At 48.1% G+C, this 288358-nt stretch overlaps 1 protein-coding gene and 1 long non-coding RNA gene across 2 annotated transcripts; both read left to right on the plus strand.

The window, feature by feature from the left end:
- The first annotated feature begins 25654 nt into the window (after positions 1-25654).
- LOC126536494 (glucose dehydrogenase [FAD, quinone]-like) lies at positions 25655-213315 on the plus strand. The gene is made up of 11 exons (XM_050183489.3): positions 25655-26428; positions 61778-61980; positions 91638-91827; positions 118110-118241; positions 128364-128494; positions 131372-131539; positions 147204-147348; positions 159755-159918; positions 172343-172520; positions 172919-173135; positions 211318-213315. The coding sequence occupies exons 1-11, from the start codon at positions 26305-26307 to the stop codon at positions 211622-211624; spliced, it is 1959 nt and encodes a 652-aa protein (XP_050039446.2). The 5' UTR covers positions 25655-26304; the 3' UTR covers positions 211625-213315.
- Positions 213316-248558: 35243 nt separating this feature from the next.
- On the plus strand, positions 248559-259551 carry LOC140216851 (uncharacterized). Its single transcript, XR_011893558.1, has 2 exons — positions 248559-248716; positions 256358-259551. It is a non-coding gene; the product is annotated as an uncharacterized lncRNA (long non-coding RNA).
- Positions 259552-288358: the final 28807 nt, after the last annotated feature.

Genomic DNA, 288358 nt, shown 5'->3' on the forward strand with positions numbered 1-288358 from the left:
TTCCGCTGACGACGACGTCAGCGGTTGCTTTCATGGCGAAGACATAAGCATCAGCGCTTTTATGTTCCGAAGGGGAATACCCACACATCGCAGACGTCTTTTCACTCGCACCACCAGCATGTAAGTACGCTTTACAGAAGCTTCCATGTTTAGTTTCTTCCTTTTTTGACTATTCGGAGTGATTCCTCTCCTCGTCGCCTTTCATTTGTAATTGAGTGTGCGCACAGGAAGTCATTACATTTTGCCGTTTTAAACAACGCGCCTTTGCTATTTGCGTTAAAGATGTGCAATATAAAGTTCTAAATTACCATAAAAAGCTTTGGGCTGTTGAAAGATCGCGGGAAGAAATTAGCAACATAGATTTTTTTAAAGATTATTTCATTCAACTGCAGAGACTTGGATTCTGTGTGGCTGTTTATGTGTTCTTTAAGCGGGATTCATAAGACGGGCCGGTTCAGCCATCATGACGTAGCTTAGTGCCGCCGTATCATGCCATCGACAAAAACGCCGCGGACGAGCTGCGGGACTCGTCGCGACTCGGCAACGTCACAGTCGTCTGAAATACCATCTTGTGAGGCCAGCTAAAATTAATGCATACACAGACTAAATAATTATTTCTCTCCAAAGTGCAACTGCGGCGATTTTTGGACCATGTCAACGTAATAGAAAATTTAGGTTCCCGAGACCCCCTGTCACGCGTCTGATAGTAGAATTGTTTCGCAAATGCGAAAATAATTTTAAATGAGCAACAAAGCACAAAAACGAAACCGAAACCTGACTAAGCAGCCGAGCGAACCTAATCGTATGACGTCACGGGTGTCTCCACTGGAAAGCGTATTTACAATTGCTAGTGGGTATGGCGGGGCATGGCGTTTCTCGCGGGGTGAGTAAGATCAGGTGCGAGAGAGGAAATGTGGGGGCCTTTGCTCCTTGAAGATGTGACTGCCTAGGCACTACGGAGAAGTGTTTGTGCTCGTGTTATATGCGTTTGTCCTGTAGACAAGCCGGCAATGCTGAGTGCGGTCGAGTTTATTTACGTTCCGCCGTTGGCTGCCCGCGCGGTGAGGTAGTAGGCAAGGACGCTCCAATTGGTGATCGCTGTGTCTGAAGGGGCAAGGCTCTGACTGGCGTTGTATAAGTCGCGGACAGTTTTTTTCGTCGCAACGATAGATTGCGTTTTTTACAAGCACTGCTCCAGGAGGGCGCATGTAACCGGCAAACGGTGGCCTCAGGAGAGCACCTGAGGTTATAATAAAGCAGGCGGCGCAGGATCTCCAGGGCACTCAAGGGGTAGCGGGGAGATCTAAACTGGAAGCAGGGCGGCCCGTGGGTTGGGGCCGCGGAGGCCGTAGCGTGGCAGGGGGTGTTTGCATAAAAAAATTGGCTGTCCGCGATAGTGGACAGCCGATCTTATACACCCCTTGGACGCGCAGGCTTTGGCGAGCCCCAACCCAGGGACCAGTCCGGGTTCCCACTTTGATGTCCCCGTTTTGTCAATAATGCAAAATAATGACACGTCGTTTCAATTAGTAGAAAAAAACGAATGATTAAGTATAATTACGTCCAGCCACCAACTTGCGACGCTAAGTTCAGCACGACCACGCCGCGCGACTTCTGCTGGCATGCCTAGGGACAAACGCATACAACACGCGCTAAGAAACTCCTCCGTATTGCCTAGGCAGAGTCATTACAAGGAGCGAAAGTCCCCACATTTCCTCTCGCTCACCCACTCGTACTCGCGCATGCGAGCAAACGTCCGCCGTCTCCCTTAGGGCCACGCCCCGCTGTACCTAATAGCATTCGTAAGTACGCCACCGGGGAAGGCGCGCAAGGCATTCCGGTCTCGCCCGCTGGCAGCGAAAAGCAGACGCTCGGCTGAATCGTGACCGCGCCGGATCTTCGGGTGACAATGTCAGCTGCACCAAGTCTTCGGATCTGTCAAATATTGACAGGTATTAGTCTGACGAATTCGATAGCCACAAATCGCAGTTCGCATTCGACCCGCCATCACGAGAGCCAGCGTCTATGCGCTACATATCGTGCTGCAACATGAACGCCAATGGTAGCCCTAACCACTGATTTTATAGGTGCTGCTTCCTATTTTAGGTGTTATACAAGGGAAACGCTTCGCTTGCTCACTGTATGTGGAGCACGACTTTCCGCGTTTGTATCTCGCAAAAACGCCGCCGGCAGTCCAAAGCACGAAACGGTGCATTTGTTTACATCAATCGTCTGGCGCAGCGACGACTCGTCGTTCCCTTGAGATATAGTACTAGCCGCTCATAGGTGACATGGAGAAACGTCAGAACATATCAAAGCAGGCAGATGTTGTGCATGTAGGCACCTTTGCATCACTCTGAATCGCGCTAATATGAGCGACCACACACCTTCGATAACAGCGAGTGGGAGACTGTAGTGCGCGAGCGTCGACGTTTCTACTCCTTATGCAGGTCGCCGGCGCTTCTTCTACGCGGCAATGTGCCAGGAAAACACCGGTGTTTCTTTCAACATTGGAAGGAGCCACTTCGCAAGGACTACGAACACCGACATCCCTTGAATCCAACGTGGCACTTGATGACGACAGCGGGATGACACCGGCTGATGATCCGGATTTCGGCGCATGTGCGATTCTTGCCAACAACCATTTGAGTGATCACCGGCTAGACAGTGTCGGTCTGCTTCATAAAGCAGCTCCCTTCAGTGCATCGACGGGGTGTGAAACCGGCATGGCTGCAACAGTGCATTTCACGATGTTTCTGCTGCATATGCAGGTTAGTAATAAGGAATCCTCTTATTCTTTTCCATTGTTTAGCTTACCAGTTTCGCGCCAAAAATTGTTTCAATGTGTCCTGTCGCACTCATGTACGCAACACTGTTCAAGGAAACAGTTTTGCCTGTTTCGCCATTTCTCATTTTATTTGCTGCTTTTGATATTATGTGGCGACATTGAACTGAATCCCGGACCTTCAACTGAGGCGACCTTGCAGCTCTTGGCAGGCTAGAACACGATTAAGGAGAAACTAAGCAGTATTGAATCTGTACAGGCTGCAAACAGGTTCGCTATAGACGAACTAGCTGGTCGTATCAAATCTCTTGAAGCAAAGTTAACCTAACCACCCTTGATGAAATAAAATCAGCCGTGCCAGAGTGCACCCAACAGTACGAGACTCAGAGACGAGCTTTGAGGTCTTTAATGTCAAAGGTTGACGACCTTGAGAACCGTAGTAGAAGGTGCAATCTAATTTTTCACGGCATATCCGACCAGCAGGCTAACAAGACAAATGTCAACTCTGAGAAATAGGTCTTGGATATATGTTCTTCGAAGTTGGAAATTTCCACTGTTGAAATAGAAAGGGCTCACCGGTAAGGACGCTTTCACGCTGGGAAGAGTAGACCTATTATTACGAAATTTGCCTCCCTTAAAGAAAAATAGCGCATGGTAAGTAACGCAAAAAAAGTTAAAGGGTACTGCAATTGGTATTTCTGAAGACTTCTCGGAAGTAATACGAAAGAAAAGAAAGATCTTGTGGGACTATGCAAAGGTACATAAACGGGACAGCGTTAAGGCTACCCTTACGTATGATTACCTACTTTCGAACGGGCAGAAGTTTGTTTGCGATCATGTAACAATGCAGGTAACCTCACAGAGGTGACGATGCCAGTCTAGCTCTGTTAACCTTACTGTTCTTATACTCAATTGTAGGAGTATAAAAAATAAAATAAGATGAATTTTGTGCACTCATAGATGCAGTAAAGCCTTCAGTCATTCTTGGCACAGAATCCTGGTTAGACCCAAACATTGGTGATCACGAGGTATTTCCAACAGGATACACCTGCTACAGAAAGGACAGAAATTGTCATGGAGGAGGTGTATTCATACTCATAGATAACAGCATTAGGTCTTCTCAGATTCAAGTGGATGTTGGCATATGTGAAGCCGTATTTTGCAAACTAGAACTTCCGAATCGTATGATCATTACTGTATGTAGCTTTTATTGTCTTCCAAATGTATCACCAGACGTTCTCACCTGTTTTCAAGGCCTAATACATATGGATACCATGGTAATTGGGGGAGACTTCAACTTACCAGATATTAAATGGGATACATCGAATACTATCACAGCTACTGGAATAAGCAATACAGAAATGATGACTATGGTGAATCTGTATGCACTGCACCAGTTGGTCCTCTCGCCAACGCGGGGAAACAATATTCTGGACTTGATGCTAACGAAGCGACCTGATCTTGTGCATTCAACACTCGTGATTCCTGGTATAAGTGACCACCAGGCTGTCGTGTCGACGATGTCACTAGCAATGTTAGCAGAAGAGTGTACAATTATCAAAAAGCAGATCTGGATTGCATTAATCAAGCGTTAGACGCCTATTAGATTTTGAAACAGAAGGCGAGTGTAGAAGTGTAGAACAGTTGTGGCGGTTATTGCAGCAAAATATACTGGAACTGCGTGAGTGGTTTGTCCCATCTTGGGTACTGACGACGCGAAGAGGTAAAAAGAAACCTTGCTTTACGAATAGGTTGCGCCAGCTCGCAGAAGAAGTCAGAGAATTTATCGCACCTTTTGCTTAACACCATCAAGAGAAACAAAGGAAGAATTCAAAGAAATAACTCGAGAAGTTAAAGAAGCAAAACGCACTGTCAAAAACAGTTATTCGAAAAGTATTCAATCACGATTTAAAGATAAACAAAAAGAATTTCGGAGACACGTGAAAAAGAACGGAAAGGATGAAGTAAATATTCCCCCTCTCGTGTCCGGAGATGTCACATTTCATGAGGACACTGACAAAGCAGAATGCTTCAACGCCTACTTCTGTTCCGTTTTCACTCCTGCAACAATGCCTTCTGCGGATGAGCTAACGCTGCTCGAAACAAGTGACATGAATGATGTAATCAGCATGCGCGGCATCGAATCGTTGCTTCGAGAGCTTGACACTTCTAAAGCCTGTGATGCCGAGGACTTGCCGAACTTCATGTTCAAATCACGCGCTCAACCGCTTTCCAAGTACTTGAAATTAATTTTTGACAAGTCTCTGCTCGAAGCCTCCCTGCCAGATGACTGAAAAACAAGTATTGTGGTCCCTGTTCATAAGTCTGGCCCTAGAAGCGACGTTGCAAACTATCGTCCAATATCATTGACATCCATCGCATGTAAAATACTAAAGCATATTCTATTCACGAGCATTGCAGCTCATTTGAATACTAATTCTGTGATTACGTCCTCCCAACACGGATTTCGTAAGGGGTTTTCTTGTAGTACACAGAATTCACAAATGATATTGCTTCTGCTTTGGATAAACGGCTTTCAGTTGAACGTATCTTCCTCGATTTCAGAAAGGCTTTCAACGCGGTACCCCATTCATTGCTCATAGAAGAAATGTATAAATGTAAAATTCACCCGCAAGCCGTCTCATGGGTTAAAGAATATCTTACCCTGAGCTGGCAGGTCGTGGTTGTAAACAGGGTTCAGTCGCGCCCGCAAGAAGTCACATCCGGTGTACCCCAGGGCTCCGTCCTGGGGCCTTTACTTTTTTATTGTATATAAATTATATTGGCGAAGGTCTGACATCGCAGCTAAGGCTGTTTGCAGATGACTGCGTGTTATATAGGGTGACTAGCAGCATGGATGATGCCAGTCTCATTCAGCAAGACCTCAATCTAATTAGCTTATGGTGCACTAAGTGGCACATGCACATAAACCTAACCAAAACAGTCAACATGACATTCACTCGAAAGAACTCTATAAATTTCTCTTACATCTTGAATAACAATTTAATAGCTAAAGTAACACAGTTTAAATACCTGGTTGTTTGGTGCACCCTAGAATTGTCATGGCAGAAACAGGCTAACTACGTAACCGCCAAGGCAGGGAAAATGCTAGGTTTCCTTCGCACGAACTCCAGAGCATTCAGCACGTCTACATGAGAGCTGCTATACAAAACGTACGTAAGGTCTGTCCTTGAGTACGCCTGTGTAGTGTGGGACCCTCTGACGGCACGGGACGTTGATAAACTTGAGAGAGTACAGAATCTAGGTGAGCGGTACGTGTCGGGTCGATACAAAGTTAATTTCAGCGTTACGAGTGTTAAGGAACCGTCTAAATGGGATACTTTGAAGGTGCAACGCAGAAGGCTGCGACTGAAGCTTTTCCATTCCATGTACTACGGTACAATTCGTATAGAAAGGGACAAATATATAATGCCGCCTCATTACCGATCACAACGTGTGGACCATGCGCTAAAGGTACGAGAAGTTCCATGCAAGACAGAACTGCATAAGAATTCATTTTTTCCTAAAGCTATACACGAATGGGATAGGTTACCTGCCGGTGTCGTCAACGTCGTATCAAATGACGTATTTTTTGCCCTGTTGAAGTGACTCAACTACCCCGTTTCGTTTACCTTTTGGTTGAATTCCCCATGTATAAATTATCGTGTTTTGAAACTTCTGTAACTTTTGTTGAAATTTTGTTCTTTTTTCCTCCCCCGTCGGGTAAAAAAAAAAATATTTTCTGAACGTTTCTAACTCTTTTGTAAAACCTTCCCCCCCCCCCCCCCCCCACTGTAATGCCTTTTGGCGCCTGTGGGTAATCAGCATGCGTAATGACAAATAAATAAATAAATTGCAACGGGGGTGTTCGCCTAGCAGAAGGGTCACTAGTTATAGGTTGTAGCGCTAGGCTTATACAGGTCGGCGCTATATCATAACGGGGAAGCCAGCACTTCTCGTCATCTTCTTTTGCACCAGCACACCAGCACCATGCCCACTGCCCAGTGCCTTCAGTACAATCACTCCCCACCGAAAGAGTAGCCATCCTGGCGAACTAAGGACAGGAGAACACAGGGGGGTCATGGCACTGCTTGAGCCAGGAGACGTGGACAATTTCCTGGCCCCGACGACGCAGGTCGGAAGGCGTTTCAATTGGCTCGATGAGGTAGTTGACCGCGGATGTTTGTTTCAGTACCCGATAAGGTCCGTGGTACTTGGAGAGCAGCTTGGAGGAAAAGCCTGGAGGAGTAGAGGGCACCCACAACCAGACCAGCGAGCCAGGTGCAAAGCACGTAGCTGTAGTGGATGAATCGTGGCGAAGCTTTTGGCGCGACTGGTCCTGGGATGTGAACGAACGAGCGAGCTGGCGACATTCTTCGGCGTAAGCAGCCGCTCTAGAAACAGTCGTCCACTCCGAAGCATCTGGCCGGTAAGGTAGAATCGTGCCCATAGTGCATGAAGGTTCGTGTCCGTAAAGGAGAAAGAACGGGGAGAACCCAGTGGTGCTTTGCGTGGCGGTATTGTAAGCGTACGTGACGAAAGGTAGAATGCGATCCCAATTCGAGTGGTCAGATGAAGCATACATGGCCATCATGTCACCAAGGGTGCGGTTGAGTTTAGCTTGAGTTAGCCCATTAGTTTAAGGATGATATGCCGTGGTAGTGCGGTGAATGATGCGACACTCCTTTAGCAATGCTGCAATGACGTCCGAGAGGAAAACGCGACCGCGGTCGCTCAGTAATTCTCGAGGTGCTCCATGGCGTAAAATCAGGTTTTGAAGGATAAAATTCTCGACGTCTTTTGCTGTGGCAGATGCTAGGGCTGAAGTTTCAGCGTACCGCGTGAGGTGGTCGATAGCAACAATAACCCAGCGGGTGCCCCTTGTAGTGTTGGGAAGCGGACCGTATAGGTCAATGCCGACGCGGTCGAACGCACGCGCGGGGCATGGTAAAGGTTGCAATGGGCCGGTGGCATTTTGAGGTGGCGTCTTGCGTCGTTGGCATATGTGGCATGACCGGACATACTGGCGAACGAAACGGTACATACCGCGCCAGTAGTACCGAAGCTGGAGGCTGAGTATGTCTTTAATACACCAGGGTGGCCGCATTGTGGGTCGTCGCGGAACGTGGCACAGATGTCGGAGCGGAGGTGTCGGGGTATAACAAGCAAATTGTCACTGAAGCTTGTGTAACTTACTGTATGCGCGACGAGAGTTGTGCAGCACATTCTGGAAGACACGCAGGCACCAGCTGGAACCTTCGACGACTCATGTATTTTTTTTTATTTGAATATACTGCAGGCCCTTCACGGCCCGTGCAGGAGTGGTACAGAAATGTAATGACAAAGCAAAAATCATGGTGAAAAGTTAGTACACTGAATGCGGTTAATAAAAGAATCGATGTTATTATGACACACAATATCGTTAGTTAACTTATTCCACTGAGAAATGGCTGACGGAAAAAGGGAATGTTTGTGAACATTAACACGACTTGGGGACGATAGATTGTTTTGGAATGATTTAGTCTGCTTGAGCGTTTTGGAGGATCTTGCAGCTAATGAGAATGTGTTATCTGGAAATGACCATGGTACATTAAATAGATGAATTTTAGTCGTGAAATTGCTCTTCTCTGCGAGAGGGATATTAGGTTTGCCCTTGCGAGCAGACCTGAGATACTGGACTGCCTTTCGTAACCCGAATATAAAAACCTTACTGCTAATTTTTGTATGCATTCTATTTTATTTATAAGGCATTATTGATGAGGGCTCCAGATTAAATGAAAAGCCTAATCAAAATCAAAGGCATAAAAGCCGACACGCTTGACCCGCAGATGCGATTTACGACGGCCGATAACTGTAGCCACCGCTAGCAGTGTAACATGTTTTCTGGGCACAGGTTCGCTCAATAAAGAGTTCGTTTCGTTACTCACATCTGCGGCCTCGATGAATACTCGATACATTTATTCCGCGGAAGAAACGGCGATAACTCTAGCGGCCACGACGGGCAAGCGAGAGGAAGATGACATCACAGTCATCGCTGACTTAAAAACAGCATGCAGAAACTACAAAAAGAGCCGAAGTTCCAAACATGTCTTGAGCATCCTTGAGAAAGTGGACAATTTTCATGAAATATACATTATCGGGGACCCGGGACATGTGTGCCTGGCGGGTACTCTAGCATCTCGCGCCGCTGCCCGAGATCACATTATCCGGGCTATATCCGGCCACCGGGTTCTGGAGCCCCGGTTGACCCACACGATGGCGTCGCGAAAAGATGCACCGAGATCCTGAGCCACTACAGATGGGTGGGAGGACCTATCCACCCCCGCATCCCAAGCTGACTACAGAACAGGGGGTGATCTTCCGCAAACTACAAACTAGCACATTCGCACATGGCACCCTGCTGCAGTCCACGTATCCTGCGAGCTACACTTACAAGTGCGCCTTCTGCTTTGCGCCCAGTACCCCCGACCACATCGTATGGGGTGTGGGAACAGCCCATCGACACCACACATAACCGGACCAACCGTCCAGCAGTGGGAGGCCCAGCTGACAAGCCCAAGCCCTAAAGACCACCATTGTCTCGTGAGCAGGGCCAAGCTATTGGCTCCGGCCCACGGCATCCTAGACTAAGGACACCACCCGCCTCGGGCGATTCCACTGTCGGCTCATTTTGACAAATAAAGTTTATTCCTCGTCCTCATGATTCACAGTTGTTGCTACTGTGTTTTCACCCGCCCTACAGCGTGACAATACGTCATGTTCTGTGGCAGCACCCGCAGTGCAGTACTAGAGGTAGTGGCTTTCTGTCATGCTCAACCATAGAGTTTCCTACAATAATTGCTAGAGGGTACTCTGTCGCTGCAATCGTTCAGCCACCTTGGGAATGATGGGAAGTACGTGGATTCGTCTGATCTTCGTGCTTGTGCATCCAGATGTTCTTGCGGTTTTGTTTATTACGCTTTATATGCCTTCGTTGTCGTAAATTTCAGAGCAATCTAAACCTTTCGAAGTACAGAAGACGCTACGAACACGCACAACTGCAAATAATTGCAATTGTTTAGCTTGTAAAGGTAGCCAAATCAAAACGCGCCAAGCATCTCAAGGCATTGGCTTGCCCACAATAAATTCACACGGGCTTCTTATGTCGCTTGTCGATGCATGGGTCCGTGGCTTAATGGTTTCAATATCGGGTCTCTGTGCTAGATGTCCCTGATCGAATCCTACCATCGGACCATTTTAATAATGTTTATTCAGTTATTCTTGCGCAGTACTTTCTTGGAAACGACGAGTTTAGAAAGTCACGAAGCCATTTGAAGTCGGAAGGACGAGGTTTAGGCAAATCCATGTAATACTTCCCATAATTCGCATGCTGGCTGAACCGCCCCCATTGCAGCTCCTATAGGCACTAGCGTCAGAGTTCCCATAGACACCAGCGCCAGAGGTCCAACCACCTTCGAGGTCGGTGGACACGACGAAAGTCGTTGGAGAGGCTACAGGAGCCTGGTTGGGGCAGACGTGGGTCTTTTGCGGCGTTGGCAAAACACGCAAGAGGCGACGTACTTCGCAACGGTATAAGAAAGGCCAGGCCAGGAACAGCGACCTCGGACTTTATTGTCCTATACCTTGTGACAGCTGAGATATGCGGCCTGATCGTCGTGGAATGAATGAAGAATGAATGAACTCTATTCCCCTTTTAAGAAAGGGGAGGGGCCGGGGGGGACAGAGGGAGGTCTAAGTACTCCAGTCCCAGCAGGCGTCCATCACCACATTATGTGACTAGAAGTCCGTCTACAAGTCGTGGTAGGCCTCCGATACCTCCTCAGCCCACCTCAGGACTCGGTCCTGTAGGGTGGGATCGGAGCTGCGCAGGGCAGTTTCACACAGCTCCTCGCTACTAATTAATGGTTTGAGCTTGCGGGGGGCAGTTTTGATGGGACATTGCCATATGATATGGGAGAGATCTGCTATGGGGACAGAGCAAAAGCGACACTTGGGTGTCGGGTATGTGGCGGGAAAGAATAAGTGCAAAGTGCGCGGGGTAAGAAAAGTGCGAGTTTGTAATTGTCGCCACAGTATTTCTCTCTGGCGCGTTCTTGACACAGAGAGAGGTGGATACAATAGGCGTTGATTTCTGTAATATGTGCAAGTTTCATGGAATGTGATGAGTGTGTCTTTATTGGTGTGTTGGGAGTCATTGGGTTCTAGAGTTAGGCCCATATTTGCGGCCACTCGGTCCGTGAATCCTCGAGCAGCGGCATGAGTCATTTCGTTGCCATGGAGTCCTTGATGTGCTGGAGTCCATACGAGAGCGATGTATTTTTCTGGTGGGTGAGCTACAAGTAGAGAGTGCGCGAGGTTGTTAATATAGCGGTTACTGAAGTTCCGGATAGCAGTCTTGGAGTCACTAATAACGCAGCCTGTCCATAGCTGCGTTGTAGCGCCTTGGCTCGTGGAAAGTTCCCAGAATCTTACGCTTGAGGGAAAGCGATATGACGGAGCCCATTTGGTACCATCGGTGTGGTAATGTAGCGGCATAAAGCCCCACCAGAAAGTTTGGATTGTTTAAGTTGTCGACGAAGTTGGTTGTTCGGGTCGGTACGTTGGTGAGAAACACGGGCTGAAGGGTGGGCGGGGCCTAGACAGTCTAGCCTTGTCACAGTTAAAAGGTATGAAGACGACTCGGTGCGTAAGCTGGCTCGCGAAGCCGACGGCGAGCGATCAGGGATTGGAAGAAGACAGCGCGAAAACGCATCGGTGTCCTGGTGCTTCTTTCCACGCCTGTAGGTTGGAAACCCATCGACCAAGGCGAATCGATAAGTTTTTTAACGACGAAAGCCAGCGCAATGCGTGATGGTCGGTAACGAGTGTAATGTGACAACCATAGATATATGGGCGGAAGTTTTGTACAGCCCAAACGACAGGCAAGGCACACCTGCTCAGTTATCGTGTAATTTCTCTATGAAAGTGCCAGGGAACGGCTAGTGACTCGTCCACGCAAGGTATGGTCGCGTTGCAAGAGAACGAAACTGAGAAAGAGAGAGAAAACATTTATTTCTAATGAGGCGGTAAGAGTTCCTCGTAGGGTGGAGCCCTTAGTTCAGGGCCCCAATGGCTCGCGCCACTCCCGCCGGATCAGCCGTCGCTGCTCTTGCGAGTCTAACCTGGTCACTAAGACCATGACCGTCAGCGAACGTGTGAAAGATGGTAGGATCATACCCAACATTCCAAGCGCCGCGAAGTTGCGCATGAAGCACCGGAAGTGTGAGGCTAGGCTATGAAAACCCGGGAGTGCTAATTGATGCAGAGGACGCGGTGAGTTTCTTACGCTGTTTCTTTTGCTAACGAAATGTCTTAGAACCTTGACTGCCCTTCTTGCAAAGGTTCTTTTCATATTCAGCTGCAGTCCAGTTTTGGCAAGATAAGAGAGACAAGGCGCGGGAGATGTTGTGAAAATGTCGAAGAAAAGACAACGATATCACCAAAACAGTGCAGGCAGGTCTTCCATGTGAGTTCACGTTAGACATTATCTGTCATGCGCTGGAACGTGGCTGGCGCGTTGCAGACTTCAAAAGACATGTTGAGTTCGCAGAGTCCATTCAGGATGGCAAAGGCAGTTTTGTCCGAGTCGTGCAATGCTGTTTGCCAATAGCCAGATTGAAGATCGAGGCTGGAGGGGTACTGAGCCTTCTCTAATGAGTCCAACGCGTCTTATATTCGTGGCGGGGGATATACGAACTTGCGTGTGATATGCTTTAGAGCGCGATAGTTGACAGAAAAGTGTACTAAGCCATTTTTTTGTGCAAGGACAACTGTAGAGGACCGGAGATGATGGATGTATTATGTTCCGTTCAAGCATGTCAGACACATTTGCTTCAATAACTTGCGTTCGGCAAGAAACACGTGACGTGGGCTTCGGTGAACAATGCGTGCGTCATCTGTCCGAATTCGATGAGTGATGACAGGCCTCTTATTAAGGACGGGCACATGAACGTCGGACATGATGCTTTGTTCTTAAAGAGATCGAACAGCTCTCGAGTCCGGGCGGGTGAAAGGTATGGGCTGATAGCAGTGGTAAGAAGAGAGGAAGAGGCGTCGAGAGGAGGCGATGTTGACTCCGTCGGCGCAGCAGTAACAGGAATGAGGAAACCGCATTGAGTGGCAACAGCGCATGTGATGGTCGAACCACCGGGGGGGGGGGGGGGGGGGGGTTGAGGCAGCTATTGGTACTGGTAGTGGTATTCAATGTAGTAAGCACTGTGAACCGATCCCACAAGCGGGGGCTATCACAAGCGGGGCCGGGGGCGATCACAATTCATCTGTCGAAGTGCGGCCATAAGGTCAGTGATCCCGCGCCTTCTATAATAATACCGCAACTAAAAGTGGCAATTTATTATATGGATGGCCAAAGTTCATAATCAGTATTTGCGACAAAACCCATATGCATCATATGCGTTTGACTGGTGTCGCTGAGGAATAGGAGACGTTGACAACACATGCACGCAAAGGCAGACAAGAAATCCCCGCCAAGAATTAGTTTCGTGAGTGCACTCACGTGGCAGAGCAAACACCACGTGATGACAAGTACCATCGATCGGTGCAGTCGGATGAATTATACCATCGCACGCTCCACGCGGAGAGCGATCGTAGTTTGGCGCAGTCACTTTCCGGAGGCGGGAACCTAAACCAGCACGAATTATACAAATTGCTTGCACCAGTATCAATATTTCTTCGACGCAAGCACCTTCCACAAACATTAATAACTGCTTCGACAGTCGCTCTGAAGGAGTTGTAGGCCGTGCGATTGACGCAGTTTTCTCTCTTAGGAAAGTAGCTTGGAGCTGAGAGCCACATCGAAGAGGCGACACTGAGCGACGACGTGAAGGCGATCGGTGTCGAGTATCGCACTAGTTACGCATATTGGCAGTATTTAGAGGAGAAGGTGACCGTTGCAAGGAATTGTGGCAGGACGTCCGATGGTAGCTCACGGGCCGACGGACCTCAGTACGTTCCTGAGCAGCGTAGCCGCGGCGCTTGTACTGCTAGCGCTGTCGAAAGAACCAGGAATGTGCCCTCGATAGCCGCAGTAATAAAAAAGTAGGCCGGACAGGACGACAAACGGAGTACGGGTGTGCACGTACCGGCGGTGATAGCGAAGCCAGAGATGCATGATCGGCCGGTGCAGGCACAGAGGTTAGTGAAGGACAGCGTGGCAACGTCGGCATACGTAGGCACTGGACGAGCTCCAGAAACGTCGGAGCACCGGAGACGTGAGGCCCACGCGGTCTCCTCTTTAGGGATGTCGTGCAAGCCGGTCGGAGGAGGGACGGTAGCTTCGGGAACATAACAAGAACATCTTCCATGTAGCTCTTCCCGAACGGTGTCAAGGAACGATTTTCGCAAGTCTGTGGCCACCGGCAGACGAACGTCAGAGGCATCCCTGCGCCAGTGGGACTGCAGTTCCTCGAGTCGATGTCAAATAGGGATGACGTCCTGGATGGTACTGGGGTTCTGCGCAGCAAGGGGCTTTGAAGGTGATGGTGTTTACGCTTTTCATAATATGTCCTATCAAATCGCTTTGGGACATGGTAGAGTTCATGCAGTTGCACAGCGCAATAACGTCCTCAATGTAGGAGGTCTAAGAGTCTCCAACTTGGATACGCTTTCCGATATCCTTCGCGAACTCAGCGAAAATCGTGGGGCACTAAAAATATGGCTCCCGGCTCAAATACCAGGTCTTCGCGCCATCGGAAAACTAGAAGGGGGCGTTTCACAGTTTCTGAGAACTGTGCCACCTATTAAAGTCGCTGGCTTGGGAAGGTAAGAGGCGACGTACTTGGCAACGGTATAAGAAAGGCCAGGCCAGGAACAGCGACCTCGGACTTTATTGTCCTATACCTTGTGACAGCTGAGATATGCGGCCTGATCGTCGTGGAATGAATGAATGAATGAATGAACTCTATTCCCCTTTTAAGAAAGGGGAGGGGCCGGGGGGGACAGAGGGAGGTCTAAGTACTCCAGTCCCAGCAGGCGTCCATCACCACATTATGTGACTAGAAGTCCGTCTACAAGTCGTGGTAGGCCTCCGATGCCTCCTCAGCCCACCTCAGGACTCGGTCCTGTAGGGTGGGATCGGAGCTGCGCAGGGCAGTCTCCCACAGCTCCTCGCTACTAATTAATGGTTTGAGCTTGCGGGGGGGAGTTTTGATGGGGCATTGCCATATGATATGGGAGAGATCTGCTATGGGGACAGAGCAAAAGCGACACTTGGGTGTCGGGTATGTGGCGGGAAAGAATAAGTGCAAAGTGCGCGGGGTAAGAAAAGTGCGAGTTTGTAGTTGTCGCCACAGTATTTCTCTCTGGCGTGTTCTTGACACAGAGAGAGGTGGATACAATAGGCGTTGATTTCTGTAATGTGTGCAAGTTTCATGGAATGTGAAGAGTGTGTCTTTATTGGTGTGTTGTTGGGAGTCATTGGGTTCTAGAGTTAGGCCCATATTTGCGGCCACTCGGTCCGTGAATCCTCGAGCAGCGGCATGAGCCAGTTCGTTGCCATGGAGTCTTTTATGTGCTGGAGTCCATACGAGAGCGATGTCTTTTTCTGGTGGGTGAGCTACAAGTAGAGAGTGCGCCCAGTAGGCGCACTTCTATAAGAGTGCACCTAGTAGACCGTCAATTTCGGCCATTCCTGATTGGCTAGGGCCGCTCGTCTCCTCCTCGCTCGTACAGCTGCAACCAATGAGCAGCGGCCAAAATTGACAGTTCACTAGGTGGACTCTTACAGAATACTCCCCCCCCCCCCCCCTGGTCGTAGTGGTTGAGTCAGTCCTCGACCTCATCCCCTCGTAGACCAGCGAACACTTGTGGGTCACGCTGACGGCTGGCGATGGTCACTGCAGAAAGCTAAGGCCGCACAGGAACATCGGAATCGGACGCGCCAGGATTGTTTTAATGAACATGGCAGGAGGTGCTATGTCTCGACCCGAGTGGAGCTCAAGGGAGAAATTGTGAGAGGACTTCAGGAAACGAGAAGCAACGTCCACCACTTATGAGGAACCGCTTTATTTTCGTCGAGCTAAAGCTAGCATGACGAGGAATACGCGACGCGCGCTAAAATGATGTGTATAGGTGAGAAGTATTTACGCGTGGTGAGTGTCTACAGATCAGCAAGATCAAAGTAACAGTCGCATATTGCGCTCAAAATATTGCAAACAACAAACCATTGGCTCATGTGCAATTTTCTCTTCTTAAACTAAGAAAATCAGCTTCTTTTTCTCGAAAGCCTAAACTCAACGGGTGGGGAACTATAGTGCAGGAAGGATTTTGTAAAGCTACTAGGATTTCGCGCAGCAAACTGATTTGGGCAAGAAAAGGAAACAGAAAGCTGCGGTAAAATATGAAAAGCTCTACACAAATAAACGGTGGTGCGTGTACTGTTCGCTCACAGACAGCATTTGCAAAATCGACCAGTAAAATAGTAGAGGTTGCTGTCGGGCTAGTTGGCAGCTTGTTATATTTAAGCAATTAGGCACAATTTCGCACTCCCGCATTCACGCGCGCATGCACACGAATAAACAGAGGAAATATGCACGGGTTTCTTGGAACGAAGGCTTTGCAGTTGAGGAAGAAATCGTCCTGGTCCGAGATTCGGGCCGGCGACCAATGCATTTCCAGGGCGGTCGCTCTACCATTTGAGTTTGCCAGGAGGCTAGCAGATCTCAGTGCCAGGAGAATTATTCAACAATTCGAGGCACTGAGATACTGAAAATGGCAAATAAGTCCTACGGAATATCGCAAGATGGAGGAAGGTATATGAAAAGAAAAATTGGCATTTCGTAGTTTATGAAAGCCACTTAGAGAATCCACAGACTTTTCAATTACCTGATCGCTGATAGGTATGTGACCCATTGTAGAATGCCCCTTCCTGAAGCCAGCTCTTAGTTGACTGAAGTCAAGTGTTGCCTTGATACTATTAGAAATTACCTTGGTGAGTCTTTATACACAATTCCGAAAGCAAGCTAATGTGTTACTTACATTGTACAACATTCCTGAACTAAAGTACATTGTGCTTTATTTTGACATTATTAAGCGCTTATAGTCTCACTCTAACTTGCACTATGTATTGACACCGTGTCACACGTTATTTATTATCCATGTTTTCTGCTTTTTGTTGTCTGCATTTATTTTTGCTACGATCATGTGCTTATTGTCTTGCTCTAACTTCCAAAGAAGTCATTCTTGTGGAGATCCCTGTTCCTTCGCGCTGCAGTATTTTCGGCTTTATCTCGCGTTTTACTGGGAGACGCTGCTCCGAATGCCACTGCAGTGAAAGTGGAGTCGGCAGAATGCCGACGCGACGTGACTGCTTCGGCAGGAACCGGTCCGAGGAAGAGAAATTTCCCTCCTAGTAAAGCTGACAGCGAGGACACTGTGTTGTACTCCAGCTCAAGCGATGACGCCTCAGATGACGAAGGCTTCGAAATAGTGGTACACCGGAAGGCCAAGAGAAAGAACATCAGCGGACGGTCTTCGTCAAGTAAGTCTACCGTCATGCCACAGCGAAGGCCATGGGCGCGCACAATTCTGTTTGTGCCGGACACACCTGCCGACAACCTCAACCGCCTTAATCGACAAGCGATTTCGGTTTCTCTGGAGGCTCTTGTCTCAGGAGAAATCAAGGATATCAGAATTAATACTCGAAAGAACGTCCTGGCTATTGATGTGCACAACCGAAGCGCAATCAGTACTGGCAGTAACGCTGCTGGGCAACATCAATGTCCACTACCTCATTCCGCAGGACAACGAAACCACGGCTGGTGTTGTTTATGATATTGACACATCGATTAGCGACAGCGACCTGCCAACTTTATCAAACCTGCGACAGATGGTGTTGCTTTACTGCAAGCTCGGCGCCTTGGCAAGTCCACCTGTGTAAGGCTCGTGTTTAAATGTGACTGCCTACCATCACATGTAAAGGTCGGCCACTTTCAGCATGTGGCACGACCTTTCGTACCCAAACCACTTCAGAGCAGAAGGTGTCAAAGAATTGCAGATGTGAGCGCTGTCTGCCGAAACAGAACATATGCACACGATGTTCCGAACAACACGACACTGACACTTGCCGTGCAACATAACTCAAGTGCCCAGATTGTCAAGGTTAACACGCTGCGTCCTCAAAAAACTGTTTGCGCCTAAAGAAAGAGCAGAAAATCTTGAGTAAGGTGGCCAGAGACGGATCATCACACAGATATGCTTCTTCGGCGATAAGGCGACATCGCTCCCGGAAACAAAAGTCTACGAAATCCTCTTCCAGTTCAAGCGAACTGTCTCGTCCGGCAACGCCACCTCTTGTTCCATCTGTCTGCAGTAAGAACACGAATGTCAACGAAAAAAGCGGTCATATGTTATTCATGTTTCATCAAGTGAGGTGTGGCCAGCACTGCCGAAGACATGCCACGCACCAGAGCCACAGCACACTACTCGCCACTTAAAGTCCAATGTCGCTTCAGTTGACCAATTGTGAGACAAGGATTCAGAAGTGATTGCAATTCTCAAGTCGCTCACGAATGTCATGCGTCTACTACTGACAAACATGGACACTCCGGCTGCTCGTAGCGCACTGCAAGTACTGGACGCGCTGACTCCAGTACTTGAAAGCATCGCATAGCAACATGGCCCGGCCCTCGCTGCCCTTCCACAAAGAAGTCAAGAAAGCATCTCTATTGTAGCGGAATGCCTGCGGTCTCAAAGTGAGAATTTAATATTTTAGACGCTTTGTCTTCGAAAAGCGTTTTCCCATCCTCGTAATTTGCGAAGCGAAAGTGCAGAATATCATACCTATTTCTGGCTATGAGGCATTCACGTCCTCTACCTGCGGTGATGTGAGCAAGGTCATTGTATATATTAGATGTGATCTCACATACGTGTTGCACCCAGTCGCGCCTCACAATGACAACCAGCACGTTTGCTTCACTGTAAAAATGAAGAAGCTCACGTTCACACTCGTCGCTGGTTAAATTAGTCCTTCAAATGGCTTCGACTCTAAACGACTGCACGAATTGCTATCAGCGACACCTGGCCCCGCGATTCACACCGGAGATTTTAATGCTCACCGTCCGCTTTGAAGGAGTTTGAAGATGGACTCCAGGGGAAGGAGACAAGCATCCTTCGCCACACAGCACGAAAATTACTGCCTCAACGATGGTAGTCCGACATATTCACGCGGGCTTACACTGCTGCCTAGGCTTGACCCTGGTTTCTCGGCGTCTTGAAAGAAACGTGCAATGGTTTCCAGACACCGAATCACATGGAAGCCACTATATTCCCACATACCTGAAGATCAAGGGACTATTTAAACGCTCCTGCAGGACCCTCCGGCGAACTGACTGATCGGCGTTTCGGTCGCACATGGAGGAAGTATGTCAGCAAGGGAACCATTCAAGTCTGGACCGTGAAATTCAAGAAGCCATGCAAGAGACTACGCGCAATTTTCAGCCTTTTCGGAAATACGAAGCATTTGAAGCCGAACTGCCGCAACTTCGAGCGAATGATTCGCTGGTGGGCTGAAAGAAGATGCAGGAGAACTAAACCCATCCACGATCTGAGAGAGGCAAGGCGGATGCAAAAGACGATTCAACACCGCATTGACGTACTACAATCTCAAAGATGGAAGCGTTTCTCTGAATAGTTGGATATATGTCAGCGATTATCTCAGATATGGAGAACCGTGCGTGGACTTCGTGTAACACCGGAACAGCGTGTTCCTTTCAAATCTCTCGCTTTGCACCAAGGTGACAGAGAAATTGACATTGCTGAAGAATTCTCAAGACTTGCCAGCTTGTAGCTCCTACGCGCACTTACACTATGTGCCACTCCTGTGCCTCCGTATTCCCGCATGGATGTAATGTCTTCGGTGGAGGAGCTTGAGGCGGCACTGGCGTCTTGCAGGCGCTCTTCGTCACCTGGGCCGGACAGCGTTACCTATGCGGCGCTCGCCAGTCTTGGGCAGAAAGCACGACTCATGCTGCTAAACCGTTACGAGTGATTGCGCAACGGTTTGGTTCCACGTGAATGGAGATGCCGCCGCTTGGTTGCACTTGTTAAACATGATAAACCACCGTTAGATTTCTCATCGTACCGCCACATCGCTCTGGCCAGTTGCATAGGGAAAATAATTAAAATAATTATTTTGACGCACCTGGAATGGTACCTTGAAAATTACAACGTGTACCCAGATGCTATCGCTGGCTTCCGGCGTGGGCGCTCATGCATAGGTAATGTCGTCGATTTGGTCACGTTTGTTCAAAATCAGAAACGTCTGACACGACTCACTGCAGCATTATTACTTGACATAAAAGGCGCCTATGATAATATAGCACATTATGTAATTATAGAGGCTCTGATTAAAGCCGGAATCGGTGGCCGCACTTTTCAGTTGCTGTGCAGTTAGTTGACCGAGAGGCATTTCTTCGTGATGACCGAGGATGACGCCACGACTCAACACCAAACATTCCGTGGAATACCACAAGGCGGAGTGCTGGAGCCCGATGCTATTCAACCTAATGCTCGTTGGCCTAGTCAGATGCTTGCCCAACACAGTTCAACTATCAATGTATGCCTATGACATCTGCACTTAGGTGTCTGCTGTAACACGACTGCAGGTACGACAATGGCTACAAAAGGCAGCTACGTTAACATCACTGTACTTGCGAAAACGGAACTTAGAGCTGTCTTCAGAGAAATGCTGCCTTATTACATTCACTCAGAAGACAATGAAGCGTTATTCTGTAAGTTTCAATGGGCAAGCAGTTGCAAACGCACGGAAACACCACTTTTTAGTGGCAATTATCGACCGTGAGCTATCACGGAGCCCGCACGTTTCATACCTGAAGAAGAGGTTAGTGACAATAATAGATCTCAAATTTATCGGCGGAAAGTCGTGGGGCGCATCGGTGCGGTCAATGCTACAGCTTTATAATGCCTTGTTCCTCGGTTTCACAAGATACAGCCGCCCTGTGCTTGGTAACACCTGCAAAACAAACCTGCGTGCACTCCAGGGACTACAAGCTCAAGCCCTAAGGACGTGTCTCGGTCTTCCGAGGTGTGCGTCTACAGCGGCAACGATTGTCATAGCTCCAGATCACCCAATATCGACGTACTTGGCAACCGACGCTCTCAGGACGCATATTCGGCACGTTGCCCGACTACCTCTCCCCATCTTGCCGCTTTACCCGCAAAAAGGCCACACGCAACTTTCAGTCGTATAATTGTTGCCAATCGTACTTCATTGCCGTCGAACTACATGCCCGCAGTAAGACCATCCTCACCTTTATGGTACCTTCACAGACCTGAAATACGCCTCACCATCCGAGGAATCATGAAGACAGCTAACGTGCCGTCGTTTGCCCTGAAGCAGGCCACATTAGAACTTTTACATGAGGTGCACTATGGCCGCGTACACGTTTACATCGATGGCTCAGTCACATATGCAAGTTCAGCTGCCGCTATGGTGATACCAACAAGATCCGTCAAAGTTAAGCTAAAAACATCACATGTATCATCATCGACAGCTGCTAAACTGGCAGCCCTGCGTGCGGCTCTTCATTTCATTCAGGAGAAACCACCGCATGCATGGTCTGTGATTCCAAGGTAGCCCCACAGAGTGCACTCCCAGCACTGCGCCATGGATCACATGAGCAGCTCGTCACAGTGATCAGATAATTCCACCATCGCTTAGTTCACGAAGGACACAATATAATATATCAGTGGTTGCCTAGTCACTGTGAAATACATGGCAATGATCGAGCAGACGCAGCTGCTCGATCTGCCCATAACGGCATCAGCTGCGTTGCTATTCCTCTTTCGAGAGTCGACGCGGTGAAAAAACTTTCCGCACTATGCGCGTGACGTGACATTAGCTCAATAGAATTCATCCGAGTTCACAAGTGCACACCTTCATACCCTGGACCCTAATTTACAGCTCCGTATTCCGCCCGAGCTTCCACGACGTAATTGCACCCTTCTAGTCCGTCTATGGCTTGGAGCAGCATTTTTAAATGCGCACCCCTTCATTATCGGAATGGCCAACAACCCACTCTGTGACTTCCGCGGGTCCAATGAAACAATCGCGCACCTTCTTTGTCAGTGCGCTCGTTTCAACCCGCAAAGAGCAGTGCTCTCAGCCACCCTAGACAAACTGGACAAGCGCCCAATGAAGAAAACAAGATCCTTGGAAACTGGCCTACGTGAACATCAGCGCGATCCGCTATGAACACGATGCTGCGGTACTTAAAAGACGCGGGACTTTCCCATAAATTGTGACTGTACACTGTGTGACGTAGGATTGTACGGTGACACTGCGTAACCCTAGGGACGACTTTGCAGGCTGCGTCACCGTGCCCACAGGAACAGTTAGTGTATATCGTGCGTACGTGCGTGTGCGTGTGTGTGTGTGATTTTTTTCATTTTTTATCCCTTTCTCTCTTTCACCTATCGCATCCATTTGCCCCTCCCCCATTACAGTGTACCCAACCGGATTTAATCTTTGGTTAGCCTCCCTGTCTTTCCCTTTGCCTTTATCTATTTAACTTAACTCTCTAGCCTTCAATCTTTTTTTTTTACATATTACCATGCAATATTATCTGATTATAAACCATCTTTCTTTTCTTTCTATAACTATATGTATCTATTATCCCTCGCCTCCGTAATGCTTCACTGGAAGCACTAACGGTACTATAAATAAATAAATAAATAAATATTAGAAGAAAGTTTCATTGCGTTCCCGCAAATGAAAGGAAGCGCGACGTTTTTCTTGATCAAGCTTCTGTCGACAAAGGAACGTAAAAATAAAATATAGAACGCACTTGACTCCAGTGAAGAGAAGCTCCAAGAAAACTAGAGTGTCTGTTCATATTTAGTTTTGTTTACGGGAACACAGGTAGCTTTAGGAATACATTATTTTGTTTCGGGAGAAGAAATAGTTGGTAATAATACTAGTTGCCCGCAAGTAGACGTCATTGTAATGTATACGATTCAACATTGTAGCATTCGTACAGGTAACTAAATTTTAGGGTATCTCGCAGAAAAAAAAAATTGTTTAGGAGCGTGGACATTTCGACAGCGTGGCATCGCGTCGCTACGGTATGTTAGCGTTAAGTACAATATGGAAAGTGAATTCGTGTGCTTTACGAGAACACCCGAATAATGAATGCTCGATGGGCTAGAGCGCAGACACGTGCCAGTGAGTTGCGTGCGGTTGAGGCGCTGCCGCCGCGCAGTGGTCGCGAAGAAGGCATCCGGACCTTCTCGAGAACGTGTGGAGCAGAGTACGAGCCGGGATGGCCTTGAGACGGCGCGGGAACGAGACTGAATATGATTTGGCCTGGCTGGCGTTTTCGTGCATTCCGCTCGCCGGTGAGCGGCCAGCGCGGTGAGTGAGCCACCGCCAGCAGCCTCTTTTGCATGCGCCGACTCTTCGCACCACCGCCAGGAAAGCAGAGCGTGCGCGTTGCTGCGAACAACACGTCACGCCGTATTCACTTATGAACAACATTTGGCGAGACGTGATGGTGCGTGTCATCGCACACCGAACCCTTGTAGTTCGAATGCTCACGAATTAAAGCCTTCCTTCAATTGTGGCACGTGAAGATAGCCGCGGAGCTTGAAACTTAAAAACTTCCTCACCGAGGGGCGGTAGTGACGTTTTCCTACGGAGCATGGTGTCGCGGATTGAATTGCCTGCCTACAGCGGGTGCAGTTCGGAAACTTCATGTTCTATGAAATACTTGTGAACATTACCACCCTGTGAGCTGTTTGATGTTAAAAGAGTTAAAAAAATGAGGTAAACCATCTTAGCAGGGCGGGGCGAATATCGCAAGTTTCGAATACGAATCGAATATTACACACTTACTATTCATATTCGTATTCTTATTACAAAAGGGAACTAACCGATTTTTTTACCAACAAATGACTAACAAAGTCTTTTTGCTGGTATCCATCTGCTAAAGAAACTGTCGAAAATTATGAGGAGCGAAATAAGGACAACCGCTTTCGAAAAAAATGCAGGAACAAAATGGATAATGCAAGTTTTTGTACTCGATTTAGGTTTTAGGTATTCTTGTCAAGGAAAGATAAAAACTGACCCGTTTACAGATGTTTTCAGCCCACAAGTTCTTTCGGAGATTTTTTTTTTACCACTACTTCTGCTCGTTTTTCCATAATCGTTTATTTGACGTTTCTTGTTCAGCTCTATTTAAAACAGCAGTGATTCATTCTTGGAAAGAATGTTTGCAACCTAGCTCTAAACATGTTGAGAGGTTATTAGTGCAGCTTTTAATCACCGCCATCATCAACATTTATTGTACCCTTAAAGGTCCCGCACGGACATTACACAAGGGGGGTAGGACGGGGGCGGAACCGTCAAACAAGTGAAAACCAGCATAATAATTATAATGCCAGTTAGCAATCTTTTGTTTGAGATTAACTCTTTCTTCGTGATAATGAACTGTACTTTTTTGTACTGATGGTTGAGTACAGGAGTGGCGCCTAATTGCGCAGAAATAAATAAAGCTGCTGTAAATACGCACATGCTGCGGTTAACTGTTAGACATTACATATTGTGCTCCATGCTTACTATTCGTATCGGATTCGTGTCGCCTGCACGTAAACTCGTGTCGCACTGCACAGAGCAGCGTTGATGTGCGGAACCGGCTACTCGTCAACTTTACCACATTTCAGGCAAGGCTATTGTTCGCAAGAAATGCTTTAGATGCTGGCTGTGCACTTTCCGGTTGGGTTTCACGGAAACTGCTCCAGTAGAGCACAACGGTAGTTGACGGAGGCAGAAGACGCGTAACCTACTAATAGTTAGGTGCAAGAAGCAGTTTGGTGCTTCTCTCGATAAATGAGACGTAAGGTAAGCTGTGCGGCAACATTGATTAGCTGGGCAGGTCCTGGCATCAGACGACTAATTCACGAGTAAATCTTGTCTTTGGCAATATTAATCCCAACAGCCAGACTTCCAGTTCAACATGTCGGCGAAATTCCTACTTCGGCTTATACAACTGGTAATAACAAAATGATCTCACGTTTAGTAAAGGAACTTGCGTGCCGTGGTCTTCTCCAGTGGGTCCTTATGTGTTAACAGCCTTGCTCAGTTCCATTAGGCGCATTACAATATCGGAGAAGAAATGATCTTAACATCTTCAAAACCACATAGTGAAACGCGCTTACGATACAAGAACACTTGTCGATTACGATAAAGTGACAAAACTAACGCCAGAAAGCTTTGCTAACCATTGACTTTCTAGACACCACTTCACTTTGCTGTTGTAATCGTACTTTCCAACTAGTAAACGACAGCTATTGTCACATTGTTTCTAGCATTGGCGAGATATCAGTGCGCGTAGAGAATAGAATATATATCATGCCGCCAAGGATGTGCACAATGTGGCGACTAAGATGGCAATCACAAAAAAAAAAAAACGAGAGACAAATTAAAGGAAGGTTACGTGGCTGCTCCTAAGAGCCGAGTGGTTTTCCTACTTTAAGTCAGATGTGAGTCGAGGGAAGTGCCTGCACACAAAGAACAAAGAGAAAGGACCGCAATTAGAGCCTTCTTAGCCGAATTACGACTCGCCGCGCCGGGCATGCCAGAGGCACAAGGAATCGCCATCTCGACGTAGGGTGATGCGCAAGCGCTTCTGTGACTGCCTCTGCCGCGGGAAAGGAGGTGGCCCCAAATTGAAGGAAGGAGTAGCGACTGGCAGTGAAAACGTCGATGTACTCGCTCTTACCGGGAAAAGAAGGATAAACGCGTAAGGTCTATCCATTAAAGTGTTCTTACGGTGATTAGGTGAAAAAAAAAATGTTTTTAATGCAGAAAGGAGAGAGAGAGAGAGACAGGTGGAGAGGATGTGGAAGCGGTTGATTTCTGTGAAAGAACTTTCTCTAATCGGCGAAACTCGCGAGTGGCGGAGAGGCGCGTAAGTGAGAGCCAGGGAGGGGAGGAGAACACTGACGTTATATAGGCTGGCACACGGCTGGCTGCCCCCCCACGGTCCGTTGCTCATGTGTCGGCCCGGTGCGAGTTCAATCGCGTGCGCTTACCGCATGTAAGGTCGCGCGGAAGCCTTGGCGCCACAGCGGAAGCACGTCGATTTCCAACGTCACTCATTTGACGACGGAGGGAAGGTTGAGTGCGTTGGAAATTTATTTTTTGTCTAAATTGGCAAATATTCAACGCTGTGTGCTTCTTTTAATTCCGAGGATAAGAGCAACGAAGCGGCAGCGCTTCGTAGGCCTTCACGTTGGAGTGGAGGATCGGGCGACTTCAAGGCGCGCAAATACTGCTCGCGGCGCACTTGTGGGGGCCTACGTGAAGCGGAACATTTTGCCTTTAGAGGTGAAGCCTCGGAATAAGTGACTGTGCACGCCGACGAGCGCTGGGTGGTGATTCAAAACAAGCGCACGAACGGTTCGAGACTTCAGGGACGCCCCGAGTAAACCCTGCGGTTTGTCCGACCATGCTGACCAAGGCGGACATCCTAGCCGTGACTCTGCTCTTTACCCACCTCAAACCTGAGCAGCAACCGGAGTACTTTGACATCTCGCCACCAGGAATTTACAAGGAATACGATTACATCATAGGCAAGTAGGCTTGTTCTTACATTTGCGCTATGGAAGCGTTTGGTGTTTCGCGCCGACCGAAGCCGCGAGATCAAATCCCAGCTGCGGCAGCTGCATTTTGAAGGGCTTGAAATCGAAAACAACAAAAAAAAAACAGCTCTAGTGCACTTTGCATTGGGGGCGCGTTGAAGAACCCTAAGTTGTCCAAATTATTACTGACGGCGTGCCTAATAATAATATCCTGGTTCTGACGCTTAGAAGCCCACAATTTACTTTAGTGTTTCACGTTCTTTTTCGAAATAAGCCCCTTCAAACGTCACGGATATGGAATTACAAGAAAAATGAGACAAAGAAGTCATCGCCATCATCACCGCCATTGAGGACGAAGGCCTCTCCGATTGAGCTGCAGGTTAATCTCTGTCATACGTGTGCGGTATCTGTGCCATCCCTCAAAGGTTGGCACTCGCATCAGCGTGCCCGTCACGACAGCAATTGCGATCCACTGGCATCCCTTTCTAAGATAGGCCTCCATGCAGTATCTGCCGTGCGCCTTACTCATTCTTCCTTTTAAGCTGGACTAGAGTATCAGTAAGGCCTGTTTGCCGCCTATGATTATCTGGTAGCGTTACGTTTTTTTTTTTCTTCTTTTCCGTCGATCGTGCAACGGTCCTTAGCTCGTTCTCAAATTTCCTTGTTCTCAAAGAATAAGCTGCCTGACATGGAATTCGGCCTGTCTGCTATTTGTGCTACCGCGCGGTTCTGTTTGCCTGGAAATTTCGCACCATTATAAAAGCGAGAACGTGCATGAGAGGACCCTTTTACGTCAATAAGGCGCAAAACTTGCGCACAGCATATAATTGACCGCTGTACCAAGCGATGGCACAGAGGCAGCTACAGCGACGCTGGGTTTTCCATTGCTGTGGCTCACGCTGCGGCCGGGAAGTTCACTGTGGATGCTGACTGCACAGTTTTTCGGCACTGTGCGCGCGGCTGGTGCGCACACCGCGAATGTGTTTAGATTTGTTCGGACAGTGGCCAGCGACATGCCACAAGATGTGCGTGCCCATTAACGCGACAGAACACTGCGCCAAGCAAACCGTTAAGTATTCGCCTCACAGTGGCCTAGCAGTGAGGTCCTAAGCATGCCAAGCTTTGTAAATGGCACACAGCATCCGTATTCATTTTCGCAAAAATCTCATCTTTGCTTCAAGACAAAGCCTTCTTTTGATGGACTTAATTTTTAACTGATAATACTTTGTGGAATGTAATTCGTCTTGTTTATTCCTCTGAATTTAGCGACAGCTCCCGGCTTTTGATTTGATTGTAAAGTCATAATGTATGAATTTTTGTTATCCAACAGGGCTGCTGCATTTAATTGTAGGTGTGGTGTTCCAGTGAATTCAATGTCAAAAACTAGGTGAGCGCTGTACCTGGAAAAACGTGTTTGCATGTTACGTCTGTTTTTATGTCCACGATGAGTCCTCTTTACTGACAAACTTTCTATTACAGCAAAATGTACAAGCGACAAAGCTTGTTGTGAGACGTCCTATACTCGAGTCTGGTCGCACTGTACCCTTGGCAAGCCAACTTTCTTTCGATTAGTCGGCCACTGGTGTCGCAAGACTTCTATGATCTGCACTCTCCTCAACCCAATTACACTTACGATCCCAAGCAAATATTGGGCCTCTTTTGAATGCTGAGATGGAAAAAAATATCGCGTTAGGGGCGTGTCCATTGAGGTATGCATTTAGCATGCAGTCTATATGAGACTTGCATGCGAAATTTCGTGAGCCGTGCGCTAGAATTGCATTTCAGCAATGAACTCTACTAGAAAGCGCCATTACACTGCTCCTTACAGAAGGTGTGGTTCAGGATGCAGTGCCATACACGAATTACATGTTTCGCAATCGCCTTGAATTTCAAGAAGAACACGCCAAAGGGCCGGTGCCAGCGTGCAATGCAATCGTGAACGTACGTCGCAAACATATTTTTCGAGAAAAATCAGCTCTGCGGAAGCCCGTACGGTGGAGGAAGGTTCTTCAAATGGAGCTATTGTCATTCACCATTTCCCCATTTCATATTCAGCGAGGTCAAGTAAGGCTGCTCAGGAAGAAATTTTTCTCGCTAAAAATACTTTTCTGCTTTTGATCACCACTACTTAGCAAGAGCACGTTAAAAGACACATGCCACCGAAGGAGTAAAGTGCCGTAATTTGCGGCAGGAATATTTGCATGAATGTCCCAGGCTCAGCTTGTGTGACGCCAACAGTGATGAAGATGGCGTATCAGCAGACTTCTCGTGTTCTGATCTTGTTTTTCTTACGTCTTAAGAAGCGTCTATCAAACCTAAATTTTCTTCTCTGGATCGTCCCTTTTAAAAATTAAATTTCTATAGATTTCACAGGTATGTAAGGTATTATGCTTATAAGAAATATTATGAGCTAATTTAGCACGAATTTATGAGCTGAAACACGCAGACAGAATGGGAGTAAGACTAATTTTCACTTGCCAATTGCTGCACCATTCCTTTTACCTTGCTACATCAGGCTGTAATTCTGTGACATCGACTGGGAAAGCTGTTCGCCTATAAATCACGCACTCGCCCACGATAAGACCGATAGAGGAATGCATCATAGGTGCCATGCTATTGATGCAAGAAGCGGGCTTAGCCCGCTCCCTTGTGACACCCCATATATTATTCGAGCCGAATTAGATATGCAGTCGTTGAACCTTACCGCTCGGTATCGATTGTTTAGAAATTCTGCTATTCACGCCGTCGTTTTGTGATTGAGGGACAGATTACGAATTGGTCGTACTAGGATCAGTCGAATATGGGGAACATGGCCAAACGTCTTTGAAAAATGAATAAAAATGGCACAATGTAAATGTACATGTGTAATGCTCTCTGTAGGTCTGTTAGGTATGGTACAAGCTCAAAAGGTTGCGTCCGGCATGACAAGTTTTTCCGGTAACCATGCTCAGTATTAAGAAGCAAGTTGTTCCAGCTGAGCCGACCCATTACCTGTGAGTGTATGATATAATCGAGTATTTGTGTCAGATTGATATTGGTGACATTGACCTGTAGTCGTTTGACTGATTACTGTTACCAGATTTAAATATAGATGCGACATAAACAGATTTGCAATGGTTTTGTATACAGCCAGAATCGATGGATTGTTAGAAAATTAAGGTGAGAAGTTTGGGGGAATGAGGGCAGGTTAATTTTTGTAGATCGACGCTGACACCACCGGGACCCGGACTAGTTTTGTGCGGAAGGCGATCGATAGTGCTCGATACTGAAGTGCTTATTAAAATTTGCAGCTAAGTGTTCTGCCAGTGAAGCACTGTCATCTTCACTCGTCGATACCCGTAGTAAGTGTTATTTTTAGGATTCACTACGTTCAAAAAAATTTTACAGTCCGTTTCTATTAAGGTTGGGAGCGTTTCATTAAAATATTTGTCCTTGGAGACTGACGCCCTTTTTTAACCAGTAATTTTTTCGTAGTCTGCCCAGTCCTTGGGAACCGTTTGAGCGACTCGCTTTGCCGTAAACCCTATTCCTCTTGTTCAGTGAGCATTTTACGCCTCGGGTAAACCATGGGTCATCGACTATTGCTGTTATTGTTACTTTAGGAATACAAGCAGCCTCGAATGTGCCACTGCTGCCTACAATGAACGTTTCGCATGCAAGTCCCGAGCAGGGTTTTCTTTAACTAACTTTGACTAATTGACAGCAATCTTGAGGTGGCGAAATCACGCCATAATTACGAGACACGCCTTTCGAATAATTCTAGCCGCGTGGCGTTTCGTTACCGTGCACCTAAAGCATCACAGCCGACAAGCGAAAGCGCGGCCTCGTGTTCAGCATGAAGCAAGCCGGCGCGTAACAGTAAGTCAGCTCATTTTAAGTCGTACCGCTGCAAATAGTTGGAAAAGTATTCTTTCAATTCTCTGAAATCCGCTTCGTGCAGCACCTTCTTCGGGAATTCCTCTTCTGTGCACAAAAGTGCCTAAGCTTTGTACAATGTCCTGTACTTGAAATTGCGCACGCCATCTGCAAGGGGGCTGGAGCAATAGAGTGCCGCTCGTGCGTGATGTGCAGCAAGGCGTGCGGAATCGATTTCGTCGGCCATTTCCGGCTCTTTGCGTCTGTGTTTAGATTTGCACGAGCAACCAGGTCCCTACCATAGGAACTGCGCTTGTCTGGAGCTGTAGGTCACCACAGACGTTGGTTTTCATGTAATGAATTTTGGACTTGATCACTGTGCCGGCAAAAGACTTTAAAAATATCCAGTGCCCCTGCGACTAAGAAAACATCCAGCCTGCAGTGAACAAAACAACGGCGGTCCTGCACGTCGCCTTTGCTTCGACAGGCATCACAATTTCATAGCGAATGTGTGTGGTCGAAATGATCAGCATAGATTTAAAGTGAATGCAACCTGTAGTAGTGAAACCAACATGAATGCATAAAAGCGCTATGCCTAATGTTGTGAGTTAGAAAAACAGTTTTCTTCAATGAAAAAAAAAAAAAACAAAGACAAAGTACAGTTGAGGGCGTGTTTGCGGCGACATCTCGTTCTTGCTAATGATGTGGCGCGCTGCTTCAAAGGCCTCTCCGGTTACTGTTCTTGCGTGGCGCCGTAATTGCGCAGCGTCGGCACTCAAACCACTACCTTCCCGCAATCCCAACAGTTATTAATGCCGGTGTTTTGAAGAGCGCGGCGCTTTACGAAACCAACGCTAAGAACCGCGACAGAGTTTCCTCAGGCTCTCAGGCTTTGATTGCTTAAGAATGAGCTGACGTGCATGCCAGCTGTGATGAGCCCTCTTGCTAACTGTAGACAGAAGAACCTCCGATGAGGAGGCACTTGTCTTTCTTTTCTGAATTGTCCACCTCTCAGGACGGGGCAGCAGGATATCGCTGCGTCAAGTGCTGATTCCTCTGCGCTTTGACAAATTTCTATGCTTTTTTTTGTATGTCTGCAAAATTGCAAAGTGTTTATTGTATGGCCGACAAATGAACTGTTAATACAGTTCATTTGTCCTGTAGTCCTGTAGTCCCAGCTACAATGTGCTTTATTTTAGAATCACAAGTTTTGTAAATGAACGTTGTAAATCCTATCTGAATTCTCCGTTTTGTTTGCGGGCAAAAGGCAGCTTATCATTAAAAGTTACTTTCCTGCAGTATTTTCCAATTATCTAAGTTCAATTAAGTTTTGCAAACTGATTTCAATTCAATGAAACTTGGACCAGAATAACATTACAATCAATTCTTTTTCCTCTTCGTAATAAGTCCGTGCGATGATCCGTCATCATTATAGAATCCGCCAGTCGAGAGCGGTTGATTATAAGAAAGCAACAGAATGAAATCATCGGAATTGTTACGCAATGTCGGCATCGGTTCCGAACATATCACCGATACCAACAAGGATCGCAATGCGGGCGCACTACTCGTGCACCGTTCTCGGTGGCGCACGTGGGGTACGTGCTCGTCCGTTACAGGAGCCTTGCACCACGATCCACCCGAGACCTCTTTTGCTAAATCTGATAAATACAACAAATCGAGTCGAGGACAACTGCACGAGACTCGATATGACAATTATCGTTGTGAGAGTGTTAAGTACGAGCCTCTGGCAAAACACGTGACAGGCCAGGTATTACTACCGAAGTGGGCAACAGGCTCCTCTTTAAGCATCGTTTTCATTTTCTAATAGTAAAGGTGCTGATTCGTGGTTCTAGCTGAGTACTGTACGTGATTCAAACGCTCAATTTTAACATGTACGGTATCTGTGGGACAACTTATGCACAGGGCTGAGTTCCTCCGCTTGTGTGCAGGCCAAACAATCCAGAGACAAATCAAAAGCTGGCTGCTAGATGAGCGTATGATTTCTTCACCATATCATTAGAAATAAAGTTTAAAGTTCAAGTTGCTCTGATATGTAGCGACGTCGCCTAATTCTTGGAATAAACGTTGCTAAGAGACATTGTTCTGTATTCAGCAGTACATAATGGTGCACTGAGTTATTAGAGTGAAATACATATACAATAATGCATATGATAGAAAAGGTTGAGCCGGCTATAGCTACAAGAGGTCGTGCCAAACCAAATTTTGCCGGATAGCGCTATGAGTAAACTCGGTGCTTTCCGTTGTGGAAACGTTTGTCTATAGACGCCACGCACGTGTGGCACGCACCGTGAATCTTTTCTTGCTCACATTCGGTAAGCTGTAATTGTCTGCGAACTTAGTTCTGTTTGGGCGCGCCTCATTCCGATGCCATTGCTGGCGCTGTAGGTGCTTGAAAGCCATATTAATTCACCCTGCGTTAATAGTCATGACTAGGCGCATAGTTTGAAAAACATAGCGATAACACCCATGAGGACAAGCACTATACAAGCAAGGAGTCCGGGGAAAGAGGTACTAAATAAAACAGAAGAGTGGATGTACAAACTCTGCAGGGGGCACTGAGCACACGAACACTACAGCTTGTCGGATTTCTTGCGCTCTCGCACTGCGTCTCAAAACTTTTGCTTCGACCATTCAGCAGCTCGTTTTGTAAGTGTGCCAGCGTCACTGTCAACGTCAGGGAGACCTAAATGCAGTGAATAAGAATTACAAGATCTTCCACGCTTTCTCTTTCTTAAGCGGCTCTTAATGCGAAGTCGAGGAAGTGACCTTGCCCCTTAGCGCTAGAGAGAGCGGCCCTCCTATGCGAGTTGTGCTTCTCTTACTGAAACTATTGTTTTCTGTAACTAAGCAAATTGCATTCGCCGTGCGATGGTCTTTCTGGCATTTTCTCTAGGGTGGCGTCCCAGCTGTAGCGTTTTAATGACTTTCTCGGCATGCTAACACGAAACGGAAAGCTTCCTCGCCCAACGGGCCAGCTATGACTCGCAGGGGAGCGTATACCGAGGGGGTTTTTTGAGCGTACAGACTTAAAGAGAGAAAAGTGAAAAAAGGAAAGAGGAAACAATACTGCTTCTTACCTACTCAGCTGGAAGACGGCAGCAAAAGAGCGTGAGCAGTTTGCCGGAACAGCGAAGCAGGTGACGGCTGACGCCATTCGCGGAGTTCTCATGATTCGGAGTCCTTTTTCTACGTTTCAACTCACACAGCGGGACAGATGCTATTAGAAGTGGGCAGTGAAACCTTAATTTGGGATAGCTATTGCATGCTTGGTTAGAACGCCGCGCGACTGGAACGAGGACAAGAGACAACAGGACAAGCGCTGGAGCTCAGCCTGTACACTGAATGGGCAGTAACCGGGTATTTCAATGCAAAATAAGTAATGTGAAGGGAATCAAGCAAAAACATGAAAATAGGTATGCTGAAACCAAATGAAAGAGAATGGAGAGAACGAAATTAGGAAAATGAAGGGAGGCGAGAGCATGCCGTCAATTTGTCATCACAATTATATATATATATATTTAAATTGATCCCTTTAATAGATTTATAAAATGCACTCGACTAATGGCCCCCTTCACCTTTTCTGAGCCGGTAGGTCCCAGTGCGTTAAATTTCCTCATCACCTTCATGATCATCATCATGATATTTTTTAAAGGCACTTTGTTCCGTTGTGTATGAAATAATTTTAGCCACAGTAGCCGATCATATTGCAACCACGTATTTCTTTTTCCAAAACAAATGCTGCTCTAGCAACTTGAACTGTAAGTGTCATCGCTTTTGAGACGTTACACGAAATTGCCACGAGAGTGAGAGGTCAAGGTAGGGAGGAGGTCAAAGATACGCACGTCTGGTTTGCGGCCCACGCAGGGCAGACAGGTTAAAGGATGATGGAAAATAACAAAGGAAGAAATGGCCACGTTACTGAGTGCCTCGCTGAAATGACGTCGAAGCGCGTAGGCCTACAGGACCATAATAGTCCACTTTTGGTTACGCACAGCAGACCGCCACAGCTGCAGATGGCAGATTACGTTCCTCAGCGCGTGGCTCGAATTTTAAAACAACAGACTTTCAGCTCCTCTTTACACAGGCGTTATACAATTACATCCCATTTTCTGCCGTCATCGACTGCGCTTCCTCTCCGTTAGTACCCATTCTGTAACTGTAATGATCCAGCAGTTACCTACCCTAGCATTAAAGGGCCTGCCCAGCTCCTTTTTTTTTTCTCTTTCCGTCAACTAGAATATCGGTCAGCCCTCCTCTCTTGTTGACGTTTCTCGCGAAACCACGCCGCGCTGCGCGCAACCGGGCTGCTCGGACGCGCGCGCTCCGCAGCAATACTCAGCAATCGCGATGTCTCAATGCGTTACCATTGCCGAAGTCATGTTAAAAGATGTTCTTAATGAACTTCTCAAATTGGGCCGTGAGGTCGAATCGGCTGCTTTTACCGGCTTTTTATGAAAATAAACATACATTATAAGGCCAGCCAACTATTACTGTTCTCATCAACTGCAGGTACCGGCCGCTGCCCAGTTCTTGCTTGTTTCTTTAAAAGAAGGTCACCTATCGCTGCCTTCTATTTGCTTTTCTCTTCTTGGGCTTCCTGGGGCTCTCAGACGAATTTGCGAGCTAGACGTCTGGCGATACGAAAAAAATGTACGCATTCTCACTGCACTGCAAGTATGCACTGGAGACACGTACGACACCGACTCGTTTGCGGTCCATTTGGAGTTTATGAGCACAAACACATTCTCGCTTGAGAAATCGTCGTGCTTTATTGAACAAAATTCAGGTGGCCGCGCATCACTACGACAGCGCGCCGGTGAGGAGGCAGAATGTCATTTCTGACTCCGCGTTTAGATTCATTGACTGCGGCCTGAGGTGCCTTCTTACCACGGTAAGTGAAGCATCGGGGAACCAAAGTTTTGCGATAGCCGGCGCACGGTGCAGAACCGTACGCGCGTAGAACCGGCCTGCATGCGACCATGGAACAGCCGTTTGATATGTTCGCAGGCATACGTTCTGTGGAGCCTTGCCCACTCTTGCAGCGCATCCGCTAACCTTCACTTCCCTGCGCTTCTCGCGCGCACAGATAAGATACGTCTGCGGTAGGGAGGATTCGTTCCTTAAGTTAATGCAGCCGCTTCTTTCCCATCTTCCAGGATGAAGCGTCGGCTGGCAGGCGCGCGGTGCCGAGGGCAGCAAGATGCACACATTCTGCGTAACGCTCCATCAGCACGTGTATCGCGGTACACCGAGGTTCATGCAGGTGTGCATGAACCTCGAACGCGCTCTGCTTAAGACTTCGTACTGTCGCGAGTACTGCAAGGAACAAGCAACAGTTAAACAACATTTGTTTCAATATGCACAAAAGCAAGTTGTTACTGAACACGAACTATGCATTTATAACGTGCGTTCTACGTGCCGCAAATGCACCATATGCGCTGTCAAAAGCAGAAATCACTGACCTGCAAGGCGTTCATTGTACAGATTCTGACACGCATCGGTTTCGGCCTGCGATTGCACGTTAGCATGATTCCGCCAATGAGGGCAAAATTTCCCGCGGATATTCCTTCGTCCGTTGCCATTGCCGTGGCGCGGTACATTGCGTACAGCGTTGCATGCGCGTTCATTTCGCGAATTTTAGTTCCTCCTGTCCCACCTGGCCACATCAACATCCCGGAGAGCACGGTCCAGATAACGAAGCGCAGCAAAACACGGACACCAACGCAAACCGGCCTGCGCGGCGCCTTTGGCACCGTACGAAACCCATTGAGCAACACGTGTGAGCGCACAGAACCATGACAAAGTCGCCATTGTAGCCCGAAAGGTGTGGCCGCAACAGCAGAGAAATAAAAAAAAAACACCAGAACAAGGAGAACCTAGTACGTCATTCCCTCCACACTTTTTTCCTAGCGCGCGGAGGGGGTAGGGCCTCTCCTCAGTTTCCTTCCTCCATGGTTGCATAGTATGAAGAATCATCGCGACGCGCTCCTCAAAGGTTTCGCTTCGAGTTACAGTATATGTTACCAAACGTACACCTTTGGTAGCATATACAGTAACTCTTTTTCTTGATTTCAACTAAAATATCATTAACTCGCGTTTGTTCCCTCACCCAATCTGCTATTTTCTTATCCCTTAACGTTGCAACCATCATTCTTCTTTCCATAGCTCGTTGCGTCGTCCTCAATTTAAGTAGAACCCTTTTCCTAAGCCTCCAGGTTTCTGCCCCGTACGTGAGTACTGGTAAGACACAGCTGTTATATACTTTTCTCTTGAGGGATAATGGCAACCTGCTGTTCATGATCTGAGAATGCCTGCTAAACGCACCCCACCCATTCTTATTCTGGTTATTTCAGTCTCATGATCTGTATCCGCAGTCACTACCTGTCCTAAGTAGATGTATTCCCTTACCACTTCCAGTGCCTCGCTACCTATCGTAAACTGCTGTTCTCTTCCGAGACTGTTAACCATTACTTTAGTTTTCTGCAGACTAATTTTTAGACCCACCCTTCGGCTTTGCCTCTCCAGGTCAGTGAGCATGCATTGCAGTTGGTCCCCTGAGTTACTAAGCAAGGCAATATCATCAGCGAATCTCAAGTTACTAAGGTATTCTCCATTAACTCTTATCCCCAATTCTTCCCAATCCAGGTCTCTGAATAGCTCCTGTAAACACGCTGTGAATAGCATTGGAGAGATAGTATCTCCCTGCCTGACGCCTTTCTTTATTACGATTTTTTTGCTTTCTTTATGGAGGACTGCGATGGCTGTGGAGCTGCTGTAGATACCTTTCAGTATTTTTACATAGGGCGTGTACACCTCGATTCCGTTATGCCTCCATGACTGCTGAGGTTTCGACTGAATCAAACGCTTTCTCGTAATCAATGAAAGCTATATATAAGGGTGGGTTATATTCCGCACATTTCTCTATCACCTGATTGATAGTGTGAATATGGTCTATTGTTGAGTAACCTTTACGGAATCCTGCCTGGTCCTTTGCTTGACAGAAGTCTAAGGTGTTCCTGATTCTATTTGCAATTACCTTAGTAAATACTTTGTAGGCAATGGACAGCAAGCTGATCGGTCTATAATTTTTCAAGTCTTTGGCGTCCCCTTTCTTATGGATTAGGATTATGTTAGCGTTTTTCCAAGATTCCGGTACGCTCGAAGTCATGAGGCATTGCGTATACAGGGTGGCCAGTTTTTCTAGAACAATCTGCCCACCATCCTTCAACAAATCTGCTGTTACCTGATCCTCCCCAGCTGCCTTCCCCCTTTCCATAGCTCCCAAGGCTTTCTTTACTTCTTCCGGTGTTACTTGTGGGATTTCAAATTCCTCTGGACTATTCTCTTTTCCATTATCGTCCTGGGTGCCACTGGTACTGTATAAATCTCTTTAGAACTCGTCAGCCACTTGAACGATCTCATCCATATTAGTAATGATATTGCCGGCTTTGTCTCTTAGCGCATACATCTGATTCTTGCCTATTCCTAGTTTCTTCTTCACTGTTTTTAGGCTTCCTCCGTTCCTGAGAGCATGTTCAATTCTATCCATATTATACTTCCTTATGTCCGCTGTCTTACGCTTGTTGATTAACTTGGAAAGTTCAGCCAGTTCTATTCTAGCTTTAGGATTAGAGGCTTTCATACTTTGGAGTTTCTTGATCAGATCTTTCGTCTCCTGCGAAAGCTTACTGGTATCCTGTCTAACGGTGTTGCCACCGACTTCTATTGCAGACTCCTTAATGATGCCCATAAGATTGTGGTTCATTGCTTCAACACTAAGGTCCTCTTCCTATGTTAAAGCCGAATACCTGTTCTGTAGCTTGATCCGGAATTCCTCTATTTTCCCTGTTACGGCTAACTCATTGATCGGCTTCTTATCTACCAGTTTCATCCGCTCCCTCCTCAAGTCTAGGCTAATTCGAGTTCTTACCATCCTATTGTCACTGCAGCGCACCTTGCCGAGCACGTTCATATCTTGTATGATGCCAGGGTTAGCGCAGAGTAAAAAGTCTATTTCATTTCTAGTCACGTCATTCGGGCTCCTCCACGTCCACTTTCGGCTATCCCGCTTGCGGAAGAAGGTATTCATTATCCGTATCTTATTCTGTTCTGCAAAGTCTACTAATAACTCTCCCCTGCTATTCATAGTGCCCATGCCATATTCTCTCACTGCCTTGTCTCCAGCCTGCTTCTTGCCTACCTTGGCATTGAAGTCGCCCATCAGTACAGTGTGTTTTGTTTTGACCTTACCCAACGCCGATTCCACGTCTTCATAGAAGCTTTAGACTTCCTCGTCATCATGACTGGATGTAGGGGCATACACCTGTACGACCTTCAATTTGTACCTCTTATTAAGGTTCACAACAAGACCTGCCACCCTCTCGTTAATGCTATAGAATTCCTGTACGTTACCAGCTATATTCTTATTAATCAGGAATCCGACTCCTAGTTCTCTCCTTTCCGCTAAGCCCCGGTAGCACAGGACGTGCCCGCTCTTTAGCACTGTATATGCCTTTTTTGTCCTCCTAACTTCACTGAGCCCTATTATAGCCCATTTACTGCCCTCTAATTCCTCCAATACCACTGCTAGACTCGCCTCACTAGATAACGTTCTAGCGTTAAACGTTGCCAGGTTCAGATTCCAATGGCGGCCTGTCCGGCTAGTTTCGCTTACGGCGCTCAATAAAAACACCACGCGGCAGCCCTCCTGCACATTTACGTAAGTGCTCTCACAATGAGGGAAGTTTTTGACTGTTGATATAATATGCTTGGGCAAACTGGAACCACAGAATCGTTTACAGACGCTATCTGTTTGCCGAATATGTACAGTGAGCGTCACTGCGCGCGGTCGCAGCCATGGAGCCTCCCGAGCCGGCTTCTTGCGTGAAAGGTAGGCCAAACGCTGAGAGTAAACTACGTGAAATATGTTCTTATAGTGGGCTGCCTGTATAAACAAATAGAGCATAACAGAATGAAGCCTCAATGCAGCGATCACACGGGTTCACAGAGACTGACTGCGCGTCTGTATCCATCTTCGCGCACAATGTTTTAAGGCGATAGCGTTAAGGAGCTCGTGTCGCAGAAAAGCTGGTGTCGACGGCGGCGTAGGCCGTTAGCGAAAAATGGCGGAAGGCAATTCATAAATAAAAACAACTTGCAAGGTGGGCTGGGTGGGAATCGAACCACGGTCTCCGGGGTGTCAGACGGAGAGGCTACCATTCAGCCATGAGTTCGATGCTTCAAAGCTGGACAAAAGCGTCTCTAGTGAATGCGGTGTTGCCTTAGAAACGTGCCGTAGAAAGTTATACTGCGGGGCATATTGGTAATTATGAGCATGTAAATTACAGACGTCGCAGTTCAACGAGTACCTAGGTACGTTTCCGTTACATTTCTTCTGCGCTTGGCGCGCACGCACAGCCACCTTGCGGCAAACACGGAAGACCCCCTCCCCGCAATGTACGGCGCTGCTCCGATAGGTGGCGCGCCACTCGCCCGCTTCTCCCCTTCGTCTTCATGCCGGGTTGCGGCCCGGCTGTCCGTGCCGATCACGACATTTGGCTCGCGTAGATCGTTTCCCATCCGAGACTCCGCGTTCTTTGGTTCGTTTCGCTTGCTCATGCGCACGTTTCGTCTTTGTGTGACTCAAGAGCATGCCCAGCGAATGAGTGGGCGGTGCGAACGGGGTGCGATAACGCTATCGCATTTCGCTCTTGAAGGCGAAGCTTAAGCGTCTTCCAATTTTTTGCTTTCGCTGTGAGCGCGCTTTCGCACCGTGCCGTGAGCTTTAGGCCGCAGCATATGAGCATTTGACAGTACACTGGCAATCATTGTTGCATGGACGCTATCAGAACTGTTCAAAAATAACTTCGTTATAGAGATTTCGAGGCATACAGCGACTGCCTACGTGCCGTCGTCACGATTCAATCTTTTTTGGTGTTCTAAATTCTTGGACATTTCAATATTATTTTCAAGTTGCGTGGCACTGTATGTTTATCGGTCTTCTCAGCGTGCGATTTCCCTCTGCTTCTTTTTCGTAATCCAGTGCAATAATTCATCACATAAACATGCCCATATGCCATGCCTTTCTTTAATGGGCGTATTACGGCTCCCTTTCCGTTCCAGTGAACTTGCCAGTATCTAGCATCAATAAATTCATAGACCAAAACTGTCATTACATTAGCCGCGCAACGGGCGTGGGCGAGCGTCTCAGTGCGCGTTTTCCGCTACTCAGCGAACATCGCCGTCCGAACGTCGGAGTATCGGAATAACATCTCAAACACGCTTACCTTGTAGCTATGTCGCACTTTTTTCCTTTGGCTCCGATTGCCCTTCTTACCCCCTGCTTACAAACTTTTTTACTTTAACCTCGAGCTATCGTTGAGGCTCACACGATCACTGCAAATAACTGTGGCATGGAAGTGGTGGTACCCAGTATGGAACAGGACAATAGTGTCTGACGTCATGAAACATTATGAAAACACAGACCGTTGCTTCATAGACGGCGCGCCTGACAAACGCTTGCTCTTCCTAATTGGAAAGTGCGCTCTTCTGCACTGTACAGCTGCCCAAATAATAGCGGTACCGGTCACCGTTCAAATGAAGATGAAGCGCTAGCTCATTTTCACAACGAGAGGCACACGTCTACAGGGCTGTGCCAAATTGGCCTGGTTTGCGCGCACTGAAGGGAATGGACATGACGAGCGCCGGGTCCGCCGCCTATAATACTTCACACGGAGACCCGTATTTTGCGCTGTTTAGTTCCTTTTCAGCCACGTCTGCATTTTCCGTGTCATACAACAGCAAACTGTGTTTGCACACGCTGTTAAAAACAGCAACTAAAAACAAAAAATAACCTTCTTTGCAGTCATCATTTGGGCCCACTACCTAGCCCGGAAGCTGGCTTTACAATTATGAAAATGGTCTGATTGGTTGACGTGCCTGATTCATCCTTCTGCTAAGAATTTGTGAGAACTAGGGAGCATAGGACCTTGATACATTTGATGCTTAGTAAATACAACTGGGCGTTTAATAGCAATGGATGAAGTCTACGTCTTCGATTCGCGTGAAGGCATTGCAGTATTTTCTTGTGCCAGCGCGCTTTCCTTCCTTGATTATTGAAAAAAAAAAACGTTGGCCATTGACATTACCCGTAAGACATTACCACGAGAGAAAATGGAGGGAGGCGGCATTTCGCTTGAACGGGATGTCAGTCTCGCCGACTTTCTAGTTTTGCGTTCGCCTCACCAGATTCTCCGCGTCTCCGATGTTTTCGCCTCGGCGTATCATTTCTCAATAGGCTGCGTGCTCAGGAGGCGCACAGATGCCGGCAAAGGCCCATCAGAAATTAGCATCTCCTGTGCGAAAACATTTATTTCGTTTGTTACAACGCTACTAGGTGTGCGGCCATGCATGTAAATATGTGCATCGTTGACTCGGTACTAGTAGCTTAGAGCCAGGAGTGAGGCGTAGCGACTCGGTTTCCAGCGTATATTTAACGCGTCTGTAACATAGACATAGTGCGCGAGCATTTGCTTAAAAGCTGAAAGATAAACTAGAAGCGAAAAGGTAGTCAGTAGGAGCTTATGTGGCAAACAGGTAGACAGTAGGAGCTTACGTGAAATTCTTTTACACGTGAGCAAGAAGAGTCGCACTATAAAAACTTGGGCATACAGGTTAGCAATGTCTTCGGCCAGTGCTGAAATATTATTCGCCCGCAAAGAGCCATCTGCAAAACACCAGAAATCCGTAACTTTGCATCGTTGCTTTTAATTCGAGGTGATACTGGCATGCATACCTGTCAGTTTTGTTGCCAATGGCAACATATCAGCTTTGGTCTGAAAGAGGGCCCTCCTAACAAAACAAGACGCTCTTCCTTATTTGTTTCCGGCAAGGTATATCGGTTTTTGAATCTTCGCAGGTCTAAACCTAGCATTCATCCAATCTCTGAACGCGTGCTAAGTAGCAGCTTCACGTAGACATCAGGCTCCGGATCGTTCCTTGCACCCAGTGCAGTGATTTAGTGCAGCTTTCATGTACTTACACCGTTAACTTTAATGGTGAACTACGGCGGAGCTAAATTTATTTCACTACGTCACAGAAATACTAGCTTGTACTGAATGCACACGCATGCTTTCTGAAATGCTCAGTGGTCATATTGCTGCATTATCTTCGTCGTGTCGAAATCCTCCATTGACGCTCCCAACGAACCAGAACTTGATGTTCACGTTGACGGTGTCCATTTGGCAGAGTTAATAGATACTGAAGCCCAGGTGTCCATAGTGAGTTGTAATCTCCGTCGTCCACTGAGGAAGGTTCTCACGCCTCCTACTACTCGAGCCGTACGCGTGGCCGATGGAAGCACTGTTGACGTCACCGGAATGTGTACTTCCCGTATAATGGCCACGTTCCTGTTCTTCTTGCAGTGCTAACCAATTGTCCCCTTGACCTAATCCTCGGACTCGACTTTCTTACGGCGCACCCAGCTTTGATCGACTGTTCTGCCGGGACCCTTTGCCTCGAACTTCCTCTACTCGCACGTATTCGTGCTGAACTGCCGAATAACCTTAGTGCGACCGAATTCGTCCACCTGCCGCCTAAAGCTTTGTCTTTCGTAGATTTGCTATCATCTTTTCCTGTGCCCGATGATGATCACGTCGCCACACCTGTTCCTAATGTGATTTTGATGCGCGATATCACTGTGCCCCACTCCGTCGTCACCGTCGCCGATAACCGGACATGCCTCCCCGTCGTCTATTTTGGCCTGATACACGAAGTTCTAGACCAAGGCATATCGGTTGCAACGCTCTGTGCTATCGGAGATGACCACGTGACGACGTTTTCCGTAGACGTCTGCTCAGATTCTTCACCATGTCCACAGGATGCTATTTTCCCTGACGCAACATTTCGTCCCATGATTGCCGCGGACCTGCTGCCTGAACAAGCAGCAGCTCTGTGTCGCCTTTTGGTTTCGTACCACGACATCTTCGACCTCAGCATTCGTTAACTGGGCCAGACTTCAATTGTTAAACATCACATAAATACTGGTGATGCCAGTCTTATTCATCGCCGGCTATATCGAGTTTCTGCTTCAGAGCGTAAGGTTATTCCAGATGAAGTGAACAAGATGCTTGCCAAAGGCATTGTTCAACCTTTGTCGAGCCCTTGGGCGTCAACCGTGGTGCTTGCTAAAAAGAAAGATGGCGCATGACGTTTCTGCGTAGATTATCGACATCTGAACCGCATTACCAAGAAAGACGTCTACCCCTCGGCTCACATTGACGACGCCCTCGATTGTCTCCATGGTGCCAACTACTTTTCATCAACAGTCCTGCGGTCTGGTTATTGGCAGATTTCTGTGGATGAAAAAGACAGAGAAGACCCCGTTCGTCACTCCTGATGGTCTATATCAATTCAAAGTCATGCCATTCGGTCTATGCAACGCCCGAGCAACGTTCGAACGTATCATGGACTCTATGCTTCAAGGGTTCAAATGGTCAACATGCCTTTGCTACCTAGACGACGTTCTCGTATTTGCGCCCACATTTGAGACACACCTTGAGCGCTTATCGGCCGTTCTTCAAGTCTTCCGCGAGGCTGGGCTCCAACTAAATCACTTCGGCCGTCGACAGATTACAGTACTGGGCCACCTCGTCGACGCTTCCGGTATTCAGCCAGACCCGGAAAAAATTCGTGCTGTCACGTCTTTTCCTGTACGTCAGACTGTCGAAGACGTCCGAAGTTTTGTAGGACTCTGCTCCTACTTCTGACGCTTCGTTCAAGACTTCGCAGCGATTGCCCGACCTCTTACTGATCTTCTGAAGGACGTGGCGTTTATGTGGAGCCCCGCTCAAACTGCCGCGTTTGTCCACTTCACCAACATTCTCACCACGACCCCTATACTTGCCCACTTTGACGCGCCCTCTCCTACAGAGGTGCGTACCGATGCCAGTGGTTACGGTATCGGAGCCGTCTTAGCCCAGTGCCAACAGGGTCAAGATCGCGTTATCGCATACGCTAGCGGCCTCCTCACAGCAGCGGAGTGCAACTATTCGATTACAGATCGTGAATGCCTGGCTCTCGTCTGGGTAGTTTCCAAATTCCGCCCGTACTTGTATGGCACGCACTTCTTCGCAATCACGGACCACTACGCGCTCTGCTGGCTTTCCTCACTCAAGGATCCTACCGGCCGGCTTGGTCGCGGGCTCTGCGGCTGTAGGAATATTCCTATGCAGTGGTGTACAAGTCGGGCAAATTACATCAAGACGCAGACTGTTTTTTACGCTATCCAGTGGACGAACCACCCGGCGACCCTGACCCCGATACCGACACTTGCGTTTTCTCCGTTTCTCAGCTGCTACACGTTGCCGACGAGCAACGCCATGATGCCACTTGGCGCGCCATCATTGATGGCTTGGAATCTTTGCCTTCTGATTCGTCCCTTCACCTGTTTGTTCTTCGGGATGGTGTATTATACCGCCACAATGTACGCCCCGACGGTCCTGCCCTACTGCTCGTCATTTCTAAACACTTACGGTCAGCCGTCCTCCAAGAACTTCAAGATTTACCAACGGCAGGTCACCTTGGCGTCTCCCGCGCCTACGACCGGATTTGCCGACGCTTTTTTTGACCAAGCCTTGCTCGCTTCGTCCGGAAATACGTTGTGGTGTGCGAGAAATGCCAGAGCCGAAAAAAGACCATCGACGCTCCCTACCGGTGGCCTTCAACCACTCGACATTCCTTCGGAGCCGTTGTTTCGCATTTTCTTGGACTTACTTGGCCCTTTCCCTCTATACACGTCTGGCAACAAGTGGGTCGCTGTGGCGACAGATAGCCACGCGCTACGCCATCACCAGAGCGCTTCCAACATGCTGCGGCACAGATGTCCCCGAGTTGCTTTTACGCGACGTGATTCTGCAGCATGGTGCTCCACACCAACTGTTCACAGACTGTGGTCAGACATTTCTTCCTCAAGTCATCGCCAACATCCTGCAGTCCTGCTCCACCAAGCACAAGCTGACTACGTCTTACCATCCACAGACTAATGGTCTCACTGAGCGTCTCAATCGCATCCTAACAGACATGCTTGCAAAGTACGTCTCGTCCGACCATACTGATTGGGACCTTGCCCTACCAGATGTCACTTTTGCATATAATTGTTCGCGTGACGACACCGCCGGTTATTCCCCGTTTCTGATGTTCGGCTGAGAACCCACATTGCCACTGGACGCATCCCTTCCATCCACCGCAGCAGAGACCAGCGAGTATGCACTTGACGCCATCCCCAGGGCAGTCCAAGCACGCGAAATTGCCAGCGCTCGCCTCCTGGCCTCTCAAGAGAAGCAATGGCGCTTGTTCGATCGGCGACACAGAGACGTCCACTTTTCGCCTGGGTCGCTGGTACCCCGGTGGTCCCCGACTGGCCACGTTGGCCTGTCACAAAAACTCCTGTCTCTGTACACCGGCCCATATCGAGTGCTGCGGGCCGTGACTCCTGTTACGTACGAAATCGCCCCAGTCAGTACCAGTGCCTCATCTGCCCCAAATTCCACTGATGTCGTGCATGTCACACGCCTCAAGCCATATTACTCTCCTGTTACCACCGATATTTAGACGCCCCGGGACGGTGCTTCTGCCGCCGTGAGTAATGACACTGTCACGGCTCACTTGAGACAAGAGCGGAGAGCAGTATTTTATCTAGACAATTAGAACTAGCGTTCAGTTTTGGCTTCTTCTTTTCTAGGACCTTCACTTGCACGCACGAGGTCGTCGTCCTCGTCGTCAGCGTGGTTAGGCACAGATGGCGTCGCGGCATTTGCCCCCCCCTTCAAAGGAGCATCGTCCCGATGCTCGGCGGGTGGCACCCGGTGTCCAGCCGACCAGCAAGTGCCCATGTCATTCAGCAAAATAAGGTTTCATGCGCACCACGTGCACAGTCTCAGGCAGGTCCTGACGGCGCCTCGAGCAGGATTGGCTGTCAGGAATGACTTCATAGTTGACGTAGCTAAGGCGTCGTAGAACCTCGTACGGTCCGAAGTATCGGCGCAGAAGTTTCTCCGCGAGGCCTCGGCGGCGTACTGGAGCCCAAATCCAGACTCTGGCCGGGCTGGTAGACGACGCATCGATGGCGTTGATTATAACGTCGCGCATCACGGTCTTGCTGGCTAGTTATGCGAACGCGCGCAAGCTGTCTTGCTTCTTCGGCGCGCTCTGTAAAATCTGCGGCGTCAGTCTCGGAATCGCTGGAATCATGAGGAAGCATAGCATCCAGCATTGTAGTCGCTTCTCGACCGTGGAGGAGACGGAATGGCGTCATTCTTGTTGTTTCTTGCCGAGCCGTACTATAAGCAAAGGTTACGTAGGGTAATATTTGGTCCCAGTTCTTGTGTTCCACATCGACATACATGCACAGCATGTCTGCGAGAGTCTTGTTGAGGCGCTCCGTAAGTCCATTGCTTTGCGGGTGATAAGCAGTCGTCCTGCTGTGTGCCGTGCCACTGAGCGTGAGTACAGTTCGCAAAAGTTCAGCCGTAAACGTGGTTCCCCTGTCGGTTACGATGACCGCTGGAGCCCCGTGCCTAAGGACGACGTTTTCGATAAAGAACTGCGCGGCTTCGGCTGCTGTGCTGCTCGGAAGTGCCTTGGTTTCTGCGTAACGCGTAAGGTAATCTGTTGCAACTATGATCCACTTATTTCCTGCAGTTGATATTGGGAATGGGCCCAAAAGGTCCATCCCAATTTGTGCAAACGGTGTTTCCGGCACTTGAACGGGATGTAATAGTCCGGCAGGTTTCGTAGGTGACACTTTTCGTCGCTGACAGTCAAGGCACGTTCGAACGTAGTGCTTCACCTGAGTTGCGAGCCGTGGCCAGTAGTATTTCTCTTTAATCCGTGCTAATGTTCTTGTGTAGCCTAGGTGGCCCGAGGTAGCTTCATCGTGACAGGCCTGCAAGATTTCACTGCGGAGAGTTTGAGGGATGACCAGTAGATATCGCTTCCCTGTTGAATTGAAGTTCCTCTTAAAAAGAACACTGTTGCGTATGCAGAATGATGACAAGTTCCTTGAGAACAATCTGGGCTTGTTTGTGGTGCGACCTTGTAAGAAATCAATTATTGAAGCGAGCTCCTGGTCCTCTTGCTGTTGTTGAGAGATGGTAGCCGCACCAACAACTCCTAAAAAGCCTGCAGATTCGTCATCATCTCGGCCTGACAACTCGATCGGTGATCTGGAGAGGCAGTCAGCGTCTAAGTGCTGCCTTCCCGATTTATAGACCACTGTCATGTCATACTCTTGAAGCCCTAGGCTCCAGCGTGCCAAACGTGCAAATGGATCTTTCATGTTGGTCAAGCAACAGAGAGAATGGTGGTCACTTATGACTTGAAATGGGCGGCCATATATGTACGGACGGAACTTGGTAACGGCCCATACTACAGCCAAGCATTCCTTCTCTGTGGTAGAATAGTTCGACTCTGCACGTGACAGCGTTCTACTTGCGTAAGCGATGACTCGCTCAGCGCCGTCTTGCCGCTGAACAAGGACGGCACCTAGACCGACATTCCTGGCGTCGGTGTGGATCATTGTCGGCGCATCCACGTCAAAGTGGGCAAGAACAGGCGGAGTTTGTAGACGGTGCCGCAACTCGTTAAATGCCGCCTCCTGCTCCTCGCCCCACACAAACGTGACATCTTCTCTGGTTAGGCAGGTGAGCGGTGAGGCGATGCGTGCAAAACCCACAATAAATCGCCGGTAATATGAGCATAGGCCTAGGAAGAGTCTGACTGCCTTCTTGTCCGTAGGCCTTGAAAACTTTGCGACGGCTGCGATTTTCTCAGGATCATGTCTGACACCTGTGTGACTTACAATGTGGCCCAAAAACTGTAGTTCCTCATAGCCAAAGTGGCATTTTTCAGGTTTTAAGGTAAGCCCAGCGGACCGTATGGCTTGAAGAACTGACCGTAGCCGACTGAGATGTTCATAAAATGTGGCAGAATAAACAATCACATCGTCTAGGTACACTAAGCAAGTCTTCCACTTAAGGTCTGAGAGAACAGTATCCATTAGCCTTTGGAACGTGGCTGGGGCAGAGCACAAACCAAAAGGGAGAACTTTGAATTCATAGAGCCTATCAGGCGTCACAAACGCAGTCTTTTCGCGATCCCGCTCATCGACCTCTATTTGCCAGTATCCGCTTTTTAAGTCCATCGATGAGAAGTAACGTGCATGCCGTAGCCTGTCGAGGGAATCGTCGATGCGTGGTAAGGGATACACATCTTTTTTCGTAACCCGATTGAGCTTGCGATAATCGATACAAAACCTCAGGCTGCCATCCTTCTTCTTAACGAGTACCACGGGCGATGCCCAAGGACTTTTCGACCGCTGTATGACATCATCTTCTAGCATTTTCTTGACTTGCTGCTGTATTGCTTCACGCTCTTGCGTGAATGCATGTTGCGTGTTGAATGCATGTTCATGCATGTTGCATGTTTCTTGTGGACAATGCACGCGGGCGCCCCGACGAAAACGACGAACGCTCTCTGGCTCTCGAGCTGTCGGCTGAACTGGCCAGCGCTGCAGTTACCCTTTGTATATGTACTTTGTAAATAGTCTACAGTCTTAATCCTTCGTTCGCGTAACAATATAAAGCTATGCTGTTGAGGAATGCGGCGGTGACTTCGAACACTGGCCACGGATTTGGAGCTTTCAGAGGAGTGAAGCAACACAAAAACGCTCGCTTAAACATACATAGATTTGTGTAAAATACCAGCATTGTGCTTCAATATACCCTGGGCCTGTATCCACAAAAAGTTCTCATGCAAGACATTTTCGTAAGAGAAAATCTCACCCAATCTTGACGTTGAACCTATCATTAGCGAAGGCGACCAGCCAATGGCAAAGAACACTCACGAACGAAAAGCTTTGTGAATTAAGCCTATCGACCTGTATTCACAAAAAGGTTATTTCGCTAGAAGTGCTCGTAAAAGGAAATTCTTGCGAATCACGTTGCGGCGCATATATTTAGCAAAGGCGACTGGCCAATGGAAAAAAAGAGCACTTGCAGACAAAAAGCTTTGTGAATTGGATCCCGCGAAAACAACAATGAGGTGCTTCTCATACATGGACCATAGCTGACGTTTCGGACGTGTAACCCCGAGAAATATAAAAATGCACATTCATGCGCCAAAGCTATAGACCTTACTCCACACTGCGATTGCGTGTGACCTTATGGCAAAATCGTCATAACGTGAAATGATGTACCTAAGACTGAAAAGAATTTCTTAGGTACAGTGGTCTCTTTCCCTTACTCTTGCGCGCATAAGTACATGAAACAGGTGCTATACAGGAACTTTGCAAAAGTGGATATACTCCTTGTCGGCGTACCCAAATGATCAGATAATTTCCGATCAATTTCAGAGGCTAAACGGTGTTGCACTTCTGGGGGATACTTTCGCAAAGTATGATGAGCTCGGCCTTATATAGCTGTCACCTTGTTCTCTTTGGGATTCGCTCATCTGTCCGTGCAGGCTTAACTGGAAGCTGTGCTCATAGCGCAATGATTTGTCGACGGAGCATTATTAAGCGGTCCCCGACTGCCATTATCGCTTTCTCTCTTCGACTGTCTTTGCTGGTGTCCAAGAGGCGTTCACTGTCGGACTGTGTTATGACTCGGAATGAAGCTCTTTTGTGTGAGAGAACAATTGCTCTGACTTTAGCTACAAGGACAAACGAAGTGACCCGGTGCTCCCTAAATGACGGAAAACACAAAGTCTTCCTCAAGCGAACAGCGTAGAGGCCTGTTTTTTAGTAAGCATCAAAAGGACATGATCGTATGAGGAATGTTTTTACGGGCACGCGGACGAGGTTGGCGCGGCACGAATAATGGCGGGACTCCAAGTTCATGGCTGTGCTAGGCGATCGTGGCACACAGTTGCCTGCAAAGCGGGCAGGGCGCGCATAACATGGCCAGCATGTATTGTCATGAACACATGCGGGCTCTTTCTTGCTTTCCACCAATTCACTTCTGCAAGTCTACGCGCTCTTGCAACTACACCTTCGGCTTGCTCACGGTCCCCAGAGCTCAGGGAGTCAGTTGGCCTAGCCACTAAACGAAGCGTACATCGCAGCAAAGCGGTCAGGCGTGTTGAGGTGGGACATAATCGATATAGAATGCCTAAAATGATAAGACTGCTCACTAAATCAATGCAGAACGATCCACTAATTAAATATCAACTAAGTGCAACATCTGTGCTTCGCTCCTTACTGTGTACGTCCGGTTCTCAATCCGCGTAGTCAGCAGCGCGGCTTAGAAATTGAGGAAAATCGCTAGCAGAAAACATCCACAATGACGTTAACGACAACAACAAAAATAAATAAATAAAGCTACGTTCATTGGACGCATGTCAACGGCGAAGGAGCTTGCTGCACTTCACGTTCCCTTTAAAATTTATCTGGACTTAGGTTTTCGAACGCCAATCGCAAGTCATTACGTAATCGAGTAATCAAGAAGGTCCAGCAGAGATCGAAACAATATTTGCTAGGGAGAAGTCCGGCGTATTTTTATGTGACCTCATTGTACAGGCCGGTTTACATGGAGATGGAATGACTCAACTATGATGGAGAAGAATCTATACTACAAAAAACAATTTCAAATATTACTTAACGAAGCAATAGGCGCAGGCTGAAAAAGCGAATGCCGGCACAACAGAGAAGATAACTCTATACTATATAGCACTGCGTACAAATAAATTGCCTTCTGCCGCGGCCTTTCCGTGTACTGACTCCAGAATACTACCCTTTTGGGGCGTTACGCATAGAACCATTTCTTGGACGGATAGTTGAACGAGTCTGCAGAACTGGGTCCAAATTCTTTGTGGAATCGGATCCATCAATTTTATGACCACAAGAATTTTATGACCAAAACAATTTTATGACCACAAGAAAGCAACACTCATGAACATAAGTACACCTTTCGATGATTCACGTTGTATGAGAAAATAGTTCTACTTAGAAAAAAAAAGCTATGGTTTGAAAACCTATTGAAAATGAAGGGCATATGACAACTGTTTTATTCGTGTGGGTCTTTGCGGGCATTACATGGGGACGGGGGGCGGCTATAATACGGAGGTGTTTCGTTCACAACTTAATGGGGAACAATACGAAAACGCCGTTGAATTACGAAGCAAGCCAGTGCGCGCGAAATATGTGGAAAAGTGTGATGGGCGGGTTTGATGTGGGAGACTCAAAATGATGATTCGCTATGATGAACCCTGTGGAAGCGATCGAGTACAGGTGTTGAGCCTTCAAGTGCGGACAGTTTCGATGAGGCTCTGATATTAGTCAGACTGTACAGACGTGTATACGTTCTCGTGATAAAGTGGGTTACTTTATTTTGGATGGCTTGAACATTGTTAATCAAATATGAGCGACTATGATTCCAACTAAGGGCGGCGAATTCTATTTTGTGTCAACTAAAGTTGTGTAACCAATGAATTTGGTCGACTGGTTAGCAGAGTGCAAATTTCGCTTAAGAAAGCCGAGCGCTTTTAAGGCCGTACTGTTGACTGCTGAAGGTGCGCATAAAATATAGTTTCAAGATAAATTGATACCCGCATATTGTAGAAGCATGTTTGCTTCTGTGAACCAGAAGAAAATGTTTTCTTCTGTGAAGACGGAAATAATAACCAGCATTTAGTTTTGTCGCATCCTCTGATGACGAAAGTACACCATCCTTGGATATTTGCACTATGTTGACGAAGACAGCTTGAGGCTAACTATATTCCAGAATATTTTCTATTCCATTTTAGCATTATGGTTATGTCATGGGAAAAAGGTCCCTTCGGCCACTTCGTTTAAATTCTCTCTGGTTTAGATTGCTTGCGGTAATTTTTACAATCACCATCACATGATGACTGCCTTACCTCGTCGTTTTCCTCTTTCATACAACGTTTGGCATGCGAGCTGAATAGCGCACTTCGGTCGATGTATGTGTCGCAAAAGCTTAGGAAAGTAACGAAGAAACTTCCAGAAAGAATCACTCACTCACAACTAAGTTTATTTCGTGAAAACGCACGCACATATAGAATGCCTCAAAGCGCAGATCCAAAGGGTGCCAGGAAAAGCGGTTTAAAGAGGTGACTTCACTTTTAGGAATAGACTTTTATATTAGTCAGTGAGCCCTTTCTAATTAAGATGTCCGTCTTGATATGTATTGTGAAGCGACAAGGTGCGCGAGATTTCCATAGAAAGAAAGATGATAGGTTAATAGTGATCACAACATGTGCTATGATAAGGAAAGGATGTCACACATTTCGGTTATTTCTTCGTTAATTTCGATGTCATCGTAATAACTGGGCCACCGCTTGTATCTACATCATTTGTGGAAAAATGACCCAATACACAGAGCGAAGGAGCAGGAGCCCCAAACGCTGCCACTCGAGACGGGGATTGAGACACGACCGCCTGTTAAGGAGAGGCGCGTCAGTACAATCGCGATTGGCTGTCCTCAGCGGTATGTAGTTGGTACTCCCCAGGGCGATATCAATAGGCAATGCGGTAGCGGGATATTGCAATGAAAGATTCACAAAGAGGACACAACTGTAAAACAAAATGCAACATGTTCGTGTTTATGGCATATCGTGGAGCGCCAGCTAAATGAAATCTTGCAGCGCCGTTACAGATGCTTAACTTGAAGGTATATTACCAAAGTCACTTGGCATTATATTCCAGCATCGAATGTAGTATTGAAAAAAAGATTATTTACTTAACAGTCAGGTTTTACACGAAGCGTATTTCAGATTGAGGAAACCTAGTCAGATGGACGTATAATTTTCGTGTGACATGTCCACCCTACGTGCTTCTTTGCTTCCGTCGCACTCCCAAATGCAAGCAGCACATCTGTATTCTGCACCCGCTCTGATTTCTCCATTAACGCGGCGAAGGTCACAGGGACACGCGGCGACTCCTCGCGCAAGCAGCAGAAGCGTCGTCGTGAGGCCCCGCACGGGGGAGGGTGGCGAGAGCGGGGCCACCCCGCTTCGTCGTCGAGCGGCCGAGGAGAGCGCGTGCATTCCCTTGGCGTCCTCGACCACGTGACTCTCCTGTTTCCGGTCGCGCGCCCTTGGCAGTGAGTGAAATGCGACGGACGGAAAGCGTGTCATGGTTTCTTTTTTCTTTCTTTTTTCTAATGCGGCGCTCGTAAGAGGAAACTTTACATCGGTGCCAACTCCTGTTTCCCCACTGAATTACTTGTAAAACGCAGAAGTGCTTTTATAATAGAAGCACAGCACACATTTAAATAAAAGATGCAGCTTCTGACAGACACAATTAAAGTGTAGTGACTGTAAGAAGCAAGATTTGGATTTAGGGCTTTGCAATTTCTAATTATGACGTGCCTGGGCTAGTTAGTAAATCATGGAAGAATCATGCAGACAGTTTTAGTACAGCGCTCGTGCTTGTTCACTTTGTGCCACGTCCTTGTTTGGAAGTGCGCTACCATATTCCACGGATTTCTGCAAATGTTCGCGAAAATGGGTAACAAAAATATAGAAGCTAGGAGCTTGCAAGCCCGTAAACCAAAACACATCGCAGTTTTATAACTTCCATCTGTGAGAGCATCTAAAGCGGACAAATTTGACGTATAAATTTACAGGCTAGGTGAAATTGTTGCAACTTTACGAGGGTTTCGTAGAAGGTCTACCAACAAATTAGTGAATGATAGAATTATTGAACAATAATTGATCAGAATAGAACGCTTTGAATGTCTTAGTACGCGCACATCCGATAATTATGATATTTTTATTTATTACTTAGTTACGGAGTTGAGAGCTTAATAGCTGTCTTTTCTATAATTTTGTATTGTGCAATTTTCAACAATACAAAAAACATTGACGACCTGAATAAAGAATTTACTTCCGACAGCTCAACCTATTCTTCCTTGTTTTTTTTTTTTTTTTTTGCTGCTCGACTTCCGTACAGTGGTTGCCGAGAAAAGTAATTTGTGCGTTTTCATGCATTTAAAAGCTCCCGGGCTAAATATCTTACGGAGGATTGCACAGCGGTTTTTGTACGGCTGTGGTTAAAGCCAACATATCAAGTGTCAATCAAAGAGCAGCCAGCGCAGGATATTCCAGGTGGCCATGCGATCGGTGAGAACGCGCAGCCTGACACCGGTCACTGTCGGCGATGAGCCACCAGCGATGGGAGCCTTAATACGCCGTCGAATCACGCAGAAAGACGCGGGCGTCGGCATAACAGAGGGTTATTATTGAGTATCAAGCTCGGATATAAAGAGAAGCATTTGGAAATGTTCGCGGTAGCCAAGGAGAGATTACGTCCAGTCGGCGGCGACCCGGGCACTCGCAGAGCGCTCAAGGCGCACTGCGAAGAAGCTGCAAACTTTGTTACGTTCGCCCCAGGTATTACAACTGACGACAAACTGTCTCTTCGCTATAACGGACTATCGATGAGCCTCTATGATCTCGTTTGGTCGGAAGTTTAAGCGGTGGTTAAACGGGCGAGGGAGGTAGCAAAGCGCGTCGCCTTCTGTAGTACCCAAATTAAGGCGCATTTGAAGCAACACTCACTGCAGAAGGTCTCCAGATATGCTAAAAAAGTCTCCAGCGAAATTCAACTTTGGGAGAGGGAAAGTACGCTTAATTCTGCAGCCCATATGGGAGCACGGCGCAGCGTATTGGGGATGGGGGCGGGGGATGAAGGATGAGGAGATAGAGGGGGAAAGCGAGAGTAGGTTACAGGCAGCATACGTCAGCATCATACAAGGGCGATGGCAAGCGAGCGAGGCAGAGGCCCACACTGTAAAATAATTTACACCCTTAAGAGCGAAAAAGGGTGTAAATGTGTCTATAACTCACACCCTTATGGTGTAATTTGTATAACCGACACCCTCATGGTGTGAGTTATAGACACATTTACACCCTTTCTCGCTTTTAAGGGTGTAAATTATTTTACAGTGCATGGGAGGCCGCAGTCTAGTGGCGATCTAGGAGCCCGTTTGTGTACACATATTCAAGCAGGCTTGCCAGTACTGGAAGGTGGTAGCGGGCCGGGGAGAGTAGCTGTGTTTCTGAGGTAGCCGGGAGTCCATACCATCGGTAGGTGGCAAAGAGCAACCACTTCCCTTCACGCGCGCGCTGAAAAAGCGGTTAACTCCAATTTGGATGCTGTCGTTAGGGCTAGAAGGAGGAACGTTCTAGAATATGGAGGTACGTTTCTCAAGAATTCGCATGCAGTGTCAGTGAAGTGCATTGGCAACTTCTGTCGAAGGACGGCACTCTGTGAGCCGAGGTGGCGGGCTGAGAGCAGGGAAGTTCAAGATGCGGGGGTTAGGCATGGTATGCAGTCTAGTTACAAGTGAGTTAGAACCGCCCGTGTCCTTTGCATTTCTTACGCTGCCGTTGTTTTGGACCGCAGGGGCTCTCCTGCGGCGTCAGCGCTGTAACCGAGTGAACGAGCACATGTGAAAGAGCGAACGCAGAGCGGGAAATGAAAAACGCGAGCCGTGAACGGCAGGGACCAATGAGAGTGGCCCCTACAGGGACGAGCGCGCGGGAGATTGTTGTCACGCGGACTGGCCCGACCGTTCGATGCGTACTCGTATGTGTTCTCAGCCCGACCGCTTGTTTCGTACGATCGTCGGGGCGCGTCAGCTCTCGCTCGCACTTGTTTGGTTAGCTTGGTTTCTTTTCGTTTTGCCTCTTTCGATTGTCATGGTTTCCAATTGTTTGGTAATCTGGCTGCATGCGCGACGTAAATTGCGCAGTACTTTCTGAAAGCTACGCGGCACCAGCGATTACACTAGAACCTTCGACGAGTCATGTGTAAAAGCCGACGCGCTTGACCCGCAGATCAAATTTTCGACGATCGCGACTCTGCTACATGTCTCTCTCAAATTCTTTGCCTCAATATATCGCGAACTGAAAACACATATAGAGTTGCGCTCAAATTTCGCATTAGGGAGTATGGCAATCGTTCAATTTTTTTTTTTTTTGCTTTAGCGGTATGCATATCACGCAGTAAATACCGAATGCGCCTGGTTCGAGATCTTCCAGAAGCGAAGAGCCACGCGGCGAGCTTCGCTCATGAGTGCTACACATTTATGGCGATTGCCCGGCACCGATTCAATCGCAGACCCTTAAACAATTTGAGCTGGGATAATGCAGCGATTCCTGCCGCTCAGTTCTGTTCATTTACTTTTATTGCCCAGGATCTGCAGATCCCAGCTACGACGTAGGTTGAGCAGCGCTGGAAGCACTGGTGAATGGCGAAGACGAAAAAATTGAAATACAGCCGTCACTGATTTCGATTTTCTTGTGACAGCGAAAGATTACTTGCAGCGTACGTAACATTTTTTTTTATTCCTTCGATGCATCATACGTTGATATCTGGTTGAGAATGTTTGAGTGAGAGTGTGATGGTCGTAATAGGTAGTTTCCAGGACACGTATCCAAAGTGCACGAGAAGCAGACCCCGGCATGCGCTAACATGCTAGGCAAGCCTCCTTGGAGACATTATTGTTCCCAAGCACGCACTACCAAACCAGCCAGCCTGCACAGTTAAATTGAAAGAATTGGTTGTACGGCTAGTTCGCTCGACATGTTGCAATTTCCCTGTGCAAAACGTGAAAACTAAGCAGACAAGTCAAGACAAGTTAAAACGATGTCTATCTACTCACGTTTGTTCGGTTCTGTAGAAAATATAGTTCCGGTTAAAGAGTGACTTTTGAACAAGATATGATTGACACACATGATTGATATGTGGCACATTCGTCTTATCTAATTAGTAGTCCGCTATTTTTGCGCTGTGAAATATCACCGGCGTAAAATGCCGGCCCAGCGGTATATGCTGGGAACCACGCCGCGAGGGCACCACCGTCGTGCCCAGACGGTGCTCGCTTATCGCAGGCGAACAGATAAGTTCGAGCATAAATAAGCAAGACGCACGAGCAGGCTGGTTGCGCGCGCTAATGCATGCTTAGAAGCAACAACGGTGCACTGTATGTGTCGAAACCGAACTACTTGTTATGTTCTGCGCTGACGATGGAATGCAGAAGTCAAAAATATTAAATTATGGGGTTTTACGAGCTAAAGCCAAAAAAAAAAAATTAAATTATGGGGTTTTACGTGCCAAAACCACTCTCTGATTATGAGGCACGCCGTAGTGGAGGGCTCCGGAAATTTCGACCACCTGGGGTTCTTTAACGTACACCTAAATCTAAGTACACGGGTGTTTTCGTATTTCGCCCTCATCGAAATGCGGCCGCCGTGGCCGGGATTCGATCCCGCGACCTCGTGCTCAGCAGCCCAACACCATAGCCACTGAGCAACCACGGCGGGTCGAATGCAAAAGTGGACCGCTCGGGTGTTCTATATACAAGTGCGCTGGGGGCTATACATGGACAACATAAACATGGCCCTTCTCTGTCCGGTGAAATTAGTGCTTCGTTTGAACAACGACCACGATGACGGGCCATAATATTTGCCAGTGAAAACGTGGAATAAACACGGTTCTCGTGACATGGCCCAATGTGCGGCCGCTTTCTTCCACACAGTGCAAGGAAGTGCGGTGTGCACCTCCTCTGAAAGCAGCTTCTATGCCTTGCATCTCGTGTGCGCGGTATAGTTTTGGGCTCAACACTGCCTTTAACTGGCTGCTGGAGCTCTCTGTTAATTTCAATAAAGCGGGACTAAACTATCTCTTCGCATCTGTGGTGGCTAATAGCAGTGACGTGCCATTAAACATTTATATCTTGAGTGCCGTGTGAATGCTCGAAACTGCTCCTTACGTCGTTCCACGGGAGCATGAACCTATTTGAATAAATAAATAAATAAATAACAAGACAGACAGATTACGGCTGTCTTTTCTGCTATACTGTACGCTATTGGTGAGACATGCTGTGCACTTGGAGGTGTTTATTTTTTCTCCATAAGGAATTTCTTGGGCATTTGTCTGGGCTGTGCATACCTGCTTGGAAGCTCGGACGCGATAGATGCGGCAGCACGACGAAGCGCGGGCCACTGGGAATGGCCCCCCAAAGGCTTTCGCACTTCCGCCCCCGTATGCGGACGCAGCTCTCGCCGTCTGAAGAAACGAACGATTTCGTGATTGTTGGCAGGACGTCATGGTGCCCACACGACCACTGAAGAACACTCATTGTTTACAATATGGAGGACAAGACCCGAACTATTCTGAAAGACCGGAAAACGGGACAAGCACAGGCCATGTCACCCGGAGACAAGCTTGCGGCCGTTATAATTCTTACGGGCAGCGCGCACGCATGTCCACACCGGGCAAAACCGACGCGCAGTCGGTCAACAGTGACGAATGTAAACGAAAGCTGCGATTGCGAACGCAAGGCTTCGCAAGGCTTGGCGCGGATACTACGACGACTGCCGAACAATCGTTCGTATCTAGAGTGAGCGCTCGTGTATGGGTAAATCTTCTGAGAATACAGTAGAGGAATCAATCCGGAAACAAACCAATAATAAAACGACTTTTCTTTGTTAGACAGTTTTTGCGTTCACGGCGGATTAAGAGGCTACCTTCCATTTTATCCGGAGATTTCATGAGAGATGATTATCGGATGCGATAAGCGGCAGCTGTTGACATTCTAGAGCTGCTTCACAATGGGCTACGAGGGACATTGCGGTGCCGAGGAATGTGCGCCAATGTTGGTCATATTGTTTATGGAAGGAGCAGTAGGGGCACATTTCTGAGTGAACATGTCTATGGTTACACAGGCCCCGTTTATGTTGAGCGCTGGCTTTTGCTGCCACGAAATACAGTGGAAAATGAGCGAAAGTAATAAAATAAGGAAACGTTCCCTTTTCACGGAAGAATTATTTCGACTCAATGTCTGGGAAGAAAATCGTTGCGATCATTTATATGGCTCCAATTTAAAACATGAACGCCGACAGGAATACGATGGCATTGTTTATAATGCACGCAAGAACTGAAATAAGAGCATTAAAATGACAACAGAAAACAGAAGAATCAGGTGTCGTGCTACAACAATATTTGCGCATAGATATACATGCTCCATATGCAAGTGTTAACATGTTTTTAGTGCGCGGATTCTACGGAGGATAACGTGTTGAACTCCAAAACATTTGAATATGTTAGGAATGTAATGCGACTCCTGCTGTGGTCGTGGTAGCACTTGGTAATCGTAAGACCATATATATATATATATATATATATATATATATATATATAGTCTTATATCATTTGTAGAATATAGATGGTCCCTGTGGAACGACATCATCTTCGGAACACGAAATGGAGTGATAGAAAAGTTCCAAGAAGTGTAGAATTTATAATGTTAGTGCGAAGTTGGGCAAGAATTTCCCTGCTTGCAGAGGGCGCAACTTCCCAGCAGTAGTGTACCATGTTGTTGGGGAGAAAAAATGGTTTTGTTATTGACATTGTAAACGTTCGGTCGGCAAGAGTTAGTGTGGGTCATTCGAAGGGGGTGCATGACATGAGATCTGCTTCGCGCAGTCAGTGGCTGGATAGTCTGGGCGATGTCTTTTTAAATCACGGAGACGCGCACATCCAAGCGGCCCTCGGTACAGATGGTATTAGCTAATACTTTTCAAATCCAATTCACCTGATGAACAAGTCCTACAAGCACCTACTCGGTAACTCTGACGCATTCTGAGAACAAGTTCGATGGGCGTAGCATTTGGCAACAAGTAGCGCTCTTGTGCAGTAAAAAAAACACACACACATAGGTTTTTTCTTTTGTCGCACAAATAGGAACTATTCCGTCCCTCCGGACCAGCGGATCGCTATAAATCAACATAAGGCAAGCAAACACATAACTCTGCAGCTTCCTAAGCTAAGTGCTGTGGTAATACGAATGCATCGATATTTTTTAGGATTAATTTATTAGTTGCCCAAAATTAGCGCTGGTTTGCCCCATGGTCAACCCATAAATAAGAGAGAAGCTATATCATTGACGAACAGTAATCTAAACGAACTAAAATCGAGCGGTTCTTTAGGGCTGGTAAAACTAATAAGTTTTGCACATCAGCATTGCCACGAAATAAAATCGCAGTTTGGGCTTCATCTTTCTTCGAAAGAATTTTGTAATTGGCGAGCATCTTCTTCTCAGCCTTCGAGTTTTCTATCGGGAAGAACTGTTTTTGCGGCGAAAGTCATGTACGTACAACTTGAGTAGCGACAATTCTTACTAGTGCCGGAACACAGTCTAGTTTTGGCACAACTTTGTGCATAATTGATACAGCTGGGTAAGTGGAGCCTGAGTCCTAACTTTGCACGGCTGGTCACAGATGCTTGAACTTCATTTTGCATTCACACAAGGTACGCATGTAAGGACACGGACAAAAAAAAAAAAAAAAACCACCAATTCGGCTTGACTAGGTCTCTGTTCCCTGCCAGTTTTTTCGGCAGCAGGTATCAAAATCTGCATTGTGCAATAATACAATACATGAATTTGTATATAAGTACATAGCAAATAACCCTAGCAAAATAAGATACAGACAAAGTATGTGCGTTGAGAGAACGTGTAAGCTCAAGGTTATTTTGGCAAAGCAGCAAACATTCACATCCATGGAGAAACACTCATTTCATACGATATACAAAAACACCTAAATACAAACATAAGCGTATTTTCGCTTAAAGGGAAATTCAATAGAAATACGTCCATGAATACATCACTGTGCACTTGCAGCTTAAGATCCATGTTGACCAGAAAAATAAAACAACAAATACGCAAGAGCACTCATGTAAATAAAAGTATGAACGACAAGTTAGCACAAGGGGATCTTTCTGACGGCCCAGCTACCATGAACATTGCCCTGACCCATGAGTCAGGCTCATGATGATTTTTGTCCTTAGCCGTGAGCAATGCAAAGCCCACTCAAGAGCGAGAAACAACGACCCAATGTAACATGGTACAAATAAAACGGATGTGTGCAAAAAAAAATCATTTCCTATGAAGCAGCATTTTAGGATGATATATAAGGTGTTCTTTTTTAGCTGCACCAAATTTTTTCAAGCTTGCCTATGGCAGATAGGACAATTTTAATCCTTGATCTAAATTACTCGATGAAGCGGCCATTCTGCGAGAAATCAAAATTTTCAGTTGAATAAGTAACGTAATCAGGGTAGCTAACTTCTTCATTCATTGCTTTACGCCACACATTTCAATCTACGAAGTATAGCCGCAGAGTTCGCATGGCGTCTCAACTTGGAACGAATTCTGCGGACATTACCAGTTCCGAGATATTAATTTTCCAACTGTCCGTCGAAATGCGTTGGCGTTCCAGATACATTTTTAGGAACCCCTGTTTTATGCAAATTGAAGCACAAAAGTAACTCGCCGAAGCAGCCGGTTTGTTAATTAAAATGAAATCAAGCAGACCAAAAAGAAAACACTCGAAACGAGGGTGAAGCGCGCAGCAGTGCTGACCGTTCGCCTCGTTCGGCAGTGGGCGGCGGCTCGGCGGGATCGGTGCTGGCGAACCGGCTGTCCGCGGAGCCGTCGACGCGGGTGCTGCTGCTGGAGGCGGGCGGCCCGGAGGACACGGTGACCGACGTGCCCTTCTTCACCACCGTCAGCCAGGGCTCGGACATTGACTGGGCCTTCTACACCGAGACGCAGGCGAACTGCGCATTCGCCACCGTCAAGCAGGTAGGAAGCGGCGCAGCAGAAAGGAAGCTGTTTGCCGAACAGCTCGTGCGAAAAAGAAATCGCGCATCCTGTTGACGCTGATGCCACAGTCGCACGCGTAATTCTATCGTGCCAATCACACGCGTGCCCAGCACGGCGCGCGAGAGCTCGTGCATCGTTTTCTTTGACGCCGAGGACGAATGCTTTATGCATTAGACCACATGTTTATAAGTGAGCCTTCTGATACGGCTTTATATTATTTTTCTGTCTTTCTCTCTCTCTAGATGGCTAGCCTTCTATTCCACGTGTATAGCTAAATTAGCAACAGTTGTTGCGGTTACAATGGTATTGATTCTGCTTTTTAATATTTATTTAATTAATTTATTTCAGTAATACTGGCAGCCTTCGTTTGAAGGCCCTTGGCAGGAGTGGGTGTTACATGAAGCACAGAAAAGTACAAGGCAATAATAAGAGGCAATAATAACAAAACGATTGTGTTACACCAACCAACGCCTACTTAAAGACAAAGTCACGCTCACGGAATCGCCAACGAAAGATGCTGTGCACTTTATACAAGACCAGGCCTTGTACATGACTGATAGGCCTACATTGAAGGTGATAACGTCACCATCATACACTCGCTGTCATATTTCGCTATTATACAACACTAAAACGAAAGGGCGCCAAGTGCGAATTCGCCAGTGACAGCAAGCGTAGCGACATTTCAAGAAACATGAATACGGGCGTGCGCACACAGGAGCGAAAAGAAAAATAGCGACACTACCCGAGTAAGATAACCAATGATACATAATGCAAGATCAAAGCTTAAAGAAGGATAGGGAAAGGTAAGTGAAAACCAAGTTTGTAAACAAAACAAATGATTTAAAGCATCTTAAAAAAATTATCGAGAGTTAGACACTCCATCGCATTGTGGTGCAGGCGAATGGTTCGCGGGAACAAGGAATTTTTAAAACTGTCGATCTTACAAGCAAAGCCTTTTAGCTTCTTACAATGATACGATTGCGTTGGGTGTCGAGAAATGTGTTCAATGTAGTGATTTCTGTTTAGGTTAAGCTTACCATGCTAGATCAAGTGCATGTATTTCAGTCTTTCTCGACGTCTTCGTGCCTGCAGTGTTTCTAGGTAAGCATTGACTAAAAGAACACTCGGAGATGATTTCCTGCTATAAGAATTTAAAATGCATTTAACTGATTTTCTTTGAGCATTTCCACATTTTGTTATGTTTGCTTGGGTTTACGGATCCCAAATTACCGCGGAGTATTCCGAGATAGGCCTAACGAACGTTTTATACGCTATTAATTTGACTTCATGTGTGGAGTCTCTCAAGGACCTTCTTTAAAAACCTACTTCGCGCATAGCTTTATTTTGGATATAAGTAACATGGTCAATTTCATTTAGGATCTGATGTGATGATGATGCCTAGATATTTGTAGGTATCTACGAAGGATAAATGCTGACCGTTAGTTGTATAAGCAAATGTTAATGGCTGCTTTTCTTTAGCTATTCTCACAGCTACTGCCTTTTTCTGATTAAATTTCATTTGCCATGTTGAGCACCAGATTCAATTTCGGATAAAGCTACCTGTAGGAAGGCATGATCGCTCGGGCTTTTTATCTCATGATAAATGATACAATCGCCCGCAAATAACTTAATATTCACAGGTATATCACGAAGGGTGTCGTTAATAAAAACCAAAAAGAAAAGTGGATCCAGCAGGGAGCCCTACGGTATACCGGACTGAACCAACGCCTCCTAGATAACACAAGGCCGATGCACTTCGATCCGTGACGTCATGCTACCTTGCCCGACTGCCATAGTATCTAATGGGGACGCTCCCGATCGAGCCGCGGTGGTTTTGGCGTCATCGTCTTCGTCACGCTGGGCTTGGCAATGGAAATTTCGGTCCAAGTAGCATGATGTTACAAATCGGAGTGCACCGGCCTTGTGTTATCTAGGAGGCATTGACTGAACTGATGCTGCACTGGAACTTACGCTTCGAAAAAATACTCTGTTGCCGATCACATAAGTAGACCTCAATCCAAGCAAGCAGCGTACTGTTTTTTAATATGTCTTGCAGTTTTAAAAGTAGTTTCTGGTGGCACACGCGATCGAAAGCCTTTTGAAAATCTACATATTAATCTAGATAGGTGACGTAGAAGAACACAGTAGCAATACTGTGAACGAGAAAACTAACTTTTATTGGGCGAACCTGTGCCCACAAAACAGGCTACACTTATAGCACAACGAGAGCGGCGAACACAGTCGGCGATCGTCGTAAATCTGATCAGCGGGTCAAGCGCGTCGGCTTTTATACGGCAGTCGTCGAATATTCCAGACCAATCGTTCGGACCCGCGTGCCTTCCACAAAGTTCTACACCATTCGAGTCACGTGATGAAATCAGATAACATAAGGTTTGGCGACAACAGACAGTGGATAGAAGCATCGATAACTTTCCAGAAGCTTCCGATACACGCAGGCGCGTCCCGCGCTGTGCGATAACATTTGTTGGGCGGCGAAACGTGGTCGCCCGATAAAGATAAGTACACGTGTCAATATATGATATCGATTTGGCCTTGCTTAACCAAAACTTCAGCGAAATCATGGATAGTTTCCATTACCTGCGTTATTGTCGACAGCCCTTTGCGGAAGCCATGCTATCTGGAATCAATGAAGTTATTGTTTTCTAGAAAAGTGTACACGTGCTCAACGTTAATGTGCTCGAATGTCTTGGCGCACGAGGATAGTAATGAAATTGGCCTAAAAAACCAGGCAGCGAGGTGTTTGACGATTTAGCTATAGGTATTATCTTTCCGTATTTCCAGTCTTTTGGAATGCCAGCTCGCAATAACGTTTCATTGAACAATACGAACAAGTATTTTGAACACCATTCAGCATATCTGACAAGGAAGGCATTGGGTACACCATCTATACCTGGCGATTTTTTTGCATCAATGTTTAACAAGAGCGAGAACACGCTCTGTTCTGATATTTGCACATCATTAATTGAAGGGTGGTCACCGTTATACAATTCGAAACTTGCCAACCTACCCTTATCGTCCGCGAACACTGAACAGAAGAACTGGTTGAACGAATTTGCAACTATTGAGTGGTCTGCTATAGTTACTCCATCACTGCAAAGGTTTACTACGGACTTCTTTTTACGCCTGAAATGCCACCATAATTTTGATGGGGACGAGAGAAGAACATTTTTCAGCGACACATTATGGTAGTATGGCTTTTTTATGCACTGCTTTAGCTGCAGACGCAACTAAGCCAGTCAAGACGCGTTATGCATGGATGAGAGATTTTGGTGCTGTTTTCTTATCGTTTTTGTCTTTCGATCGTCCCAACCGTACAACCTGTTTCGTCATGGGTTTGTGGTTCACACTATATTGCGCTTCACGGGAACAAAGTATTTAACACACTTCAAGACGAGATTCTTAAAAAAAACATAAGTCATCAACAGAGCTATCGCTAGAGTGGGAAAGAGGAACAAAATGTGAAAAAGATATGTCAAGCGTGTCCGAAATCACAACGTCATCAGTGTGAGTATATACTGGTACCATGCGTTCGTCTGGCTTGTTTTTCGTCACAGATTTTAGTGGCATCGTCAGATATGCCATACTGTGGTCAGATAAGCCTTTAAATACATTTATTTTGGGGCTGCGGTGAAGAATGCTGTTACTAACCAGGAAGTGGTCTAGAATGGATGACGTGCCATTTTCTATCCGTGTGGGTTCTTTGACTGGTTGTGTCAGGTCGTGGAAAACCAGCTGGCAGAGAAAAGTCTCCGCCGTATTACAGAGCGCGTTGGGGATTTCCTTGTCCCAATCAATCAAGGGAAAATAAAAATTGTCACCCATTAAAATGTGGCAAGAACTTTTATATGTGCTTAAAAATTCATTAGGCCTACCAAAAAACATTATCGGTGTTCGGTGGCCGAGATAATTCTCCTATGACCAAGCTAAGCTCGTGCAAAACTACCTTTGCAATGATCGAGTGTGTCATTGCAAAGGTAGTTCGCACGAGAAATGCAAGGTAGTTTACTTGCAATGCTGCAAGCATTCAGGTTAAGACACTTGAACGGTTTTCCAGTGGCTGCTTCGTTTCATTCCGTGCGACCACTGGGATTTCTCTTTACAGGAATCCTAATATTTCGGTCGTCATCCAATTTAAACAGCGTGCTGTCAACTTAAATTGCGTCATAAAAAAGGGGAGTTTTACCTCCTGCCCGTCGAATTTCGGAGGCACTATTCGAGACCTTCTTTCGTCTTTTTCTGGTTCTTGCCGAAAAATTATGAGACACGGAAACACATTTGAAAACACAACATGAGACACATTTTAGCATGTAAGGATTTTTTAGAATATTTCTTTTCGCTGCAATCAATCAATTTCACAATTACTGGTCGTGTTCTATTCTGCTGTTTCTGACCAATTCTGTGTATTCTTTAAGCCCAGCAAACAGGAACACCAAGCGTGTTTCTAAATACGCCTTCAGTCACAGTTTTTATTAAGTCATCATGTGTCTCATCAGCTTTCTCAGTTACGCCAAAAGCAATATTGTTGTTTCTTCTAGAATGGTCTTCTTGCTCAACGAGCTTAACTCCCAAGCTTTCGATGCTTTTTTTCAACTTGGGATACAGTCGTGTCAATCTTTTGAAGGGCAGAAGCAGATTTTCAGATACCTTAAGCTTCGATTCTATTTCGTCAAGACGCTTAGACATGTTCTTTTGGCCCTCGAGTAATTGTGCAAGTAGTTCTTCAGTGGGCGTTCCAGAGTTGGGCTCCACTTCTCCGCAAACCAAGAGTAGGGATAAGGCAAAGTCATGAATAACCAGAGTGAGCATATCAGCGCTATGTGGACTCGTCCGCTGGACAAGACATCAGTTACTAGATATTATAGTGGATGTTTTGTTACTGACCTTCACGAAAAACAGGAGCAGGTTAGTCATGATGCTAAGGGGAGGGCCGCTGACGTGCCCACTGGCGTAGCTTGAAGATCGCTGACTTCTTATATGCGGAAATGATTTCAGTTACAGTGGCCCTGATGTCGTCCAAGGATCGTCGCACACAGGCGGCTCATGCGCAAAATCTATGGTGAGGACTTGAGCTGTAATAGGATCCACAGTTGTGGCTTGCCATAGGCTGACCTGTAACACCTATCCAAGCAGGAACAACTGCAGGAAAAACAGGAGCTGGTAAAGCATGATGATAACGGGAGGCCAGCTGACGTACCCATTGGCGTAGCTTGATGACTTATACCCCGCAATGATTATGTCGATAAATGTGGCCATGATGTCGTCCAATGGATCGTCGCAGACAGGCGGCTCATAGGCAGAATCTTCGGTGGTGGCTTGAGCTGTGATAGCGTCCAAAATTGTAGTTTGCCATGAGCTAACCTGTACCGCTGATCCAAGCAAGTACAACTGCACGAAAAACCGGAGCGGGTTGACCAAGATGCTAACGGGAGGCCAGCTGACGTACAAACTGGCGTAGCTTCAAGATCGCCGACTTTTCATATCCGGAAATGATGAAATTGACGCAAGTGGCGGTGATGTGGTACCATGGATCATCACAGATAGGTGGCTCATGGGCAGAATCTTCGGATGGGGCTTGAGATGTGGTAGCGTCCAAAGTTGTAGCTTGCCATGAGCTAACCTGTACCACCGATCCAAGCAGGAACAACTGCACGAAAAACCGCAGCGGGTTGACCAAGATGCTAACGGTAGGCCAGCTCACGTACCAACTGCCGTAGCTTGAAGATCGCCGACTTTTTATATCTGGAAATGATGAAATTGACGCAAGTGGCAGTGATGTGGTACCACGGATTATCACAGATAGGCGGCTCATGGGCAGAATCTTCGGATGGGGCTTGAGATGTGACAGCGTCCAAAGTTGTAGCTTCCCATGAACTGACCTGTACCACCTATCCAAGCAAGAAGAACTCCACGAAAAACAGGAGCGGATTAACCATGATGCTAACGGGAGGCCAGCTGACGTGCTCATCGGTGTAGCTTGACGATCGCTGATTTTTATATCCGGAAATGATTCTCTAAAGGAGAGTGGCCGCGATGTCGTCCAAGGATCATCGCAGATATTCGGCTCATGCGCAGAATCTATGGTTAGGACTTGAGCTGTGATAGCGTCCACAGTTGTTGCTTGCCATGAGGGGACTTGTATCACCAATCCAAGCAAGAACTGCACGGAAAACAGGAACGGGTAAACCATGACACCAACGGGAGGCCAGCTGACGTGCCCATCCGCGTAACTTGAAGATCGCTGATTTTTATATCCGGAAAAGATGATGTCGATGAGATTGGCCGTGAGATCGTCCAAGGATCGCCGCAGATAGGTGGCTCATGCGCAGAATGTTCGTTGGGGGCTTGAGCTGTGATAGCGCCTAAAGTAATAGCTTGCCATGAGCTGACCGGTACCACGGATCGAAGCAGGAACAACTGCACGAAAAACAGGAGCGGATTAACCATGAAGCTAACGGGAAGCCAGCTGACGTGCCCATTGGCGTAGCTCGAAGACCGCAGATTTTTATATCCGGAAGTGATTATGGCGATGAGATTTTCCGTGATGTTGTCCAAGGATCGTTGCAGATTGGTGTCTCATGCGCAGAATCTTCGTAGGGGGCTTGAGGTGTGATATCGACCAACGTTGTAGCTTGCCAGGAGCTGACCTGTACCGCCGATCCAGGCAAGAACAACTGCACGAAAAACAGGAGCGGATTAAACATGATGCTAACGGGAGGCCCAGACACACAGACAAGAAACTTTAATTGGTCCTAAGCGACTACGTTGTCGTAGTCGCAGACCGCGCCGGGGGCGGAAGACCGTGATCTTCAGCCCTGTCGCAGGCCCTTTGGACAGCCCGAAGCTGGACTTCCAGGTGTAGCTCTTGACGGCTTCATCCCAGTCTTCTTCCCGGTTGAAAGGCGAGTGACGCAACGCAGAACATTGCCATGTGGTTCAAGGTGGTCCGTTCCTCGCCGCAGTCTGGGCAGCGGGGATCCACACCCGGCTTGTAGTGGCTCAGCCTTGAGCGAGACGGAAGGGAGCCCGTCTGCAACATTCTCAGCACCGAGGCCTGGGGTCTGCCTAGCTTCGGGTGAGGAGCCGGATACTGCCTGCGTCCCAGCTGCTAATGAGTAGTGATCTCGTGGAAAGTAAGCAGCGGGTTCGTGGTTGGGTCGATCCCCTGTGACAGCAAGAGTTCCGACTTAGTCGGCAAGAGGACCAGTCCCGTGCCCTCGAGGAATTCTTCCGTGACGTGCAAGGCCTCTTGCAGGGTCCGCTCCACCGCTGTGTCCGACCCACCGCCGCACCACACGGTGATGTCGTCAGCGTAGATAGCGTGATTGAGATTGACGGCCCCGATTCGGTCGAGTCGGACTGATAGGTCTCTCATGGAGATGTTGAAGAGCAGTGGAGACAACACCACACCCTGCGGCATGCCGCAGGCTCCCAGCGCGTATCCGTCCGACTTGATCTGGCCCAATTTGATAGTGGCCTCGCGATCCCTTAGGAAAGAGCTCACGTACGCGTGAAAGCGTTCGCCGAGGTTCCATCGCGTCACAGAGTCGAGGACGTGCTTGTGCTTGACCGTGTCGAAGGCCTTGGCGATGTCCAGCGCCAAGATGCCTCGGACGTCTCTCGTGACCACGTCCACTATCTGCCTCTTGATCAGCAGCATGACCTCTTGAGTGGACAGCGAGGGTCTGAAGCCGACCATATTCGGCGGGAGGAGGTGTCGTTCCTCGACATGCCTCAATATTCTGTTGTGGATGACATGCTCCGCCACCTTGCCCACGCAAGACGTGAGCGAAATGGGTCGCAGGCTGTCTATGGCTGGTGTCTTGCCCGGCTTCGTAATTAGGATCACCGAGGCTTCCTTCCAGGCATCCGGTAAGATGCCGGCCTCTCAGACATCGTTTATTTCTTTGGTGAGCAGTTCGATCGAGCCGTCGTCTAAATTTCGAAAGAGTCTGTTCGAGATTTCATCCGGCCCGGGCGCCGATCTTCCGTTGAGGCCTTGAAGGGCCGCTCTGACTTCCGAGATGGAGAAGGGGGCGTCGAGCTCCTCGTCCGCCTTGCCGCTATAGGCGGGGCAATCTTCTGACCCGGACTGCCCTATGGGGAGGTAGCGACGCGCGACTTCGTCCAGCACTTCGTTCACAGATGCGCTTTCGCTATTGAGCTTGTGGACCAGCCTATCGACCAGCCTCTTGGACTGCGTGTCGTCCAATAACCACTTGAGGAGGTTCCACTTGCCTCCCGCACGCATCTGGCCGTCGACGGACGCGCATACTTCGTTCCATTGCTGCTGGCCGAGCTCTTTGCAGTGCGATTCGATCTCGCGGTTGAGGGCCGCGATCCTCCTTCGGAGGTTGCGATTCAGCTTCTGCGTCTTCCATCTGGCCGTGAGGGAATTCTTGGCTTCAAGCAGGTGCGCCAATTGAGCGTCCATGCGATCGAGCTTGAGGTCCGTTTCGACGGTCCTGGTGACCGCAGCTACATCTTTCTTGAGCTGCGCTACGAGGTCCGCAAACGACTTGAATTTTTCGAGGTCGTCCTTCCTTCTCTTTCGGAAGGCGTCCCAGTCGACTATTTCGAAGGCCCTCTGCAGGGCCGCGCTGACCGGTAGGGAGATTTCCACGATGTAGTGGTCACTTGCCAGGTTCTCTTGTAAGTTGTGCCACTCCGCTCCCGGTGCGTTCTTGACGAAGGCCAGGTCTGGGGTGGTGTCTCTCGAGACCGAGTTTCCCATGCGCGTGGGGTCGGTTATCAGTTCTAGGAAGCTGTCAGTCGCTGCCTGCAGGAGTCTGCAGCCTTTGGGGATGCTTCTCCCGTAGCTTAAAGAAGGGAACTGCGCTAAAGAAGACACGGACGAGTAATGACATGGACGGGCGCCTCCCGTAGCCCCAGGCTTCGTGAGGCGCGTTGAAATCTCCAGCCATAACGAGCGGCGTCTCCCTCGCCTTGGACGATGCCTTGGTTGTTAGGCTGTCGAAGGTCTGCCGGTTGTCCCTAGGAGAGCAGTACACATTGATGACGTAGATGCTGTTCTTGAGCCAACTGTTTGGTATGATCTTGACGAGCAACGCTTCCAGATTGGTGTTGCCAAGACGGAGATCGTGCTCCTGGAAGGCGCACTTATTTGCAATAAGTATCGCCATGCCGAGCCCCTTCTCCGCCAACGAGGAGACAGCTGAGTACCCCTGGAGGGAAATCGTTTCCATTTCCATTTCCTGTAGCAAAATGACGTGGGGCCTCTCTTGCGGCCCCCGGGCCTCGATGAACTGCACCAGTTGAGGCCTGCACCTCCGGAAGCTGGCGCAGTTCCACTGCCACACGATGAACTTACTATCCGGTCTGGCCATGGTTGGGTATGTTGGACCGGAGCTGGGCTGAGATGCCATCTTGCTCGTCAGCCCACGATTGCTGGTTGTCTTGTAGCATTTCACTAGATACCGCCTCCGGCCTGGCGGCGTCGCCGTAGTGTAGGTCACATCGCTTGGCAAGCTTGTTCTCAAGCAGTTGCACTCTGAGTAGAAAGGCCTGGTTACTCTGTACCAGCTCAGCTCGGGAGGCCAGCTGACGTTCCCATCGACGTAGCTGGAAGACCGCAGATTTTTATATCCGGAAGTGATTATGTCGATGAGATTTTCCGTGATGTCGTCCAAGGATCGATGCAGATAGGTGGCTCATGCGCAGAATCTTCGTAGGGGGCTTGAGGTGCGATGTTGTCCAACGTTGTAGCTTAGCATGAGCTGATTTGTACCGCCGATCCAAGCAAGAACAACGACACGAAAAACAGGAGCGGATTAACCAGAATGCTAACGGGAGGCCAGCTGACGTGCCCATCGACGTAGCTGGAGGACCGCAGATTTGTATACCCGGAAATGACAATGTCGATGACATTTTTCCGTGATGTCGTCCAAGGATCGTCGCAGATAGGTGGTTCATGCGCAGAATCTTCGTAGGGGGCTTGAGGTGTGATAACGTCCAACGTTGTAGCTTGCCATGAGCTCACCTGTACCGCAGATCCAAGCGAGAACAAATGCACGAAAAACAGGAGCGGATTAAGCACGATGCTAACGGGAGGCCAGCTGACGTGCCCATGGGCTTAGTTGAAAGAGCGCAGATTTTTATATCCGGAAGTGATTATGTCTATGAGATTTTCCGTGATGTCGTCCAAGGATTGTTGGAGATAGGTGGCTCATGCGCACAATCTGCTTTGGGGGTTTGAGGTGCGATATCGTCCAATGTTGTAGCTTGCCATGAGCTGACCTGTACCGCCAATCCAAGCAGGAACAACTGCACGAAAAACAGGAGCGGTTTAACCATGATGCTGACGCGAGGCCAGCTGACGTGCCCATCGGCGTAGCTTGAAGATAGCTGATTTGTATACCCGGAAATCACAATATCGATGAGATTTTCCATGATGTCGTCCAAGGATCGTTGCAGATAGGCGGCTCATGCGCAGAATCTTCGTTGGGGGTTTGAGCTGTGATAGCGTCCAAAGTTGCAGCTTGCCCTGAGCTGACCTGTACCGCCAATTCAAGCAAGAATAACTGCACGAAAAACAGGAGCGGATTGGCTTTTTATATGCATCCACGGCAGCAACAATAGCCATCGCGCATGACCACCCTATCGATACGTATATTGAAGTCGTCGCTTTAAGGATGCATATCAGGCACTTCGCGCGACTTCCATCGCATCATCTCGCCTCCCTTCCTGCCGCTCGACCTCGTTCAGCGTTTAGCAGGATTATTGCCGCTAACCACGGAACTTTACCATCAAACTTCACGCCTGCAGCACGACCACCTATACCGCTGTGGTGCCTCCATCCACTCCAGGCTCTTCTTGTTACTCCCGGTATCAAAAAGAAAACGGAGATGTCATCTTTCGCCCTCAAACAAACCGTGCTTTCATTCCTACATGACAAACACAAAGAACGCATCCACATTTACACGGATGGTTCTGTCTCCTCTAATAGTTCAGCTGGAGCAGTGGTAATTCCCGCAGAGTCTGTCACCCTCAAGTTTCAGAGGTCTCACATTATCTCATCGACGGCTGCAGAACTCGCAGCTATCTGTGCTGCTCTAGAGTTTATTTGTCACAAATCGTCACAGTCATGGTCCCTCTTATGTGACTCGAAGGGAGCTCTCCAGTGTCTGATGTCCGCTTTCAACCACGGACGAAATATGCAACTAGTGGCGGACATCCGACTACTCCACCATCACGCAATCAACAAGGGGCACAACATCATCTACCAGTGGATACCGGGTGACTGCGGAATTTCGGGCAATCACAGTGCAGATGATGCCGCCCGATCGGCCCACGATGGTGCCCGCGTTATCCCAATACCACTGTCACGAACAGACGCAGCCACAAGTCTTCGCTCCCTCGCCCGCGAGCTGACGCAGAATCTGTGGAACACCAATGAGTTCCGGAACGCACGTCTCCACAGATTGGATCCATGTCTGCAACTCCGTCTACCACCAGGGTTACCACGAGCGGAAGCCACACTTCTGTACCGCCCGTGGCTCGGCGTGGCATTCACGAACTCATATTCATTCCGCATTGGAATGGCTGACAGCCCTACTTGCGACACCTGCGGCTGCGAGGAGACGATTGAGCACCTCCTTTGTGACTGTCCCAGCTACAAAGTGCCAAGAACAGTGCTCGTGACCGCGCTCGAAAAACTGGACAATCGCCCCTTTACAGAAGAAAAAGCTCTAGGACACTGGTCCAGACGGGCTTCGGCACTCAAGGCCTTAAGGGCTTTGCTGAAGTTTTTAAGGACATGCGAGTTGTGCGATCGCCTTTGAGTGTTGTATCGCGCACTATCGCGTTACTGCGTGAATTATCCGATTTCTTTTTTTTCTCCTCTTCTTCTTCTTTCTCCTTTTATTCCCTTTACCCCTTTCCCCAGCACTGGGTAGCCAGCCGGTACTTACACTGGCTAACCTCCCTGTCTTTCATCCGCTTTGTCTCTCTCTCTTGGCTTTTTATATCACGAAATGATGTAAATGAGATTGGCCGTGACGTCGTGCAAGGATCGTCGTCGATAGGCGGCTCATACAGAGAATCGATTATTATAAATTCTGCTGTTTCACATGTGAACAACCACAATACAAATATGAGGCACGCCGTAACAGGAAACTCCAGAATAAATATAACCAGCTGGGGCTCTTTAACGTGCGCCCTACGAACGGTACACGGGCTTTTTCGTATTTCGCCACCAGCGACATGCGGTCACCGTGGCCGGTATGTGATCCCGCGGCTTCGGCTTTAGCAGCGCAACTCCTAAGCCCCTACGCCACCTCGGCTAGTGATTCGCATTCTTTCCCAACTTTCTTTTTTTACTCCCTGATTTTGCCTGAAGCAGTGAGAACTATGCCCGTGCTTACGGATAAAGAAAACAAATGGCCAATAACCTGTGATGAAGCCATCATAAGGTCGATGCCTTGTGGAAGGGACGTGTTCGTATTGTCGCCTATCACAGTCGGTCACTACTACAATCTGAGTAACACATATTTTAAATTTCTTACAAGGCCCCTACATGGGGCATTGAGTAAGGGGGACATAGAAGCAAGTGCACACATAAAAAGAGGCAACTCGCGATAGTATGAAAGTCGAAAAAGCAACACCAGGCTGGTGCACAGCTTATAAATTACAGAAGAAATAATGACATGCAGCTGAGTATTACAAAAATTAGACGGGCGCCATAAGTATATAAACAAATGTGCTAGACTGCAAGTAAAAAGTACGGAAAGAAAGCCAAAGAGTGAGTATGATTAACAAGGGATAAGCGAGTTGAGTGAGTGCCTGTATTTTTCACGGTCAATTTGCACAACTATGTTTTGGGAAGGCTGTTCCAGAGACGAATGACAAGTGGAAATGCAGACGAGTTGCTTGCTTCAGTTTTACCGTAGATGCGAATGAAGCTAACATGAGTGTGCAACTGTGTGACGTGTGCGATGAAGTTTGCAGGCGCAGGGCACGTTTGTTTGTGTGCTGTGCGTACTTATGAAATAATAATAAAAGGGCGGTGTTCCAAAGCGTCAAAAATATTTGGTTTGCTAGAAGCTCTAATGAATACTCATCGATGTGAATCAGTGCTTTTGCTCTAGAAAGACATTCAAGTCCTGGACAGACAATAATAACTCGGCTATGGTATCCGTGAAAACGCCACGATGATATGACGATTGTTTCTGTGTGGCGGAGTGTCTCGTCACCACCGCCATGTTCTCTATGGTTCAAATGGCATAGCCGAACGGGACCAGTACTTTGTTTTTACTGACAAATGCTTACGGCCAACTTAGCCACAGCAATGCATTCATCATCATCATCATCATGATGCCCACTGCAGGGCAAAGGCCTCTCCCATACTTCTCCAACAACTTCGGTCACGTACTAATTGTGGCCATGTCGTCCCTGCAAACTTCTTAATCTCATCCGCCCACCTAACTTTCTGCCGCCCCCTGCTACGCTTCCCTTCCCTTGGAATCCAGTCCGTAACCCTTAATGACCATCGGTTATCTTCCCTCCTCATTACATGTCCTGCCCATGCCCATTTCTTCTTCATTTCAACTAAGATGTCATTAACTCGCGTTTCTTTCCTCACCCAATCTGCTCTTATCCCTTAACGTTACACCCATCATTCTCCTTTCCATAAATCGTTGCGTCGCCCTCAATTTAAAAAGAACCCTTTTCGTAAGCCTCCAGGTTTCTGCCCCGTAGGTGAGTACTGGTAAGACACAGCTATTATACACTTTTCTCTTGAGGGATAATGGCAACCTGCTGTTCATGATCTGAGAATGCCTGCCAAATGCACCCCAGCCCATTCTTATTCTTCTGATTATTTCCGTCTCACGATCCGGATCCGCCGTCACTACCTGCCCTAAGTAGATGTATTCCCTTACCACTTCCAGTGCCTCGCTACCTATTGTATATTGCTGTTCTCTTCCGAGACTGTTAAACATTACTTTAGTTTTCTGCTGATTAATTTTTAGGCCCACTCATCTGCTTTGCCTCTCCAAGTCAGTGAGCATGCATTGCAATTGGTCCCCTGAGTTACTAAGCGAGGCATTATCATCAGCGAATCGCAAGTTACTAAGGTATTCTCCATTAACTTTTATCCCCAATTCTTCCCAATCCAGGTCTCTGAATACCTCCTGTAAACACACTGTGAATAGCATTGGAGAGATCGTATCTCCCTGCCTGACGCCTTTCTTTATTGGGATTTTGTTGCTTTCTTTATGGAGCACTGCGGCGGCTGTGGAGCCGCTATAGATGTCTTTCAGTATTTTTACATACGGCTCGTCTACACCCTGATTCCATAATGCCTCCATGACTGCTGAGCAATATATTGTCCTACCCCAGATGAGAGAGTCAGTAAATTGAGAATACAAATAGTAAAATGAATGACGAACTTCCCACAGGGTTACAATGTATGTTATATTCTGGCTTCTGTGTGAATTGTGTTTTTGTTTATGTCCTTTTTTTAATCCTAGCAATAAGAGTACGGATATTGTTCGACCAGTACAGGTCCTGGAATGGTACCTATTTAAACAATTTTGCATTGATTAGTCTGTATTAGAAGTCGAATGGGTGGATGAAAAATTGGAGGACGCTTAAGCTTCGCCTTCAAGAGTGCAACGCGATAGCGTTATCGCACCCCGTTCGCACCGGCCACTCATTCGCTCGGCATGCTCTTGAGTCACACAAAGACGAAACGTGCGCCTGAGCAAGCGGAACGAACCAGAGAACTCGGTGTCTCAGAGAGAGAAACGATCTACGCGAGCCAAACGTCGTGATCGGCACGGACAGCCGTGCCGCGACGCGCCATGAAGGCGGACGCGATCATGGGGCGCCTCGATAGGATCGTCCTCTATCTCGCTTGGGAGCACCACGCAGACGCATGACTCCTCGCCAGCAGCCTGGCACACATCGCAGGGGACGCTTTCCCACCAGACGCGCAACGGCGCAGCGATCACGTCAGAGGCGTCCCGCATTGGACGCTGCACCTAAAGATCGCGCTTTGAGCGGAAAGAGGAGCCGAGCCGCTTCGCGCGGGCGCGCCACCTGCCGGGCAAACGCGGTACATTGCGATGAGGGGGTCTTCTGTGTTATCCGCAAGGTGGCTCTGCGTGCGCGCCAAGCGCAGAAGAAATGTAGCGGAAACGCACTTCGCTACGCGTTTAACTGCGACTTCTGTAATTTACATGCTCATAACTACCAATATACACCGCAACAGAACTTTCTACGGCACGTTTCTAAGGCCACACCGCATTCACTAGAGGCGCTTTTGTCCCGCTTTGAAGCATCGAACTCATGGCCGAGTGGTAGCGTCTCCGTCTCACACTCCGGACAACCTGGTTTGATTCCCACCCAGCCCATCTTGCAAGTTGTTTTTATTTATGAATTGCCTTCCGCCATTTTTCATTCACCGCCAACGCCGCCAATGCCGACGACACCGGTTTTCTGCGACACGAGCTCGTTAACGCTATCGCGTTAAAATGGCTGATGTGCACAAACAGCTTTTAAAATGGTCATGTGTCCAAAGGGAAAAAAAGCTAATAAAGTTAATTTGCACTGGCCCATCGTAGTGTAGTGGGTTCGCATTTTCCATAGATTTAGATGTGTGGTGCTACAAGATTCTACACAACACGTGCAGCATCTTCGCTATAGGTGCGATACTAGTGGTAGAAGTAAAAAAAATATTGTTGCCTTCTTGTGTTGTTCTGCGATGAAAAATTACTTAAAAATTAAATTACGTGGTCTTATGAACCAAAACCACTTTCTGATTATGAGGCACGTCGTAGTGGAGGACTGCAGAAATTTCGGCCACCTGGGGTTCTTTAACGTGTACCTAAATCTAAGTACAGGGTGTTTTCGCATTTCGCCCCCTTCGAAATGCGACCGCCCTGGCCGGGATTCGATCCGACGACCTCGTGCTCAGCAGCCTAACACCATAGCCACTGAGCAACCACGGCGGGTGAAAAATTATTTTGCCAGCTCTCCCTACCGACTTTAATTCAAACTACAAAATAAAACATTCAAGCCATGGCAGGACGCGCTAGGTGCATTTCGTTTCGTCTTATAGAAGTGCTGCAACGATGCCAAATTTTTGCTAAAGCGACCTGTATTGCACCACCCCGAGAAGAGCGCTGAACGACTTACTACCAGATAGTCATTGGTGCTTTTGTGTCTCCACCAGCTTCTCTCACAATTAACACGCGGATTAATTAAACAGTGCAATAAATACTGCAATATTCCAGAGGCCGGTTTACCAAGCGCCAAGTGATGGCTCACATGCACCTGAGGTGGATTCACCAAAAGCTCACCATTATTCTTTCTGCGACGCCTCAATGTAGACCGAAACATTCGGCTCTAGACGAACCACTTAGAGTAATAATAAAAAAAAACGAAAAAAAAAATAAATGATAACAAGTAGTTCGTATTTGGCGCGCCAGTGCATTATGATGGACTGTGTCCAACGCTGTTTTCGTCTTGCAAATGGCACATTTATGCCCCGAGACAGAGTTTAGGGCTCAAGGTTTGTCACTTAAGAGCGTAATATCACACTTCCGCCTCCGCGCAGCAACTACTGCTGAGTCATCCTCGGCCGGTCCCTCGCTTTCCTCAGTGATTCTAGACAACAAACAACTCACAACACGGGCTAACCTCTTGCCCTATAGAGTAAACATACAATTACGGATATTCTCAAGAGCACTTCACATCTTAATACAAGTTATCTGCGTGGCTGCATGGGGCATTACTGCTATTTAGTACGACGACGTTGAAGGGGTGGCATCGAGAGTTGGCGAAATATTCCCGTCTTTTGCAGCGCGTCGTTTTTCCCGGCATCTAGAGCAATGATGACTTGTTTTTATTTGCTCACAGAGCAAGGGACTGACAAGACATTATGAAGGTGCTTTCATTCTTTCCGCAGAGAAAAAAAAACAATGCATTAACGGGCGACTTATTATTACGTCGCATATTGCTCGTTATTTCGTGCGCGCTAGCAAATGATTACGCGTGAGACTACCATTACTTAGAGAGTGTAGTAATTGCTCATAGAATAGAATAATAAAAGAGATTGCCCTGCTGGGAGAGGGGGAATGATGGTAGCATGCAAGGGTGCTTTTAACGTCGCACGACGCTTTCTACACGGGCTTCTTAAGAACCAGTGAAATGGAATTTTCTATTGCGCTTGAATCATTTCATTTATTTGCCGTTGCACATGGAAAGGGAGGCACGCGTAAGTGGGGATTACTGGGAGAGGTTTTCGTCCTGAGGTGGACACAACATATGATGAGGCATCTTCATCCGCAAGTGTGCAGGTGAGGGGAGCCCTGTGATTCAAGAAGCATTGGGATGCTAAAAAGGTTGTCACTGAGAGGCCAACATGCGAAAGGTGTATATAAGCAAGATGAGGCTGATAGGTGGGATTTTATCCCAGCCCGGAATAGGGGAGGCTGCTACTCCATACTACGAGACGGATATGCGCAGGTTGAGCAGATGTTGGTCCGGATACCCGCGATATCGCCACGGTCATTGGTACCTTGAACTCGGGGCCCCAACTTCTAAACATGTGACAGGATTAAAAAACAATTTCTCCTTCTCATGGCTTTAATGAAATTTAGCATGAACTTGCCATTGTGTCCAAGGTTACAACTTTAACCACCCCTATAAAATATCCAGCATATATCTATCTATCTATCTATCTATCTATCTATCTATCTATCTATCTATCTATCTATCTATCTATCTATCTATCTATCTATCTATCTATCTATCTATCTATCTATCTATCTATCTATCTATCTATCTATCCAACCCCTCAATCTCCCAAAGTAGCGCCATTCGCTTCCCTCCTCCTCCGCTTGGCGCGGCCTCGACGGTGCGCCGCCGGTGGTGGGCCTGCCGTAGCAGACGACGGCTAACACGCTACAGGAGGAAATCCGCAGAAAAGTTCGTTCGAGCCCTGCGGAGCAGTTTTTTCAATCGAGATCTTTCTTCGTCAGTCGGTAACTGGCCTTTAGAATTTCGTGTTAGAATCGTGGAAGAAATAGAGAAAATGACCATTATTCAAGGCGTATTTAAGGCGTAAAGCGCGCGACGTTGAGAGCTCGTGTTGCTGAAACACGACGCAAGCATGCGGTGTACTCAAACACGCGCGTAATTACCAAAGTTTAAGGTGTTGACAGCGTGAAAGTATGTGTACGTGGTTTTGTAGGTTCGGTCGGCGCGTGAGAGATTCCGGCTGTGTGCGGTCAGCAATGCCTGGCAACAGGGCCGTTTTTTCATTGCGGGGTGCTTTGGTAATCGTGACGATATATTGTTTTTTTTTACAAGTACTGCTCCAGGAGGGCACATGAAATTGCTAACGGAGGCCTCTGAAGAGCACGTAACATTACACTAATGCAGGCGTCGCAGGGAGTGTCCGCATACAAAATTGGCTGTCCGCGATCTTATACCCCCTTGGCATGCACAGGCTTCGGCGAGCCCCATCCAGCCCTGGTTCTAGCTTTGGTGTTCCCGTTGCCGCTTTGGTGCCCTGGAGGCGCCGTCAATAATACGAAATAATGACAAGGTGTTACAACTACTAAATAAAACTAATTGAAGAAATACAATCGCGCCGAGGCGCCAACTTCTGAAGCAGCGCTAGCGCGCGAGTATTATGAAACGCCAACGAGGAATTAACCGGCCCACGTACGACTCTACGATCAAAGTGCACGTTAAACATCCCCAGGTCAGCTAGATAAAGTTATCCGAGAGCCATCCACTACGACCTCCATCCTAGCTTTAGTCGCTTCGGAATGTTAAAAACGTTAATCACCGCAAACCAAATCAATACATGCGGGCGTACACCCGAAGCTAAAAGACTGCATCGTAAGTCATAGTGAGCCTTGCAAAAGCGTCGAGAATGTGCTAACTTCTGGTGGAGCGCAAAACACACCCTGAATAAAGTCGCTTTTATGTCACAGGCCAGCTGCAGATGCGTGCATTTCACCGCAAGACGATACTACATGAAACAAAAAGAGCACATTCGAAAAAAGAAAGTCAAACAACGCGCTAAAAACCACGCAGAACATGAACACCCACTTTTTCGAAGCGGAAGGCGTGAACTAGGCTCAAAATAAGAGGTTGTGAGTAGCCATGGCCCTTACTTCACTAAGCCGTGCGTTCTTTGCCACTTCCTCGAAGACAGCCCGCCCGATCCTGCGAATCCACACTTCTTTGTGCGTTGCGGCCGCCAGACGGCAAAGCAAAAAGCTTTTTGCCCTCGCTGTGTCTGTTGCGGCAACCGAAGGCGCAGCAGCATGGCAACGCAATTAAGTTCTCGGCCCTGCACATTCTATTACGCTAACGCACTCCGTCAGTCCGCCTGCCGTACTTTCGTCGCGCTGGCCCAACAATGGAGGTCGGCGCGCGCTGGAAAGAAAAAATATACAAAAGCGCGGCGCCTGCTTCCACGTGACACAGATTGGCCAATGGGGGAGCGGAGGAGGCTGGGGCGACAGGAAGCGTGGAGGAGGACGCGCCAGGGTGAGCGGGGTGGCGGAAAGATCTAAGAATCGCGCTACTTTTGAAAAATTTAGGGGTTTTAATCTATCTATCTATCTATCTATCTATCTATCTATCTATCTATCTATCTATCTATCTATCTATCTATCTATCTATCTATCTATCTATCTATCTATCTATCTATCTATCTATCTATCTATCTATCTATCTATCTATCTATCTATCTATCTATCTATCTATTTTTGATTGTGAGGATAATCGCATTCATTTGCTTCATCTGTTTCTGTTACGATAAAGCTAGGCTGCTTCGCGATGGATGCGATTTGTTATGTGTAAGCGTGCGCTTATATTTTTATGCGCACCCTTTCGGGAGTGTGCCATTTGTTCGCATCTCTAAATGCTAGTGCGTGGACGCGTGTACTGGGCGTCCATTGGCTTTTGAATCTACCTGAGCACATCTGCCCTAGAGGCTCCTTTAGTTCAGCGGTCAGGGAGCGGGGCGGGACTCTCACTGTTTGTGGTGCATACCTAATTTCTCGGACAACATTCCATGCGAGATTCCGTATACCGGAGGTTTGCCTACCTGACGTTTAAGCGGTGATAATTGGGAACCTTTTTCTTTCTTCTTTTTCTCTTTTTATATTACACATACAATGTCCAAACAAATACACAGGAATTGTTGGGACCCATAGCCAGATGACTAGTGTCAAGTTCACTAATTTGTTTGCTCAAGCTAATTTGTAGTCTTTCATCATCATCATCACAATCATCATCATCATCATCATCATATTTTATGTCCACTGCAGGACGAAGGCCTCTCTCTGCGATATCCAATTACCCCTGTCCTGCGCCAACCGATTCCAACTAGCACTCGCAAAGTTCCTAATTTCGTCGCAACCCTAGTCTTCTGCAGTCCTCTACTGCGCTTCCCTTCTCTTGGTACCCATTCTGTCACCCTAATGGTCCAACGGTTATCTAATCTGCGCATTACATGACCTGCGCAGTGCCATTATTTTTTGTTAATGTCCATTAGAATATCGTCTATGCCCGTTTGCTCCCTCATCCAAACCGCTCTCTTTCTGTCTCTTATCGTTATGCCTAGAATTCTTCGTTCCATCGCTCTTTGCGCGGTCCTTAAGTTGTTCTAAAGCTTCTTTGTCAGTCTCCAAGTCTCTGCCCCATATTTCAGCACCTGCAAAATGCGCTGATTATATACCTTCCTTTTCCTAGTCTGTACGCCAGATTAAAGGCATCCGGACCTTTGTTTGTTCTTCACGGATGTTCTGCAGCTCTTGAAATGGGCGATCCACTGCTCATTTAGCTATGGCATGTGAATTTATCTCAAAATGATTGTTATATCATCGAATTGCCAGTGTGGCGTGTTTCCTAGCCGGAAAAAAACATCACAGTGAAAATTCGTTCATTTGAGTCACTGATACATTCTTAGCACAAAACAGCATGAACATATTACAAGATCACACGATGTGAATGAACGTCGTTGTCATAGCCAAGAAAACCTTCAACATTCAATTATTACTGAGCTAGACGCGTCATTTAGCTGTGGAGCTGTGTTGCTCTCCGTCGAAGCAGGGCAGCATGTTTCCGAGTAGTTTATTTTACCCCTCGTATTTGGCGCCCGGAGAAGCAGTTAGCAGTATCGGCACGGTGCAACGCTGCAGTCGCGGCTCTTGTGGCACCTTAAATTTTGAGTATTCGAACATCACAATTCCATGACGCTGTCTTCGTGGCGCCGGTCTTCCTGATATAGTTGGATCGTGGTAGAGATTATAAAGCAACGATGACGTAGAGTCACAGGAAGAAAAGAGACCGTTCGTGAATAAAAAAAAAAGAAGCACTATATTCAGGAGGTGCAACGCAAAAGAAAAATAATACGCGTCAAGATGAGGAAGCAAGCGCACAACGTGCAGAGAAGTCATGCATACAGACTAGAAACCTCAGCTAAAAAAGGGCCAGTACACTTACAAAAGCAGCGAGTTTACCGGATCATGCAAGAGATGCTTAGGCAGCCAGCGCTGGTGCAGTGCTCATCAGGCGGCGATGCGCGCGGTGGAGACATGTGGCGAAACCGTGCGGCGCTCGCCAGCTGCAACTCCGGCACGGCACTGGATATGCTGAGCCACCTGGGCCAGACGCCTTCCCGACGTTCGCCAACCGCAGGCTACTGGAAGAACATGGACGTGGTGTCGATTCCAGATGGGAGCCAGGGGCAGCCTTGAGCTAGAAACTCAACAGACCACTATTTCCGCAGCATTTGCACCATCTCCGTCCGTGTCTGCCACGCTAGAGTCTCCCTCCCTCAAAACGTGCCCTCACACGCGATTGTTCTTTTTTTCTCGCAACACGTGAAATGGCGCCCATGCACTGTCGGCGGTGTTTGTGTCACTTCGTCGTTATCCGTCTGTTCGCACTGTCTATCTGAAAAACTTTATTACAAATATATTACAGGCAGGAAGTTTGAGGTGGCCCGTAGGGGGCCACCTCTCGCCATCACTAGTTGAGCTCCTCATTCATCATCATCATCACCAGCCTGGCTGCGCCCACTGCAGGGTCAAGGCCTCTCCCATACTTCTCCAACTACGCCGGTCTTGTGCTAATTGTGACCCTGCAAACTTCTTCATCTCATCTGCCCACCCAACATTTTTCCGCCCTCTGCTACACTTCCCTTTTCTTTCAATCCAGTTCGTAACCCTTAATGACCATCGGTAATCTTCCCTCCTCAATACACGTCCTGCCCATGCCCATTTCTTTTTCTTGATTTCAACTCAGATGTCATTAACTCGCGTTTGTTCCCTCACCCAATCTGCTCTTTTCTTATCCCTTAACGTTACACCCATCTTTCGTCTTTCCATAGCTCGTTGGTTCTTCCTCAATTTAAGTAGAACCCTTTTCATAAGCCTCCAGGTTTCCGCCCCGTACGTGAGTACTGATAAGACAGAGCTGTTATACACCTTTATTTTGAGGGCTAATGGCTACCTGCTGTTTATGATCTCAGAATGCCTGCCAAACACACCCCAGCCCATTCTTATTCTTCTGATTATTTCATTCATATGATCCGGATGTGCGGTCGCTGCCTGCCCTAAGTAGTTGTATTCCCTTACCACTTCCACTGCCTCGGTACCTATCATAAACTGCTGTTCTCTTCCGAGGCTGTTAAACATTACATTAGTTTTCTGTACATTAATTTTTAGACCCACCCTTCTGCTTTGCCTCTCCAGGTTAGTGATCATGCATTGCAATTGGTCCCGTGAGTTACTAAGCAAGGCAATATCATCAACGAATCACAATTTACTAAGGTATTCTCCATTAACTCTTATCCCAAATTCTACTTCATCCAGGTGTCTGAATACATCTTGTAAACACGCTGTGAATAGCATTTGGGAAATCGTATCTCCCTGCCTGACGCCCTTCTTTACTGGGATTTTGTTGCTTTCCTTGTGGAGGACTACGGTGGCTGTGGAGCCGCTATACATATCTTTCAGTACTTTTGCATACGGCTCGTCTACACCCTGATTCCGTAATGCCTCCATGACTGCTGAAGTTTCGACTGAATCAAACGCTTTCTCGTAATCAATGAAAGCTATGTATAAGAGTTGGTTATATTCCGCACATTTCTCTATCACCTGATTGATAGTGTGAATATGGTCTATTGTTGAGTAGCCTTTACGGAATCCTGCCTGGTCCTCTGGTTGACAGAACTCTAAGGTGTTCTTGATTCTATTTGCGATTACCTTAGTAAATACTTTTTAGGCAACGGACAGTAAGCTGATCGGTCTATAATTTTTCGAGTCTTTGGCGTCCCCTTATGGATTAGGATTATGTTAGCGTCAGGAAGTCACGAGGCATCGCGTATACACGGTGGCCAGTTTTTCTAGAACAATCTGCCCACCATCCTTCAACCAATCTGCTGTTACCTGATCTTGCCCAGCTGCGTTCCCCCTTTGTGTACCTCCCAAGGCTTTCTTTATTTCTTCTGGCGTTACTTTTGAGATCTCAACTTCCTCTAGCGATTCCCTCTTCTATTATCGTCTTGGGTGCCACTGGTACTGTATAAATCTCTATAGAACTATTCAGCTACATGAACTATCTTATCCATATTAGCAATGATATTGCCGGCTTTGTCTCTTTCTTGTCTGATTCTTGTCTATTCCTAGTTTCTTCTTCATTGCTTTTAGGCTTCCTCCGTTCCTGAGAGCATGCTCAATTCTATCCATATTATACTTCCTTATATCAGCTATCTTACGCTTGTTGATTAACTTGGAAAGTTCTGCTAATTCTATTCTAACTGTAGGGTTAGAAGCATTTACACATTGGTGTTTCTTAATCCTCATTACAGGAGCCCATTTGCGACCGCCGTAGCTAGGGCTCGGTCGATCAGGACCTCCTGGTTCGCCAGGTCGGAGCAGGCGAGCAGGGCTGCCTCCCAGTCGTCCCGGGTGGAGTTGGGTTTTGGGGCAGAGTACGGGGTTGATTGGCATGCCCACACCATATGGAAGATCTCCGAAGATTTCTAAGCTCAGTGCGGGCACTTTCCTGTACAGGCAGCACCGAAGTGTTTTAAAATTGCCGGGTACATCACTGTTTTGGTGTAAATATGTCGAAGTGTGCGTTTGTCCACCTTTGTAAGGCCGTTACAGGGCTTAGGATAAGTTGCGTGGCTGAATTGGTACAATTGAGTAATTTCTCGAAAAGTGAGGGCCGGATTGGGTTCAGGATCCATTTCGGAAGGGCCTGAAGGCGTTGCCAGGAGAGACAGAGCGCGCGGGCGGTGGCGTCTGCCGTTTCGTTGCCTTCGAGGCCCATGCTAGCAGGAGCCTGTACAACCGTTCGAGACGTGGGGGCCCCGAGGTAGTTGCTGTTTGGAAGGATGTGGCACCCAAAGAGAGGAATGCATCTCTGTTCAATATTTCTGCGAGCCCCTCTCGAGTCGGTGATGATGACTCCCGAGTACCGGTCTTCGGCGGCTAGCGCGATGGCATCCTCCTCCGCATGTGTTACGTCTTGAGCTCTAAACGTTAGGCGGCTCAGTGCGACGTTTTGGTGGACGACTACGGACGTATACCACCCCCCATGGTGAGGGCGGGAGGCGTCCACGTAGAAAATTCTGTGTTTGTTCCCATAGTGGCGGTCCAGTGCCTCCGCCCGCGCCATGCGCCTGCCACTGTGGTCGTCACGTGTCATGTTGGCCGAGAGAGGGCGCACGTGCAGGAGGCAAGCGTGAGGTTTTGTGGCAGATGGACGTGTTCTTCCAGGGCTTTGTGATGGTGACGAAAACAGTAGCTTTTTGCAAGCTTTGAGCTTGCTTCTGTTCTTGATATGCCGATTTTATTAGCCTTTAAATAATAATGGGGTAGTTTACTTTTTTCCTCTTTATTTTTTCGTGTACGCCGGATTGTTTCGTGTATATTTGGTTTTGCAGGATAGGCAGAGCGCCCTTTCGCGCGACGTGCTTCAACACGTGCAACCGGGTGGGCTGTTAAGTCTACATCGCCTTTAAACAGTAGCTTGGAAGGGGCAAGACTGAAAGCTACTAGTTGTTTTACTGTGTGTGCTTTGGTATCGGGAATATTGCTTTGGTAGGAGAGCGTGAGCGTGGCGGTGTGGTTGAACGCGTGCGAAAACGTGGCATACCTTAAATCTGTGCGTCATTGGTTGTTTTTAAAAGATTGGTGCGAATTACCTTGCGGAATTTTAAGGATGTAGATACTATGCGTACCGGTTTTTACTAGAAGGCACGTGCTCTGCATTAATATAGTATTGTAGTATTTGCATTAGAAAATACCGTGCAATACATGGCAAGAAAGCCGGAAAAGCCTGCAATGTGAGCGGGGTCACTCAAGGCAGACGAGGGGACTGATGAGAATGGAGAGGGAATTGGGCGAATCGGCACACACTGTGATGTCGATGCTACGCTAAATAGAGGCTTTCCAGGATAAGCTTGTCAAACAGGTCGAAGAGCTCAAAAATGAGCTAAGTATGGAGCTTGATGCACGGAAGGTAGTGAAACAAAGACTTCAAGCAGCCGAGAAGAGCTGAACAGGGTCGCCATTGTGAACGAGAATGGTCGTGATAATGGAACGCAGTCCCCCGACGTTACAGGAGAGAGAGTGCAAGCAAAGTACGTGGAAGTACGTGGTGAGGAGATAGTTGGAAAGAGTAGCACCTACATTGAGGCCACCACGCGAAAAAACCTGTAGCGTAAGGGTCGGTTCCCCTTGTCAAGTCCGAATCACGCCGAAAATGACGAAGGGAAGCAGGTAGAGGAAGGATAGAGTGAAATGGTGATTATTGCCGGCGACTGAAACCTGGCTAGGTGCTCAGAAGCAATTCGAGAAACGGTTAAAGGCGATAAAAGAGTGGCGGTAGGGACATTTCCAGGGCGGACACTGGGTTCTGTCTTGGATCGAACAAAAGCAGAGCTCGCGGAAAATGCCCACTTGCGCAACCTTGTCGTAGTAGTGGTGGAATAAATGACGTCCTAAACAAGAAACTGCCAAGGCTAGCCCAGCGCTTGGCGAAGGGGATAGACGACTTACGTGAGTTGTCCACTCGTGTGAGCTGTTCTACTACGCCGTGGGGGCCGGGGCTCTGCCTCCTCCGGAAAACTGTGGAGGGGGCTCCCATCTCCCCCGTAGTCAGCGCCTATGTCGCGTAGCAGAGTCGGTCGCATCTATGATCCACTTGTTCTCCGAAGTAGACGTAGGGAATGGGCCGAGGAGATCGAGACCGATGCGGTAGAACGGCTCTTTGGGTATGTCAATGGGCTGTAGAAGGCCTGCGGGTAATGGTGAGGGCCGTCTGCGTCGCTGACAAAGATCACACGCAGCGACGCAGCGTCATACAGATCGGTACAGACCGGGCCGTAACAACCGGCGCCGCACGCGGTGGCATGTGCGGGATACTCCAAGATGGCCAGCGGTTGCGGCATCATGGAGTTCTTTGAGAACAGCAGCACGAACTTGCTTGGGGAGAACAAGCAGAAGCTCCGGCCGGCTATCGGTAGTGGAACTTGGACGGTAAAGAATATCGTCGTGAAGCTAGAACAGACCGAGCGATGGGTCGGGCTGATGGCAGTGAAGGTGGCCTGTTATACAGGGTGTCCCACGTAACTTCAACCAAGCCTTAAAAATATGCGAATGCCACGTAGCTGCACAGAGCAAAGGTGAAGCTGTTTGCCGGCGCTTGGAGACACTGAAATTATTTTTTTCATTCCGCCTAATTAGATCACTAGCCTTGGATTAATTAATAAAGTTTTCAAATATTAGGATTAGAAGAAAAGTGTGAATGAGAAAATTGTAGAGCGACATGAAAAACTCCCGGTACAGCTTTCTGTTGCTCAGTGCGTTCTACATGAAAAGTATTTTTCCGAATGCGAAAGAAGCCCGGAAATGCACGCAAAGTTTCCGCGCGACTGGTTGCTCGAGGTTAGGTTCTTATTCACTTATTCATTATTAAGATGTCGCGGCGGTGTCGGGAGCCGCGCGAATTGTCCAATACGAAGCCTCTTGGCCTGCTCGAAGCGCTCGCACTCCTCGATCACGGCACTGACGGTAGCACAATTTATGCACATTAGCAGATTGAGGGCGTCGTCCGCTATCCCTTTAAGGATGTGGTCAACCTTCTCAGACTCTGGCAAGTCGCTGTCAGCTTTACGGGGCAGCGCCAGCACATCCTTCATGTACGAAATTTACGACTTCGTGGACGTTTGCGCTCTAGTTGACAGCTGTTTGTTTGCAGCGATTTTGCGACTGGTGGCCTTGTCGAATAGATCACGGAGCTTTTACTTAAATGTACTTCACATCCCAAATTTGGCCTCATGATTGTCATACCACAACTTCGCCTTGCCACTCAGATAAAAGACCACATTGGCCAGCATGACCGTCAGGTCCCAGTGATTATGATCACTCACATTTCTTATTGTGTCAGCCACTCCTCAACGTCGGTGTGATCTGTCCCACTGAACGTTCTAGGGTCGCAAAGGTGGGCTAAAACAAATGTGGTCCGCGGCGCAGACACAGATTCCGACTGGTCTGCCATGGCGGTCGCACCACAGCGCCGATCGCTTCGAAGCTCCGTCGTGTAGTACCCTCCACCAATGTGTGACGGAGTGTCAAATAGATAAAAGCAAAGCACGATTGTACACCGTTTTTCATGGGCGCCACCATCTTGCTGCGCAGTGGCGCCATCTATAGGCATTCGGCATGCTGGCTTGGGCGAGCGCATCGCTTTGCATGGAAGGTATACGCCAGCGGTAATTTCTGGCGTTTGTTTTCGCGCTCGTGCGGTCTAATTAGTATGACGTGGCGTATTCTACGTGGAGTACGGTTCTGTGAGAGGTACTGAAATGGGTTAAGTCGGTTTGGCCAGACTTTCTGCAGGCGTTGAGGCGGGCGGAACACGCAGCGTGATGTGTGCGCGCATATTTGAGCCCACGATCACCCTCGCAGATCAGTTGTGAATTTCTGAATGTTCCACTGGCTATTGCGACCTTGTTGCAGTATTATCTTCTAGTTCTCAGCTGCGGTTTAAGAGCAATGAAACATACGCGACGATCGTAACAGCGTGGGTACCGTTCTGCTATGATAGGGGCTGTGCTGCTATGCTTTGACAAGCGTTGAAACTGTTAGCTGCAGATCACATTGCGTGATTAATTGGTTCGGTAGATGAGGTTCCCACCCATAAATAAAATAGTTTTGGTTAGTAATCACAGCATACCTTACAGTGTGAACAATACCTGTCCAGCAAAGCGACCGTTTACGAACTGCACGAGCATCCTGAGCAGTGGTAGGTGCTGGATTATATATATGTTTGTTCTATATAGCGCATGGTTTAATCATGCGGCAACAACGTTTATAGATCTATAAACGTTGTGTGGTGTGACTATATGAGGTCGTACTGCGGCGTTAGCCCGTTTTCTCTATCTTTTTTCGAGAATCAGGGTGATAACCGATTTTTTTTTGGTTGTGTTCGTTCCGTTCTCTGCGACGCACTCAGACGTATTACGGTAATTTCGTCCTCAAAAATAGCCATCGCATTTTTTTTATGCGATCACTCTCGGATATTGTGGCTTTACAGAGCAAAAAGGCAATGCCGAAGCACATAGCTTATATATGTCTCGTGCTGGTTCCCCAACCGCAGTGATCGCTGAGCAGTGCCATCGGCCTCATACAGGAGGCTAGCGTAGACATATAGTGATTTCAAGCCTACTAGACTTCATATGCGTGAGAAAGATGCCGATGCATCACAAATATTTCGTAGCACCTGCCGCTTAGATGTTTCCTAGTTGCTTTAGGTTGGCCGGAGACGAGCATGCGCTCTCATGTTTTCGTCCCTACGCCAAGCGATCAGAGTGAGCAGATTTACCATTTCATGCAGGTAATACGGAGACACCGGTTCTCTTCGTTGAATTAAAACCGATACACCCAAAATAGGTCACAGTACATACACACACCGCAGCTGACGCGCGTCACATGTTTGCGCCCCCAAGAGATATTTCCGCGCACTGTAGTTACCGATGCATGGAAAGGCTGCCCTGACGACCTTATATGAACGGACATTGCATAAATTTCACAGAGTACGATCTAAAACATCTCGAAATCGTTCCGCAGCACGCGACAGCAATACTTTCAAGCGGCGCCGCGCCGAATCGCCCAAGCCAGAGAGGAGGAAAGGCTCGCCGCGCACCCTTTCCTCCACGCCCGATGAAAAGGTCATACAAATTATTTGCAGGGATGGCCAAGATGGCTGAACCCGCGCAACGTCCCGGCCATCGTCGTCTTCTTCGTTGGTGATAGGAGGTGGCTGATAACAATATCATAGTCTGAACCACCCTATATTTATCGTGTGATTAATGATTCACCGCGTGCGTCGCAAAGTCTCCAACATCGATGTTATGTAGCTGTGGCAAACAATCATGAATTATCCTGGACGGGTGTAGCAAACCCTCAAGCTATGCATCGCTGATCTACGTTTGTCCAGCGGCGCAAAGTGAGCTCTAGAGCATAAACCCGCTGTTAGAACTTGCAGCCTTCATACCATCTTTGTGAACGCAACAAATTTCCTTATCAATTTCCTTATCGTGTATCTTGCAGAGAGATCTTTGGATCCAGGGCAAGGTGCTGGGAGGCGGCAGCGTGCTGAACTACATGATCTACAACCGAGGCAACCGACGAGATTATGACAATTGGGCGAAAGGGGGCGCCACGGGATGGTCGTATGATGAAGTGCTGCCGTACTTTAAGAAGTCCGAGGACAACACAAACAGAAGCCTCGCAGAAGAAGGTGAGCACTCGTCGTCAGCATATCTTCGAATTACTCCCTGAAGAGCAAAAAGTACAACGCCTCCCGTGGGCTGTGTTTTACATGTGTTTCCTATTGGAATAATTTTTTTTTTTCCAGTTGAAGAGTCATTCAGCAAGCATAACGCAACAATCAAGATATGAATCCGCCTTTAGCCGTCATAGTCAACGCCTGTTGTCCTGCATGTTGGGAAATAAAACATAGAACGAGAGACAGGCAGTGGCGCGAACGAATGCATAGGCGAATGAAGCTGTTTGAATCCTAAGATGATCTTAAATTTCTGTCTGTTTTCCTTAGGGATAAAGAGATTGTGAAGAAGACGCGCCTCGCTGTACAGCCGCATCGCCAACGCGTGGCTCAGCTCTGTTCGCGTTGCCGGTTGCTGGCGTCTTTTTGTACGGTGCTTCGGGATGCCTCGCCGTTCCCGGTGGCTGTGCCCTTTGCATAAGGAAACGCTAATAAACCTCTTCTCAACTGGTAGAAGTCGTCAGCCTATGCCAAAGCTATGATGAGTAAAGGAAGCAACACGCTTTGACTCGGCGTCCTCCGCGAAGCGACGGCTCATTAGCGACCCTTGACAGCATGTACGGCCAATCCTCGTTCTTTCAGCAGGTCAAGGACTTAGTCCATGAGGAATTTGCCCGCCAACTTTCTTTAATCCCCCTTCACTCTGGAGCCCAGCTCCCGTCTTCCAAACACGCTCGGCACTCTCATTTCCGAAGAGGTCACTCAAGTTGTCCCTTCTGCACACTACCAGCCGCCTGCAGCCGCGAATCTCAACTCTGCGCTGGGAGTGCAGCCTGTCGCCACGCCTTTCACTTACGCAGAGCCAGTCCTGCCTGTGGCGGCGCCTCTTACGTATGCGCAGCCAGTACGCAGGCCTCCGCCGGCGTCTTTCTCGACCCAGTGCGAACCGGTGCCACCGGAAGCCCATGCTACATCTTGGACCACACCGAGACCTAATGCTTGAAGGACGCCTGGCAATCTCCCCATCTGTTGTCCCTGCTGCACTCCCGGACACGTCGCCCGATATTGCCGCCATCGCCCTCAAGCGTTCGGCGACGCCTCTCGACAGTTCCAGTAGGGCAGCCAGCCCTTTCGCCAATACGCCAATCCTTGCACCCAACCGTATGCTCGGGCTGACCTCCCAGAATTTCCGTCTTATCACTCGCCAGCCCCTCGCCGACGCTCACTCTCCCCACTGCGTCGGCGACCCGCACCATGCCAGAACATCCCTCCCGACACTCTCCCCTCCGTCCTAGCACTCCAGGAACCCCTAACCCCCGTGAAACTGCGCGACTACACCACCTTCCATCCTTCTTCTGAGGTCCACCCAAACGTTGCCACACTGGTGCAGCGCAACCTTGCTGCCGTGCAGCACCAGTTGGACGTTTCGGACTGTGCCCATCTCCTCCTTGAAATCCTTCCTCGCCGTCGCACTGGGACAAGCCTCTTTGTTCTCAATGTGTACAGTCCTCCCAAAGCCCCTTCAGCTCCTCTCCTCCTCGTCCTCCGCCGAGCGCTCTCCTGCGCTGGCCGCAATGCCCTGCTCGTTCACGGCGACTTCAATGCCCCACATACCAGCTGTGGCTACCCCCACAACACTCGCAAAGGCCACTCACTCTGGACTTTCATCCACAACGAGTGCCTTTCGGTCCTTAATGATTTCGCTTACCCCACCAGGATCGGATCTAGTGTTCAACGAGACACTAATCCGGACCTTACCCTCGCCAAAAATGTCGCCAATCCGACCTGGACTAATACAGGGGTCTTCCTCGGTAGCGATCACTACGTCCTCTGTACAACTTTCCCACTCCCCTCCCTTGCTCGCGCCTCTACTCGTCTCATCCAGATAGTCGACGGGGACCGCTTTCGCTCCACTCGTCTGTCTACTTCCTCCTCTGCTCCTATCACCGATCTCTCTGCCTGGACCGAGACCCTTTTGGCGGACGCCCACACTCCCTACAGCACCACACTCCACTACGGCAGACAGCCGTCTGCTGCACCTTTGGGAGGCCTATCACGCTGTCCACCGACGGTGGCAGGCTCAGAAATACAATCGCCGCCTGCGCCTCCGTTTGGCCCGACTCGCGTTGGACATGGAGGAGCAATGCGCCTCTCTCGTTAGACAACAGTGGGGCCAGACCTGCGACCGCATGGCAGGCAACCTGGGCCTCCGCGACACGTGGTCGCTTCTCAGGGTGCTGCTAGACCCTACACACACTAAAGCTTCCCAGCGCAAGAATATCTCCCATCTCCTTCATTCCTCCCCACTCACCGATACTGACTTCCTGGCGGCCCTCCGGGACCACTACCTCTGCACCGACCTACCTACTCCGCTTCCCACCTACTCCGGCTCCCCAAACCCTGACCTTGAGGCGGACATCTCCTAGGGCGAGGTTCGTGCGGCGCTACTCACACTCCGCACCTCCTCGGCCCCGGGAGCGGACCGCATCACTAACAAGGTACTCCGCAACCTAGACACCCCCTCCCTCGAAGCCCTTACTGATCTCCTCAATACACATTGGCAGGCTGGCACTCTTCCATCCTCCTGGACCCATGCACGTGTCTCATTCATCCCCAAACCCGGCAAACCTATTGCCCTCGAACACCTCCGCCCCATCTCTCTCACCTCCTGTCTCCGCAAGCTGTTCGAGCATGTCATCCTGGTCCGCCTCCCGACCTATATGAATGATCATGACTTTTATCCGGACTCCATGTTCTGTTTTCGTCTCCAGCTATCCACCCAGGATGTCATGCTCCAACTTTCCGAGGATGTCCTACACCCGTCCCACCACAAACGCACTCGAGCTATCCTGGCGCTGGACCTTACTAAAGCATTCGACAATGTACACCACACCGCCATCCTGGACGCTCTCTCCTCCCTCCATGTCGGACCCCGTGTCCATGCTTATGTCACTGCATTCCTCGCCCACAGCACAGCCGAAATCTCATACGGCCCACTTTCTTCTTCCTTCTCCCTTGGCTACAAGGGTACCCCCCAAGGCTCTGACTTGTCCCCTCTTCTGTTCAACATCACCCTCTTCCCGCTGGCACGTGCTTTACGAGCTATCCCAGCTCTGTCTCATGCTTTCTACGCCGATGACATCACCCTCTGGGTGACCACCGGCAATCTTGGCGACATGGAGACCGCTCTACAGGCAGGTGTGGACGCGGTAGCAGCTCACGCCCGGGCCATCGGGTTGAGCTGCTCCCCGACAAAATCGGAGCTTTTGCTCCTTCGGCCTGGGCGGATGGCCCCCCTGTCGCCTTCTCCACTCACCGTCTACCTTGACGGCACACCCATTCCTCTCGTCTCTACCCTCCGCATCCTCGGACTCTTTCTTCGGTCCAATGGCAAGCACACCACCCTCATCACCCGACTCACAAACACTGTACGCCACACTGTCCGCCTCATACGCGGCATTGCAAACCGCCACCACGGCATGCGCGAACACGACCTCCGCCGCCTGGTCCTGGCCTTTGTTCTCAGCCGCTTCATTTATTCTCTTCCGTATCTCTACCTTTCTCGTACCGAGGAAGACAAAGTCAACAGCCTCATTCGCCACACATATAAGTCAGCCCTGTCCCTTACCACATCTACGTCGACGGCTCGGTTACTGTCGATGGGCGTCCACAACTCCCTGACGGAGCTGACGGAGGCCCATCGCACGGCCCAGCTCCTCCGTCTCTCCTGCACCCGCCCGGGTCGCGCATTTCTCTCCACCCTTAATCTCTCCCCTCTTATTCCTCTTCCCACATCACTGCCCATCCCTTCCCATGTCTTCCCCCTCCTAACCGTTAATCCCCTCCCTAAAAATATGCATACCGAACACCACCCTCCCGTAGAGCAGTGCGAGCCTCCGCGCTCTGGCGTCAGTACGAACGGCAGGCCGCCGTGGCTTACGTAGATGCTGCCCCGTACCGCCGCTACCCAGCACATGCCCTTGCCGTCACTGACAATTCTCTCCGACCCACTCTTACTGCCTCAGTCTACACTTCCACCTCTGTCGAGGCCGAGGAGGCAGCTATTGCCCTTGCCATCACGCAAACCTCCGCGAAGTACATCTTCAGCGACTCCAAACCTGCGGTCTACAACTACGCGGTTGGACGGGTGGCGCACCCGGCCATCGGAATTTTGCGTTCCGATACCGTTCCCTCTCGCCGCATCCAAATCATCTGGATGCCCGCTCACGCGGCCCATCCTGGTAACGAGGCGGCCAATTCCATCGCTCGAGATTCGACTGACCGAGCAAGCCCGTCCCCGCCGGGAATGGATACGCGCGACGCGCTCCTCACGTACCGCGATATCACGCAGCACTATCGCCTCTCTCGTCTCACCTTCCCCCCTCCGCACCAATCCCTTTCCCAGACCCACCAACACTTATGGCGGCACCTTCAGGCCCATACCTATCTTACTCCCGCACGTCTTGCCCTCTTCCACCCCGGGACGCACTCGCCGGCTTGCCGCTTATGTGACGGCTCCCGCGCCGATTATGCGCACGTCCTATTCTCCTGCCCGGCACACTTGCCCCCTGCCTCTTGGCGCCTAAGCAATCCGCAGCAGTGGGAGGCTGCTTTGTCCAGCACCGAGCCGGATATCCAACTCCGACTGGTGAACTGGGCGGAGGACGTCGCGACTAGGCATGGCCTGGACGCCACAACCGGCAGCCTGAAGGCCGCCCACAACGCTGCTTTTTAATTTTTTAATTTGTTTGTACTTTTGGCCTCATCAATAAAAATTTTTCACCACCACCACCCGCACCGTGCGATCAGGAAAACTGAACGTCGCAGTTCAAGAGGCAAGAACTGCGCTCCGTTCGAACTGTCTAAGTCCTCGCGCCTGTCCTGCTAAAGTGGTCAAAATTTTTGTAGAATGTGTTCCTGCATTCGCGCTTGTGGAGACCGGCGCAACCGTTTCTGCGATAGCCGCCAAACTGTGCTGTTCACTGCGCAAGGTGACCACGCCGCTTTCTGGACTGTCGCTTCGTACGGCAAGCGCGCCGCACGCAACTCCGCACTAAGTCTCTACTGTACATGTCCTTATTCACGGCATTGTTTATATCATCGAGTGTATTGATCTTCCCGCATCCTAACATGACGTCATCCTCGGATAGAACTTCTTATCCCGTTATAAAGCCGCAATCGACCGCGCACGCGCCCAAGTTGAATTTCCCCTCTGTGTGACGCACCATTGCACGAAGATCGTGATCGCCCTTCTAATCTTGCCGTGCGCGAGGACACATATATTCCACCTGGCTCCTTCGCCCTCCTACCCGTATCCTTTGATTTCATCTCTCATGCAACGGTCCTCTTCACGCCGTCACTTTGCTCATTGGTGAATGCCTTGGCTTTGTGCAACACCTCGACTCTTAGTCTTTGGTTTACGTCCCCAGAGACTCTTGATGTCGACTCCGGCCAACCATCTTCGATTTCCGCGCTTGAGGAGACGTCCAGGAATAGGATCTCGAGTGCCATTGCCAATACGCTCACACCGGCAGAACATGCCTACCTTCTTGATCTCCTGCACCACTTTGGAAGTTCATTCGACGTTTCACAACCTCAACTAAGCCACACGTTGGAAGTGCAGCACTACATTGACACCGGTTCGCTTCAGCCATTGCGTTAACGACCGTACCGCGTCTTTGCCGAAGAGCGTCGTGCCACTACCACCCAAGTCGAAGATGTGCTGCGCCGTGACGCTATTCAACCTTCAACGTGGACATCTACTGTCATTCTCGTTTGCAAGAAGGATGGATCTATTCGCTTTCGCTTCGACTACCGTCGGTTAAGTAAGGTAATGCGCAATGACGTCTATACTGTGCCGCGCATCGTCGACGCCCTCGACAGTCTTCAGGGAGCAGAATTCTTCTCGTCCCTCGCCTGGCGTTCCGGGTACTGGCAGGTCCCGATGGCTGCGGCTGATCGCCAGAAAACCGCACTCATTACGCTTGACGGATTATATGAATTTAAGGTGATGCCATTCGGGCTTTGTAACGCCCCTGCCACATTTGAACGACTCATGAACACGCTGCGTGGCCTCAACTGGTCTATTTGACTTTGTTACCTCGGCGATGTGGTTTTCTCGCCTGATTTTCCGACTCACCTGCTCCTCCTCAGACATGTTTGGACCTGTATAACGAATGCTGGCCTCCAACTCAACCTCAATATGTGCCGCTTTGCGACGAGAGAGCTCACCATCTTAGGCAACGTTGTCTCCAAGCATGGCGTTCTACCCGATGCTGCAAAACTTAGAGCAGTCGCTGAGCTTACGCAGCCTAAGACCATGAAAGAACTTTGTAGCTTTGTGGGCCTATGCTCATATTTTTGGGCGCTTTGTTCGAAATTTCGCATCGATCATGGCGCCATTGACTCAGCTTCTACGCGGTGATGCCGACCTCTCCTACTGGTTCCCTGCATGTGACTCCGCGTTTGCTGCGCTGCGTCGTCTTCCCACCTCCTCACCGATTTTTCGCCATTTCGACCCGTCAGCTGCTACTGAGGTACATACAGATGCCAGCGGGGTCATTCTCAGCGCCGTCCTCGCCCAATGAAAGCCCGTTTGCACCGAATACGTAGTCGCCTATGCGTGTTGCACGCTGAGGAAGCCTGAGGCCCATTACAGCGTGACCGAAAAAGAGTGCTTGGTTTTACTATGGACACATAGCAAGTCCCGACCATACATATACGGGCGCCCATTCGACTTGATCACAGATCACCACACGCTTTGTTGGCTCGCCAACTTGAAAGATCCCGCTGGCCAGGTAGCCCGTTGCGCACTACGCATCCAGGAGTAGGATATTCGCGTCGTGTACCGCAGCGGGCGCCCACACTCAGGCGCAGACGCCCTGTCCCGTTCACCTTTACCTCCAGACTCTGCCTGCGGACCAAGTTCCGCACACTACATGTCATCCCTCGACATGAACCCCTTTGCCCCCTTAGAACGTCATGACCCGTGGATCGCTTCTGTTTTCGACTATCTATCTGGATCATCGACCATCCCTGTATCTGGGACCCTCCAATGCGAAGCCATTTTTTCGCCATTCGTGACCAGCTGCTCCACCGACGCAATTACGCTCCTGAAGTCCGTAGGTAACTTCTGGTGATTCCCCGCAGCTTAAGGTCACAAATATGTGCCTCTTTTGACAACGATCCGCAGTGTGGCCACGCTGGAGTTTTCAAGACGTAGAAACGAATTCGCCACCGCTACTACAGGCGCTGCATGTACAATTTCGTAAAAAAAATTTGTTCGGTGTTGTGTTAACTGTCAACGCCTTTACGCCCGTCTGGTGCCTTGCAGGCACTCCCGTGCCCTGGCAAACCCTTCGATCACGTTGGCATCGACCTATACGACCCGCTTTCCCTGACAGCAGACGGCAATAGGTGGATCGTAGTTGCTGTTGACCATTTGACACGCTTCACCGAAACTGCTGCTTTACCAAGTTCTACAGCGCGGGATGTATCCCCTTTCGTCCTACATCGTTTCGTCCTTCGACACGGCGCACCTCGAGAACTCCTCAGTGATAGAGGTGGCACCTTCCTCTCCGAAGTCGCCGAAGGTTTGCTTTCGGAATTCCACATTATTCATCGGACAAGCACGGCATGCCATCGCCAGACTCACGGGATCACAGACCGCTTAACCGCACACTTGGTGATATGCTCTCGATGTACGTGGCACCTGATAATGGTAACTGGGACCACATCCTTCCATTCATCACGTTCGCATACAGCACCGCTTTCTAGGCTACTACGGGAACTTCACCTTTCGTCCTTCTGTGTGGCCCCGAGTCTACGCATACCATGGACACACTCCTTGCATACCGTTGTTACGTTTCGCCTACGACGCGCGGTATAGCCGGCGCGGATGCAACGGACGCCGGGGCTTCTGTCAAAGCGGCGGACATTTTGGCTCGTTCAGCGCTGCCGCAACGCCTCCCCGCCAAGCGCGTCCAGGCATGTTTCAATGCCACGTGTCTTCGTGTGCGTGTGTGTGTGTGTGCATGTTGGTGCCCACGCTTGTCAAAGCGCGGCAGCCGGGGAGAGGAGCTCCCCCAACTGTGAAGCGAGGAGGTCTGACCGGCGCCGGCCCGGCGGATGCGTCACTTTCTAGTCTCAACGTGCCCGACACCGCCGTCACGTGGCCTCATCCCAAGCCGTTCCTTCTTGCCCTCGACTCCGAGAGTATAAAAGCAGCTGCCCCCGGACGCCGAGAGAGGCTCCGATTTCTTCCGTCGAGTAACGTGCTCTCTCGTCTCTCCACTTCGGTCGACCTGACCGGCCGCTTTTTTGCGATGCTAGAATAAACAAGTTGTTCTGTTAGCAGTCAACTCAAGCTTTGCCAGGACCTTCAGATGCTTCCAGTTGTGCCCCAGGCCGCCAGGCCAACGCTACCCTTGGGGCTTGCGACCCATTTGCAACACCGTCCTAACACCTCCGGGTGTCTCCCTGCGTCAGACGTCACCCGACAAGCCGAAGAATGCCGGCAGCTCACGCGCACCTTTACAGCAGAGCAACAGGAGCGCCAGAAAGAGAACCGCACCGACTCGCTTCCAAACACCACATATGCTCCAGGCTCTCTTGTGTGGCCGTCTGTCCCTTTTCAAACGCCGGGGATTTCCTCAAAACTCGTCCCAAAATTCGAAGGGTCTTGCCGAGTTTTGGAGTGAACATGCACGGTGAATTTTCTCATTGTCCCACTGTCACCACCTGACGACTTCCGCCGGCGTGGACGTGACATTGTCCACATCTCGCATCTCAGGCTCTACCACAACCCTCTGCCTCCCGATTCTTAAGTTGTCAGAATGGCTCTTTTTGTCAGGGGTTGGGCTATATATTGGGCTATATATACAGAGAGGTGCTCGGGGAGAGACCTCTAGTTGGTCGCGCCCCTTGCAATACTGGGCGGAGTCTCTCATTCCGGGACCCCGTTGGTCTTGACCGCTACGCAGGTCCGCCTAACTAGGGCTTGTTGGGCCGATAGTTCCTGGCAGTCGAGCAGGGCCGCCTCCCAGTCCCCTCGGGAAGGGGAAGGGGTGATGGGGGGGACAGAAGGATTTTGCCTGCATGACCAAACCATGTGGAAGGTGTCGGCCACCTCCCCACAGAAAGAGCAGCGGCCGTCAAAAGAAGGGTCAAAGTGCTTGAGAACTGCCGGGCACAGCAGGGTGTTTGTAAAGAGCCTAAGGAGAGTTCGTTCGCCAGCTTTACCAAGTCCCTTAATAAGAACCGGGTAACGGCGGTGTTCGGCACGATAGTGCTCAGTAATGTCTTTAAAAGAAAGAAGAGGGCTGTGATCTCGGTCAAGGTCCTCCCAAATGATGCCTGGTGCCCGATAAGTGAGTGCGCGGGCTGCCTCATGGGCGGCTTCGTTACCTGGCATGCCTTGGTGGCCGGGTGCCCATATTATTGAGCGATGAGTTGGATCGCAGTCGCGAATACAGCGGTGAAGAATTTTGTCAGCGAGAGGAGTGATCCGTCCCGATTGAAAGTTACGGCAGGCTCCACGGGAGTCTGTGAGGATGAATTTAGAGTCGGGATGGGAGGCTGCGAGGGCGATCACCACCTCCTCCGCATGCGTTGAGCTGGGTGCTTTGAACGAGAGGCCGTCCACTTGTCTTTCCTCGTCTATGGTTGCAGCCGTGTACCATCCCCCCCCCCCCCCTGGAGTGGTTGGGGCCTGCAATATCGACGTAGAAGACGTGTTTTTTAGAGCCATAGTGGCGGTGCAGGGCATCCGCCCGGGCCTGGCACCGGCCATTATGGCCCTTCTTGTTCCTCTTAGTTGGAAGGGGTCGAACGTAGAGGGCGCGTCTCCACAGTTCGGGCACTCGAACCCTTTCCATCGTATGGTGGTCATGTTTAATATGTAACCGGTCTAAGAGGCGGCGACCGGACGCGGTCTGGGCGAGACGCGTGTATTGGTTAACGAGATGCTCCTCGCGAAGTTCCCAATAGGTGTTTACCACCCCCAATGCGAAAAGACGCGCGTCGGAAGTGGAGATCGGGAGGTCGAGGGCTCTCTTGAACATTTTGCGGAGTACTACCTCCAAGCAATCTTCGTCATGTTTCCGTAAGCGTAGGTATGGGGTCGAGTACAGTACTCTACTAGTTACGAAGGCATGTGCGAGCCGCAACACATCCTTACTTCGCAACCCTCCTCGCTTCTTGGAAACGCGGCGAACCATCCGGCCCACCTGGTCGCCGACCTTGCGGAGTTTGGCAAGAGTTGTGCCTGCCTTGCGGCGTTGATTAATGAAGAGACCGATTATTCGAATCTCCTCCACTTCTCGGATGGGGCCACTGGCGAGAGAAAGCTGAACTGAGATTTTGCATTTCGGGGAAGTTCGAATATGCACAAATTGAGACTTGGACGGGGAGCAGTGGAGGCCGCAGTACATGGCATAATGGTCTGCTATGCTCGCCACGCTTGCAGGCATTCCTCCATCTGTCCTATGTTTTCCGTAGTGGCCCAGATGGTGATGTCGTCGGCGTACAGCGCATGCTGAGCACCATCGACGCGCGCCAGCTGCGCTGGGAGGTGTTCCATGGCAATGTTAAATATACGCGGGGACAACACAGCGCCTTGTGGTGTGCCCTGTGTTCCCATCTCAAGTGGGCCGTACTCGGTCTCTTGTAGGCGTATATAGGCCAAGCGGTCCGTTTATTTATTTTATTTATTTATTTATTTATTTATTTACTTATTTTACCCTCAGGGCAAAGCATTACAGAGGTGAGTGGGTAATACATAATAACACTGAAAATACAAGCAACAGCAGAGAACAATTACCAAAACATAGAAAAGTTAGAATAAGTGATCAACACAATATATCATTCAATAGTAGCGGTAACAGCAGTCCGAAACAATACAGGGTCAGGAATTGTGGCAATTGAGGAAGGAAGGTGGTTCCAGTCATATGACGTGCGAGGAATAAAAGAATCCGAGAATGTTTTAGTTTTGCATGTAGAAATGCCTACCTTATGTATGTGATCTGTGCGGCGTGAAACATATGAAGGGCGAAGAAGCAACTCGTAACCAATAGACTCATGATGAAATATTTTGTGAAAAAGGCACAGGCGTGCAATTTTGCGTCGTGATGTAAGTGAAGTTAGGTCCAGGGTAGTCTTCATAGTGCTTACGCTTGATCTACGCCGAAAGTCAGAGAGAATAAACCGGGCTGATTTGTGTTGTACCATCTCCAGTAGGCTGATCAAACTCTTAACACCAGGGTCCCAGATTGATGAACCATATTCTAGTTGTGAACGTACGAGTGTGGTATAGAGTAGAGTTTGATGCTAGTTGGGGCTGCGTGAAAGTTGCGTTTCAGATATCCGAGCATGCGATTAGCTTTGTTAGTGATGTGCTCAATGTGCGCATGCCAGCTAAGGTTAGACGTAATATGAATTCCGAGGTACGTGTATCTTGTAACAGGATCAAGTAACACACCATTAAGAGTATATACTGGCAATTCACTATTAACACGAGAGATGCGCATAAGTTTGCACTTTTCAGCATTTAAAGTCATATTCCAAGTTTTGCACCATGTTGAGATAGCGTTAAGGTCAGACTGAATCATGTGCTTATCACTATCATTTGTTATTTGCCGAAAGAGGACGCAGTCATCTGCGAAAAGATGTACAGAAGAAGAAAGGTTACTGGGTAATTCGTTGATAAATATAAGAAAAAACAGGGCCCCAAGACGGTGCCTTGGGGCACACCGGAAAGAACCGGGTGAATGGTGGAATTAACATTGTTGACGGAAACAAATTGCTGACGATGTGTATGGAACACTTCAAGCCGTTTTAAAATGTTAGTGTCTAATCCTACCATGCGCAGCTTCAGTAACAAAAGATGATGGGAAACCTTATCAAATGCCTTCGCGAAATCTAGAAAGATGCAGTCGGCGATAGAGCGGCAGTCTAAAATTGCGTGAAGTTTGTGCGTGAATAAGAGTAGCTGTGTTTCGCATTAATAGGACTTCCTAAAACCTTGCTGAGAAGGATGAAAAAACGAGTTTGATTCAAGGAAAGTGGCAATATGTGAAAAGAGTATATGCTCTAAGATTTTGCATGGGATGCTGGTAATAGATATGGGCCAGTAGTTAAAAGGCGAGTGTTTATTACCAGATTTATGTACAGGAACCACCTTACCTATCTTCCAATCGGCCGGTAGTTCACCGTTTTCCAAAGATTGCTGAAATATTTTAGTTAAGACAAGTGATGAATACATTTTAGTACCTTTCAGGAACTTTATAGTAATGCAATCGACACCAGCACTGGAAGATATCTTAAGATTGTCAATTATTTTAGCTATACCATCAGGATGGATGACTACAGGGTACATTGGGAGGAAGTTGTTATGATCCAGTTGAGGGAAATCCGTAGCTTCACCACTTGAAAAAAAAAAAAAAGCTCGAAAAAACATCATTCAGTACATTTGCACAGGCAGTATCAAATATATGTTCGTCACTTGAATTCCTTAGTATTATTCTATACGTTTCAGAGGGGTTAATGACGCTCAAAACTTTTCTTGGGTTATTGAGCAACATAGCCGGTAGAGTGCTATTCTGGTAATTTGCTTTAGCGTTCTTGACCGCAGAATTGTAAGTGTAAGCTATAAAACGATAACGGGACCAATGATGTTCAGTGCGTGATTCTTTAGCTGAACGGAAAAAGCGCTTCTTACGGTTAGACAAGCGCTTAAGATGCACGTTATACCATGGCGCATGCAGGTGATAAGATATAACGCAAGGGGGTATGAAACGGCTGGTGAGATCTAAGATTTTGTTCTTGATCGGTGAACGCCAGTTCGCGTTCACCGAATGCGAGTCGAATTCATCGAAAAAGGTGGCCAGGAAAGAGCCTAGTTCATTATTAACTTTGTTGAAATCAGCGCGATGACACATGCACATTATTTTAGTGTGACTAGCAAATTCTTGTATGGGAACGTTCACAGAAAAATTTAGCAAAGAATGGTCGCTTAACTGGGGCATGTAGGTTATTTCTGAACACAGTTCTGGGCATGCTGTTAGTACGAGGTCTAATGTACTTGTTGTAACTTCAGTAATTCTTGTAGGCTGAGTAACAATCTGGGTAAGATTGAACAGTGAACATAAATTAGTGAATTCCTTGCATAGCGCCGAAGAGGAGGATTGTTACACCGAGGACTAATTGATGCCCGGAAAGTTAAAATCACCCAATAGAAAGATAGGTGACGAGGGGTAACGCGTTACTATGACATTAATGGTATCGTGGAGCTCTGCAACAAATGTAGGAGAGGCATTAGGCGGTCGGTAGCATGCGCCTAGGATTATTCTGCGGTAGCCTAGTTGAAGAGATACCCATATAATTTCGATGCTTGACGTTCTGTAAAGAGGATATGACTCTATTTTTTTACTGACTGCTATTAGTACGCCACCACCTTGCCGATCTTTCCTGTCACAACGATAGAAGTGGAACTAATTTGATGAATCGAATATCTCAGAATCACGTATGTATTCGTGCAGCCATGTTTCAGTTAGGACAACGATGTCAGCGGAACACGCACTTATGGCAGAGGAGAGTTCAGTACGTCTTTTGATGACACTTCGGATATTAGTAAATAAAACTGATGTTTGAGCTGCGCTTAAACAACGGTCACTGCCCCTCGGTAACCGTTAAGAAATGTTTGATATAGTTTCCTACTCGTTTTGGATGTTCAGACGGAAATGCGTTAGACTTGGTCTTTAGTAACCAGAAAGATATCATAGACTTCATTGCACCAGTACCAGGGATTAGTGATCATGAAGTAGTTGCAGGCACTATTCGTTGCAGAAAAATAGAATTTACCAAAATGCGGCCGAGAAAGGTATTCTTTTATGAAAGGGGTAATTATGAGGCTATTTATAATGAGTTAAATGATTTCCTGCCTATATTTGCGCATTACAGTTCATTTAGTAGCATCGACAGTCTGTGGGTCATATTCAGGGATAAACTGCTTTCATTGACCTCAGATTTTGTTCCGTCTAAAGTGGTTTCGACTAAGCACCGCAAGGATAAACCCTGGATTAATAAGGATTTGCGTTAATCAATTCAGAAAAAATCCCGAACTTACAAAATATATTGCAAAGCAAAAAACCCAAGCATGTACAAAAAGCTAAAGGATATCAGCACTAAACTTAAAAGTGAATTGAAGGTTGCGAAGGATGCATATCTACAAGCCTTAGCAGATAAACTAAAAACGAATCCCAAAGAGGTCTGGCGGTATATCAAGAGCAACAAGAAGGATGACACTGGCATCCCGGCCATCACCAATGATGGTAACCTAATTAAAGAACACAAAAGAAAAGCAGAAGTATTTAACAAGTATTCTCATTCAGTTTTTACAAAGCCATGTAGCATTGCTATTTTTTACACACCGACACGATTACCCGAAATGGAAAACATTGCCGTGAGCAAGGAAGGAGTGGAGGCTTTGTTGTTTAATCTAAACCTGCATTCAGCTCATGGACCCGATGGAATTTCTAATCATGTTTTGAAACACTGTTCGAGACAGATAGCGCCTTTCTTCATAATATTATTCAACAAGTCACTAGATAATCAAAAGCTGCCCGAAGATTCGAAGACAGCCAACGTGACTCCGATATTTAAAGAGGGTGATCGTACACACGTAGGCAATTACAGGCCGATATCTAACTTCCGTTTGCTGTAAGACTCTCGAACATGTCCTGTGCTCTAATCTGATGAAACATTTTCAAACAAATAACTTTTTCACTTCGGCTCAGCATGGGTTCCGCTCTGGTTTTTCGGGCGTACCACAACAAGCCGAATTCACTCACGACATTGCACTCAGCCTGGACCATGGTGAACAGATAGATGCACTGTTTCTTGATCTGCGGAAACCATTTGATGTCGTCCCGGACAATCTACTTTGTTTAATATTATAATTCCTAGGCATTCCTGAACATATTCTCGGCTGGATAAAGGATTATTTACACCTGCGCAAACAGCAAGTTGCTCTTAATGGGGTGACATCGGCTCCAATGCACGTGCTATCGGGAGTGCCTCAAGGCTCTATGCTTGGGCCACTTTTGTTCCTTGTTTATATTAATGATTTAGTAGTAGGCCTTAAATCAACAGTTAGACTGTATGCCGACGACTGCGTCATGTATCGTACAGTGAAATGTTATGCCGATATGTCTGTCTTACAGGACGACCTTGAAAAAGTATCCATCTGGTGCAAGCGGTGGCAGACGACTCTGAATAGTGGTAAATGCTATCATGTGCAGTTTACAAAGAAAAAGAAAATATTCCCCAGTTCCTACTGCGTAAATAATATTGCACTCAGTACCGCGAAGGATGTTAAGTACCTCGGAGTTACGTTTTCTGAAACGCTTGACTGGACTAATCATGTTAGCTCAGTTAGCGCGAAAGCTTACCGTCTTCTTCACTTTTTCCGACGAAATTTTAAGCATTCGCCTTCATCACTGAAGGCAACCTTGTATTTAACAAACGTCAGGCCTATTCTAGAATATGCATGCGTTATCTGGGATCCATACACTAAAAACGTCGCAGAAAAAATAGAACGCGTCCAGAAGCAAGCAGCACGCTTCGTAACAGGAAATTATAATTTTACTACCAGAGGATCCGGAATACAGGAAGGGTTGGGTTGGAAAACTCTTTCTTCACGCAGGAAAATCCTAAGATTGAAATTCCTTTATAATATTGTTACGGGACGGAAGAAGCGTGCGTCTATTTACAGATGGCTTTTAATGGCTGAGCCAGCAAGCGTAGAGCAGCGATAAAGGTACACTCTTCTTCGTCGTCTGTAAGGCCACCATCATCGTCCTCCTTTTCCCGCATTACCGACTGTGACATCACCCCCGTCGGAAAAAGCACCTTATTGGTGCGGCTCATCGGTCTGGGAAAGGTAGGGCTTGAGGTGGCTGACGTGGATGATGTCAGAGAGAGGTGAAGGCACCGTGGAATCCAGCGGAGGCACTTCATATGTGACAGGGGCAACCTGCCGAAGGATGCGGTAAGGGTCATAGTACCGCGACAGGAATTTCTCCGAAAGACCAACACGCCGAGTTGGATACCAAACTAGCACAAGATCACCTGGTTCGTAGTGCACGTCGTGATGGCGCTGGTCGTAACGGCACTTCTGGCGTGTCTGTGAGGCCGAAAGACGAATGCGGGCAATCTGGCGTGCTTGGGTCGCTGTGGCTATGACATCCCGAGTGTACTCTGTCGGCGAGTCGAGTGTGGTAGAAAAGAGAGTCTCGAAAGGCAAAGTCGGCTCACGGCCGAAGAGGAAATAGAAAGGTGAATATCCAGCTGTGTCGTGGCGCGAGGAATTGTACGCGAACGTGACAAATGGTAGAGCAATGTCCCAGTCGCGATGATCAGAGGAAACATACATTGCTAACATGTCAGTTAATGTGCGGTTCAGGCGTTCGGTAAGACCGTTTGTTTGAGGATGGTAAGCGGCTTGTTGGGTTGAGAGGTCTGGTGCAATCATCTTTGTAAAGTCGTCGGTCGGGGCTGATGCAGAAGGCGCAGAATGAGCATTGGTCGAAGACGGCGCAACAGATAGAGCCGAAATGTGGCACTCGTGCGTCGGTGACAACGTGGCTACAGACATGCCTCGAGGAAGTACTTGTGGGCACTGTCCGAAATTTAGAATGGGAAGACATGTCTGATTGTCCGCAACAGAAACGATGGTGTGCGGGAAAGAGACATTGTGAGAAAGCAGGACTGAAGTCGCGAAAGTAAGGACATAGTCTCCGTCAGGTACACGTGGGCAGGCTTAGACAGGGATGCAGGTTGCTGCTAGAGATGGCAGGCGTATAAAATCCGCGGAACAAAGCTGAGTTGGAGCTTGAGCAGGAAGATCAACGGGGACAGGTAGTGGTAGGTCAAGTTGTACAACGCCGGCGGAACAGTCAATCAGAGCAGAATGGGCGGCCAAAAAGTCGAGTCCGAGGATAACATTGTGAGGGCAACGTTCGAGCACACTAAACAAAACGGACTGTGGCGACCGGCGACACTGACACGAGCAGTACACATTCCAAGTACAGCCGGAGTTCCACCGTCGGCGACCTGGAGCAGTCGAGTCGGAGCAGGAGTCAGTACCTTCTTCAAGCGCGTTCGAAGCTCCGCACTCATGATGGAAATTTGGGCTCCAGTGTCGATGAGTGCTGTAACGGGCAAACCATCCACGTCCACGTCCAGAAGGTTCCGATTAGTAGGCAGCATCAGCAGAGGAATTTCAGGCCGGGGTTCTAGAGCAGCGTCGCCTCCAGGAGCTGCCCCAGTTAGTTTCCCGTCGGAGAGCGGCGACGGTAAGCTGGGAATGGAGAGCGACGCAGCTGGGGCGAACGGGAGCGGCGCCTATGTGGTGATGGCGAGCGGCTGGTCACGGTGGCTCGAGCGTTGTCAAGAGCGTCTTCAACCTCAGTGGAGAGTGATGGCGGGCGAGGATTCAGTGAGGAGCGGTGGTAGGCGTGGTCGAGAGTGGGATGGCCAGGAACTTCGACAGTGGCGAGAGATGTGGCCCACACGTCCACAGTAAAAGCAGATGGGTCTATCGTCATGTGTGCGCCATTCGGCCGGGTTACGATAGCTCGGATATGGACCGTATTGGCTCCGGTGAACAGGGGCAGAGGCCGCAGACGAAGCAAAGTCAGGATGGCTGGCGGCGCAGATGGACGGAAGGCCCACATTGGCAAGTTCTTGGCGAATTACCGACTGAATGACAGACACAAGCGGCCGGCAATCGTCAGAGCACTGCGTCACTGGCGTGGCAGGAGACGCTGCTTCGATTTCTCGCCGAACGATAAGTACGACGTTCTCGCAGGAGGTGGGCTCACGCGGTGGACAAACGTCTTCGCACGTCGATGAAGCTGCGGTATTAGGTAGACGCGTAAACTGTTGAACTATACGGCGACTCTTCGCGTCTTCAAAGCGGCGACATTCGTTAGTGATTTCATTGACCGTTGATACGTTCTTGTAAACAATCAGGTTAAATGCGTCGTCCGCGATGCCTTTTAAAACGTGGCTGACCTTGTCTGCCTCTGCCATATTGTTATCCACTTTGCGGCAAGGGGCGAGGACGTCCTGGATATACGCCACGTAAGATTCAGTGGATGTCTGTACACGGGTCCCAAGGTCCTTCTTCGCAGCACGTCGCCGGCCTGCAGGCTTGCCGAACAAATCTCTAAGCTTCTGCTTGCACTGGTCCCAACTCGTAATCTCTTCGTGTGTTTCGAACCAGACCCGTGCCGTTTTCTTGGGGTAGAATATTATATTGGCCAGCATAAGCGTGTTATCCCACCTGTTGTGTGCGCTGACCCGTTTGTAATTCTGCAACCAGTCATCGACGTCAACGTTGTCGATACCGGAAAACATGCCAGGGTCGCGAGGCTGGGCCAGGATGACCGTGGGTGGGGACAACGGGGCCGTGGTTGAACTCTCTCCTTCGGATGACATGGCGGCCAGGTTACGTCCGCTGCGGAGCTCCGTCTTGCGCAAGTGATTACCCCGCACGTCCACCAAAGATGTTATGGGAAGGAAGAAGCGTGCGTCTATTTACAGATGGCTTTTAATGGCTGAGCCAGCAAGCGTAGAGCAGCGATAAAGGTATACTCTTCTTCGTCGTCTCTAAGGCCACCATCATCGTCCTCCTTTTCCCACATTACCGACTGTGACAATATATATAAAAGCAAAACTGGTATCGGCAAAACACTGTTCATCAAGCAGCCGCATTACGTTTCATCTAGGAGAGACCACGCTAACAAAATTAGAGCTTATCAGTGCCGTACCAATGTGTTTAAGTATTCATTTTTTCCTAACACGATTAACGATTGGAATGAGCTCCCTAATGAAGTGATGGCAGCTTCTAGTTTTGAAAATGCTATTGAGAGCCATATTCTTTGATTGTTATGTTAATCATCTCTGCACATACGCTATTTTTTTGTTAGTTAGTTACTTTGTTACTTTGTTTCGTACTTTGTTAGTTTGCCTTCTGCTTTTGCGAATTTCAGTGCTTAAACTATGTTGTATTTACTGATGTATTCTTTTGATGTTGCTGAGTATGTTTCCATTGTGACCACCTGTATTTTAACCCCCTACGATAATGCCATACAGGCCATTTAGGTATACCGAATAAAAGATATAGTTGAATGTACGAGCGCCGCAGTTGGTCTCGCTAAGGTGCTTTAGTATGACGGCGTGCTTAACATTATCAAAGGCACCCTTGAGATCGAGTGCCAGGACTATCTTGTCGTTATGTGAGTGTTCTGTAGGTTCGAGGATCTCGTGATGAAGCTGTAAAAGGAAGTCTTGTGCCGACTTAGGAGGTCGGAAGCCGAACATGGTGTCGGCGAAGGTGTCCTTGCTCTCGAGATTTTCCGAGAGGCGGTCACGGACCATCGTTTCCACGAGTTTCCCTACACATGAAGTGAGGGAGAAGGGCCGGAGGTATCCTATGTTTACCGATTTCCCCGCCTTCGGGATAAAGGTTACCAACGATCTCTTCCAATCGGCTGGCAACGAAGTGTCCCCCGTCCAAATGGCGTTGATGTACACCCGATCTGGAAGGTTTGCCAATAGTTTGACTGTTACCTTATCCCTCCCGGGTGCCGTCCCCCTGTGTATTCGTGCAAGAGCCGCGCGAAGGTCGTGAAACTGGAAAGGCTGATCCATTTCCGGATTATCGCAGCCTGCATATAAATAATCCATCCCTGGCGGGTCTCGATCCTGATTGAGGTATTGTGAGCGCAAAGCATTCGCTAGCTGCTCCGTGTTTCCTTGAAAGTTGTGTAGTGCGCGAGTGAGGTGTTTCTTGGTTTCCGATCGTGTTTGTGTAGGGCCTATGAGACTCCTGAAGAGCCGCCAAGTGTTGGACATCTGTTTTGCTGCGCTGTTACATCTATCTACCCAGTGTCGGCGAGCTGGGCAGCGTACTCGGCTGCTTGCTGAGTAAGGTCAGAGATAAGAACGCGGAGTTTACGATTGTGTTTCTGCCGCCGCCATCGTTTGGTTAAGCTGCGGCGAGCTTCCCAGAGGTGCATCAGGCGGTTATCCACGTCCGATGTACGTTCCGTAAGCTGCATTTGCTTTTCGTGTGAATGGAGTGTTTGCATGAGTCCGTGCGCCCAAGTGGAGTAGCCTTGTTCCAAGAGAGAAGTTACTGGGAGGGCCTGGCGGAAAGCAGGAAGTTTGGCTTGTGCAAGGGCGCGATGTAAAGGTCGAGTGTTCAGCGTTCAGTGTTGTGATAGTGTTCAGTGTGCAGTGATCGCTACAGAGGGTCTCCTCGGAGTTGATCCAGTCTGCGTGTCGGATGTGTTTCGTGAGGGTAAGGTCGGGGCAGGTGTCCCGAGTGACAGAATTCCCTACACGTTTTGGGTGGAGCGGATCGGTTAGAAGAGATCATGATGCCCAGCGTAGATATAAGTCCCGCCAACTTACGACCACGCGGCTGTTCCTTGCGATAGCCCCACATGGGACAGGGGGCGTTAAAATCGCCCACTATCATCAGGGGATCGCGACCCGCGATCCTTCATCATCATCATCATCATCATCATCAGCCTGGTTACGCCCACTGCAGGGCAAAGGCCTCTCCCATACTTCTCCAACTGCCCCAGTCATGTACTAATTGTGGCCATGTCGTGCCTGCAAACTTCATAATCTCATCCGCGGACCTAACTTTCTGCCGTCCCCTACTACGCTTCCCTTCCCTTGGAATCCAGTTCGTAACCCTTAATGACCATCGGTTATCTTCCCTCCTCATTACATGTCCTGCCCATGCCCATTTCTTTTTCTTGATTTCTACTAATATGTCATTAATTCGCGTTTGTTCCCTCACCCAATCTGCTCTTTTCTTATCCTTTAACCTTACACCCATCATTCTTCTTTCCATAGCTCGTTGCGTCGTCCTCAATTTCCCTTTTCGTAAGCCTCCAGGTTTCTGCCCCGTACGTGAGTACTGGTAAGACACAGCTGTTATAAACTTTTTTCTTGAGGGAGAATGGCAACCTGATGTTCATGATCTGAGAATGCCTGCCAAACACAGCCCAGCCCATTCTTATTCTTCTGATTATTTCAGTCTCATGATCCGGATCTGCGGTCACTACCTGCCCTAAGTAGTTGTATTCCCTTACCACTTCCAGTGCCTCGCTACCTATCGTAAACTGCTGTTCCCTTCCGAGACTGTTAAACATTACTTTAGTTTTCTGCAGATTAATTTTTAGTCCCACCCTTCTGCTCTGCCTCTCCAGGTCAGTGAGCATGCATTGCAGTTGGTCGCCTGAGCTACTAAGCAAGGCAATATCATGAGCGAAGCGCAAGTTACTAAGGTATTCTCCATTTACTCTTATCCCCAATTCTTCCCAATCCAGGTCTCTGAATACCTCCTGTAAACATGCTGTGAATAGCATTGGAGAGATCGTATCTCCCTGCCTGACGCCTTTCTTTATAGGGATTTTGTTGCTTTCTTTATGGAGGACTACAGTGGCTGTGGAGCCGCTATAGATATCTTTCAGTATTTTTACGTACGGCTCGTCTACACCCTGATTCCGCAATGCCTCCATGACTGCTGAGGTTTCGACTGAATCAAACGCTTTCTCATAATCAATGAAAGCTATATATAATGGTTGGTTATATTCCGCACATTTCTCTATCACCTGATTGATAGTGTGAATATGATCTATTGTTGAGTAGCCTTTACGGAATCCTGCCTGGTCCTTTGGTTGACGGAAGTCTAAGGTGTTCCTGATTCTATTTGCAATTACCTTAGTAAATACTTTGTAGGCAACGGACAGTAAGCTGATCGGTCTATAATTTTTCAAGTCTTTGGCGTTCCATTTCTTATGGATTAGTATTATGTTAGCGTTCTTCCAAGATTCCGGTACGCTCGAGGTCATGAGGCATTGTGTATACAGGGTGGCCAGTTTTTCTAGAACAATCTGCCCACCATCCTTCAACAAATCTGCTGTTACCTGATCCTCCCCAGCTGCCTTCCCCCTTTGCATAGCTCCCAAGGCTTTCCTTACTTGTTCCGGCGTTACTTGTGGGATTTCGAATTCCTCTAGACTATTCTCTCTTCCATTATCATCGTGGGTTCCACTCGTACTGTATAAATCTCTATGGAACTCCTCAGCCACTTGAACTATCCCATCCATATTAGTAATGATATTGCCGGCTTTGTCTCTTAACGCATACGTCTGATTCTTGCCAATTCCTAGTTCCTCCTTCTCTGCTTTTAGGCTTCCTCCGTTCCTGAGAGCTTGTTCAATTCTATCCATATTATACTTCCTTATGTCAGCTGTCTTACGCTTGTTGATTAACTTCGACAGTTCTGCCAGTTCTATTCTAGCTGTAGGGTTAGAGGCTTTCATACATTGGCGTTTCTTGATCAGATCTTTCGTCTCCTGCGATAGCTTACTGGTATCCTGTCTAACAGAGTTACCGCCGTCTTCTATTGCACACTCCTTAATGATGCCCACAAGATTGTCGTTCATTGCTTCAACACTAAGGTCCTCTTCCTGAGTTAAAGCCGAATACCTGTTCTGTAGCTTGATCTGGAATTCCTCTGTTTTCCCTCTAACCGCTAACTCATTGATCGGCTTCTTATGTACCAGTTTCTTCCGTTCCCTCCTCAAGTCTAGGCTAATTCGAGTTCTTACCATCCTGTGGTCACTGCAGCGCACCTTACCGAGCACGTCCACATCTTGTATGATGCCAGGGTTAGCGCAGAGAACGAAGTCTATTTCATTTCTAGTCTCGCCGTTCGGGCTCCTCCACGTCCACTTTCGGCTATCCCGCTTGCGGAAGAAGGTATTCATTATCTGCATACTATTCTGTTCCGCAAACTCTACTAATAACTCTCCCCTGCTATTCCTAGTCCCTATGCCATATTCCCCCACTGCCTTGTCTCCAGCCTGCTTCTTGCCTACCTTGGCATTGAAATCGCCCATCAGTATAGTGTACTTTGTTTTCACTCTACCCATTGCCGATTCCACGTCTTCATAGAAGCTTTCGACTTCCTGGTCATCATGACTGGATGTAGGAGCGTAGACCTGTACAACCTTCATTTTGTACCTCTTATTAAGTTTCAGAACAAGACATGCCACCCTCTCGTTAATGCTATGGAATTCCTGTATGTTACCAGCTATATTCTTATTAATCAGGAATCCGACTCCTAGTTCTCGTCTCTCCGCTAAGCCCCGGTAGCACAGGACGTGCCCGCTTCTGCGCTGCGCTTTAGCGCTGCGCTAAAGATGTTAGAAAAAGTAACGTTTTTTTTAGTTTCGGAGGGGCAGTATATATTAAGTATGTGTACGGGGCTATCTGTTCGCCGTAGGGGGAGGACAGAAATCATCACGCACGAATATTCCAGATTTAGCTCGAGATCAACCTCCTGCGCTGTGTAGCCTTTATTGTCTAGAAGACAGGTGGACGGGTCTCGCTGAAAAGCATTATAGCCCGAGAGCTTAACCGCAGCCCCGGTTTCTTGCAGTGCAAGGACTGCGGCGGGGTATTCGATATTGTCAATGTACGCCCTTAAGTGGGCGCGGTTCGTCCTGTCTTTGAAACCCCGACAGTTCCACTGTACAAGAGAGAGAGCTTGCTGTCTTTGCGGGGGACGCCGCCCTCTAGGGAGTTGGTTGGGAGGGGACGCAGCCATGTTGATTTGAAGGGAGATCGAATTCGAGAGCCGGCCCAGGTTCCGTCACCTGCAGCTGGAGCGATTCCGGCTCCTCCGAGAGTTCGGTTAGATCGATGGGTCAGGTGAATTTTGATGGGCGGTTCGCGTCTTTGAGGGGTCCCGTTCGGCGGAAAATCCGGGGGTTTGACTCTAGCAACGTCTTAATGTTGGCCGTCACGGCGGCCGTAACCGTAGCTGTGACCGCCTTGAGAAGGCTGTCTTGCATTTGGCCAAAATTTGATATCTGAGCCGTTAATTCGGCAAGGGCGTTTTCGAGGGCGGTGAAACGCACGACAGAGCTAGAGGGTGTCAGGCCCGCCTGCACCCCTTGCATCGGTTCCGGAGCTACATGGGCGGGGGGCGGGGAGGACCGAGCCGTTTATAGCGCGTGAATTTTGGCGTTAAGTTGAGCATTTTGTGCCCGGAGAGTCTCGAGCTCGCGGCGGAGGTCCGCGACGTCAGAATTAAGGGGGGGGGGGGGGGATGAGGAGGAATCTTTGGTGGGGGAGAAGGTAGGGGAGTGCGGGGAGACGGAGGAGGCCCATCTCGGCGTCCTACCTTGGGCTGAGACGTATTCTTTGGTGTGCCAGACGGAGGGCCTTCGAGAGCCGGAAAGTCCCCGTCTTGGAATGTAGGGGCGCCTGTATCCCGTGACGCTTTCGGGTTAGTTGGCCGAGGTGACTTGGGGGCACGTCCAGGCAAGGTGCCCGCTGGTGGCGCTGGTGCGGTTGTGCCTTTCCTCTTCTTGTTGCTAGTCGTGGGATCTGTTGATGTGGTGTCAGAACCCGAGGGCACTGCAGTCCGAGGTTGGGTTCGTTGACCGGTCGGCTTGCCCGGTTGTTGCAGCCGTCGAAATTTGGCTTTGCAGTCTTGCGAGCCCGTAAGGTGAGCGCCACCGCACACGATGCAGGAAGGAGTGCACTCGTGGGGCGCCATGTTGCCGTCTTCGAGGGCTGCGGCCGTTTCGCCGCAGTGTCCACAGCGATTGTCTTGAGGATTCTGGCATAAGTCCGGACGGTGACCGATGGTGCCGCATCGGAAACACGCGGGAATAGTCCGCTTATATTCGCGCACCACAGTCACCACACTGTTATAGTGCACGTAACGCGGTACTCTGTGTCCCACGAAGGTGAGCAGGGCAATCGTCGACTTCCCCACCTTGCGGATGAAGGCTATCTCTCCTCCGCGCCACTGGACTTTAGATTTCGGGGTGGTAGAAGTTTCCTACTCATGGACCGTAATAATCCCCCTGCAGACTTCACCGTGGACTTTGGCGTGTCCGACCACCGGGATGGGGCCTTTGGAAGCATTTAGCGTAAATTCACGAGCGAGCGCGTTCGCCACATTGACGTCTTGAGTGGTGGCAATGACAATATTCTGGTCCCAGATGGGCCAGACAATAAGAATGTCCACCGAAGATGGATTTACATATGCAGAGAGCAAAACACCAAGCTCACCGTTCTGCAGGGCTGTCTTCAGGGAGATCGTCACTCTGGGCTTGATGACAATCGTGAAATCTTCTTTGCGGAGTCGAGGCATAGCGGTGGGCCGCGATTTCTTCGATCCCGCTGCTTGCGAGAGCTGAGGGTTGGACTTTTCAGGATTCGGAGGCACAGAAACGCCGGAACTCATGGAGCGTCCGTTGACCGCCGAAGTGTTCGAGCGTTGCTGGCGTTTACGAAGTGCCACCAACGAGAAAAGGCCTTCATCCGCTATCTCCTCCATCGGAGTGGAAGTTTCAAGCGAAGACGGGGCTTCTGCGACGATTTCTGACCAAGTCATCGTCTCAGGATCGTACCCGCGCCAAGCAGAGGCCGCCATGGCAGTCGCGGCGAACGATGGAGATCGAGTCCGGGGCGTTAGGCTCAGTTGGGTGAAGTGGCGGAGACAAAAATGGGCCTAAAAGGCCCCCAAAACATGGCCCACCTGCTCCAGAGCGGTATCTTCGGGCGCCGGGTGATGCTATCCGTCTAGTAGAAGCGAAATTTCACGCGGTCCCTTGGAATTATCGGTAAAGCGGAGGAACATTGCCGGAGCCGATGTGAGGCGCGTCCGCTCGCTCCGCGCGCGCAGCGTTCCCTATCCGCGGGGAGATTGTGAAGACGCGTCTCGCTGTACAGCCGCATCGCCAACTCTGCTCGCGGTGCTGGTTTCTGGCGTCATTTTGGACGGTGCTGCCTCACTTTTCCCGGTCTGCTGTGCCCTTTGCATAAGGAGCCGCTAATGAACATCTTCTGGATGGTGATTGAAAAGATAAAGGCAACCCGGAGCGCTTCAGATTTCGATCGCTGTACGTGATATTCTGTGAGTTGAGTCAGAATAACAATTGATCTAAATGCTGCTCACACTTTACAAGTTCGTCGGCGCATTCGTGTTTCACGAAGCAACAAGAGCGTTTGCAAGAACCGAACTCGCAATCAATCAGTGACGGCAAACCCTGACCTATAAGGCGATTATCTTTTTTTTTCGTTCTGCTATTAATGAGGGACTCCGAAAGCAAAATATTGCTTAAACATTCGGGGCACACTAGATAGGAAGTCATGGGCCAAACCAGTCATCTCGGTAACCTTGACTTCTGCAGGCTATCACGGCTACGGTGGAGAGCTCACTGTCAGCTCTACACCGTTTCAGACACCAGCTCTACATGCTTTTCTCAAGGCCGGCAAGGAGCTTGGCTACGAGGTTAATGACCACAACGGAGCGCGGCAAACAGGTGAGTCACGAGAAAGGAAGGATTTTCCAATATTGTCTTGTTTTGTTTATTCTATTTGCATGAATCAAGGGTGCTATGATGTAATGTTATTCCAAATTTCTCGATTCCAATTCTGCAATCAGCCCTCCACGATTGGTCAAAATATTTTCAAGCCACCGCCCACTGCGGCGGTCTGTCACGCGACATCACGAAAATTGCTAAAGAACGAAAGAAAAATAACTTCTCATTCTACGCCTTTTTCGCCATTAGCGAAAAAGGCGTCGTTCAACCAATTGCTATTGCTCAAACGTCTTCGGGCTGCGGCCACTTTGCCTGCATGTCACGCGACGTCACAAAACCACGAAAACTCACCGCCTCAAAGTGACGTGTACGCGTTAAAGACACATTAATATGCCGAACAAAACTGAACATTTTTCTGATTAGTCAGAGACTGTGTTGTTCCGAAAGGAATAAAACATGGCTGCCCACCCATTGATGTGGCACTGGCTACCCGGAGCTGCCGGGGAGCGTGGATTTATTTGCCTACAATAAAAGATATCGCGTGGCAGTATAACGTTATGGAGACCTTTCGGCACCTATACGGCATTACTCTAACAACTCTGCTTTGCTGAGTATCCGTTTTAGCGACACTTTCCACCTTCTGTTGCACGGCGCCGCGATTTTCGACTAGTCACAGCAAGCGAAGTAAGGAGAAGCGGACCAATCGCACACGCCACCACCACCCTCCACTCCGTTTATCTACTTTCACTGTGCTGGCTTGGCCCTGTCGAACTCTCTCCACTTGAGCATGCTCCCTCTTCGCTATTCGCTTGATATTCGCTTTGAAAGCAAAACAATGTGTCGTCCTATGAACGAGAAGTGCATTTGAGTCGTCTTTTCAAAGAACGCTGTGGGTTACCGCCCGATGCTTCCTTCGGTGGTTACGTAAATGTGATGTTAGGAGGTTGAAATAAAAACAGATAGGAATGGTTTGACATTATAGGGCCCCAGCACTCTTACAAAACGAATAAATCTCGGAATAACTTCAAATATGTACTAACAATTAATTTTACACAGTTGTAAATCCTTACAGTTCACAAACAGTTGAATAATGTCAACGCCAAGAACTACCCGACAGTTTTTTTTTTTTTATTCATATGGCAAAAGAGCTTTCGAACATCATGTGGCGCTATGGGTACTGTGATAAATAAATAAAAAAATCACTCTGAGAAACTATTTAGAGGGACAGACAACTGTTCAGAATGTGGACTGAGCTAGCCCCGATAAAGAAACGATTGTGTCTCGTGTTGACTGAAATGAGCACTGTTTTCTTCATTAGGCGAGGATGTATATCGTTATTCACAACAAATTGCGAAAAAGAAAGCCCCTCAAACTTCGTAAAGTAGCGCCACGCTTTGAAGAATGCCGCCTCCTCCTCGCGTGCTCTGGCCGACGCCGCGTGCCTATTGTCCTAATGGCGTCACGTGGGCCCTCGCGCCGGCGTCGTTTGTTTACAGTCCTGCTTCAGTGCCATTTTCGCTTGAGAAGCGTGTACAGATTGACGAGGAGCGCATGTGGGCGCCGATGCTAATCTGTGTTGTTTGGTTTGCGAATGCCTTGAACTAAGTTTTGTGGCAAGTGCGACGTCGCTTCACGGCATTTTCGATCACCATAACCTGCTGCGCCTTCGTATGCCAAAATAGTTTCAGACAAGACAAGAAGCTTTTCTCGATACCTTCGGGTAAGCGCTACGGGTTAAGAAAGACATTGATTCATTCAATTGGCACGGAGAACTTCAGACCAACATTCTCCACGTGACTGCACGAGGTAGTTGCGAGTCTATCATAGTATACTCCTACGCGAGGTGTACTTTGTTTATATAAGCAGTTCGTGGTCGTATCTGGTGCGTTTAATCCTATTGTGCGCCAACAGGCTTGAATTCATGGGCACCGGAGGTGCGTGCGAAAATGTGATTACGAAAGCTTTAGGAGTCACCGCATCCCTTTTGATAAAATTTGAGGCTCCAGCGTGAAAACTCATCTTAGGAAAGCAACTCTGCATTTTCTGGTTACTAACCAGCCTTGTTTGTTCGTGTTCGTCATTGGCGGTCGTCCGGTGGGTTTGCGATACAAAGGAAAAGTGTTTGTGCTCTCCCGAAACCGCGTTCGTCACCGATCGACAGCATGCGCGGGAGGCAAATATGCAAATACGTCTTTGAGACGCATGTCTTAATTCAAGCCAGCTTTAAAGTCTTGGTAGGTTAAGATGCGGCGGTGGAGAACTCGCACAGAAAACGTGTAGTCGCCCATTCGTTCACTGGCTGGTTTAGGTGTCGTTCGCTCGTTCAACTGTTTTGTTTGTTTGTTCAGCTATTACCTCGTTTGATCACTATGTCTCTGAGACACACGCAAGGCGACAGCAAATGGTGCCTCAATGACTGGTGACTGGTGACTGCATCATTTCACTTACCGCAATTACGGGCGCGTCGTAGGGCGGCAATTCTTTGCGCGGTCATCGCTTCGCTAAAGTCATATCTCGCAAACGTTATTTCGGAGCGAGTGAGACCGTCCTCAATGCCTGCATCTTAGTGCAACTCGGATCGCGACAGGTACGTTACTTCGTGAAAGGACGAGCTAAGGCACGATGAAATGTTATTCGGGATGAAGCACTAACCTGAAAAAATAATGCACTTGTTTGAGCCTGAATGAAGCGCTGTTACCGCACTCCCGCTTCGAGAACGAATACTAAAAAGCTGATTTCATTTTATATATACGCAGAATCCCGACTCGATGATCGGCCGCAGCGTATTTTTGTCGACTTTGAGGCACGAGAAACGCACTCGCGCTAGCGCCCACTTCTGAGCCTCTGCGCGCGCTTAGAAGATCGGCAAGCACGCACGTTGGCGGCACTGTAGTTTGTTATACTCTTTCGAACCTTCAGAGCAGCCATCGTTCGTGCCCTCTATCGGCCTTTGTACATCATAGCTCATACGCGTTGCGAATTCACATGGTGAGGACGGCGCAGATTATTGAGGCTACTGAGTGCTTGCAGTAGGTCAGTATGTTGGCATTCGGTCGTAAATGTGTTATTTACAACAATTCGCAACCACACGCAAATGTTGCGCACCTATTTGTAGCGCACGCGATACATTGAAACATCCGGATTCGTCATGGCAAAGCGTTAGCGCTCGTTCAGATACGTTTTTTAATATAGTTATCAAGACAGCAAAAAACAAACTGCCGTCACATAATTTGTATAACCCTCCGTATTGAAATTTTATGCTGTAAACGAAGCTGCACAGAGCTAGAAAGCCAACGCGAACGCTTAAAGCGCACCGCATCGCTATGCGTGCATTCACTCTGCAAAAGGTCGTCTGCTACGCTCGAGCGGTGTAGGCGGCGCCACGGTCGAGAAGGGGGCGTGAAAGAGAGGAGAAACGAGAAGGAATGAAGGCGGAGAGTGTCGCTTCTTTACGAAGTTTAAAGGGTTTTAGCGAAAAATGGCCTTTGGCGCTTCACGTGGCCAAAGCATTACAAAATATAGGATGCCCTATCACGTGACTTTCTATTAGTGTACAGGGCTGCTCGGCCTTCTTCAAATTTTGAAATTCCACTAATTATTTCTAAGTTGTTGCTGTAACTTACAACGCGCAGCTCAATCTTCACTGATTATAAGCAAAAGAGTGGCGACATGCCCTGCGAGATGGGCCAACACACGCCCAATCGCGGAGCCCATTGTGCCGCCCTGAGAACATGCGCCCACTGCCAAGTAAGGCCAGCACATTATCACTAGCTAGGAATTGAAGCAGCCACTGCACCAGCATTTTATTTTTAGACGCAGTGAGAACGTCACAATGCGGATGGCTAACGAAAGTTGCATTCACTGCCCCCGTCCACTGTGCCAGATTGGACGGCGCGTACGCATCGCCCGACCGCGGAGGCAGGCTGCAGGCGTCAGTTCTTAGTGTTGCTGGAACTCCTTTGAAATTGCCTCGATCGGAAAATTCAGCTTACAAAATTTGTACACGCTTTCGGTAGTAACCGCAGCAAGCATAAACGCTACCGAAATTGAGCGTTTCGTAGCGCCATAAAACTGGGCTCTGAAAAATGGTTGACTGTCCCTTTAAGAGGAAGCTTTAGCTCGGGCCCAACTCCGACGCGGCCTATTCAAATACATGTAAAACGCAAAAACGTTTTTATGAGATAACTACTGGACCGATTTTGATGAAATTTGTTGCATTTGAAAGAGAAAGTTAAATTCTAGTGACTGTAGGAAGCGGAATTTCGATTTTGAGCTTGAATTTTCTTAAAACGATTTTCAAATATTTGACCGTTAGAAAAATATAGAAGCACGAAGTTTACAAATTCATAGCTCTGCAGCAAGAACTGATATTGTGGTTCTGGGAACGGCATCTATTAGATCATTCAAAGCGGACAAATTCAATATGTCATTTTACATTTTACGTGAATTTGTTACGTTGGTTACAACGGTTTTGCAAAAGTTGTATTTCCCTATGATTATATTTTTTTTATAATCATGTGTAACATATCAATTTTGTCCGCTTTAGATGTACTATTAGATGCAATTCACAGAATTGTATTATCATTTTTAGTGGATGAGTTAGAGTTGTAAACTTGATAGTTTTGTTTTTTGAAAATTTTCGATTTTTGCCAATTTTTAATAAAAAATTGACGACCTAACTCAAAAATTCGAAACGAACAGTCACTAGATTTTAAGTTTGTCTTTTAAATGCAACAAACCTCGTCAAATTTGGTGCAGTGGTTGCCGAGAAAAACGAATTCTCCTTTTACATGTATTTAGATAGGAGCACTCGAGCTAAAGCTTCCTCTTAAACAGTTTTTAGGCTACGTTTTACTATACTTCACGGCATTACACACCACAAACCTTGTGTCTCAAAGATATTGCGCAGAAAAAAACGGTGTACCTTTGATTTCAAACGTGATAGCTGGCTAGGCTACTCTAATGTCTACCACAGTGGGCGCGACCTACAACGCCCGATAGGATTCCGCAAACTACTCGAGCGGCTCAATATTTTCCTATCAAAAATGAACCATTTGCAAAAACATTCTGCGCATGCGCGAGAGAGGAATTTTCTACCTTAAGGTGCTTAGCTGAACATCCGTCATTTTCTAAGTAGCCGAACAATTCACCGTAGATTGGCGCCAACTCGCTTGTTTATGAGCGAAGCGGTTAAGGGCTAGTTTCCCCAGGATCGTGTCCTTGTGTACACACAAAATAGCGAAGATCGTGCAATGCCCGGCCGGCCCGCGGCGGAACGGAAGCAGGCATTAGGCACTCCCCACACGTGGGCCGATCCCGATGATGGCGCAATGCCGGGCCAAACCGAGGTGGAGGTGAAGCAGGCGTTAAGCACTCCCCATACGTGGACCGACCCCGAAGGTGGTGCAATGCAGGGCCGACCCACGGTGGAGGTGAAGCAGACGTTAAGCACTCCCCATACGCGGGCCGACCTCGAAGGTGGTGCAATGCCGGGCGGACCCGCGGTGGAGGTGAAGCACGCCTTAAGCACACCCTGTACGTGGGCTGGTCCCGAAGATGGTGTAATACCGGGCCAATCCACGGCGGAGGCGAAACAGGCATTAAAGGGAAGCTGAAATGTATTCCAGTCCAGAAAAAAATGAGTCAAGAGCTGTACGTAATGGTTTTCAACCCTACGAATTCGGATATCGCCTCGAAATTTAGCGAAAGAAAGCGCAAACCGGTTTTATTTCGGCGAAAAGTTCAGCAGCAGACTGGGGGCAAGTCGCGCGCCTCGTTTCCGTCTGTGATTGGTCGGACGCTTCGTAACGTCAACAATGGTGTTCGTCCAGAACGACCGCTGCCGCTTCACATGAAGCACAGGGCAAGGAAGCTTGGTGCTGCTGTTTTGCTAAGACAGTAAAGGAAAATTTCGAGAGCTTGCGTTTCTCTGAGGATTTAGGCGCTGCCCCCTACATGTACCAGTCGATTTAGACGAACCAGCCTCTTCAAGAAGCAAAGGTTGCTGGTGCAGGCAGTGCTTTCAACGCGAATGAATGCGAAGTGATAGCGTCTCCTCGTGTTGGAAATGTTCTTTGGTGAGTATGTTTTTTTTGCAAAGGTGCACTCAGCGATCCAATGAGTTCGTTTCCGGGCAAACCAATGTAGTGCCATGTTCTTGCATACCTCCTTGTGGAACTTAAGCAGGCATGCAGTCGTCGGCATTTGTGCGCGGCCCCATAGCTGTCGGCAATGTACCTAGACGGTTTAAACGCATATACAGCTTCCCGGCACTTGTAGCACGTGTAGGGACCTACATCAGCGCCCCATCCGCACGCTACTCATAACCGAAGCCGTAAAGGCGGTGAATTCCATCGGCTACGTGACACAGTCGGTTTCTCTCTGTGTGAGAGAGAAGGGGGAGCGCGGCGTTCTGGCGTGCGCCGGCTTGCCCCCCCCTCCCCCCCCAACACGTGCAAACTGTACACTTGCACTGCGTTAAGGTAGATGCATGCAGGCTCTTTCACCACACACGTGCGAATAGAAAATTTGCGGCGCTTTGCGACGAAACTTGCGTCAAAGGTGGAAGATGGAGATGCAACTTCCGTTCAGTGTGCTAACATGAAGGAGCTAGCAGTAAATCAAAATCCAGGCTTGGGCGAGTTCGTGTTCCAAGACCAGTTATCATCCATCCGTCCGCACCCGTCCCGCCTTTGTGTGTTCGTTGCCCCGACCTTCTCGCACTGCGTTTAAAAAGCCTGCCAGCAGCAAATCGTCCTCTCGCTCATTCTGTGGCCATACAGCAACTGCGCAGGCCAAATTGCAGGGCTGGCAGTAGCACACGGGCTGCATGCTTATATAATGTATCAAACTAAACTGCACTTGGTAATTTGTTGCTCCTTCTTTGCATGTGTTCATGAATGCAAATGCTTTTTGAGCGGTTCAGTGATGCCATTGTAAACACACTTCACTTTTAATAGGCATTCATGTCATCACTGTATTAAAAGCACTGCTGCTCTTGAGCACTTGAAGTTCTTTCGCTTCACAACAGCCCCCCCCCCACCCCCCACACTTAGCTGAAAGCTTCTTGTCTTGCGGGAAGTAATGGAAGACAACATCGTCGCGGCCTCTCGTGTTCGTACAACCGTAGGCTGCACCGAACGCTGGAATAATCGGCCACCAATTCAGTTGACGCTGCGCACGTTAACTACCACTTTACATAGACACAAACACACAAACAAAGGAATACAGGCTCGAACGAAGCAGATTACGACAGCACGCACGCAGAAGCAAGCACGGTCAGGCACGGTCGCGGAGGCCGCAAAGGAACGGCACACCAGTGTTGACATCACTACGCCGCGGTTTCCGGTCTCCGCTCGCATCATCAGCGTCAGCAGCAGCGCGCGACGTTCGGAGGGGGCGGCAGAGTAACAGCGCAATTTTAAACAACGTATACGTCGCTCCTAAGTGACAAATTCCCCTCCCCTAATTTAACCCGCATGGTTTGTAGGGTTCCCGCGTCCGTACATGAGCGTCTTATTGAATTATACAGACTCTTCAGCTTCCCTTTAAGCTCTCTCCATAGGTGGGCTTTGTGGTGCAACGCCGGTCCGAACCGCGGCGGAGGTGAACCAGGCGTTAAGCACAACCCATACTTGGGCCCATCCCGAAGATGGTGGAATATCAGGCCCACCCACGGTGGAGGTGAAGCAGCCATTGAGCACTCTCATCTGGCCCGATCACGAAGATGATGCAATACCTGGCCTACCCGCAGGGGGGGGGGGGGGGGACGAGGGAGGCATTAAGCACTCCCCTTACGATCCCGAGGGTAGTGCACTACCGGGCCCACCCGCGGCGGAGGTGAATGAAGCAGGTGTGAAGCACTCCCCAAACGTGGGCCGATCCTGAAGGTAGAGCAATGCCCGGCCGAACCGCGGCGGAGGTGAACCAGGCGCTAAACAATGCCCATACGTGGGCCGCTCCCGAGGGTAGTCCAATGCCGATCCAACCCACGGGAGAGGTGAAGCAGGCGTTAGACACTCCCCATATGAGGGCCTATCCTGAACCTTGTGCAATGCCGAGCCGACCCGCGGCAAAGGTGAAGCAGACTTTAAGCACTCTCCATACCTGGGCCGAAACCGAAGATAGTGCAATACCGGGCCGACCCACGACGAAGGTGAAGCAGGCGTTAAGCACTCCCCATACGTGGGCGGACCTCGAAGATGGTGCAATAACGGGCCGACCGGCGGCGGAGATGCAGTTTGCAATGAAGGGGCCCGAATTACACAGCTTCGCTGTTCATCCTTCTTCACACAGTGAAGGGGCACTGAATGTTTTTATCTTCAGACATCATACGTCACCGACAAATCAAAAGCGCGCGTTTAGTTCCGAGTTATAGCTATCTCCTGATACGTAATTGATTGAGCTAGTAGAAAAGTGGCCAAATATCACTGGCTTCTATTGCAGGAACAGGCCTTGTTTTCGAACCAAACTTGGCAGAATAGCAAAAGCATGGAAGAGGGTGCGCATTACTTTGCAGGTTGCCTATTTATTGAAACGAAAATTATAACGGGCAGTGTGAAATTTTGAAAAAAGGTATTTTTTGGCGAGTTACCCATGCTTTTCAAGCCTCTTTTTTTGTTTTTTGTCTGATCTGGAAGACAGTGCAGTTTCTAAATGTGCGCAGTATGTGCTGCACTGAATGTAGGTATGCTAAAATGTAGGAGCGCGTGCGGTTTTTGCGATGCCCATATCCACGAACTGAGAGAGACAGAGGGATTTTTAGAAGAAAGACGGAGAGATCGACCTGAGCTAGTGTGCTATAGTCTGCTACTCTGCACCGGGAAAGAGTTTGGCTGGAAGCATCAGGCTAACGGGGCCAGGGGAGAGCAAATGTTGGTACAGGCGCGCGGTTATTATCGTTCAAATTCCTGTGACATCTCATGGCTGCCATACGAGAGACAGTCTAGTGAGTCTGTGTTTAGTTTTACAGAACAAGCAGAAAACGAAAGTAAGGAAGGTACTGCTGACCTCATTTTAGCTGTCTAGCTACATCTTCTGACACCTGAATGGCAGTCAGCATTGCGGGTAGTGCTGAGGGCCAAGACAAAAGAGAGGGTAGAGAATATAGAGTAGGAAGAAGAGATGGTGTCAGGAAGGGAGAAGAGGCAGGAAGGTTAATCAGAGCTAGTTCCAGGTTGCTACCCTGCAAGGGGGAAGGTAAAATAAAAAAGAAAGGATGCAGAAGATGAGATAGAGAAGCTTTATCGGCAACTCAGAGGGGGGAATTTGTAACTGGATGAGGCACTACAACATTTCTGTTTGGCAAAGGAATTTTAGTGCTTGAAAGGGCACGGTCATGGTTTATATTTGATAAGACGCACGGGTTTATAACTGCTACCGTATAATAACAACGAAGGAAATAAGAAATAACAAAATAAGCAAAGCAAGCACTTCAGTATCTGCTCTTCCGGTAAAAATATAGTCATGGTGTCCACAAACGTACTGTAAGCAGAAGCTTCTAGGCGAACAATTACTCTGATGCGTTCTTACGCTTCCAGGTTCAGTTGAATTTGTAACAGTGACCAAATTCAGACTTTGAAATGCACAAATGAGGCTACGTCATACTTCGAAACAATCTGGAGAGCAATCGTTCGTCACAGTTTTATGTAATTATGCATAACAGAAATTGCGATCAGCTATTTCCTTTTCGCATTTGAATTTATGCTGATGCAAAATTAACATGATGGGCGACAGATGCAAATACAGTGTTTGATAAAAGTTCAATAACCAACGTTAAATTGCCTTGTACATGCTTGCTGGCGTTTTGATAGGTGGATCTATCTTTGTCAAAGGCGGGTGACATTCCAAAGATCACAAGGCCGTCTCTGACAAACATAGGTCCACCTATCGAAACGTCGTCCAGCCTGTCTGGGGCACTTTAATCTCTGTTCGTCAACTTTTATCCCGCTATTTATGGTTATGGCGATGCTCTTGTAATGATGTCCGATAGCTCCTATAGCGGTATAGCCAAGTGTAACATTTTATCTGTCAAAACCTTTAGGTTTTGGAGAAAAAGCCACAGGCACTTCCGTCACTACTTTGCCAGTGTTGTTTGCTTGCCAACCCGCCATTTCTTCGCAGGCTTCATGGCTAACCAGTTCACCGTACGGGGTAAAGAGCGCTGGTCGACGTCGAAGGCGTTTGTGTTGCCCATCTCTGGCAAGAAAGGACGCAAGAACCTCCACGTGTCGATCTTCTCCAAGGTCACAAAGGTCAGTAACAGCCATTTCAGTCCGTTATTTGGGTGGCACACGAAAATAATTTATCGTTTCACGAAAAACATGTTAGCCCTCTTAAGCGTTCCGCCAACCCGGTGGAGTTTGTTTGAGAAGAAAATTCACATTCTGCACTGAGGAGCGCTAGGACAGAAGCGAAAGAGCACACGCAATACACTATTGGAATTACAATCCTTCAAGCTTTAAGATATCATTTAGTATTTCTTTGTTTTTGTAGCAGAGCTGGTGTGCGTTTCCTCGTCGGTGTCGAAGAGCCTTTTCACAAATTGACTGTGAGCCGTCACGTCGTACATATCATTTGTCGGAAGCTTCATGAATTCGTATCTGATTTGTATCACTTTATCACGTGTTTAAAGATGATCTAAGGTTTCAGAGGAATGTGTCAATGCTCTACAATATGGTTCGAGAATAAGACTCCTACTTCAGCAAAGCTTGCCTACGCTAGCCATTTCTGTGCTTTTCGGTCTTTATCATACCATCACACATATTTCGTGGAAACGTTATTCTGTTGTACGCGCATGAGAGGCTCATTTGACCTCGGCAGTCGCCGCCGCCGTGCTCTGCCAATTTCACGGCCCAGACTACCAGGGGTCCCGCTTGCCCACGTGCTGTTTGTTGGAGTTTACATGGCCGTGGAGGGTGTGAAGGCAACATGCGACAGTGATGGGAGAAGGCTGGTGATTTGATGCACGCGCTCTATACCGCGCACCAAATGTTGAAGGTCATGTGATCATGTTCGCGCTGCTCATGTGACCGAGCGCATACGCCAACCGTGCCCTGTCCTTCGAGGTCACCTGATCCATGGCTACCAGGGCCATACAGGAAAGAAAACACCAAGAGGGATGTACGTCACCAGTGTGCTAGGAGAGAGTATGACGTACGGCATGAAGCTTTCCCAATGCAATATCCTCTGACACGATTGTCTCCTTGCTGTTGCTTAGGGAGCCATGGCGAATGCGCGCATCGCGCCTTGAATCATGGGGACGTACCACCGTACGTGGTTGGTTCGTGGTGCGTTGAGTGCAGTTGGTCACTGGAGCTTTCTCCCGCACGGGCCACGCCTTCTGCTGGCCACCTTTGAAGAGTTTAGTGCTCAGCTTCAATATCGAGAAGCATTGCTGCCGTTGCAATGGCAACCCAGTAGCTCCACATCGTCTGCACAATGCAGGTTATAGCAATACTAGAAGCAGGCTTCTCTGCACTGTTAGGTAGCCAGCAGAGGCCAGGCTTGCAAAGAACAAGTACGTAATAAGGATGAAATCACAGCAACGACAGCAACAACGCATCATGCAGTCCTGCTGTATTTCCACTTTTAGGGCAGCGTCCTTTGCACGAGAATATGCAATAGTTTTCTGCCACTGGCCAAAGAAAGGCCGCAAACCCTCGACTTCTTCTTTACTTGTCTTAACTGAAATAGCTGCCTCTGGTTATTATTCTGGAATAAATTTAGAACAGTTGAACAGTCAGCTATGAAATATAACGAATAAATTCTATTGTTTTTTATCTGTGTTAATTTTATTTTCTTGTGCCATCCTTTTAAAGCCTTTCTGTCCCCTCTCCATGGCATGCAGCATGTTAGCGAATACTTTAATGCCTAAAAGCCGCTTTGAATTTATGTAAGTGCAGACAGGCTGTATGTCTCTATCCATTTCCCAGGTCGTTGTACTATTAAATGGTTTTACAGCGAAGCTGTCTATGGCTACGCTCCGGAAAAATCGTGGCGGCGAACAGAAAACGCCTTGCGGCAAAGCCAACTTTCTCGCGAATGCTCTGTAGCTCTCAATCTAATATAGGTATCGTGGAAAAAAAGTCATAGTGAATTTGGCCGCTAAGACGACTCTACCATTACGTCGAGTTTCATTTACTTTTCATAATTACGTGGTTCACAGTGAAGTCGCAAATATTGTGGCATTCCCGTCTGCTGTCAATACATGGGCTTCTACAGGACAGCCGCGTGTTTTTCCGCTAAACTAAAGTTATAAACATTCCACGTTTCATTCAGTTAATTGACTGTGAAGTATGCTCAATCGCAAATCACAAGTAAACGTGTTTTATTTCGTGCGCCCCTTTGGTCTGCGCCCCAGTTAACGCATATCGTCGCTCGCGTAAAGGCTCGGTTTACCGGCGACCTGCGTCTAAACTTCGCTCCGTCGCAGCGGCGGCGACAACAGTGGCGTTGTAAAAGCCGGTAGCTCTGCGTGCGCATGACGTAGTGCATGACGCAGTACGCGCCTGATAAGGAGACCAAGGGAAATTTTGGTACGATTTCGCTGCACCGTTCGCTACGGGAGGCCACGCGTGATGCGTGCGCCTTGAAGAGTTTCATGCCGGCGAAAACGTATAGCAACACAATTTGTACCACCATAGCAGCTTCGCTGTTCAACCACCTTCGCAGGGTCGAATGGCTCCTCAATTTGTTTTTCGATTGCATGTTATCCGCTGCACTAGCAGGTTATAATGGTAGCGAACCCAGACCGTCCCCAAAATCAATACCTAAAGGAGGAATAAATGGACGTAGAATATAATTAGAAAGTAAATGATTGCATTGCTGTTCATAACTTTCACGTGACGTCGTGCACCAAGCTTATCACTGTGCCATCAGTGCGAGCCATTTATACTACAATGGTGCTACTTGCTCTCATAACACGTAAATATCTAAAGATGACCACGTGGTCATGTACAACCTCTAACCGTCAGCGATAACAGCTGTTTGAGTTTCAGGCGCGTCCCTTATTGCTGAGAACAAACCGCTGCTCTGAGCATGCATCGCCGAATCTGATCAGATCAATGCGCCTTCGTTATCTGCCTTGAAGTCCCTGCTGTTTACGCTGCCTTGTGTCTGCTGCTGCGCAGATTCTGTTCGACGGAATGCGAGCGGTGGGCGTCACTTTCAAGAAGAACCAGCGCAAGCACACTGTTCGCGCAGCCAAGGAAATCATCATATCTGCAGGTGTCATCAACTCACCCAAGCTGCTCATGCTCTCGGGCGTTGGACCAAGGAAGCACCTCGAAGAGATGAACGTGCGTTTACTCCTTCTGTGACTTTATTGCAGAGCACACGTTCACCTGCAAAGGCAAAGGTTGTTTCGATTATCTCGCGCGTGTCATCTGAAAATGCTTAAAAGGCTGCCACCCGGCAGCGCCAGTTATCGTGGCCTATCACTATTCTAGGAGCACATCTCTCAGTGCGGTGAATTTCTCTTTCAAAAAGCCACGATCTCATATGAAAGCCGCTTAGGCAGGTTGGTGGGGGTTGGGGATGTTGGACTACGATTTTTTTAACCACTTTCTTGTTTATTCATTATTTTCGATAATACATAAAATTTCCCGCGGTTCAAGACAAAAGGACGTTACTGGGCTCTTGACAAATGCAAATAGATTTTTGGTGGTTCTTTAACATGGGGACGTAAATCTAAGTATGCGAGGATCTTTAAATTTCGCACCCACCGAAAAGCAGCTGCCATGGCCGCATCCGTGACCTCCGGCTTAGCAACAAAACGCCGTATATTGTATAGCTTCATTGCCAATCCCGCTCTATTTAGAGTTGTCCTAATGAGGTGTAATTCTTGGTGATACTGCGACACATCTCGCTCCTTTACAACGTATCGCCGACCTAAACATCACGAAATGAACTGTACTTGAAGAGAAACTTGGGCGAGTTGGTGGTGATTCAAGTTTCGGAAATTAACAGCGCAAAACAAACGAGGACGAAGGAAAAGAAGAACACGACACGACCAGTGTCGTCTTCTTCTTCTCGTTCGTCCTCGTCAATTTTGCGCTGTTAATTTCCTAAACATCCAGGTTTAACATCCCGACGTATGCAAGCCACTTCCTTCAGTCTTTTCGGTATGTTGTCTAGTTGCCCCTTGTACAACCATTTCACGAACATCAGCGGACGCACCCTGGCTGCTGCTCTAGAGAAAAAAAAAAATATTTCCTTAAGCTCGTCCACTACGATGGCGTCTCTGGCAGCGTCTGTTCAGCACACTTGCGCCTGTTTTCACGCTGAATCAGGGACGTACCCAGGGGGGGACGCCCCTCCCCCCTACCCGCCCACGCCACCACTCCTCACACACGTTCCTAAAGCGCCGACAAATCAATCTGGTCGATGGGCAACATTTTGCTGCCTTTTACAGCGAAAGCTGTATATGACTAACCTTCCGTAGTTTTTTTCGGCGTCCGTCAACGGAAAAAATCATTATGTGGGCCGATATTGGTGATAGTGCAGAAAGGGTGCGAACTCAATGGCACGTACCCCTGTGGGCTTGGGAACCTCTCCCTTAACTGTTTGTCGGGCACAAGTTCGCCCAACGTAAAGTGATTACAGTACCGTCACTCAACTGTGCGTTACAGTTGCGGGGTGTGATTTGCGGAGGTGCGGAGGTGCGGGGTATGATTGCAAGCCCTTCTCGGGTCATAGAAAGGAGCCCGGACTCACGGCGACTCGGACACATCGAATTGACTCCTGTTCACCAACGCAGCAGTCGTCGCCTACGTGGTGAGCCCCCCCCCCCCCCCCCCCCCCCCCTCGATTTTTTCCCTTTGCCGGATTCTATCGGAGCATCAGCATCGGCTAGCGGAAGCGCTACGGAGTTGACAACTGAAATCACTCCAACTCACATTGTAGTGAACTCGCCAATGACGCCAGAGCCTTTCCACGGCGACACATTTGAAGACGCAGAGGACTGGCTGGAACGACGCTTTCTGCGCGTCGCTGAGTTCAATTGATGGAACGGAGAGCGCTAGCTACGAAACGTTTACTTCGTGTTAGAGGACAGCACACGAACGTGGTTTGAAAGCCACGAGGCGACATTTGTGTCGTGGGATGCTTTCCGACAAGAGTTGCTTGCCACTTACCCGAGTACCGACCGCAGGGAGAGGGCCGAAGCTGCCCTGCAGGCAAGAAACCAGCGGAAGAACGAAAGCGTGGCCATGTATGTAGACGACATGTCCCGCCTATTCCGCCGGGCTGATCCGAGCATGAGCGAAGACAAGAAACTACGCCATCTAATGCGAGGCTTAAAACAGGAACTGTTCGCAGGGTTGGTTCGGAGCCCACCGCGCACCGTCGCCGAGTTTCGTTCTGAGGCGACAACAATGGAAAGCACGTTGCAACAGCGATGAAGGATGTACCACCCGGAAATGAACATCACCTGTGTAGACGCAGTTCCAGCCATCTTCGGAAACAGCGTGGAGGTCATACGGGAGCTTGTGCGATCTGTAGTGCGAGAAGAACTTCAGAGGCTACGGCTTGACCACACCGCTCCAACGCCCTCTTCGCTGGCAGACGTGGTTCGCGAAGAGGTCAGACAGGCAGTAGGGAACCACAGCTCAGTGCGCAGCCCCAAGCGGCACTACTGCTCCAGCCGAGCGTCTCATATGCCGATGTGCTATGGCAAACTCCCGGACGTGCTGACATCGCAGCCATCTCCTCTATGAACAGCTCGATGCCTCGAAATACACTGCCGCCGCCTGAAAGAAGATTTAATGAAGGTTGATGTATGGCGCACTCCTGACCGAATACCTCTCTGCTACCACTGTGGTGAGGTTGGCCACCCGTAGAGAATGTGCACTATCGCCAGGCAGGGCTTCGCGGTTTTCCGGTTAACCCACCTTGCCCTCGAAATGGTGAGCGTCCATTTGAAATCGAGGAGTACCTGTCTACTCGTCAACGCTCCCCATACGCCTACCAGCAACACCAACCTCGATCAACCGTGCCGTTGAGGCATCGGCCACCGAGCCCCCTGTCCGTCATCAAGCTCCCCAAGACGCCGTTCACAGAGCCCGCGTCGGGAAAACTAGAGTCAGCGGCCTCGGGAGGTAAGGCCGCTGACTCTAGTTTGACTCTAGAAAGAGAAGAACCTCCATCGATGATTCCGAACGACAATGAGGGACTCAGAAACCAGTGCCGTAAGAGCGACGTTGCTTCCGATTTACGTGTGTTTATTGACGGTTACGAAGTGAACGCGTTAGTCGATACAGGTGCAGATTTCACTCGGTAATAAGTAGTGAGCTCACCAGGAAACTGAAGAAAGTGTAGAATCCTTGGAAAGGGCCTCAAATTCGCACCACAGGAGAACACCTGATCGACCCGACGGGCAAGTGCACGGCTAGAATAGGAATACGAGGCTTCACGTACGTCGCTAGTGCTCAATAGACTTTATTATTGACATGGCTTTTTTTGCAGGATAATGGCGCTGTAATCAACTTGCGGAAATTGTGTTTCCTCTTCAAGAAAGCACGCTGTCGCAGCATTCTACTCTGAAGAAAAATTCGATGCTCTTTACATTGCCAAGGAAGACGTGATGCTTCCTTCGAGATCCAGCGTCCGTCACAGTAAGATGCGACGCGTTCAGTGACTACGAAGGAATTGCAGGCAGCAACACCAGTTTCCTACTCGAAAAAGAGATCTGCATGGCAAGAGGCCTTGTCCAGCTGCGTGGCTGATGTGCCAACGTTTTCCTCACTAATTTTGGAAATGAGGTGCATCATGCCGCGAAGCGAACCGGTATTGCCAGCCTTAATAAGTTCGTCCAAGTTACCGATCTCAGCATTCCATAGACTTCACCATCGAATTTCCAAGATGCGGATTATGTCCTCTCAGCCAGCGACATCTAACCAGGTCTATCGCCGAGACAGAAGGAGCAAATAGAGACCCACGTAAGAGACTTCACCGAATGTTTTGCAATGTCATCCAAAGTCCGGCGCACATCTATTGCCAATCATCGGATAATTATCGACGAATCAGCGAGGCCAATTTCCCAGCCTCCCTACCGAGTGTCACAAAAAGAGAGAGAAGCCATCGAAAGTCAAGTTAAGGAAATGCTTGAAGACGATGTAATTCAGCCGTCGGCAAGTCCGCGGGCCTCGCCTGTGGTACTTGTAAAGAAAAAGGACCAAACCTTGCGCTTCTGCATTGATTACCGAAAGCTGAACGCCGCCACAAAGCAGGATGTGTAGCCACTTCTAAGAATCGATGACACTCTAGATAGACTGCGAGATGCCAAATTCTTTTCCTCCCTGGACCTCAAAAGCTGCTACTGGCAGATAGAAGTGGACGAAAGAGATCGTGAAAAGACGGCGTTTGTGACGCCCGACGGACTGTACGAGTTCAAAGTGCTCCGATTCGGCCTTTGTTCCGCACCTACCACATTTCAGCGGATGATGGACACTGTGCTCACCGGTCTGAAATGGCAAACCTGTCTCGTTTATGTTGACGATGTCGTGATTTTTTCTACCACCTTCGAGCAGCACGTAGAACGATTGCGGGCTGTGATGAAACCTATTAGATCAGCAGGTCTGACGATAAAACCCCCGAAATGTAATTTCGGCTTTCGCGAGCTTCTCTGCCTCGGCCATGTTGTCAGTTCAGAAGGCATTGGCCCGGACCCTGAGAAGACTGCCGCAGTGGAAAAATTTCCGAAACCAACCGACAAAAGGGCTGTAGGTGATTCTTAGGACTTTGCGCCTACTACAAATGCTTCGTCAAAAATTTTTTTAAAGGATCGCTGAACCACTAACGCGGGTAACTAAAGAAGACACGCCTTTCGTCTGGTTGAATGAGCAGGAGAATGCTTTCAATGGGCTACGAAATCGTCTTCAGAACCACCCAGTTCTTGCTTATTTTGACGAGAAAGCCGAAACTGATATTCACACAGACGCAAGCAATTTAGGCCTCGGTGCTGCCCTCATTCAGTGGCAAAATGGAGAGGAACGAGTCATTACGTATGCTAGTCGAACACTTTCGAAGGCTGAGGTGAACTACTCAGCGACAGAAAAAGAATGCCTCGCGGTGCTATGGGCCATCAGCAAGCTTAGACCATACATATATGGCCGACCATTCCGAGCTATCAGCGACCATCATTCGTTGGGCTGGCTGGCGAATCTCAAAGACCCATCTGCACGGCTGGCAAGATGGAGTCTGCGGCTGCAGGAATACGATATAACGGTCGTATACAAGTCCGGTCACAAGCACAGTGATGCATATTGCTTGTCACGTGCACTGACTGAATACAGCGAATCCACGCTTAGGAAAAAATGGACAGGATTGCCTGTTCCTAGGAGATGTGACGACATCGCAAATTGCTCAGCATCAGTGATCTGACGCGGAGTTACGCCTGCTCATTGGTTACCTAGAAGGACACCCTGTCGACAATCTACGAACTTTCGTCCGCAGCTTGTCGTCGTTCGTCCTGAGAAACAATGTCCTGTACAAAAGAAATTTTGAACATACTACAGAGACATTTCTGCTCGTCGTACCTTCAAAATTACGACTCGAGATATTGGAAGCATGCCACGACGATCTATCAGCAGGAGATTTAGGAGTGAGCAGAACATTCGCGCGCATCCGCATGAAGTATTACTGGCCAATGTTATTGAATTCTATGCAACACTACGTAAGAACCTACCGGTACTGCCAAAAACATAAAATACTATCATTCAAGCCAGCCGGTCTCCTAAAACCGATACATCCACCGGAAACTCCATTCCCACATCGTCATCAGGAAAGCGTTGGATCGTAGTTACAACTGAATACCTAACTCGATATGCCGAGACAGAGTCTTTTGTCAAGGGAAGGGCCAGAGAGGTAGCTGATTTTTTTTTTGTCAATAACATAGTACTACGGCATGGCGCTCCTAAAGTTCTCATTACCGACCGAGGAACCATATTTACTGCCCATTTGACACAGTCCATTATGAAATTGACGTACACCAGTCACCGAAAAACCACGCCATATCATCCGCAGACAAATGAACTGCATGAACGACTCAACAGAATGTTGACTGATATGTTGTCTATATACGTAGACATGGAGCACCGAACATGGGACAGGATACTACCGCACGCAACGTTCACGTACAATACATCTGTGCAAGAGACGACTCAAATGACACCTTTCCAACTCGTTTTTGGCCGGACCGTCACCACAACTTTAATGCTATGCTCTCTGTAGATGAGACCTCCGAAAATGACAATAACGTCAGCGACTTCACACAAAGAGCTGAAGAAGCACGGCAGCTGGCGCGACACGGAATTCAGCAGCAACAGCAAACCGACGCGGACCGATACAAGTTGCGACGAAGAGACGGCCAGTATGCGCCTGGAGACAAAGTATGGGTGTGGACTCCCGTATGGATGCGCGGCCTATCCGAGAAGCTTCTTCGTCGTTATTTTGGCCCGTATAGGATAATTCTCCGAATTATTCCCTTGAAGTCCCTTGAACTACGAAGTTGCTCCAGAAGGTCAAGTAACCTCATCACGACGGCGGCATCGAACAGAAATCGTCCATGCCCTCCGAATGAAACCGTACTACGACAGACAATATCTGTTTCCGCCTACAATCATTGCGAATGACAGTCTAGAAACCACCGCCTTCTGTACAAGCATCGGGACGATGCACTCTTGGAAGGGGGACAATGACACAAGATGATTTCAAATTACGCGCGCCAGCCACTTCCTGCGTCCGTCCAGTTGTTTACTGCTACCTGCGAAAGATAGCGGCAGTGAAGCGGGCAACACGAGCTCGCAAGGCACGCGCAATCGGAGCAACGTGTCATCAGCGCGGGACACGTGGGAAGAAGAAGAGGTATAGGATGCTTGCGAAAAGACTGTGGACGTTGTAGTGAGGCTCTCGCTTAGCTGCTTGTCGGGCACAAGTACGCCCAGCCTAAAGTGATTAAATACCGTCACTCAGCTGTCCGTTACAATATACAAGATGAGTCAGTGTAGTTAAGATGGCTGACCACCACCAACACGCAGCAGAAACCGTCCCGCAATCTTTTTCTTCCTCTCTATTCTTTCATCCTTCCGTAACAGGACCCCCGGGTGGTGAAGCGCCATCTCGGAGCATGGTAGGCGAAGAATTGCGCGCGATGTATGGCTTCAGCCGCGAAACGTGGACGACGTCAACAGGCGTCGGACTTAAGGATGCATCAAACCGAATCTGCGAAATCCCGTAATTTACGTCGTTAACATGACGTAGGACTTCATGAGGCCGTTTGTAGTGAGAGAGAAACTTCTGGGAGAGGCTAACCCGACGAAATGGTGACCAAAGCAGGTGAACAAGCTCCAGGCGCGAACTTAACATCGCGATTTCACCAGTCATAACGCTATTTCTGCATATGCTACGACGCTAATAAACGAGATAGGGCGACTTGACGTGCCATGTGAGCGCGATTGATGACAATACGAGCGTACCCAGTTGCAACACGTGACACAGTAGGGAGGATGGTGTCAAACGGCAATGTGGGGTCGTGACCATACAAAAGATAAAAGGGCGAATATCCTGTGATGTCATGTCGGGACGAGTTATACGCGAACGTCACGTAGGCCAGCGTGGCGTCCCAGTTGCAGTGATCATTGGAGACGTACATCGACAGCATCTCTGTGATTGTTCGGTTAAGACGTTCCGTAAAACAGTTCATTTGTGGGTGGTAGGCGGTGGACAGCTTGTGCTCAGTAGTACAAGAGCGGAAGAGGTCGTCGACAACTCAAGATGAGAACGAGCGGCCGCGGTCTGCAAGTAAGTGTCGACGTGCACTGTGGTGGAGAATCACGGCGTGGAGGAGAAGATCGGTGACGACTGTTGCGCAACTAGTCGGCAACGCCTTTGTTATCGCGTAGCAGGTCGCGTAATCAGTAGCGACGGCGATCCACTTATTCCCTTTAGTCGTACGTCATCGGAAAAGGGCCAAGCAGGTCAAGGCCTACGCGAAAGAACAGTTTAGAGGGAACTTTAATTGGATAGAGTCGTCCGACAGGTGGCAGGGGAGGTTTCTTCGGACGCTGACACAATTCGCAAATCGCGACATAACGACGCACGGAGCGGTAGAGACCCGGCTAGAAGAACCGGCGTCGTGCGCGGCCGTATATACGCAAAATTCCTAAGTGTCCCGCCGTCACTGCATTGTGAAGTTGTTCGAGAGCGACGGATCGCAGAAGCCGAGGAAGGACGAGGAACAACTCAGAGCCGTCAGGGTTGATACTGCGGCGGCAGAGAATGCCGTCGTGAAGCACAAACATACGGCACCTGGCATCAGTACTGCAAAATTGCACTCCGGCGATGATGGACTGTAAGGATTTGTCGCGTTGTTGTTCAGTGCGCATGTCGGTCATGTCAGTAAAAGCCATCACGCAGGTCACCGGATCATGCGCAGCAGGATCCGGTGACCTGCTGATCCGCTGACCGAGAATGTGCGGCCGTTCAAATATGGCCGGAACTTGGCGACAGCCCAAACTAAAGCCAAGCACTCCCGCGAGTTGATGGAGTAATTTCTCTCGGCATCTGACAGCAGGCGGCTGGCGTAAGCTATGACGCATTCGGTACCATTCTGTTGTTGGGCGAGAACAGCGCCGATTCCACGGCCACTTGCGTCAGTGTGGACTTCGGTCGGTGCCGATGGATCAAAGTGGGCAAGTATGGGAAGGTTGGGAAGTATGGGGGCGAACGCGTGACCTTATTCACGGCCCCATGAGAATGGCGTATTCTTCTTAAGAAGATCTGTCAAAGGCCGAGCAATGTCGGCGAAGTTTTTGACGAAACAGCGAAAGTAAGAACATAGGCCGACGAAGCAGCGCACGTCAGAAACAGAACGTGGCACAGGGAAACTGCGTACGGCGCGAACTTGTTCCGGATCTGGTTGGACACCGGATGCGTCAGCGAGGTGTCCCAACACGGTAATTTGACGGCGCCCGAATTGACACTTCGTGGAGTTCAGTTGGAGGCCGGCTTTTCGGAAGACCGCAACAATGGCAGCGAGTAGGGCAAGGTGGCTGCCGAACGTGGGAGAAAAACAATAATGACGTCAAAGTAACAGAGACAGGTGTCCGTTTGCAGCCTCGCAGAAGAGAGTTCATCATACGTTCAAATGTCGCAGGAGTATTGCATAGGCCGAAGCTCATGACTTTGAACTGATATAAACCATCCGGCGTAATAAAGGCCGTCTTGTCGCGGTACATTTCATCAACTTACATTTGCCAGTAGCCGGATCAAGATCGATGGACGAGAAGTATTTAGCTCAGCGCAAGCAGTCCAAGGCGTGATCGATGCGTGGCAGTGGGTAGACATCTTTTCGCGTGATTATGTTTAAGTGGCGATAGTCGACGCAAACACGCCAGGTACCATCTTTCTTTTTCACAAGTACGACAGGCGAAGCCCAAGGGCTGGCTGATGGCTCGATGACCCCTTCGCGGAGCATTTTGTCCACTTTTGATTGGATTATTTCACGTTCAGCATGCAATACACGACAGGGACGCCGACGAATAGGATTCACGTCTCCAGTGTTTATATGGTGAAAAACAGATGTTTGGCCTAAAGGCCTATTGCCGAAACCAAAGATGTACTATTCAAGCAGGAGACGTATGTCCGTGGCCTGTGCGGAGGTGAGGGCAGTTGCAATCATTTTCGCGAAGTCATCCGTTAAGGAGCAAGAGCTGTGAGCTGCAATTGGCGTTAATATACCACTATCGGCATTCACACTCTCAATGTCAAATTTGGAACCACTAGAAACGCTGGCCAAGAACATGCCGGCTGGAATCACTAGAGGGCACATGCTGAAATTCAGGAGTGGTAGAACGACGTCGTTAGTAGTAACCTTGACCAGCGTATGCGAAACAGCAACGTTCCGCTTCAAAAGCACGTCGATGAAGGGGCGAATAACATATTCACCGCAGGAACCTGTGCTTGGGCGGTCAAAGCGACGTAAGTAACTGCGTCGGGTGACAGACGCACATTGTGAAGCGAGCATAACTGTGCTGGGGCGGTGCTCGGAGCTTCGGCGAGTTGAGGCAGTTCTAACTGAAGAACGCTGGCCGCGCAGTCGATGAGAATAGAACGAGCGGATAAAAAGTCCATCCAGGGATAACATCGTGAGGTCAGTTGTCGATCACAGCAAACAGAACAGAAGCAGGGCGGCCGGCGATACTTAAACACGCAGCACACATTCCAAGAACAACCAGCACGCCGCCGTCGGCCCCACGAAGCACTCAGGCAGCAGCTGGGGTGAGGACCTTCTTTAAACGTCTACGTGGCCTAGCACTCGTCACATGACGTAGGCTCCAGTGTCGACGAGTGCTTGGACAGGTACACCGTCTATTTTAAAGTCAATTACACTTGCGAGTTAAAGCCGAATACCTGTTCTGTAGCTTGATCCGGAATTCCTCTATTTTCCCTCTTACATTGATCAGCTTCTTATGTACCAGTTTCTTCCGTTCCCTCCTCAAGCGTAGACTAATTCGAGATCTTACCATCCTATGGTAAGATCTCGCAGCAGTCTTGTAGCGCACCTTGCCGAGCACGTCCACATCTTGTATGATGCCAGAGTATGAAGTCTGTTTCATTTGTAGTCTCGCCATTCGGGCTCTTCCACGTCCACTTTCGGTTGTCCAGCTTGCGGAAGAAGGTATTCATTATCCGCAAATTATTCCGTCCTGCAAACTCTACTAATAACTCTCCCCTGCTATTCCTATAACCTATGCCATATCCTATAACCTTGTCTCCAGCCTGTTTCTTGCCTAGCCTGGCATTGAAGTCGCCCATCAGTATAGTGCATTTTGTTTTCACTTTACCCATCGCCGATTCCTTGTCTTCATAGAAGCGTTCAACTTGCTGGTCATCATGACTGGACGTAGGCGCGTAGACCTGTACGACCTTGAATTTCTACTTCTTACTAGGTTTCATAAGAAGATCTGCCACCCTCTCGTTAGTGCTATAGAATTCCTGTATGTTACCAGCCATATCCTTAATAATCTAGAATCCGACTCCTAGTTCTCGTCTCTCCGCTATTCCCCGGTATCACAGGACGTGCCCGCATTTTAGCACTTCATATGCTTTATTTGTCCTTCTAACCTCACTGAGGCCTATTACATCCCATGTAATGCCCGCTAATTCCTCCAATAGCACTGCTAGACTCTCCTCGCTAGACAACGTTCTAGCGTTAAATGTTATCAGGTTCCGATTCCAAAGGCGGCGTGTCCGGTCTCCAGAGATTCTTAGCGCCCTCTGCTGCGTCACAGACCTGACCACCACCGTGGTTAGTTTCTTCGCAGCTGCTGGGAACCGAGGGCCGGGATTTAATTGTTGTATTCATATAGGAGGTTGTGGGCAAGTACTGCACCAGGGTGGGCCAATCCTCCTCTGGTGAGGATTACCAGAAATCGTTTAATTCAGTCGAAACCTCAGCAGTCATGCAACCAATACGGAACCAGGGTGTAGACGAGCCGTATGTAAATATACTGAAAGATATATATAGCGCCTCCACAGCAACCGTAGTCCTCTATAAAGCAAGCAACAAAATTCCAATAATGAAGGTCGTCAGGCAGGGAGATATGATCTCCCCAATGCTATTCACAGCGTGTTGACAGGAGGTATTCATAGACCTGGATTGAGAATTGGGGATAAGAGTTAATGGAGAATACCTTTGTAACTTGCGATTCGCTGATGATTTTGCCTTGCTTAGTAACTCGGGGGACCAATTCCAATGCATGCTCACTGACCTGGACAGGCAAAGTAGAAGGGTGGGTCCAAAAATTAATCTGCAGAAAAATAAAGTAGTGCTTAACAGTCTCAGAAGAGAAGAGTAGTTTACGATGGGTATCGAACACTGGAAGTGGTAAGGGCATCTACTTAGGACAGGTAGTGACCGCGGATCCGGATCATGAGACTGAAATAATCAAAAGAATTAAAATAGGCTGGAGTGCGTTTGGCAGGCATTCTCAGATCATGGCCAGCAGGTTGCCATTATCCCTCAAGAGAAAATTGTATAACAGCTGTGTCTTACCAGTACACACCTACGCGGCAGAAACCTGGAGGCTTACGAAAAGGGTTCTACTTAAATTGAGGACAACGCAACGAGCTATGGAAAGAGGAATGATGGGTGTAACTTCAAGAGGGGGGTATAAGAAGAGAGCAGAATGGGTGAGGAAACAAGGGCGAGTTTATGACACCTTAGTTGAAATCACGAAAAAGAAATGGGCATGGGCAGGGCATGTAATGAAGAGGCAAGATAACCGGTGGTCATTTAGGGTTACGGACTGGATCCCAAGAGAAGGGAAGCGTAGCAGGGGGCGGTAGAAAGTCAGGTGCGCGGATGAGAATAAGAAGGTTGCAGGGTAACATGCCCACAATTAACGCATGACAGGGGTAGTTGGAAAAGCATGGGAGAGGCCTTTGCCTTGCAGTGGGCGTAGTCAGGCTGATGATGATTATGATGATGATGATGACACTTCTTGTGGGCACAGACAGGGGATTTGTTGCAGTAGTAGGCAATGCAGCACCACCTCCGAAGGCTGCATTTCTTAGTTTTCCGAAAGGGTGCGGCCAAAAGCCACAGGGGATGAAAGGCGACGTGTTTGCGGTGAACGACACTGGTGTCTGTGCGGCGATGGTGAGCGACTGTACCACGTCTTCCTAGCAGAGTTGTCGGCGCTGTTAGACACGGCAGTGGGCGGAACATTGCGGGCATTTCCGTCAAAGCGGCCCTGGTTGGCCGGCGTGCGAGGTGTTGAGGGCCACTAGTAGCGACAGTGTCGGCCGACATGACCAATGCGGCGACAGCTGAAACATATCGGCTCGTCGTCCGCAGTTCTCCACTCAGTCGGGTTGTGATGACGCGGAGAGAAGCGTCGAGGTGGAGCCAAAATTCTTGAAGGCCGTTCGTTGCCTCTGGGGTTGGCAACACCACAGACAGAACGCAAAGCAATGTTTTCAAGTTCCTGGCGAACGATTGCTTTTACGAGGGGAACTGAAAAAGTGGTAGCATCAGGGCTACGCAAACAGAAAGCTGCCGGCGCCATCAGATCCAGTTCACGTTGAACGATTCGCACCACGTCCTCTAATGGTGACGCATGCTGCTGTGCGGGCTGATCTTCACACGTCGACGTTGCGGCAGTATTGGGAAGTCTGGCGAATGGTTGCAGGACGCGTCGGCTTTTTGCCTGTTCGAATTTTCGCCACTCTTTAATGATTGCGTCAACTGTAGGGCAGCTTTTGCACATGAGCAGATTAAAGGCGTCGTCAGCAATTCCCTTCCCGACCTTCTCAGCTTCTGTCATGTCGTGATCGCCTTTACGACAAAGTGCCAGCATATCATGGATGTACGAGACATAGGACTCCGTAGGGGATTGGGCACGGGAGGTTAGTTCCTGCTTTGCGGCATTTTCACGGCCAGCTGGTTTGCCAAACAACTCTGTCAATTTCTCTTTGCATTGGTCCCAGCTGGTTGGCTCCTCTTCGTGGTTTTCGTACCACACCTTCGCCGTGCCTCTCAGGTAGAACAACAGGTTAGCTAGCATAAGCGTAGGGTCCCATCTGTTGATTCCACTCACGCGTTCGTACATGGCCACCCGCTCTTCAACGTCGGCGCAATCGGTGCCGCAGAAGGTTGCATTATCCTTGGGTTGCACAACCACAACCGAAGGTGACAGCGCCGTAGCTGGCGACGGCGACGGTGACGTAGGAGGTGGCAAGGATGTTGATCCCGCGTGCTAACCGTCCTTCATGTTTCGGACGGTGATTTTCTAAACCGTTCAAAATTTTTTAAAGGTTGCCTGTGGCAGATAGCTCAATTCCAGTTGATGAGGCGGTCTACTCCGCAGTGGACGGTGACGTCCACTGCGGAGTTCCATCTTCAGCCGTGGTATCCCGCAGTACTCACCAATATGTTACGGGTATGTTGGGAGTATAGAACTTTGTATTTACAATATATATACAAGATGGGTCAGAGTAGTTATGATTGCTGACCACCAACAACACGCAGCAGCCAGCGTCCCGCGATCTTCTTCCTTTCTCTTCTTTCATCCTTCCGTAAGAATATCGTTAATAAAAATCGGACCCCTCGGTTAACCCTCTTCCTTCTCGTTCTTACATAACGAACGTCTCCAATCCGGCAACATTGATGCCTTTAGGCAGCATGTGCGGGTTTATTGACCAGTCGCCTTCACCCACGAAGATCACGTACTCGTGACGCCGGTGGTAGAAAGGATGTTCCACATCCTCCGCCAACGTTTGTGAGTGGTGGCGCTGGCTAACACTCCCAGGGTTAGTTCCAGTATAGTAACACACAAATACCCCAGAAAGTGGACGGGAAGACGGCGTCGCGGTATACCTCAATTGGTTAGAGCATCGTACGCGTTATGCGAAGACATGTGATCGTTCCCCACCCGCGGCACGTTGTTTTGTCATCCACTTTCATTGCCATTAATTTATCTTTTCTTTATTTCATTTAGTAAGCACAAGTAATTTCCCCTATGTTGTCCTTGGTGTCAGTGTTTGTTGGCTTCTTATGATATGAGTAATAAAAATCAGGCCCTTCGGATAACCCCCTTTCTTCTCCTATATATATATATATATATATATATATATATATATATATATATATATATATATATATATATATATATACACACACACACACACACACACAGAGTGTTTCAGCGAACACTTTCCAAATTCTTTAAAGATTGCCTGTGGCAGATAGCTCAATTCTAGTTGATGGGGCGGTCGACTCGAAACGGCGGACACTACTTGCACAAAACATTGAAATACAATATCTACAAATAACAAGAATCCACTAATTAACTTTCTAGCTAATTATCTTATGCCCCATATTGCAATTTAGAAATTCCAGCAGTACACTTCGCAAGGCGGATCCACTTGGAACGAATTCTCAGGACCACACCAGTTTCGAGATATACATTCCCGAACTTTGCGGAGAAATTCATTGGCATTCCAGTTACTTGTGTGCTTCAGTTTATGAAACGACGTTTTGCTAACAAATTAGGTGGAACGCCAAGGAATTTCTCCGCAAAGTTCTGGAATTTATATCTCGAAACTGGTGTAATGTTTCAAATTCGCTCCAAGTGTAGCCACTTTGCGAACTCCACGGCTAAATTTGTAAATTGCAACATGGCCGATAATGTAGTTAGTTAAAAACTGAATTCGTGAATTTTTATTATACAGTTTATTTTGGATCTAAATTTTTCGTGCAAATATTGTCCGCTGCTTCGAGTAGACCAGTGATGAACTAGAATTGTAATATCTGCCGCAAGCAACTTTTAAAGATTGTTGAAAGTGCTCGGTGAAGCACCCTGTGTGTGTGTGTGTGTGTGTGTATATATATATATATATATATATATATATATATATATATATATATATATATATATATATATATATATATTTCTCTATAATTCTTCCAGAGCTAATTCCAACAACGCTACTAGAAATCTTTATTTGGCACTTTCGCTTGTATACTCGTTCTTGGCACTGTTCAAGTGTTCTTCCTGCGCTTCTCTCATGCGCGAGTCCATTTGATGTGGTTTCTTGTTTGCCAAGGAAAGCAGAGGTGTATCTCACAGGCGTACGAGTGATTTACACCCTATTTCAACTCTCTTGTGCGGGTTTGCGCGTCTTTATGGCGAATGGTGGGTGTTGTTCACATTAGTACTAGTAAAGGTACCTCCCCGCAGATTTGCATAAAAAACTTACATGAGGTTGCCCCCCCCCCCCGCGAAAAGATATCCTGGGTACGTGCCTGTGCCGAATGCTAGGGTACGTACTAGGGTTTCAAGAGAACATAGTAGATGTTTATGCAGAGTGGCGTTGCGGCAAGTTTTAACTTAGCTGAGTAGGAGTGCCTCGTTTACAGCGCGGGCGGTGTGAAGTTACACTCACGCTCCTATACTGCAGATTCCAGTGGTGGCGGATCTCCCGGTTGGCGAGAATTTGCAGGACCACGCCTTGGCCGCTGGATCGCTGGTGCACCTGAACGAGAGCCTCGGCGAGGGATTCACCGGTATTAGGGGCGCTATCGAGTACTACCGGTACAACACGGGTGAGGCTTATGTACATGTGTGGGATCTGCACAACGCGTTTCGAGAGATTGCACTGCCGCGTACGTTTCCCGGTGCATAATGGCACCCATTGGGACATGTCTAGTACAGAACCTTCAGGAATCATTTGCACGATAACGTTAATTTATGTATACAGTATATCGCGGGTGTTTGCCTTATTGCGTGTGCTCACTCATGTGGACGAGTAGAATAGATTCTATAGTTGGCTCATCGCAATATCATCATCATCATCCTGCTTATGCCCACTGCAGGGCAAAGGCCTCTCCCATACTTCGCCAACTACCCCAGTAATGTACTAATTGTGGCCATGCTGTCCCTGCGAACTTCTTAATCTCATCCGCCCACCTAACTTTCTGCCGCCCCCTGATACGCTTCCCTTCCCTCGGAATCGAGTCCGAAACCCTTAATGACCATCGGTTATCTTCCCTCCTCATTACATGTCCTGCCCATGCCCATTTCTTTTTCTTGATTTCAACTAATATGTCATTAATTCGCGTTTGTTCCCTCACCCAATCTGCTCTTATCTTATCCCTTAACCTTACACCCATAATTCTTCTTTCCATAGCTCGTTGCGTCGTCCTCAATTTCCCTTTTCGTAAGCCTCCAGGTTTCTGCCCCGTACGTGAGTACTGGTAAGACACAGCTGTTATAAACTTTTCTCTTGAGGGATAATGACAACCTGATGTTCATGATCTGAGAATGCCTGCCAAACGCAGCCCAGCCCATTCTTACTCTTCTGATCATTTCAGTCTCATGATCCGGATCCGCAGTCATTACCTGTCCTTAGTAGATGTATTCCCTTACCACTTCCAGTGCCTCGCTACCTATCGTAAACTGCTGTTCTCTTCCGATACTGTAAAACATTAATTTAGTTTTCTGCAGATTAATTTTTAGATCCACCCTTCTGCTTTGCCTCTCCAGGTCAGTGAGCATGCATTGCAATTGGTCCCCTGAGTTACTAAGCAAGGCAATATCATCAGCGAATCGCAAGTTATTGAGGTGTTCTCCACTAACTTTTATTCCCAATTCTTCACAATCCAGGTCTCTGAATACCTCCTGTAAACACATTGTGAATAGCATTGGAGATATCGTATCTCCCTGCCTGACGCCTTTCTTTATTGGGATTTTGTTGCTTTCTTTATGGAGGACTACGGTGGCTGTGGAGCCGCTATAGATATCTTTCAGTATTTTTACATACGGCTCGTCTACACCCTGATTCCATAATGCCTCCATGACTGCTGAGGTTTCGAGTGAATCAAACGCTTTCTCGTAATCAGTGAAAGCTATGTATAAGGGTTGGTTATATTTCGCACATTTCTTTTTCACCTGATTGATAGTGTGAATATGCTCTATTGTAGAGCAGCCTTTACGGAATCCTGCCTGGTGCTTTGGTTGACAGAACTCGAACGTGTTCCTGATTCTATTTGCAATTACCTTAGTAAATACTTTGTAGGCAACGGACAGTAAGCTGATCAGTCTTTAATTTTTCAAGTCTTTGGCGTCCACTTTCTTATGGATTAGGATTATGATAGCGTTCTTCCAAGATTCCGGTACGCTCGAGGTCATGAGGCATTGCGTATACAGGGTGGCCAGTTTTTCTAGAACAATCTGCTCACCATGCTTCAACAAATCTGCTGTTACCTGATCCTCCCCAGCTGCCTTCCTCTTTTGCATAGCTACCAAGGCTTTCTTTACTTCTTCCGACGTTACTTGTGGGATTTCAAATTCCTCTAGACTATTCTCTCTTCCATTATTGTTGTGGGTGCCACTGGTACTGTATAAATCTCTACAGAGCTCCTCTGCTACTCCCATCCCAATATAACAAATAGTAAAAAAAATATTTTTTTTTCTGGTCAGCCATATAATATATAGTGAATGAACGGCGTTTTACTACTTTAGGGGCATTAAAGCAGACACATTAAACAACGTTTGAGCGCCGGCCAGAAAAAATGAAGAGCTCAGTTGTGCAGCCCAATACATATGCAACTCACAAAAGGAAAAAAAATCAAGGTCATCAATAATTACCTTCTTAACTACAAACCGTCCCTGTTTAACGGTTCCTTCATATTAGGGCGCATGTGTTTTCCGTCGTTGTAAGAAATCTGTGTGTTTTGTCGCAAGAACCGGCAAACTTGCGCTGCTTACACGCGTGCTTCTCGTTTTCTACCAGCGTACTCAGACTTCGGTGCACACTGAAGAGCCCCCAGCAGTGGAAGTTAATCCGGAGACCCCCACCATGGCGTGCTTCATAATCGGATCATGGTTTTGCCACGTAAACCCCCATAATAGTTCATTTGTATTTATCTTGTATACATACGCCCTGCATCGCGTCTGCTGACCAAATATTTTATTCTTGTCTGTATTTGATTACCACAGTAGGTTGAAAACTGGCCGCTGTAATTCCTGATATAGTTTGGTACGCGTCTTTTGTGCAGAATATGCTATGCGAGGTTTGACGAGACACAGTGAAGAGACAGGACATGATATGAATTGGTCCACATAAGACGGAAGTGACTTACAACTAACTTTAATTTCTAAGAAGCCTACTATTTGCAGAAAGAGCATTCGTGTCTCTGCCTTCTGTACGAGCTGCAATGCAGCCGAATGACATTTTTCTGGGTTTATCGCGCTCTGGATGTGCGTTGCAGTGACCATAGGATGGTAAGAACTCGAATTAGCCTAGACCTGAGCAGGGAACGGAAGAAACTGGTACATAAGAAGCCAATCAATGAGTTGGCAGTAAGAGGGAAAATAGGGGAATTCCGGATCAAGCTACAGAACAGGTACTGTATTCGGCTTTAACTCGGGAAGAGGACCTTAGTGTTGAAGACATGAACGACAATCTTACGGGCATCATTAAGGAGTGTGCAATAGAAGTCGGTGGTAACTTCGTTAGGCAGGATGCCAGTAAGCTATCGCAGGAGACGAAAGATCTGATCAAGGAACGCCAATGTATGAAAGCCTCTAACCCTACAGCTAGAATAGAACTGGCAAAACTTTCCAAGTTAACAAGCGTAAGACACCTGACATAAGGAAGTATAATATGGATAGAATTGAACATGCTTGCAGGAACGGAGGAAGCCTAGAAACAGTGAAGAAGAAACTTGGAATAGGCAAGAATCATATGTATGCATTAAGAGACAAAGCCGGCAATATCATTTCTAATATGGATGAGATAGTTCAAGTGGCTGAGGAGTTCTATAGAGATTTGTACAGTACCAGTGGCAGCCACGACGATAATGGAAGTAAGAATAGTCTAGAGGAATTTGAAATCCCACAAGTAACGCCGGAAGAAGTAAAGAAAGCCTTGGGAGCTATGCAAAAAGGAAAAGCAGCTGGGGAGGATCAGGTAACAGCAGATTTGGTGAGGGATGGCGGGCATATTGTTCTACAAAAACTGGCCACCCTGTATACGCAATGCCTCATGACCTCGAGCGTACCGGAATCTTGGAAGAACGCTAACATAATCTTAATCCATAAGGGGACGCCAAAGACTTGAAAAATTATAAACCGATTAGCTTATTGTCCATTGCCTACAAAGTATTTACTAAGGTAATCGCAAATAGAATCAGGAACACCTTAGAGTTCTGTCAACCAGAGGACCAGGCAGGATTCCGTAAAGGCTACTCAACAATAGATCATATTCACACTATCAATCAGGTGATAGAAAAATGTGAGGAATATAACCAACTCTTATATATAGCTTTCAGTGAATACAAGAAAGCGTTTGATTCAGTCGAAACCTCAGCAGTCATGGAGGCATTAAGGAATCGGGGTGTAGATGAGCCATATGTAAAAATACTGAAAGATATCTATAGCGACTCCACAGCCAGCGTAGCACTCCATAAAGAAAGCAACAAAATTCCAATAAAGAAAGGTGTCAGGCAGGGAGATACGATCTCTCCTATGCTATTCACAGCATGTTTACAGGAGGTATTCAGAGACCTGGATTGGGAAGAATTGGGGATGAGAGTTAATGGAGAATACCTTAGTAACTTGCGATTCGCTGATGATATTGCCTTGCGTAGTAACTCAGGGGACCAATGGCAATGCATGCTCACTGACCTGGAGAGGCAAAGCAGAAGGGTGGGTCTAAAAATTAATCTGCAGAAAACTAAAGTAATGTTTTACAGTCTCGGAAGAGAACAGCAGTTTACGATAGGTAGCGAGGCAGTGGAAGTGGTAAGGGAATACAACTACTTAGGGCAGGTAGTGACCGCAGATCCGGATCATGAGAATGAAATAATCAGAAGAATAAGAATGGGCTGGGCTGCGTTTGCCAGGCATTCTCAGATCATGAACATCAGGTTGCCATTCTCCCTCAAGAGAAAAGTTTATAACAGCTGTGTCTTACCAGTACTCACGTACGGGGCAGAAACCTGGAGGCTTACGAAAAGGGAAATTGAGGACGATGCAACGAGCTATGGAAAGAAGAATGATGGGTGTAAGGTTAAAGGATAAGAAAAGAGCAGATTGGGTGAGGGAACAAACGCGAATTAATGACATATTAGTTGAAATCAAGAAATTGAAATGGGCATGGGCAGGACATGTAATGAGGAGGGAAAATAACGGATGGTCATTAGGGTTACGAACTGGATTCCAAGGGAAGGGAAGCGTAGTAGGGGACGGCAGAAAGTTTGGTCGGCGGATGAGATTACGAAGTTTGCAGGCACAACATGGCCACAATTAGTACATGACTGGGGTAGTTGGAGAAGTGTGGGAGAGGCCTTTGCCCTGCAGTGGGCGCAACCAGGCTGATGATGATGTCACGAAGAAACGGCGTGTACACTATACGCGACGTGGATTTAAAACCAGCATAGGATTCGCCGCCAGGGGGCCGTGGAGTACTGACGTGCCTCACATGGGCTCCTGCGTCCTGCGCTCATCTCTACAGAAAGGCCGCTCACCCCTTTCATTTTGCACCGTTAGAATCGGCAAGATTTCAAGGAACCAGCGGATACCACCTACATTAAATGTGAGTGCGTTTTGGTCAAGATTTCGAGCTTCATCTTCGCCGACCGCCCCACGCCTTGCTACGCCTAACGCCCCTCGAGACGACGGCGGTCCGCCCGGGAGAACACCTGTCGCACGTGCAGCAGGCACACGGCGCGTGGAAGGAGTCCGACAGCGCTCGATGCCGCACGAGCAACAAGCGTTGCACGTGCACTGTGAGCTGAAGCCGACGCATCCAACACCCGAGGGTCGTTTCGCGGAAGATATGATAGGCTGCGTGTCGCTCTGAAGTCTCGGGCCAAGATGGTTTTCGCTTCGCCCGGAGAGCGCCCGCCACGCGTTCGCCACCGTCGCCATGCCAGTTTGAGCCTGGTGACACTCGGCCCTGCATCCCTCGACGAACTCCGGGCAAGGGAGGACCTGGAACTTCGTGCCACTCGTATGCTGGGCCAGTGGCTCAGTCAACGGGCCGCCACGCTCGATCTCCCTGTGGATCCCCCCCTGCCTACTACCGCTTCGGAGCCTCTCCAGGACGGGCACCCAGTACAAGAGCCCCATGCTTCGGTCCCGCTCCCCCCCTCCGACGACGAGGACATGGATATGTCCAGCTCCCGGAAACGCGCCCGCGAGACGGAGAGCGAGGACGAGGAGCCAACCGGGCGACGTAAGCAGCCGTCGAGCTCTCCCCTCAGCCCGGAGCAGCACACGGCAGCCAGCTGCCACGTGCAGCAACCGGACCACGGCAGCGCCATTTCCCCACAATCGGGCGAAACAGCCGCCACCTCCTCTCCGCCTGCCGCCCAAGACGGAGGCCCTCCAGGAAGGGCGAGCACCACCTCTCGACATCCCGCCGAGTCTACAGCCGCCGCCTCCGCTGCCCCTCAGAGCCAGGGCGCGCACGGAACCATCCTCAACGCGCCGTCTGCTCCTGATGGCGGCGCGTCCACTGCAGCGTCTGCTGGCGAACCAGCTACAAACGAAAGCGCTGCCGACGAGATGGAGCTGACGGACGCAACACCCGCTGTTTCGTCACATCAGGGCCCTGATCACCCCGCGGCGCGGTTCCTAAAGGACCCACCATGCCAGCCTGCTTCGCGGCCGAAGCCAAAGAGGCAGAAGAAGAAGCAGAAGAAGAGGAAGGAGCCTGCCCATGATTCCCGTTCGTCTCCCGGGGCAACGGACGACTCGCGGCGCCCACCCGCTAGCCTGGTCACCCCCAGTGTGCCTACAGCCGCAGTACAGAGAGTGACACCATCCGCCCGCGAGTCCACCACGCACGACTTCACGCTGGTGCAATCAAAGAGGGACCGGCGCCGTGCACGAGCCCTGGAGACTGCTGCACTCCCGGTTGACCCCGCGGTCGTCGGTACGGTGCTCTTCCGTCCCTCGGCGCCCGGTGGAACCTTCCGAGAAGCACCGCGCCTCTCACTCGCTGCAACCCTCTCTTCGCGGCCCGGTGTTGCAGTGGTTCGCGTTAACCATAAGCGCAACATCGTGGCCGCCGATACTACCACCCGGGAGTGCCTGGAGGAGCTGTTGGCAGTCACTGAGCTGCACGGAATTCCAGTGACTGCCCGACTGCCAGCCGAGCGCGGCAAGAGCACCGGCTTCCTGCACGGGGTGGTCGGGTTACCCGCGGACACAGACCTGCTGGGAGCCATCGAGTCGAGCGTTCCCGTGCTGTCGGCAACGAGGGAGGAGAGCACCATCACCATCCGATTCGCGGGACCGGTCCCCCCTGAACACGTGAGCCTTTTCAAGCTCGGGTTCAGGGTGAGACCTGCCAGGCCCCGTCCAGTGCAATGTCGGCAGTGCGGCCGCTTCGGGCACGTGCTGGAGTCCTGCAGATGGCCGACCGACTGCATCTCCTGCGGCAAAAGCCACGCGGAGGGCGCCTCCTGCGAGAAAGTCCGCTGCAGGAACTGCGGGGGCCCCCATAGGGCCGACACTCCCGCCTGCCCCAAATGGCAGGAAGAACGGGAGGTGGCCACCATCATGGCTTCCTCCACCTCGGCATTGTCGAGGCGTGCTGTCAGGGCAGCAGTCCGGGAGGAGAAGCAGCCACAGCAGTCCCCATCTTCGGCGCGGTCCTATGCGAGCGTGCTGAAGGGCCCCAGTCCTGCACCTAGGCATCCGGTACCAGCCCCTCGTGCCTCTCAACGCCAGCAGACACGGGATACTGCTGCTCCACCCGCCCAAACTACTATGGATCAGCTGGTAGAAAACCTGCTGCTCACCATGCAAGCAGTCAGCACCTTGCTGCCAGCTGACCATCCGCTCCGGGCCATCTGCCTGCAGGCAGTGGCATATCAACAGCAACACAATCACCATGGCTGGTCGCACAGCAAAGCGTCGGCCGCGCATCCTGCAGTGGAACGTGCGCTCGCTGCGCCGACGACACGCCGAACTTTCCGAACACCTACTTCTGCACGAGTACGACGTGCTCGCGTTGCAAGAGACATACACGCGCGACGGGGAGTGCAACTTTCCGGGATTTGTGGGATACCACAGTGCGACCACCTGCGAGTTACGGACTTGCGCCAACGTGCAGTGCTGCGATCCGCTCCATCCACCCGGTCGCTCCCGCGCGTCTATTTACGTCCGTGCGCGTCTTGCCCAAGCCGTCGTTAGTGTGGCCGACATTGTACCCACCTCCGTAGAGTGTGTGGCTGTGACTGTGCGCGTTGGGGGGGCCGACACTTGTGTCGCCAGCGTGTACGTGCAACCCGTACGACGGTGGGATACGACCTTCATCGAGAGCCTCACCGCGCGCATCGGTGGTGACTGTGTCGTGTGCGGTGACTTCAACTCCCACCACACGGCGTGGGGCAGCGCCCACAGTGAGCCGAACGGCAGGGACCTGCTGAGTTCCATCCATGCTTCGGGCCTGCTAATCATCAACACCGGAAGTCCCACTTTTGTGCGTCGGAGGGTGCACGGGAGTGCGATTGACTTGTCGCTCGCGAGTGAGCGATGCCACTACGAGTGGGTTCGCAGCCCTGACACGCAGGGGTCGGATCACTATCCCATCTCTCTCGACCCGCTCGGCCTGAACCGCACGCGGACATGTACGTACCGCGTCACGGACTGGTCCCATTTTCGGTCCCTCTGTGCCATACCCCCTCCGGCGAATACAAACTTTCTTACGCATCTTACGAGGTGTTTGGATGCCGCTACAAAATCGTGCGCGGTGCCTGCTGGATCGCCGGTCCCCGATATCAAGCTTCTCAATCTGCGCGCTGTCCGTCGTCGCGCCGAACGCCGTGCCATCAAGAGCGACAAGGTGGAGCATTGGACTTTATACAACCGCCTGGACGCTGCGTGTCGCCGTCACGCCAGGCAGCGCCGCAATCAGAGCTGGCAAAGTCTCTGCGTGTCATTGGAGGACACTCGCGACAAGTCGCGCCCTTGGCGCATTCTCGCTTCCCTCCTCCGTCTCAAGGTCCCTCGCCATCCTGCACTCTCCATCGCGGTGGCTACGGGCTTGAGCACAGAGCAACTGGCCGAACTCTTCGCCGATGCCTTCGCTCCACCGCCACCGTCTGTGCGCCCCGTCAGTGCACCCTGCGAACTACCGCCGCACAACAAGGCTGAACTCCTCGCTCCCCTGCGCTACTTTCCTACGAGGGCAATCTTGGAGCACGTAGAGGTGCTTTGCTCGGCCGAGTTTACCCTCAGTGAGTTGCGCATTGTTTTGAACACGCGTAAACGACGCTCAGCGCCTGGTGCCGACGGACTAACTCATCAGGTCCTCAGGAACGTCGATGCAGCGCAGCTCCCTTCCCTACTCGAGGCCTTCAATGGCGTCGGGCGCAGTGGCATTATTCCTGCTGACTGGAAAGAGGCGATCGTCGTCCCTATTCTCAAGCGCGGCAAAGCTGCCACGAGCGTCAGCTTCTATCGCCCAGTGTCGCTTACTTCGGTAGCCGGCAAAACTCTGGAGGCCATGGCTTTGCGCCGCCTTGAGTGGATTGCCTCCGCCCTCGACGCTTTCGCCCCTGAACAGAGTGGTTTCCGGCGACTGCGCTCAGCAGCTGACTCGCTCGCGGACGTCGTGGCTACTCTAGAGCACGCAGCAAGTCGCCAAGAAGCCGGATATCTCGTGCTGCTCGATGTGCAACGCGCATTTGATAGTCTCCCTCACACCACCATCATTCAAGCCCTCCGTGAGCTACGTGTCACCGGCCGCCTCTTTGACTACATCGCGGCCTTTCTCAGTGACCGCACGCTCAGAGTGCGAGTTGGCGACACGCTCAGTGCCCCTCGCAGCGTGACCTCCGGGGTTCCCCAGGGCAGCGTGATCAGCCCATTTCTTTTTAACTTGGCTCTGGCAAGACTACCTGACTACATCCCCAAGATGACAGCCCACGAAGTCCGCGTGGCGATCTACGCCGGTGACATTGCACTGTTCGCGTGCGGGCCCACTGCCCTCGGCTTCCAAGTGCGAGAATCCCTGCAGTCGGCGATCAACGCCGTCGATGATTATCTCGCCAGCATAGGGCTCCAGCTCTCGGCGTCAAAAACTGAGGCGTTGTTAGTACACCCCCGTGCTCGTGCGCGCTTCGAACTGCCTTGTCTCACGCTGCGCGGAAGCCCCCTCCCGTGGCAGAGAAAAGTGCGCTATCTCGGACTTGACATCGACTGCCGGGTCAACTTTAACGCCGCCGTCTCCCAGCTCTGCAAGAATTCTAAGAAGGTGGCTGGCGCAGCACGCTCCCTGCTCGCCCGTGGTCGTGGTTGTACACCGCAACTTGCGCTTCGAGTTTACAACTCCGTCGCAACAACGCGAGCACTCTATGCGCTTCCCCTCACGAACGCCAGAGCCACCAACTGGAACGCCATCGACATGGAGCACCGCACCGTAATTCGTCAACTTTACGGGCTTCCTCGCAACTCGCAAGTAGGAGCAACTCTCGCCGAAGCGGGAGACTGGCCGCCCTCACTTCGCGCACGGAAGCAAGCGATGAACCACACCGAGCGCCTTCAACGTTCGCCACAGGGACAACGCCTCGTTTGTCGCCTCCACACCCTCGAGGGCTCGGGCATGGGCCAGCGTGCCACCGAGTTCAGCGCACTCGTCGCGTCGACGCCGCAATTCCTACCTCTGCCGGTATCGCCGCACGCCTCCGCGCTACTCGATGTAAACACCACGGTGCCAGGCGTCAAGTCCAAGCGTCGAACAGCTGTTTGTGCTATGCAGCAGGAAACGGCCGCACTGCTACACGAGCGCCTAGGGGGCCGGCTGCTCGTTTACACCGACGGCTCCGTGGCGAGTGATGGTTCTGGTGCTGCAGCGTGCACGGCGCCGGATATTTGCGCTACACGGCAGTGCCGCCTTCGTGTTGTGTGGTCGTCGACGGTGGCCGAGCTTGCGGCGATCGACCTAGCCGCTGATCTCCTGCTTCAACAGCGCAGTGTTGTTTCTGCCGCGATCCTTTCGGACTCGCGCGCGGCACTGTGTATGCTGGCGAAGGATTACCTTGGACCTCCGTTGGTGCAGCGCGTCGGCTCAAAGCTCCGCCATCTCGTCAGCCAGGGCTGCGATTTGGCGTTGCAATGGATTCCAGCGCACATCGGCCTGCTAGGGAACGAAGCCGCGGACGCTCTCGCAAAGCAGGCTCACTCCCTGCGCTTCCCCCTCGCTACCTCGGTCAGCGGCTTTGACGTGGCCAAAGCAACCATTCTGCGAACGCTCCGTGCGCAGCATCCGGACCAGCGCGTCGCCGCGGGTGCGTCACTTCGACTCCTCCCCCGCGTTGGCTTCTCCCGGGCGGACCGCTCTTTCCTGCTTCGCCTGCGCGTCGGCTGCTACAGGACGGCTGCTAGAACGCACAGGCTACAGGGAATTGGCGACCCCGCGTGCAGGAACTGCGCCGATTTGGAGACGCTCGACCATTTGCTACTTCGCTGCCCTGCCTTCGATGCGGAGCGCACGGACTTGTGTACAGTCTATCGGCGACTGGGACTGACTTACGATACGGCGACCGCGCTGCTATTCCCTGCAGCCCACTCGTCCATCGTGAAGCACGCTCTTTCGGCACTGCTAGACTACTGCAATGCGACGCACTTGAGAGCGCGGCTCTGAGCCCCGCACTCACACTTTTTTTTTTTTCCCCTTGCCACGTTCGACCTGTCTTTCTCTCCTTCATCTTTTTCTTCCCATTCCCCCTTCCCCGTGCAGTGCTGTTGAGGTGTCCTCCTGTGAGAGACAGTTACGGCGCTGCACTCATCTCTTCCGTTTCCTTTCCTAAAATCACTTCACACACACATACAAAACCAGCATAGCATAAGCACTTCTGAACCTACTCACGGACGTCGGAGCACCCCGACTACCACCCGATTTGGGTCCAGTTGCAATTCCTTGAATAAGAATGTTGGCAATAACGTCAAACCGATGCCTTGTTGGTAACAATATTTCAAAGCTAAAACCAACGCAAAGAGTGTAGCATAAGAAAATGACTGACGTACATGGGAGAGATAGGAACAGACTGGACACTGGAAATAAAGGAAGGCCGATAATATTACAGTTCAGAATAATAATTTCACACTCGGCAGCGCATGCGATTCGCGAAAAAGATAACTACTTGTGCGATGCAGTAAGAAAATAGTGTCAGAGAAGAAAACGCAGTCCTTGGTGGCAGAGTGACTCTCCAATGAGACGAGGTTTCAAGTTACGGTTAACCGGTGGTCTTTGAGACAGGCTTCTGTCCTTCAGGAAACTTATATCAAGTGACGACGATGACAAGGACGTGAAGCACGTGCGCGTAGCTGGACAACTAACGGTTGTTACCGTATCTCTGCGGTATGCGTTCCTGTCCTGTGGTGACAGAGCGCAAGACGCTAAAGGCTGAGGAGGAGGGCGCTGCCGTGCCAAGAAAGGGTAGACGTTGTGGCGTCAAAGTTTCAGGCCATATTGTAAGAAAAGCGTTGCTGCCCGTGCCACAAAAGTCAATCGGTCGAGCAAGAATTGATTGGGCCTCTGACATCGACGCGTGGCCTCTGAGATGCGCAGACGTGTTGATTAGGGCTGGAAAGTCTAGTACACGTGTGTCTCATTCCCATGATTTATACACAGCGTACGCTTGGGCCTTGTGCAATCGTCGGTTTATGTATTCAAGTAATTCCATTTAATATTTTGTTTATTTTTGTATCCTCTGTTTAGACCATCACGCATGCATTTATTTTAACATAATATTATAATTGTAATTTATGAAAAGATTTACTCCTAAAGCATGACGATGTGTGTAACTATCTTTCTTGCATTTTGTCACTTTTTGTTTATTTCACATTGAGATAAACACTTTGATTCACCTATTTATACCATTCGTTCAAAGCTCCATTAAATCATTACGAAGTGGGACTCTGTACCCACCGAATGCCCGTTCAGTAAGTGAGGCGCTTCAGTACGCTTACTTTCCTTTGTTTACCACGCAGGACCTTGGACCTTACCAGGCGGCATCGAGGGCATAGCTTTCTACAAGACAAAGTACGCTGACCAGAACGACGACTTCCCCGATATCGAGATAATGCTCAACACGGGTCCACCAGCTTCCAGCTACACCGAGCCTTTCCTTATCGGCTTGGGGCTAAAGCAGGAGGTACGTGACTACAGCACGTCCGATGTTTGATTATTGTTTTACGGTGCTAGAAAGCCATACACTGACACACGCTAAGCAGGCGAAAGTCTCACGCTCCTCACAGCTGTTATTTGAGCTGGTCGCTCCTGCGATTACCACTTCATATTGCGAGTATATTTATGCTCTGAGGTGTATGCCTCGGTCTCAGACTTGAGCATCTTGGTTCTTCCTGAATGCAGCACATGAATGTTGCGCACTCATGGCTGCTTTCACACCTCGTGCAGTCCGCATAAGGGAAAGTGTATTCATAAGGCGCCAAGTGGTAAAAAAAAAGCGGTGCAGCAGGCTTTTTTTTTTGTACTGGCTCTCCTGCTTTCGTGACTTGTCATATACTACAGCTATAGACCGCTCCACGCTACCACTTGTTGGCCGAACAGTATTATCCTGAGTTAAAACTGAAATACAAAACTGGAGCACATAATGGTGCCCTCTTGCAAACAGATACATTGGCAGTGCGTGTGTCATATTAATTTTTACCCCGCGGATATGTTTGACGTGCAGGCAAACCTGTATACACGACTGTTTTTGCACCTTTCCTCGAAACATTCGTTGGCCAAGGTGTCCGCCGTTCGCACGCTGTATGTAAATCGCTTCGTTTGAGTCTTGAAACAGTTTGTCACCGTGGTGCGGAACACAGGAGACGGGCGTGCGAACGAGTGCACAGGCTCCGCCGACGGCCCGTGCGTGCACGCTTGGAAGATCCTCGCGAGTGGGAAAGAAACACCTGACGCGGCTTCGTTTTGCAGGGTCCAAAAATTGGCAATTTCGCTCGAAGAGCGAAGCGCGCACTGCGATAGCAAGGTTTAGCGTTGCGTTTGAACTTCTTGGACGGTGTTCTAACCACACGCGGGTTATACTAAAGACCTAATCACTGACCTGCGTCAGCGCCCTTCGGCACGCGCCGACAAGCGAACGCGTCGCTTCTCGTCGGTTGGAGGAAAACGGCACGCAACCGCTGGACCGAAGCTCTGACGCGCGCCGACGCTCGCACTTCGGCTGCGGCGCACTCTTGCTGGACTATTTTGTCTTCAACCGTCCAAGTACGACCTAGAATAGCCTGCTGTAAACTAAGCTTGAAAGAATAAGTTGGTGATTTGTATGCTCTTTTAGATATAAAAAGCTCGTTTGATTAATGAATGTACACCTGCCGCAACAGTTTCTTTTTATCTTTGATGTAAAAATAGTGCCCAAAATATAGACATCAACGCTTGCGCTCGCGCGTCGTGTCTACAATTGGCTTTGCAAACACCTGCACGACGATGCCATATCATATAAAAAGCTGTTGTACGATATCCTTTTTGGTAGCTCATTGAGCAGCCAACTATGTAATAATTAGGTGGGCAAAGTATCACTGAAAAATCCGTGTTAGAATTATTGTCACGTCGTAGTGACGATGAAAAATGATCCAGAGTCAAAACTGCGAGTGGCATATTTAACTGTTTATCGGACCGACTTGTACCCAGCAAAGGCAACAGTCATTCGCAAAGATAGCGGCGAGCAAAGTCCACGACCGTTGAAAATCTTATGTGCGGCTCAAGCGTGTCGGCTTTCATACATCACTCTTCGAAAGTTCCAGCGTATTCTCTGGTGCCCGCGCGCCTTCCAGAAACTACTACGCAATTGGTGTCGCGTTTGCAATCAGATTATTCAAGGTTCGTCGACAACAGACAACCGACAGAGCCATGGATAACACTCGCGAAACTTCCGATACGTGCAGGCGCGTCCTGCGCCGAGCGATAACGATTTGTTAGGCGGTCACCGGATACAGATAAAGGAAGTATCCGTGTCAATACAATTATTCTTGTTGGTGCATAAAAGAAGCGTGAAAAAGTGGGTTCTGAGAAAATTGGAAAAAAGAAATGAAACACATGCAGCACTCGCAAAAAACACCTAGAATAGCTAAAATTTACGTAATTCGTAGCTTGTCTCCTCCCGATGCTTGATTCTGTCAAAGCTTGCCCATGGAGCACCTCATCTATCATTATAGGTTATTTTGAAGCATCAACACAGCATCGGGAGGCCTTCCCATTGAGTCTATTGCTAGAAAAATTTTCACTCTGTAAAGGCCATGTTCTATTTTAACTGATTTCAATACGTCAAGTTTGTCTTTCAGTACATTGATGAAATGACATACCGTCAGACAATACAAGCTTGAGAATTGGAGGGTTTTAATAGGGGTCTTTCGTTGCCCTTTGCCAACTTAACTATTGAAGCACTTATTCGAACCTATGGGGGCAGCTCATTCGCATAATACAAGAAATATATGTATATAAACAGGTGATTTTCACAATTTATACACTTCAAGTCACCACAAAAATACCAGTTTCTTGTTTACATTCTACTGTGATGTTTTGACTGAAAAAGACATTGAATTTGTTCTGTGAGGCATGTAATAATTGCTGTGGCATATAATGTTATCGCACGACCCTGGATACAGTAGCTGAGCGTTAATAAAACGTGGAAGAAATGAATAGCACAATGGTTATGATCACGCACGAAGCATTTCATTGCACTTTCTTAATTCATGCCTTTTTTTTATTGCACAAAAGTTACTGCAGTGAAATAATATAGTAGCACATGCTTAAAAAGCACGATTTCCAACTACAATAATAATCAATCAATCAAATGTTTATTATAGTGCCCAGAAACTGCTAGAGAGCCTTCTTAATGGTGCACTTAACAGCAATATGTGAGAGAAAATGTACAGAAAACACGAATGTGGTAGACAAAACAATGCGAGACAGAGAAACAGGGAAAAGAAAACGAGGAACCGTAAAAGGGAGTTACTCCTAAGTGATTATCTATAGATACACAAAACACAGGAAATGAACTCTGAAGCTTGCGAATACAAGCATGATTCTTATTGCATGTTTTTTGGAGTCGAGTAAACTACAGCGCAGTCTTTAATGCAACAAGGCCAGGCAAAGAATGCGAAATGCTGTTGCGGTATACTCCTATACTGTTGCGGCACGAACAATTGCATATGATCAAAAAGCTTTGGGGAATGTATAATGCCATTGACCACCTTACACAGGAACAGGAGGTCTGATTAATTAAGTCTTAAGTCTAGAGGTTTAAGTTGAGGTATATTTGAGAAAATTGAAATTATGGTCGCCAGAATGGCAAAACTGGTGCTTGAAGATAGATATCAATTTATTCTGGGAGTTAGATTTTCACGTTGCACTCTCATCTACAGAGGCATACTCTAATAGTGGAAGGCACACAGCAGAATACAATTCCAGAAGCGGAACAGGTGAGTGGAAATCATGCAATATACGCATACAATTCGAAGAGTGTGAAGTGCACGTTGTGTGGCTTTCTGGGGGTGTGAAGAGACGCTTAGCGGTTTATCGAAATACACACTAAGATCTTTCATTTCCCCGACCCTTGGCAGTGGAGCATCCTGAAGGGTGTTAGCAAATTGAACATGGTGTGTTTTCCGCATATTACTTAATGTCATAGTGTTAGAAGCATTTAAGAGTACGTTATTTTTTCTGCACCAGTTTGAGAGTGGAAAAATGTCTTTTTGGAGGTTGATGCAGTGGTCAACACTGTTAACGGTCTCAAATAGTTTGAAGTTGTCGGCACACAAGGCCACGCTGTTCATTTATTAAAGTGTTCTTATCACTAGTAGACAGCGTCTGAAAGGGTTAAGCACTGCAAAAGAAATACCATCAGCACCACAAGGAAGGTGAGGTTTTGATCAGGCGCTTCAAACACTTGCAAACAAGGTCTTGCTGCCGTGCCAGACTGAAAAGGAAGGTTACTTGAAACATCTTTTACACCATATACGGAACATAAATGTTCTGCGAAGCCTTCAGCACTGTTTTAGACAACATCACCATTTGCATCAAGAAGGCATAAATCATTGGCGCTCTCTTTAGAAGAGTGAGAGCGCGCGAAGCTCCAGAAATATTTTGAATTACATGTCAAGCTGGCCTCAACATATTCAGTGTGGTTGTAGTGATAATAATAATAATAATAATAATAATAATAATAATAATAATAATAATAATAATAATAATAATAATAATAATAGTAATAATAATAATAATAATAATAATAATAATAATAATAACCTTAGTGGTAACATGGCATTCTAGACAGCCCGTAAGACAAAAAAAGGCTGATGCTTATACGCCAGAGCGTCTGCAAGCCAGTCAGAGCAGGAATTTGCAGGGTGCAGAAGACACCTCCCCCCTTCCCCGTGCACAAACACCCACACACATACAGACACACACATTTGCTCATTCGCAGAGCATGGCACACATGCACGCAGTCGACGGGTACACAACACGTAGGAGTGCCAATTCATTCCGGTCGCAAGAAAGGGGAGTCCGAATGGCCGGGGGGGGGAGGGGGGGAGGGGAGGCAAAGCTGTGTACGCTACAAATAAGCATGGAGTTGCGGTTTCCGACCGTACAGGCCTGATGGGGTTCAGACTGTGCTGATCGCTTGTTCACACGGACTGAAGAAGAAAGATGAGTGCTGTCCAGATAGCCGTCAAGCACCCTGCAGAATAGGCAGACTAGTGCAATGTTGCGCTGGTATTGCAGGGTGTGCCACTTACGGCTTTGAGGCAATCCTCGTAGGCAGGCACGAGCTTGTGACCACCGAAAAAACGGGAGAAGAGGGTGCGTGCTGCCCAGCGCTGAACAAAATCAAGTTTGTCAGTGACGTGAGTTTGGTACAGGGACTATACCGGTTAGCAGTACTGAACCCGTGGCAAAACGATAGAGGTGTAGATTGCTCGGAAAAACTTCAGGTCCACAGGGAAGGGAGACACGGGACACAAACCCAAATATGCGACAATGCTTAGATACAGTGCTGGTAACATATGCGGAAAAGCCGAGACAAGGGCTAAATGTTACACCCAGAATGAGAATTGCCCGAGCAGTCTTCATAGGAGTGCCTTCGAGGAAGTAGGCTGGACACTCAGCAATTTTGTTGTCGCTGATACACATCGCAGCACATTTTGCAGTGCTACTACAAAGTTTGCTATTGTAGGCCCACTCGTCCACCTTTACTGAACGTATTTACTTCAAGCGCGTGTGTTATAGACCGGCATAATGTTGCAGTGGAAATGTTAACTTGTTAATTGAACGCATTGTGCGACGATGCATTAGGAACTTGGTTTCGAGTTGATCTTTTTCCTTAATACAGTTTATAATACCGTAACGAGAAACATTTTAGTGGAAGCTGAAGAGATTTGGCCTTTTTAAGCATACGTATACTGCACTGAGTACTGATGACACCTCTTCACCTTCCCCGCAATGCACTCGCACCATCTGCACTATCAATATATAAAAAAAAACATCTAAAGACAATTACAGTTTCATTGACTCAGTATGTGCTGCTTCTCAAGCAGGCATCGCAACAATCCTGGTATACGCGCCTGCATGCATAGGTCTTGTATGATGCAGGTACTCCTATGCATTGCACATGGTGCACATATTGCAAACAGATCATTTCTTTTTGCAGTGTTCAAGTATAAGGACACACTGACTCAAACATGACTGCATTGTGCCATATTTCCTTCAGTGCGTTAGCGCTCTTGAGTGCTGCACGAGCGATTTATACCCAGCTAGCCAATGGACTTGAACATAGTGAGTGAGGTAATACTGTGATGTTGTACTGAATTGAATTCACATGCCGAGTAGAATAGCGCGCTGTCAGATGAAAGTGATGGCATGGCTGATGACGTACGTAGTTTCCATTGTTCGCTACTAGTGTCTTTCGCTTTCGAAAGTTATCTTCGCCACTGGAAACAGTGCAGAGCTCGTACGTTAAAGCTGAGTCACCTGAGACTCCACGAAACACGCTCCGGTTCACCACCCGAAGTTCGACACGGTTCATTCACCACGCCACACACCACACGAAGTCAGGAGTGCCATATTTTAAATCGCTGCAGCGCCAAACGGAACTGAAAATTCATTTCCTTCGACAGAGTTTCTCAGCTGGGCTCGTTCACTCGCCAGTTATGAACTTGATTGACGCGCTAGGCCTACGCGTAACGTAAACAACATCGACGGGGGGCGAGTGATGCTTATCCAGACTTCGGAGTTCAGAAGCATGTTTCAATTCGTTTCGAGCACGACAAAATACACATTCGCCATGCACAGACGTTGCGGCACTCGGGATTTGGCTGGATGTTTTAGCAGACCATGCCACTGCTACTTCTCTACATGTTTACGAGGCTACGTGTCTTTCGCTTTCGAAAGTTATCTTCGCCACTGGAAACATCGCAGAGCTCGTCCGTTAAAGCTGAGTCACCTGAGACTCCACGAAACACGCCCCGGTTCACCACCCCAAGTTCAACACGGTTCATTCACCACACCACATCGTTGATCATTATTGGGGGCGAGGACTTACGGAGTCGCCATCTGTCGGAAGCGCCTCACTTGCGTACTATGAGGGATCACGCGGCGCGCTCCTCATAGATTTTGCTTACGGCGCTCTATAAGAACACCACGCGGCAGCCCTCCTGGACATTTACGTAAGTACTCTCAAAGCGGGGGAAGTTTTAGACTGTCGATATTATAATCATGGGCAAGCTGAAAACACGGAATCGTTTACAGACGCTATCTCTTTACCGAATACGTACAGTGAACGCCACTGCTCGCGGTCGCCGCGATGGAGTCTCCCGAACCGGCTTCTAGTGTTAAAGGTAGGCAAGCGCTGAAAGTAAACTATGTGAAACATGTTCTTATATACAATGGGTTGTCTGTATAACCAAATGGAGCATAATAGAAAGAAGCCTCAATGCAGCGATCGCACGGGTTCGCAGCGACCGACTGCGTGTCTGCATGCATGTCCACGCACAATGTTTTGCTTTCGCTGTGAGCACGTTTTCGCACCGTGCCGTGAACTTTAGGCTACAGCATATGAGCATTTTACAGTACACTAGCAACTATTGTTGCGCGGGCGCTATCAGAACTCTTTAAAAATAATTTCGTTATATAGACTTCGGCGCCTACGGTGACTGTGATGTGCCGTTGCAACGATTCAATCTCTCTTTGGCTTCTAAATTCTTGGACATTTCAATATTATTTCTCAAGTTGCGTCGCACTGTATGTTTATCGGTGTTCTCAGCGTGCGATTTCCCGCTGCTTCTTTTTTGTAATCCAGTGCATTAATTCATAACACAAAGATGACCATATGCCATGCCTTTTTTAATGTTCGTCTTACCGCTCCCTCTCCGTTCCGGTGAACTTGCCAGTATCTAGCATCAACAAGTTCATAGACCAAACCGTCATGACATTAGCCGAGCAGCGGGCGCGGGCGAGCGTCTCAGTACGTGTTTTGTGCTACTCACCGAACATTGCAGTCCCAGCACCGTAGAGAAATCTTCCTCGCGTCTGTGTTTGCCGCATACCCGAGTTGCAGCCGATAGCTGTCTGCCGGTTCAAAGTTTCGCGAGCCAAGATTCACGCAGCTCCTTATCCTGGGGCTACGTGTAAATAAGGCTGACACCGGGCTCCGTTGCGTACGTCCGGCACTGCGGCACCGAGCAGTAGCCTACAATGCTGCACGCCTCCAAAGGCAGCCACTACCTATTATAGTACTTTCAAATGTTGTCAAGCAGACACCCAAGGCGGTAAAGCTTCACAACTTAATCAGAACCGCAGCGCAACTGGGACTTTAAACTTTCGTTTTCAGCTCGCTTCGGCGCCTCCGAAGCAGCCGACGCGGCCGCTGTGTCCACGTGATCCCTCATGCCACGTCACGCCGACGGTGGAACTAGCTTTTCCAGTGGTGGAGCTCGCCTCCACTAGGCTTCATAGGCATAGCAGCCGGAGACCTCACAGCCTCTGATTGGTGGACGCCGGCGGCGCATCGCAGTCTCTGATTGGTTCACGCCGGCGAAGCGTCGCCGCGCGTCAGTGAACTAGCATCGGCAGTCGACAAAATCTCTGCGCGTCCACACGATCCGCCCTGTTCTGGACCGATGCTTTGACACATTCGCGCGTGCCGAAGCTTGCCCAGTGGTTGAGCTTAACGTGGACATACGCGGCTGCATCAAAACTTCTGGCACCCTTAGTTAAAAGCTTTAACGCGCCGGGCCTGTAATGACGTCGCACAGGTGCCACTACGCTGCCGGCAAGGAGCCGCACCATTAAAATTGCATCCCTTTCAGGTTTCAGCATTGATATTGCTGCGCACGTTTAATACTCAATAGTCTGAGAAAATATAAGATCAAAGGCATGCGCTGTGAATGTTATGTTTCATGACATCTGTTTGCGGGCTGCCATTCCCAAATTCCTAGCAATCATTTATTCAAGAACACCAGACGTGGTATAAGCCACTTTAGTGATTGAATAGTGTACCAATATAACACGCATATGCCGCATGGATAAGCATATATCATACAGCAAATTTATTTTATGAGTGGCTAGTTTGTGTCACAAACAAATGGTAGCCGATTTTTATGCCGCTGTGACTGGTGATAGGGGTGAACGCCTCGAGTGGCGTGATCGAAGCGGTCAGGAATCCTCCAGTCGGCAGCGCCGGCTCTCTGGCAGGCATGGTCATACGCAGTCAACTCTGTGATTAATTCAGTGCAGCAATCCAGACACTCAGGCCATCGTTCAACGATATGAGGGCTGTCCGTAGGGCGTCAAGTGCGACGGTTCATTCCGTTGAAACTGGCTTCAACGTGTTGCTGTGCGGCGGTTGGCAGGAGATGGCCGACGGGTCGCACAACGTGTACTTACGCTCGCTAGTAGTTTTTAATGCCGGCAGCCAGCTGCGCACAGAGACAGCCTTTGCATCTGCAAGTGATTGCTTCACGTAAGATCTTACGAAAGAATCGTCGCTGACACTTAACGATGCGACGCGACCCGTGTGCTGGTGCATGTAGCGATCGAATTGAATGCGCGTTATTGTGGCGAAGCAACGTGTCGGAGCATCAAATATGGTTTTCAACCGCAGTCGTCGACCGGAAAACCGCAGCCGCAACGTTCTTGAATAAAGTAAATCACATCAACGAGAGACATTAAAGTAGAAGGCCTCGGAATACCCGTCACCGAGGCCAATGCGGTGGCACGGTGGCATTGTGCAAGCACCCCAAAACTATGAGCTGACGCATTACGAAATGTGTTCGATATATACCGTGGCGGTAAAACAGGAAACTTATTTCGTGCATAAGTGTGGCGGATATGTTAGAATAGATAAACCTTATTGAAAGAATAATCATAATAATCGCTAGTGGTCGGGGCCAGGGCTGCGCCGGCTCTTGCCATCGTCTCTGCATCCGCTCGAGCTGGTCGTCGAGGGTGACAGCAGTGCTCCGTAAGTGCGCATACCGCAGTCAGATGGCGCGAAGAGATGTTTACTGCTTACATGCACCTACAAGCTGGTGGCTGCTCTTTTTATTCAAGATACCATTGACGAAAACGCAACACGGGAAAACTCGACGTCGGTTTCGCTAGCGTGCATCCCAGATCCCGCATATGCTGTGCCGAGCGAGTAAAAGCGGTCGTCTAGCTGCAGCCCCTGTGCGCCGGACAATGCGAGCTCTCGGATGAGTGCCTCACTGCGGTTGCCTGGTGGCGCGCGCCCCTTGCCAAAAAGGTATATTACAAACTGAAAATAATTGGGTGACCATGGCCCTCTTAAATATATCTACTGAACGAGAAGAAGCGAGGAGCATAACTTCTGTGACATATGAAGCCTACACACAGAAAATAAAGAACGCGTAGCGGAAATTACTTGCTGTTTCAATTCAACTGTAGAAGTGACATAACTGAGGGAAATAAAAGTGGACGGAAAGGCAACTTGCCACCAGTGAGCGCAGTTCCTACATCGACCTCATTATGTGCACGACGCCCTGCTAATAACTCAACTACGGCAACGGCTCTTCTCAAGTTGACGTTCTCGCGCATTTGTGCGAGACACGGGCCCCGGAGTGCTAGTCAGCGCCACTCATGGCCACGAGTGATCAGCGGACTTGGAATGTTTGAGCAGATTTATCCTGCCCCATTATTCGTTTGTTTCAACATTTCCTAGTGACTTATGCAACTTTTGCATTTTAACAAGCCAGAAACCGACCTTGGGGCGACTGCGTCGGCTGACGTCTCTCGTGGAAGAGAATAGGCGGGTTCTGGCAGCACATCTACCAAGAATTAAATAATCTTAAAGGGACACAAAAGTAGCCACTGAATCAGTTTGTACTGATAAAGTTGTTTTCGAAGACTCCATTCTCGCTGATTTTGGACTAATAGGTCCATTTTTGCGAGAGAAAATGCAGGGCGAAGTTCTATTTCTTTATAGTTTGCGTCGAAACCCCAACGCCAGCACGTCAGTGTGACGTCACGGATTTCAAAGTATGTTTTCCTGTTTGGAGCTTACCGGCTCAGTAAAAGTTCCAGGAACAAGCCCTGTTCAGTCCTCGGATGCTATAGAACGTAATCTATAATTCACCTTTATTGATAAAAGATTAACCATGCTCGAGCACGGGGCGTCAATATCCATGGCATCATGGCGGGCTGACTTTCAAAGCACCGTCGCCGCCCATCTTTATTTATTTATTTATTTATTTATTTATTTATTTATTCATTTATTTATTTATTTATTTAGTATACCTCAAAGGTGCCAGAGGTGGGGTATTACATGAGGGATGGGCTTAGTTCAACAAAACAGTGATTAAAGAGCAGACTTGAAGTGATTAAATTAAATTATGGGGTTTTACGTGCCAAAAGCACTTCCCCATCATGGGGCACGCCACAGTGGAGGACTCCGGAAATTTCGACCACCTGGGGTTCTTTAACGTGCACCTAAATCTCTGCCTGGAAGTGATGTGCTTCGGAGTGGTGCGTGACGTCGGCAGACAGACCGTTCCAGCCCCTTGCGGCTTTCCCAAAAATGATTGCAGATGGGAGGGGGAAGTTACACGGCATTTCTGTGGTTGCGTCCGCTGGTCTGACAATCAGCTGGTCATGTAGCTGAAATCTCGAGTGGTCAATGATAGAAGTTGTGAAAAAGACACAGTCTAGAAATATGACGTCGTGATTCTAGATTAGTAAGACCGACACGGGTGTTTATTTCAGACACGCTTGCATGATAAGAATATTCAGAATAAATAAACTGGGCTGCACGGTTTTGAACTGATTCAAGTGTATTAGATAGGTTACGTTGATGAGGATCCCAGACAGAGCATACATATTCTAACTTAGGGCGGACATATAAAACATAAGCTAATAATTTTACTGATGGGGGAGCAAGTCTTCGGTTCCGACGGAGAAAACCGAGGGTTCGATTTGCGACATTGGCTAAGTTAATGATATGATGTGACCAAGTTAGGGTAGCTGAAAAGGTTATGCCGAGGTATTTATATGAGTCAACGGATGACATGTCGGAGCCGTATATGGTGTATTTCCCTGATAGGTGATGCTGTCTGCGATGGAAAGAAACTAGTGAGGCCCTTTTTTTTTATATTAAGACATCAACCACTCGTTACACTATAATTCAATGCGTTTTAGGTCATTTTAAAGCAAATCCATGTCTGAAGTGCTAGTTATGCGTCGATAAACTACACAATAGTCTGCGAACAATTGAATATTAGAAGAGATCTCAGTAGCAAGGTCATTAATGTAAATTAGAAAGAGTAGTGGTCCAAGAACTGGTGCCTTGTGGTACGCCCAACAGTACAGAAGATCGTTTAGATGACTGTGTATTAGCAAATGCAAACTGCTGCCGATTAGCCAGAAAGCTACGTATCCAGTCTAGTACAGATGTATTAATCGTGAGACGGGAAAGTTTTAGGAGTAGCCGTTGGTGTGGAACTTTGTCAAATGCATTTTCAAAGTCTAAGAATATGGCATCTACAGGCAGTGGCGTAGTAACAGAGGTGGGGGGGGGGGGGGGCGGGGGTCCGTGGGCCCCGGGTGCAAGGGGCCAGCGGGGGGGGGGGGGGGGGGGGGTCATATACGTCTGAAGACACCCGGAAATTGTTGATATCCTCGACTTCATCGACTATTTCCGGGGGGGGGGGGGGGTGACAGAAGACCTATGGGCCCCGGGTGCCAGACGACCTAGCTACGCCACTATCTACAGGTACGTAGAAGCCGAGGTTAGAACTTAGATGATGAAGAAATAAAGCTAGTTGAGTGTCACATGAAAGACCTTTACGGAAGCTATGTTGAGCAGGATGAAATAGGCTATTGGATGCTAAAAAGTTTACGATATGAGAGTAAATAACTCTTTCTTAAGACTTTCTTTCCTCTTTTCGCGCCTCTTCTGGCTTACCAAGAGCATTTTTGAGCTCGATGTAGGAGTTGCGTTTTTGACATTGTAGAAGGCTAATTTACTAATACAGGGAAAAAGATTGTTCTCTTGAGCATCACTTTATTTTCTGCAAAAGATTTCACCGGCCTGTGCATTTCAGGTTTACGACAAGTACATCTTGCCGCACCGCGGGGAGCCAGCAGTCAACATGATCCCCTTTGTGACGCGGCCGAAGTCGAGAGGATACGTCAAGTTGCGCTCCACGGATCCTGAGGATCCCCCGATTATCGTCTCCGGCTACTACACGCACCCCGACGACGTCAAGGTCATTGTCGAAGGTACGCTCGCCGGATGCTGCTGTTCCCTTTCTCAAAAGGACACAATTGCCGGCACGGTATCTTAAAAATACGTAGCCATCTTGACCTAAAGAGATTTTGTGGCGGTCCAATGGTTGGTAACAGCGGTGTCTTCCATTGCGGAGACGGAGGGTCAAAGCCCTTCTAGAATAGGGCAGGACGGGCTGCCGCAATGTCACCACAGGGCCAAAGCCTGTTCGGGTCGGGGTCGCTATACGCTACACTATTTTGAAACGCCTCGAGCTTTTCATAGCAGCAGGTGGTTTCACACGGTTTGCGAGCCCGCTCCGATTTCCGCAGATCCCTGTCGATGTGGGCAATTCGTGCCGATCTCTTGTTTTGCACCTTCCTATAGCTCGATATCCTCGTGCACATCGCAGGTCTGAAGTTCGTTCACAACATCACAAGGACGAAGGCGTTCGCAGAGATAGGCGGCCGCGTGTGGAGCGAGGTGTTTCCAGGCTGTGAGGAGCACGAGCAATACAGCGACGAGTACTGGGCCTGCCTGGCACTGGCATTCCCGAAGACGGCGTACCATCCAGCCGGAACCTGCCGAATGGGCAGCGACCATCGGGCAGTGATCGATCCCAGGATGAGGTACACGCTTTTCTCTCGTGTAAAGTGCAGAGGTAACACTTTGTCATTCTTTGTTGCTCTTTAAAGGCCTACTGCAACGAAATCTCACTTGGGCTAAATTCATTATAAATGCCATGTGATTACCTGAAGATAATCTTGGCAAAGCCGCAGGGCTGGTAATCGCCCAGTTTTGTTACTAGCAGCTATTAAATAGCGCCTGAGCAGACGACGCGTGCACCTGGTGGCGAAGCTGTAGGGATGTGGATATGCAGAATATTGAAGAACCGTACGCAGCCGTTCCTCTTTTAACTGCACCCGTCTTGCGCCTACACTCTGAAAAAAGTTTACGCTCTTCGGATTGTACTTTGTGCCCAAACGATCATCGTCATCTGTCTTGCCCGCATTCCCTTTCTTTAACGCGGCGAGCCCGGTACTTCCTAGTCGCGAACGGCTTGCGCCTTATAAGCTTCACACAGCATTCTCGACAAGAAAGTAGCGAGCGCCGAGTTTTCAAGAGAGGAAGCGCAAGCAAGGCAGATGACGATGGGGACAAAATAAGCCCCAAAGAGTGTAAACTTTTTTTAGAGTGTAGGCAACCAGGCGCATTGCTTGTTCATCATTTGCGAGTTGACGGCTGTCTCTCTCGGCGTGCGCTCTCCCTGTTGCGCTCGTGATTTGAGCTGTTGGAATGAGCATGCGTTGCGTGGCCGTCGGGCGTTCGAATACGTACTGGAACGCGAGCAACGACAGTGCATGGCGACGCTGAGTGCAGGAAGACCGAACACATCTTTTCTGTCCACATACCCTTCAGAGCGAAAGCGTGCACATCAATACAAGTGCGATGCGGACCTGCCAACGCGCACAAAGCATGCAAACTGCAGTTGACGAAGCGGCGCGAGCTACATTTCAATAGCACAGCCATTTCCCATCAAGATCTGATTGGCACAGGCTTTCGCGGGTTTACTTTAAGTACTATATGCCACGATGGCGCACTAAAACAACCAAAGGTAATGTTCAAAGGTAAGCTGTATTCAAGGGCGATATTATCGTGTGATCATTTCCGGTAGTGCATCATCTTCAAGATATTTCGTGGGTCTCTACATCGGACGGGTGGGAGTAGACGAAGGAAATCCTTTCCGAGATAGCACCACAAACGAGCAGGAACCGCATGCTGGATTTTCTAAGAAGGAGAACGCTACGCGGCGGCCATGGTGTAGATGCGGCGGCAAGCCACGCAGGAATGCAATGACGCCAGAGCGAAATAAGCGAAGCTCTATCATCTATCACGGCCGCAATCCGGCCTGTCTGATGGTGAGTTTCGCACACTTACCACCAAGATCCTGTAGCCCGGCCATGCCAACCGTCAGCTACTTATCATCAGATGGCGGTATTGTCTGATCGGTCGACGAGTCCGGCGCTTACAGCGTGCCAGGCAGCGGCGGGTGAAGTCGGATACGCAGTGCCGGAGAGGGTAAGGTCGCTAAACATTTTCCCTGCGGTTTAAACGGGACCCTATGGACGTCAGACTCTGGAGTTTTGCAAGACGCGTAGCGCCACCTGCCGGTGCGAAGAGAGAGTAATTGAGTAGTGCGAAGCTCGACTCTCTTGCTAAGTTGCCTATGCAGCTAGTGACTGCGAAACAACGATTTAACTAGATTTTGGTCCATATGGCGAGTGTTTTGCGCATTTAACACCCAGACAGAGAGCTATGTATTTCAACTCTAGTCGGACGCGCCGCCGAACTGCCATAAAGCGCTTGCTGGCTCACTCATCAGACTGATGACGGAAACAACCGCAACCGCGATAGAACCGCGTGCTACGAAGAAACGCCGCAATCGACGTTACTGTTGTGTTGTAAATTGCCATCAACGTGAAGGACGGAATAACAACGTTCAGTTTTACCGATTTCCATCGCGATCGCATGAAGCGGAAAGGCGAGAGCGCTGGATACGGGCCGTTCAACCTGTTGGGTTATCGGATTACTTGCATTCCCCACAACACAGCGGCTCGCATGAGAAAGTGCGACAATTTGGTTCTTCTGTAATTGTGTTGCGTAGCCCTGACGGAGGACCGTGGTAACCAAGCGAAAACTCAAGAATCTGCAGCCGCCACATCGTTGGTAACAGAAAAAACAACGTTGCGAACCATCCTGCTTATGTGCCATCGGTACCTCCGCCTTTTATCTGACGTCCGCCTCCGCTTGACTCAACAAGTGGAACGGAGAGATTTGGCAGGTCAGCTTAACCAAACATTTTGGTTCGTTTATGAATTCAAAATCCTGTTCTGGAGCATCGTTGTATCGCGAGCTCATTTCTACTTTCGGTATTTTGTATGTCCTGCACCGATACAACAAGCACGCTTCGCAATGTGCTGAGCCTGCTCGACTGCGTTTTTCAAATGTGAGCAATAAAGTTGCTGTAGGAGCACTGGATGAGTAATTGCGAAATAACGCAAGTGTGTAAAGAAAAAATATGTAGCGTTTATTTACATTTATGTGTGCGCGCTTGCTGCTCCAAGCGTCTGCAAAAAGCTCAAATTAAGGTACTGAGCGATGCTGTAGCTCCTGCGAGAAAGAAGCAGCGCGTAGGCACTGTAGGAAGCTTACTTTCTTTATGATCGCACGCTATTTGCTGCCTTGGGAAAACGTTTTCTCTTTGCTGCCCTGGAAAAGGCTATGAAAGGACTTACTATCTGTAAATAATTGCGAGACAAAACATTAAGATAAAATACATAAAAATATAGGAGATACTTAATAAGTCTTGTATTCAGGACATATTCAATATGAACCAATTTGAAATACTTAGATTTTTATGCTGATATGCCTGTAGACAAACCTGATGCTCTCTGTACTTGCGAGTTGCAGCACGCCGAAATAACACTTGATACTTTATTTTATATTGTACACGTACTTCGCCCTGCTGAGCTTCCTTTCGGAAGCATGGATGGGCGGAAGAAGCTTTCCAGGTCCTTGATTTTTAGGAAACCATGCCTCAACACAAACGAAGGAGAAGGGTCCGTTGTGGCCTATGCACCTTCGCTTGCGGACAGCTCTCCTTGCACTACTCAGTTCGCGCCAAGGCTCCGATGGGGGCGCTGGTGACGGGTTTTTTCTAGTGTTCCTATATATGCTCCCGCAGGGAGCAGAGTTGCGCATAGGTCCGGTTTGTGATCCAGGTCTGCAGTGGAGCCGCTCCTCGAGCGCGCCGGAGGCAAATGTCGCGCGGTGATCCATTTGCTTTTTTTGTCTGCTGATCGCGAGCCACATGCGGCAACTGTACGCAAGCGCTGAGCAAGATGACACTTTTTAATGCAGGCTAAGCTCGAACGATTGGCGTAGCCGGAAGGGTGCTAACCCCCCGAAATTTTTAGTTTTGTGTTTACATATATACACGCACATATACAAACACATGCACGAATGTAGATATAAAGAATAGGACCCCCTCGATCCCTGGAAATAAAACCCTGACTACGCCGTGGCTCGAACAGCTTAAACGTTCGCATGAAAACGCGCATTACCTTGCAACAAAAAGCAGTGCAATGCTTTTCAGCATACATATGAAGTTTTCTCGCGGAGGCGGAAAGCAACAAATGTTTTAAAGGGTGTTTAAAGAAAACTTCACATGTGTGGTAGACAATTATGTGAGCACATTTTGGCTGCCGAAACGAGACGAATAATGAATGTCGCCAACAGAACTATCGTGCCTGCAGTTATGTCAGGGACCGTTGAACGTCATTCATCATAAACGTCGTTCACAGCAGCTGCACGTTTTCGATATATGCGGTGCAGACACGTAAATTTAAACGCATTTCAAATGTTCACATGCGCATATCTAATGCAAAGCTTATTTTTACGATTCATACCGCAAACTTAACAGCTCGCTCGTAGCAGCAAATTTGCAAGCGGAAAAAGATTCAAGATGCACGAGCTTCTAGAGCTACTTTATTTGGTACAACGGAATGGATGAGCAATGGCTTGTGGCAGCAGGGGATGAGTGCTGGTTCTTGGAGCCTTGGGGGGCAGAATTCAAAGCCACTGGAAAGGCCACAAGTTATTAAGAGTAAAAAGGGTTATTTTTATTGGCCTAATCACATAAGATCACGAACTGGCAAAGTAATTATTCACACATTGCAGACTGTACTATGACAGCACAATATTTCTTTATCTCTGCATACTACTCAGGTTAATTTACTATACAGCGCTTAATAAACGTACAAAAATAATTTCACATTCCTCACGTCGACTAAGGTTGATCGAACAAGCAACATTGCGGGCGGTAAATGCTGAAGCTATCGCAGCTGTCTCATAAGCGGAAGCGCACGGTATTTTCGCTTACTACAAAACAATGAACACCAGCACATCAATCGACTTTACATGAAAGATCAGAAAGCCGAAAAACATTTTTTTTAATCGGCGCAGAGAAAAGCTAGCCATGGTGCAGCGGGCAAATTGTATCTGCTAGTATTTACTCTGTTCTGAACACACTTTTCCGGAGCCGCATAGTCAGAACAATCGCACAAGCAACAAAGCGAATTGAGCGAGTTGGTAAGCTAACATTGTTGGCGTATATGTGCAGCGCGACAAAGACGTGTCGTCCTTTCCTTGTGCCGCGTCTGTGTCGCGCTGCACATATACACAAAAAATTGCACAAGTGAACTACCTCTCACGCCAGGCGTACGCATTTAAGCGTGTGCAGGAGTGTTACTCGAGATAAGTGTCGCTTTAGTGTAAACAAGCCGAACTCACCTCTGTAAACAAGGCGAACGGACCCCGCATATCCTGGTCCCTTTCGGACCCGGCCGGTCTCCCTCCGCACGGCACCGCGTAAAAAGCTTTGCCACCTCTATGCTGCAACTGTACAGGGTCCTCTTCATTGGATTCCTGCGGTACAGCCAACACCTGCAGAACTAACCTGAACACAATCCAAAGCATCCAAGCCCAAGCACTCAAAATATGTCTCGGTCTACCGCGGAGTGCGTCAACGACTGAAGTTATTGCAGTCGCTCAAGATTTCACTATTAGAACGCACATTAGCATTGAAACAATGCGTGTGCACATAAGACACTTCGCCCGGACCCCTACCCACCACCTAGCAAGTCTCCCAGTAGATAGGCCCCACACGACATTCAGTGCGACTGTCTTCGCGCACCGTGCCTCTTTCAGGTCAGGTTACACACCTGCGGCAAGGCCTTCTATTCCTCCATGGTGCATGCGCCGTACTCAAGTGAACCTTACTGTCCCAGGACTTCAGAAAAAGTCGGACTTGCCATCATCAGCGCTCAAGCAACTAACTTTACTTCTCTTGTACGAGAAATACAGCGACTGCACACACGTCTACACTGATGGATCAACTACATCAACCAGTTCCGGCGGCGCTGTAGTTATACCAGCAATGGGAATAACCAAGCGGTTCAGGACTTCCCATGTCACTACGTCTACAGCTGCAGAGCTCGCGGCTCTCCGCGACGCGCTTCAAGTGATAAATACTGAAAGTCCTAGAAAATGGGCAGTCTTCTGCGATTCAAGGCCGGCCTTGCAATGTGTGCATTCATTTCTCCGACATGGAACTCACGATCAGCTGACGTGCGAAATCGCGGAATTTGTCCATCACTTAAGAGAAAAAGGTCATGATATCTCTTTTCAGTGGATACCAGGTCATTGCGGTATCATTGGTAATGATGACGCCGATAAGGCAGCTCGGACGTCAAACCAAGAAGACCGCTGCGTCCCCATTCCGCTCTCAAGGACCGACGCCGCGAGACAACTTGGCATTCTGGCAAGCACTATCTCCTTAGCAGAGTGGAATACCGTACATACAAGGCGCACAAGACTGCACCGACTAAACCCGTCACTTCAACTCAGACCTCCAGCCGGTGTGCACCGGCGTGAAGCGTCTCTTCTGTGTCGGTTATGGCTTGGAGTGGCCTTCACAAATGCTGATTGGAATGGCTGATAGTCCTGCATGTGATGTTTGCGCATGCGAGGAGAACATTGACCACTTATTGTGCCATTGTCCTCAATTTCAAGCACAAAGACAGTATTTGTCCGACACATTGAGGAAACTAGACGATCGTCCTCTGAGTGAACAGACAATATTAGAGCACCGTCCCGACCGATCATCGGCTCAGAAGGCAGTGAAGGCACTATTGTGTTTTCTCAGAACTTCTGGTTTGCTCGGGCGACTTTAACTGAAGTGCTATCCGTACACGTACCTACACCTTCTCTCTCCCTTCTTTCTCTTCCCCTTCGCCCTTCCCCCAGTGTAGGGTAGCCAACCAGACTATTGACTGGTTAACATCCCTGCCTTCCTGTATTCTTATCTCTCTCTCTCTCTTCCATGCGATTTGCGCAGTTTGGTGCGCTGCAACCCGTCGTACTGGAAGTGGCAAAATGATCTGCTTCGTAGCACTTCACCAAAGTCGTTAACCTAATATCTTCGAATAGCGTACCTGCAACCCGGAGCCGATCGTTGCTACGCACGCTCAACGGTCCGCTGATTGCAATTTCGATGACACTGACAGAAACGAGTCGGCGCCGTTTCCGTAAAGTTGGCTTCGGAGCGTGCAGTTGATCATTTGACGTCATTTTGCTCCACGTGATCGCGCTCGGCGAATAGCGGTACGAGCGGCGCCGGAAAAGCTATGCGCAACTCTGCTCCCTGCGGGACACGGAGTGCTGCGGGAGCATATACAGGAACACTAGTTTTTTCTAAAGCCCCTTGATAATTTGAAAGCAGCAACACTCTCCTCCTCACGGCTCTTTCCTCCTCAATTCTCCTCGCCGGCCGGCTGCGCACGGCGTGCTTTTCCTCCTGGGCTCCCGCGGACGGGCCGCAGGATTCTATGGAGGCGTGTTATTTTGAGCCAGTTGCGCGCCCCAGTGGGGTTGAAAATTTTGAGAAATGCTAATAACAGCATCGATAATGCTGGAGGCAACGTTTATGAGGAGGTTGGTTTTTTCTTAAAGCCCTATGAACGGGGTATACCGATGTAAAGGAAGCTTTGAGGCTAGTTCTATACTCCAGACAATTTTTCTGCCTCATGATCAGATGCTTTACTTCGTGCGTCTAATCTAGTAATGCTTGTGACACATCTCTTTGCGTGTGGCTTATTAAGCGAAAGCCTTAGAACTCTGTTTCAAGGTCCCGTTAAGAGCTACAGAAAATATCACGTGACCGAAGGCGGGAAGCGAACCAAAGCATGTGGAGCCGCGTATAAGAGATACTTAATGATTAGCAAAGTAATGATAAATTAGTGACTGGATTAAGATGAATTCGGGTGTATTAAGAAGGATTGAGGCGGATTAAAGTCGATGAAGGTGCATTATGGTGAATGAAGGTGGATTAGGGTGCATAAAGGAGGACTAGGTTGGATTAAGGTCGATGAAGGTGCATTAGGTTGGATGAAGGTGCGTTGAGGTGCATTAAGGACGATTATAGTGGATTAGGGTGGATTAAGGTGCGTGGAGATGGATTAACACGGATTAAGGTGCATTAAGGAGGATTGTCGTCGGCTAGGGTGAATTAAAGTGAATGACGGAGGATTAGGGTGGACTAATGTAGATGAATGTGGATTAAGGTGAATTAAGAACGATTATAGTGGATTAGGGTGGATTAGGGTGAACGAGGAAGTATTAGGGTTGATTAAGGATGATTAAAGTGCATTAAGGAGGGTTAGAGTAGGTTAAGGTAGATGAAGGTGGATTAGGGTGCATTAAGGAGAACTTTCGTGGATTATGGTGGATTAAAGTGATTGAAGGTAGATTAAAGTCGATGAATGTGGATTCGGTTGATTATTGTGCATTAGGAGGATTATGGTACACTAACCGGTCTTAATACTCAATGAACCCTAATTCACCTTAGTCCACCCTAATCCATCTTAATGCTCCTTCATCCCCCCTTAATCCAGCTTAATACTCTCAATCCACCTTAATACAACCTAATCAACCTACATCGCCCCTAATGCACCTTAGCCTACCCTATACGGTATTAATCCTCCTTTATCAACCCTAATCCATCATAATCCGCCTTAATCCACCTTCATCCACCTTAATCCTTACTCATGCACATTAACCCAACTTAATCCTGCTTAATAGTTCAAATCTACCTTAATAAACCCTAATCCACCTCTATCAGACCTTATCCAGCTCCACGGTCCCTAATCCACCTTAATCTACCCTAATCGATCCTAATAGGTCTTAATCCTCCTTTATAAACCCTAATTACCTTAATCCACATTAATCGACATTAATCTACCTTTATCCACCTTAATCCACTCTAATCCTTGTTCATGCACCCTAATCGGTCTTAATACCCTTTCATCAACCCTTCATCATAATCCGCCTTAATCCCCCTCCACCCAACTTAATCTTTATTCATGCATCTTAATCCTTCTTAATGCACTCTAATCCACCTTAATCTTCTTTAATACCCTCTAATTAACCTTAATCCTCCCTAATCCACAATATGCCAATCACTAATGATTCATTAATTGACTTAATTAATTAACTGTAATCATTCCCTTATACAGGGTGGACATCCTTTGGATCACCTCTGGCCTTCCTTGGGTCACGTGATTCTTCCAGTTTACAACGCAACCTTGAAACATAGAGATCTAAAGGCTTTCGCCTTAAAACTTAAAAAAAAAACTTAATGTTGACTAGCTAACACTCATCACCTGCAATACCACGGGTATACTTGCCACTAATTCTTTTCAGGGCGCGAAGCAGAATCTATAATGCTGCACTTCCGACTGAATAACAACAGTTAGCGAGGTGATCGAGCCGCCCGAGAATATTAAGCATACTGAGGACAACCGCAACAAAAACGCTGGTGAGCAGGCCGGAAGAATGAAAAAAGATGCAGCATTACGGGATGCTTTGCTACGAGCTGTAAGAAAGACCCCTCAGCTCACAAACAGCGCTGTTCTTTGTCGGAACAAAGTTCTTTCGGCCAAAGTCATGCAGCCACTGCTTCCTCCTGCGCGTAGCTGCTTGAAAAGTCGCACGTTCGGAGGCACGACGCTCCCGACGAAAGTGACGGTGACGCTTGCGCCACTCCGCGAGCAGGACAGCACCGCGACGGGTGCCTCCAGGTTTTCGCTCACTGTGCGGGCGTCGAAAGAAGGGTCGACCCCATAGATGACACCCACACAGGAGTTGCTGTGCAGTGCCTTCGAGCGCACCGCCACGTCACCAATGACGCACACCTCGAGAAGGGGCGCCGAGTCGGCACCGCGTGTCACGTCCACAGCCACCACGTTGCGACGGAAGTTGACACGGACACGCCTCACGCCCGGCACGGCGGATACCTGAGCGGCGACACTGTCTCGCGAGAGAGCCAGGAAAGTGGCTCTGCGCTGGATGGGCCGGTAGAGGATAGTGACGGCGGTATCGTGAGTAACGCCGCCGTCAACGGGTGGGGAATGCGGCTCAAAGTCGACGAACCGTCGGAATCGGCGTCGTCTTCTTGCGGCGTTTTTCGACTTTTCCGCTGCGGGCTGGCAGGCTTGCGAGTCCTTAGCGGTCGCGGGCGGCAGCGGAGACTTCCTGAGGAAGTGCTGCCCTGTTCCCTCAGCAACTGGGGTAGGCGTTCTCGTCCGGCTGTGGTTGGAAGCGGGGCCGTCGGCGGCATCCTCGAGATAGCCGGGAGGCAACATCGCAGTCGCGCACGGACTCTCGTCTGGTGCGGTGTTGAGCGGAGGCGACGAGCAGGCTTCCGTCGATGAAAGCAAGGGGCTCTCCGGGCGGATAGGACTTGCCGCGGGTGAGGCGGTCGCGTCCGTGCGGGAGGACGTAGAGTCGGAGTCAATCATACTTGCGGTTGGCAAGTAGAAGGTGCCGGCACTCTCGTCGGTGTCGCCTGTCGACGGGCAGCTGGCACTGTCGTCGGTGGAAGCTGCCGAAGTGGGGGCCTCCGCGGTGGTGTCCGTTGAAATGGACGGCGCAGCGTGGTGGTAGCTGGCAGAAGTTTTCGGCGCATCAATGGGAAATGCGCGGAAGGGTGTATCCAGCGCAGATGGGGCGCGCATGGGTGGTGTCGCGCTCACTGGAGGAGGCGTGCATGACGGCGCGGAGCTCGTCGAGTCCGCCGAGAACGTGCGTAGCGTACGAGCTTTCAGCCCCCGCTTCCAACGTAAGGCGGGAGGCGATCTGCCGGAGCGTGACTGCCGGCCACGTGGGTGGAGCTGGGGACGTATTCTGAAACGTTCGCCGCGGCGAAAGTTTCGCACTGGCCACGCCTCCGCCGTTGCGGCGCGCTCTGAATGGCTGCTTTGACAAAACCGGAAATTCAAGTGGCGCAAGTGAATTTCCGGTTTTGTCAAAGCAGCCATTCAGCGCGCGCCGCAACGGCGGAGGCGTGGCCAGTGCGAAACTTTCGCCGCGGCGAACGTTTCAGAATACGGCCCCTGCTGGGCTCGTCTGGACGCCGGGCCATCGGTGCAGTCAGGAGATTGCTTCGTTGGCCTCTTCCTCTGCTGTTTCTTCGGAGGGTCGCCCATGAGATGGGGCCTCCGCCTGTCGTGCGAGCCCTGAAAAAAAAAAAAAAAACACAAGCAAAACTCAAGATCCGCGCGTTTCCAAGGGCAACGGCAGGGAGACCAATCGTCGTGGAGAAAAACGGGGGCAAAACTGGTTGCCGCGGGGAACGCGCAAGGGGCGAGGAGGAGGCGAGGAGGTCGCGCGGCGGCGGCAGAGTTCAAAGAGTGTCGCTACTTTCAAATTATCAAGGGACTTTAGTTTTTTCTAAAGCCCCTTACTTTAGTTTTTTCGCATCGCCGCCTGGGCAGAGTCTGAGGTCTATAAGCAGCGCGGCGATCAGTCGCCGCAGCGCTAGCGCATAAGTGCGCAGCGAGCGAGCGTTTCTTCGTCGAAGGCGCAAATGCAACACGCTCGCTTCAGTGAACCAGAACAACATGCTGCTGGTCAGTCGAACTAGCGCGATGCACCCTGTTCCAATTGCTCCGGCGTGCGATAGGACAAGTTCTATTCCCGCGCCAGCCACACTAGACTCGAGTGTTTGATTTTCGCCGATTTAGCGTAGCTGCGCCACGAGTGGATCGCGTTCGCGTTAAGCCGGATTACACCGCTCCTTTGGTTTTGCCACTCCAATGCGCTCTACTTCTAGCGGAAGCAGGACGCGTCGAGGCGCTACTGTTGAACGTAGACAACCAGATAAAGAAAACCGGCTGGACTCAGAGAATACTTAGCATCAAAAGAACATTGCGGGCGCGCAACGGCGTTGTAACAGCGGACGAAGCAGCTAAGAAAGTATACTAACTCTGTGGCTAGCAGACGTGTGGGACCTGTTCGCTGATTGATACACCCGAACGGAAAACAAGCAAGCAAAGCCGACAGCGTGGGCGCTGGTTCGCCACATTCTTCAGGGTACGTCACTTCCGCCGGGCGGTACTGGCGGCGGGCTTCTTTTTTTTTTCAGTTTCGTTATGCAAAACATCGACTTTGCGAGTTCTTTATGATGCATTGACCGATATTCCAAGCGTAGGATTTTACACAGACGCTAGTGCATGTCTGAATGATCTAAAACTGGGCGCTCTACGTGGTCAAACATTCCATTGCAGTTGGCCTTTAACGTTTCAGCATGAAAAGTTTTCTGACGTTCGGTGTAACTTTGACGTGGTCTGCTAATTTTTTGTACAAGTTTCAATTTTCTCTTGACTATACGGAGTAAATGTTACTTGTTGTGTAGCGCAATATACTCCTTTAAGCTTTCTGTGAAACTAGGCGTTAATACATTCAGACAGTTGTTTTAATTCGTTTTTATTGTGTCTGCATCTTCAAGGCGGACATAGGCGTATGCCGTATACAATCCTGCATGGCCTTAACTACATTATGATAACCGCGTTTCACATGCATGTGAAACTCTGAAGAAAATGAAACATAATAAAGAAGAATGGTATGCGCTATCACGGCGGAATGAAACGCTAACAACGGAGCGTACTGCTTTCGGTACGCGCTCTACCGTGTGATCGCGCCCACGGTAAACACTTGCACGAGTGCATCAGTGCTTCAACATCATACCGGCGGAACGCCGGCGGGCGGGAGAGGAAGGTAGTTTTTTTTTTTCACTGTAGTTAATGGTCGCACAAGACAGCGTGTGGAGCTATAGACAAGCACTTTAGGAAAGCAAAAGCTTGCAGAGCTCTGCCGGAATGGTGTCGAATTGCTGACAGGGTTATCAGCGGTCGACCAAATGAGAGCAGGGCGCAAAGCCTCAAGCCACGCAACATATAGCCACACATGTGGAAGATTTTACCGTGGGCAAAGTCAAACGGTAGAGTACGTACCTAAAGTCGTGCTCTCTATTTTAGAGTGCAGCTCTTAGGCGCCCGTTCCTGCGTTTCGCGCCAGCGTCGGCCCTCAGCGTAGCCGAGTGAACGAGCACAGCGAAGGACGAAAAACCGCATGCGGAGCGCAGCGGGGAATGAAAGACGGCGCTCGAGAAGAGAGCGCGAGGAGGAATGCGGAGGAGGAGAGTATGGAGAAAGCCTGATAAGAAAAGCGTAGTTTCGCGCAAGACGCGCTCTATGACAACAACCGCTAAGCGAAAGTGGCGCCGCAGTTGCGCGCCGTCGTTTGTTCACCGATGGCATGCGGGGAGCGCGTCTACCGATACCATAATAGAAACAAAGCGCTGCGTGAGCGCAGGTCTGTCTGCGGTGACTGCTCTGAATCGCGCCCACGCTTCACCCACGCGCTGCCTCTCGCAATCTTTCAATCAGCGAGGCAGTCGCGCCACACTTCGCTCCATTTGCAATTTGCCGCACGAGACAGTCCGTGCCAGCAACGCTACTCACAGCGTTATCTTCTTAATATAAACCGTACACCTATATAATCACAACACAAAATATTTGCACGCATACTTCTTTCACAATGTCGCATTAGGGGGTATCGTAATTCTCGGTGATTTTTTAGCGTTTCATTCCGCCGTGATAGTACAGAGTTAATGATACTGCACGCAGGAGGTGCTGTACGCTTGTAATTATAACAAGTTATACCGAAGATCGCTAAATACGGAATTTAGCCATAGTTCTTACCTTGCGTACTTGCACTCATCACAAATATTTCAGTTGTGAATTGGTTGGGAATCCTAGGCATTACTGAGGTAGAATTCGTGAATAAAATGCACGTTTTAGGTACGGGCATGTTGCTGTTTCTGTGCGAAAACACGACTCTTGAGATTCCTACATGGGATATCTGAGAAGCCGAGATATCTATAATGAATGTGGAACGTCGGAAGAATGCTATCTCTTACTTGAACTATCTGAATTCTCAAGGAGTAAATTCATCGATGATTAGGATATTCTCTAATGCGAAATGTGAGTGCAGGTCTACGTGCTTTCAGTTCACGATATATTGGCTGGCGCGGACAATCTGTCTCGTGCAGCACATTTCAAACGGGGCGAAGTGTGGCGCGACTGCCTCGCTAATCGAGAGATCGGGAGAGGCAGCGCGGGGTTGACGCATGGGCGCTAATCATAGCAGTCGCCTTACACAGAACTTCGCTCATGCAGCGCTTTGTTTCCATATAAGGTATCGGTGCACGCGCTCGCCACATGCCATCGGTGAACAGACGACGGCGCGCTACTCTGGCGCCATCGCGTACCGGTCGTCACCGCAGAGCTCCTGTTGCTCAGCACTACGCTTTTATTCCTTTATACTCCGGAGTTCGTGTAATATATATATATATATATATATTGCTTCGGCAAGGGGTCTTCGTTAACACACCAAAATGGATTAGGATTCGCCTCATCTTCATGCGAAGGATGCTTTTCCATCGTACGGACACCTTGCGGTCAACCGTTCTCCTTTGACATTTGTTTTGTTCGGCCGGTACAACACATTCATGCATGGTGTATCATGCACCAAGATTTAAAGCCATACCTCCTCCTCCGCTTTCCTTCTCGCGCTCTCTTCGCGAGCGCCGTCTTTAATTCCCCGCTGCGCTCCGCGTTCGTTCTTTCGTCTCGTTCGTTGTGCTCGTTCGCTCGATTACACCTAGGCACGACGCCAAGGGACGCCGACGCTAAATGTAGTAACGGACGTGTCTAAGAGCGGCGCTCTACAAGAAGTAAGTAGACCCGACGCAATGTGGGAATCAACGTTATGCAAAGCATTTTGCAGAAACCTCGCTATGCCGGATCATTTCCGGTTGAGCAAAGCGTTATTGATGGAACAACGTGTTTGCGTAGGGCAAGCAGTGCTTTGTGTGACAACAGCAAGACGACGATGGCATGACAATTGATTTGTTGCATTCCGACAAATGAACGTTACAGCTTTTGTTACGAATCCCGAGAGATATGGGGTATATGAATCACATGGTGTGGGAAAAATTGGCATGCTCTCGTTGCATGAGCAACCTGTTGCTGTGTGACGGTTCTCATACGAAGGCCTGTGGGAAGTTGTAGTATTATTCGCACGTCCTGCATCTGAGGCGCACGAGCCCGTTTGCTCGCTTCCTCACGGAAGTTTAGGCTGCGTGACGTGAGAGCACGCGCAGATTGCTTTCAAGCGCTTGTTGGCGTCGAAGTGAGGCTGGTACATACATGCATTTGTGACCTAATGTGCAGAAAACCAGGCTCCTATACAGGAGGGCCGTGGGTCGAGCCCACGGTAAACCACTTGACGTTTATCAAAGCGACTCAAGACCTTCTATACTCAAGACCATTCTATAGACAGCGAATTACCTGCTAGAAGTGAAATAATAAAATAATCACTTTTTGCATCATGCGTAACCAGCATATCTGGTGTACTTGTAGCCGGTATACAGAAAAATATAATATCTAATAGATATTGAAGAAAATTACTGATAAATGTATGAATGTATGATGATGATGATAAACGTACGCCTTGCACGTCGATAACGATAAATAGCCCACAGTAATTGAAGTGAATACTTGAAGGCTGATATCTACGATAGATCCCTAATGTAAACGGCAAGCAACCGCCAAGACAGAAGACTTGCCCGCGGAAATAAAATGGCCGATGAACGAGCATGTCTCAATGCGGAAGCAGTAAATGACCTACTCCCGGATGCAAGCTGGTCGATTCCTGAAACTGCGTGATTCGGCACGTGCTTCTCTTATCAAAAGCATACGCAGCAGGGATTTCGCAATCAATCTCATTTTCGTCAGCACCTGTGAATGCAAGCTGAAATCGAAACTTGACACAGAGAACGTTACATTGTACTTGTGAATTTCACTTTGTGCGCCAGAATTGCGGACAAACTCAGTTTTCTCACTGAACCTTTACATATTTTTCGAGGGTGTGCGTGCAAAGTGGGGAAGAAGGAGGAAGAGGGAAGGCTGAAAAAGCAATGATGCAATTAAGCTTCACAAAAAGAAGGAATGCTTATGGGGATCACAACGAAAGCAAAGAAAAAAAAACGAATCATTCGCATGTGGGTGGTCTCACCAGTTGTGCCAACATTTCAAACTTGCGACATTTCGAATATATATTTTTTTCACTACAGAAAGGCAGATGGAGAAGCTGTCGCTACCAGAAAACGACGAAATCAGCGTTCAGTTGGCAACGCAGATGTTTACCAGCGCGTCGGCAACCATGGTGATCAGCAGCTGATATACATGCTGCTTAGTGTCAGTAGGGTGATTTAATTGTATTTTTCCCAGTGGCACAACTGTACGTCTCGTCGTTGACCGAAAAGTTAGTTTAAAACATTGTACTATCATAGTGTAGTGTAACATTTATTTTAGATCACTGGTGACGAGAAATAGTTCAACAGGTTGTCTTTAATAAAGTGTGATTGATGAAGTTCTGTAGTAAATTCCATAAAAGTTCTGAATACTTAGCCCAGGTAAAATTCCTTGTTTGTTGGCCACCTTTGCGTGGACAACCTGAGTTACAGTTCTACGTAAAAAACTGATAGGCGAGAATGTAGCTTACAAGGCACACATACCCCGGTTGGTGGAGTCACTGGGAGTGCGACAATTTACGAACATGTGAATCGATGAACATTACGGACATTACGGAAGTACCCACTGAATGGAATGTTTAGCATCGAGAAACTCGTATGCTGCTATTTTACGACGTAAAGTACACTTGAGGCTCATTTCTATTGATTGAGATTTCAAGCTATCAAGATGACATTGTGTTATAAAGCGGCGCATTGTTTTCCTGTTGATGCTTTACAGAGACGATGAACGCGAGTGAAGAGCTATTCTACGAGTAAACACTTCCTTATGGCGGTTGTAAAAAGCTGCATTCAAACATCAGCAATTTCCACCGCTATTTTGCTTCTCGCCCAACAGCGTGGCAGTAAACGTTACGCAATTAGGATCCGTAATTCTTGTACACATGTTTGTGTGCTTACTTAGAAAAAACTCTCAGGAATAAAAAGGAAGACCCTGAAAGACCAGGTTTGCAAGCTTCTGGTATGACGCACAAGGGACAAAGCTCAATCTCGCACATGCGCTAGAAGGCAGTTGTCTGTACCACTATACACGGACGTCATTTTAAAATTTAATTGTTTTTCTGACTGGCCATGGCTGACCTCTCATTGCCTGCAAAATAAACCCCTTTCTAAAGACGCCAATACTCTGCGCGTTTGAAGAAAACGAAATAAGGACGAAAACAGCTGTGAGAAGTCTCCAGACTGCGGAAACTTATATACAGATCAAATTAGAAAACGATATCGCAGAGGCTCCGAATACCACTGTTTAACTTATGGCAGTTCGGAATAACATTATTGTTGTCGTGTCGTGCGAAAACGAGAAAGCTTTTGTAACGTAAAAAAACTGTAGCTGTTGCTCTAGTCGCGAGTTAGACGGAAAGACGGATTTCCCTTTGTTATGAAAAAAGAAGCCCGGCTTAAAGACTGCAAGGCCTGGCGGAGATATCTGCTACTCTTAGCAGCTTGACGTTATAGATCCCTTAGCCATTAGCACGCTAAACAGTTCGTGAATACAGAAATCGCATGTGCACTGCAAGTGTTATATAGAAACAGCTAACAAGCGGTAAACCACAGAAAAAAAGAACTACTCTGGTACAAGTAGAAAATGCGATAGACGCAATAGCAAATACAATAGATGCACAATAAGTATACCATGGTCCTGAGATGCCAAGAGGCGGAGTGGAAGAGATTCGGCCTCATTAGTGACTTTCTTGTTTAAAGCCGCCGTTGGAACTCCCATCACCAAGCGAAGTCCCTTTCTGTGCACTGCCTCCAAGCGCTCGAATTGACTCGATGACGGTGATATCAGAGGGAGCTGATAGAGAATGCGGCTTGTTATCAGTGCAGCGTTCAGTTTAAGCATGGATATAGGATTGTTTCCCCGACGTACACCAGCCAATCGACGAAGTGCGTTGATTCTTTGCACTGATGCAGCCACAACACTTTCGACCGCACCACGCCATAGTAGCTTGTTGTCGATGGTGACGCCCAGGAATCGAACATGAGTTGTACGAAGAATTGAATGCCCTCTGATATTCAACGTCAGACGTGTTGACTTGCGTCTCACTCCCGGGAAAAGCATGCAGGCTGATTTTTCTGCTGATAAAGATAGGCCAAGCGTCGATAAGTGGCGATCGATAGTGCAGCTTGCGGCCTGGGCTATCCGGGCCAAACGTTTGTGTTAATAATAATAATAATATTTGGGGTTTTACGTGCCAAAACCACTTTCTGATTATGAGGCACGCCGTAGTGGAGGACTCCGGAAATTTTGACCACCTGGGGTTCTTTAACGTGCACGTAAATCTAAGCACACGGGTGTTTTCGCATTTTCGCCCCCATCGAAATGCGGTCGCCGTGGCCGGGATTCGATCCCGCGACCTCGTGCTCAGCAGCCCAACACCATAGCCACTGAGCAACCACGGCGGGTAAGCGTTTGTGTTAGTACCCCGAGATCCAAATGCAGATGTCATCTGCGTAGATGGACATTTTAACTGCCGTCCGACCTACTTTCAGGGCATCTGGAAGGCTGGCCATGGCAACGTTAAAGAGCAAGGGGGATAGGACGCTTCCTTGTGGGACGCCGAGGGAAATTCGTCGCTTGTCACTCATTATACTTCCGAGCTTAACTTGGACACATCGATCACTGAGAAATTCATGGACGAATCGAAGAGCATTTCCCGAGACGCCCATGGCTCGGAGTCCGTTGAGGCCTTGCTGACGCAGTTATTAAGGCTGGGGGAGTCACGCGCAGGCAAGGCGCTTCTCCGGTGGCTAAGAGCAAGACCTCGCTCACATTTCCATGCGGCGCTGAACACCTTCCGATATTTAGTGTTGGAATGGCCTAAACGAAGTCGCCTTGACCCGCCATGGTCTTTTCCAGATGTTACCTGCAGCCTCAATGTACCCCACCTACCGACGAAACGCACCATTTCAACTGCCGAAGCCACGTTTATCGTGCTGGACCACTTGAGCACTGTGTTTCAAAGCCATCTACAAGTGTGCACAGACGGTTCGGTGTGCGCACAAACAGATAGCTGTGCAGCGGCATTCTGCATACCATCCCTTGATGTGTCATGGTCTGGCCGACTGGATCGCGTAGTTTCCTCTACAACAGTAGAAAGCGCCGCAATAACCGCGGCTTTGCGGAAACTACGGGCCTTTTCTGCACGAGATGTCGTGGTGCTGACGGATTCCAAGTCAGCATTACAGAGATTACATCGGGGCCTACCTGTAGAGAAATTTACAAGGCAGTCTCTGGCACTGATCGACGACCTAACGAGCAAAGGATTTAACATAAGGTTTCAGTAGATTCTATCACACGTAGGAATTGATGGAAACGAGGAAGCTGACGCCCTAGCACGCCTAGCCCTGACATGTGACCCAAAAGTGAAAGCTCCAAAAGCTTTTCGAAAGCCTAATGGTGCAATCCGCCTTCACTTTAGACAGATGCACAAGAATCCACACGAATCCTGTGTGACTCATGGATTTACACGCGAACAAGCGACGCTTTTATACCGCATCAGGACCGACTCCGCGTACACCCCAGCTTGGTTATTCAAGACTGGGCTTCGCGCTTCCCCACTCTGTGTTTTCTGTGGTGACATTGGCGACATCGAACATTTCATTTGGCTATGCCCGCAGTTTGACACAGAAAGGAAAGCGATGGTCGACAACCTACAAAAAGCGGTCTCACGCACAGGACCTTTGAAGACGTTGTTTTCCCCGGAGGGCCCGCGGCATTCAGGAAGAGAGCGCAACGACTGCTGATAGCCTTCCTGCGAGACACGGGGCTCATCGACACCTGGTGACACACCGCTGATCTCAACTCGAAGGAGGATCAGGCGGAACAATTGCCGGCTATGTATGCCAGGCTAGCCCCTCCTGCTTCAACATCACCACCACCACCATCACCACCATACCATGGTCCTACGTAAAACATAAGTTTGAATCAATAAGGGAATTTTTAATTTACTTTTAAATATTTATCAAACGCATCAATATGCATATTCGTTGGCACCTCAATAGAAGCTACTGAGAAGATTAATTTTGTTTTTGCCATAGTTGACATGTATATTGCAGGTACCTGTAGCTTTTGTGATGGAAACAATACAGGGTCATTACACGCCAACTGTCTAAACCATGACGTTCGAGCAGTATTGATTTCTTAAAATTATAAAAGAACCTACGCGTATATAAGCTTGACTTGCACAGGATTGTCTCCCAAATATATTCAGCGGAAATAGATTATTGTGCTGTGAGGTCCATGTTTTACGAAAAAGTGGGAAACCAGCTGCGAAACAAGAATTAGCCGAAAATTGACCGTTTCGCGTATGCTTTAAAAGTTAGCATTTTTACGTTGCCTAACATTTTGCTTAGGCAATGGTTTTGCTGTTACAATCCTGAGCACCGAGGTAAAAATGCGGAAATTATAGCGCTGCTGGCAAATTTTTCACAAAAAATTGCGGAACGAAACCTGGAATTATTTTTATAGGGCGGTCCCTGAAACGCACAATCTTCTAAAATTTTATTTAGCGCACAGGCTGGAAAAGAGCAGATTGGGTGAGGGAACAAACGCGAGTTAATGATATCTTAGTTGAAATCAAGAAAAAGAAATGGGCATGGGCAGGACACGTAATGAGGAGGGAAGATAACCGATGGTCATTAAGAGTTACCGAATGGATTCGGTAATGGAAGTGGGGGAATATGGCATAGGCATTAGGAATATCAGGGGGGAGTTATTAGTAGAGTTTGCGGAACAGAATAATATGCGGATAATGAATACCTTCTTCCGCAAGCGGGATAGCCGAAAGTGGACGTGGAGGAGCCCGAACGGCGAGACTAGAAATGAAATAGACTTCATACTCTGCGCTAACCCTGGCATCATACAAGATGTGGACGTGCTCGGCAAGGTGCGCTGCAGTGACCACAGGATGGTAAGAACCCGAATTAGCCTAGACCTGAGAAGGGAACGGAAGAAACTGGTACATAAGAAACCGATCAATGAGTTAGCGGTAAGAGGGAAAATAGAGGAATTCCAGATCAAGCTACAGAACAGGTATTCGGCTTTAACCCAGGAAGAGGACCATAGTGTTGAAGCAATGAATGACAATCTTATGGGCATCATTAAGGAGTGCGCAATAGAAGTCGGTGGTAACGCCGTTAAACAGGAAACCAGTAAACTGTCGCAGGAGACGAAAGATCTGATCAAGAAACGCCAATGTATGAAAGCCTCTAACCCCGCAGCTAGAATAGAACTGGCAGAACTTTCGAAGTTAATAAAGAAGCGTAAGACAGCTGACATAAGGAAGTATAATATGGATAGAATTGAACATGCTCTCAGGAACGGAGGAAGCCTAAAAACAGTGAAGAAGAAACTAGGAATTGGCAAGAACCAGATGTATGCGTTAAGGGACAAAGCCGGCAATATCATTACTAATATGGATCAGATAGTACAAGTGGCTGAGGAGTTCTATAGAGATTTATACAGAACCAGTGGCACTCACGACGATAATGGAAGAGAAAATAGTCTAGAGGAATTCGAATTCCCACAGGTAACGCCGGAAGAAGTAAAGAAAGCCTTGGGAGATATGCAAAGGGGAAAGGCAGCTGGGGAGGATCAGGTAACAGCAGATTTGTTGAAAGAGGGTGGGCAGATTGTTCTAGAGAAACTGGCCACCCTGTATACGCAATTCCTCATAGCGTCGAGCGTACCGGAATCTTGGAAAAACGCTAACATAATTCTAATCAATAAGAAAGGGGACGCCAAAGACTTGAAAAATTATAGACCGATCAGCTTACTGTCCGTTGCCTACAAACTATTTACTAAGGTAATCTCAAATAGAATCAGGAACACCTTAGACTTCTGCCAAGCAAAGGACCAGGCAGGATTCCGTAAGGGCTACTCAACAATGGACCATATTCACACTATCAATCAGGTGATAGAGAAATGTGCGGAATATAACCCACCCTTATATATAGCTTTCATTGATTACGAGAAAGCATTTGATTCTGTCGAAACCTCAGCAGTCATGGAGGCATTACGGAATCAGGGTGTCGACGAGCCGTATGTAAAAATACTGAAAGATATCTATAGCGGCTCCCCAGCCACCGTAGTCCTCCATAAAGAAAGCCGTAAAATCACAATAAAGAAAGGCGTCAGGCAGGGAGATACGATCTCTCCAATGCTATTCACAGCCTGCTTACAGGAGGTATTCAGAGACCTGGATCGGGAAGAAATGGGGATACAAGTTAATGGAGAATACCTTAGCAACTTAAGATTCGCGGATGATATTGCCTTGCTTAGTAACCTAGGGGACCAACTGCAATGCATGCTCACTGACCTGGAGAGGCAAAGCAGAAGAGTGGGTCTAAAAATTAATCTGCAGAAAACTAAAGTAATGTTTAACAGTCTCGAAAGAGAACGGCAATTTACAATAGGTAGCGAGGCACTGGAAGTGGTAAGGAAGTACATCTACTTAGGGCAGGTAGTGGCGGCGGATCCGGATCATGAGACGGAAATAATCAGAAGAATAAGAATGGGCTGGGGTGCGTTCGGCAGGCATTCTCAGATCATGAACAGCAGGTTGCCATTATCACTCAAGAGAAAAGTGTATAATAGCTGTGTCTTACCAGTACTCACCTACGAGGCAGAAACCTGGAGGCTTACGTAAAGGGTTCTACTTAAATTGAGGACGAGGCAACGAGCTATGGAAAGAAGAATGATGGGTGTAACGTTAAGGGATAAGAAAAGAGCAGATTGGGTGAGGGAACAAATCCGAGTTAATGACATCTTAGTTGAAATCAAGAAAAAAAAAGGGCATGGGCAGGACATGTAATGAGGAGGGAAGGTAACCGATCGTCATTAAGGGTTACGGACTGGATTCCAAGGGAAGGGAAGCGTAGCAGGGGGCGGCAGAAAGTTAGGTGGGCGGATGAGATTAAGAAGTTTGCAGGCACGGCATGGCCACAATTAGTACATGACCGGGGTCGTTGGAGAAATATGGTAGAGGCCTTTGCCCTGCAGTGGGTGTAACCAGGCTGATGATGATGATGATGACAGGCTGGACTATACACAACAAGCCTAGCTTTGGCAAAAATGCTATATTGGTGTATGTTTAAACGTTGGTACCACACGAAGGTGGCCCATGGAAAAAATACGCAGGAAAGAGGATATAATTGAGAAGCATAGCAACTTTTCCAACGGAAACTTTAATCGAAGTAATTTGCATTTTCACCGAGAAAAATTTTTCGAATTTGAGTCCCAACATTACAATATTTTGGATCGCGCTTCGATTTACATGTTGGCGGAACACACACTATAACTGAATTTGCTACGTAAACAAATCGATGGTGTAAGCGCATGATATGGTTTTCGGTTCTATTTTTTAACTGTATTTGTGTATTACACGGCCTTATCATTTTTCAGTTTTTTCGTAGTTTTTTAAATCGCCTATAGCAGAAAGCATCTTTCTTGATTTTGAGCTGGATTATTTAAAGTGGAGGACACTACTATCACGACAAATCGAAACGCATATTCAACTAATTAACAAACATCCACTAATTAACTTCTTCATCGGTTACTTGACAGCACATATAGAAATTTACAAATCCTTACCAGTGAGCTTTCAAGCCGTATCCACTGGAAATGAATTTCACGGGTGACATTGGTTTAGAGATATTATTTTTCAAAATTGGGGACAATATACGTCAGTTACTTTTGTGCTTCAATGCATAAAACAGTGTTTTGTTAAGAAAGTGGAACAACAGTGCATTACTGTGGCGAGTTTGATGCCACATATCTAGAATATAGTGTCATTCTGGCAATTCATTCCAGATTAATATTCCTTGTGAACTCACCGGCTAGAATTTGTAAATTCCAATATGTGCTGTAAGGTAACCTATTAAGACGCTAATTCGTGAAATGTTGGTAATTAGTTTGATACGTGCTTTCATTTTGCGTGCTAGTAATCTCCGCATCTATGACTGATGCAGCTCAAGCGCTAGAATTATGTTATCTGAGGGAATAGTCTAGAGGACATTGACATCCCACAAGTAACGCAGGAAGAAGTAAAGAAAGCTTTGGGAGCTATCCAAAGGGGGAATGCAGCTGGGGAGGATAAGGTAACAGCAGATTTGTTTAAGGATGGAGGGCAGATTGTTCTAGAAAAACTAGCCATTCTGTATACGCAATGCCTCATGACTTCGAGCCTACCGGAATCTTGGAAGAACGCTATCATAATCCTAATCCATAAGAAAGTGGACGCCAAAGACTTGAAAAATTAAAGACTGATCAGCTTACTGTCCGTTGCCTACAAAGTATTTACTAAGGTAATCTCAAATAGAATCAGGAACACCTTAGACTTCTGTCAACCAAAGGACCAGGCAGGATTCCGTAAAGGCTACTCAACAATAGATCATATTCACACTATCAATCAGGTGATAGAGAAATGTGCGGAATATAACCAACCCTTATATATAGCTTTAATTGATTACGAGAAAGCGTTTGATTCAGTCAAAACCTCAGCAGTCATGGAGGCGTTACGGAATCTGGGTGCAGACGAGCCGTATGTAAAAATACTGAAAGATATCTATAGCGGCTCTACAGCCACCGTAGCCCTCCATAAAGAAAGTAACAAAATGTTAATAAAGAAGGGCGTCAGGCAGGGAGATACGATCTCTCCAATGCTATTCACAGCGTGTTTAGATGATGTGTTCACAGACCTTGATTGGGAAAAACTGGAGATAATAGTTAATGGAGACTTGAGATTCGCTGATGATGTTACCTTGCTTAGTAACGAAGAGGACCAATTGTAATGCATACCCACTGACCTGGACAGGCAAAGCAAGAGGGTGGGTCTAAAAATTATTCTGCACAAAACTAAAGAAATGTAATAAATGAAAGAGAAGAGCAGTTTACGATAGGTAGCGAGGCACTGCAAGTGGTAAGGGAATACGTCTACTTAGGGCAGGTAGTGACCGCGGATCTGGATCACAAGACTGAAATAATCAGAAGAATAAGAACGGGCTGGGGAGCGTTTGGCAGGCATTCTCAGATCATCAACAGCAGCTTGCTATTATCCCTCAAGAGAAAATTGTATAAGAGCTGTCTTGCCAGTACTCACCTACCATCAAGAAACCTGGAGGTTTACTGAAAGGGTTCTGCTTAAATTGAGGACGACGCAACGAGCAATGCAAAGAAGAATGATGGGTGTAAAGTTAAGGGGGGGGATAAGAAGAGAGCAGATTGGGTGAGGGAAAAAACGCAGGTTGATAACATCTTAGTCGAAATCAAGAAAAAGAAATGGGCATCGCCAGGGCATGTAATGAGAAGGGAAGACAACCGGTGGTCGTTAAGGGTTACAAACTGGATTCCAAGACAATGGAGGCGTAGCAGGCGGCGCCAGGAAGTTAGGTGGACGGATGAGATTAAGAAGTTTACAGGGACAAAATGGCCACAATTAGCACATGACGGGAGTAATTGAAGTATGGGAGAAGCCCTTGCCCTACAGTGGGCGTGGCCAGGCTGATGATGATGGTGATGATGATGATGACGATGATGATGACGATGATGATTTTTAAAAATTCTGTACCACTTAAAAATGATGACGCCGTATATAAACGCGACAACAAACATTGCAAACTATAACGTATCATTGAATTATGCTCCACGATGCCCCCCATAATAAACTGCTATACTTATTGGTTTCTTCCAGCTTGACACCATATTGGCTCTGTGTTGCATGTCCCAACAAGAACTTTCTTGACTAGGGTATATCTGGCCCCCGAGTAGCTAGAATAATAGTAGATACATATTACGGAACCAGTGAAATATTGTCACGTTGTAGTGACGATGAACACAGCAGCAATGCTGAGGATCTAAAAACTAACACATTATAGGGCGAAGCCGACAAAATCGAGTGACATTCAAAACACAACGATAGCTGCGAACAGTAGGCGATCGGCGAAAGTCTCATCAGCGGGTCAAGCACGTCGGCTTTTATACATGACTCGTTCAGCTGGTACCCGCATGCGTTAAATGTAAGGAAGAAGAGCACACGAGCAATGTCAACTAGATCCTCCATTCGATGCCTGCGGTGCAACCACCGAGCCGGCCGAATTGCCAGTGCTTGTCACAAGAGAGACAGCCACTCGGCCATTCAGCGGTTCCTGTTCTACGTTGCCTGACTTCCCGGTTACGCTTGACGCTACCAACTGAGCTATTAAATAATAATAATAACAATTTATTTGTGCCTCAAGAAATAAAGACAGGGGAGCTGCAGAAAAAGCTGTCATAAACAGTTTAATTGGGCCGCAGCCCCGAAATACAAAGCAGCAGCGACAGGCAATCTCATCGTAGGCATGACCACTTCATGTTAAAAAAACGTATATATAACGATATAGCAAGAACATAAGAAGACCAAACAAAATCTTATCTGCACTTACATGTGCAGAAACCAAATTACTTCGTCACAAGCGTGATTACACTTATGTAAGCTAATCGTCAAATAACATGCATCAAATAACAGCACTAATGGCAAAGAATAATGGACTCAATAAAAATAGAACAAGGAAAACATCCTATATTAAGCTTAACTATAGCTAAAGATTACTCAGCGGTGCATTCTGTTGCATATGAATTGCATATGGAACGTATGTCTCGTTGAGTACAGGTAAACAAGTTGATGTTAGCAGATTCGTACGCTTGAGAAGGGAAGGAGGTGTGTGTTGAAGGCGCTCTTTCCTCGTATTGATGTGTGCTGTTGGCACCAACCAGATTTCGGGGTGTCTGAACGGGTAACTTTTTATTTTCTTGTAAGTTTGCTAGATGCCGAATGTTACCTATGCTATTTCTTGTTTCTATTTTAAGACGAACGCTGAGCCGATACTGATACAAATGAAAGATTTTGATTTGCGACGAAAATTTTTTTGCGAAATATAAATTTTCTCTAGACAGGACGGTGTTGCACTGCCCCATACCCGCTCGCTATAGTTAATGTGAGAATAAAATAATGGCTTGTAAAGAAGCAGTTTAATTGGCTTAGAAAGAATGTATCTAATGCAGCCGATTGCGCCAGTTCTAGCTAATTGCTTGATAACTTGGTCCAAATGTGCTGTCCATTACATAGTTGAAGAAAATACTACACCTAGACATTTAAAATGATCAACTATTTCTATTTGTTTGGAGTTAAGTAGAATACTTTTGTGTAGAGAAACCGTTTTATTTTTCGGCCTGGAGATTACCGCTTTTGTCTTGCTCTCATTAACACGCATATCATTAGTTTCGGACCATGTTTCCAGTGAGATCATCGTCGTGTTGCACGATTGCATCAGTTCGTGAATGTCATTTCCGAAGAAAAAAAATCCCCGCTTGTATCATCTGCATATATTATGAATCTGGAATTTGGGTTAATCTTTACAATGTCATTAAGGTAAATGTTGAAAAGCAGTGGCCTTGAGGGACACCAGAATAAACAGGTTTTACTTCTGAGTATGCATTAGGTATGTCAACCGTTTGTTTCCTTTTAGACAAGTGAGATTTTATTAGTTTTGCAGCCTGTCCTCGGATTCCGTAGTACCATAGTTTCTCTAGAAGTAATTCATGGTTTAGAATATTGTCACGTGGTCGTGACGTCAAAGAACACAGTAGCAAAACTGTGTAAGGCAAAAACTAGCTTTTATTGGGCGAACCTGTGCCCACAAGACAGGCTACACTTAAAGCACAACGAGAGCGGCGAACACAGTCGGCGATCGTCGTAAATCTGATCAGCGGGTCAAGCGCGTCGGCTTTCATACGGCAGTCGTCGAATGTTCCAGACGAATCGTTCGGACCCGCTTGCCTTCCACAAAGTTCTACACCATTCGCGTCACGCCATGAAATCGGATAACACAGCGTTCGGCGACAACAGACAGCCGGATAGAAGCATCGATAACTTTCCAGAAACTTCGGATACACGCAGGCTTGTCCTGCGCTGTGCGATTACATTTGTTAGGCGGCGAAACGTGGTCGCCCGATAAAGATAAGTACACGTGTCAATACCCCCCTCTTAAAAAGCATCGACCCGATGCTGCAAAGAAACGAAGGTTATAAACAAAAGCACTCGTAGCAAAGAAAAGAACAAAAATGACGAAGTTCGTCAGCGTCCGTAAAAGGGTTTAAGGCGCACCACGTGGACCACTTCAGATCGTGTGCGGCGCCGCTGGGAATGCGAAATGCCGTCTGGCACGACCTCATAGTCCAGAGCGCCAATACGTCGGATGACCTTGTAGGGTCCGAAATAGCGTCGGAGTAGTTTCTCACTGAGTCCTCATCGGCGTATCGGGGTCCAGACCAAAACACGGTCGCCAGGCTGGTACTCGACGAAGCGTCGTCGGAGATTGTAGTGTCGGCTGTCGGTGCTCTGCTGGCTCTTCATTCGCAGGCGGGCGAGCTGTCGGGCTTCTTCGGCGCGCTGGAGATAGCTAGCGACGTCAACATTCTCTTCGTCAGTTACGTGCGGCAGCATGGCATCAAGCGTCGTCGTCGGGTTCCTGCCGTAAACCAGCTTAAACGGCGTGATCTGTGTTGTTTCTTGCACCGCCGTGTTGTACGCAAAGGTTACGTACGGCAGGACCGCGTCCCCCGTCTTGTGTTCGACGACGACGTACATTCCTAGCATGTCGGCGAGGGTCTTGTTCAGGCGCTCCGGGAGACCATTCGTCTGCGGATGGTAGGCAGTTGTCCTCCTGTGGCTTGTCTGGCTGTACTGCAGAATGGATTGGGTGAGCTCTGCTGTAAAAGCAGTTCCTCTGTCGGTGATGAGGACTTCTCGGGCACCATGTCGCAGCAGGATGTTCTCGACGAAAAATTTCGCCACTTCAGCTGCGCTGCCTTTTGATAGAGCTTTAGTTTCAGCAAAACGGGTGAGATAGTCTGTCGCCACGACGATCCACTTATTCCCGGATGTTGATATCGGAAACGGCCCCAACAAATCCATCCCAATCTGCTGGAATGGTCGGCGAGGAGGTTCGATCGGCTGTAGTAATCCTGCTGGCCTTGTCGGTGGTGTCTTGCGTCGTTGACAGTCTCGGCATGTCTTGACGTAACGGGCGACGTCGGCGGTCAGACGCGGCCAGTAATACCTTTCCTGTATTCTCGACAGCGTCCGGGAGAATCCGAGGTGCCCAGCGGTTGGATCGTCGTGTAGGGCGTGCAGTATTTCTGGACGCAGCGCTCACGGTACAACAAGAAGGTAGCTGGCGCGGACTGGTGAGAAGTTCTTCTTCACGAGCAGGTTGTTTTGTAGCGTGGACGAAGACAACCCGCGCTTAAATGCCCTAGGGACAACGTCGGCGTTCCCTTCCATATACTCGACGAGGCCTTTTAGCTCCGGGTCTGCTCGTTGCTGTTTAGTGAAGTCTTCCGCGCTTATTATCCCAAGGAAGGCGTCGTCGTCCTCGTCGTCTTGCGGCGGGGCATCAATGGGGGCGCGCGATAAGCAGTCGGCGTCGGAGTGTTTTTTTCCGGACTTTTATATTACCGTGACGTCATATTCTTGTAGTCTGAGGCTCCACCGCGCCAGCCGTCCTGAAGGGTCCTTTAAGTTAGCTAGCCAACACAATGCGTGATGGTCACTGACGACTTTGAATGGCCTGCCATAGAGGTAAGGACGGAATTTAGCTGTAGCCCAAATGATGGCGAGGCATTCCTTTTCAGTCGTAGAATAGTTGCTTTCCGCTTTTGACAGCGACCGGCTAGCATACAATATCACCCTTTCAAGTCCTTCTTTCCTCTGGACTAGGACGGCACCGAGGCCTAGGCTACTGGCGTCAGTGTGGATTTCGGTATCGGCGTCCTCATCGAAGTGTGCAAGTACCGGCGGCGACTGCATGCGTCGTTTGAGTTCTTGAAATGCCTTGGCCTGCGGCGTTTCCCACTTGAACGCGACATCACATTTGGTTAGATGTGTTAGCGGCTCCGCGATGTGTGGAAAGTCCTTGACAAAGCGCCTATAGTAGGCACACATGCCAAGGAATCTGCGCACTGCCTTCTTGTCGGTTGGCTGCGGGAACTTTGCGATGGCAGCTGTCTTCTGTGGGTCGGGGCGTACTCGTGATTTGCTGATCACGTGGCCTAGGAACAAAAGCTCATCATAAGCGAAACGGCACTTTTCCGGCTTCAGAGTGAGCCCTGATGACTTGATGGCTTCTAACACTGTCGCAAGCCGCCTAAGGTGATCGTCGAAATTTCCGGCGAAGACAACGACGTCATCCAGGTAAACAATGCACGTCTGCCACTTCAGTCCGGCTAACACTGTGTCCATGACGCGCTGAAACGTTGCGGGCGCCGAGCACAGTCCGAATGGCATGACCTTGAGCTCGTAGAGGCCGTCTGGCGTGATGAAGGCAGTCTTTTCGCGATCTCTCTCGTCGACTTCTATTTGCCAGTAGCCAGACTTGAGGTCCATCGACGAGAAGTATTTAGCGTTGCAGAGCCGATCCAATGCGTCGTCTATCCGTGGAAGGGGGTACACATCCTTCTTCGTGATCTTGTTCAGTCGACGATAATCGACGCAGAAGCGTAGGGTTCCGTCCTTTTATACGAAGCATATTACGAGAGCTCAACCCAGCTCCTCAGGCGCGGCGGTGTCGCCTTCAATACCACGTGACACCGTGACGTCACGACAGAGGAGAAACGGGGCTCCAACTCGCGCCGTCGCTCGCGGCGTCGCGGCGGTATATAAGCAGCTGCGCTTGCCTCTGCTAGACAATCACGAGGTGAGATGCCTCCTGGAGACAGAGCTGCTCGTTGGAATGAGAGGCGAAGGTTGCGGCGTGCTACAGAGACTGATTTTCTAGGTGGCTTTGGCTCAACTCTTGCAAGATGGGCTGGGTGGGAATCGAACCAGGGTCTCCGGAGTGTGAGACGGAGACGCTACCACTGAGCCACGAGTACGATGCTTCAAAGCGGTACAAAAGCACCTCTAGTGAATGCGGCGTTGCCTTAGAAACGAGCTGTTTCTAAGGCTCAGGCGTGCGTCGCTTGCTCAGGCGCACATTTCGTTGCCGCGCCGAACGCTGCGTTGCTCGACGCTCACCGCGTCCAATGCGGGGCGCGTACTCGCTGCGCCGTAGCCCATTGTCTTACACCCCTTGGCGGGTCGACGGGAACGCTATCGCGTTCTACTCTTGAAGGCGAAGCAGAGTAACGCATGAGTTGTTTCTTCGTCTAGTCGAACCAAATATAGCCAAGCAACAGCAGTTCACCAGGCTAAACAGTGGTTCAACAACTAAAAGGCTAGTATGCTTCGCATCCTGGGCTTAACCTTAGCTAAGCCACAGCCATTTTTTCCTTTACCAGGACTACAGGAGAGGCCCACGGGCTTTTCGACGGCTGGATGATGTCGTCGCGCAGCATTTCGTCGACTTGTTGCCTAATAGCTTCACGTTCTCGCGTCGAAACTCGGTAAGGGCTCTGGCGGAGTGGTCGAGCGCTCTCTTGGGTTATTATGCGATGCTTTGCAACTGGTGTTTGTCGAATCCTCGATGACGTCGAAAAGCAGTCTTTGTATCGTCGGAGAAGACTTCTGATCTGTTGCTGCTTACTCATAGGAAGACTTGGATTCACGTCGAAGTCTGGTTCGGGGACAATGCTCATCGGGGTAGATGCGGCTGAATCCGAGAGGACAAAGGCATTGCTGGTTTCCACATTTTCCTCGATGTATGCGATTGTCGTGCCCTTGTTGATGCGCTTGAACTCTTGGCTGAAGTTGGTTAGCATAACTTCCACTTGCCCTCCGTGGAGTCGAGCGATCCCTCTTGCGACGCAAATTTCACGGTCGAGCAGATGTTGGTCGCCCTCGATGACGCCTTCTACGTCAGCGGGTGTTTCAGTGCCGACGCAAATAATAATGCTGGAGCGCGGCGGGATGCTCACTTGATCTTCGAGCACACTCAAGGCGTAATGACTACGACAGCTCTCCGGCGGTATCGCTTGATCTTGTGACAGCGTTATCGATTTCGACTTCAGGTCGATGACTGCGCCATGTTGATTCAGGAAGTCCATGCCGAGAATGACGTCTCGTGAACACTGTTGGTGGACAACGAAGGTGGCAGGGTAAGTCCGGTCATGAACGGTAATTCTTGCCGTGCAGATCCCAGTCGGCGTAATCAGGTGTCCTCCAGCGGTCCGAATTTGAGGGCCTTCCCATGCAGTCTTAACTTTCCTCAAATGGGCGGCGATGGGTCCACTCATGACGGAGTAATCGGCTCCTGTGTCGACTAAGGCGGTGACTGCGTGGCCGTCGAGAAGCACGTCGAGGTCGGTGGTTCTCAGTCTTGCGTTACAGTTAGGTCTTGGCGTCGGATCACGGCTGCGTCGTGTTGAACTGAAGTTGGAACGTCGCGTCGTCAAGTCGTCTTTCATCGGTGTAGTCTTGGCTTCCTGATTTCGTCGGGACGGCGACGTGTCGTTATATCGTCGAGGTAGTTTCGTCGGTGTCTTCGTCGGCGGCGGAGGATCTTCGTCAGTTCGACGAACAGCAACCGCACCTCCATCGGTTGCTGCTTTTAGTTTTCCGGATATGGGCTCGCTGACCGGCCCCGGGCTGGGCCAGTGTATGGTCGGCACTGCGGCGACAGGCAGCGGCCTGGTGATGGCGAACGCGACGGTCGTCGAGAGCTCCACTGAGTAGCGGCGAGGTAGTCGGCGATATCCCGGAGGCGTTCACCTTGCTGCGGGCGCGGAGCGTTCCCGGCGAAACCTCACAGTCCCATCTCCCGGTATGGACATCGGCGGTAGACGTGACCCGCTTCTCCGCAGTGGTAGCAGAGCGGGCGGTGGTGAGGAGCCCGCCAAATGTCCGTCTTCCTCGCGTAGGTGCGCTGGGCGACGGGTGGTCGTGCTGGCGCTGGCAGCGGCGGACGACGGAACTGCGGCGTGACAGGGCCCTGGCGCGGTCGCGGAGGGGGACCATGACGGCGCGCGACGGCGGCGTAGGTCATCGCTCTCGGCTCAGGCTGGCGCGATACACGGGCTACTCCAAGTTGTTGGAGCTCCTCACGCACGGCGTCGGCAATCGAAGCCACTTGAGGCTGTGATGGTGGGAACAGCTTTTGTAGCTACTCCCGCACGACCGCTCGGATAGTCTCGCGCAGGTCGTCGGTGGTCAGTGGTTGAACTCCGGCGTAGTTTGTCGAGTTTGTGCGGCTGTCGAATTGCCGGTTTCGCATCTCGAGTGTCTTCTCGATGCTGGTGGCCTCGCGAAGAAACTCGTCGACGGTCTTCGGTGGGCTTCGAACCATTCCGGCAAAAAGTTCCTCCTTCACACCACGCATCAATAGGCGGACTTTCTTCTCCTCGGGCATTTCAGGGTCGACGTGGCGGAAGAGACGGCTCATTTCTTCCGTGTAGATCGCGGTCGTCTCATTAGGTAGCTGCACCCGGGTTTCTAATAGCGCTTGGGCTCGTTCTCGGCGTACGACGCTTGCGAATGTCTGCAGGAAGCCGCTTCGGAAAAGTTCCCAGGTCGTCAAGGTGGCTTCTCGGTTCTCGAACCACATCCTGGCCGCGTCTTCGAAAGCGTAAAAGACATATCGCAGTTTGTCGTCGCTGTTCCAGTTGTTAAAGGTAGCGACTCTCTCGTACGTCTCAAGCCAGCTTTCCGGGTCCTCGAAAGTTGAATCGTGGAACGTCGGAGGCTCCCTGGGCTGCTGCAGCACGACGGGTGACGCTGTGGCTGCCATTGGGGTGGACTTGGTGGCCATCTTCCTAGTTGTCTCAGGCAAAAGTCCGTGCTCCGGGGGCAGTCCTTCAGCCTGCGGCTACCTCGCTGGTTCTTGGTGACGTTGGTGTCTTCTGAGTGAGGGCTTGGGTCACGGCTTTGTGGGGGCGTCCGGTACATGAACGCAAAACACCTTCACCAGATGTCACGTGGTCGTGACGTCAAAGAACACAGTAGCAAAACTGTGTAAGGCAAAAACTAGCTTTTATCGGGCGAATCTGTGCCCACAAAACAGGCTACACTTAAAGCACAACGAGAGCGGCGAACACAGTCGGCGATCGTCGTAAATCTGATCAGCGCGTCAAGCGCGTCGGCTTTTATACGGCAGTCGTCGAATGTTCCAGACTAATCGTTCGGAACCGCGTGCCTACCACAAAGTTCTACACCATTCGCGTCACGCGATGAAATCAGATAACACAACGTTCGGCGACAACAGACAGCCGGATAGAAGCATCGATAACTTTCCAGAAACTTCGGATACATGCAGGCTTGTCCTGCGCTGTGCGATTACATTTGTTAGGCGGTGAAACGTGGTCGCCCGATAAAGATAAGTACACGTGTCAATATCAAACGCTTTTGAGAAGTCGACGAATATTTCAATAACAAAAGATTTGTTTTCAAATTGCGACAGAATATACTCTTATTGTTCTAAAAGCGCCAGTTCAGTAGACTTGTTTTTTTTTTGGTATCGGAATTCACATGGTGTTAGCAAATTGTATTTATCTATAAATTTAGTAAATCTAGAGTGCAGAATTTTCTCTAGTGCTTTGGAGAAGACGGGTAGTACGGACACAGGTCTATAATTGCGGAATCATTTCTATCACTAATCACTCAACAAAATTGTTCAGTGGTGTTATATGCGGCGAATGTGTATAAACTATGAAAAAAACAGTGTTCACGAGAGTAACTCACAAAAACAGACCATTAACCTTTGTCTATTCTATCAACAGCAGTGTTCCTCACGAAGTACCTCACTACAAATACCTGGGCCTCTGGCTAACAAGTAGCTTAGACTGGACTAAACACATTGATTATGTCGTAAGAAATGCAAACTGTAAGTTGTTCTTTTTACGAAGAGCTTTAAAATTTACTACTCCTGATGTCCGCATGACCGCATATAAAGCGCTTATTCTCCCATCATTACATTATGCAGCCATAATCTGGGACCTCTTCACTAGGACCAATATTGACAAGATTGAAAGCGTACAGAAAAAGGGTGTACGATTCATATATAACAGCTTTGGACGTTCTTCTGTTCCTGCCCTTTTAACGAGAGCCCACTTGCCACAAATAACCCAAAGAAACCGGTCATCTAGGCTAAAATTTATGTATCAGATTGTAAAGGGGCACTATAAGTTAGACACTTCAGACGTAATAGCCTTTTTCATCCGGGTATGCCACTAGACAAAGACACCAATTAACAATTGCTCCGTTTCGCACAGGTAACAACTCCTTTAAATACTCTTTACGTGCCAAGACCACTTTCTGATTATGAGGCACGCCGTAGTGGAGGACTCAGGAAATTTCGACCACCTGGGGTTCTTTAACGTGCACCTAAATCTAAGTACACGGGTGTTTTCGCATTTCGCCCCCATCGAAATGCGGCCGCCGTGGCCGGGATTCGATCCCGCGACCTCGTGCTCAGTAGCCTAACACCATAGTCACTGAGCAACCACGGCGGGTATTTGTTAGCCGATGAAAAGGGGTCACCGGAGAAACGATAAATAAGAACACGTGTCAATATTGTCACTTGGAGTGACGTATGAAGAACACAGTAGCCATACTGTGAAAGACGAAACTAACTTTTATTGGGTGAACTTGTGCCCTCAAAAACAGGCTACACTCAAAGAACGGCGACAGCGGCGAACACAGTCGGCGATCGTCGAAAATATGATCAGCGTATCAAGCGCGTCGGCTTTTATACAGCAGTCGTCGAATGTTCCAGAGTAATCGCTGGGACCCGCATGCCTTCCACAAAGTTCTGCGCCATTCGCGTCGCGCATACATGCAAGCGGATTACACAAGGTTCGGGGACAACAGACAGCGGATAGAAGCATCGATAACATTCTAGAAACTTCCGAAACATATAGAAGCGTCCTGCGCTGAGCGATAACATTTCGTGGACGGTAAAAGCGCTCACCCGTAAAAGATAAACGAGTTCACGTGTTAATATGCCCAAAAAAGCTGCCTATCTATACTGTCCACCAAATGTCTTCGTCTTGTTTCGCTCGTTTTAGGCTTACTGGTCGTGCAAGTGGTTGGTGGCCCGCTCTGCCAGTTCGCGCGTATGCCCCCAGCAGCACGGTAGCGCGCAGTGTCGACCTATCTTAAGCAGGCATACTTCCAAGATTTAAATTCGTCTACTCCTCGCCGCACACACCATCATCTGGGCCACCCTGGTTTGTATTTCCCGACAATATGCTATGAGGTGAAGTGGAAGCGCGAACCAAATAATTGCAATGGCGAGCCTGAGATTCATAGTCAAAATACATCGATTAAAATTTCCGTCGAGAAAGTAGTTATGCTTCTCAATTATATCTATTTTTCTGCTTAATTTTTCATGTAATACCATAGTGAGTTACCGCCGTCGAAACAGGCAAAAATAACACTTGTGCCAAATTCAGGCACAGACCCTGTGCGGGGCCCAGACAAAACATAAGATCGCAGATGATGTGTTTTAGGGACAGTTCTATGAAAATAATTCCAGGTTTTCTTCTGTAACCATCTTTTTAGAAATATTTCCCAAACGCTATGAGTTACCCATTTTTTACTTCAGTGTTAAAGTTAAGGTATTTTGAGAAACTGATTTCTAATGAAAGAACAGGCAACGCAACAGCGCAAAGCTTAAAATGTCAATTTTTCGCAGATTTTGTTTCGCACCTGGTTTTCCACAGTTTCGTGTAGTCGAAGCGGCCCTACATGCCAAAAGTTTCTTCCGCTCGAAATATATGAGAAAATTACTGTGCAACTAAGCCTTATATACGTGAAATGTTTTCCAATTTTTTGAGAGAAATGAATATTGGTCGAGTGCCACAGTTGTTACAGCTGCCGTGGAATGACCCTACATGTGATATGTGGTTTATTGGTAACATTATGATGCAGCAAATGAAAACAATTGACCTGATTCACCTTAACAACACTATATCTGCTAAATAACAACATCGAGGAGAAACTTTTTGCCTACCATAATAATGGTGTATGTACCGCAAAGCTCTCTTTCGAAGAATTTTAATTTTTCTCATAGCTGCAGTGGTCGTTTCCCAAACAATGAGTTATCTTGCAATGATAAATGGCATAATAGGTATGTAGCTTAATGACTTGCGTACGAGATTGGCTACATAGCAGTCCCAACGTTTTTCCGTCAGCTTCAGTAAATTTCGGCATGGGCATGTGCTACGATAGGTCTTAGTGGAACCAAACGCCTGGATATGTAATACGGGTAATGTCATAGTTCTTACATTCGTGTAGAGAAAACGAATGGTATACCATTATAATCAATGGGCCTTTCCCGTTTTTGTAAAATGACGTAAATACAAATTTTTCAGTATTATAATTTCTAAGACAAATTAGAAATGAAGGTTCTGTTTAGATAAATGAGGCGGAATATATTGTATTGGCGTAAGGGCTGCTAATTAGCCCCTTATATGCCGTGACAAACTTCGAGGAACCTTTTAGAAGTGCAGAATTTCTTTAGACCTGAATATTGCCTGGTCAATGTCTTTCTAAAATACACAATACTGGGAATCCCTGTTCCATTTTTACTCGTCTCGTTGAAAAAAATAGCAAGTGTAATGGTGCATTATTTGTTTGTGAGAACTACAACAAACTACACATACAATCATGCGAAAAAAATTGGGGAACGTTTACGACGAGCAAACTCTTCATCAGCGTCAGAGGAGGTTCGCTGTGATAAAGGGTTACCATATGAGAGGAAGTTAAAATGGTTGTTAAGTATTTATTTGCCACATCTTCTGCTTCCATTATAAAGGTTATTGTCTGCAAGAAATACGTTTGCGCCGCCAGCATACATAATAACGTCTGGAGAACGTGATTAGTGTTGGCAATATGTGTGAAAAACCTAATGGTATCTTAAGTTCAATCCCGGGCCATATTCTGGAGACGTTCTTTTCGTCTTCTATTCCTTTCGGCAGACGCCACAGTGCCGGCCTTATCTAAGGCATCGCCGGGACAGTGAGTATGATAAGAAGAAAATAATTGCGAAGAATGGCGACGCGAGGCCCTGTAATCAATCAGGAGTGTTCTTGACGGAGGAGGATGGTATGCACCTTCACTCTGCTGAGGTTAGTGCATCAGAGTCGGTATTTAGCTCCAAGTAGCTGCCTCTAAATAATCTGCATGTAAAATATGACAATTTCCTAAGCGTAAAGTGTTTACGGCATTCCATATTTGATGGCAAGAAGCAACAAATAAGGCAGCAGTTGGTGAAAACGACAGTTTTGACCCCGAGAAAGATGGTTACGTTGATATGAGCCAGAAGCAATAAATATGTGAGCAAAAACTTTATTAACATAGATAGTTACAAAGTAAGTTTCCTATTGGGTTTCTTGCTCGATGAGCAAAGCCGCTGCGGCAACACTTGCCTTACCGTTGGTCTTGTTTTGCCCGAAAACTTGCCAAGTTAGAAAGTATAATGCTTGGGGTGTGGTGAATTTAGCTTTAGCGGTCATTGCCTTCACGCAAATGCTGCGTCTGATAACTTTCTTCTATATCACGCGACATCTCTCCAGCCTATGCATTGAGAAGCCCGAGAAAACAACTTTCGTCTGTTACATTAATGAACAGTTGGGCATTGGGCAAGATGCCATGTAAAATACTTGAGCAATGTTGTTGTGCAACGCACATGTTATTACATTGCTCAGTTGCATCATTAAGAGTGACCAGTAGACCTGCATGCTCTTAAGCGTTGGCCGGCCTGTGATGTAGTCATCAGGAGTGGCTTCTGGCGGTGAAACCGTAAAGAATGTCTGTAAGTAAGTCCTTTAATCTTCACGTGCGCAGGGTTCGCGGGGGCGTCACCAACCTGCGCGTGGTGGATACGTCGGCCATCCCGGAGATGATCACTGGCCACTTGAACGCGCCGGTCATCATGATGGCTGAAAAAGCGGCCGACATGATCCTCGAGGACAACGGGAACGTGGTTCCGGACTCCCCGAGGCTCAACTACCGCGTCCGAGGACCCTCCCCTAAAGGATCGCAACAAGGAGCCCACTCGGCTGCTCCGGCGTCGACTCTCTTGCAGGCCGCGTCGTGGCCGCTGCTCAGGGCCCTGGTGCCGGTCTTGCTCGCGTGCTTGGCAGTTTCGTGACGCTCCGCATCGGTGCTGTTGGCGTTGTAGCTAGGAAATATTATGGCGCGAATATTGCCTAATGTCTTTGTCCGAAGATATGATGGCCATGCTTTAGCTCTCTCTCTCTCTAAGCCACATTTCAAAACCGTGAATATGCCTCGCCAAGTGCGTAGGTAACGATGCCATTTTTTTTCTGCACTAGAGTAGTGCATAAACTTTGGGGGGTTTCGTGGGGCTACAGTCAGCTTGCTGGAGCGTGAAAACAATAATAATAATTTGAATTGTACTCATCAGCACAATTGGGGCCTGTGAAAAACATTTTATTAAAAATACTTATACCACTGTACTGAAAGTTGGCTAACACAAAAAAAAAAACACTAAACCAGAGACAAGCGCTTGTTCCTTTGGTTTCTGTAGGCTCTCATTCTAGTTTGCTATTGATTAATGAAAGTTTGGCGGGAAGAGCAATACCACACTGAATCGAAAGTTGCTCTAATGCACGAGTGCTTCAAGCAGTGTGCCCTCAGACTAATATGGTAGTTGGCATTCGATAGTTGTGCAGATAATCACCTAAAACCACTCTAAAGATCGCAAAGCACATGGTTCAATAGCAATTTTCATGCATACCTACATCGTCTTGCATCATCATTAAAAGCATAATTCATAAACGTCCTCCATTTTGAGCATATTCTGAGTTAGGTTAGTGACGCTTTTCTTTTTTAGGAAGTCGATTGCCTCACCAGTAAGTATGCAGTAATGCCAATGTTGTTGCATAAGGCAAAGCGGGTGCATGGTAAGACAGTTCAGTTTACGCTGACAGTGAATAACCGTTTTTTTTTTTCTCTTCATGTTGGGTAACTCAAGTCCCAGACAGGAAATGAGTGGAATAATGATGTCGACAAGGTTCGGTGTATGCCGAGTCCAATTAAAAAAACGCCCCTCTCTAACCGAAGTGCCAAATTTTCGTAAGTTTGCTACCAGTATGAATCGAAGGCACATCCTGTACACTGTAAGGGGGTTTCGCTAGTGAAATTGTACTGACTGCGGGCTCGAAAGGACTATGAGTGGCATCGGCATTATGATGGTAGGAGTACGAGTTCCTTTCATCGCCGATGAATGTACCCGCAATATCAAACAACTTCTTAACGCTGCCACCAGTGGTAGCATTATGTTAGTTTCATAGTCAAAATTGTTCCTAGTATGTCAAGCACCTTAAACAATTTAAGGTTAACAGCAATGTACACATTACCATTTTCGCGAAATCAAGCACTAAGCATCTCCTGCAGAGCTTTTGAATCTATTCTTAGAAGATATATGCCAACAAGACATGCACTTGACATGAATACCGATTGTGTTTATGTCTTAGAAGTTATAAATACATGGAAAATAATTGTTGGGACAGGGCTAATGGCTGTATTCCCATGTTACAATAACGTGTGCACCAGATCTCAAGGTCTTTGGCATGTGACGACTTACGCATACTGTCGCTTAGATTCCTCGGTGAAAAATGACTTGAATGACTGCTGCCGAATTGTTTAGATGTTGGAAGCATGAAACGATATGCGAGGATTTATGAGCCGATACACAGGAGAAACTATGCTCAAACGCACACAGCGTTGCGTTGTGTGTTTGTTATGTTTGTTTTTACCTTTTCGCAAATGTAAAGCGTGTTAAATTGTATTAATAAAGTGGCCATTTTCATTGTTAAATTTTAGCGCCATGGTAGTTCTTTTTTTCTACGTGGCAGCCACATTGACACAATTACAAATTTTTCCATAGCTCAGGAGCGGGTGATTTGAATCGCTCTGTAGGTACGCGGACTCTTAAAGCGCAATTTTCTTATAAACTAAGTCTTTTCATGGCACAAAACAAGCGCCCGGAGGCTTCTGGAATGGTATTTTAACGGCCCACATTGACTTAATATTTGACTTTAGTGCCCCTTTAAATGACAACGTTAGGGAGCACTCAAATAATTCAAATAAAATTCATGGTGTGCTTCTTGGCATGCTTTGCAAGGCCTGATAATGTGAACTGTGGTTTTAGCGTGTTTAGATCTTGAGTAGTGCATGAGCTCATGGAGGCATATTTTATTAGAGCGATCCTGCATGTGCTAACAACACGTTAGAGACATTATATTCCACAGAGGTGCACGTTTGAGGCAAGCTTGTAGCATTAGTTAATAACCTAGCACTGCCACCATATCCGCATCTTGCATGTACAGATCTGCGCGATCCAGTCAACAGAACACGCCAACAGCGCATACAACAACACTTGGGATAAAATACCTCGGATCAACGCTACGCGGTCAACATAACAGCAAAGCGCATGAAACAAGAACTTATGATGAAAGTGCGTTAAAGATATGATGACAGGATCAAATTCTCTTTATATAACAATGAAACAGAACGATGACTGATGCATTATTCCTTTAGTTTTGCTATCCGGTGGGCTTCCACAATTTCTCTCGCTGTTTCCTTTCTATGCCTAAACAATATGTCGGTGCTTCTAAGACAGGGTGAGCAAGCATGTTCTTGACAATGCATCACCAAATGCGTACCAGGGCGATCTTTCAGACTATACAAATGTTCCCTTAGTCTCGTGTTAATGCATCCCGCAGTCTGCCCTACGTACACATGACCACACGTCATAGGAATTTGGCCCACAACGTTCTTCGCGCAATCCAAAAATTGGTTCTTATGCGGATGTTTAATAATACATTCTTTCTTTGCATCATCCTTACTTTCGAACTTACTTTTTTACTCTAGAACACACACTACCTATTTTGTTTCTAGCCGAAAACACCACTTTTACTTCGTGACTCCCAGTCACCTTTTTAACTCTGTGTGGAAGGCCGTGCACATACGGAATCACTGAAACCTTGGAAGCTAAATCTTTCTGCCTTTGATTCTTTGTACATAGTTCTTTACCCTGTTTAAGTTTTTTCGTTATTCTAGCACATGACGCCAGCATCACAGCGAGTGGGTACCCAGCCTTTCTCACCGATCAACTCGCTCAAGAAATGCAATGTTTACAGTATGGTAACATGACTTCAACAACGCTGACCGGAAACATGAAATGACTATACCATTCTTCACAAGCCTGGAATGGTTTGAGGCATAGTTGATGAGCGGTTTTCCAGCTCGGGGCGAGAATGACCAATACACATGTTTCGGTAGAAATTCTAACTTGACATCAACAAACTGCAGCTTATTATCTAGCGGTACTTCCGAAGTAAATGTCAAGCCCTTTCCCAGAGAGTTAAAGGCATTTATTACCCTATTCCTGAAAGCATCCTTGTCTACATGACATCAAAATCAAGTAATCATCTACAGAAATGTATACCTTATCACTACAACTTCTAAATCTTTTGCCAGCTCTCCGTCTATGCTTCCCAGAAAAATGCTACTAAGGATGGGAGCTACCTTTGACTAGATGCACACACCCCTTGCCTGTATATCTGTTTCATCACCGAATTCTACGTGTATATTCACTAAATAAAAATGCAGTTCAAGAAAGGATTCAACAGCCATCTCGCACGTGTTGCGGAATGACACTTCGTCATTTTCATTTGTTATGCAATCACTAACACTGCACATTAGGGGCCCATGCGGCAAGGAATAGTAGAGATCTTGAACATCTATTCTGAATCCCTAGCTGCACCATGTACTATCTGATGCCAGAAAATTCACAAGGCCTTCTGAGTTTTTCAATAAGTACAGATCCTGTACTTCTAAGGAATTCAACATATTCTGCAGGAACCCCGCGACCAGAACCTGCCAAAATCCTTGCTCGGACACAATTGGCTTAAACGGAATTCCTTGCTTGTGTGTTTTTGCTGTAAAAGATATATCCAATATCATAACTTTTGAGTTCTTTGCATGTCACGCGAGCTTTTCTTGGTTACATTCTCTCAATAGCTCCATCGCCTTCTTTTTTACGTTTTCTACATTCCCATCACATTTCCTAAAGCACTTGTTCACCGCTAGGATAGCCTTTTCTAAATAACAATCATTTGGTACAACAAACAGAAAGCCTTTCTTGTCGGCTTGAACCACATGCAGATTGTTCTCTACCAAATACTTAGCAGTCCTATCAACATTACGTCTGGATCTATCACTTACAGAAGCTTTGGCCACCTTGTCCGCACATTGCACCACACATCGTTCTTTTTCTTTCTCTGGCAATGCCTCTAGTGCTAACCTGTCGACGATGCCGATGCTTGGCTCCACGCAGAACTTTGGCCCCAACTTGAGTACCTCTCGATGCCGTTCTTCCACTGTTGCGCTTCTAGTATTAGAAGGCGTCCCTCTCGCACTTTCGTTTTGTACTTCTTCAGCAATCTCCGACGCACATCGTTACACATAGCCTCAGTCATAATATTTGCCTGTCGGCAGCAGTCACGAAAAGCCTTTACATTGAAAAGACCATCGGAAGCAGACGAACGGGCCACCTTTAGACATTCCTTGAAATGTCCAACCTGACTCCGGCTCTCTGATCTCAAGATCTTGATTATTCTTCTCCCGTGTCCTGCATTAAAGCAGAAAGCTGGGTGTAGCAAGCATGTGACGCCCCCTCAGGCAAAATGTTCGTTTGCCGCCAGGCTCGGTAGCCTGCTAAGCTCGGCAGGCAACCTTGGTCACCGCACTGCAATAAACACCGACGAGCACGGCTGCTCGGTGGTCAGTCATCATTCAGCACCACCACGCTGCGGAGCGTCCGTCTAACGGAGGGTGCCGCGAGCCCTCCCTTGTTCACGAACCCGGGTGGATCGTGACACTGGCGACGAGGATGCGATACTCGTGACACTGGCGACGAGTAGCCACGGATCGTCCCATGCCACCGCGAGCGGCGAAACACCGCCCCCCGTTGCTGCCACCACGCCGCTGTACGGAAGGCTCGAGCCGTTCGAGGGAGATGGGTCCAGCTTGCAAATTTACGAGGAGCAAGTCCACGTGTTCTTCCGGGCAAACGACACACCCGAGGCCAAACAGCGGGACATTTTTCTGGCCAGCTGCGGGACCCGCGTCTTCAGCCTCTTGCTCGACCTTCTCAAACCAGCCACGCCGCACGTTAAGACGCTGGGTGAGCTGCTCGCCATACTGCGCTCGCATTTTAACCCAGCACCGTCCACACTAATGGAATATTTCCGCTTCAATAACCGGAGCCGCCGGGAAGGAGAGACCCTCGGGCAGTTTGTTGCTGCGCTACGAGGGTTAGCGAGTGCCTCCGTTTTCGGGGACCAGCTGGACTCGCTGATCCGGGACCGTTTCGTCTGCGGCATCAACAACCTCGCCATGCAGAAGCGATTCCTGGAGTTTCCCGACCCTTCGCTGGACGACGCCGTCAAGGCAGCGCTGCAATGGAAGCTGCCGCCAAGGATGCCGGCGAGATTTCCCGTGCGACTGGCTCACCGTCGGCGGAAGCGGCGGTCAACGAGTTGGCGACAAAGGGCAGTACCTGCGGTCCCTGCGGTGGTGCCGACTCCCCCTCACAGTGCCAGTTCTCTCAAGCACAATGCTTTACATGCGCGAAAACTGGGTACCTGGCACATGTATGCCGAAGGGGGAGGACAAACAGCAGCAGCAGTCTGATTGAAGCCCAGGTACCACACAAGCCCGCGGCCAGGGTGGCCGTCGCAAGGGTACGCGGCGGAGGCGTGCGGCAGCAAGCTCAAGTTCTTCCACAGCCAGGCTCCACGCCGTGGCCGAGAACCCGCCGATTTTCGACATGTGGCACACAGGCTTTGTAGCGTCGCTGCCGACGTACATGCTGACCGTCGAAATCTGCGGGCACCCCATTTCCATGTAGCTGGACACAAGGGCCAGCGTGTCAGTAATGGCTGGGAAACTCTTCAAGCGTACTTTTCCCCGGCGTGTCCGTCGAGGCTTCGAGCGTGATTCCGCGCAGCTACTCCGGGCAACTCTCCCAGGTCCAGGGTCAGGCACAGGTCAGCGTTCACTTTGGCGACAGGGAGGCAACTATTCCCCATTACTTAACGAAGGGGTCGTCGCCGACGCTGCTGGGCCGAAACTGGATTCATGCACTGGGCGTGTGTCTGCCAGAGTACCAGGCAGCCAGCGTGCATGTGGTGAAAGACGTTCCCAGCCTTCTGACCGAGCTCACGTCCCCCTTCCAGCCAGGGGTGGCGCAATTGCTGGCACAACAGCTGGTATCTATGTACCTGAGGGAGCCCGGCCACGTTTTTTCAAGCCTCGCCCACTGCCGTTTGCCCTGAAGGACGGCGTCACCCAGGAGCTGCAGCGGTTACAGCGAGAGGGCATCCTGGTACCTGTCCAGACATCTGAATGGGCCACTCCCATCATACCAGTCCTCAAGCGAGACGGCAGTGTCAGGATCTGCGGCGATTTCAAGGTTACCATCAACCCTGTCGTTACCGTCCAGAAGTACCCGCTGCCCCGGATTGAAGATCTCTGGTCAGTGGACAGTGGATTGTCCGGTGCACAGAAGGTTACCAAGCTCGACCTCAGAGACGCTTACCAGCAGCTGGTGCTCCAGGATCCCTCCCGGAAATATGTCACAATATCGACAACTTTGGCGCTCTTTCAGTACGCGCGCTTACCGGTTGGCGTGGCCTCGGCCCCAGCCATATTCCAGAGGGAGATGGACAACCTCTTCAAGCGCATGATGCACGTGGCGGTGTACTTGGACGACATCCTGGTTACTGGCAGCGACGACGGGGACCACCTGCAGAACCTGCACAACGTCCTGGCACGACTGCAGGACGCCGGCCTCAAGCTCCAGCCGGAAGAGTGCGTTTTCCTAGCCCCCAGCGTCGAGTACATGGGACATGTCATTTCCCAGGCTGGCCTAGCCTCGGCTCCCCGCAATGTTGATGTTGTTCGCAAGGCACCTAAGCCCCACAACAAGAAGGAGCTTCAGAGCTACCTCGGTCTCAACTTCTACAGGAGTTTTCTGCCGAACCTGTCGGAGCATCTACAGCCGCTCCATCTTCTGCTTCAAGATGGTCAGCAATTGGTCTGGAAGAAGGAGCAGGACCGGGCCTTCAAGCGCAGCAAGAAGCTACTCACCAAGGCTCCAGTACTGGTGCACTTCGATCCTGCTAAGCCTGTCGTCCTTACCGTAGATGCGTCGCCGTACGGTGTGGGAGCCTTGGCACACTGGGACAAAGATGGCCAGGAACGCCCTGTGTCGTTTGCTTCTCGTCGGCTCCATGCTGCAGAGCAACGTTACAGCCAGTTGGACAAGGAAGGTTTGGCCCTCATGTGCGGTGTCGAACGCGTCCACCAGTATCTGTGGGGCCGGAAGTTCGAGGCGGTCACGGACCACATGCCGCTGCTGGGGTATGACAAGGTAGTTCCTGTGCAGGCATCACCTCGAGTGGTACGCTGGGCCTTGAGGCTGGCAGCTTACAGTTACCAGCTGGTTTACTGTCCGGGAAAGGACCTGGGACCTGATGATGCCCTGAGCCGCCTGCTCCTGCAAGAAGTGCCTGATGCTGTGCCAGAACCTGCTGAAGTGTTCATGCTGGAACACGCGTACCCAGAGGTGCTCTCCAGATCTGCGGTATCTCAAGCGACCAGCCGGGACCCAGTACTGTCTCAGGTGGTCAAGGCGGTGTTTCGTCGGGTGGAATTGGTTCAGCAGGCCTATAGCCACAAGGCTGGCGAGCGGACCTTGCAGCAGGGCTGCCTATTGTGGGGTTCTAGGGTGGTGATCCCACAAAGTCTCCAGTCCAGGGTCCTGCAGTTCCTGTACGTGAGTCACCCTGGCGTAGAAAAGACCAAGATGGTGGCCCGGTCCCACTTTTGGTGGCCTGGCCTGGACCAGGACATCGGCCACTTGGTGTAGAGCTGTCAAATCTGCCAGGAGCATCAGCGAGCCTCGCGTCGTGTGGAAATAACCCCCTGGCCGTTCCCACAGAGACCCTGGTCCCGCCTACATCTAGATTTTGGGGGACCCTTCAAGGGCCATAACTTCTTGGTGGTGGTGGACGCTTTTTCGAAGTGGGTGAGGTTCTACCTGTCACCACTCCATCAGCAGTCGTGACCATTGCAGCGCTACCACAGGTCTTCGCCGCCGAGGGGTTACCGGACGTCATCGTGTCCGACAATGGTCCTGCTTTCGCCAGCTCAGAGTACCTGGCCTGGCTCACGGAGAACGGAATCCGCCGGATGATGGTTCCGCCGTACCACCCTGCTTCAAATGGTGCAGCCGAGCGGGTGGTGCAAGCCATCAAAGAGGTGCTCTAGAAGGGCCAGACTGCGGATTTCCGGACGCAGATAGCCCGGATACGATTTCAGTACCGGACCACGCCCCACGATGTCACTGGCCGTGCCCCCTGTGAGCTCCTGCTGGGTCGGATGGTCAACACACCCTTGGACGTCTTGCATCCGGACCTGCGATCCACAGTGCTCTTGAAGCAGCTGAAGCAGAAGCTGGCTGCTGGCCAAGGGTGCCGTCCCGGGCCTTTGCCGCAGTCGGGAGCTCCAGTTTTCGCCAGGAACTTCCGTCCTTGCCCACCCTGGTCTGCCGGACAGGTGGTGTCTCCTGGCAGCGCCTCATCGCTGCTCGTCCGCATGCCAGACGGGACCATGTGGCACAGACACGCCGACCATGTCAGATCTGACCTCGGGACCTGGCCAGCACCCTCGACTGCCACTTCTGAGTTCCAGTCCGCAGGAGGACTAGCGGCAGCACCAGTCGCTTCCAGCGGAGCGCCGCCCACCTCGGAGGCGGCAACCGTTGCCAGTGGTGCGACACCCGTTGGACCTGTGTCAAGACCAGCACCACTCACGAGGCCGACCACTACGGACCCTCCGGATGGAGCGAGGCTGGCTCAGGCAGCACCCGGCGTTGCCACACCCGACCCATCAACACCGGTGCCCAGGTGGAGTACTCGACGGTGGAGGCCACCGAACCGTTACTCAGCTGGATGGCACGCACCGTCGACCCAGATAGGGTGGCGGCAGAGCCTTCCGCTCTGAGCATGGACGTTTGTTTCTTTTATTTAACAAACAATCTTGGGGTAAGGGGGTGTAGCAAGCATGTGACGCCCCCTCAGGCATAGTGTTCGTTTGTCGCCAGGCTCGGTGGCCTGCTAAGCTCGGCAGGCAACATTGGTCACCGCACCGCAATAAACACCAACGAGCACGGCTGCTCGGCGGTCAGTCATCATTCAGCGCCACCACGCTGCGGAGCGACCGTCTAACGGGGGGTGCCTCGAGCCCTCCCTTGCTCACGAACCCGAGCGGATCGTGACACTGGGCTAGTTGGTGGTTGTTCGTATAAGGAGACATTGCACTGGCGCGTAAAAAAGGACATGGACAGGAACATGAAAAAAGACACACCGAACACTAGACATCAACTGGCTTTATTCTCAGGAGAACACAAATGTAAATGCAAAAAGACACGTGCTACATGATCAATCCCTGAAGCGCATGCGCAATGGCACCTTATTGTGCAAGAATTTTACTTCTTTTGCCGTCAAAGATAGGTTCGCTGACACAGGCCGGTTTTTCCCGATGAATAAGGAAGGCCCAATACAAAAAAATGTATTGCAACAATTAGCAGTCTTACACAAACAAAATACCGAAAGTATCATACATAAGCGGCTAATACTAAATATAATCACAGAACTGCGCTAAAAACGAACAAAACGAAAACAAAACTCAAGAACCTGCTTGACAAGATAAGAAGTGGCATTTGCATGTAATGTCAAAATTTCTTGCGAGTTTTATTTCAAGAGGCAAGTTGTTCCACAATTAATCTTTTACCGTACACATTCGAACATAAAGGGAGATTAAGACTACCGTTGCGTTCATGCCGTGTGCTTAACGACGGAAACGTGAAAATGGCACGCGGCAGAGGTGTGTTTGTGTTTATTATTTTATTTACTAGGCAGGAAATCTTCTAGTCCCGAATGTCAGTAAACGGCAGTATACGCAGCCCCTGAAATAGAGGATTAGAGGGATGACGCACCGCGGAGAAAGTAATCGCACGAACAGCTCGTTTTTGTAACTGGAATAATGGGGTATGAGGAACATTATGTACGTTTAGCCCCAGGACTCGCAACAATAGCTAAGATGGCAGTGAAATAGGCTAAAATATAATATTCTCAGCAATGTCAAATCAAAGCACTGACGTGCTCGTATGAGAGTGTAACAGTTGAAGCACAACTTCTTACAAACGGCATGGATTTGGTCTTCCCAGTCAAGGTTACTGTCAAATATAATGCCTAGATACTTAATAGTTGGAACACATTCAATGGTTCGATTGTTTAATGATATGCTAATCGAAGCGTAGTTCAGAGTTTTCATTCGGGAATGGAAAATAAGATATTTTGTTTTATCGGCATTTAGTAATAGTTGATTTTCACAAAACCACATTGAAACAGCTAGTGGTTCATTGGATACAGTATATTGTAAGGTTTCAAGTGAACTACCTGTGAATAAAATGACAATATCGTCCGCATACATTAATGCTTTAGATGATTGTAGAATTCGCGGGAAATCATTAACGTATAGAGCGAATAGAATGGAACCCAATACTGATTCTTGCGGTACACCACATGTGACATTCCTAGATTCGGATAAAAAACCACCAATTATTACTTTTTGCTTTCGCGATGTGAGATAACTGGAAAAGAAGTCTTGAGTGCCATCGATAATACCATAGCACTTCAGTTTCTTCAGTAGTGCTGAGTGACAAATGGTATCACACGCCTTTTTTATGTCGATAAAAATTCCAAAAACAATATTTTGATTGTTGAGGGCAGAGTTAAGTATTTGAGATAAAGTAAGCACCGCTGTTGATGTGGAATTCCCTGGGACGAAACCATGTTGTTCCGAGCAAATTATGTTATTGCTAAGGAAGTCCTTCAGCTGTTGATCTGAAGGACTTCCTTAGCGTATGCTGCTTGTATGTTATCGTATGCTGCTTGGCGTGAATGTTAGAATTTCTTTAGCGTCCGTCAACTCTCCGCCAGCAGTTATCTTTTTTTCTGAGCCTGCAGCAAGCTTGAGACTCGCCTCACCTGAACGATAAGCTATAAAACTATAAATAATAAAATAAATACATAATAAAACTACATTCAATAATAGGAGTGGCGTATGTCTTAACGTGAACATAATTAGCTGTTATTGACGGCTCCAGTACGGCCCTCAGGAAGGTGAGCGAATAGGATAGAAATAAATGAGAGTGCACAGAGGTCTCCAAAGGCAACTTTATTTTAGTTGCCTAGAATAATGCAACCAATATATAATATATATAGTTTAACCGAACAGAACATGCTCAAATTGATGATAAGTACTATGACCAGCACACAGTCGTAATGTATAGCAACATATGTAAACCTTTTCACAGAATCATTTGCCACTCCGTGCGCCACCATGTGTTCATGTCCCACAGTTATGGAACAAGACAACATTGCCCCACATTACAAGTTAGAAAACAGTCGACTTAATTTTGCTGCCCGTCGGATGCTCGGAGCCTTTCTTACGGAGAGTGAACGAACATAGCGAGGCGTTTCCTCATGCAGCGTTCCGCATTAACCGTCACGACAAAACAGCGCATCGGATGCCTCAGCGTCAACTTGCAAGATAAGAAAAAGCTGCAGTCACAGCTTTCGCCAATGAATGTCGTGCGCTAGGTCTCGAAAAATTGAAGGGAACCGCGCGCCACATTTTGAATAAACAGGAAAGGAAATAAAGAAAATGCACTACCATGAAACGGCCACCTTCGAGTGAGCAACCCTATTCTGCACGAAAAATTGCATATAATGGCCGCTTAATGCAGTCTTGCCAAGTCTTGCGCCAGCGTGACTGGTTGAAAGAGGTCACCCAGAACAAACTAATAAATTTTGTAATATGAAAAAAAAATTGCATTTGTTCTTTTAGTACAGCAAAATATTTTAAACGGAATATTTACTCGTATGACAGTATGTTGAATAAATTATTTCGAATTTCTTTTCATGTAGGTTTTCTAGTTTGAGGGTTTGTCACTCGTTCACCAAGTCTAGTTTCCATTGTGCTCCCCCATAGCGTTTCTAAATAAATGCCCTAGAGGGAAATGTGGCGCTAGTGTCTACGGAGGCTCTCATGGATAGAGTTATATTAACTCTATGTTCTCCTGAGCGTTGCCTCAACCTACATGGGAATGATGGGAAGTACAGGCTTCGGATTGACTTTATTCTTTAAACTAGCGGCGCTTACTTGCGTCGTAGTAAACGAAGCTATACTCAAATATTATCAGGTAAAATCTAATTTTATTTCTGGAGTGTCTTATATAATGCGCAACACGTTACGTAAACTTTGTATGACTTTGAGATTGAAGCACGGTTTACTATTGTTTGCACCAGGACACACCAGGGTATGCATTCTCGTGCAATTCTGTTCCCGTTTTAACGCCAAAGAAAAATTATTTATTTATTTTTGCAAGAGCAATAAGAACCGTGCATGTACTTATATAAAAATAATCATCAAGTCTTTATGGAAATTAAATTTTTGTATTGTGAGAAAGTGTTGCGCCGTTGAGAGGAATGCTACAAGTGTCGTCTGCTACGACGCCTGCTCGCTGCAAACGCGAGACTTTTCTCGCAGACGACAGGCACTTGCGAACTCTCTCACTCTTTCGAAAGGCTGCGTCGGCTGTCACGATGAAGAATGTCTTCAAGTACTTTTAAGCACATCTGCTGCACTGCTAGCAAGGATGCTTGAGGCCTCCTAAGAGTGTGCTTCATTTTATTTGATGTTGACGTACCGCTTTCGAAGCGTTACGGCGCGGCTTTGCACTTACCAATTTTGCGACACTAGACTACGGCCAGGAAGCACCAACCTTTCCTACCACAAGTAAGTATGTGTTTTCAAAGTCCTAAAACAGGCATTTCAATGAGCACATAAACGAGCAATGCATAATGAAGCTCTCAATAAAATTTGATTGTCAAGCCACTAGAAGTACAACTGTCTACGTCTTGTATCAGTAGTGCCTTCTTTTTCCTCTTCTGAAGTTTCATAAAGCACGTAACGCAACAGCACCAACCTAACACAATTAACAAACCAAGGTCCTAATGGTCGAAATATGTTCTTTCAACGTATACGATGCCATCGCTTACTCGTCAGCGCTTCGACACCACACCGCGACACAAACATCGTACCAGCCGCTGGCCCAGCGCGCTATCGCCACTTCGAGCAACAGAACAAACAGAACAAAGGCAGAGAGCTGTGCGTTGCACTGTCCCACTGCATGTTATAGTAGCTGCGCTTGGAGCGAAACCAAAACTGCCAAAAAATACTAATAGACTAGTTTGCAGATAACAAATTGCCAATCCGTAGCCTGTACTTCCCATCATTTGAACGTTGGTTGAACAATCGCAGCGCCACTTTTCGCTGTAGTTATACTAATATGAAACGCTAGGTGCTCCAATAACTGATATTTGTGGCAATAGGTTGCCTCATGCTTTTTGTTCCACGCTTCGCGACATATTTAGATGGGCTTGCCTTTAGTACTTTCATTTGAGACGTCGCCATGGCTCGTGAGGAGTCCGAGTTTCGCCAAACTCGGCGTATTCTACATAACACTCCGGCAGTCGTTTTCAGGGATAAATCTAGTGATGCAGCACGGAAGGCTTAAACCGCCTACTGGTTTTACGTTAGGCTTAAAAGAGTATTTGGGGCTTAAATTTAGAGTTTTGAACGGGAAATCATCCACGACAGCGCCTCCGAAGACCAGTGTCTTATTTCGCGGTAATTTAGCAGAAAAAATTTTCCTCTTGGAGCTTTCGAAGTTTCGCCTTCAACAAGATTACCACGTGATGGATCGCTGTAGGCGTACAGATGGTTCTGGCGGCGATCAACACGCACACAGAGAAGCCAACTCAAGGGCGCACTAGTGGCGAAAAAGAAGGTAAACCTAAAACTTATCTACGCATGCTCAGTTATAGCAGCGCCACCTTTTAATCGGGCACACGTGCCGGCCTATGCGAGAAATAAATGCTTCGGCATTTGATTTGTTTTTCTTTATGCAAGTCAATACGTGGTTTGCTCACGCATGCGCCTCCACTACTATATATAAGCAAACCTCGACCATTACACCAGTTCTCTTTGTTCCTTTCACCGCAGAGGAGCTATCGAAAGCCAAACAACACTGGATTTCTGACTCAAAGGTTGTTCCAACTTCACACCGCTTTATTGTCCTTAAAGACCCCCTACCGGAAGTACTGCGTAAAGGTTGGGTTTACATATTTGACAGTTAAAGAAACAGTACAGGCCATTGCCTTTGGATATAGGCGGTGACGGCAGCAAAAAATTCTGATGCGCATGTGATGGCGACGACTTTGTGGTGAAGGGCATTCTGTAACAAGCATGTGACGCCCCCTCAGCAGCTCTGCACCATGTGAGCGATGTCCTGGTTCAGGCCAGGCTACCGTCTTGGTCATTTCCACGCCAGGATGACCCGCGTGCAGCAACTGCAAGACCCTGGACCGGATACTTTGTGGGATCACCACCCTGGAACCCCACTGTAGGCAGCCCTGCTGAAAGCTCAGCTCACCGGCCTTGTGGCTATAGGCCTGCTGAACAAATTCCTCCCCACGAAACACCGCCTTAACCACCTGAGACAGGACTGAGTCCCGGCTGGTCGCTTGCGATACCGCACATCTGGAGAGCACCTCCGGGTACGCGTGCTCCAGCATGAGCACTTCAGCAGGTTCTGGAGCAGCATCACGCACCTCTGGCAGGGGCAGGCGGCTCAGGGCATCACGAAGTCGCAGGTCCTTTCCTGGACGGTAAACCAGCTGGTAACTGTAAGCTGCCAGCCTCAAGGCCCAGTGTACTACTCGAGGAGATGCTTGCACGGGAACTGCCTTGTCAGGCCCCAGCAGCCCCAACAGCGGCTTGTGGTCCGTGACCGCCTCGAGCTTCCGGCCCCACAGATACTGGTGCAAGCGTTCGAAAACAAAGATGAGGGCCAGGCCTTCCTTGTCCCGCTGGCTGTAGCGTCGATCTGCAGCGGGATGCCGACGAGAAGCAAACGACACAGGGCGTTCCTGGCCATCCTTGTGCCGGTACGCCAGGACTGCTCCCACACCGTACGGCGACGCATCTACGGTCAGGACGACAGGCTTGGCAGGATCATTTCATTTCATTTTTTTCGTTTCATTTTTATTTCCCTAAAGACCCCCTGCAGGGGTTTTACATAAGGGGTGGAGCTAACGTGAGAAAGTAAAACATGTTTTTTTTTTCATTATGACAGGTGGGATGTAACTTTTTCTAGGAAGGTTGATGGACACGTGATGGCTGCAATTTCATGGGGAAGGTCGTTCCAGTCGCTTGCTGTTCGGAGGAAGAATGACTTGGAAAATGTAGTCGTACGGGCACGTTGGCGTGAGACTTTCAGCGGATGACCGATTCGGCGAGACGTGCGTGATGGTGGTGCGCAGATGTATGGCTGCTGTTTGAGCTGGGAAAAATAAAATTTGTGAAATAGGCACAGGCTAGAAATACGGCGACGGAGGGAAAGACTGCATAATTGGGACTGGTGCTTGAGAGATGAAACACTAATATAGGATGACTATGAACGGTGAATGAAACGGTCGGCTATGTTTTGTACAGCTTCTAATGAGTCGATGAGGTGAGGTTGCTGTGGATTCCAGATGGCGGATGCATACTCAAGTTTTGGCCTGATTAATGATGTATAAGCAAGTAGCTTTACATTTTGAGGGGCGTCGTGAAGATGACGTTTAAGAAAGCCTAGTTTTTTATTCGCAGATGATATTAGCTTTGTTACGTGCTCGCGCCATGATAAGTCATTGCTGACAGTGATACCGAGATAAGTATAGGACGGAACGAGTTCGACAGGAGAACCGGAAATCTTGTAAGTAAATAAATGCGGGTTTTGACGACGATGAAAAGACATGAGTTTGCACTTATTGGGATTAAGCGTCATCAACCAGTGATTGCACCATGATTGAATGCGGTTAAGATTGTCCAGAAGGGATTCCTGATCAGCTGTATTAGAAATTGGGGCATAACAACGCAATCGTCAGCGAACAGACGGACATGACATGATAAATTTTGAGGTAGATCATTAATATAAATTAAGAATAGGAGGGGGCCAAGGACAGTTCCCTGAGGAACGCCCGATGTTACTGGTAGATGGTTAGAGGAGTAGCTGTTAATAGTAACGGACTGTAAACGATGTGTGAGGAATTCTTTTAACCATGCAATAATTTCTCGATGCAAGTTTAGTCTGGAAAGTTTTAAGAGTAGACATTGATGAGGTACCTTATCGAATGCTTTGGCAAAGTCTAAAGAGATGGCATCAGTTTGTAAGTTAGCATCAAGGTTGGAATGAAGATCGTGAAGAAAGATGGCAAGCTGTGTCTCACATGATAATCCTTTTCTAAATCCATGTTGGGATGAAGCGAAAAAATTTTAAGAGTCTAGATGCTGCATTATCTGGGAGTAGATGACGTGTTCCATTAGTTTACAAGGAATGCTAGTTAGGGAAATGGGGCGATAGTTGAGTGGAGAGTCTCTGTTACCTGATTTGAAAACAGGAACGACCTTCCCCATCTTCCAGTCTTCTGGGATGATACCTGTGGCGAGTGACTGAGAAAACAATAAGCATAAAAACTCGGATGAAATGTCCTTAGTGTTTCTGAGAAACTTAGTGTTAATTTCGTCCGTTCCGGCTGACGATGAAATTTTCAATTTGTCGATTGCGCACGAAATGCCATTTGGATGAAAAATTATGGCTGGCATTGTTAGTTCAGTAATGGAGGGTAGTGAAATGTATGTATCTTCAGGTTCTTTCGTGAATACTGATGAAAAGGCAGTATTAAATATATCGGCACACTGAGCATCACTAACAGAGTCACCGTTATCATTAGTAAGGGTGATGTCGTGCGATTACTGGGGATTTATCACGTTGCAAAATTTTCTCGGGTTAGTGGTTATCATTATGGGTAAGTCGTTGTGAAGAAAGAAACGTTTCGCGCTTTTCACTGCTGCTAAGTACGCATCTTCAGCGCTGTAGTACTTTTCCCATGCAGAAGAGCTGGGTAAGTTTAGCTGCACGGTACAGGCGCTGCTTTTTATTCTTGAGTCTTTTGAGCGTTTTATTGAACCAAGGATTTTGGGAACCAGAGTTAATAGTGCACTTTGTAATGTATCTGCTCGTTAGATCACTAATTTTGCGTTTAAAGATTGACCAGTTTTCGTCGACTGTATGCTGATGGAAGTGAAGTTCAAAAGTGGATAAGAGGGAGTTTAATTCATTATTTATTGCTACGTAGTCGGCCTTATCGTAAAGCTTTATTGTTTTTTTGGACACTTTCCATTGAACGGGAGTAATGGTAAATGATGCGTGAATAACTTTATGGTCACTGATTTCCCTCAGGTAAGTAATAGAAGCAAAGGTCTCAGGATGACTAGTTAGAATGAGATCAAGAGTGTTTTGTGAAGTCTCGGTGATGCAAGTTGGCTCAGTTATTAGCTGTGAAAGATTAAAATTGAGACATACGTCGACAAATTCTCGAGGCTCTTGAGAAATGGTAACATGAGGTTGGTGCCAGTTAATAGAAGGGTAGTTAAAGTCACCGAAAAGAATAATTCGTGCACTTGGATACCTAGTTGTTAATTGTAGCAAAACACTGTTAAACTCACGGGGGAAGTCAGGGCTATTATGTGGCGGTCGATAGCAGACACCAATGAGTGTTGCTGTTGGCGCACTGCGGCAAATGAGCCACATAATTTCAAGGTGAGATGTGATGTTGACAAGCGAGAAAGGTAGTTCTCGATTAACGGCGACTAAAACACCGCCACCTCGAGAACCCTCGCGGTCGTTGCGAAAGAGGCGAAAATTTGGCAAATCATGCAGAACTTCAGAATCGCTGATGTTTTTGTTGATTCATGTTTCTGTTAGTACAATTATGTTGCTTCCGGAGGACGATACAAAGTTAGATACAAGGTCTCGTTTGGGAAGGAAGCTGCGTATATTTGTGAAAATGACGGAAAGGCAAAGGGTGGTTCGGGAGTTGGTTCTAGGATGACAAGCTGATAGAGGGCATTGTGGGGACCGGCGCCGAAAAGTTATCTGCTATGCGATTTCCTTCACTGTGTAAGTCGTTTCGTCGAAGAAGCAGCGCTTGGGCCCGATATGAAGCGTCTTATAGCGGAGCGAGAATTTATTAGTTTCTTTTGCAAATGCAACCAAGTGCTTTCGAATATTTTGGACGCGGCGGGTATAATCTTCACCTACACTGAATTTCGTTTCTTTAAATTTGGGCCCTTTAGATAGAATGGTTTCTTTTGTCTTGGATGATATGAATTTGACAATGATAGGGCGTAGATGGTTTGGGGTATGACGGCCAAGCCGGTGGGCACGCTCTATATCTTTGGGATCTAAGGCTATTTCCAGGCGTTCTAGGCGATGATCAGCGATAATTTTTTCAGACTCGGCATATGTTTCACGGGGGATGAGTCAGGCAGACCGTAGAAAATTAGATTGTTCCTGCGGGAGCGGATTTCAGAATCGTCAAGACGAAGCTGCAAGTCTTGAACCAAAAGAGCTGTCTGGCTAACTATTGACTGAATGATTTCAACGTCTTATGTAACTGTAGACAGATTCTGGAAACGTTCTTCGAGTTCAGTGAGGCGGGTATTGAAATCGGATATCGTTTTGTCGATTGAAAGCATACGTCCTTTTATATCTTGTAGGTCAGAGATTAGTGTTGCCTGGCCATCAGACAGCTTTTTCAATTCAGCCAGAACGACATCCAATTTGTCAGGTCCAGGGTTAGTTTCAACATCACCAGCAAGGAGTAATAAGGACCGTACGTTATGACAACATTCGGCACAAATAGCGGTCAAACACTTCGGGCTCGGCAGCTGTATCAGTAAATAATTACTGGATTTTTTAGTAAATAGACTGACCGGTTCACCAACCTGCATGATGAAGAGAGTCAGATTCGATAACCGTGCCGTGGCACAGCTGCCGAGCCCACAGATTGTGCGAGGTGATTACTGGTCCTTTATAGGTGGCTCGCCAAGTGATGTTGCTGCTGATGGTGTTTCCCAGTTGAGGTCGAGGGTCCAGTTTTCACGTGCGGTAAATGGGCAGAGTCGGCGATGGCGCTGATGAAGCGGTGGCTGTCTTCGACGGCGCTCCAAGAAAACTCGGCTGGGGACTGGGAGGTGTCCAGGAAGGTACGGGAGGCGTCGAAGAACACGGTAAGCAGAAGGCAAGCGGAGGCGTGAAAGGGCACCTGCATGATGAAGAGAGTCAGATTCGATAACCGTGCCGTGGCACAGCTGCCGAGCCCAAAGATTGTGCGAGGTGATTGCTGGTCCTTTATAGGTGGCTCGCCAAGTGATGTTGCTGCTGATGGTGTTTCCCAGTTGAGGTCGAGGGCCCAGTTTTTCACGTGCGGTAAATGGGCAGAGTCGGCGATGGCGCTGATGAAGCGGTGGCTGTCTTCGATGGCGCTCCAAGAAAACCCGGCTGGGGACCGGGAGGTGTCCAGGAAGCTACGGGAGGCGTCGAAGAACACGGTAAACAGAAGGCAAGCGGAGGCGTGAAAGGGCACCTGCATGATGAAGAGAGTCAGATTCGATAACCGTGCCGTGGCACAGCTGCCGAGCCCCCCAAGGATCGAAGTGTACCAGCACTGGGGCCTTGGTGATTAGCTCCTTGCTGCGCTTGAAGGCCTGGTCCTGCTCCTTCTTCCAGACCCATTGTTGACCATCTCGAAGCATAAGATAGAGCGGCTGTAGATGCCAGGTTCGGCAGGAAACTCCTGTGGAAGTTGATGAGGCCGAGGTAGCTCTGAAGCTCCTTCTTGTTCTGAGGCTTAGGCACCTTGAGCACAGCATCAACTTTGCGGGGAGCCGGGGCTAGGCCAGCCTGGGAAATGACATGAGCCAAGTACTCAACACTGGGGGCCAGGAAAATGCACTTTTCCACCTTGAGCTTGAGACCAGCGTCCTGCAGTCATGCCAGGCAGTTGGGCAGCTTCTGCAGGTGGTCCCTGTCGTAGCTGCCATTAACCAGGATGTCATACAAGTACACCGCCACGTGCCTCATGCCCCTGAAGAGGTTGTCCATCTCCCTCTGAAATATGGCTGGGGCTGAGGCCACGCCAAACGCTAAGCGCGTACACTGTAAAAGACCCAAAGTTGTCGATATTGTGACATACTTCTGGGAGCCATCCTGGAGCACAAGGTGCTGGTAAGCATCTCTGAAGTCGAGCTTGGTAAACTTCTGTCCACTGAACAACGCTGACCAGAGATCTTCAATCCGGGGCAGCTGGTACTCCTCAATGGTAGCGACAGGGTTGATTGTAACCTTGAAATGCTCACAGATCCTGACACTGCCGTCTCGCTTAAGAACTGGTACGATGGGAGCGGCCCATTCAGACGTTTTGACGGGCACCAGGATGCCTTCTCGCTGTAACTGTTGCAGCTCCTGGGTGACCCCGTCCTTCAGGGCGAAGGGCAGTGGGCGAGGCTTGAAAAAACGTGGCCGGCCTCCCTCAGGTACATAGATACCAGCCGTCGTGCCGGCGAATGTGCCCACCCCTGGCTGCAACAGGTACTTGAACTCTGTTAGGAGGCTGGGGACGTCTTCCACCGCATGCAGGCTGGCTTCCTGGTATTCTGGCAGACGAACTCTCAGTGCATGAATCTAGTTTCGGCCCAGCAGCGTCGGCGACGACCCTCGGTTAAGGGGAACGGTTGCCTCCCTGTCACCAAAGCGAATGCTGACCTGTGCCTGACCATGGACCTGGGAGAGCTACCCGGAGCAGCTGCGCAGTATCACGCCCGAAGCCTCGATTGACACGCCGGGGAAAGTACGCTTGAAGAGTTTCCCGGTCATTAGAGATACGCTGGTGCCTGTGTCCAGCTCCATGTAAAGGGAGTGGCCGCAGACTACGACGGTCAGCATTTACGGCGGCAAAGACGACGGAACGAAGCCTGTGTGCCAGATGTCCAAAATCGGCGGGTCCTCGGCCACGACGTGAAACCTGGCCGCGGAATAACTTGAGCTTGCTGCTACACGCCCCCGCCCATACCCTTGCCACGGCTACCCTGGCCGCAGGCTTGTATGGTACCTGGGCTTGAACCAGGCTGCTGCTGTCTGCTGTTCGTCCTCCTCCTTCGGCATACCCGTGCCAGGTGCCCAGTTTTCCCGCACGTGAAGCATTGTGCTTGAGAGAACTGGCACTGTGAGGGGGAGTTGGCACCACTACAGCGACCGCCGGTACCGCCCTTTGTCACCAACTTGTTGACTGTCGCTTCCACCGACGGTGAGCCACTCGCACGGGCGATCTCGCCGACGTCCTTGGCGGCAGCTTTCATTGCTAGCGCTGCTTTAACGGCGTCTTCCAGCAAGAGGTCTGGAAGCTCCAGGAGTCGCGTCTGCATGGCAGGGTTGCTGAAGCTGCAGACGAAACTGCCCTGGAGCAGCGAGTCCAGCTGGTCCCCGAAAACGCAGGCACTTGCTAACCCTCGTAGCGCAGCAACGAACTGCCCAAGGGCCTCTCCGTCCCGGTGGCTCCGGTTGTTGAAGCGCAAACGCTCCATTAGTGTGGACGGTGCTAGGCTGAAATGCGAGCTCAGTATGGCGAGCAGCTCACCCAGCGTCTTAACATGTGGCGTAGCTGGCTTGAGAAGGTTGAGCAGGAGACTGAAGACGCGGGTCCCGCAGCTGGCCAGGAAAATGTCCCGCTGTTGGGCCTCGGATGTGTCATTTGCCCGGAAGAACACGTTGACTTGTTCCTCGTAAAGTGGCCAGGCAGACCCATCTCCCTCGAACGGCTCGAGCATTCCGTACAGCGGCATGGCGGCAGCGACGGAGGGCGGTGTTTCGCCGCTCGCAGGGGCGTGGGACGTTCTGTGGGTACTCGTCGCCAGTGTCACGATCCGCCCGAGTTCGTGAACGACAGACGCTCCGCAGCGTGGTGGTGACAAACGATGACTGACCGCCGAGCACCTGTGCTCGTCGGTGTTTATTGCGGTGTGGTAACTAATGTTGCCTACTGAGCCTGGCAGGCCACCTAGCCTGGAGGGCCAACGAAGATTAGCAGAAGCTGGCTGCTGACCGAGGGTGCCGTCCTGGGCCTTTGTCGGAGTCGGAAGCTCCAGTTTTCACCAGGAACTTCCGTCCTGGCCCACCCTGGTCCGACAGATAGGTGGTGGCTCCTGCTAGCGCACCATCGCTGCTCATCCGCATTCCAGGTGGGGCCATGTGTCAAAGACACGCCGACCATGTTAGGCCTCGCCTCAGGACCTGGCCAGCACCCTCGACTGCCACTTCAGGGTTCCAGCCCGCAGGAGGACTAGCGGCAATACCAGTCGCTTCCAGCGGAGCACCGCCCACCTCGGAGCGTGCAAGCGTTGCGTTACTGGTGCGGCGCGTGTTGGACCGTTGTCGAGTCCGGCACCACTCACAAGGCCGACCACTGCGGTCCCTCCGGACGGAGCGAGGCTGGTTCAGGCAGCACCCGGCGTTGCCACACCCGGCCCATCAACACCGGTGCCCAGGCGGAGTACCGACCGCGGAGGCCAACAGACCGTTACTCGCCTGCTACCATCGAACCGGCAAGGGCGGAGGCAGAGCCTTGTACCTTGAACCTGGGCGTTTGTTGTCGACAAACAACCTGGGGGTCATCATCATCATCATCATCATCATCACCACCACCACCACCACCATCCTTGTTACGCCCACTGCAGGGCAAAGGCATCTCCCCTACTTCTCCAACTACCGCGTTCGTGTACTAATTGTGGCCATGTCGTCACTGCAAACTTCTTAATCTCATCCGCCCACCTAACTTTCTGCCGCCCCTGCTACGCTTCCCTTCTCTTGGAATCCAGTCCGTAACCCTTAATGACCATCGGTTATCTTCCCTCATTAAATGTCCTGCCCATTCCCATTTTGTTTTCTTGTTTTCAACTAAGATGTCATTACCTCGCGTTTGTTCCCTCACCCAATCTGCTTACACCCTTACACCCTTAACGTTACACCCATCATTCTTCTTTCGATAGCTCGTTGCGTCGTCCTCAATTTAAGTAGAACCCTTTTCGTAAGCCTCCAGGTTTCTGCCCCGTAGGTGAGTACTGGTAAGACACAGCTATTATGCACTTTTCTCTTGAGGGATAATGGCAACCTGCTGTTCATGATCTGATAATTCCTGTCAAACGCACCCCAGCCCATTCTTATTCTGATTATTTCAGTCTCATGATTCGGATCCGCGGTCACTACCTGTCCTAAGTAGATGTATTCCGTTACCACTTCTAGTGCCTCGCTACCTATCGTAAACCGCTGTTCTCTTCCGAGACTGCTAAACATTACTTTAGTTTTCTGCAGATTAATTTTTAGACCCATCCTTCTGCTTTGCCTCTCCATGTCAGTTAGCATGCATTGCGATTGGTCCCCTGAGAGACTGCGCAAGGCAATATCATCAGCGAATCGCAATTTACTGAGGTGTTCTCCATAAACTCTTAACCCCAATTCTGCCTTATTCAGGTCTCTGAAGACCTCCTGTAAACACGCTGTGAATAGCATTGGAGAGATGTATCTCCCTGCCTGACGCCTTTCTTTATTTGGGATTTTGTTGCTTTCTTTATGGAGGACTATAGTGGCTGTGGAGCCGCTATAGATATCTTTCAGTATCTTTACATGCGGCTCGTCTACACCCCGATTCCGTAATGCCTCCATGACTCCTGAGGTTTCGACTGAATCAAACGCTTTCTCGTAATCAATGAAAGCTATATATAAGGGTTGGTTATATTCGGCACATTTCTCTATCACCTGATTGATAGTGTGAATGTGGTGTATTGTTGAGTAGCCTTTACGGAATCAAGCCTGGTGCTTTGTTTGACAGAAGTCTAAGGTTTTCCTGATTCTATTTGCGATTACGTTAGTAAATACTTTGTAGGCAATGGACAGTAAGCTAATCGGCCTATAATTTTTCAAGTCCTTGGCGTCTCCTTCCTTATGGCTTAGGATTATGTTAGCGTTCTTCCAAGATTCCGGTGTTGTCGAAGTCATGAGGCATTGCGTATAGAGCGTGGCCAGTTTTTCTAGAACAATCTGCCCACCATTCTTCAACAAATCTGCTGCAACAAACCTGGGGGTAAGGGGGTGTAACAAGCATGTGATGCCTACTCGGGCGTAATCTTCGTTGGCCCGCCATGCTCGGTGGCCTGCCAGGCTCATTAGGCAACATTGGTCATCGCACGGCAATAAACACCGACGAGCACAGCTACTCGGCGGTTAGTCATCGTTCATCACCACCACGCTGCGGAGCGTCTGTCTAACGGAGGGTTCCTCGAGCCCTTCCTCGTTCACGAACCTGGGCGGATCGTGACACATTCCAGTCTACAATTGCTCGTGCGAGGAAGGATGCTGGAAAAGTTGTATTGCGGGCAAAAGGCCGTGTAATCTAAAATGAATGCGCAGTAGGGTGGTATATGTGGGCGCCATGAGCAAAACATGCCTGATTTAGTGAGCTTTGAAATGCCTTATACGACAATCAAACGCTGGTAATGCGACGAAGAAATTCTAAACTTTCGAGGCTGCGATTTATCTTCAGGGATGAAACGCTGACGGAGTTTGAGTATGCGTTATGAACGAAGCGGAAAATAGCGTTTCGAGATGTCGATGCGCGATTATTATGTGTATTACATATATTTATTTATTTAAAATACCTTTCAGGCCCTATGGGGCATTGTGTAAGGGGTGTTACAAAATCAAGGGAGAAAAAAGAGTAAACAGCCATCTAAAGTGTAATACAAAAGATACGCCTCAATGCAGGGCTCATCAACATTACCACCGAAAACATGAAAAAGGAACAACTGAAGTAATTAAAGGCCATAAAGGTACACTTAAGGAAATAACACGAGTAAAACTCAACGTAAGGTACTAATACTAGAAAGTAAAATACACGAAAAATGAACATATCAGGGAGTACAATTCTTGAAGGGATATTTAGGGAAACAGACGCAAAAAAGCCATAATATATACAGGGCACACAAGTGAACACGTGACGCAGCAAAAATAGCAATTCACTAGAAGGTCGAAGCACATTGCCAAGTGTAAGAAACAAGAGAAAGTGATTTGTAAGTGCTATTATGAAAAATGCTCGTGTAGGAGATGAAATTTTTCTTTGTCTGACTCAGCAGCAATGTTATTAGGCAGATTGTTCCACAAGCGAATGGCCGTAGGGAGCGCAGAAAAGTTAAAAGCATGTGTCGTACCGTACATGAGCGCAAAACTGAAGTGGTTATTTAATCGGCGAGACGTGTTCGAGGCGATCTGGATATGTAGTGTGGATTGTGTGGCATTATAAACACATTTGTGAAACAAGGATAACAGAGCAATATTACGGCGAAGAACTAAAGGCTGTATGGAATGATGGAGTTTCATTTGCGTTGCGCTGGAGTGATGGCTATAATTACGTGGAATGAAACGGGCAGCTAAGTTTTGGACTGATTCAAGCGTGTCGATTAAGTATGTAGGATGTGGGGACCAAATGTATGATGCATACTCGAGCTGTGGACGAACAAATATCTGATAGGCCAATTTTCGGGTGTTGGAAGGTGAATTACCCAGATTACGACGTAGGTAACCCAATGTCCTTGAAGCTTTTGCGCAAATGGCTGCAATGTGGTCTGTCCAGGAGAGGCTTTCGGTTAGGTGAACACCCAAATATTTATACGATACTGTATGTAACAATTCTCTATTATTGACGTTGTATAAAAGATGTGAGTTGTCACGCTTACGACTAAAAGAAATTACCTGACATTTTGATACATTTAAATCGATTAACCAGGTGTTACACCAATTATGAATTAGGCTAAGGTCATTTTTAAGGGCCAGGTGGTCGTCAGTACTGTTAATTGATCTGTAAATAATGCAGTCGCCAGCGAAAATACGTAAGCGAGAAGAAACATTAGGTGCCAAATCAGTTATGTAAATTAGGAAGAGTAAAGGGCCCAAAACGCTGCCCTGAGGCACACCAGAAGTAACGTAAGTAGGAGACGAAGCGATATTATTAACTACTGTGAACTGTTGACGATTCGAAAGAAAATTACAAAGCCATGTTACAGTGAAGGAGTGAATTCCAAGTGCAGTTAATTTTGCAATAAGGCGACAATGAGCTACACGATCAAATGCTTTGGAAAAGTCAAGGAAAATGCAATCGGTCTGCTGGTTATTGTTCATGTTAAGGTGCAGGTCAGTAGTGAATTCGAGTAACTGTCTCACATGATAATCGTTTCCTGAAACCATGTTGATGGCGAAAAAAGAAATTATTGGACTCTAGGTGATTATAAATATGACAAGCAATTATATGTTCGAGCATCTTGCAGCAAATGCAGGTCAATGAAATTGGACGGTAATTTTCCCGGGAGTTTTTATTCACAGTTTTAAATATGGGTATGATTTTGGCCATTTTTCAGTCATTGGGCAGCTGTCCCGAATGACAAAGACTGCTTGAATATATGGTACAGAATGTTACTGGATATAGAAATGGTATTTTTTAATATCTTGGAACTAATATTATCAATACCAGATGAAATAGATAACTTCAAATTATTAATAAGACATGCAATTCCCTCCACCGAGATTTCAATACTTTCCATGAATTTCCAGTCATAATCAGCGACATCAGGTACATTGGTATGATCCTCGCGGCTGAAAATCGATGAAAAATACGTATTAAACGCAGAGCGGCATTCATTGTCAGAGAGAGAGGAGTATTTGTATCGCTTTGTAAGGCTATCCGGTTAGAGCCACGATCAGGTGATATAACTCACCAAAACATTTTCGGATTCCAATGTAAGAGAACGTAAATCTGTGGAGAAATATTTATCTTTAGCTGCAGCTAAGACAGAACAGTACGTTTTTAAGCAAAGCGTGTACCTTTCCCACGAAGGAGCATTATTGACGCGTTCAGCGGTATTGTACAGACGTTTCTTTTTATTCCTGAGCTTACGTAGGGCATTGTTAAACCAACGATTTGTTTTGTCATTTGTTATCGAGATCAACGGGATATATTTGTTAATTAGAGCAGACATTTTATTCTTGAAACATACCCAGTTATCTTCCACCGAGCGATTATAAAAAGAAGGAAGTTGCGTGCGGTTGAAAAATACTTCAAGTTCATCGTTTATTTTAGAGTAGTTTGCTTTGTTATAATCACGTATTATTTTCTTTGAGATCCCTGAAAAGGGTAGTGGAACACTGATTGTTACCTGGAGTAGATCGTGATCGCTAAAGCCGTTTAGATGAATTACGGATTCAATCGTTTCGGGAGTGTTGGTGAGTATAAGGTCAAGAATGTTAGTACCACGGATAGGTTTGTTAACGACCTGGAATAGGTTAAGATCTAAAGTTAAGTTAAGAAAATCCACTGATGTTCGACAAGATGATGATAGATTACGCCAGTTTATGAGCGGAAAGTTAAAATCACTGAATAAGTAAACAAAATGCGCTGGACAGAGCTGGAGGGCCGTGGTTAGGCTATTGCGTAGTTCTGTAACGAAAGAAGTGCTGTAGTCAGGTGGACGGTAACAGGCACCTACCAGTAGTTTGGTCGTATTTATTATTACTTCAACCCACAGAATTTCAAGAGATCAGTTCGAGTCGATAATAAGTGAAGATAATGATTTTTTAACACCGAGAAGAACGCCACCGCCTCTCTTGCTAGTTCGATCTTTGCGGTAAATATTATAAGAATGGTTACCAGGAAGAATTTCGTCGTCTGTAATGGCAGGATTTAGCGAAGTTTCGGTAAGAACAAGAATATTAGATTCGTCATCGTCAAGCAGAGAGCAAACTAATTCGCGCTTGGGCATGATGCATCATATGTTTGCGTAAGATAGAGTCAACAAAGACCCAGTGATAGGTAGCTTTGACTGTGGAAAAGCCCGTGGGCAAGTGCTTATGTCTAGCTATCTTTGCGACATGACAACGGTGTCAGTGATTTTGTCGTGCGTGTAAGTCTGGTTATTTATAAGCAGCCGATCTACTCACAGCTTAAAAGGCACATTTTGAGGTTTCGCGAAGTCAAGCAGTGTTACGATGGTTGACGGGCGGAGGCAACGCCCCTCCCGTAGTGAACGAGACAGTCGTTCCAGCCGAAGAACGCCGGGTTTATTCACGCTCGGAAATATAAAGAAAAGATAAGGGGAGAGGGAAGGTGGGACAGAAAGAGTGCGCACATGCGCACTGAAGGAAATAGCTTGCTTGTCATGTTCATGGGTTACCGCATTTCTTCACCCTTAGTAACCAAAACGCACGACAGGTTTCTTTGATCGTGTGGAGCGACGTAGCTCCTGAGGTATTCTCTCAGGTGTTTCAGAGGCCCTTGGTTCCTTTAATACCGGGGAATCCGTTGTAGGAAGCCTCGACAGGTCGACGGCTGCTGGGGTCTCATCTGTGGTCCGCTTACGAACTTGATCCAAGTGGCGGCGGACAAACCCGTCGGCAGTCTTAACATCCAGGAGGCGAGCGCCGGAAGTAGTTTCCACAGTGCCTGGGGCCCACTTATCGCCGACGCCGTAATTTCGCACGTACACATAGTCTCCCGGTGCAAAGTTCCAGCTTGAGTCATTCACAGCTTTAGCAGGGCAGGCTCTGGAAGGAAAAGACATGTCCAGTCTTGTGCGCAACCGGTAACCTAATAGCATCTCTGAAGGAGAAGGGCCTCCTTGGTGTGGTGCGTTTCGATAATTGCACAACAGCCGGGCCAACGACGTTATGATGAAACTGCCTCCTATCTTCTTCAAGCCTTCTTTGACGGTGCGCACGGCTCGCTCGGCTAGGCCATTACTCTGGGGGTGATAGGGGGGTGCCAGAATATGCACTATTCCGTTTCGCTTCATAAACTGCTCGAACTCCCATGCTGTGAATGGCGTCCCGTTGTCTGACACGAGCGTGCGCGGTATACCGAAACGGCTAAATATTGTCCTGAGGGCATTAATGGTACTGTGAGCGTTAGCCTGCGACATGGGAACCGCCTCAATCCACTTTGTGTGTGAATCGACGACTACCAGAATCATTTTCCCTTTGATTGGTCCCGCATAGTCGATATGCAAGCGCGACCACCTTTCGCGCGTATCGGGCCAACTTACTGGTTCTTTCGCCTGAGGCATCGGTAATGTTTGCACGCAGTTGTGGCAGGTCGCTGCAATGCGCTCGATGTCGTGGTCTAAGCCGGGCCACCAAAATAAAGACCTGGCTTTTGCCTTCATAGCGTACACGCCTTGGTGGGCTGCATGTAGTAGCTTTAGCAGCTTCCCTCGCGCATTTGTCGGCACTACAAGGCGATGACCCCAGTAGAGCACTTCTTCAGTAACAGACAACTCATGCCGCTTTTTGTAGAACTCTACCTTCTCTTTCGTTTCTATGTCAAAACTGCGTGGCCAACCTTCCCGTGTGTACTTGCGTACCTGTGAGAGTACCTCATCAGCGACGACGAGTGCTTTGAGTTCCTTTAACGGCATGTCAGGCTGATCCCACTGGTCCAGGGTCAGTACAATTTGGGCCTCATCCTCCTGGTCCGCTTCGTCCTGTAACGGTTGAGGCAGGCGGCTCAGAGCATCGGCATTGCACATGAATTTTCTAGGCTTATGTTGCAATCGATATCGGTAGGCCCCGAGTATGATTGCCCATCGCTGAATGCGGGCAGCGGCCATAACCGGCGTTTGCCTGTCCGCTCTTAGGAGACCCAACGATGGCTGGTGGTCAGTTATTAGTGTGAATTGCCTGCCCAGCAGATAATCTCGGAACCTCGTGACACCGTAGACGAGAGCTAATGCCTCACGCTCGATCTGCGAATAATTCCTTTCTGCGGCAGTGAGCGTCCGAGATCGGAATCCTAGGGGCTGATACTGTCCTGCATTACGATGGAATAAAGCCGCTCCCACGCCATAAGGTGACGCATCAGCCTCCAAAAATAGCTCTTTTGCGGAGTCGAAGTGAGTCAGCACCGGAGCGGAACACAAAACAGCCTTAGCCTTCCGGAATGCCTGATCCTCAGGCCCTTCCCAACACCATTTCGATTTCTTTTCTAGGAGTCGGTATAAGGGGCTGAGTAGCATGGACAGATTAGGCAAGAATTAGTTATAAAAAGTGAGCATGCCCAAGAAGGACCGAAGCTCCGTAACGTTTCGAGGAGTCGGAGCCAGTTTAATTGCCTCGATGTTCTTCTCTGACGGGTGCAGCACCTGCGGCATCAATTCTATGTCCTAGATACGTAACAGACTGTTCGCCTAGTCGGCACTTGTCCGCCCGGAGCTTGATGCCGTATTCCCTGAAACGCTGCAGAACTGCTTGCAGATTCGTATTTGGGTGATCCTTCCCATCTTCTATTAAGACATCATCTAAGTACGCTTGAACCCCTGGAAGACCTTGCAGAACGTACTCAATCCTTTGAAAAATCGCAGGTGCAGATGAGATTCCAAATGGCAGTCGATTATAACAGAAGAGGCCCTTGTGTGTATTTACAACAGCTAATTTACGCGAATCTTCGTCTAGAAGAATTTGGTTGTAGGCATCGCGTAAATCCAAGATGCTGAACTGCTGTCCCCCGCGAAGCGTAGCGAAAATGTCGTCTACTACGGGTAGAGGATACCTTTCCATTTCACAAACTGGGTTCAGTGTTACTTTAAAATCTCCACAGATGCGAGCTGTCCCATCGCTTTTCAATACGGGAACCACCGGATGGCCCATTCTGCATAGGAAACAGGCGAGATAATGCCTACGGCCACGAGTCGGTCTAACTCGGCGGAGACCTTGTCTAACAGAGCGAACGGAAAGTTTCTTGCCTTGCAGAACCTTGGTGTTGCTCCGTCCTTTATATGCAGCCGTGCGGGTGGCCCTTTGACGAGTCCCAAGCCCTCCGTGAAAAGGTCAGCGTACTGCTCCATCCCGGGTGCAGCTCCTTGGCTCTCTAGCTTCACTTCGGTTGACTGCGACGTGATCTGAAGAAGCGGCGCCCCTTTTATTTCGAGCTTCTGCAGTAAGTCACGGCCACAAAGGCTAGGGCCTTCGCAGTTCAACACTACGAGATTGCAGTCAACTGTCGCAGACTTATAGGAAGCTTGCATTTGCAGAACGCCCAGCACTGGTAGCTTTCCAAGGTAGCACGAAAGGGTTAGCGCAGCCTCACAAAACGGTGGCCACTTATGACGATGAGCTTCGTATATTGCTTTAGGCACCACGCAGACAGGCGAACTGGTGTCCATTATTTTCAGCGGAATTCCATTCCACGTGACAAGTTTCTGTATGGGCGGAACCAGACATTCATTACTTTTTACTGACCATATTTGCAATGCATTGCTGCCGCTGTCTTCAATGTCAGCTGAACATTCGGTTATCGCCAAGGTTCGATGGGCGGGAACTGTTCGCGAGCATACTCGCGCCAAGTGACCTTGTCGCCCGCATTTGTAACACCGGCGCCATCGCAGCGAGCACGCAATGGCTTGATGCCCTTGTCTGCCACAGCAGCTACATTGTTGCACTGACATACTCGGTTCATTCCTTGATATTGCGGGTTCCGCTTTCCGCTGAAAGTTTAGCCCATCGATGGCGTCACCTTGACTGTTTATCTGTTGCGAACGTAGCTCTGCGCTTTCTGCTACTAGAGCAAGTGCTTCGGCTTCCGCAAGAGTCAAATCCTTCTTGACTAGTAGCTGTTTCTGCAAGTTTTTCGACCGCACTCCGCAAACGATGCGATCCCTCAGCATTCGCTGCAACATCGAAGAGAAATTGAAGTTATGGGCTATTCTACGAATCTCTACGATAAACGCCTGCATAGACTCTCCTTCTTGTTGGCTTCGATGAAAGAAGTTGAAACTTTCCGATATCTCGTTAGGAGACGGATCATAGTGCTCATTCAAGGTTTAAACGACTTCTTCATAGCTTAGCGAACTCGGTTTTCTAGGTGCTACTCTACCGCAAAGAATCTCCACGGTCCTAGATCCTAACGCCGCAACCAACAAGTCTCTCTTCTTGGCGTCGTCTGTAACCTCGTTTGCTTCAAAGTAAGCGTCGACTTTTACGAGATATGCGTTCCGCTTATCTGTGTCCTTTATAAAATCCGGAAGCTTGAGGGCCATGGTCGCGGCTGGGCTGATGCGCGTCTTCGTGTCGTGGCTGGTGCCCGGTCGCTGTTGCGTATCCGTGGGGGTTCTCGTCGCCACTGTTACGATGGTTGACGGGCGGAGGCATCGCCCCTCCCGTAGTGAACGAGACAGTCGTTCCAGCCGAAGAACGCCGGGTTTATTCACGCTGGGAAATATAAAGAAAAGATAAGGGGAGAGGGAAGGTGTGACAGAAAGAGTGCGCACATGCGCACTGAAGGAAATAGCTTGCTTGTCATGTTCATGGGTTACCGCAAGCAGCTTCCTTCACCCATATCTGAGACGAGCCAAACAGAGAAAAGAATAACTCAGCCATGACCAACAACGCAGTCAGCCGCAGCGACAATTTCAGTAGGATTATTTCTGCAGTCAGATTCGAAATATCCCGCGCAATGTGTGTCGGCGCCGTTTTTCTGTTCGGAGTAGCCGCACCTTGGCGCTGCACAGGAAGCCGAAAGTCGGAACAACGCGCGGAGGAGCACAAGCCTTCGGGGCGCGCGCGCGCGCGTTGAAAGCCGCGAAGGAGCAGCCATTGCCAGCGACGGCACATTCTTCTACCGTGGTTGATGTTTCTCACTGTTTTGGACCCCCAAGACTCCACGGTAAGTGACTTTGAACGATTACTACACGTTCTATGAGTGTGCATGTGTTCTAAGTGAGGAGACGCGCTGATATGACTTATTGAAGGTCTCAGTACAGCATGGCGCGACAGTTGGCCGTCCAGAACCATTTTGCACGATCACTGCGTTTCTTCGAGCTTTGTCGTAATCGAGGCGACTTGAGTGCTCAGAGTCAAGCGAGTGTACTTAAAAATTAGGATTTTACATGATGAGGGACTTTGCCGCGTCTTTAATTGGGTGGATGCGAGCATTCGACATGTTCCCCGAAACGCAAGCCACTACCATAATAGTTACGTGCAGTGCGAGGTGAGCTACGCTTCGCCGCCTAACCGCGGCCTGAAAATGTGGCGGCTCGTTAAGGGTTTACTGCGGTGCGCGTGTGTGAGTGTTTGTACAGCGATCATTTGAGCGAGAACCGGCGGCGCTTCTTTGTGCGCGGTATCTGCTAGCTGGCGCGTACGTGGCGCCAATCCCCTAGCTCGTGCGATTGTGTGCAGTAGGTCGCCCACTTAGCGCGCATTGTGCAGATTTGCCAGTACGCTCCTTGCTATCAACTGTGTTTCTTCGCGCCCACGTCGCTGATTGTGCAGGCAGTGCGCGACTGCGGCACGTAGCATGTAGAGCCTGCGCCCGTCGACTTTGATCTACGGGCATGAAATGTCGGCGACGCGTTTGTGGTATTAAAAGCGTGTGGTGAGCTTCCAACGGCACTACGGGTCAACGCCGCATGAGCTGCCGGTCAGAGTATAAGAACCTCTTTATTGTTAGCGTACTGCTTGGCGGTAACAGGTGTCCTGCTTGGGTTCAGATTACTGGATACGCCGTCACTTGAACCTCGGCGGCCGGAGCAGGTGAGTACCAGTGGCGCCGGCACCTCGGCGGGCAGAAAACGGTGCCCGTGCCCCCTGACGAGATATATCAGTTTACGCGATAGCATTGCCGGTGATAGGTCATACGGGCGCGTCGTTCCATGCCTGTGTTCTTTGCTGAGGCCGCCACTACGCCTGCGGTGCACATACTACGCTATATCTATATAGTCGATGCTTGTGCAATGTTGTTATTCAACGGCTGGCGCTGTGCACTGGATACCTGGACTTGTTTAATGTTTAATTACTTTGCTGCTGTGCCATTGCGTATTGGGTACAGATATTTAGTTTTGAATTCTAGGTGCCAAATTCACACAAAAAAAGTTCCGCTTTTCAACTCAGGATCATATCACACATCACAGCGTCATCCTATATTGCACAAGTATTTATAACAAAACTTCTGTTGCTGGTGAAAAAAAAAAAGGGCAGACCGATCAACCTGTATCTGTGAGAAAAATGTGCTTGGAGTCCGCCATTGTCTATTCTAAAAAGGTACTACCTTGGTATTCAATGTCAGTAACACTCATAGGTTATGCATCCTTTCGTGTGAAATAATTTGTCTTAGAAGCCATTCATTGTAAGGGATCAGTAAACATATCATAGCTTAAGTAGTGCATAAGTGCATGAGTTGGGCAAAGGTATTGGTTTGTAAAGAGCAAAGCCATTAAGATATAAAATATTGGCAAGTTTAGTTTAACAATAAGCTGACGAATATACAAAACCTAATGTAGCAGCAGATGTTCTCAAGATAAGCTTGTGACCAGCTTTTTCGTGTTCTGTGTGATCATTGTAATGTCAAATTTTTCATTTTTATTTCAGGACTGTGGCTGCGGTCGTTTCATTGCCAACTGTGAGGATGAAGCAGCTTCATGGCCGGAGATCGGGCGCCTCCCATCAGTTTCCCTTTCCAGCAATAGAGGCCTAGGTATGCTCTTACCTAGAGTTTGCTTTTTTACCCTGTATGTTTTGAGCGCAATGGCTAGTTTAGCGGCATTACTTATAGTGATTAGTGTGACACCTGTTCAATAGGAGGTATGCAGGTTATCCCACGTAACTTTAGCAAACTTTAAAAAATATGAATATGCCACCTAGCTGCACAGAACCTAGGTAATGTTGTTTCCTGTCTCTTGGAAATACTTGGATTTTCTGCATTTTGCCTAATTACCTAATTAGTCTTAATCAATGAATCAACTTCTCAAATGTAATTAGATAAAAAGTCTCAATTATAAAATTGTAGAGCAACGTGAAAATTTCCCAGTACAGCTATCTGTGGCTCAATATGTGCTACATTATGTGTTTTTAGAGCATGAAAGAAGCCTGAGAATCTCACAAAGTGCCTTGAGTTTGGTTGTGTGTGACAGCGCCTGTGTTGTGTTCTCCCTTCAGTCCTCGTCTTTTGCGCTGTACAAACAGTCGACCTCGAGTGGCCATTCCCGTGGCAGTCTTGCATGTATTTGAGTGCTTGCCCTGTATAGGCATGTGTGTTTCCAGTAAGAAAAAAATACTGAAGGAGTCCAACGTGATGTATTTCAGGACAAGTGTATGGTGTAAATTACTATGTGACAATAAAATAAGAAACTGAAACAAGACTTCACAGTAGAGGTATGCAGGTGTGTGCATCAGCGTAATGACGAAAACCTCGTGCAAGTTTAGAAAAATATTCATTAAGTTAGTTTCTGTCATTCTTCTCTGTCACATTACTGCAAAAATGTGCTCTCTAGTATTGCATGATTAAAAACACAGTTCAAATACATCATTTGCTGGAACCTTGACATCCATAGCAACATAGAAAGGAATGGTTAAAAATTTGCTTTGCTTCTCTGACCTTCATTTTAGGTCCTTCCCATGTTTGCTGAGCTTCTTAAACTATCATAGACCCCTTCCAGGGTTTACAGGCAGCTTGAGCACATTGTGCCAGATGTGGAGAAGCTGCAGAGGTCGCAGTGTGTATAGTGGTGTCCGGTAAATGCAAGTTTATTGCATGATGCATTATGCTCAGTACCAATTATATTAGGTTAAAATTTTAGCAAAAATCTCTGTTTTACAGATATATATCAATGTGTCTCCAAAGAACTGCACTTTTTAAAAGAGTTTCTCATTCTCTGTCTACTGTTCGGTGTTGTTAAATGCATGTATGTTGGACAGCATAGTGTTTGGCCTTCAGCTGAAGGTAGTAGTGTAGGTAGTAGTGTAGAAAGTGGTAGCAGTAGTAGCTTTATGCGTGTGCATAAAGCTGCAGTAAGCCAAATGTGAAAAGATAAGGGCTAATACGATACAGCCATGTAGCAAAATTTACACAAGCAAACTGTTCGATGCAATCCCTAGGAAAGTAAGCAAAAATATAAGAGTGTGCTTATATGATAAACAGTACCTATGTTTCAGGCGCATGGCCTTCTACCACCATATTCCGTAACAGTTCATTATTTAACACTTTAAAACTACTTGCCCTGTTTATGTCTCACTGCTCTAAATTCGAAAATTTTCATTGATTGCACTATGAAGGTTTTGGCCGTGGCATAAGTTACTGCCAGAATTAAATTTATAGTTGTGGCCATCCTATGTGTGATAACAAAAAACCGTTTTGAAACCAGGTGACTGTTATGCAGTATGCTAAGTGTGCGTGTTAGAACAGTCACTTATATTTTCATTGTAACCATGTATAAAGTATGCATGTACACATCTCGAAGCCATAGACTGTGTACTCTTAATTGGACGTGTTAGTGTGTGGAGTAGGTTTTTTTGTAAGCATTGTCTAGAATTTGCACTACATTAAGATGAAGTGAAGCCATGCGAAAAATATTGTTAAGACAAAATGGCTAAAGTACATCCTTAAGAGTATTAAGCGCACTTAGATGACTTTACAGCATGTAGTAAAACAAGAATGGGAACTGAAGTGCTTAATTTTTGTTCATTATTATCATATGGCACCAACATGCAATGAAGACAAAAGAGGAACAGAAGTGAAGTGCACTAAAGGGCAACTCGCTCCTGATGGGGGCTGGATTCACATCTACATGATGCATGCAAACTTTGAGTTATAGCAGCAGCTATCCACCGGTTCACTTTGTTGCACATTTGTATTGTTTATGTACTAATTCTGGCCCTGGAAGTGTTAGGCAGTGCCACTTGTGGCATTGGTGCTGCATGCAAGACATCCTTCTAACCACAGGTGTTATGTATTATGTAAACCTAAGTTCTTTTAAATTCATGTAACCCACAAAAGTTCCATTTGAAAGGATGTGCCATATTTGCCACCATTGCCATGAGTAGCACTGGCTGACAGTCACAGGGCGAGAGTTAACCTTGCTCAGCTATTATGCAAAACTATTTTACATACAAATGTGGTAATTAGTACACATGCCGAAAGCCTCACAGAATAAAATTTTTTATTCGCATCTTACAACGATTGTTATTTTGCTTTAACTCAGGAGGCCTTTCTACCTGCGTTGCATCCTGTGGCTGGACCACTCCAACGATCTCGGCAGAATCGTTACACAGGTGTGTTCTTTTGTGATTCTCAGTACTGATATTTTCTAGTTTACGTTCGATGTAAATGCACAGATCAAATGACAAACAGGTTAAAAGGTGAGCTCACAGGCACTGTATCCAAATGTTTGTTAGGAAGGAAAATCTTTTTTACAAGTTGTCATTATAGCAACACAAGAGAGTGTGCACATCACACCACCAGTACCTAGCAAGCAACAGCATTATACCGCAGAAGAAGCGAAAACATCAGGCGAAAACCTTTACTAAACTAGGGACTGTATTAAGACGTTTTGGAGGCTTAAACTATTTCTTGGGTTACTCTGTCTAATTGCTTGAACTGAACTGACGTGTCCTGCAAAACAGTTTGCATTCGCATTTGATACAATCTGCAGCAAAATATGAACAAAGGGCTGCAATACTCTTGAGGGCCTACTATTGAAGTTGCAACCAGTCTTCCTAGTGTACTACTGCAGCCTCAGGAACATTAAATGTGGTACACTGTACCACATGCACACACAACAAATTTTAATTCATGGGCATCTGTACACTGTGCTTGTGCAGGACTGCGCAACTGGCTGTTTGTTCGTGACTGAAACAGCTACGTACATCCAGACTGTATTGGGAAGCCACCATCTTTTTCAGTCAGTGTAACAGTCCATAAACATATGGATTTTGTCTGCCACACTTTTCTTTGTCGTTTTTTTTTTTTTTGCACTCCAGCTTTGATGGCTGCAAGACACTTCAGGCTGGCTGAAGAGACAGTGGTAGGTAGCCTAGTAGGTGGCCTCACAAAGTTGTTATTTTGATTTTTAAGAGCCAACTTGCTTTGGACAATGCTGAATAACACATCAAAAGGCATGGGATTATTGACAAGGTTAGAATGACTTTGAAAGAAGTTTGAGGCTTCTTTTTAACTCTGATCTGTCTGCTGAGACCAAATCATGTCAGCTTTTAATGAAGCAATGTTCACGTTGGAAAACTGCAAGGCTGTGTGGGTACTCAAACACCATCATTGCTTCATATAGCTGAAGTTGCTGTGACATCAAGGCAGAAGCAAATGACATGGCAAAGGAAAGGTTGCTGGACAAAGGACTCACGTTGGCAATTATGTAGGTTCAAGGGCTATTGCACTGCGTAAGAAAATGTGTTCCTGATACAGCGTGAACAGTGTTAATGCTGAAGAACAAACTGGCACCATCTCCCCAGTCCTACACAAGCACGTGCACAGAAAGGGATGCCTGTAGGCCTTGAGGGCCACCACTGGAGGGATCACCTGCTATCGCTATGACATAGAATGTGACATCAGATGACTATAGTTCACACCTTTGCTGCAGCTCGCTGGCTGGGCAATTGAAGCCTTGATTGTAAGGCTGAAAAGTTTCAATCACAAGGCGGCAATTTAGTTGCCAACTCTTACAGCATGGTTCACTACTCAGTGCTGCAGTGCTGGACGTATTTGTCCAAGCCTGGTGCGAGTTCTCATGAGTACCCATGTTCAAGCTGCCGCTAGATACTTAGTTGATAAAGTCACAGAAAGTGAAATTTTGTCATCGAAAGAGTCATGAAAAGGATGCACACAAGGCTTGTAGCGTGCTTACTTGGTATGACCTCAGTAAAAACACCCTGTGTAGAGATGCTGGCAAAAGTGCAGCAGAAGTGTGGATTGAGGAGACAAAAATATAAGCTGTTCAAGTTCCACATATAACAGACTGGTAATAAATCGTCGTTCAGCAAGAACTCCGGCAAAAGGGGCAAGCCGCACTCCCCACAACGAATGCTATAGAAACAGTACTGTTATTGCAGCAAAATTGCCTATAGCTCTTTTGTGAAAGACCATGCCAACTGAATAACCAAAGCAAAAGCATCAAGTTGCTCCAATAAAAGCTTTGTTACACTACACACCAGACTGGGATGTAAGGTCTAGGTTGTTTTGTAGCCAAGATGCCCACAAGCAATGCTTAAAACATGTAAACACTTGGAAGTAACTGTGATTAAACTGCTGCCATGATTAAACTGCTGAATAAACTGATTAACACTTGATAGCTGGTATCACACAATGTTTTCTATGCCACAGAAATATTCCAGCACGTGGGGGCCACAATTCTCCTAGAGGCCAATACAGACACAGGGTGCCAGCAAGCATGGACTAAAGATTTTTCCGTTTGCATTCATGTAGTCTACCACATTTGGTTTTCTTTGGTGCACAGTCACACTGGGGTAACAATTTTCTGCCTGAATATTCATCGCAGGGAGCACTGCAGCCAGCTAAAGCAAGTTTTTTGTTCACACCTTGCCGCAGATGTGCCAACATGTAGAATTGACCCATTTTTCTAGGCACATTTGTTGGGTTCAAGAAAGAACACAGAGTAGCTTAAGAACTTTATTCCTTCTAGATTTAAGGCGTGGGGCCAGGTATTAACCATTGTTTTAAGAATTTTACCAAACCGGGAAAGATTCTTTCTTGAAAGTCTTCTCATATCAGCTTGATACAGTCCCTGGCTTAGTATGGGTGCATGTGCTGTGACTTTGTTTTAGTCTGTTTAAAAGGTCGTTTTCCTTTTGAGTGTTCCAGTCGCAAGGAATACACAAATATATTTTGATTTCAGGAACCCTTGTGACATTGCACAATTCCTTTACATGTTGCAACCAAGCTTATTTTTTAAACACATGCCTTTCTTTCAGCATGAAAAAAACATCTTAGATGAAACAAGGCAAAAATGGCTGCTTATGCATTTGTACGATATTCCAACTGAGAGGGGTGAAAAGTAATAAAATGTTCTACTTTCATCATTTTTCTATCATGTGTACAAAATTTCTTAATGGGCATGAAGCAAATTCACTTTTATCACTAGCCTATTACAGAAACAAAAAATGACAAACTGAGCTTTTAAGGGGGCCCTCAAAGGGGCCCAGTCCGTGTGTCTTCTTTTCTAGCGCCATGGCTGTGAGCGCAGCTCAGCACATCTGCAGCCTGCACACCCTGTTCTAGAGGTGATCTGCTGCGTGTGGAAAGACTAGACGTGCTGATATGTGTTGTGTCGGCAGTGGCAGGCAAGCGGGGGGCACCGACGGGCGAACGCGCGGCTAGCGCCGGCGCAGTGAAGGAGACACGGAGCTAACTGCTCCGTGTGCACAGCCTTCCCACGTGCACAGCCTTCCCACGTGTTTAGTACATGGGGTTGCATAATCTGTAGTTTCAGAGATGCATTGATGTTTGAGACAGACAAAGCATTCGCCTCCACTGCCAGCACTTCTCATGATAGTGTCGTTCCACTGCGTGTGGCAGTATCAAAGAGGAGAGGGTGGATGCGAAAGCAAGGCTGGGTTTGCTTCATGCTGCCTATGTGGTTAACACACCGTGAAACCGTATCTTTGGTCGCTGACTCTCAAATTCAAAATTTTTTTCTCATTCAGATTTGTGTTTTCTGACTGCGGCCCTTTCCGTGGGAAAACAATCCATTTGTAAATGTAGTTATTTGACTAAACGGTCGAATCTGAGTACAAAAAACCAAACTGCTGATTTTAGTGCATTTGTTATGTTGGAGTTCCTTTGTATATGACTCCAGAAAAAGCCGACCATTGTCTGCTCACCCTCCGCCGCGCCCGCCCATGTAGGAATAAACTTAATTTTGGTTGGTCACGATGCTTATCGGTGTAGTAGCTGTCATGTGTCCACCCATACACATTTTGTTGGCTTCCCGATAACCTCAAAGAACAGCTGTATTTTGCTTATGTGCATTCACTAATCAAATAAGTACATGTTTCCTAGAATCCCCATAATATTGAGTTAGCTGGTCTGCTTGAAAATGTTCGATATATGGCAGTTATGTTTGTAATAGGAAGTCATACTAAAAGGCTTTGTATTACTGAGAGTAAAGGTAAGCTGCAATGGCAGGATTTAAAAGACTAGGAAATCTCTTCAGTGAAAATTATTTCAAGCATATACTGTTACAAACATGTAGAGATAGAGAAATTCATATCAGGCTATCATCATACCTCACAAGAAAGAGATTACACTTAAAAGGTTTAATAATTTACTTTTACTTATAGGTGATGCCTCACATTGTTTTTTCCTTGGACCAAAGGGACTGCAAGGTTTTTGAGCCTGCAAGTGTTTGCATAGCTTTCAAAGATAATTCCCTCCCTGCTTTGTGTGCTTGATTTGAATGTAAGTTACATTACACAATGTATACCCCCCCCTACAATGCCAGTACAGGCGAAGCAGGTACTAAATGAATAACCACGAAAGGATTTTGGAGCGAGCAAAAATGGCATGTGCAATAAAGATATGCGTAGATGTCCCGTTGGTGTAGCTGTCAAACAAGAAATTGTGATATCGAGGGACTGAGCAAAGTAACTACATGTGTGCTTGCCAAACTATAGCAGTCATTTACACCTTGATTGTGACTTAGCTACCAAAAGAAGTTCTTTGTCTTGTTCTTTTTCTGTTAAAATGTACTTTCTTCTTTGTCTACTTTCGTTTGGGTTTTTGTAGCTATATTGTGCACATGTGACCAATAATGCCGTGTGGAAGTTAGTGGTTGTTGGTATTTCTCACTGCCTGTCGTTTGTTCAATGTGTGTACTAAAGTCAATAGAGCACCAACCAGTATAAACCAGTGTGTTGAATTTGTTTTCTTGTTTTAGTACGAATGATCTGACTGGTTATGTGCCCTAATAAACAATTAGATTATGAAAACAAAGTTCATTAGATCATGTCATGCATTTTACTTATAATTATCCTATTTCAACTGCAGAACCCACATATTAAGGCATGTAGATTTAAGTAGAACAAGTCTTTTTGCAATCCTTAGTTCTGAACAGGTGAGAGCAGTGCTAAGGACACAAAGTGAGTCCACATAGATAAATGGCATGGTGCACTGTGCACTGACAAATAATTGATGTGTTTTTGCAACAGACAAGCAAATAAATATCCAGTAACGCCTTGTCAAAGGCACGAAAGCACATAAAGAGGCAGGGGGGGGGTCACATACAAATGTGCCGTGGTTTCAGGTTTGTTAACAAGCATACCACTTTCCTGTAACTTCAGAGAACAGGTGCTGCGCTGACACATTAATCGTTTTTTTCTTGTTATATTGTGGGATTTGATTAGTTTCTGGGTTAATGGTTGCTGCTTTCGCTAACATGTGGCACTTGTGAAATTTGGGCTGTCATCTGCACGGTTTACAGTGTATGTACTCTTATGGTCATATTATAGTGGTGCTTAATCGTGAAGGCTCTCATTGAAATATAAGCTTGTCTAGTCTACATATGCTTTTCTTCATGCCAAAGGAATAAGATATACTATGTTTCTGTCAGAAGGAAAGAAACTGAGACTGGTGTCTATTATTGCACATAAATCTACGCTTAGTTGCGTTAACATTTTTGCATAATTTCAGCAACTTATTTGGTGCATTTCTGTAACATTCACACTCTGGCTTATCCATTTAGATGTAAGGAATAAAGGCAAGAAAGTAAAGCATTGCAGTGGATTTAACTTAATGCTCTTGATTCTTGTTACCTTCCTAGTAGCCTTTCTATTTGGAAGAGCATATGTACAGAAGCATGTTTTGACCAAATAGGCTGCTGTTTGGGAGGCTTTGCAAGCACCACTATAACGTGACAAAAGCAGTGTGTGGCCATTTCGTTATACAAATTCTGGTGTAATGACACCACAAAAAGTAAACAAAGAAAGATGTACGCACATGACACAAGCACCGGATTTCACTTCAAGCTTTAAAATAAGGAAACAGGCAATATTTAATAACAGGTGGAGACATGATGTGATGATATCTGTTAAAAGAAATTCTTTATGCAGTGCAACTAATGGATCACTAATACATTCGTCATTCTCTTTAAATGTTGCAAGCCACAATTAGCTTGCATGTTGTCAGGTCATAATACCTGGCTACAACGCAAGTTTTGTGGAACACAGGACCGCAGTGACATTCTTTGCAGTATTTAACATTGTGTGAGGGAGGATTGTTTCACACGGATGACTCATACTCCCTCAATCTCCCTGATTTCGCATTAATGGAGCATCCCATCTGTCCAATGTAGGCACGGCCTTATATGATGGCAGCAGACTACACAACGCTTGCGGCCTAGCTCACTAGATGCATATTGTGCTTCAAGCCACAACCAACCTTTTCCTTTTTTTGGTTTCCGCCTTTTATTACAGCACAAAACTCTCCTAACAAGGGGCTGAGAAAACAATGATTTGCGCAACTAAATTAGGCATGAATATGGAATATAATGAATGAGATGAAGTAAAAAAGTGGTTGCAGTTGTTTCGTATGCATTTGTAATTTTCATGGGTAATTGTGTAGCTGCTCTCTACAGGCAAAAATTTTTTTTCTGTATGAAACATGTGAATAGAGATTTGCTTTGATGAGAAAAAAAGACAAGCCAGGAAAACAAATTAATTTGTTGCATGCAGCACAATTTGCACGCGGTGCACTGTGCAACGGGGGTTATGTACAGTCAGCTATTCCCATCCAGTCATGCTTGCATTGCATACACACATTGTATTAATTTGAGATTGCGGCTAATGAAGTTTGCGTGGAATAGCTCTCATTCGCACATAATGATTCACTGCAAAATAGAATGGTTCGTTCCTGTGTTCTTCAAAACTCGTGGCCAGAAATTATGAGCAGATGTACACAAGATAATTAAGCTTCGGCAGATTATCACGAGAAGGACAAATGCATCAGTCATTCTCAGTTACATTGCACGAAGAATTTGTTTTTGAATTAATGACGTCACTTCCTGTCACTATGTGTTGTATATGATGTCTGTTTTCTTATTAAAGCGAGAGTTGAGGTTAGGCGCTTGTGTCCTGCATGTCTTTGTCTTCGTTTGCTTCTGTGGTGCCATTACACCAGAATAAGTCCATGACAGGAGCTGCCAGTCTATGCAGTTATACTACATTGGGCTCAGTACGCCTGGCGGCCTGAATGTGACGAGTGCGAAGTAGCAGTAAGAACTTCAGAAGGGTAGAATTTTGTGTCAGTTGGTGGTGCATATTACAGTATGGTGAAGCGCTATAGATGGAACAGTGTGAGGCGAGACAGATGGGAAAGTGCTACAGACAACTGTGAATGTTTACTGGAAAGTTTCGCTGCAGCGGGACAATGCATGCATTATCCTGGTGCAGCAAAATTTGCCAATGTTCATAGTTATCAGTAGCACTTGCACATCTACATTACACTTCACCGTACACTAGTAGCAGTAACAACAGCAACCAACTGACCCTAGCAATAATCAAAGCCCACAGAATTGCCAAATTGTAGGAGAAATGTTTCAGTGTAACACATGTTTTGTTAGCTGACACGTAAATGGCATACATGTCTGCGAACCGATGATCAGATGCATTTTTCATGCACATACATTATGTTGTACAACTGCTTCCTGCTTTGGTTTTTATGGCTTTTAGGAAGCATTCCAAAGTACTTAACTGTTTGTCTGTTCTAAAATTGAATCTGTTCTCAGCCAGCACTATGTGGCATTAGTGTATAAGCCCTTACTTCGTCAGTGTCCATCGCACTGTTCCCAACTAAATATGAATAACCAAATAACCATGTTTTTAGATTTTCAGATTATGAAGAGAATACTCTTAATATGTATTTCATTAGAAAAATTTTCTCAATTTTAGGAAGAAGTCTGGCTGGCCCCAAGCCTGGTGCAAAATGAAGAAATGGCACTCCACATCAATTCATGTTTACTTGTCGTCATAGCCAGTCTGTTAGCTTAATTTTTGGTTCTTCCTATTGAATTCTCAAGAAAGGTACCAAGTCTGTCTTTCATTGAAAACAAATTTTTGTACTAGGGGATGCAGCCATGCACGAAGCCTTTGAGCTCATTAATATCTTTATTTTTTAAAGAAAGTGCAGCTCCTGCGTGGAGCAATAGGTTGAATAAGACGAGGATAAATGAAAAGATGGCGAAATTAGTCATCAACAGTTGTCCCACAAAGGAAGTCTTTAGCTGGAGCCAACATCTTTGAAAGAGAACCAAATGGCTCCAGCCTGAGACATTCGTTGTTCAACCTGGCAGGTCTCCTTCTCGAAATATTTCCTCTAGCCTGAGACCTATATCCATTCCACCACCCTCGACCAACAATACACCTATACATCTGGCAACCAATGGAAAGGTAGCAAATTCACATTCAAAGAAAGGGGAAGTAGTGTGCACCCGGGAAGGTAGCATGAACAGTATTTTATTTACCTAATGAAATGCAGATTTGCTATCCAATTACATTATTTTGATCCCCATTTTATATTTGGACAGCATGGTTCCTCAGAGAGAATAATAATTCGAAGCTCACACAAGTTTGCTCCTTTATGTCCGTTAAATCTGTCCTGGTTGCTACACTATCAGCCCTGTCTGCAATTGCATAGCAGTGTTTTGAGTATGCATCCAAATTCAAAAGAATAGTTAGCTTCTACCTCAGAATGTCTGCTACTGCGTGCGTTGTAGCTCGAATTCTATATCTAGGTGGTCACTGTGATGCCATGTGGTTTTTAAATAAGACCAATATGCTATTTGAAGGGCAATTAAATGCAATCTCAAATGACCTGAGCTCGGGGAATGACACAATTGGAGGTCAATGTGATAAGGAGGAATTGATTTCTGAAAACAAGGCACTTAAACGTGAGAAAGCATGATTAATTTCGTCTAAAGATGCTGCTATTGGATATGATAGGGGAAGGTACTTGTTCGTGGCTGCATTTGCAACATGTTACATTGCTGGCTTTATATATTGCACTGGGTACAGTGAAATGTTGCTGCTTGCACAATATTCAACTAAACATGGTAGCCATGCTAAAGTGTTCGTGCAGAACACAACTCACCCACTATTATGGACTACAGTGGAATCTCGATAAACGAAAATCGCTTCGAAACTGCCGCATAAATAAGACACCATCCTGATTATTGGTTGGCTCTCTGCAATGTCTCTCAGTAAATATAACGCCTGGTAAATGGAACCAATTTCCCTGGCACCTTGAGGCTCCATTTAAAGAGCACCCACTGTAAAAATATAGGGGGGATCCTATTTGGAACTTTCGTAAATCTAATCTTAAACAAAACCGCATTTCAGTGGGAGCGAAATGCAAAAGCACCCGTGTACTTAGACAGGTGCATGTTAAAGAACCCCAGGTTGTCCAAATTAATTCGGGGTTACTCACTATGGCATGTCTCATAATCAGAAGGTGGGTTCTGGTTCGTAAAATACGATAATTTTTAATAGCTCGCTCAGAAATACAGCACTAAATTATGTAGCTTGTTTGTGTGATGAGTCCCAATATCTTAATTTAGTACTTTGACATTTATCATATTTGTGTGCTAGTCCATGCAAAATACCACTGATCGGCCTCATACAAGCCACTGTTAATTAGTAATGGCTTAGTCAAGCAACTTTAACTTAAAGCACAAACACCTAAGACGAACCACAAAGGGAAGATACGACACACACTGGTGCTAACATCTTTATTTCTTCGTCGTCGATGCAATATAAACCCCAGGCCACACTACCGCGCAGGCACTCGGATTACATTACAGATATCTGCCAAATTATCCCATACGCAAATCTAGGAAGTCAAATACAGATGGATGCAGGGACAAAGATATCTTACTAATGCAATTATCGCCCTGCCTTTTTTGTGGTAGGCCTCTAAGGCAAGCCGCACATGCTCATTCTTGCTTTTGCCAAGAATCGACGTCCCATCAAGTTGTGCCTCACAATCGTTGCAAGAGTTTATATGCGCACCAAGGTGCGCTCCTCTATCTACATTTTTGTTTACTTGTTGTGCATGTTCCCTGAGTCGCTCATTGACGCAATGCCCTATCTAGCCAAGCTATGTCTTACCACATGAGAGTGAATGGTATAAACCATGCCGACCGCGCACAACACGTATGAAGCATCATACCAAATTTGGCATCCTCCTCTGCCCTCTCCGCGGGTGCAGGAGCATAGCTTTGAAAGCTTGTTCGGTGCAGAAAACGCCAAAGGAACACTATGCCTGCAAGCAACTTTCTTGAGTTGATAGATGACCTTATGTGTTTAAGGGACCACGCAGGGAACATGCACAAAAAGTAAACAAAAATGTAGATAGAGGAGTGCACGTTGTTGCGCATATAAACTCTTGCAAAAATTGTGAGGCACGACTTGATGGGACGTCGATTCTTGGCAAAAGCATGAATGAGCTTGCGCGGCTTGCCCTAGAGGCCTACCACATAAAAAGACAAAATGATAATTGCATCAGTGACATAGCTTTGTCCCTGCACCCATCAGAATTTGAGTTCCTACATTTGCATATGTGATAATTTGGGAGATCTCTGTAATGTAATGTGTGCGCCTGTGCAGTTGTGTGGCCTAAGGCACATATATGCATCGACGACGAAGAAATAAAGAAGTTGTCAGTTAGCGCCAGCGTGTGTCGTATCTGCCTTTTGTGGTGCGTCTTAGGTGTTTGCGCTGTAAGTTTTAAGTTCAGAATTATGTACCAACTAGGCCAAATGAAGTTTTACTCTTAGTCAAGCGAGCTCAATATATAGTCTGTGCAAAAGTGTGGAGTGTCAGTACAAAGTAACAGTTCAAACACATGGCTCTGCAGTTACAGTTCAGTATGAAACGAGATAAGATTTCTTAGCATTTCTTTCGTTTACTAATTTCATTGTTTTAGGACATGTAGAATACTAGCAACTGGCATGCTTATAATGTACAGCGTTCTTTTTCAAAATCCAGACAATTGTTTTACTGGGGCAGAAATGTGCTTTCTTTTGGGCCCGGAAGTGAACACATTATATTTCTTACATTTGGTGTAAAATAAATTTTCTTCACTGTCACTGTGTGTCTCGTGCATTTTTCCTTTCAGCAAGTAGCAACTGCTCTCGAAGGCGTTTGCTGGCCTCGGAGGCACTGCTGATTAGCTAGGACGACTGTATGAAAGCTTTGCAAAGAGGGGCTCTGTGATCAGCGAAAGGAAAAAAAATGAAGACGTGCGGTGACGGGTTCATTCGCCATTGGACCACGTGTGCGCGTGACTTGGTCGATTCAGCGGTGGCCCTGTGCCGTCGATTGAACCACGTGTGGCGAGCCCGCGGCGAAATGCTTCGTGGTGGTACGCCGCGCCTATGCAGCAGCAGACGGAACACCGCAGGCCAAGGTGTCGGACGCCGGCGTTCGCTCCGAGCAGGTGCGACGCCTGCTCGGGTGGAAGCTCACGGACGGCCGAGTTCCCTTGAGCCTTGATCGTCGGCGTTCGACATTTCGGCCTGCGGTGTTCCGTCTGGTACTGCGTAAGCGCGTGACCCGCGCCACCACGCATTTCGCTACGAGCTTGCCGCACCTAAACTAAAATGCCTTTAATTCCTTCACAATACTCCCATTGTACCTCCCAGTCAAATGGGGGTGAAGTGGGCGTATTACGGTACCCCCGTTGTGTGCCCAATTAATGCCCCCGTCAATGGGAGTTTTATCGTACGCCCTTTCAATGTGAGCAAAAAGATGTACAAAAGGGAATGCACTAGAGGACAAGCAAAAAACGCCCATCTGAGTGTTTTTTTGTTTACAGTGTAGCTTGTCGCGTAGCTGGCGAGAAATCTTCATCGATTGAATATTCTAAGCCTTTTAATTTGTGTGCAGCTGACAAGATGCGTTGCTTGTCTTTAAAAGAAGTTAGTTTGGCTATTATAGGTTTGTTCTTTCCTTCTTGGTATTTCCCAAGCCTATGTACGCGTTCAAATTGCGAACTGATTGTTGCAATTTGCAGTTTTTCAGAGCACAGTTTTATGACTTTCTTTTCAGGGGTAGCCCTGTCCTCTTTAGGGTCATCTTCTATACCGAAAAAAAGCAAATTACTTCGTCTGAGCCTCTTTTCTGCGTCCTCACATCTTGAAGTTATTGTTAGCAGCTGATCTGAGACATCACGTAAAGTCTTACTTCCTTTTTCCTTCACGCTCGAGTCTACCGCGCTTTCTGAGGAAGTGGCTAACTCAAGCGCCGCAACCCTGGCTGTTAGAATGACGAGTTCATTATCAGTGGCAGCTTGTTTGTCCTTAATATATATGTGATACACATATTATTAACATATAACCTGCATATAGATTAATATATGTGATACACATACTCGCTGGGAGAGAAGGAGACAGGAGGGAGTGCCGCGACAACCGCCCTGCTAGGCAGATGGTCAATCTATGCTAGGCAACTGTTTTGAATTAATTAGCTGGTTAAATATAGCGCTACCCTCATCTGTGTGGCGTCATTAGTGACGTCATTACATCGGCTTTCTAATTCTGGGTGTCCAGGCATTTCGCCAAAGTCGTCCTCACGTCGCGGGTCTCTAGAACCTAAATTTATTTTATTTCGTGTGCGGTGATCAGTTATTTTTAATTAATTTTAATTATTGGAAACAATTCAGCAACTCTACTTATAACTAAACTTATGCTCTGATATATCTATAATGAAACTTATGAATTTTGTGTTGTAGTGTCTTTCTTTTTTTTTCTGGATTATTTTGAATTTTGTCCCCGGTCCTCTAAGGAGTAGAACCGAAGTGCGGCGCCTGCAGCAAGTGTATCACTCGATGCTCGTGCCAATAAAAAATCTGCTGAAAAACAAAGATTACCAATAACAGGTGCATCCGATCAACCGTACAATGCTCCTCTGACCCCACCAAAATTAAAATGTGTACTTTCTGCTGGAATGAAATCTGCAGTTGGTACGGACAGCATGCTTGCTTGCCCACATGCCAGAAGCCTCAGCAAAAACATTACTAAAATCGTAAAGGAGATCTGGAAAACTGGTGAAACGCCAAAAACATAGGGAAGTGCCCCAATTATACCCTTTCTAAAAGGTGGAAGACCCCCAACATCCCCCTGCAGATACCGCCCCATTGCACTCACCAGCTGTATGGCAAAGTCAAACGAATGTGATGCGAAAGCCAGACTAATTTTTACCGTCAAAATAGAAAAGTTCTTAAACATACGTATTGTGGTTATAAAAATGGTTGTTCTACAACTGATCACCTGGTCCGATTAGAAGGCGAAATAGGCAATACCCTTTTATACAAACAACGCTACCTAGCTATCTTTCTCGACTTGGAGGGAGCATATGACACCACATGGAGATTCGGCATTTTGAGACTTGCCAGACTTAGGGATTCGGGGTAAAATGCTGAAGTGCCTTTCTGATTTTATGTGCGATCGAATATTTCTGGTGAGCCTTGGCAAGGTGCTGTCACGTACGTGTATTAATCCAAGCAAATGGTGTGCCTCAGGGCTGCGTTTTAAGTACAAATCTCTGTTGCGTTAAAATGAACTCTGTTAACAAAGTCATGTCATCTACCCTTATGCATTCTCTTTACGTTGATGATCTCCAAATTGCTTTCCGCACATCTAACATAAGACTATGTGAACGGCAGATCCAAATGACTCTAAACAAATTGATACACTTGGCTAATACAAACGGCTCCCGTTTTTCCTCGGAAGAAACTGCCGCCTGGCTATTTTCTCAGTAGAGGGGCTTATAACCGGGCCCCTCTATGAAACTAAATGAAATAGTACTACCAGTTAAACGCGAAGATAAGTTTGTAAGGTCATATTCGATAAAAAGCTAAATTTTCTTGCACACTATAAAAACCTAAAGTTTAAAGCAAATAAGGCGCTCAATGTCCTGAAAGTCCTGGCCCTGAAGCACTGGGGTTCTGACCATAATGCCTGCGACACTTTTATCGTTCTTTGTTACTGTTATAGCCGTGAGCGACGAGGCAGAGCCGAGGTGACGGTCAACGTAACGGCTTATCAGCACGTGAGTGCTGAGCCATAAAGAACACGGAGCGCCCTGCTCACAGCGCTTATGTAGCGGTGAGCGATGGGCTATCAGTATGACGTCACACGCGCTTCGCATGACCCCACACTTCTTCCTACTATGCTTATGGCCTGTACCAATCGGGAGGTTTCCTTGCACGAGCACTGCGTCGAAGGGTCTGTGCCGCTAGAGGGGATGCATGCTCTTGAAGAGGAGACAGTGGTGCGGATCCTTGGCGTAGACTGGTATTCCGCTGCCCCAAGGAAGTCGAGTCTTCGGGTGGCCCCGGTGGTTCTGCAGCAGAGTTTGGAGACTCCAACCAAGGAACAGGCGACCTCGTAGCAAACGCCTCCGGCATAGGGTCTGAAACTGAATTTGGCACCACACAGGGAGGCTCACTCTTCGCCATTTGTTCGTAACTTTCAAAATAACGCGGACGTAAATTGTCTACATGCATAAACCTGCTCCCGGGTCCTACACGCACAATGTAAGTAACGGCACTGCACCTTATTTCGATGATCCCAAGCAACCACTTGGCTTCACCTGGATGAAGGCCTTGGACCAGAATACTTTCGCCCTCCTCGAATAGCTTCCAAGACCATTTTTTTTTTCGTCGGCTCGGCCCTTTACTTCAGAGAAACATTCTTCTATACGTCTCTCCAGGTCTGGCTGTAGCAGATTCAGGCGAGTGCGGCGATTCCACGACATGAACAGTTCAGCTGGCGTTTGCCCCGTTTGTCGGCGTATTCCGGTACCTGAACAGAAATACGCTTATGCGGTGCTGTAGGGCCTTGCTGATGCCCTATGGCTTCGTCGAAAAGCTGTCGCATAAGATCCCGTTTAACCGTCTGGATTCACCTCTCGGCGCTTCCATTTGACGCAGGGCAATACGGAGGTGTCCTGGTATGCCGCACTCTGTTCTGAAGCAGGCACTTGGCTATGGTGTTTGGCTGCTGAGCACGAGGTCGCGGGATAAAATCCCGGCCACGGCGGCCGCATTAGATAGGAGCGAAATGCGAAAACACCCGTGTACTTAGATTTTGGTGCACGTTAAAAAACCCCAGATGGTCAAATTTTCAGGAGTCCTCCACTACGACGTGCCTCATGAGCAGAAAGTGGTTTTGGCACGTAAAACCCCATAATTTAATTTTAGTTTATTCCAAGCAGAAACTATGAAGTTTTCGCGGTGAATTTTTTTAGGCTTGTAGCGCAGCTAAGAAAGAGCAGAAAGGAAGGAGGAAGGGGTAACGAAAGGGAAGGGAGAACAGAGCGCTCTGTGCTCCATTCCCTTTCATTACCCCTTCCACCTTCCCTTTTGCTCTTTCTGAGCTGCGCTACAAGCATAAAGAAGTCACGAGATACCAACTCGCCCAAACTGCCACACTTTTTCGCAGTGAACAGAGGCCCGTTGTCCGTAACGACCTCCTCCGGAAGGCCATGCGATGCGAACACTCTCCGCAGCTTTTCGATAGTCTTTTCTGCCGTTGTTGAATTCATCACGAACACTTCAACCCATTTTGAGTGTGTATCCACCAGCACAAAAAAGTCATTGGTTGTCTGTGAATGCGAAATCCAGGTGGATTCGTTGCCATCTGCGGCTCGACCAAACCCAATTTTATAGAAGCGCATTCGGTGAAGCGTTTTGCGCTGTACTGACAGGTACAGCAGCTTTTAACACCTTCAATATCTTGGATTAACTGAGGCCACCAGACATAGCTATGCGCGAGCTTTTCATACGCGTTATTCCGGGGTAACCTTCGTGGCAAAGTGCCAACACTTGTTTGCGTAAGCAGCGAGGAATAATCACACGATTTCCATGTAACGCACTGATGATCTACGGACATTAGTCTACGGACTCTTCATGCCGACGAACAAAATACGGAGACAATTCGCTGTCAGGTACATGCGTAGGCCAGCCACTCCTAGTGTACAGCAGCACTTTCGATGGTACACTATCTGTACTCGTTCCCTTCCTGATCACGCCAGCAGACAAGGTAAGTTCACTGACAACTGAGAATAATTTTACGTAATCTGAGGCACCACGATCACTCGACAACGGCAACCGCCAAAGCGCGGCAGCGTTTCCCAGATTGCCGCATTTACAATACACTCAATTGCAATCGTACGCCGCTAGCAATAAAACACGTTGTGGGGCTAGTTGGTGCATAGCTTTCAAAAGGTGAAGCGCCAGTAGCGACGGCACACAAGAATAAATACAGACAGGACAAGGCGCTACTTGCAAGTGTTTGTTGAAATCACAGGTGGCTGATTATATAGCCATGAGGTGAGGGGAACGAAAAAAGAGGGACACTGAATATGTGAATGCGCACGTGCGAGAACACTGAGGATAAAGGGAATCACGCTTAATCTAACTCTAAAACTTACCTAAAAACATGCTTTCATTCGTGTATATATTCAACGACGGGGTACTGACACAGTTGTCCCCTCTTTTCTTAATCTCGTTGGCCCCCAACAATTCACGCGCAACAGAATCTTTACTTTTATACATGATTGTCGTATCATGAAGCCTTGCTTTACATACTTGTTCATCCTCATTCCCGCAGGCCTTGCAATGAAGCGGCAACTTTGAACCATATCCATTTTTCAATGAAAGCTTATGCTCCCGCAGCCGTTCATTAATACATCGGCCAGTTTGGCCGATATACTCTTTTCCACACTCCAGTGGTATGTGGTATACTACCCCTTCTTCACACTTAACAAAAGGGTTTATATTTTTAATAGAACACCCTACTTTTTTAGAGTCATCCGGTCCAATCAGGCGGCACAAAGTAGCAAGTTTTGTATTTCACGGCGACGTGTTTCAGATTATGCGCCACTTTATGAGAATATGGTATCACCACCGCTTTTGCTTTCTTTTCGACTGTTTGACTTTCTTCACTTCTTTTTCTTTCTTTTTTCAGTTTCAGATAGATGCTGTTGATCTTTTTTATTCTATTCCGCAAAAAGAATTGTTAGCTGCCGTCCTGAGCTGCATTGAGATGAACGGGCAGGTACCCTTTCAGAATATCGTAGGAATTTCCGTGGATAACTTCATGGCACTCTTGGAGTTTTATTTGTGCTCAACAGCTGTGTGTTTTCAAGGCCACTTTTATGTGCAAAAGAATTGAATTTGTATTGGCTCGTGCGTGGCTCCCGTACTTTGCAACATTTTCCTTGCGGGCATCGACAGAGCGCTATCGAAGGTGTTTGATGGAGGCAAAGTGCTCAAGGTATTTAGGTATGTTGACGATTGTTTAATTTTACTGACGGAACGATCTCCCGTGACTTACTCGCACACTGTGCAGGGCATTTTAACTGATTTTAAACAGCAAGGAAAAGGCTTAGATTTTACTTTCGAACTAGCCAAGGATAACAGCTTGCAGTTTTTAGATCTTGACATAACCCTTACTGACGAAAGCTCCAGCTGGATGTACCGACCCCGTGCCCGCAAAGAATTGTTGCGGTATGAGTCTACACACTCCAAGACTGTTAAACGAGCAATTGCCACTATGTGCCTCGAATCCGCGCTGAAAAAATCGTGCTGTCATAAGGCACAAGCAAGCTTTGACGACCAGATTTTGAAGTTGAGGAAGGCTGGCTTTCCTTGCTTGGTTTTAAGCGCAGTTTCGGAGGCGTTATTGAAAAAACTGAAAAAAGAAAGAAAAAGAAGTGAAGAAGGTCAAACAGTCGAAAAGAAAGCAAAAGCGGTGGTGATACCATATTCTCATAAAGTGGCGCATAATCTGAAACACGTCGCCGTGAAATACAAAATTCCTGTAGTTTTTCCCGCGCCGCGAAAACTTGCTACATTGTGCCGCCTGATTGGTCCGGATGACTCTAAAAAAGTAGGGTGTTCTATTAAAGATATAAAGACTTTTGTTAAGTGTGAAGAAGGGGTAGTACACCACATACCACTGGAGTGTGGAAAAGAGTATATCGGCCAAACTGGCCGATGTATTAATGAACGGCTGCGGGAGCATAAGCTTTCATTGAAAATGGATATGGTTCAAAGTTGCCGCTTCATTGCAAGGCCTGCGGGAGTGAGGATGAACAAGTATGTAAAGCAAGGCTTCATGATACGACAATCATGTATAAAAGTAAAGATTCTGTTGTGCGTGAATTGTTGGAGGCTAACGAGATTAAGAAAAGAGGGGACAACTGTGTCAGTACCCCGTCGTTGAATATATACACGAATGAAAGCATGTTTTTAGATAAGTTTTAGAGTTAGATTAAGCGTGATTCCCTTTATCCTCAGTGTTCTCGCACGTGCGCATTCACATATTCAGTGTCCCTCTTTTTTCGTTCCCCTCGCCTCATGGCTATATAATCAGGCACCTGTGATTTCAATAAACAGTTGCAAGTAGCGCCTTGTCCTGTCTGTATTTCTTCTTGTTACTATTGGCGCTTCGCCTTTTGAAAGCCGCTAGCAGAACAGCCCAGCGTTGCATGCGTGCTGCTGCCGTTACTGGAACGCGCTTGCTGGGCTCCAGAAGGCTAGCCAATGGGCTGGACGCTTATTCAATTGGCTTTTCCTTTCAACCCATCTTATGAAACATAATGGCGCCAACGCCATACATAGATGCGTAGCACACAAGCCCTATCTCTTTGGTTTGGTCGTAGTACGTCAAAACCTTTTCTTTTCTTAGCCTCGTTTTACTTTGCTGAAACGCTTGCTCTGACTCACGTGAACACCTAAAGCCTTTGCCTTGGTTTACAGCGTCGTACAATGATCTTAGCCTTGCGGCCGTGTTGGGAAATATATTTGCATAAAAGATAATCAACCCAACCCCAGGTAGGTAGGTTTACACTTTTTCTTCTGGCGGGCGTATCCCCCTTTCGTCAAGAACGTGTCCTGAGTACGAGACAGACGTTGGAAAAAATTTCTACTTTTCTTTATTCAATAGGATGCCCCTGTCCCGAAACCTGAACAGGACACTTTCCACTTTCTGAAAACATTCGTCAAAGGTAGCTATTGCTATCAGTACGTCGACCAAATAGCACGCTACCCGATACAGCTAGTCCTTTCAACCGCCATCCATGAGTGCCTGAAAAATGGAAGGTGCACTCGTATTGCCTTGCGGTAAGCGCGTGTACTTGGAGAACCCCAAGTGTGTGCTGATCCCGACTAGCGATTGCGCCCGCGAATGCAATTGCAGCTGCTGACATGCGGTCAAGCACAGTGGAATATTTGCACCCGGCCATTCTTACAAACAAATCCGCCATGACAGGAAGGGGGTAATGATCCGTTCTAAGGCATGTATTTAGCGTCACTTTAAGATCACCACACACCCTGATCCGATTGTTCGGTCTAGGCACGACCACTAGTGGCGTCGCGGAATCACTCTGCTGCACAGTTACTAATACTCCTGTCTTCCCGAGATTTTGCAATTGCGAAGACATTGCTTCCCTAACCGCAAACTGCAACGATCGCGCGTTGCAAAAATACGGGCGTACCACCCTCTTTCAGTACTAATTTAATTGCACTGTTCTTGACTATAGGCGCAAAGTAGGTTCAAAAAGCCTAGCATACTTTTGAAGCAACAACGCCACTTCGTTCAAGCAAACCCTGTGCACACTAGACCAATCTAACTTAAGTGCCGTCAGCCAGTCCTGTCCCAAAAGCACAATGATATGATTTAAAAAAATCGGGCCCCTCGGTTAACCACTTTTCTTCTCGTTTGAAGCACAGTGTTGGTATTCTCGTTTATCTTGGCGACAATTAACGGAGAGAGAGAAACAACTTTATTTGCCACTGCAGGGTAGGAAGCTAGGGCAGGTAGGCCTAGTGTGGCTCCCAGGTGGGGGCGACGTCTTGGGCCCACGAGGCGAGCGCGAGTTGCGTTTTCTTGTCTGCTCTTCTCAGCAGCTGGTTCCATCCCTCCTCGGAGGGAGCTGGCAGTAATTATTCTTGGGGAGGGTTACCCTCGCATGCCCAGAGAATGTGTGCCCGAGTGGCGAACACTCCATGGTCGCACTTAGTACTGAGGGGGTCCTAATCCCCTTCAGTGATTAAATAAAGCCTAGAATGACTGAGAAATGAATCGGTCTGCAGTCTGGGAAGCATGGTGCCTTGCGCTCGTTCGAGGTCGGGGTGGGAAGGCGGGAACACGTGTCTCGTCTCCTTGTAGAAGTTGGTAATGTCAGCATAGGATTTGGGGGCGTCTGCGAGCGCATCTGGGTTCGAGGGGCCGGACTCCCGGTTAGTTAGGCCTCGGGCTAAACGGTCGACCCTTTTGTTCCCAGAGTTCCCCGCGTGAGCAGTTACCCACACTAAGCTTACAGTTCTGTCGAGAGCCCAACCGCGGAGGATGTGTGCGGCGGAAAGACAGAGGGAGATTTTGAGAAATTTTGGATGGCTTGTTTAGAGTCGCGACCTCTCGGCAGCGGTGGAGGAGTGTGTGCGCACTGTAGCGGCACTGATGAGAGTGGTGGTTGGCGTCGCTACGCAGGCTACGTATGTGTTGGAGTCGCATTTCGCCGCGTCCACGTACATGGCATGTTCGTCGACGGAGTAGGTGGCGTCTAATGGTATCTTCGACTGGTCGCCTCCATCCCCCGAAGCAGAGTTGGGCAGATCCGGCGTTCCCCGAGCTCAGAGGTAGCGAACAAGCGTGCAAGCCGAACGTGTGACTCGCTCTCGGAGGAGGAAATGGCAGATGTGAAACCACGTGACTACTGCCAACGTCCAATGTTTCGCCTATCAAAAGCTCCCGGCGCTGCCGAGAAAACCGGCGGACGCGCCGGCGGCACGAGCGTTCGTCGAGACGCCAGCATGCAGTGGCCTAGGTTGCCTAGGTTACGGTGGGCAGTCGCCAACAGCAGCGACGCGGCGCTGCGATGACGTTTCAATCTCGACGAGTGCTCCGACGACAGGGCTCGGACAAAGCCACCTAGAAAAAAATGTAAGGCCACCGCATCACCTCCTCTCCTCGTCAATACGTCACGAGTCGGATGGGGCAGCGCTGCGTTTTTACAACGCGGCGCGCGTTCTGAAAACAAATTTTCTCCGTGGATACAACGCTAGAGCGGCAACGCGTGGAGCTTTTTCTTGGTGGCTTTGGTGGGGCATGCTGCACCGTAAACGCGATTGCTTTTCTTCAATTGTGCGTGGTTCGTCGTACACGGAAGCGCAACGATGCCTGGCTGTTGTTGCGCACCAAACTGCAAGTCCAATTATGACGGAGGACCAAGTGTCCGAGTGCACAAGTTCCCATCTGACCGAGCCGCTCGGGAAGCATGGACGAGAGCAGTTCCTCGGAAGGACTTCTCGCCAACGAAGTACACAGTGGTAAGTATGTCTTCTCTCTGTTGTTATTCCGGGTTTCCCGACGAATAGGTTTCGTCAGCATAGTGCACAATGCATTCGTGCACGCGTGCACAATAGATGGGTCTCTGCACCTGGCGACGCGCTTGTAAATTCAACATTTTCGTCGAGCTTATACCTGTAACGGCTTTTTTTTTTTTATTTCAGCTCTGTGAAAAGCATTTCTTGCCATCCGATTACTCGAAGACGACATCTTGCACGGACGCCAAGACAGGACAAGTGGTCGAAGTTGCCATGAAAAACATTCGTCTGAAGAAAACTGCAGTTCCGAGCTTGTTTCCCAATTGCCCTGCCTATTTATCGCGGCCGCAAGCGTGCGTTCCAAAAGCGCCGGCTGCCAAAAGAGCGCGCTTTGAAGCCACATATTTGCAAAAAGCAATAATGCTTTCTCAGCAAACCCAAGCAGAAGAGGACGCCAAAAATGTGGTTGGTAGCTTTGCGGACTTGCTGAAAGCCTTGCCAAGCTCTCAGAGTTCGGACTTCTGGACAGTTTTGAACAAGGGCTCCAAGGTTTTCTTTTTGGACTTGTCACTTCAATCTGCTCCTGAAGTCCGTACTTCGGTTATCGTGTCCACAGACCTGCGCGTCGAAGTATTTTTTAGTGAAACAGGTGTGAGGAAGTGTGGTGATGTGTTAGTTCTTGAAAAGCTGTGCGACTTGAGAGATTTGAAAAGTGTGTTACACATGATCAAACTGACACATAAGGATATCAGCACTGAGCGTTCTGAAAAAGCCCGTCATCTACTGACACTGGTTTCGACATTGCTTGAGGAAGTAAGTGGAAAACATTTCGCATGCGGGTTGCAAGAATGGCATTTGGAAGTGGTTAAATTCTTGAAGAGTCAAATTGATCTCGTTTTGAATAATGCTGGCCGATATGCCCCCGATTTATTGGTTTTTACTAGCCTTTTGTTCACAATTTCGCCTCATGCATACAGATTCCTGAGAAGTTCGATGAAGCTTAAGATGCCGCATCCTGATACGATCAGAAGATTGCGTTCATTGTACGATGTACGCCCTGAAACGGAGCAGCAAGAATGTAGCTTTCTTTCCTATGCAAAGCATACTGTAAGCACATATAAAGAGCATGAAAAGACTGTAACGTTAATGATTGACGAGATTCACCTTCAATCATTTTTTGATTACAAGGGTGGCTTTGTTAGTGGTGCTGCGGTAAATTCATCGACTGCAGCAAAAATTGCCCGCGTATTTAAGATACAGAGCATGCTCTTTTAAAACAAGGATGTTGTACACGTTCTTCCTGTGGCACAAATCGATGCTAAGGCGCTGCACGACTTCCTTTGGAAGATTGTTCTTGATCTAGAGGCATCTGGTTTTAGAATAATCGCAATGATGTCGGACAATAACTCCATAAACAGAAAAGCCATGTCCTACTTCGCTAAGACGGCAAGTGTCAGGATTGTTTACCAGCATCCTGCTGACCCATCACGACCCCTACTTTTCGTGGTGAACCAAGTTCACATACTAAAGTGTATAAGAAATAACTGGCTGAATCAAAGAAACATTGGCAAATGCATGTACTTTCCTGAACCGAAGAGGGATGAGGCTGAACCAAAGATACAGCATCTTTCAAGGTATTTGCCAGTTGCACGAAGCTGAAAAGCATGAGTTCTTGAAGCTAGCGCCAACGCTCACATTGAAGGCACTGAACCCCTCGAACATAAAACGGCAGAACGTTAAACTGGCCTTCAAGATTTTTAACTCATCTACTGTTGCTGCTCTCAGTGTTGCAACGTTCCAGCATGCGAAGAAAACATCTCACTATGTCGACACCATTTTGACTTGGTGGAACATTGTTAACGTCAAGACACCAAGAAAAGGACAGCGGTTGCGAGACCAGTTGCAAGGTTCAATAGTTTCATCATCATGTCATCAACTAGAATTCTTAGAGAGAATAGTTCAATGGCTTGATCACTGGCGTAGCCTCAAACATGACAATGGCAGCCTGACACGTGAAACGCACACAGCTTTCAGCCACACCACCCACGCCTTGCACGAACTTGCCATATACTGTCTCGAAGAGCTTCATTTCGAGTATGTTCTTTTGGGCAAATTTCAAACTGATAGCTTGGAGGATCGCTTTGGAAAGTACCGGCAATTGTCTGGTGCCACTTACCACGTGTATATAAGGCAGATATATGAATCTGAAAAGAAATTGGATTTGCAGAACGTTCTGGACCGGCCAGATTTGGACATTATACTACCACCGAGCGCTAGCACGTTGGAGACAAGTCTAAATTCAGGAAACGGCCAGTTTCACGTCACTGTGAGCGACTCTGACATTGAGAAAAAAACGTCAAGGCTACCGGCACTAACCTATGTTGCCGGCTATTGTGCCCGTGCAGCTCTAAAAAAGTTGACATGCGCATCTTGCAGTGAAAGCCTTGTGATGCAAGACGTCGATCTAGATGACCCTGAGAATGCATTAATCACGAAGCTGACGAGGGGTGGCCTGAAGTTTCCTCGAGCAGTTGTAGTTAATGCTGTACTCTTTTGAAATTATATTGGACAAGCTCAGGACACCAGAATATGCCGTGCGCTTTTTCAGCCTTCCTAGGCAGAAATATACTCTTGTCAGCCTTGTGTTCGCTACCCTTCATGAATTTGAGAAAGTAGATGTGTGTGATTTCGGTCATCCTGCACAGGAGGTAATGGGGCATGTTGTAAGTGCTGCAGCGAGTACGCTGTTGAACAACTTGTGCCGCACAGAAAATGACAAGTTACGCAACGCCAAGAACTACTGAAAATTGCAGACCTTGAATGGCCTGAGATGTTTCTCATGATTTATTTTTTATTCATGAAGCTCTGTTTTGTCTAACATCTACGTATGTTTGTGTTGATAGAACCCTTGTAAAAAGAAACCTGTGGCGTAGCTAGGACTTATTTGCCTACATTATCAAAATTTGAACCCTGCATTTTGGCCAATTCAAATGTTAGCGTTTGAGTGTATTGTGCTACCTGTTTATGACTCGAACTCTCCATGCTACCGCGATCCATTAATTGCATGTTTTTCTTCAGGACTGAGAATAGGCCTCTCGTTTTTGACTTACTTTTCACCATTATCTCAGCATTTTATGAAGACCAAAAAGGCTTTCAAACAAGGCGGGTGGAAATAAAAGAACCACAAGAAATGGTACAACAAAGACGGAAGCTTATTCTATTTGACAATAAGTAGTGCGTCAACCTATAATAATAAAATTTTCACAATAAAATGAACCTCGATATTCGTGTGTCGAGCGAGGACTGTTTTACGCAGTGCAAGAGTGAGAATGATAATTGTATATGGAAGATTTAAAACGCTTGTTTCTGAATGCAGTTCTTATCATTTGTGAATAAAGTATAATCTGTGTCTTCAATGTGCAGTTTTCCTCTTTCTTTCTTTCCGTCTAAGGTTAAAGTGACTAAGTAGCATGCAGTTTGCTTGTCTTAGTCCTGACCAAGCATCACAAGCACAATAAGGCAGGTCGTGTTGCGATACATAAAAAAAAAATGTCGCCAGTCAAGTAATCTAATGAAGGTATGAAAGAATGTTGCTTTCTATGGTGGTGTTGACTGCGGTGAACCAGCGGCTCCCACTTATTTTTTGCGTCAGCCATACGTGTCTTGCTTGGGAACCGAAGCATATGCATTTATAGGTTGCTGTCACTTTAAGGACAGCACTAATTTTCCCATAACTTAGTATCCGCGACGCGCAAAGAGGCACGCTGCAAGCGCAACGAACCTAGGCGCGGAGACGCCGACAGCGTCGACTGTCCGGCCCATCCGACTAGCGTGACGTCACACCGGCGTGCGGAGGCCTTACATTTTTTTCTAGGTGGCTTTGGCTCGGAGCGCCTCAGAGCGCTCGAAGATGGAGGAGAGCAATCGAGAAGAACCAGCCGAACGCAGGGCGCGCGCCCTCTTTCAACCAGCCGAAGACAACGCCGCTCGCGAGAGCGCTCCAGAGCGCTCAGAGGCGACCAGCCGAAGATGGCATTAGGCTTGTGCCTTCAGTTGGCGGCGCCTATCGTGACGGCCGGGTAGCACATCCTTGGCCATGGGTTTGATGACCAGCCGACTGAAGACTCCAGTTGGGAGGGGAGCAGTGGGGTGGATGTCACCTGTAGGGTTGATGTTAAGACGATTAAGAATGTAACGACCGTGTTCGGTGTGAGAAAGACGGTGTATCTGTGCAGTCTTGTGTGCCTCTATCAGCTCTGTGAGGGTGTTGTATACTCCAACCAGGAGGAGACGCTGTGTGCTGGCGGACTGGGGCAGTCCCATCGCCGCCTTGTAATTGCGGATGATGCTATTTACCGCCTCTTCGTCTTTGCGGCGGAGGTGGTAATAAGGGTATGTGTAGACAATCCTACTAATGAGGTAGGCTTGTGTGAGGCGGCAGAGGTCGGTCTCCCGCATTCCCCTGCGACGAGTGGCAATGCGGCGGATTAGGCCGTTGAATTGGTGGGCTGTGGTTCGGAGGCGTTGGATGGCTTCCGAGTTCTGCGTGCTGTTCTGCACCAGCATGCCTAACACGCGGATGGTCTGTACGGGAGCTATGGTGTGGGTGGCAATGTGGAACGTGATCGGATCTTGAGGGTCGGGCACGGGTCGGCGAACACCTCTGTCTCGTATAACTAACAGTTCAGTTATGGTGGGCGAACAAACGAGACCGTTTGCCTGCACGTAAGTGTGGACGGTGTCGATTGCCTGTTGAAGTGAATCTTGTATCTCCCCGCCCTAGCCAGAGTTTGTCCAGAGGGTAATATCGTCGGCGTATATTGAGTGCTTAATGTGGGGTATGGTGTCGAGAAATGTGGGAAGGCCTCGCATAGTAATGTTGAATAGGAACGGGGACAAAACAGCTCCCTGTGGTGTTCCCTGGGTGCCCGTGGTGACTTTGTCACAGCAGAGGTCTCCAAAGTGGAGTTCAGCAGTGCGGTTGTGAAGAAAGTTGGTGCAAGTTGTAGTTGTAGGTGCAAGTGCCTACATTCATCTACGAGAGGTTGGTCAGTATAGATTCGTGCGACACGTTGTCGAACGCTTTACTGACGTCGAGGCCGAGAATGGTGCGCGTCGCCCGGTTAGGACCCGGGTCGAGTATGTCGTGTTGTATCTGCCACATGACGCCTTGGGTAGAGAGTCCAGCCCGGAACCCAAACAAGGTGGGGGGGGGGAGGAGATCCTCCTTGTCTGCGTGAGTGTGGAGTCTGTTCAGAACTACGCGCTCCATAACCTTCCCCAGGCAAGAGGTGAGCGAGATGGGCCGGAGGTTTCCCAGATCGAGTCGTTTGCCTGGTTTGGGTATGGAGATTACCTTGGCATGCTTCCAGGAGTCTGGAAAGCGACCTTCATGCCAGTGGTGGTTGAAAAGGTCCGCAAGTGCTGCGACCGACTGGTCGTCGAGGTTGCGAAGCATTTTGTTGGTGATATGGTCATTGCCATCGGCCGCGATAGTCTTGATGCGGTTGAGAGCGGCGCGGACTTCCGACGCCATGATGTCTCTTTCCAAGTCTGGGTTCTGGAAGCCTTTGTAATTTATGGGGGTGGGAATGTCGGTGGAGGTGTTTATGTATTTGTCTTTCAGGGTAGCGAGGAGTTCCTGGTTCGTGCCTGGAAACGCGTGTATGACGCGGTTGAGATTCTTGTGTGATGCAGACTTGGTGTGGGTCGGATCAAGCAAGTGCTTGAGCAGAAACCATGTGTTCCTGCATCCCAACTGCCCGTCGAGTCGGTCGCAAGTCTGATGCCATTGTTCCTGACTAAGTTTGGTGGAGTAGGAATCGATCTCTCGTTCGAGGCGAGCGAGGCGAAGCTTGAGAGGGCGGTTGTGTTTGCGTCGAAGCCAGCGAGCGTGGAGGCTGCGCTGGGCCTCCCACATATGGACGAGTTTAGACTCTGGGGTGGGGACACCCTCCTCCTGGGTGACTGTAGAGGTGGCGTTGGCTGCGTCGCGGAGCAGAGTATCTGTACGTGTGTCGAGGTCGTCTATGGGGCTTTGCGGACGCTGAGCTCGTACGTACCGAAAAGCGTCCCATTTCGTGTGTTTAAATGTGCGGTGGGGACCCTTGCTGTGTGTGGCTGTGAAGGTAGTGCTGAGAACATAGTGATCGCTACCTATGTTCATACCGAGATTTTCCCAGCGCGCATCTGGGATGTTGCGGGCGAAAGTGAGGTCGGGGCAGCTGTCTTTCGTGATGCTGTCACCGAAACGGGTGGGCCGTTCGGGGTCGAGGAGGAGCGTCAGAGCCAGTGTCTGGGCAGTGTCCCAAAACTTGGCTCCTTTACGACCGTAGGCTTTGCTGGGGTAGCCCCACTCGGCGTGTGGTGCGTTAAAGGTACCCTGAAACGCTTTTGACGATTTTGTACAAACGTACTGAGTCGTTCGAGTAGGTCCTTCTGATCATTAATTGACGCATCTAAGTGCTCCGCGTAAAGCGTGTAATTTATTATAAGGTTTTAAAAATACACATCACTGCCGATCGCAGCACACTGCTCGGCGGAATTTTAAGCCGCCCCTACCCATATGACAAAAATCACCCATATGACGTCAATGGGGCGAGCTATCCGATTGGCTGACCAGGGCGCGTGATCGATATTTTTCCAACTTTATGGTAAACAAATGATCTTAGTAATAGTTGGAATGTTAGTTTATTTGTTTTTATAAAAAGAAAGTAACATAAAGAGAATGCACAAGAACAATTTTTCAGTACACTTAAGCACTTCCGGCACACAGCAAGTGTCGTCTGCTTGTGTTACAACGTACTCCATTTTGACGAGAACTCCGCGGTCACATTCGGTCTGTCTTTTCGCGAGCACTATGATTCGACTTTGTTGCCTTGTGGACTGCAAACGTAGCGACTGGCAATATGTCAAGCTCCGACATCGTGTCCCTCTGCAAGGCAGCATACGAGCGAACTGGTTGCTGCGCATCGGACTGCCGCTATCCGATCGGCGCCAGGATTTGCGCGTTTGTGGCCGTCACTTTACACCGGAAGATTACTAACACAGTAGCGTTTCGCGAGTCCGGTATTAGGGCAAACACAAGCGCAAGAGGACAAGGTCTGGCCGCTTGACAGTGTCGTAGCAGGATGACCCATGAGATGAGCAGAAGGGCAAATGTGAATGGTCTAAAGTCCCTTGATAATTTTAAAGTAGCGACACTCTTTGAACTCTGCCGCCGCCGCGCGACCTCCTCGCCTCCTCCTCGCCCCTTGCGCGTTCCCCCGCGGCAACCAGTTTTGACCCCGTTTTTCTGCACGACGATTGGTCTCCCTGCCGTTGCCCTTGGAAACGCGCGGATCTTGAGTTTTGCTTGTGTTTTTCTTTTTCGTTCGCGCCATTTTCCTCCTGAGCACGGCTGGCTCGGCGCTTTAGCTCGGCGTAGCGAACGTTGTACGCTGTGTTTCTGCTCTATGTGCTAGCGCTATGTCGGGCTGTTGCGCATGTAACTGCAGCAAGAAGCCTGAAGATGGTTATGCCGTTTTTATGATACTACAATGAAAGCGTGACGGCTTGCGTAGGAAGCAGTGGCTGCATGACATTGGCCGAAAGAACTTTGTTCCGACAAAGAAGAGCGTTGTTTGCGAGCTGATGAGTCTTTCTTATAGCTCGTAGCAAAGCATCCCGTAATGCGGCATTATTTTTTCATTCTTCTGGCCTGCTCACCAGCGTTTTTGTTGCGGTTGTCCTCAGTATGCTTAATATTCTGGGGCGGCTCCATCACATCGCACGTCGCTAACTGTTGTTATTCAGTCGGAAGTGCAGTAATATTGATTCTCCTTTGTGCTCTGAAAAAATTAGTGGCAAGTATGCCCGTAGTATTGCAGGTGATGAGCGTTAACTAGTCAAAATGGAGCTTTATTTAGGTTTTAAGGCGGAAGCCTTTAGATCTTTATGTTTCAAGGTCGCGTTGTAAACGAAGTATCACGTGACCCAAGGAAGGCCAGAGGGGACCCAAAGCATGTCCACCCCTGTATAAAAGAATAATTACCCAAGTTAATTAATGAATCATTAGTGGTTGACGTAAGGTAGATTAGGGAGGATTAAGGTTGATTAGAGTGTATTAAAGAAGATTAAGGTGGATTAGAGTGCATTACGAAGGATTAAGATGCATGAATAAAGGTTAAGGTGCGTGGAGGAGGATTAAGTCGGATAATGGTGGATTAAGGTGAAGTGTTGATGAAAGGGTATTAAGACCGATTGGGATGGATTAGGGTGCATGAACAAGGATTAGGGAGGATTAAGGTGGATAAAGGTAGATTAAAGTCGATTAAGGTGAATTGGGGTTGATAAAGGGGGATTAAGACAGATTTCGATGGACTAGGGTAGATTAATGTGGATTAGGGACCATGGAGCTGGATTAGGCTTGATAGAGGCGGATTAAGGTGTATTATGGTAGATTGGGACCATTAAGCAGGATTGAGTGGGAAAAAAGTGCGTGAATAAGGATTAAGGTGGATGAAGGAGGATTAAGGCGGATTATGATGGATAACGGTTGATAAAGGAGGATTAAGACCGCATAGGGTAGGCTAAGTTGCATTGGGGGCGATGTAGGTTGATTAAGGTGGATTGGGAGTATTAAGGTGGATGAAGGAGCATTAAGGTGGATTAGGGTGGACTAAGGTGAATTGGGGTTCATTGAGTATTAAGACCGCTTAGTATACCACAATCCTCCTAATGCACATTCATCGACCTCAATCCTCCTTCATTCACTTTAATCCACCGTAATCCATGAAAGTCATCCTTAATGCACCCTAATCCACCTTCATCGACCTTAATCTACTCTAACCCTCCTTAATGCACTTTAATCCTCCTTGATCAACCGTAATGCTTCCTCATTAACTTTGATACACCCTAGCCCACCATAATCCTCTTTAATACACCTTAATTCCTCTTAATCCACCCTTATCCTTCTTTATGCACTTTAATCCACCATAATCCACTATGCTCGTCCTCAATGCACATCAACGCACCTTCATCCACCCTAATCAACCTCATCGACCTTAATCCAACCTAGTCCTCCTTCATGCACCTTAATCTTCCTTCATTCACCCTAATGCACCTTCATCGACTTTAATCCACCTTAATCATCCTTAATACACGCGAATTCATCTTAATCCAATCACTAATCAATCATTACTTTGCTAATCATTAATCATCTCTTATACGCGGCTGCATATGCTTTGGTTCGCTTCCCGCCTTCCTTCGGTCACGTGATATTTTATGCAGCTCACAACGGGACCTTGAAACAGAGGTCTAAGGCTTTTGCTTAATAAGCCACACACAAAGGGATGTGTCACAAGCAATACTAGATCAGACGCACGAAGTAAAGCGTCTGATCGTGTGGCAGAAAAATTGTCTGGAGTATAGAACTCGCCACAAAACTCCCTTTAAACCAGTATACCCCGCTCATACGGCTTTAAGAAAAAACCAACCTCCTCATAAACGTTGCCTCCAGCATTATCGATGCTGTCATTAGCATTTCTCAAAATTTTCAACCCCACTGGGGCGCGCAACTGGCCCAAAATAACACACCTCCGTAGAATCCTGCGGCCCGTCCGCGGGAGCCGAGGAGGAATAGCGTGCCGTGCGCAGCCGGCGGGCGAGGAGAATCGAGGAGGAAAGCGCCGTGAGGAGGAGAGTGTCACTACTTTCAAGTTATCAAGGGACTTTAGAGTGGTCTGCGCGGTGCAGCCACCTGGTGGCACAGAGCTCAACCATACACAGTAGCAGCAACGAAGTGTATTCTTTTTTGCTGCTGGTGTGTATTTTTCGCAGGAGTGTAATCATCAACACGTTGTTTTTATAAATGTTCAAAATGTTTTTCACTTGGTTAGAGCAATATTAGGGACGCTTAAGTATGAACCAACTAGCCCTCATCAAGACCTTACTAATATTAGGGCTTTGTTTGGTTGCTTAAGCGCTGCGCCAACAAGTGTCTGGACCGTGCAGACCGATCGGGTCGCTCACGTACGTCTATGCTAAGGTTCCTTCAACAGCTTGAGTTTATGCCTCCAGTCATTTGCCGAAATGACCAGCTTGCCTGTGGTTACCGGAATACGAGACACGTTCGGCGCTACGACAGAATGCTCGCAACGCCCGCTGCTTCAATAGCTTTCGCTTGAGGTCGACGGCAAGTGACTAGCGGAGAGGTCTCGCGCAGGCGGGGGCGGGCTCCAAACCAACCGGAAGTGGACGATGTGACGTCGCATCGTGACGCAAACCAGTGAAGGCGGAGCTTAGCCCCGCTCGCTCGGCGAACGAGTTGAGGAGGAAAACCATGGCTATGTAGGAGGGTAACTTCTAATCGCTTGTAGCTCCATTAATACGTAACGCTTCACTTCAATAGTGGTGCGAATGTTCTACTTAAGCTGTACCCTACGCGTCTACAAAATTTGTCCGAACCGTTTCAGGGGCCCTTTAAGGTCACCCACTGTCAGTAGCATCTCGTTCCGCGCGGTCGCACACGCCTTGCGGAAGAGAGTGGCGACATTAGTGCTCTTGTCACTTGGGGGGCTGTACACGTTTAGGATGTTGAGTGGGAATTCGGTTCGGCTGTTTGGGAAGGACCTGCACGAAAGTGTGTGGAACTTCGGAGTAGTCAAGATCGAGTTGATTGGCGGTGAGGTTGCGGTGTACAAGGATGGCGGTGCTCGGGCGGAGATCCGTCGCCACCGATTGGTTGAAAGCGGTATAGCTGGCGAGTTTGGTGTCGGTGTATGTTTCCTGGAGCGCTATAATGTGGGATGTAAATGGCTGGGCCTGCAGGGTATACTCCAAGGCTCTCCGCTTTGCCTTGAAGCCCCTGCAGTTCCACTTCCATGCTGAGATGGGCGCGCTAGCCATCGCGTTTCCTGTAAGGTTCGGGACGCTGCGGAAACGCCACGTCGGTTTTGATGATATCGCCAGCAGACACGCGCGCGGCCGCACTCTCGGTCGAGGGAGGCGGACCAGGCGACTGAGTGGGCTTTGGTGTAGTGAGGGCGTCAGTTTGCGGAGGGCCCGTGAGGCGGTCGAGGCGTGTGTTTAGGGTGTGAATATTGGCTTCCATTTTGGTGCAGCGTTCAATCAGCTGATCGATGGTGGGGGTCAGCCGTTTTAGGACGTCCTCTATTTTAGATAAGTGGGCGTCAAAGGTTTCGCATTTTGCATCAAGGTCAGAGGTAGAGGAGGGGGGAGGTGCCTTGCGCTTATTGCACTTGGGCTGGTCGGTGTCTATGTTGGGGTCATTGGTGGGGTGGGCGGTGGGAGCGCGACCCACCTGCTGCGGCCGCGGTTGTGGGTGCGCCTGTGCAGACTCAAGGCTATGAATTTTAGCATTTGCCTGTGCTAACTGTAGCTGTAGTTGTTTAACCATGTCTACCAGTTCACTTACCTGGGGGTTGGGCAGTTGGCTTGTGGCTGGTGGAGGTGTCTTCCACGCGACCTGTTTGGTGGACTTGGTATCCGGCCCGTCCTGAGAGGTTGCCCGGGAGTCCCGAGAGCGCGACGGGGAGCGGCTAGGGCTGTTGTGACTGGAGCCGTTGCTTCGCAGTGGTGGGAAAGCGTCATCTTCTGGGGGTCGTTGTTGGCGGCCGCGGCTCCGAGAGCGAGACTAATGGCCACGTGACAAGATGCCGGGTTCAGTTTCAGTGTCCGTGGAGGATTTGGAAGATTTAGGTCGGTTGGTAGGCACGAAACGGTATTTACAGCTTCTAGTGCCAGTGGGATGTGGGCCTTTGCATACGATGCACGTGGCTTGACAAGTAGGTGGTTGGCCGACTGGTATTGGCCACACCGCAGCGGCGGCAAGTGGGTTGGCGCGGTTGTGGGCAAACATCTGTTCTGTGACCTAGCTTGCGGCAGTTGAAACAAGCCTCCGGGCACCCCTTGTAAGGGAAGACCTCGAAAGTGAAGCCTAAATACTGCATGTATCGGGGCAGCTTGGTGTTGGCGAACGTGACGACAAAGTGTCGTGTCTGACCCACACACCGCGCAGCAACGATAGAGAGGTCGGGGTTGCGAACCCGAAGCTCGGCGAAGATTTCGGCGTCGCTTTCATAGCTGTAAGCCCGGTACAGAATCCCCGCACGGAGTTGTATGGGCTGGGGCGTAGGCGGTGACCGGAACTTGTGTGGTGTCGATGGTGATGGCGTGGACCTTGGCGTAAGACACTGCACCAGCACTGTCAGGCGTGCTCACTGTCACTGTGTTGTTAGTAGCATAGAGTTTCCTACAAAAATTACTAGAGGGAACTCTGGCGCTGCGGTCGTTGTTCTACCATGGGAATGAAGGGAAGTACATGGATTTGTCTGATCTTCGTGCTTGTGGATTCAGACGTTCTTGTGGCTTTGTATATTACGCTATATAAATCTTATTAGAGAGTTTTAGTCTAGGGTACGCAAGCCGCTTGACTAAAAAAAAGGTAGACTAAAACTAAACTAGAATAAAACTCTCTATTGTCGTATATTTCGCGCAATCTATATTCTTCGAAGTGCAGAAGACGCGGGGAACGCGTGCAATTGCTATTAATTGCAACGATTGGGCTTGTCCAGGTGGCCAAATCAAAACGCGCCAAGCGTATCAAGGCACTGGCATGCCCGCGATAAATTCATAAGGGCGTTTCATTCGCTTGTCGATACATGCGTCCGTGGTTTAATCACTGCGCGCTCGGCTTTCGAGGAGGACGGACGCGTGATGGCTCGCTCCGTGCGAGGTTCTTTGGCGGCCGCTGTTGGCCACGGTGACAGGTTTTCTTCTGCACCCTCGGATTATAGGATGTTGCTGCCAACATTGCCTTCAGGCGAGAGCATGCAGCAGTGCGTTTTCTTGCACGGCGACCTGGCAAGAAGACCATATCGGCTGGAAGATTTTCGCGAGCTATTGGAGAAAGCTGGTATCATAAAGAACTTCACGGGTATTCGAGCCTTCCAGATGAATCACGTCTGGCTAGTCAAGTTGCGCAGCAAGGTGGACAAGGATGCTCTCGTGAAAACGGGGGGACTTCAAGTCAATGGTGGCTTCTGCGCTGTCATTGATCCCGTCCAACAAGACGTCCCCGTGAAAGTGCACTGGGTCGACTTTGCTGTCCAAAGTGAGAGCTTTCGGCAAGCGTTGAGTAGCTTTGGTGACGTTCTTGACGTGTCGAACGACAACTGGTCCGTCACCGGTTTTGAACATGAGACGTCCACGACGATAGTCATGCGAATGAGGCTTAAGGAAGGTTTCAAGTTAGGAAGTGGCACTGTCCTTCTTGTGGCCCCGGACCTGTCCCCGCTATGTTTGAGGTGCCGCAGGCAAGGACATATTCGACGGGACTGCCAGACGCCACGTTGTGGTGTGTGCCGGGCGTTCGGACACGAAAGCAATGATTGTGCAAGGAGCTACGCTAGAGTAACTAAAACGGTTCTCCTAAAAGAAGAAGTCCAAGAGAATATAATGGACGCGGAGGAGGCCGAAAAGTCTGCCCCGAACAGCAACACCAAGGAACGCGAAGACAAGGCCCGGGAGACGGACGCCGAGAAAGCTGGAGGGACGACACCTGACAGCCGCGACTTGAGGAAGGCAACTGAGGAACGTGCCGAAATAGGCTGCACGCAAGATCCACTGCTCTTAAGTGAAGCAAGGGAAGAGGAAGACATGAGCGACAGCACCGAGATTACTACGGCCGAAGATCAAGCTCTGCTCTACAAGGAATCACGATTACCTTCTCTTGAAATGAGATTTAAAATACTTACCGTTCAAACATTTATAAGGCTCTATGAATCCCCACTAAGAAGATCCCAGTCCATCTTCATCAAACAGCGAGTCCAATTTTTTGGAGTCAGATGGCCACGGTTTCACACGCCACAAGTCATTGTATCGCAATCGTCATTGAATCCGTTAGGCGTAAATATAAATGATATAATCACGGAAAACAGCATCTCAAATTCACTAGTTATTACTTATGATGATCTATACCCAAATAATGCGAAGCAACTTCCCTCGCATATTCTTAACGGCTTACTCCAGCATCACTCGAATCAATTCCACACTAACGTAATTATAGCAACGGATGCTTCGCAGAGTGAAGAAAAGGCAGGAGTTGGAATTTTTCATCATCATTGGACTGGTCTTTTTCTATTCGGCTTCCCGACTTCACTCCAATATACCTAGCGGAATTCCTAGCTGTTGTCCTAGCTTTACGAAAGCTACAATCTTCCAGGACAACCGCGGTAATAATTACAGATTCTTTGTCGCTGTGCATCTCACTTACTGCTCCCGGCGAGTCACACATATTGAAAACTTTGTACTCACTGGCTCCAAGTCATTTGAGAAGTTTACGATTAATATGGGTACCTGGGCACAAAGGCATATTTATGAATGAGGTGGCAGACAGCTTGGCCAAGGCTTCTATCAGCGGCCCAGTGCTTCCTCTTCTTCCAACGAAGGGTTTTATCAGGTCCGCCAGGTTCAGAAGATACATCCTTTTAACATCACAATCAAACCTTAAATCATCCTTGGAACAACACCACTTACAATTCCCTTCGATCAGGAAGTGTTGAAAAACAAGACAAACGGAAGTTACATTAACGAGACTACGTTGTCGAATCCCACCTCTTAATTTTTACATGCTCCGATCTGGTCTGGCAATATCCCCATTGTGCCATTTTTGCAATACATTAGAGACGATTGAGCACTACTTACTGGAATGCCGGCGTTTCTCCTCCATGAGGAAAATGACATTAGAAATTGCAGTGCGACAGCTTGGCCTGCCATTGAACACTCCGGTACTACTGCCTTTCGGAGCGTCTGTGCTTGGGCACTCACACAGGAATGTGTGCTTCGCCTTAGAAAAATTTATTATTGAATCAAACAAATTTCATTGACGACCGTATTATTCTTTTCATTCCTCCTCTATTGCCTCATTGATATATTATAGATATTTTTTTCGTCTTCGTAGCATGACAGTCTACTGAACCGTTTCGATTTTCCCTCGCCTAAATTCATGTAGCAAAATTTAAGATTTTTACCTCCATTTTCTCAACACATAAGCAAAGTCTGCCTGACTCTTGGCCAATCCCCGCGAGTGGGTAAGCGCCAAACTCATCAAGGACATCATCATCATCATCAAGCAGACGCTACGGGGGCGACCGCGGCACGCGGGAAGCGTCCCAGAACAGGCATTCCGAAGTTGACGGAGGACAGCACCGAACGCAAGGTTAAACGCCTGGAGCGTCATTGGCACCGCGCTGCTGGCGCCAAGGGTAAAAAATATGTCCCCGAAGTCCGGTCGGCGTCATCGTCACCGGCTCGGGGTGAGGGACGCGATAAGTAATACCCCGGTATTCCCACTGCAGGGTAGAGCCACGGTAAGCGTTGTACTGGCGGTTCGCGCTAATAATCACCATGATTAGTATACCTGCACCATTACGCGTCGGTACGCTCAATGTACGGGGTCTAGGGCCTAGTGGCAAGCAATATCAGGGCAAACACATAATGCAAGAAAGAGACCTAGATTTGCTTGCGGTCCAAGAGGCTAAGGTTAGCAGAGAGGAAGCGACCGAAGGCTTGGTAGCAAAATTTTCTTTAAGGTATGTATGCGTGAGCCATGCGGTGGGAACATCAGCCGGGTGTATGTTGTTTGTTAAAAATTCAATTGGCATTGTCGTTGAAACGGTTACAAGTTGCTTGCAAGGACGTTTTGTTTTGTGAGATCTTTCTTACGCGAAATTTAGATTTATTTGTGTCTATGCACCTACAAAGCCGCCAGAAAGATGTCTGTTCTTTCGCGAATTGAGTATGTATTTTGATTGTGAGAGGTGTTTGATTGTGTTGGGTGACTACAATAGTGTCCTTAATCAGGAAGAACGTTCAACCACTGCTAGTGTAAATGATGAAAGTGATGTGTATCTTAAAGAATGCGTGAGCAAATTTTCTTTAAATGATGTGGCACAGTTCGCAAGAGGTGGAAGTCGCCAGCACTTCACACACCTTCAAGGCACCAGCCATGCACGACTAGATCGAGTATATGTGTGTTCGGATATTGCGCCTTTTTGTCAGAACTACGATGTTGATGCTGTTTCTTTCAGTGATCATTGATTAGTGACATTCGAGATCGGCCAAAAGCAAAAAAGGAAACTTGAATGGGAAAGGTGAAAATTGAACCCCAAGCTTATCAAGGATGACGTGTTCATAGATAAAACAAAAAAAGAAATAGAGCAGTTTTTAATGACACACTACGCAGTGCCGCAGAGAAATGGGAGTTATTTAAACAATGGTAAAATTGAACGCAATAGAAAGAGGTGGGCATATAAAATATCAAGCTCAAGAACATGAACAAGGTCTGCGGCAGGAGCTTGAAGACTTGGTGCAAATCGAAACAGCTAATCCGGGTTTGGTGACGCAAGAACTGCAAGTCATTAAAAGAAAACTACAAAGCTTAGAGGAGGATAAATACAGAGGTGCAATTATACGTGCACGAGCTGAAATATATGTCGCGGCGGAAGTACCAACAAAGCGAGCTTTGTCCGATGAAAAGGCGTACGCTCGAGGAAATGAAATATTGGAAATAGAATATAATGGAAAGATATCCAAAGAACAGAAAGTTATCATGACGGCATTTGAAAGTTACTATAGAGAGTTGTTTGCTTGTCGTGAGCCAAAGGTGCCGGCCTACGAAGATGACTTTTTGGCAGAAATGCCGACGCTTGGCAGAAATGGCAGAAATGCCGTTGGCAGAAATGCCGACGCGATGTCGACGGCACGACATCGTTTTAGACATGGAGCATTCACCGATGCTTCTGTTGCAGGTGCACCTACTTCTGCTGGCCCTGCCGTTGTCTACCGCATCATGTACTACTCAGGAAGCAGTCAGCACGCCAGCAACTAACCGCTCCGTGGAATGCCCGCCATCGCCAAAGTTGGGATTCATTCCGGCCTGCTGCTGGCAACCAGGAATATCAAGACGACATGCCGGCACTACCAGCACGGGATACGCAGCTTATAAGCAATCATTCGGCGCCGCCCGGCTGGGGCACGACATCGTTTTAGACATGGAGCATTCACTGATGCTTTTGTGCCAGGTTAGTTACCTGAATGGTTGTCCTTGCCTGAAGAGCAGCAATCGCTGTCTTTTTGTGGTGTCGTGCCCCAGCGAGCTGCCACTTGCTATCAAACGCTGTAAGAACTTCTTGTGCTAGTTCATATGTCGAGTACGCTTACTTCTTTCTGGAGACCTCGAATCAAATCCTGGTCCCGTTGACCTAGCTACCATTTTGGAATCGTTGCGACGTATCGAAACCGGTCAAGATGACATTCGAAATGACCTGCGAGCCCTTAAAAATTGGCAGGCATCTGTCGACGGTCAACTGAAACAGTTATCCGTTAGGCTTCAGACTGTTGAGGGTGATCTCGAATCGATTAAAAGTTTTGGCAATAGGTCATCACCCGAGTCTCCTGAAGAATGCCATGCTATCTCGAGGCAGCTTAAAACAATAGAGATGCGTTGCGAGGATGCCGAAAACAGACTTCGGCGGTGTAATTTACTCTTCTTTGGCATCCCTGATGATCGAAACGAATCATGGCCATCATCTGAATCTAAAGTTGTCAACTTGTGCAGAGAACACCTTGGCATCACCATCGAACCCACCAAAATAGAACGCGCACACCGCCTTAGACAGTGCAACAGAGAAAAGAACAGGCCAATAATTGTTAAATTTACGTTTTTGAAGATAAACAAAGCATAATAGAAAATGGCTCTAAATTCAATGGCACGGAATTCGCTGTTCGCGAAGATTTTTCCCTCCAAACGCGCATCGCCCGACGCAAGCTCATCGCCTTCGCGAAAACCAAGGGCGTACCGTCGAAGTTAACCCTCGACAAACTGCGAGTAGATAACACTACTTACAGGTATGACTCGCTGTCCGATACCGTGGTACCGATTTCGTGATAGCTAGAACGTAACCCGATAACATGCGCGTCTGAGAACCCCTCTGCTGCGCAACATACACACATCAACCATTCGTACCTAGCTTTATCATTTACTAACATTCGTAGTATAATTTCTAAACGCACCGAAATCGTATCGTACTTGGAAAATAGTAACTGTGATATTTTGGCACTAACGGAAACTTGGCTCTGTGGCGGCGAGAATGACAGCGAAGTTTTTCCTGATACGGAGGACTATGTCATTTATCGCCGAGACAGACATAATCGAAGGGGAGGTGGTGTCTTGCTGGCAATAAAGAAACACATCACTTCGTTTATAGTACCGATACCCTCCGCTATTGAGATAGTGTGGGTTTGTATAACATCGACACTATCAAAGTCACTCTACGGAGTATGTTACAGGCCTCCTGACAGCACTGATAACTTCGTTTCTAACTTGCGTGAGAACCTTACTGCTGTTCGTTCTAAATTCCCTAAAGCTGATATATTCATTCTTGGCGATTTTAATTTCCCGGACATAGATTGGCCTAACTTAAGAGGCAATTCGCGTGCATCTAATGACTTTGTCCAGCTCATCCTTGATTTTTCTTTTGAGCAACTAGTCCTCCAAC

Source organism: Dermacentor andersoni, chromosome 3 (genome assembly GCF_023375885.2).
Source record: "Dermacentor andersoni chromosome 3, qqDerAnde1_hic_scaffold, whole genome shotgun sequence".
In the NCBI taxonomy this organism is placed as follows: Eukaryota; Metazoa; Arthropoda; class Arachnida; order Ixodida; family Ixodidae; genus Dermacentor; species Dermacentor andersoni.

Coding starts and splice junctions, on each gene's coding strand:
- LOC126536494 (XM_050183489.3), top strand. CDS start 26,305: ATGCTGACCAAGGCGGACATCCTAGCCGTGACTCTGCTCTTTACCCAC. Junction 128,495..131,371: donor TCTTCTCCAAGGTCACAAAG/GTCAGTAACAGC, acceptor GCTGCTGCGCAG/ATTCTGTTCGACGGAATGCG. Junction 172,521..172,918: donor CGTCAAGGTCATTGTCGAAG/GTACGCTCGCCG, acceptor TGCACATCGCAG/GTCTGAAGTTCGTTCACAAC.